Here is a 281,501-nt window from a genome sequence, read left to right as displayed (position 1 = left end):
ACTATTTAGTATATTAGGCGCTTAATCTATATTTATACAACGTCGAAGAGGAGAGGAGACAAATGTGAGAGAGAGAGAAAAGGAACGAGATGCGAGGCAGAACGAAAAATAGGTGCGCGTCAAGCGTACACACGCGAGCAGAGTGCGAGTGAGTGTGAGAGGAATGAAGAACAAGCGGAGATGGTTTATAAATAAAACTAGTTTATACTTCTTAAAATATTTTTTCGATTAAACATAAATATAATGTTATATATTATAGCTACTGTCTAGACTTTTATTACACTACGCCATCTTCCGATTTTCGAAGCTCACACGAGAGAGAGAGTGAAATTTTTTTTTTTTAAAGTCGAGGCAAATTTCTTTTTATCCGATGTTTGAACTTCGAATGAGAAATTACGTTAAATAATTAAAAATGTTGTTGCTGATGAATTTCTGGTTTGCCATGTGAAACTGTTGAATAGGTCATGTTTATTGATTTTACAAAACATCCGAACAAATGGAAAAAAAGGAATGAAAAGCATGAAAAAAAATCAGCCCCGCGTTTGTTACTTTCAAACCTCTGGTTTCAAAAATATTCGTTTTTTTAAATTAAATTTAAGCGCGTTCGCGCTAATAATTTTATTATTTTGTTTATAATATTGAAAATCATATAGTTCTTTATAATTATTGTTTTTCAAACGCAACGTCATTGATAACTTATTAATACAACAAGGTTAATCCTTCATTAGTTCATTTCTGAATACCAATGGTTTAAGTTACCTGATGTATGAAAAAAAAAAAAAAAAAAAAAAAAATACAACAAAAAAACAAAAACAAAAAAAACAATACAGTGACGAGATTTTCTTTAATTTATCGCTGAGATAGAAGAAAAGCGATGATCGATTAACTGTTGCTTTACCAATGAGAAGGACTGAGTCTGTGTCTTATTTAACGTTGGATACGAGACCAACTGCGGTACCTTGCCAAGGTAAATGTCAGACGTATGAAAGTAAATAAAAAAATAAAATAATAATAAAAAAAAAAAAAACTTAAAATCACTGAGTGCCTACAATCGGTGATTGTAGTAAACTAGTCAGTTAAGAAGAAATTTCATTGAAAAAAGACATCGAATACAATAAAAATGAAAGTTCTATGGTAGGATGAAAAAAAAAAAATAATGAGGCTGTCTAGTCTTAAAGTTAGAAGCCTTGGCGACGTTGCTGCTCCTGTCTGTAATGGTAAGCGCTCGATATCAAGTCGTTATTTAATTCAACGCTGTGCGAAATCGTGAGGCATAGAATTCGATGTTGATCTAGAGAATTAAACATTAAAAGAAAAAATAGATAGTTAAGAAAGTAATGAAAAGCGTCTCGATACGTCGACGCGAAACTAGAGAAAATAATTTTTAGGATTTAAGTATTACGTATACACTATAATAGGCATACGCAACAGCGAGCGATTTAGAAAATATTAATAGTTATAAATTAATATTTCCTACATCAACTATTATTAGCAATTAAATAATAATTATTACTTTTATGACAATTTTTATCATTTAATCATATATTACAGTTATTCTTACGTTTACGATTTTATTATGATCGACTATTTTATTTTTATTGTATCATTACTATTGACTAATGGTAAAACTACTCCTGTACTTAATTGTAATAAATAAGACGACGACGAAGCGAAAAACTCGCTGCTAGGCGTCTTTCTTAGATATCCTATAATCAATTAGGAAAAAATAGTTATAATATAAATATATATATTATTCATATATATATATATTGCCTGTTATATATATATATACAATACTATGTTCACCGATATGCAGCAAAGCATTAGATTTTAAAGATGGAGAAAATATCAAATACATATTGTCTCTGAGAGAAAAAGGATATTATTATTTGCCCATTCGATCGCACCCACGCATCATTTTTTTCCCCCCCTCAACGCGTGTACAGTAAAGTCGCGAAAAATAATAGTCTAACATTAAAAATAGCAACAAGGAAAAAGTCGAGCGATGCAACAACGATGCGGAACGACAAAAAGATTACCGCCAATCTAAGTGAGACGGTAGCGCTGAAACGCTTCTTCGACTTATTTGGGCCTCTTACCTATAAATATAAACGCTTCATGCGCTGAGAGAGAGCAGCTATACTTTGTATATAAATTTGTATTTCCGTCCGTGTGGTGATCTCCCGCGCGCATATGTGGTGCACCATCTCCCTTCCTCAAAGAGGGACAGCATCTTTTTTTTTTTTGGCTGCCGTACGATTGTAATTGCTGCCCTTCCGTTTGCAGTATGTCATACACGGCTCGTTAAAAATTGGGAGGATGAGCCCTGCCCCGCGATCGCTCGATCGGCTGCGTGCACACCGAGTATTTTTAACCGTCTTGACAAACAATATTCATGTGGTTACCGATTGTTGTTCTTTTTTTCATTCATTAAACGGAGAACGAAGAACTTGAAAAATTGCTGTGGGTAGAAGGATGAACATTTTTTATCCAAATTAACAAATAAAGTTTTAATAAGAGCTTGGAATTTTTTTGATACAGTTGTACACTTTGCAACTACACTTTGCTTGGACGAAAATTAATGGCCCTGTGATTCAACAACTTAACAACATCAATTTTTTAAACGACAACGCTGGGTTTAAAAAGCTACATACATACCTTGTGAAACTCTTGTTCGATAACGACCCTAAAAATTATACTTTTAAGGCAAAAAAAAAAAAAAAAAAAAAAAAAAAAAAATGGAAAAACGTGATGAAATTTCGGAAGTTGTATTAGTTACCGATTCCACGTAAGTACGTTTGATGATAAATATTTTTTGGTTCCAGTGAACCGCGTATGACTAAAAAAGTATCGATCGGTAAAAATCGACCGATCAATAACACTCATGACCTGGCCGTTGGTTGATAAACACCGACAGCAGGTGGTGCTCTCTGAAACAGTCAATAGAGCAGACGTAAGGGAAAGTGTGTCCGAAGACGCCTTTATCGGGACCGCGTGTGGGTGGTAGAGAGGAAAGCTCAGATTCACACGCACACACACATCAATGTATGGCTTAATTTTAATTTTACTAATTAGTCCCAAAAATGACGGAGCCAATCAGTGACCTTTGGACACTTTAGCCACACTCCCCCCGCTCTACGGTCGATCGCCTGGGCTGATGGGTTCGTTATACCCGGTGAGATACTGAAGTGCCAGGTGATGGTCAGAAAGTCCTCTGAGATCCTGGAGAGACCTATCCTCGAGGTGTTCCTGTCCTCAGATAGCCCCTGGAACAAACGGTCTCATGGCTTGAGCTTTTCCTCGAAAACGCCCCGAGGATGGTGTCCAGATTCTTGAACGTAAGCTAATATCGCGATGATCAAGTTCGGGCTACCCTAACTACTTGCAGAAAGACGTAAAGATTTTTACTGGTATAGTAGATTTGGCGGGCGTCGCAAGCTCTCCGAGCTCGATTTTTGACTAGAATCCCCTGGGGTACATGACATCCGTCATACCCTCAAAATTTATTTTAAGTTGGCAGCATCCAACAGTGGTTGTCTGCTCTCGGCTGCGCCTACTCCTTTTGATATCCAGTTGTAGTCCTCGGGAGATGCTTCTAAAAAGCGGTGGCTGAAGCACCCATTAATATTGCGATAATTATCATACCATACTGTTATATGCATGGTACAATCGTTATTACGAGTACTGCTCTTTCTACCGTCATCGTAATATGTTGTCATCACCACAAGCTTGAGATGCCCACCTGCGTGAGATTCGAGATCCGTATCGATCTTTTACGGTTCGGACAGGTGAAAATAAGCAGGAAAGAGACGAGCTCTCGCGGCCGCGGTAACACGGAGCACAAAATCCGCACTATGGAACCGTTTAATCGGATGAAAGTGGTTTCGTATGGCGGATTGTGGTCTAACGATACATTGTGCAGCAAGTTGATTGTAACGGCTCGGACCACCCATCGAAGCGCTCGGTTTTTTCTTTGTCAATTATCGTACAAACTATACCTAAAATGAGTCTCGAAACAAAAGTTCAAGACAACGAGTTTCTCGTCCGATCGACGAGATGGAAGCACCGGATATTCACGCAAGGATAACGAGAACGTGATGGTAACTCTTGAAAAAACCCAAGATCCAGAACTCGTCGTTTATTACACGTGTGGTACTTCAGATCGTTACAGTATACAAGTACAACTTAATTACCTAACACAATGTAGATGCTCGTCTAAGATATACGTGAACGAGATTAACGCGATGAAGTAAAAATCAGTGAAGCTCTGTGGCAACGCTCATCTTATCGGGTACTTCCTTATCACAGGATCGTACACATGTGTATATTATCTAAAAGATATACTTGTGCGTTTATATACATATTAAACGACTCAAGGTCACAACCGCTTTTAAAGCCGCGTCAGACGTGTCCAGCTGATTCGTAAAATTATCCGGCTAATCTTTCCTAATAAAAAGCTTCGAGCCACCGAGTGACGGAGCACACATTGCATGTAGAAGCGGAGGTGACGACTGACGACGGGCTGCATTTTATACGCTGGCTCGTGCACAAAAACGACCGACCGTCCGGCTGGTCGCGTGCCACTACATAAACGTACTTACCTGATCAACCGTCTCTCCAGTCCTTAAATTTAAGGTGCAATTCATCGTGGATATACTTTACATCCGTATATTCCGTTTTTTCTCCAAGAAAGTGCCGCGTCCTTCCGTCACACGACGACTAAGCGAAGACAAATAGAGGTGATTAGTGTGCTTACTGCCTTCCTGAATGAACTATTGTAAAACTTTTTTTTTTTTTTTCATCACGACTTGAAGTGAGTGCAATATCTTTGCTTGTACTTATTCTTTTTTTTTTTTTTTTTTTTTCAAAGGCAGAGTGAATCAGGATAAAGTGGTGTTGTTCAGTCATTTTTCATTAGTGCAGTGACATTATTTTGTTCGTCAAGCTGTACCGCTTTTCTTACATCTTCAGCCAAAGTTTCTTACCTCTCGTTTTTAACTCTAATTTAGTGCCATACTTTGTCCTGCGCCAGTTTGCGCTTCCCACAGAGTTTACGTGAAAATTTATTTTTACTGCTTTCGAATTAATGGCTGGCCCAATGACATCATATGTTTCATTAACAAAAAAAAAAAAAAAAAATTAATAATACAAAAGCTACTAATTATCAGCAACCTACGTATCACTGGTATTTTTTCTTGGGTAAATAATATATTAAAATTTTTTTAGGTGGATTCCACGGTTTGTCCTCGTGTGTAATTTTTTCAAAAGGCCTGTGTGACATTTAAAAATGGACGCGGATTTGTAAAATATCAAGGAAGAGATTATCAGAAGAAGCATTAAGTTTCCATTAAGTCAGTTATTATTTCGAATGAATTAAAAATTTTTATCCACTCACTTCCACGTAGGAATGTTCATTTCGTGGATTCCGCAGGGACCATTACACGTAGGCTCTGTCAATGGGATATTATTTGTTCGGTTACGAAAAAATTTTTAATTAATAAAGTGGATTTTTAGTAAGTCGTAGAGTAAACTCAAGAGCTAATGAACGGAAGTAAAATTGATTTTACGAGGCATACAATTGGTTTTTCAAGAGTATCATAAATCGGTGTAAAAACGGTCCAACTTTGGTACTAATATTACAATAACAGTGATACTAATAGAACCATTAAAAGATGAAGGAAAACACGAAATGCGGATTTTGGTGCTTTTACCCAAAGTGGCTGCAAAATTGGGCCACTTCGCGGACCTTCATCGCGGTTTATGGTCTTCTCGGCACTGTGCAGTCGATGTCCTTTATTTACATCGTCGTGAGCTTAACGACCCTAGAAAAGAGATTCAAAATTCCCAGTCGGACAACAGGTAAGCGAACTTTTTTCAGCGTTTGGATCATTAACAAATTTGGTGGCTTATCTTATCTAAAAACATTAATTCTTTTTTTTTTAATCTATCTATGAAAAAAAAAAAATAAAAAATTGAGGCCCCAAGCCATGCACGTATGCACGCCTAGTTGTATAAAAATGAGAATTTTCTGTTCTTTGTAATGTATGTTGGTACAACAGAATGAGCATCATAGTTTTATTAAGTAATCTAATTCTGTAATACGAAAGTACCTTTTCTTTCATCTGCAACTTCTATCAAATATTATTATTCGAAAAACCAAAGATCATGGCATTGCTGAAAAACCAAGGGACGATTCGAGGAAAATGTTTTGTTAGATAGTTAAACGCACAGTTCTATTCCCCAGGTATAATCATGTCAGGCAACGAAATATCCCAGATCCTATCGGTCCTGCTGATTTACTACGGTAACGCCGGCCACCGGCCACGATGGTTGGCCGTGGGGGTGTTCTGCAGTGCTCTGTCCTGCCTCGTCCTCGCCCTGCCACACTTCATCTACGGCCCGGGTCAGGATGCCCTGGCCCTGACCCGCGAGTACCTGAACGCGTCGCTGGTCTCCCACCCGGGCAAGACTACCGATTTGCCGGTCTGCTCGAGGGCCAGCCAACCCGAGGCCTGCGACGAGGAGAGTCTCACCGACACGAGCATCGTGCCCCGACTACTGGTCTTCTTCTCCCAGTTCATCCTGGGCATCGGGACGACCTTGTACTATGGCCTCGGGCAGACCTACATGGACGACAACACCAAGAAGAAGAACGTGCCCATGCTCCTGGGTACGGCACTTTGATGTTCAATTCACTTGGAATGCTACTGTGCTATCTTTGCACGTGTAGACAAAGTCATTGTTTGGAGTTAGTGGTAAACTAACTATCAGAGCTCTAATCATTTTACCTATTGATAAGGCAATCGTTATCTCCTGTCGATGAAAAAATGTGGAGTAAAGTTAATTAAATGACGCTATTGATTTTATGGAAAAACGAGAAGATACACGGGGGAAAAAACATGAACAATTTATCATTGCAAAATTACGATTTTTCTATAGGCTTCACATTAGCATTGCGAATGGTTGGACCAACTCTTGGCTATGTCCTGAGCTACCTGTGCTTAAATTTGTACATCGACCCAACCCTGCACCCCATAATCGACCAAAAGGACCCGAGATGGCTCGGCGCCTGGTGGCTCGGTTGGATCATTCTCGGCCCTGCAATGTTTATATTTTCGGGGCTGCTTGCCATGTTTCCTCGAGAACTCGACAAATCAAAAAGGCCCACCATCATCAAGGAAGAAGAGGAAGCTCTGAATGTATGAGTTAAAAACAATATGTTTCCAACATGATTGCACGAAATGGATGTTGATAAACATAAAAAAAAAAGAAAAAAGAAAAAAACCAAATGATATAAATTACTTTGTGCAGGAAAGTAAAGTCCCTTTGAGGATCGAGGCAAGTAAAAACGAATGCAATGGGACTACAAATTTGGTGGAAAAGCCCACCTTGAGAGAATTCCCAAAGGCGGTCAAGCGAATAATGACAAATAAAATTTTCCTGTGCACTTTATTTAGTGGATTATTTTACGTTTTGAGCGCTTCTCCGTACATAAGTTTCTTCGCCAAGTACCTGGAGGTGCAGTTCCAAACTACTCCAGGTGGAGGTACCATATTTGTCGGTAAGTAAAAAAAAATGAACATTACATGATTTTTGTTGTTTGAAAATGTTTAATTGATCTTACAAAGAATTGTTGTCGTCTCTTTGTCACTTTACATTCGTTGGATATGATCACTTGGTTCGTGTATAGTGCGGGTCAGTTCAAAAATTCCATTGGGTCTTACACTATAAAACGATACAAACTAAAAATGAAAGAGGAGAAGCGCTTTAAAATTCGGGAGCGTGGGTGTATGACGTCACCAGGGTTATAAACACTACTTTATAATGTCACCCAAAATTTTTAATCAGTAGTATCTTCCTCAAGTTTTGTTCACGTGTAAAAAGAAAAAAATACGTATTTCAAAAAATTGGCATAAGTACGGGGGTTGTAAAAACCACGCACAGATGGTACACAGAAAAAAAATCATTAAAAATCGAAAAAAATTGAAAATAAGCATTACCGCATTTGATTTTTATTCATCGTATTTTAACTGTCTCTATTATTGTTATTATCATTGTTATAATAATCATCGGTTGATTTATTTAATTGTTTCCTGATTAATACTTTTATACAATCAAAAAATCATTATTGCTTCGCACCAGGTCCACTGACTCTTTTGGGGATGGTACTCGGCTACATGGTCTCTGGCGTGTTAATAGGCAAATTCAAACCATCCCCCAAGTATCTACTGTATTGGAACGTCTTTGTGGGAGTTGTCTATCTTCTCGGTCAGATTTCATTCATGTTTCTCGGTTGTAGTGGCAGCATCGAAGGCGTCGACATGGCCACCATGAAGTGAGTCTCGTGAGTTTGCTCATTCAAAATCGAATAAAAAAAAATATTAAACAGCGAGTAACGCGAGGTAAAACAAAATTTCCATGATCCTCGTGACGCAGAATGAACCTGACGTCACCGTGCAACGCAGCCTGCAGCTGCGAGACGGTCAAGTACGCGCCTGTCTGTCACCAGCCCACAAAGACCACCTTTTTCTCGGCCTGCCACGCCGGCTGCCGCACGATCGTGAACGACACCACGTTCGCCGATTGCGGCTGCGTGTCTGGTCTCCAGGATGTCCTTGGAACCCCTCGGAGCCTCAATCATGTAGTCACCTTGGGTCCTTGCGAGCACGACTGTTTCAATTCCTACCTACTGTTTGCCGTCATTGCAATGATCACTGACACTCTTAGCTGTTCGGGGACCATTGTTTCCGTGCTTTTGAGCTTCAGGTGCGTCGAGACGAGGGACAAGAGTCTCGCTCAGGGAATGACTTTGATGATGCTGTCGCTGTTCGGTTTGATTCCTGGGCCCATCATCTTTGGTGCCATCATGGACTCGACGTGCCTCATTTGGGACATGTCCTGCGGGAGAAACGGCAACTGTTGGTTCTACCACACGGATAACTTCAAATACTACGTCAATGTCGTCTCCGCCGGTTAGTGAGCACGCATTTTTTTTCCTTCATAAGCAATTTGGTTTAAGACCGTACATTAATAATAATAAGAAAAAATAAATGATTCCTTATTTTCTTCCAGGTTTCTGTATCGTTGCATTGATGTTTGACGTAACAGTGTGCCATCTCGTTAAGGACATTGACTTTTACGGGGAGGAAGACGAGAAAAAAAAGACACCCGCTCTCAAGGGCAGCCAGTTGAAACTGCCCAATGAAGAGGACATCGTCAGGCCGTAACAGTCGTCGATACAACGACTGCGTGCTTATGTGTGACTTTTATTTGAATCCTTTGATTTTCATTCCTTTTTTTGTACGCGCACGACATGACTTGTAAATATTACCTTAATTCATTTTTTCATTGATCGTCAGTGGTTTATGTAAGAGATTTTATTTAGCTTTTTTTTATATGAAACAACGTACGTGTAGTCATAGCATGACTGGAATCCATAAATATATAAATCAATAATGGTATAATACCGCTGGATATCATAAAAACTGTATAATCAAAAGACTTCAAGCATTAATAATTAGCCCTGAAGACAACAGAATTAAAGGAATTTACCTCATGAAATCTTCTCATATCAATTATAATATGTAGATATTACGCCTGACCTCAATAGTAATATTACCAAATAAATTTACGAATATTTCCAAACATCTTCAAAATGATTTCTTAAGTTGATTCTGGTACGTCATTCACGGTATAACGTCAAAGTGTGTCCAAGTACAAGTTTACACCAAACAAGGAACATCAGCTTCTTCCTCAAGTGGCTCATTACGACAAGAGTTGTGATATTAATGTTGAAATTGTTAGCCCACGTAATGTTACCTTCTTAACTTTTTTTTTTTTTTTTTTTTTTATATATAATAAAACAATGAAAAGAACCCCAACATCACACAATTTTTCGTCGAAAAAACCCTATTTTTACAACTTTGAAATATTGTCCCATGAGGTTGCAATAACGTCGTATAAACTTAGTAAGAATGTTCAAAATGTCCACTGATACTTCTAACTGAAAATCCCTTCAAGACATAGTTTAACATTAACGCGATCTAATATTCTTGTCCATTTCAATATTACTCGAATGAATAAAATGAAAATTTACCACTGCCGGAAATGATGATAAATCATCCCAACCTCTTACTTAAGGTGGTGCCATCCTGATAGATAATACCATCTATGTTGACTATCGATTGCAAACAAATTCATATAAAAGTAGCGTAGAAATGATTTTCAGTTAGTAAGATCAGCGGAAATTTTCAACGTTTTTTGTGTCCTCTTAGGGACCGCACACAGTAATTTTCTCACGATGAGTACGGATGCCATACGACTTTTGCGATAGCAGTGTTAGCCCAGCTAATTCGTGCGATTATCCGTCTCTGTCTCTTAATCAAAGTGTTAGGGAGCGGGGGTCAGGACAGCAGCGGTGGTAATAATATATATACCTACGTGTACTTACGCACGCTCGGGCTGCATCAGCCGATGGCTCGAGTTCAAACGAGATACTTAGTCCAGTTTCGATCGTCCGGCGAGTCGCGGTGAATCGCGCGGCGCGATAGTAACGGACTGTGCATGGGCTTCGTTGTTTCTGTGACCCTCTCGTTTGCCCGTCTAACAGTTGATTGGTACATTGCCCTTCCTTTTCTCTATCAGGAACACTTGGAATCCTACCACCACGTAAGGACGAAAGGAAACGGCTACTGTCCTTGACCATTGTGCCATTATTTTCAACCATCGGGTATACGTATATACAGTGAGTTCAATGTCATTGCTTCATCTCGGAAAATAATTAATAACAGAGCATCGCCCTTAAGGTTAAATTATGCTCATTAAATTAGTGATGTTTTATTGCTTTATTGATTGATCATTAAATCTATATAAATGTAATGGTATAAAATATTGCTCGGGGAGGGTGAGTTTTATCAATTCATACGACTCAGAAGTGCGAGTCCGATTAACGACTGTAGCAATCGATCAAGCGCCACCGGCTTATCGTACCGGCTGGCCATGAAGTTTTTTAAATTTATTTATAAATGCTATCAAATAGGTTTTTCTTTTTTTTACGTAAAGACTTAAGAATGTTCTGATACCGCAATCATATGCCTCATACATATAAATGAAAAAACGTGGATTATCCCAATCAATACATTAAAATCTTTTAGTAATCTTCTAAAATACATTTGGATAAACAGTCGATTGTTTTACAATTAAAATTCTTTACCCTTGGCGAAGCTCGTATTTAAAACGTGTCTATTAGCTTCGATGCGGTTAATGTGACTTTTTTGTTAAACTCATTAGACACTCGAATTTACGAAAAATCTCGCGTATCGGCGAAACTTTTCTTAATGTTTCTCATAATGTTGAACAAAATTTAACCTTTTATTGAAACAATCAATCAATCATTACAAAAGGAGATAACAGAAAGTTAATGCATTAATCCCTACGTCCGTTGACAAGTGGAAATTATAACCGATTCTTGAGTGTATTATACAATAACAGCAAAGATAAAAAATTAATCCAAGACACTCAACATCGAGCCTAGCGCGCATTTTAATGAATAATTAATGTATGCACACCAAAGCGGCGCTGCGCGGCAGCGTAATAAGTAGGTACGCAAGGCGAAACGCATCGTATGACGCGTCAGCACGTGCATTTGAAAGAGATGTGTCTTGTACCACGTATAATTATTTTTTACATCGTGCGTAATACAGTGTACGTATTGTCACGTTCGGGGCGGTGTGCTGACGTAAAAAGAAACGTGCCATTTTTTTGTTTTGGGCTGAAAATCAGTACTTATCGAATGATTCTGGTTGTACATTTTGGAAGAGAGACAAATTTAGACTAACGGTATAAAAAATGTACCAGAAAAACTATTTGAACGAACAGTGGATTTTGCTGTAAGTAATTTTGTGACGCGGTGCACTTGATATATTTTGAGGGCAGGAAGTGTCTTGACAATGCAGTCAGAAGGGAACACACGTACATGCTTCATTTGAGATCGGAAGGAGACTGATCTGTGAAGAGAGATCGGCAAATCACTTGATTGAGTTTGTTGATGAAAAAATCTTGAGTAGGTACTACCTACACAATTTTTGTTGTTGTTGTTTCGGATGAGATGTCCATTTGAATTTGGATCTGGTTAGCTCAATTGTTTCAATTGACCGACTAACAAGGTAATCACTCGTGCCGTATACTCCGAGCCACAAATCTTGATAAAACTTTTGGCGATTGCCTTATTTTTTCCTTCAACAACCGTGTGCGTCATTCTTTTTTTACACAGTCAAGACTTGTTTCAACATTTTGCTTCTTGAATGATTGCATGACCGATATTTAAGAGTAATAGATCAAACTTTAACTATGGCTTGGCTTAAACCGGATTTTTCTTAATAAAGACAAAAAAATTGTATTGTGCCCTAAAAAAGTGTGATACGTGGCACGTGTTTTTTCACTTATTATTTAAAAATAATATCATTCTTATAACTTTTCTGTTAACAAAGATTAATTTTGTATATTTTTATATAAACACATATGACATACATGATTTCCTTCAAGTCAAAAACATAATTGAAAATAACAATTAATCAGGTATATCAATAACACAGACAGTAAATAGTCAATTATTTTCTATCACTTATTATTCTAATAAAAAAGGGGTACAGGCAGGCTTGTTTGTATGGTGTTTATTCATCAATAACTTACATTGAAACATCGACTACCATAGTTAGGTTGATAGAATATGGGACTCTTAATTTTCTACACAAATCGGTTCGAGACTCGCAGGGGCTCTAAAGTTATGACCTGCGTTAAAACTTACCTATGCCTATTAAAATGACTAACAAAATCAAATAAATTTCTTTGCGAGAGTTTTATTCCGTACATCGAATTTTTTTTCTCAATAAATAGTTATGAATTGACTTGCATACCCATCATCAAAAGAATGATTTTTGAAAATAATTTCGTTATTTGTTTACAATTTTTCATTTATGTTACAATAGCTCAACAAATTTGCACCAGTAACATCGTGCAATGGAACGTAAGGTGATTCGTCGTTTTAACAAGTAGCGCATTAAAGCTCACATGATAAAACAAAACTCCTAATCAATAAGTACCCAAGTGCATCGCAAACGCCCACGTTAGAGTATAATGTTGCGCACCACTGCTAAGCACACGTGCGCCGCGGATAGACCTATTTCATGTCCGCAGCTTCTGTTTATAATTTACATAAGTAATTATAAATTTAATCGTTGACTCTGTCGAGTTACTTTGTCTTGATGTATCGCTCGCGATTATACATAACGTGTTTCGTGCGCGTATGTTGTTTGCACGAGAAACCGGAAATTGTTGAGTATATTTAATAATTTAAAAAAAAACTCCTTCATCTTCGTAATTGTTGCGTACTAATTGTAGCCGAAGTAAAAATCGATAAAAATTATCAGCATAATGATGGTATCGCTGAATGCGCTGCTTCACCATCGCGGAGGATTAGTGTACGTATTTTGTTTATCACCGCGAAAGATAATTCAACTGTCACCTTCTCATTTCACCCGAGTACACTTGTGGAAGGTTCTTAATATAACTCATGATAGGGAATATTGTGCTGTTCAACGGCTAGTATATATGATACGTAAACCACATAATTTTACCTGTGAAAAATAGACATTGTACCTTTAAGTGTGGATTCGTATTGAAATAACATATAGGAATAATTAACAGGGCTAAAAGATGAAGGAAAATACGAAATGCGGATTTTGGTGCTTTTACCCAAAGTGGCTGCAAAATTGGGCCACTTCGCGGACCTTCATCGCGGTTTATGGTCTCCTCGGCACTGTGCAGTCGATGGCCTTTATTTACATCGTCGTGAGCTTAACGACCCTAGAAAAGAGATTCAAAATTCCCAGTCGGACAACAGGTAAGCCTTTTTATTGACATAATTTTATGCATTTTCAAGCGCGTTATTAGATTGAAAAAAAAAAAAAAAAAAAAAAAAAATTTAAGAAACTGTGTTGTACTCATATAGCGTGGATACAATGAATGAAAGAAAAAAAAAACTTTTGTAATCGTCAAACATAGTGTACCTACGGTAGTAAAAGTGAATGGTGTGTATGTCATAACTTATTTTAGTGTCGGTGTGCTCGCAAAGCCACAGTTAACTGGGTAAGTGGTCGGACGTAATTGAAGAAGAGTGAAAAATCTGTCGTGTCCATATAGTTTGTGAACTAGGTATGGATGTAAATTATTTCAGAGTGCTTTATCGTATTGCTAGAAAAGGGACGTGCGTCGCGCAGCGGCAATTTTATTATATCATACATCGCTGCTTGAAAGACATGTGTATTTCAGTAGTGATTTTTTTATGATACATAGCGGTGCGTATAAAGTCTAATGGAACTTGATATACAGCTACTGGTGTGGTCGTGATAGTGTAGTAGTATTTATTTATTTATTTTTTTTCCCCTTTCATCGAGTGACCTTCAGCTATCGACTTACTCTGACCACTAACTAATTCATAATTGTACAAATAATGGTTCTTATTAGATTTTTACTGATAACCAAACGCTAATCATTGAGACACTTTGCGATTATCAAAAGTTTTTTAAATATATCTAGGACTGATTCCAAAAGTAATCGTTAATTCCTGACAATTTCCAGATGACTTTACATTTTGTACAATTGTTTGTTTGTTTCAAAAAGTTTTAAATCTTAATATCATTAATATATTTTAAAGAAACAAACAAATTGTATTCTTTGAAATCATGGTTTTTAGAAAAAAAAAAAAAATAGTAAGTATAGTAAGAATATTGTCTTCTAAGAACGAGTTTAAGAATTTTCTATGTATTTTTAACATTGTTACGTAATCGACGGAATAATGGACGCTATAAATGTTTTCCAGGTATAATATTGTCAGGCAACGAAATCTCCCAGATCCTATCGGTCCTGCTGATCTACTACGGCGGCGCCGGCCACAGACCGCGTTGGATAGCCGTGGGGGTGTTCTGCAGTGCCCTGTCCTGCCTCGTCCTCGCCCTGCCGCACTTCATCTACGGCCCGGGTCAGGATGCCCTGGCCCTGACCCGCGAGTACCTGAACGCATCGCTGGTCTCCCACCCGGGCAAGACTACCGATTTGCCGGTCTGCTCGAGGGCCAGCCAACCCGAGGCCTGCGACGAGGAGAGTCTCACCGACACGAGCATCGTGCCCCGACTTCTGGTCTTCTTCTCCCAGTTCATCCTGGGCATCGGGACGACCTTGTACTATGGCCTCGGGCAGACCTACATGGACGACAACACCAAGAAGAAGAACGTGCCCATGCTTTTAGGTTTTTTTTCCATTATTGTTGTTATTATCGTCGAATGATAGGTTCCCATACCGACTCGTTTACGCATCGAAAAGTTGCTTTTTAAAAACCACCCAATTTGTTAATTTTGCCGGTCACGGTAGAACCAAGCGAAAATTGAAAGGCACTACCGATCGCAAAGAAGGGGAACAAAGGAAATCGCTCGTGTACAGATAGAAAAAAACCGCAAGCACTTGAGAGATCGGGATTGCGCGTCTATTAAACCTTTACGGAGCATTGAGAAATTTCCTTATCAGCTCAGCGGAACGAGCAAACAACAATGGCTTCACAACTGCGTCGCCGAAGATAATCACCGACGTTGCGTACAGTACAACCTATCGGCAACTTTATCGGGAGAGTAAGAAAAATATTCTGCCAACAAAGCACCCGATCGACGATGGTTTTTCAGGTTTCACGTTTGCCCTGCGGACGGTGGGACCGGCACTCGGGTTCGTTTTGAGCTACCTGTGCTTAAATTTGTACATCGACCCAACCCTGCACCCCATAATCGACCAAAAGGACCCAAGATGGCTCGGCGCCTGGTGGCTCGGTTGGATCATTCTCGGGCTCACAATGTCGGTCTTTTCGGCGCTGCTTGCCATGTTTCCCCGAGAACTCGAGAGGTCGAAAAGATCCGCCAACAGCAAGGAAGAAAAGGAGGCTCTGAGCGTAAGCCAAGAGACATTGGAAGCCGATTTTTATGAAAAATGATGATATTGACGGTGTGTGTCTTGCTGCGTAGGAATGCGAGGTGCCCCTGAAGTTCGAGTCAAACAAGGCAACACCGGCAGAGCCGATGGAAAAGCCCACCTTGAGAGAATTTCCGAAAACGGTCAAGCGAATAATCACGAATAAAATATTGTTCTGCAACATATTCAGCGGAGTGTTTTACGTTTTGAGCGCCGCCCCGTTCATGAGTTTCCTCGCCAAGTACCTGGAGGTGCAGTTCCAAACCTCTCCGGGTGGAGGCAGCTTACTAGTTGGTAATGTCACACCTTTGACTGCGATCACCAAAGGTTAAAAGTATCTCGGGTAACAGTAGTAAATTATACATTCGTTTCAGGCCCGCTCACTCTTATGGGGATGGTACTCGGGTTCATAATCTCTGGAGTGGTTATAGGCAGGTTCAAGCCATCACCGAGGCCTCTGCTCTTTTGGAACGTCCTCGTGGGCCTTGGCTACTTCGTCACGCAGATCTCGTTCATGCTTCTTGGCTGTGAAAATAGCATCCAGGGCGTCGACATGGACACCATGAAGTGAGTCTCGTGAGTCTCACATTTACGTACACGTAATGATCATTGTGCAATTTGTGCGGAAAAAGGCCATAGTCGTTGTTGTACACGCCGAGAGAGAGAAATGCAAAAAAACTCCTTCTTTTATCGATCAACGTAGAGCAATTATATTCTTATTCGTCCCTCCCGGCGTGTCCAGCGTTCGTGATGTTTAAAAAATCGGTTAAATTTGATTTCCCCGATCGCAGAGTGAACCTGACGTCACCGTGCAACGCAGCCTGCAGCTGCGAGACGGTCAAGTACGCGCCTGTCTGTCACCAGCCCACAAAGACCACCTTTTTCTCGGCCTGCCACGCCGGCTGCCGCACGATCGTGAACGACACCACGTTCGCCGATTGCGGCTGCGTGTCCGATCTGACCTCCGTCTTCCGGGACCAGAGCCTCCAGGGTGCTTCGTTGCTACTGTACCGGGATGGCCTTGGGGCAGTCCAGAGCCTCGACCACGTTGTCACAGCTGGTCCCTGCAACCACAACTGCCTCATGCCTCACGTGCTGTTTGCCATTATCTCCACGGTCATCAACATACTCGGCTGTTCGGGGAAGATCGGCAACGTGCTCGTGAATTACCGATGCGTCGAGACGAGGGACAAGAGCCTGGCCCAGGGAATCGGTCTGATGGTCATTTCGCTGTTTGGGCTGATCCCGGGTCCCATTCTTTTTGGCGCCATCATTGACTCGACGTGCCTCATTTGGGACATGTCTTGCAAGAAAAATGGCAATTGTTGGTTCTACCACACGAGCGACTTTCGTTACTACGTCAATCTCACCTCTGCCTGTTGGTGTTTTTTTTTTCTTCTTCTTTTCTCTTCCTCGCTCTGCTTGTCAATATTGAAACGTGAAAATTGTTCGTCCTCCCCGTACTGTTGCAGGTCTGTGCATAATCGGGGTGATGTTCGACGCGACGGTGTGCTACCTCTCGAAGGACCTCGATCTCTACGGATACAAGGAGGAAGCCGAGGGTAGGCGCACGCCTGCGCTCAAGGGTAGTCAGCTGAAACTGCCCGACGAAAAGGACATCGTCAGGCTCAAACAGTCGTCGACGTAGCAACTTCGTGCCGATGAACTATTTTTTTTTTCTTCCTTCTCCCATTTGAAAACTGTATGTTTTCAAGGACGTTGATTCTTTTTTTTTATACCTATATACATCCGTATAAAGACCGATTGTAAATACTACCGTATTTTAAGGAATTGTAATTTTTATCTTTTACAATAATACACGACATCCACGAGTTTGTTGATTTCATATTACATGCCGAGAGTCTTTTCCTTTTTTTTTTTAATTTCAAGCGTAAGTACCTGTTTTTGACTTTGAAAATTATAAAAATGTTTTCCAAAATCCTACGATCTCACCATCAATATTTAGCGTGACGTCAAAAGTACAATTGTACCAAAATGCTTGCAAGCTCAAAACGCAGTGCTCGAGAAGCTCGCAACGACGGGTGTATAGGAAAAGCGACGAATCTACGGTCGAGTCTAATCGTCGTAAACTCACTCGTCCGGCCTTGATTCTACTATACACATGCGCGCACAGAGCACAGCTGAATAGTGCCCGCAGACCGAGAGAGAGAGTAATTTAGATCGTGGCCGGGTTACCATCAGCCGCGAGTCGCGAAGTTGTACGAGTGTAAGGCCTTAGCTTCGCTCGACCGATGCCTTCTTCAGATTTTTTTTTTTTTTTTTTTTATCTAACCGAATTTTCGGTTCAACGATGCTTACCTGGAACCTTGAGCTATTTTCACAGAGACAACGATAAGATTCAAGTTATTGATCAAAATCATTATTGTACACAATGGATAATCATTTGTATTCTTCATCGACTTTGGCTTTTTAAATTTTTCCGTTTTGCAGAGGTAATCTTTACCACGAATTGATCCCTAGAATCTGAATACGCATCTCTAAAGGTAATAGTGCACTTGAATTGCATAACTTGTGTAGCTTTGTCGGGACGAAAACTAATTTTTTTTATCAGGTTAAACAGTACAACAAGAGCGCAAAGTCAGCAAGTACACAAATCGTATGTTGCCGAGGACGGTGCGTAGAGATTTTTATTTGCCCCACTCGAGAGGCCGTTGACTCGATTGTGCTGAAATATCAAATTGCCTGGCGTAGAATCTAAATTTAGGTCGGGTCCTACGACTCCGCGCGACTAAAATAGTATATATTGAAAAAAAAAAAAAAAAAAAAAAAAAAGGAAGAAGTAAGTTGTCTACAATATAATATTGATTTTTCCTATGGTCAACGTTCGATCGAGTGACCGATAAAGACGTGATTGCTGTTCAATTAAATTTATCACCCACGCGATCGATTTGTCGGGGTGATAGATAAATAAATAAACAGTGTTCGGTGGAAAAACGCAATTTTTCAGTCTCACGCAACATTCCAAGACAATCGGAGTTTTTCTCTGATATGTCCCTTATCGGGTGCGATTTCTCTCTTTATCGCTCTCGTCAACGCGTTGACACATATTATCAGACGTTGACGTCCTGCGCTCGTTCTCAATCCAACGGCTCTCGCAGACCATGCAACTTCTGTTTATGGAATCCATTGTCGATGCGTACAACTCATGTCTTGTTTGTGACATTGAGGATGTTTGAACAAACAGATACGCCATCTCCGATCGTTGTTCCGATGAGGAAAACCCAAGTACAAGTACCTGCTGGTACTACTACGTATTAGTCTCCGGAACGACCATACTTTTTTCATTTTAAAGGTATCATGAATGGGACTTTTTTCTCTGTTTATCACGTGAGATTTTCCCATTAGAAGGGCAGAAGGGTAGCCAGCCATCCGAGTAACGACAAGTACACAAGAAGCGGTGAGGTACGTACGGAGAGTATACACGTACGCGTAGTGTACAGTCCAAGTCTCGCCGTCAAACGAACGAAATTCCGGCAATTAGCAATTAGCTAACGGCTCCGTTACCGGTCGACCGCCCATTAAGTTTGCCGTTCACGGCGCTATAATTGCCCGAAATGTGCTTGGATATCGAAATTTCGGAGAAAGGGGGGGGGGGGGGGGTATCGATGTTCCGCGCTGCTTACATTTGCATTTTCTCTCATCTTTTCACGATTGTCGTGATCACCATTGGGGGGAAAATCAAATTGTACCCAGGCGTATTTTAACACCAACAGGTCAACGATCAATAAAATGATAGAATTAAACAAAACTCGTGCCCGGGGATGTTGAAAGTGCCGTTGGTCTAACCGATCGTATAGTCGCGTGTATATGTACTTACGCATCACCAGCGGTGCACCTTCATTGTCGAATATGGGTGCACGCACGCGCTCGTGCCCGTGTATTTAAGGCTCGCTTGGGTTATGGGTCGTAATAGGCTCACAATGGGTGTATACACGCGCTCGGCAAGTGCGTAGGTGGGCAGCCGAGAAAGACTCGGAAGATAGCCTTAGGAGAGCGCCGAGTCGTCGGCTTCGCGCAAAATACGCCTCGAATGCCTATATTACGTGTGTACGCGCGAGCCAACCGATCCATATCTGTTTTGTCCATCCACGCAACTCTGTAGTCTTCTTATCGAGTCGACATCGTTCAGCCAATATTGGCTTATCGATCGTCCGATCGGCGTGGAACTTTTCGTCCACTTAGTTTTTTTTTGCTTTTTTTTTCTGCCCACTTGATGTTGTACTCGTTTGAAAAACACACTTCTACAAAAATAATTACCACTGTTTGCTCGAGTGTAATGTACTTTATCATCGGGACTGATGGAAAATAAATGCACGGGTACGATGTATTCCGTACCGCATGATGTTTCCCTCAACTATACCGTACTTGTTGTCTACGCGTTTGGTAGGACTTTCTCGAAGAAGCCTATAAGTGTAGGTATGACTAAATGAGCGTATCGGCCTGAAAAACGATTAAGTGCATATAAGGAGGTTCCTTACAATTTTTTCAGAAAGAAAAACCTTATTCAAACGTACTGTAATTGTGGTCTTTGGTGGCCCAATGTGTCCGTGTATAAGAGGGTACCCGATGAAGTTTTTAGATTCACTCGTTTAAGGGTATCATTTCAATTATGATGGAATTGGATGGCTCAAGGTCTAGATAAATTTTATTTGAAAAAAAAAAAAAAAAAAAAAAAAAAATGATTAATTTACTTTTGTTTTTAGACTCCGATTTTCTTATCAATTTCCATTACATCGCAAAAAAACTTAATTTCTTAATACTAGGTAGTTTGATATGTAACTTGGGGAAATTATAAAAAACCAAAGCAGCGTTCAAGATAACAATCAGGAGTGACATAAAAATTTGCAGTACAGCCAAGTTATATCGTTTTCAAGATATGGTAATCAATGTTTAAACGTTTAATTAGTATATTTTATATCTACAATATAAAGATCGGACGAAAAATTGTTTAACTAATGTGGTTTTAATGCTTCATTGTTCGAATTCTTTTACTGATTTGTGACTCTTTATTGTTTCTGTATAAAAAAAGTTACGTGATCAATCAAGAATGATAATACTTGAAAATGAATATTATCTTTTGGTACGAAAAAATTGAGAACTCATCCGAGGTCGTAGAGCTTAATATTTGTGCGTACAAATAAATAGAAATCGGCCTATCGGGGATTTAAAACATTGTTCTCAGGAGGATAAAAAATGCATAAGTAAAGTATTCCACATATGTACAATGACATGTATATGTATATGTACATTTAATGTTAACACCGATGAATTTCCACGACCGATCGACTATAATCTGATCGGGTAAAAGGAAGAGGGGCAGGCTTTCCACGATCGTCTTCCACTAGCTTCGCCTATGAGCTCCGGTAGAGCGTCTTATCAGCGGTAGCGCGGTAACGGCACGGTAGCATAGCGTCTAGTGCATACGTCACGGCTCTTTGCAGCCCATCCACGACGAGAAAATCGAGCTGGTCTCATACCTAATAGTCGAAAAACGCATCGCGGCCTGGGCACGTCGTCGCGTGGCTCGGTGTTACTCCCTGCACTATTTTTTGTTTTCCCTACCGAGCTCATCTCTGCGGGTTTTCGTTGCGATCGCGGTAGTGATGGGAATACTCTAGTGTCAATAGGGTATTGTAGTTTTTTTTTTTTTTTTTTTTTTTTTTAATACCATATAGCTCTTGGGAGACGTAGTTGGGTTTGATCGCTGATGCAGATACTCGGGACGTCGACGGACGTTGAGGTGTGTGACTTGGAATTGGTTTTCAAGGCCGAATTGCTCCTACCGCGCGATAGTTTGATTGCCGATTTTTGGACTCGAGTGACCATGGTGTCGAGTGGTTCCAATCATCAACGTCAAGATGATTGTTATTTATTTATTTTTTTTTTAAATTTTTAACGAGCTCGTTTGACTATATCATCGGACCAATGATTTTCGAAATTGTCACCACAAGCAAATTTAATGCTCGTGCTCGCTTGGTGATATTAATAATTTTGCTCCCCCAATATTGGGGTTTTACGCACTTTAGAGTTTAACGAATCAAAAAACTATATCAATCTAGTTGACAAAGAACGGAACGGCGGAAGTAACATAAACGCTGCAAATGACAGAATAATGACTGCTACAGCACTTTTGAATAGATCTAGTCGGACGCGCACGACCATTCCGTAACTAATACCCGCGGTATTTTAATTTTGTTATTTTTTCGTTTCTTTTGTTTTGAACTGCACATTTTGAAGCTTTTGGCACATATTTTGTTCAAATAACTCAGTTGTCATTTTAAAAATTCACTCTCAAAGGCAGTGAGCATCCGACCACTTGGAAGGGAGGAAAAAAAAAATTTCCGAAAAATTTGTCTCTCGCGAGCTTACCATCTTTGAGAGAAAATACCCCTCAAAAAGTCGAGAGAAAGGACAGACGTGTTGCACTTTTTCAGCTGAACCATTAGCCCGCCCATGCGTCTGTTACCATCTTCGGAAATCCAAAGTCTCCTGATAGCCGTAAGTTCGCGCCCTCCAGACTCCATCACGATGAGAACAACGAGCGCACGCGAAGCGCCAGCCCTCGAAATCTGACGACAGGTTGATTTCCCTTTGTTTTATCGCGAGCGGCGAACAACAACTCGACGATTATTGTGCCGGATACAAGAAAAGGAAGAAAAGATAATACATACATATAGCGATTAAAGGTAAAATCACGTAAAAGGGAGCACATCAGGGGAAAATAGTAATAGTATAGTCAAGGGCATATACGAGAATAGTCCTTCGATCCATATGTGGGGCACGTGTAGCGGTAGAACGATATCGCGAGGCCCAAAGATCGGACCATCATTGTAGCAGTGACAGGATGAACAGCGTGAGCAGAGAAAACAACGGCCAGCGCAACGGGCCGGAGAGCAAGAAGCTGCTCGACGCGACCCCGCTGACGCCACCCTCGAGCCCGACAACGCCCCAGTTTCGCGATCTCGACGAGATATTCCGTCAATTGCCCATTACCGAGGACACGTCGTGCGGCATATGGTGCCTGCGGGGCCCGTGTTTGCAAAAATTCGCCAATAAGAAGGCCTACGTTTTCCTATACGGCGTCCTCGGCTGCATCTTCTCCGCGTCCTACGCGTACTTCAACGGCACCATCACCACCATCGAGAAGAGGTTCAAGATACCCTCCAAGACGACGGGTAGGGCTTTCGCTAATCTATTGTTTTCATTGTCATTTTTTTTTTTTTTTTTTTTTTTTTTTTTTTTTTAATCTTCGAGTGTTGCGTGTTACTGATCGGCAGGAATCATCACCGTGGGAAATGACATATCGCAGCTGCTCGTTTCGGTGGTGCTGTCTTACTACGCGGGCAAAGGCCACAGGCCCAGATGGATCGCCGTTGGGATTTACACGGTAATGATGCTACATATTGTGATGATTACGAGTCTCGATTAAATGCATGAATTGTACATATGTCTACGTGTGGAAAGTTAAAACTGTCTTTTAATTGCCATGTATATGTACCAAGGCTGGTAATCAAAGAAGCCACGGATCATCAGTTTATCAGATGCGATGTTGGATTTTTTTATTAATTTTTTTTATTTACTCGTACGGTCGTACGGTGCACGGTGTGGAATCATTGAAATATAGATCACGTTTACCCAACTATCGGTCTCAGGCTACTTTATCAAGCTGAAAATTCCGCTTCATCAAAATAAGAATTGGTTCACAATTTGTATGGGCACGGAATTTGATTTCGTCGCGATAAGTACTAATGTTTCACTTTGATTGAGTACGATTGAGTGTTTCGACGGTGATTTTCGATGGTCTTACTTGTACGATATTTGGTAGCCATGAGTACATTTATAATTATATTCAAATGACGTAGGTGTGCTTTTACGGTGGTTAGTCCTATGCATACGCGCGTAGTAGAATATCGAAAATTGCACTCGTTGTACGTGGTATATTAACATGAGTTATTAATTTAGAAATTTACTTATCGTGTCCTCTAATCGGTGCAGAATTTTTAAGCATTTGAAAGTACATGTCGTTAACGGTAGTATTGCATTACACAATCAAAATTGATTTGAACAAATACGATGATGTGGAATGCAACGGTTTCATGTGTTTATATTTTTTTGTACGTCATTGCATAAGCTTATAAAGCCTTCCGACTTAGTTTTCGTGCTTACGATGATAAGATTGAAAGATCAAGATAGTAACCCAGTAGTCACTGGATCACTAAAAGTCCGTCTCTCTACCATCCGGCCTATAAATGTACGAACGTGATTTGAGATGTAATCTAATACTTAAAAACAAATCATGTTTCGAAAAGTATATATCTATATACCTGTTGGTCTTGGAACTCTTTTGATCAATTATCTCCACCTCGTAATGATGAATCAAAAAATCTCATTTGCCCAATATTAGTAGCTTGTATGTCATGCTTTTTCCATGCATACCAAAAAATCAATTAAACCATGACTTTTGAAAATTAATTACTTAATATTAAAAAAACTTGGCATGTTAGCGTGGTAGAAAAAAAAAATTATTATCTCGGCACTTTCGTGCACCGGTATGCAAATCAAATCAGGGATCTAATACACGACTTACACGTACATACACACACGTGTATTAAAATCGCGAAGAGGCTTCGTTGATGGCTATATACGTGTACCACATTGCGTGTATTCGCGTACGCGTTTGTGACGTAGCAAAGTACAACGGCATGAAGAGACGTGCGTTATCTTCTAGCGTCTGTTAACAGGGTTCTACGAGAGAGAGAGAGATCCTCGCGAGTGATTGCGCACAATTTTCGGATGATTTATGACATTAGACGATGCACACATATACGTGTTGTTCGCGTTTTCTCGCTCATCTCCGTGTCACGATCTCTGAAAATTGTTCGATAAGCTTGCAAATGAATGGCCATAAAGTTATTTATCATCAAAATGGCACCAACGATTACACGTAAAGGCATATGGTTGAAAAAATGCATGTCAAAAAATGAAACTCAAAGAGACGCGTGTGATGCAATGCCGCAGGTCGTGCTGTTCTGCTGCTTGACAATGTTGCCCCACTTCCTGTACGGTCCCGGCGAGGACGCTCTGCTCCTGACGAAAGAGTACGGCCCGTCGCTCGAGCTCGGGGCGACCAACGCGACGAGCTTCACCCCGGAAAAGCAGCGCAAGTTCCTCTGCAAGAACCGCACGAGCGCCTCCCACTGCATCGAAGCCGATGGCAACTTTGCCCCCCAAGTGCTCCTCTTCGTAGCCCAGCTCGTCTCGGGGATCGGGGGCTCGCTCTACTACACCCTCGGCGTATCCTACATGGACGACAACATCCAAAAATCCAAAACTCCGGCCCTCATCAGCTTCTCGTACTTCCTGAGGATGCTGGGCCCGGCCCTGGGCTACGGGCTCGCCTCCTTCGCCCTCAAGTTCTACATCAGTCCGACTCTCACCCCCACAATCACCATGCACGACCCAAGGTACGTCCAACAACCACTCTTGGCCCACGATAACCCCCTCCTACGTTAAATTTAATTTCGTTTCTCCAACATTGCCAGGTGGCTGGGGGCTTGGTGGCTCGGCTGGATCATCCTGGCCATCCTGCTGTTTGTGTTTGCCAGCGTCGTGGCGTTATTCCCGAAAACGCTGCCCCGTGCAGCCGCGCGTAAAGTCCTCGCCCAGGAGCGCAACAAATCAGCGAGTAATTTAAAAGCCGCGGCCAACCAGCAGGAACAAGAACTGCCGGCCTCGGTGGGCGACATGCTGAGGACGTTCAAGCGTCTGCTGACCAACACGACCCTCATGTGCAACAACCTCGCGGCGGTGTTCTACCTGATGGGGTACATGCCCTACTGGATCTTCATGCCCAAGTACATCGAGACCCAGTACAAGCAGTCGGCGTCTGTGTCGTCGCTCATCACCGGCACCGTGGGCCTCGTGTTCAGCGCGTTTGGTATCCTCCTGTCGGGCCTCGTCATCTCCAAGTACAAGCCCAAGGCGCGCTACCTCGCCGCCTGGAACGTCATGGTCGGGGCCATATCCGTCCTGGGCATGATATCGTACGCGTTTCTCAGCTGCCCGGCCAACGACAAGCAGATCGCCGTGGCCGAGGACGGCTCCCTCGAGACCCTGCTCCCCTGCAACCAGCACTGCCACTGCGACTACGTCACCTACAACCCCGTCTGCTCGGAGCTCGGCCGGACTTTTATATCCGCCTGCCACGCTGGCTGCACGACCATCAAGGTTTGGCTTTTCTCTTCATTCAACCGTGTGCCGATATTTTTTGCAATGTTGTTGCTTTTTTTTTTTTTTTTTTTTTCCAAGGTGGACGAGGCGACTAGCAAGATTTACTCGGAGTGCAGCTGCATCAAGCCGAGTTTGGCGCTAAACGGGACGAGTAGCGGGGATTTTTGGAGTCCGCGGGACTTTGGGACCGCGGTGCCCGGAGCTTGCCCGATCGACTGCGTGGACAAGTTTTATATATTTTTGGCGGTCGTTTGCGTGCTGAAGTTCGTCGGCGCGACCGGCAGGGCTTCGAACTTCTTGGTGTCGGTCAGGTGCGTCGACGAGAAGGACAAGACGGTGGCCATGGGCTTCGGCCTGACCATCATGAGTCTCTTTGCCTTCATACCGTCGCCCATTCTCTTTGGCTACATTCTAGGTTTGTCGCGTCTTTTCGTAACTCCCACAATGTTGCGAGGTTTAATAAATACGCCCACGTTTCGTTTGACAGATAAGACGTGCCTCGTGTGGGGAAAGACGTGCTCGGGCACGGGAAACTGTTGGCTGTACAACGGCGAGACTCTCAGGTACCTCCTGAACTTCACCGCTGCCTGTAAGCTACACGTCTTTTATTTGCCGTTTTATTTTGGCTGAAATTTTTATTAAGTAATCATCTTTGATTTCTTTCCGACCGTTTAGCTTTCGTTACCGTGGGCACGGTATTCGATGTCGGCGTCTGGTATTACGTTAAGGATGTCAAAATTTTCGACGAGGAGGTCGAGCTGGAGAACATAGCCGAAGAGCCCGGTGATTTGTAAAAAAAACAACAAAACAAAAAAATTGTTGGAAATAATGCCAGGATATTCGTCAAAATGTCGACAATGCGTTACATACCATAAATATATATGTTATTGAAAATAAGCAGGAATGATTGCGAAGTGCGTGTGTTGAAAGGTGTACATGAAACGGACGTGTGGACGGTTAATGTAAGGTTACTCTTTAAATTTTATATTGTTATTCTCCATCAAATGTTTGAAAATCATCGTTATTTTAGAAAATTGATCGTTGTACCTACAACGTAGACTGTTTTTATATATATGTAATATGAATAATACCTACATGTACCTATCTATATAATATAATAAACAAAAAAAATGTCCAGAGCCGGTTGTATGTGCAAATGTTCAGCAATAAATGATTCGAATACTCGAATGATCGTGGATTGTTTATTTGAATACAATATAAATATAAAAAACGCATCATGTGTATATACCTGGCGACTGATCTGAGAGAACTGTACGACATGAATAACTTGTCAAATACAGGGCAATAATGGGCTAGATTATCTTTGTATAAAAGTACAAAAAGCCTTGGACGCTCGATGAAAATCTTTGACACCCTCACAAATTCGTGCACAGAGGGCTACCCTTATTCTTTGGTGGCTCAGAGTCCGAAGTTTTCGAGCTCAAACTCCCCCTGGAGTCTGACGCGTCGTCGTGCAGCCTCAACCTATCCCGTAAATCCTGCAAACTTCCAAAACCAGAAGAAGACGCTTGATCCCGCGAAGGCGAAGAGTACTCCACGGGTTGCATCAGCTTCCTTAGCCGAAAATTTCGGTTCTCCTCCATCTCCTCGTAGTAGCTCGTCATCGGAGATCGGTAAGCAAAACGATTTTCATCCAACAGCTCGCCACTGGGAGTCCCGTCCAAATGTTGCGTCGCGACCATCACCATTGGCGACCGAAGCGATCCCTTTGTAGAGTCCTCGACCTTTGGTTCGTAAGAATTGACGAGTGGAATACCTATCTCGTTGAAGTCGCCTTTCGACACAGGTCGCTCCCCCTGGGAGCCGCTGGTCCCAGTTTGCGGACTGTTGTGCTTCGAGGACCTGGCTAGTCTTGGGTCGCCGTAGTTTTCTGGATTCGGGAAGCGCCTCTCACCCGTCGGCTGGATTCTCTGCGGAGGCCTGCTCAGCTCGTCCAGGCTCGAGGTCGGCAACGGCTTTTCGGACTCGCTCCCGCCATCCGAATCCAGCCCTAGAGGTCTGTACGAGACTTTCGATCGCTTGCTCCGACCGTCGTCTGAACTATCCTCGTCGGTGCTGGGCTCCTCCGCTTCCCCCTTGGACTGCTGTCCGTACTCTGGTCTTCCCGAGGACTTCCCTTCGTCGCTCACACTCGCGACTGGACCGTTAGCCTTGCCCAAGGGGTTTTCCACCGCGATTTCCGGATCCAACGAGCCAACTTCGGGACCTATCAACAAAAAATGCTTCGATGAACAAAAATGGCCACTTGATTACTTGTTAGGCGAGCAGTTTTACAAAAGCACCTGCTTCTTCCTGATCGTCTCTTGGTGTTCCTTCCCAAGGCGATGGGTCATGGGTCTGGAGCAATGGCTCGACCTGGGCTCTCGCCACATTGACCATCTCCGTCTGCTCGGGTTGTCCCTCCTCCTCGATGGGATCGTAAATCTCGAGATCCTTGCTGAACAGCCAGGTGGCCACTTTGAGCAGAGCCCCAAGGAAAATCAGTCCGGCCGTCAAGAAGCACAGGTAACTGGCCAAGCTCGGCCGGTGGAGGTGGCAAACGCTCAATCCCCAGTGCCAGCAGGTGGATTCCACGAGTTTGTCGTACCCGATCTTCCCCGGCACGTAGGCGAGGAGGCCCAAGATAGTCAGCCCGTAGCCGATCGCCAGCGCTTTGTCCTGGACGTTGACGCTTCGCAGGACCACTAGCAGATCCCCGACCACCGTCGAAGCTACCGCGGCGTACACCAGCATCGTCATTATCTGGAGCCCACGTTGAGTTGGAGGACCATTACTATACCCTCGACACGTACAGATATCGTAAAAGTATACTCACCTCGTGTATCAGCCAGCCCGCTTGACAACTGTCCGAGTCGCACGGCCCATCTCTAGCGTCGCCCTTTTCAACTCCGATGCAGGAACAGTTGTAGTATACTTGAGTGCCGTATTGGTTATCCACGGACGTGCAGCCAGCGTGGCAGGGGCTGTAGAACGTCCACTCGCCTCTGCTGTCGCACACGGGACGAAAGTCCGCGTCTCGCGTACACTGGCAGTCCTTGTTGCAATACTCCCTCGGAGAGACCCTGAAAAGTGACAATAATCCATCATGAGTACGCGCAATACTACGGAGCCACGGGAGACTCACGATCCTCTGTTGGGAAAGCCCCGGATGCGCGCTTTTTCGCAGTCGTTGAAGGCGAGGCCGAGCACGACGAGAGCCGACAAAAGCAGCACTGCCAGGCTGTAAATCACCAAGGTCCTTGCCCCTGGCTTGGCGCGTCCGATCAATAAACCAGCCACGACAATCGCCAGTCCAATCAACAGTGGCCTCGTCGTTGCTGAACAATCAGAAAAAATAGAAAAATGATCAACTCATCTGAATGGCCTTTCCAAGTTCAAGGAAATAAATCTTACTAGCGATCAGCCGCGAGAGCAGAGGATCCCCGAAGCCCAGGAGTCGGCCGGTGGGCCGTGGCGCGAGGAACCTCGACTCGAGCAGGACGTTCTCGTTGGCGGAGAAGTTGACCAGCGCCGTCAGAACAAAGACAGCGGCCAGGACGTTGCACACGAGGATCTTGTTGGTCACGAGTCTCGCCAGGGAGGGTACGAAGGCCGTACTGCCGACCTTTATCGACGCCAACCTGCGCGAGTTCCTCAACGTACCGGATTCGTGGAGTATCGTGGCTGCCGCCTGCTCCACCATCTAAACGAGTGCCCAATTGGGGTATTATCGAATGGTTAGTGTATACACGCGTATAAGTGTACGGCACACATGGCAAACCTCGGATGGCAGTTTTCTCGGAAAAATGGCCATTAGGACGCCGGGGATGGCCAGTAGGACGGCGAAGATCGGCCAGCCGAGCCACCACGCGCCAAACTGATCCCGATACGATTTCACGGAACTGAGATCGTCGGCGTCTATTCTGAGGATCGGAAGCGACTGATGTGTTATTTTGCACTTTGGTATCTGGAGAATAGGCGATAAAATAGGTACCGTTGCAACGACCAGCCGAGCAGGTAGCCCAGGGCGTTGCCCAGCACCTTCGCGGCTATCGCAACGCCCAAATAAGCCGAGACGTGCACTTTCTTCGTGTTGTCGTCGAGGTAGGAGAGCCCGAGGGCGCAGTAGGCAACGTGGGCCATTCCCGAGACAACCTGCATAACGATGACCAGGAAGAGGGTCGAGTAGCGCGGCACGTCCTCCTTGTTGATCGCTCTTAGAGGCAGCATGGGCGAACACAGCTCGGGACTGTCTTCTGTTGGGGGCAAAAAATGGCTACACTCGTGACATTTTTACTCTTTTTGTTTTCGTGACTGTAAAAGATGAAGTACCCGCGTATATGGAAGCGTGAGTCATATCGTCGGTGTCTACAAGTCGTTCATCCCAGCGAGATATGCGAGGGATCACGCAGCCCAAGAGTCCGGCGCACTGCAGGAGCGTCAGCCCACCGAGCCAGGCGGCGCGGTGAATCCGGTCTCCCCAGTACGCGACCGCCAACCCGATCAAAACAGGCGTGACATCCGACACGTACAACACCCATCCTAAAATGTGTTTCAATTGCTTTATGTATATGGAGATTCGGTGGTGGGGGGGGGGGTGTGCGGTGTACCCATGACGTGGGGATCGATTTGGAACCTCCGGGAGATGGTGGCGCTGGCGACGTAAAAGTAAGCCTGGATGGCAGCCTGGAGGAATCCGATGCTGCACAATAGGGCGAGGAGTACCCGGCGCGTCGCGAACTTGGCCAGTCCTTGGAGCCGGTACTGCGCGCAGCCGCAATCTATCGATTCCATCGTCAGGGAGTTGGCCGGCCCGGCCAGTCCAATGCCCTCCTCCTCTGTGCGCGCTGTCTCATTTGCAGGACTCTGCGACATTACCTCTTATACTGCCACAGGCTGCAAAATGGGAACAAAATACATCGATTACTGGACTGCTGTTTTTCGGTACTTTACGCAATCAACCATGTCAGTGAAACCTTATCCGTTGCAAATGTATCAATGAGGATGATCGTGAGCAAAGAAGCAAGGGATATTGCGTCATTGGGCTTTTACTGCATCTTATTTAATATTGAGTCCATACGCACGGTGTGATAATTGGCGATGGAGTCCCACGATGGATGACTCAGTTAGTCAAGATTGATTGCAGGTGATGAGTAACACCGATTGTTTTATAATGTAGGTATAGGTACAAAACGTCATATATCCAGCCAAAAAGTTGTCATTTGTCATACCACTACCACGCCCGGAATAAGGATTTCAAATCGAGGTGCAATAACAATATGTACCTCAATAGTTTCACTAGCGGCCGAATAACTGATCGATATGTCGAGTATGAGGCGTGTACACTTGTTATCACGGCGCACCCGTCGACTTCGGTCTCGAACTCTATCTCAGTGTATCGGAATTAACGCTTTACCCGATGGATAAATAAACATGTACGTGTTTGTTTCAGCGCAATGTCAACTAATTTTTTTATTTCAATTTTCGTTAAAAACGCACGGTATTTACTCTTTCGAAAAACTTGTGTGTTTTCGATTTCGAAAAAAAAAAAAAAAAACAAAAAAAAAAAATGTTTGTTTACTTTAACTATACACTCGATCCCACAAATGTATACTATTTGGGTCAACTGGTTAAACAACAGTAACCATCGTAATAATAAAAATAAAATCATGTGTTTATTTTTCTTTAGTGCTTACCTCAATGAAAATGCAACAAACAGCAGTTGCGAATCGGTTTAGTCAATCAAAACACTTTTCCGGAGATTTTTCGTACGATCGGCAGAAAAATGTTCAAAAAAGAGCTTCATGTCACCGGGGTAATGCGAGAATCAACGACGCGCACTCACTGCCGTGGTAAGAGAAAGAGAAAAAAATTCGACGTAGAATACAATACCTGGAGAGACACTTGCCAACGCGAGGCTAAGCTGACACATTCTGCCGCCACTGTGTTATCTGTCGCGGGTTTAGATAAGCGATGCCTATCTCTTTCGAGCGATAAGTGGGATGAGCCATTTCGGTGTTTGTGTATTTCTTTTTTGTACGTACAATATATGGTATGTATATGTATACACGAATGTGGGTTTCTCGAATACGTGGATGAAAAAGCCGTGAGCGTGCGTGACGCGCTTAAATGTAAGAGTAATTTAGGTATACAATTTGGTGTACAATCACCTGTGGTATAGGATACAGGTATAGATACGGGCGCTCGCGAGAAGGCCAAAGTGACTACTCGCGCGATGGTACACGGTTGTGACTGTTACACCCGTACATAGTATAACATAGGTGTATTTTCCGATAATAGGGCCGGTTGACTCAGCCTGTACTTGTACACGATATGTGTATACTTTTTACTACGCGGTTGTGTTGTAACTAGTCGCACGCTGAACATGGCCGGCAGGATCTTGGCCTTACACTGTAATATTCACCTGTCGAAGGATTAAAAGAACAATAATAATGATAGTCCAGCACGTGACATTGCATAATATGACGTATTTTGCGCTCGAATCAGTGTTTTTTTTTTCTACAAGGTACAGGTGTAACTGTTGCATAGGAGAGTGCTTTGCGTTCGGGACTAACAGAAAAAGTAGGCCAACACCACAAGTACAAAGCGGATAATTTTTACGTTAACACGTTAAGTATATATGTGTATTAAAAAAAAAAGAATATTTTTAGCTTCAAATCTTTTTTTTTTCTACTTGTAACATCGTGATGCCCGTTGAAATGATTTTTTTTTCTCTACAGATAACATGGCATCAGTAGTGCCATTTTTCAGAAATTTAGCCGCACGTTGTTGTTTAAGAAGTATTTACAACATTTAAGCTTATTTTGCAATTAGATTAATGCACGTGGTATTTACTCAATAAACAAACACATTTATAAATTAAAATCTTTATATATGTTTCATCAATAATGTACCTTTCCTTCGTACACCACATTAAAAAAATAAAATTTTATACGTTTTACCCTATCGATATCCTCTTTCGTTTTCCATTATCTGTCCAAAAATCCACGTATATGCGGAGAAATAGCTTCCTCACGAGTAGTTGTACCTCGTGAAAAGCGGAAAAACGCTTTCTCTCCGGTCACGGGTTAGCTCTCTATCTCCTTTTGCTTCGCAAAGGAGCCTCGGGGGCGAGGGCCAAAGAGTTCACCTTAAGCACACTTAAGTCAGGGGGTGGGGGGCTCGTAAGAAAATGACGGATGCCAATTAGCATATGAAAAGCCCCGTTCGGCCGTTCTCGCCCGGGGTCAGCTGCTTCTCTCTTTCCCTCCTCTTGGCAGGGCGATCACGTTTTTGAATATTAAGGGCGGGATTACGCCGAGGGCTTAACGCGCGAAATTTAGTCCCTCCTTCTTCTTCTTCTCCCGTGTACCTCGGCGAGCGACTAACACCGCTTGGGAGGGAAAAAAATCGCCACCAACTCCCCCCAACTCGTTTTCCTTCGCTCACCGGCTTCTTCGTTTTTCCGTACGTATACCCCGATGTTCCCTGCAGTCCTCTCTCTCTCTCTCGGGGTGCAAAGCTCTTTCTCATCGAGTCTTTGCGCGGCGCTAGATTAATCTGAATAATATTCAAGCCCCCCCCCACCTGCCTGGGGGTACACTCGGGCCATTTTTTGTTGTTAAGGCAGGTGTCCGATGCGAATAAACCACCCTGACGAATGATTTTGCTTTTTCACGAACATTTCCCATCGATCCGAGTAAGGAGGCTTTCACTCCGATATTTTTTTTTTTTTTTCTTATTTGCCCACGTTTTTGAGGATGGACAAAAAAGGCAGAGCCATGTGTGGTCAAGAAAATTCGACGCACCCGTTGAAACTGTTGCTCAAGTAACGAGAAAACACCACGAATGGCCGGAAAAGCCCTTCAATCAGCTTAAAACGCCCAAAGGCCGCAGCAGTGGTGGAGGTAATAAAATTACTATTTCGCACAAAATGGGGGGGTAGGGTGTAATGTGATGAAAGCCAGCGTCGAAAGGAGAAAAGCTCTGTTTTTATCTCGATAATTAAAGTCGGGCCTTTTGGAAGGTGTGCGTGCACTGGTGAAACGAAGCTTTTTATTCGCTGACGGAGCCAACCGGAGGAGGAGAGAAAAGCCCAAGACCCAAGTCAACGGCAGCGGTGGCATGTTGACGATACAAATATTTAGAGGGCTCGCGTTGCCCGGCACATATATGTATACATGTAGCGGTCAGCACCCGATGTTATTAGTAAATTAACCGACATCAAAGAAAACGCGGACTCGGGTCACTTACTCCGGTTAATGGAAAGGCCTCTACAGCTGTGACGTATACGCGTGCACGCGCTTCCTCTTGCGCCCTCTTCCTCGCTTTCTCCGACAAATTTGTACGTCGAATGGACCGCACTGGCGAGGATGGGTTGAGAAACTTGATTCACGTTAAAATCGCTGGGATGGACGGCAAGTAAAGTGACGAGCAGATGAGTATTTTTTTTTTTTTTTCCTCTTGACAACGAGATGGCTGTTTTTTTTTAACGTGATTTAACAGCGATTGATAATAAAAAAAAAAGACAGCTAGGCTGAAATATTTTCCTCGGGAGAAAAAGAAGAAAAACAGTTCTAAAGTTAGAAAAAACTCGCGGTGCACAAATGTATACGCGTATACTCTCTCGGCTCGGGCTTTTAATTGTAAAATACTGTGATCCGATGGGCGTCGGGGAAGTCTTATGGAAGAACTTGGTGTAATCCTGGTGTAAGAGCCCGACGTGTGCGAAAGAAAAAGAAAATAAGAAGGGGGTACATACAACTCGTTGGCATCACGTGCTACGCGTATATATACCCGGTGTACGGAAAAAAAAAAAAAAAAAAAAAAAAAAAAAAAAAAAAAGAAAGGTCCTTCGTCCTTGGAGATTAATCGATGCAAAAAGTTGGTGAAGAAAGGGAAGAGGGGCAAAAATCGGCCTCCCCGAAAATCTTAGCGAGGGGGATTACAACTGGAGTTCAAGTCCCGCGAAGGGGCTGCCCTATATATATCTCTCGGCCTCTCTCGTTCCTGCACGCGACCCCGTAACGCTTAATTTTTCCCTCGATTTTTTAATCTCCCGGTAAATATCGTCCCAGGACGGCTCTCCCCCGATCCATTTTCTCTCCTCATCCCCTGTTAATACACACACACACACACACACACACACACACACCTACAGCATCTTTTTTCCTCTCTGCTTCTTACCGCCGAGCAGCCACTTGGTCCGGAAAGTCCGGGACGAACAAACCATCAAAGGAGAACCCATTTAAAAACCTCATCAATGCCTAAGCCCCCGTGCCCCAGACCCGTAAGAACTAATCCCTCCTATTTTAACGCGCGCGGGGGTAGGGGCGCTGCTCCTGTCGGGCCTCCGAGGAATCGGTGCTCCACCTACCCACGCTTTTAAGAGTAAGACTCTCCAACGTCCTCCTCTCGTTGTCTTTGCCAAAGGAGCGCCTTTGTTGGCGGATACCCGGAGGTTTTATTATTTCGACGACCAGGTCCATGTGACGCTTCTTCCCTATCGTGGTGAGGAAAAATTGCGGAAAATTGTGCGAACGACCTTTTCTCGCGAACCACGCCCACCTTTTGACTCATTTTACGTTTCTTTTTTCTTTCCCTTGTTGGAGCTTTTAGGATTTTTCTTTCTTTCGAAGCACCACCAGTGAGCCTGAAAAAGAAAAAAAACTATTGTTAAAGTGCACCAGAAAAAAAATTACTAGATTTTTTTTTTTTTTTACGCTGTAACCGTGTATTAAAAACAAAAAGCCACGTACACGTTGCCGTTATTCGTGAATTAAACCGATAACTAAAAAATCCATCCAATAATTGAATTACTCTTCTCGCCGGAAGCCCTTCCATATCCATTGATGCTACAGTGTAATTAAAAAAAAGAATGTAATAAAATGAAAAAAAAAAAAAAAAAAAGCTAGCGTATCGTGCAGTGGGGAAAAATCAAATTTGAAGTTCAATCGAGCAAAAACACGATTAATCAAAGCTCGAGCGAGCAGTTGCAAAAAGGGATCGAAAAGCATCTCATCCCCTTCACCCTCTCCGGGGTGTAGGTGTATTTGGTCCACGCACGTCGCTCGGCTGCAAAAACGAAAAAAAAAACCCAACCGAAATATAGAGCGGGGGATAAGTGGAGGGGCAAAAAGCGCAGCTTTTCGAGTACACGCGGAGGGTAGGAGCATCCCGGCGATTTAATCTCCAAGCGTCGCGTGTGCCCGAACGTCAGGCAGGGGTATATAGGGGAACAAAACTGAAGGGTGTTTGACCACCCGGCCGCGAATCTCGAGTGTTGGGCTAACATTCATAATGAAATTAATCTGCAGGGGGGGCGCTCGTGGATAGCTGTGGTTACCTACTGCACCTCGATTTCAATGATTTGTTTGCACACGTGGGGTTTTCGACGAAAACAGCGTCCATGGTATAATATGTGGATGCGCAGTTTGCGCGATCAACGACAAGTGTCTACAGTCAAAGTCGAGCAGAGGCCAATTTGAATGGGTCTCAGGATCGGAAAGGAGAAGGAAAAATCCTAACGAGTCGAAAGCTCCTCCCTTCGTCCTTTGAGAGTCGCATATTTTTTTCCCTCCCCCAACGCACCTCTCTCGCGAGAGTTTTAAAAATCAACAAAGCTCCGGTGGTGGTAGCGCCAGTCAAAGTGTATCGCTCGAGCGTCAGATCAAACGGCGCTGTCGATAATTGGTTGAAGCGATCCTCTCGTTTGAGGATTACGCGCCTTCTTTCTCGAGCGACGAGCGCAAATAGAGGAGAAAAAAAAAGCGGCCTCTCCTGGTGCTTATGTTGTCTTACACTCGCGGGTTCCTTTGCTCTCTCTCTCTCTCTCTCTCTTTGCCTCTTGGTCTGCTTATTTTTGCGCCGAGGAAAAAAAGGCGGCGTTTGAATTTCCCGGAGCAAAGGTAAAGAGACGCCGGGAAGGAAAAAAAAAGAGAGAGCTTGCGGCGGGAGGGTTGGGGAGAGCTTTCTCTGTCGCGACGTTTTTAATTTTGTCCAATTCGAGGGAAACAAAAATAATAACAACAACAAAAGAAGAAGAAGAAGAAGAAGAATGTACGGGTGTATCGGGAAGAAATCGTTGGAAAAGCCCCCGCCGGAGAGCGGTGAGTATATTTCGAGGGCGGTCTTCCGCGCTAATTCAAATGAAATCTCCGTCTCGGTGTGATCCCTCGTTTCGCGCGGGAAAACTCGACTCGAGGAGAAAAAGAGACCGTACAAGGGAGTTGCAGCACCACCGACCGGAAGAAAGGGGTTAGCCTCTAATTGTTTTGTTAAATGACGCGCGAGTAAGAATCCCCGGCCACTCTCGACATCGCTCTCGTCCGTCTTAATTCTTAGCTCTCTCTCTCTCTAAGACTCTCTCTTAATTTCTTATTTCTCCTGGCCTCAATCCTCCCCCTCCCCCCACCACGCGGTGCCAAGCAGCCAGCGCAATTTATACTCGTCTTTATGTATTCCTCTGGCCGGTATGTATAAGGTGCCGCCTCGAGGTAACAGCAGAGATTGGAAAAAGGGAGAGAGAGAAAACGGTGAATACCGGGCTTAGGCCAGACAATGCTTCGCTTTTGAGAAGATACGTACAGCTACTGGCTTCGAGGACCTCTCTCTCTCTCTCTTTCGCGTTGGATATTTTAATTCTTTAAACGCGGCCCTTTCTTCCCTACGTGTACCATCCCTCCTCATTCGTTTTCAAACTTAAATTTTTTACTTCAATCGCGATTGTTTTTTTTTTTTTTTTTTTTTTTTTTTTTTTTTTTTCCACCATAATCATCACGTGATTTTGTGCCTCGAGTGCGTTGAGCAACGCGATATGGATGTTAAGACGCGTAGCCTAGTTTCGCGAGGTCCTGGACGCGCAACTATCGGGAAAGTGTCGAAAAGTCGGTATGGTCCGGATAATATACCCACACGTAGCGAGAGTAAATAAGAGTTTCCTCGACCAGCACTGCTACATATACCAAAGTACGCGCATCTCTCGAAACCAAAAGGGTCCGATCGATGGCCAATCGATCCTTACTTTCCGACTTAGGTCCCGCAACTTGTACATATACAGCCCCAGTTCCCGCGTCTAAAATCGGATTGGCCGCAGCATCGCTAAAGGCAACAAACTTACTTACGCGACCGCACCGGTACTGGTCGACCGTCTTCTCTCCCCCATCCCTTTTCTTGCTAATTGGCATAGGTATTATAACAGGATCTCCAGCATCGGCCCGATCGCCGTCGTGGAAATTAAACCGGTAATGGCCACTCGTAGGGCCGACGCGGAAAAGCGCGATCGCATGTATATACCGGCGTGTCCGACTAAGTGCTCCCGAGTCAACGTTTCGTCAGCCACGAGATGGACAAGGCCTAGGGGGGGGGGGGAGGATCGATGCAAAAGCAAAGAGGGACCGATGAAACTCCTCTCGCGAAATTGACTCGTAATTGGCCGGGGATGTACACCAGTTTCGCACAGGAGCTTCTTCTTCTACTACGCTCGCTCGGGGTGTAGGTATATAAAGACACTCCGTGCCCCCCACCCCCCGGGTCTGGGTAAATATTGGCCGCTTATATCGATCCTCGTGCCGAGAGAAGGAGGTGATTCAATCACTCATCCATCGCTTGGGAAATACGGTGTATGTATGGTGGGCGAGGAGGGGCCCCGATGCTGTTGAAATTTAATTGTCCTTTTTGAAACTTTGGTGTTTATAGAGCCGCGCGTCCGCGGGTGTATATATACACATACGAGCGGACGCGGATCAGCAAGAGAAGTTGCGAGCCGATGCACACTGGCTCTCAAAAGTTCCGCAGCGTATGTACAGGCCGGTGTATGTACTGTCGGGGGGGTGGAGGGGAAAAAAGGTGGGTACGCGAGAGCGCGTGGAAGCGAGTTTTAATATAAATACGGAGAGGCAGTGTGGGAGGGGGGGGTATATCGGCGACGAGAAACGAAGAGAGGAGGGAGGACGGAAAGAGAAGCTGGGCTGCCATCGATGATGCTCCGCTTTATACAGTAGGGAGTACAGCTGCTAAATGGAAGTCAAGCAAGGGTTAACTCAATAGGGGCCTTAAGTGAATTACTTATCGCGCGGGGGCTATACGTGTATACTATATATAGTGTATACCTTATGTACGTACGGTGTACCTTATATATATACAGCAGAGGCCGAAAAGGGACCCCTCGAGTACGCCTATGCTCGCCCTTGGAGGCTCTTTACAGTTTGCTACACATACACTCTCTGCTGTCGTCCTCTACTCCGTTGCGGATATTATAGGGTGTATTGTTTCATTTCGTGTAGAAACTACAGTGAATTCTTTTTTGTTTTATTTTTTTATAGCACAATACTTGGAGTTCACACGCTTGTTGGCCAGTCGATTGATTTTTTACGCGTTTAAGTGGAATCCCTGGTGGTATACGCCCTCCAGCAAAACGAGCAAACGAACGCGAGGAGATACAAAGTTTCAGGGGGGGGCAATATTACCCTCCCGGTATGACGGCAAAAATGTTCGCCGCTATGCGCATTACGGCAACCAACGCGGTGCCCAAGAAAATTTAGTTATCCGCAGACGCCGCCAAGCACAGCGGAGAGTATATGGGCACAACAAAAGCTCTCGTCTCGTTTTCCGATGCTCTCGTCGGTACATCGCACACGCAGCCCTGCTAAAGATGATATTACAGATCGAACGAGTGCTCGCTACTACCCCCCCCCACAATACACTGAAACTCTCCAGACTCACGTATAAGTGTATTTTATACACGTACGCACCTGTGCACGATCGACTCTGTAAGCGTATATATACACCCCCTCGTCTTTGTGCCGTCTCGTGCTTTCTGGCCCCTGGTCCTCCCTCTCTTCCGAGCAGCAACTTCGTTATACGAGCGTCGCCGGCTTAATTGCAGCTGGCAATCGCGGCTCTCTCCGCTCAATTACGCGTCAATTAGCGAGCTGCGCGCTTCGGGAGAAAAAGCTCTCACTACCCCCCCCCCCCCCCCGACACTGGAAAAAGTTTGCAATGGACTCCTCTCTTTTTTTTCTTTTTTCTTTGTTTCCGTTTGACGATTTTTCTTCCTAGGATACATAGGTATATACATAATATATAGGTATATACAGTGGTTTTTAGGGGGGTGCAAGTGTTTTGCCGTTAAATAAACATTTACCTTGTGATGAATCGTACGACGGAGCTTGCCGTCGCAGATGGTAGCGAGGACGTTAGTTTGAAGAAAAAAAAAAAAAAAAAATCAAGCTGTAGAAACCCCCTTTTGCAAAGTTTGGGGTATTACCTGATGCACAAGAGGCGCGCCCGAAAAGATCACCGCGAGGTAGCTCATTAACAGAGCGGAGGTGCGCGCGCGACATCGATTCACCTCCGAAACTTCCACATAGGACTCGGGATTCAGCTCCTCCGCATGTATATTATACGTGCACGTAGGGCTCGCTGTGTATACGAAGAAGAGGCGACCGTGTACCGTACATAGGTATAAGGAGGACGGTGGATGCGTTGTACATCACCCCGGAAAACTTGCGGCGTAGATAACCTACTTGAGGAGTTAGCCCGCGTACATGCAAATTCGTGAATTATTATGCCCAGGGCTCCTCCCCGGCTGCAACGCATTATGCTCGCGAAGCGGGACTTTTAGTAAAACTCGGGGTGTGTAATGCATTCTCTATACGACTCTCGAAAGCCATCCTTTACCTACTCGTGCCGGTGCCCGTATTTTTTCTTTTTTCTTCAGCTCGTCTCCTCGACAATTACGTATACGATAAAGACCGAGTCTTTGAGTCATACTTAACATGTATTCGCGTCCGGGAGGAATCCCGTACCGATAATCGGGACGTGTATCGGGGAATCCTTTGAATTTCCGCGTGTCCTTCCGTCACAGTCTGCAAAGTTGGCATGTATGGGCACACGTGAAAACGCGCCCGCGACTTAACGAACGGGGAGTTCCGATAAGCCCTCCATCGCTTTGAAAAGGAGACGAGAGTAGTTACACGCAGGGGCACGGGGAGAATTCAAAATTTGGATTATGGGGAGGGGGTGGGCGTCCCCTTTTCCACGTACGACTCGCGTTTTCGCTAATATCCCGCTCGAGACGCGTCTCTATCTATTTCTCCGTGCGCGTACGACCGAGGGGCATATGGAAACGCGGGGAGGGAGATGGACGCGGCGATATACGATATTAATACGCCAGGGGTTTCCGCGCGCTCGGGCGCCCAGATAGACGACATCAAGCTGCTTAGAAAAGCGATTGAAGCTGCTCGACTCGGCGGGGCTCAGCCGAACCGATGCGTCTTTTTGCGCGGGCGTGTATACCGAATGATGCGACATTATATGCGACTCGATTTTCATATACGGTTGGCTCTGCGAACGACTTTATTGCCGATTGCGACCTCTCACTGGTCCTTTGCCGCTGTTTTACGCGTCTTTCAGCTCTTGTTGGTAAAAAAAACTTTGGCGGGAATCCGATTAGCTCGACGAGGGTAGATACCCCTATATATTTACATGTAAGCTCGTGCAAATCTATACGACGAGTCCATTTGTTTTTAAAAAACTTTTTATTTCACGAGACACGTGTGTCAAAGGCCTCGCGAGTGAGCGCCTTATAAACACAGTTGTCGGGGATTACGTGAAATAAACTCAGCTCTGTAGCCCCGATACGTACCGTAGGGGGACACGTCCTATCTACCTTACATCACGTACTGGTTTCGAGACCCATGTACAAAGGAATTCGTATGCGTTGCAAGTATTTTGAGGAAAGCTCGTGGGCAAGCTTACGATTTTCCAGGCTGGAAACCCGCTGATTTCGTGCCGCGGTCGCGATACACCGGGAACTACCGTACTTGGGTGCACATTGTGAGTGTACTTGCAAAGCTCTTGTTTTGGGTAATTTCGAAGAGCAACGGTTACGTGGAGATGATGAGGTTTATTTCTTTGAGCTTTTTTTTGGCTAGATTTGTCCGACATGGATACACAATCAAACAGGTACTTATACGTAAGAGTTAATCAATAAATAGAAAAAAGAAAAAATTCCATCCACAAAGTGAGGGATATTACACATCGAACAAAAACAGTCGCTCGAGTATACACACCTCGAATCTTGTAGCCCGAGATTCGACGACTGTGTACAACATGATATGTATGTACCATAAGAGAAAGCGAGCGCAGTGCTTTTATGTCCATGATACTGCGGAGTCGAGGATCTATAAGGACGAGGAGGAGGAGGAAGATACAAGTGCTGGGTCTCTGCTGCAGTAGTGGGTACCTATGTATACACATGTACGGGGGCCTGCACCCTCGTAAACCTGAATTTATTAACACTTGGGCACGGGGAGAGATTCGCCGAATGGTTTTCAATTTGTACCTTAACGCCCTTCGTTCGCGCATACGTGCACACCGCAAACACACACACACACACACACACGACTACTCGGTTTGGTTCCGTGGCCTCGGAACGAGGGTGGGCGCACCCGAGGGGGTGGGTCTTGAGTACCGCCAGAGAGAAAGAGAGCCTATAAACGATCGGAGGGTAAGGGGTTCATCGCGCAAAACGAGAGAGATGTCGGGCTATTGTGCACGTGTACTTATGCCAACGGGGGATAATAAGCGAGCGAGCGAAGGTGTATATATTTATATACTTACGCGCTGCTGGGGCGTCTTGGGGGGTAGGTATACATTACGATGCCGATTCTTATTTTAATGCCTCGGAATCGCGGATGCTTTTTCCCTTCCATTGTAGATACGACGGGTATTGGGTACGAGTGCGCGAGGCTCTCTGGATTTTTCTTTCGCTCCTCGTACTTTGCGTGCTCGTTACCCGAGTGTGTATTGTACACCAGTCGAGGTATAGATAGCGCTTGTGTATAAATCAATTTTGGCCTTGAATTTAAAATGTTAACGTTATCCATGGATTATTTGTACTTTTCTCGTTAAACAACGTCAACTTGAAATATTACTGCCCCACACACAAGCAGGTGCTGCTGACATCCAAGCTCCCGAGGATGTTGGGTTGCATTATGTAAGGGAGCGCATACGTATGCATCTGTCAACCGATTTTCGAATTGTCGAAAAAATTGGGGCAAAATTACGTAGTAATTGTAGGAATGATGAAGAAGATGGTCTTAACCAAATATCAAAGAATCGATAATTTAGAAGAAGAAAGTAGTCTCAAATTTTTTTTTCTTCAGCGAGTGTAAAGCGTGTTTTAGGAAATCCTGTTGGAATTTAACGTCGAATGAAAAAATCTTTGAATTTAAATTTAACTGATAATACATACTGTATGGAATGAAATACACAAACGTATTTCAAGTTAGCAGGAGCTGGTTAAATCCAATTGTTTATCAAAAATTTATCAATATTGCAACATATCGATGTAGAGAAAGTTGGATATACGGTTAAGTTGTCCTGTTTTTCAAAAGTCGCATTTTGAAGCTGTGCTATACTCTAATGGTCGTACAAAGACGTTCGTCTTGTTGATCGTAATTTCAACCCGCAAAGCTCCTTCGCGAGAGTGGCTTTTCTTATTTTCCATTTAAAAATTCCATTTCAGTCGTAAAGAGCAAGATGCATGTAAGTATCCGAGTAAAAAAAAAAAAAAAAAAAAAAAAAGAAGCAGGGATGGAGAAATAGATTCACGAGAGTGCAGAAGAAGGCTTACAAGCTACCTATACCCAGCATTGCACAGCTTTAAGGTTTTTTTATGGTGGTCGTACATGGATGTACATATAGATATATATATATATATTCCTGCAAAATGTAGGTATGTATATACAAGGGGTTTGCACCACTGCATCGACTCCTGCTCCTCCCATCTGATCCTGACTCCGTAGACACCTCACGTGCAGGTAGTGGGGCATCGTTTTCCCGAGATTTTCCCGAAAGCCCCGAGCCAGCCCAAAGCTTTCTCCTCTCGATCCATCTCCACGGGCACGAAGGCGTTCCCCGCAAGCTCCGCCTCGCGCAAGCTCCCCGGGCCGAACCTTTTCCTCCCTTCCTCTCTCGCTCACCAACCACGCCCCTCCCTCCCTCCCACCGTTTCTTTGGTGCTCTCCTCTCGCAGGGGATGAGGGATACAGTTATCTGACGGGAAAGCTCCCTCCGAGGAGGGCACTCCTCTCTTCCTTGCCCTCTAAAGCCGAGTTTGCAGCGTCTGGGTTGCGGTACCTTCCATCCCTTCCCCTCTCCAACCTCCATCGGATGCAATCGCGAGTGTATGTAGCTCCGTTGGAATCGACCAGCCGCTTTTTTCCCGCTCCCCGGGGACTCTCGTGCATTTACATGGATTTTATTTATAGGAAAGTGTCGCGTCTGTTTTATTTCCCTCGCTCCTCCAAGCTCGAAATCGCGATGGTCGGAATACGTATATACATACATTTGTATGCATATATATATAACGAGCGCGGATCCTCACCCGAGCTTTTTCCTCCTCCTCCTCCTCCTCCTCCTCCTATTTATTCCATCGGCTTCTCCGTCTCGCTGGTGCATCTCGACCGTGTAATATACCGGAGGTTGTGTATCGCGCCTAGCGAAAAGCTTTCTTTCACGCCCCGATGGAAATGCGATCTCCGCGGGTGTACCACCATTTTTTCTCCTCCGCGTGTCGAATTTCAATGAGATTCCGCGCGCACCAACTTTTCTTTTCCATAAAAGCTCTTTGTAAGAGCTCCCCGTGTGCGGGAGGCAATGTATTCTCGTGGAAAAGAGAAACGTAGTTTTTAATTAAATCATATCTTTATTGTTGGTAAACAAAGCAGATATATACTTTTTCCAGATAAAAAGAGTTGCACTAATCACTAGTGATGATTACGGCTAATCGAAAAGTACGAGATACCAAAAAAAAAAAAACAGACAACAGCAGATAGCCTCTTTCTCGTTTCCACGGATTAGATAAGATAGACAGGAAGCACCCCGGGAAACGGAAAGATACATCGTACGAAACGGAAACTCTTGGTCTCTACCAGCGCACCAATAACCGTATGTATATAATCAGCCAAAATGTCATGTCAACGTCCAGCATGCGCTCCGAAGGACCATCCCTTTTTGAAGGATAGAGGGAAAAAAAAAAGGCAAACCCACAATCGACCCAATACCCTCTCCCCGAAGCCAGACCTCCCTCTCTTATACCGTACACTTAATCTGCCCTCCACCGATCCTCCGGCAGCGGCAGCTTCTTATCTCTCGGAGGGAGGAAGGTCGGGTGCATGCGCGCACAGCCCCGACCGGGCGGAGGACAACATCTCCTCTCCGGACCAATCCACTGCTCGGGCGAACCTCGAGACCTCGTCCCCGTGGCCGGCCACCGACACAACTCGCCCCGGAACGGGGGATGACGACCAGGTGGGGGTGCCTCCACCGCCTAAGGAACGCATATATATATATACATATCCCTCTCCCTCTGCCCGTGCATGTATACATGTGCGCGTGGGGGGAGGATTGCGCGCGCGCGTATCACGGGGAGGGAGCAAAAGTGCCGCCGCTCCGGAGCGTGGATGTGTACACGTACGTTTCCGCGCACGTATACGAGCGTATAGGGTCTATAAGCCGCGCTCCCGGTCAGTCGCGGCTCGAGCGCCGCACGGTGCGAACGTTGGGCACGCGAGAGCTCTCGATCTCGGCGAACGCGCCGGGTTTTACGCTAATATCAATGGGGTGTTCGCGTGCACGAGTCTTTTGACCAAGTTGCTCAATGACACTGGATGGGTAATGTAAGACTGTGAACCGCGGTGGTGATGTTATTCGGGGGGAAACAATGAGGGGGAAGCTGGAAATTTCGGTCCAATCACGTTTGACAATCATGTCGGGGGTAATCCCTTGTCTGAGATCCACAAGTGACGTGTTTACGTGATGTACGCGGATGTAACGCTCGACGAGCGAGTTTCCGATGCGTGTGCGCGGGTGATAAGGGGCAGAACTGAAGTTTGACGGTAAAATTACCAAGTCGAGGTGATTGGGTTTTTTTTTTTTTTTTCTTGATCGTCAAATACTTTTCATCCACGGTCGTGTGATGAATTTTTCGTACAAAGATTGTTTGGTGCTGTGTCATTTGATCACCAGTGCGACTGGAAACCGAGTAGTTGAAAATCTTAAAAAAGTGTCCGAGGTACGTTTGCCAGTACTTGTCACGTTTGACCATCGATCCCAATAAGGAAAATCCAAAGTGTAGTCATTGCGCGCAGATGCGAGACAATAATATATAATATAATCAAGTGTAGAAAATAAAAATCTCAAAACGAGCATGTAAAGTATGAAAAGCTGCGACTTACGGTGCTTCCGTGTGCTTTTAACGGTGATACAAAAAATAGGAAGAAAGTGACGAGATAACACCTTTTTTTTCCGATCGTCGTGTCGTCTACCTCATTTGGGTGCAGACTGTTTGGTGCCCTCTTTGCAATGCAATGACGAGGATCATGATGATGATGGTGCTACCGTTCGCGGCGACAAAAAGGATGAGCCACCAATTGCCTCCGAGCAGTAATTTTTCGATGCCGCGCCGGGGCGGGCTTTCATAATAGAGCCGGGGTCCAGCGTTTACCCGTATACGGTGTACCAGAGCTAAAAATAAAGGAAGGAGCCAAAAAAGGTGCATCAAGGAGGAGGAGGAGGAGTCGAGAAGCCGGTGCGGATGGAGGTAGCAGGAGTGGACCGGCAGCAGCTTCCGTAATAGCAAGCGGACACCGCGAGGAGGAGAAGGGGGAGCAGAAAAAGGAGAGCAGCAAAGGGGGGAGACAGGAGAGTTTCGGGCCGAGGACTCCTGGCGGAGTGAGGTGATGGATTTTCAGAGCGCGATGGAGACTTTTGCCGAAGCCTGGGTGGCTGCCACGGGTGGCAACGCCAAGAACGATCAGGTTCAGGTAAATCGAGTAGACTGTGTGTTGCACCCCTCGAGTGCTTTTTTACATGCACATACGTACATATATACATAGTATATAATATAACAAGCGAGTGGTGGTGCACGATTTTGCATCGCAAAAGGGTGACCTCGGATTTCAAGGACGTCGCGATTCTCCCTTTTTTTTCATTTTTATTCCTCGGCTAGCGATTGAGATTTCGGCCGCGGTTGGGGGGTCTTTTTTCCATCCGTTTCCACAAAGACGTATAGGGTGACGACGAGTTGACCGGTAAAGTCACGCATAATCGGGTTCCCCTCTCCACGCGCCGGATCTAATTACCGTCACGGGCTCTTATAAACGATTACCCCCGATCGACCTGTTGGGCGATGGGCCGATTTCGGTAGCACATCTTTTTATGACCTACTCGATCTAGCGACCTTGCTTCAACGTGTTAATCGCAAAGTATCGCTTTTTCGAAACGACAAAGTCAAGTGAATAAACAAAGTGCGATACGGTAAAGGAAACAAATAATGTCTCGTTACGGCACAATTTGAGATTTCGCGGAGATCCATATGTGCAGATTAATGAGCATAATCAGATTATCTCGGTTCGAGGAGCACTATCGGAGCCACGTCGATGTAATTATCATATGTTGCACGTTGCGTTACATCGTAGAAACTCAAACAATAACGAGCTTTCCAATTAAAAGGCGTGGATGATTGAAATTTGCGTTACACTAAAGGCGAATATGCTTTGCTGCAGTGTTGATTACAATTTTTAATTTTAATTCAAAGTATTTAGATCACGTTGAGCTCAAATTATAAAAAAAAAATAACAACACTTTATTCACTAATAATTGCAAGATGTTTGGCTACGATAATCCATGTACGTACCAATAAGCGATAGGGACACTGGCGTCGATAAAAATTCAAACACAAAGATGTTCTCGTTGAAAATTCATAGCTCCAAAATGGACCAATTAAAAAACAATAACAAAGTAGCCCACAGCTATGCATTCCTCCGTGTATCCAGATCCCCGACAAAATAGAAAGGGAGGGGGTAAAAGGACTCGCACGACAGCCAAAGAGGAGAGAGATCCAAATTACATATCCTCCGAGCGATGATCCGTCCCGTGCATCCCTTAAATGCTAATGGAGCCAAAGTGGGCAAGGGAAAGAGAGACGGGGGACTGGCTGCACTTGAAATTTCGCGACTCTCGTATCCCCCCCCCCTCGCTCTCGCCTTCAATGTGTGACGTACGAACAGTACATATACAGCATAATATATACCCATGGGTTGCAATGGACACGCGAGAGACGAGCTACCGGGTATTACGTGTGGGTATATCGGGGGCCGACGAGGATATGATTATTCGAGGGGTTCGCCCGAGGCATCGGTATAGCCACCGACAACCCCTTTCGTCCATTACACAGCCAATTGGCCACCCCCCGCGCTCTCTCCCTTTTTCCTTCTGTATTTATCTCTTATTTCGCACTTGTGGGTATATATACCTATACGCGTGTATGCGCATAAACTTTATTAAATGCCCGGTTTTCTGATTCGACGTTTTTTCAACCCTGTCGTCCGTAAGTAGTTTAACACATGAATCTTCTTTTCCTGTGTTTTTCCTCTCGTCAATACACAAATCGTTGGTAAGGTTGTTATCAAAACTGCAACTTTTCGAAACTGCGAAAAATCGTCGCGATCGAATAGTAAGAGAAAGGCCTTTGTTGTCCATAGCAAGTAATCGTTACCAAGAAAAAAAAAAAAAAAAAGGAAAAGACATCACTGGAAAATAGGTACAAGGGTATAAATAATGCGCAAGTAAAGGCGAAAAATCAGTCGGTCGTTTAGCAACTCAAAACGCAGCTCATCCGCATCGTGTCACCGCATCGGCATACATATACATATACCGATCGTGACTACAGCGGTCGTATAGCAAAAGAGAATGAGGGGCAAAAAAGATGCGCTCGAGTGACATAAAAAACGCAGTAGTGGTTGCATTAAAAGGCGGGCATTCATACGTAGTCTATACATGCGCCGCGCGTCACAGTACAGGCACCGATATACACATTTACGCGGAAAGGGAGTAGTCAAGCGAGGCCCATACGGTATATATGGGCACCTGTACCCACACATGGGGGACTACGTTACACACATACACCCACTCGAAGATGTATATCATATGGAGAGAGAACGCAACGGACGTGCGAATGATAGAGGCGGAGGATAATCCTCGGTAAAACCACGCGGGGCTGTATATATGGCGTGGAGCCTCTACACTGCAGCTATACCTACACAACACACGCACGAAAGCACTGTGCACGCAATGTAGGAGGGAGAGGGAGGGTCACGGGCACTGACCACGGTACGGATGTGCCCCTGCCCTCTTCCTGCGTGGCTCATCCGCAACCACATATACCAATAACAGCACCGTAGCTATGTGCAATGTATCGTCGATGGTCAACTTCCCATTGGCTTCGAGGACAACCGATCGCTCGGTGATCGCTAACGAGTTTCAAGAGACACGAGCGCGTGAACCGTGTTTCGTTACGGTTGGCAAATCTTAATCTCATCCAGTAACTTTTAGACTCCCGAGTTGGGAGCAAAGGGATCATTTGGAAATAAGGAAATCGGCAGCGCAAACAATACCATGTACGACAAAAGTATAACCACCCTCCGAGGAGAGACGAAAATAAGGGCATCGGGTGTAGAAAAGGGCCTCCGCGCCAACTCACGTGCGTGCAAAGTAATCCGTTAAGCCAGTTATACATACCTGTATACCGGATCTGGAGAGCGCACGAGGCCTACCCTCGTGTCACGCACGCGAAAACCCACCCTCTATGGTCTGCAGCCGATCCATTTGCCTCTCCGATGTATTTGACGGAGAACGAGGAGACAGAGTGGATATATGGGTGTCGAAACGGTCGGGTTTTCCCCAGAGAGACATCAAAGCTACCACAAAATGTTGGGCAGCCACGATGTACGGTGTATTGTAACAAACGCGGTATGCACATATAAGTACTCCGCTCGCCTTATCAGCTGCTTTATTTTTCGTTCAAATTTTTCTCTCTTGTGCAATACACCCACGCGTAAATCTATTGTTCCCTCGCGTGTGTGTATATGTGAGCTACTACTGTTGATGCATGTGTGTACGTACAGCCCTGCTGGTGCAACAGAGAGCGACATGTTTGCCGAGAGCCGCGAAGGGATTAGTATACATTCGTACGTATGGTCGCGCTGACGAAACTCCTGCACGGAAACACACTTCCGTTTGTTTTTTTTTTTTTTTTCGTTTACGCGTGTACATTGTATACACATGTAATTATGCGATCACGCGTATTCGTTCGAACTCTTTTTTCTTTATTTCCCGAAGATGCTGCCGTCATAAATCTTCGATATACCGTGGGATATCAGTGGCTGTACGCGGATCGGTGATAATGCCGAACGTGATATTTTGTGGTTGTACACACGTAAGTATACTTTGAGCAAACGGATTTTTTTTTTTCTCGCTTCGAGGAAGTTTTTGATTGTTCAGCGCGGGGTCTACGAACTCTCGGCGAGTAATGACAATAATCCGCGAGAAAACAAAAAAAAATTACTTTTTGTTTTTTTTTTCCTCAACGACTGAAACGGAGCCTCAACCCGATAAGTATTAAAATATGTCGCGTGATTGGAAATGCACACGAGGCTCTTGCATTCATCATCCCCAGGGTAATTGTGCACCAAAAATTTCTCTCCTCTCCCGATCCCGGGAACCGAAAAATCCTCGCGTTCCCCCGTACATACACGTTTATTTCCCTCAACTTTGTCTGAAAAAGTGGACCGCATTGTCCGTGTAACTGCCCGAACGGGACATCACGAAGATTTTCAAAGGAGCGAAAACACGCTCAGTGTGCAGCTCGTACGAGACGCACGCGGGACCGGATTAATCGTCGTTGGGTCCCTGCCCTCAGCTCCCGATTATTTCGCAAATTGCCGGTTAAGGTCCGCTCCTGGCTATTACGGCTCTGCGGAAAAGAACGCGGCTCTCCTTTTTTTTTTTTTTTTCTTTCGCGAAGAAACTGCACCGATAATTACACTCGACGAGCTTACTTGCCACCTTCTCTCTCCTTCGTGTACGCATATACCGGGAGGGGCGCAAAAAAAAAAAGGGGAAGAGAGAGAGAAGCGGAGCTTATTCAATAAATTCAAAGAAACACGCAACCTTTTGACGAAAAATCTCGGTGCGCGTAACGGGGCTCGCGTTGTCCCTCGAAAACGCCGGTGCTCGCACGCGAAGCGACACTGCACGCATATATGCACCCGTGCGATTATAATAATTGACCGGAAATCGGCGGCCGGAGCGATCGATTTGCAAAAAAAAAAAAAAAAAAAGAGAGAGCTGTCGGATCGTGGAAAAGTCCGCGAGTCACATGTGTGTGTGTGTGGGGAGGAGAGCGCGGGACACGCTCCTGTAGCGCGTTACCGGGAAACCACGGGGCTCCGGAATTACACTGGCGCACACCACTTTGCGCGGGTGGATCCTCTTCGCGGCACTACCCAGTTAATACCCGTGCACGTCTACGGAAAGGGGGAGGTCACGCTTTTTGAGCGCTAGCTCGTCATGCCCCTCGCCCCCTTGTACGCGTGTACCTGCTGATGATCGGACGTTAGCTGCTGAATGATTGTAATCCCCGCGGTCGGACCCCGATACGACGAATCGAATGACATTGCGCGTGAGCATCGGACAACCGTGGCGGAGGAGGTGGGTTCGCCGCTGCTTTTCCCTCTTCCGGTATATATATACATGCACTTATACGTATATGTGGGCCCTACCTTTTTTTTCTGCTGTTGTTTCCCATACGCACGTGTTTCTTTCTTCGTCCCCCTGCTCATCTGGACTTCCTCTCGCGCTTGGCATTTTTGCACGCTCTCTCTTACTCTCTCGTGTGTGTGTGTCTAGGTTTATACGCGAGGACGTCGAACTTGGACGAATGTTGATTTCCTTTCTTTTTTTCCAACCAATGGTGGGCTCGAGGTTTTTTTTCCCTAGTTTGTTGTTCCATGGGTTCTCGGGGTTTCGTGGGAGTAGGCAAATGCTTCTTCCTTCGATCGATCGCTAAAGCGCTGGAAAAAGGAGGGTTATTTTGAAACCAATGATTTGTGATTGCTGAAAAATCAAAAGCAAATCTGACGATTTCATCGAGCATCGGGTTTTTTTTTTGATTTAGCAACAGTGACAGTCACTCAGAAAAAAAAAAGATAAACTCACGTTAACGTATACGATGTGGGTACTAGTGGTATCTAAAGCGAGAGATAAGCAGGGACTTGATTTTGTCAACGCAATCGTTGATCCCCGGATTATCTCCATCAGCAATGTTATCGAGGATTATCGTATAGATTTTGACGCCACGGAGTTTTTTTTTTTTTTTTTCCTACGTCGTTCGGTATACAATCTATTATCGTACACACAAAATAAGCCATGTCGTTTTTTAATCAATTTGATACGAGATGGCTCGAATCGTCCGAATGAAGCAAAATTGACGGGACAACATTAATATGGTAGACATACCGGGAGCGGCGCAATAATTGCAGATTAAGAATTAATAAAACAACAGCTACACCATACGACGATCAATGTACATATTTATATACATAGTACAGATGAAGAATACGTATGTGTATCGCATACAGTCGTGTTTAAATGTGTCCTAAATCTATAATCGACGAAGCTAATAGCTGTCGCGATTGATTCACGCACACGCACACTCACACGGATAGCCTTGCCATGCGTGTGTACAGGATTCAATTGCCGAATATGAGGAGAGTGACGTCTTTTCGGGCGACTGTATTAATGGCACATATATATACGTGTACGTGGAGGACGCGCGCTAGTCGTTAAGAGGATTGTGTTTGTAGCACAACCATGTTATATGCCCATATGTATATATGGCGTGTATTAGATCATTTGTCCGAATCAATCGGGGCCCATGATTGGCTGGGTCAGAATACAATTGCAGCCAAGAAGCTGCATGGCTTTGTCGCGCGTATACGTATTTCGAGTCCTACGTATCGCGTTTGATCGAAAAAAAATGGCCGTCAAGGAGTGACGTTTTCATTGCGAACTCGATCTGATCGAAAATAATTACATTTACCTTTGCACTTTGAGAAGAAGAAAAAGAAAAAATAGTTGCAAGAGCAAAGACAAAAGTATAAAATAGCAAAACGAGGCGTTGAGCCGCGCGAGTGTACATATATATTCCCCCCCCCTCCTTAGTCGACCCGAGTACTTTATGCTCGCTCTCTCATCGGTTCGCTACTACTGATGCTGTTCTGAATGTATATAGGTAACAGGACGCACGCCAAGGGGAGGATATCACTCGGGGCGGATAAACAGCTAACCCCATCCACCTGTTGCCCCAACCCCTCCGCGCTTCCCTCCTCTTTTTGCCTCTTCTCATTCCTCCATACCCTCGCTCGTTTATCTTTTCTCTCTCTCTCTCTTTGTTGCTTCCTCTTCATCTCCAACGAGAGAGAGGGAGCTCCCTTTTCCCATCAACTCTCTCTCTCTCTTTGCTTCTCCTTTTGCGTCAGGGTCCATCAGTGTGCGTATACGGGTAGTCGGCGTCCCTGTCGATCCCTTCGGCAATATAATTTCGGCTCGGCTCACCTCTCGCTTCTCCATACGGAGGATGTACACTATGGATGATACTTATCGAGGCAGATTAACAGCTCTAGTAAATATGCATTCATCCTCCGCTACACCGAATGTGCTGTACGAGCGTGCCATGGTTGTTTTGTATATACCGATAAAGTATATTATTTGAAGGAAAAAAAAGAAAGGAGGATCAACACAGGGTCTGGGAGTTTCATCTCTACTTTTATGGGTCCTCTGCTGCACGAGTGTGTCGGAGAACTTGACTCATGTGCAAGACGAGTTTCAACTTTTTTTCGAGAGAGAGATTCGACGCTATCGGCATTGATTGCTCGAAAAAAATCGGGTGATTGGACCTGTCACTCGCGCGTTCAATGAAAATCCGTCGAAAACGCCGATATACCGTTTCTTTCTTCTCCCTCCACTTATATATTTATATGTATATATATACACTTTGCAAATCGAAATTCATCGTCTTTCGGCTCTCCACCTCTTCCATTTGCTGTTCCTGCACTTCTCGGGCACGCACTTGTGGCGCTTGCGGGCAAAACGGGCCAAAAGGCTGAATCCCTCGTTTCTTTGCTCCTCGTACGCGCATATGTATATATATACGTATACGGCAGCGGTCCGACCAGTGTTTTTTGCCCACACATACCATGCGCGCGTAAGAGGCTTGAAGGAGGCATGCGGGAAAAAGAGAGAGAGAGAAGAGCAGCTCCCGAAACAGTAGCCGCACAGCCCGGCGGGGACGTGCACTCCTGCCACTGTTGAAAGAGAGATGAAAAAAAAAAAAAAAGTTGGGGCAGCTACCGCCTCCTTGCCACCATATATTATACCCACGGAATTGCAGTCTTCTCCCCCCCCCACCCACCCTTTTTTTCCATCTCCTCCTTCTCTCCCTTTTCAATCGAGTCCAGCTCCTCGGACCGCATCGTCCTTCCCTCTCCTCCTTGATCTTATTTTGCTTTTTTTCTTCCTCTTCCCTCTTGCGTTTTGGTCATGCAAGCTACGCCCGGCTACTCGGACGCTACTTTAGCTAATCCAAAGGAATTTTACGGCCTCGTTCAAAATACTCCTTGTTTTTTTTTTTTTTTTTTTTTTCACCTCCTCCGGACCAAATGCTGCGTGGTTTAATTTTGGCCCCAATCTAATTTGCTCCCATACTCCAAACTGGGGCATTACCATTTATATTGTTTATTTTTTGGACCACATAATTATTTAAGAAGAAGAAAAAAGAGTAGCCAAGGGGTCCAAAAAAACGAAAATAGCTGTGTGTACCTTCACTCGCGTATACACACGGATTATCTCGCATATCGGCCGCGAAGGAAAATCGTACGCGCGATCGGTTGACCCCAGTTGACACTCGACGCTGGCTCGGCTTACAGCTTAGCCGTCGTTGTCGAGGAACAAGACGAGAGAGCTTGTACTGTATATTAAGCACGCGAATCGCGGGTATCGTCACGCGCGCTCAGATTTCATTGGCAGATGACGCTTGGATCATCCGCCCTTAATTCCCCCCGTTCTCCTTCTTCTCGTGTCCTCATCTTTCTCTTTGATTATAAATCGTCGACAGCTGGATTATTCTTTTTTTCGTCTTGATCGTTTGATAATTTTTTTTTTTTTTCTTTCCATCGCCTCGGCAGATCGCGTTTCGAGCCCGCCTTTTATCGCAGCTACGCGCCAGCTCGTTTTAATTGCGACACGACTACTCGAGGTGTACACCCACGCGTGCATTGGTCGCTCCAATTTTTAATTTGCATTTCTTTTTTCTTTTTTTTTTCTTACACACGACAAGTTGGTAATAAGCAGTTCCTACGATTCGACCACGGATTCTGTGGCAAAGTATATATATTACATCGTTATGGATCGAGATGGCCATCGACTCTTCTACGGGGCGCCTTTGACCCGGGCCATATCGTTGACAATGCATGCGTACTTTGAAAATAGAGTTAAAAGTCATCCTACTGTTTCCGTATCATCTCCCAAACGGGGCACAATAACACGTGTCAGGGGTGGGGATAGAAAAAAAGCCCAACTTTTGGTTGAACGATTAAATAACGAGCAGATGCGGTGTTGATCGCAATAATCTCGCGCGTAAAAGGCCCTCGGCGTCTACCGAGAGAAAAGAGAGGGAGATGGCAATCGTGAGATCATCGCGCGATCAACGCTCGCACACGTACGCGCGTCCACTCTTGAGGCTACATACTGCCGATCGACTATATTATTGTTGTTACGATGACTTGTCGCGGGCAGCCAACCGTAGCCGAATAACGTTCGATTGATCCAGCCTCGCGCGCACCTCGTCATTAAACTTCTCCCCTCGGTTTCAACGTCAAGGGTATACGTACATATATTATATCATGCGCGTCTCCAGAGCCGGTTATTCATCGAGGAAGAAGCGCTGCTTGCTGCGGTAATCTGATTTTAAGCTGCGCGTATATGTATATAGGTAATTTACTTTATACCTAATACGTGATGTTGTATCGCACGTGTGCACATACGCAGCTGTGGGGCATATCTAATCTCAATGGAGTCGGGGATTGATAAATATATACCTGTACGCGTAGTCTCGAGATCGAGTGGGTTAATCGCTGAAAATATACTCATGGTACCTTTCGAATTCTTCTTGTCGAATTGTAGTTTCTTTTTTTTCTCCACAAAGTGATAGATTACGGCCTTTGGTCAAAGTATATGTACTGTATGGCTGTTGCTATACATTAACCAGTGGTAAAAACAATGTATACAATTATGAAAATAACTTTATGCAACGCTTGAAAAGATTGACAAGTGAAAATTGATGATCGTTTCAGAGTCAAGCCCTGGCTCTGACGCACAAGGCATCGCCACCGTCGCGCCCAAGCAGCGTACCATCGCTGCCGCGCAGCCCGGCGCCCTCCTCCCAGGCCCAAGCGCCCCAGCAGCGCTCCGAGTCCCGGAACTCGACGACCACGCACCGGCAGCGCTCCTCGCCGGCCCCAGCGGCCACCCCGGCCCACCAATCCCAGACGCAACAGCAGACACAGCCACCACCACCGGCACCACCGCCACTGCAGACACAGGCCGTAACCGCCCCGGCTACGACCGTCAACCCCCAGCCCTTTGCCGCCCACAACCAGCAATCGCAGGCGCAGCACCTCAAGCAGGAACTCGCTGCCAGTCCCAGGCAGGAGGGCTTCGACCTCAGCAAAACGGCACCCGGACCCGGTAAGTCATATACCCGTTTAATCCAAAGTTTACCGCCCCTCCCGTATGGGAAACACTTTCCCTACACAGCCGAGAAAAATGATTCGAGCCTTTTATATAAGGCTTGATCCGAAGCGCAAACGAATTTAATCACCTTCCGGGCCATTACTACGTCGGGATACGGTTTTCATGTATCTGTACGTCCCGTGTGCTCACCGGAGCATGATCAAATTGCTTTACGAGAGGGGGTCACCGGCCTTTTTTTTTTTTTGTTCGGGGAAAGAAAAATGTTTACGCGCACACGTTTGAGCTATCGCACATTATATGTGTGCGCGTGCAACGTTTTACACTCATCCTATTATACTCGAGGATCGACTATCGCGTTGAGTGTGTTTAATAACTGCTGTTGGATGAGTCGATGGCTTCGATTTGGAGGATATTACGTGCCGAGGAGGCCGAGCTTTTCGTCTCCGTAGCTTAGACTCGAGCAAGGGTGATTGGGTCATTGTGACACAACCTTATGGTAACAATGTACTTGGAAGAAAAAAGTCTGTTTGATGCGTGATCGAATGGTGAGCTGGAAAAAATGGAGGGCCTCGCGTAAATCCATATAGGCACCCGGTCTTTTATATTCGCGTTTTCCGATCGGCTGGAAAAGAAAAAAAAAAAAAAAAAAGAGAAAAGTTCGGAAAAGAGGGAGGGAGAAAAGCTTAATCCACGGGCTAAAGGTATCAGCGGATTACGGCATTTACGGCTTAAAATCGCGCCCAAAGAGGAGGCTAATTATTGCCGGCGAGCGAGCCCGGCTTATATACGTGCCCGTAGACGATGATCCATCCGCGTGTGTTTTTGCATCAATTAGTCGACTTAGCCGCGCGGCCCTTACCTACACCCCATCGCTAATGACGCGCACGGCTCCTTTTCATCGCTCGACGCGACGCGTAATTTTTGCAAAATCCAAATTTTTACGAAAAAAAAAAAAATAGGTTTGCGCTCCGGCTGTTTGATTCGATGTAAAAATTGAAACATCACATTGTACCTACACGTACATTTCTCTCTTCGCCGCTCGTGCGTACTCGTAATCCGATCCGTTAAGCCGCGACTCCCCTTCGCCCCGTACGTCTTTCGTAATTTTTATCCGACGCGTCCATATACATACGTGAATATTAATGCGCGCTCTCTCTCTCTCCATTTGTGAAATCCAATATCGCGCGTTCGACTCCCCGCACTAAAAGTCGGTGCTCTAATTAAAAGCAGAAAAACCATATTGCCACCGTCCCCCCATGCACTTTGAAAAACAAATAAGATGAAAAAAAAGCACTGTTTACCCGGGTGACTTCAAATGGACGGATTAAACACACCCTCTGCATGTGTGTATAGTGAAAAAAAAAAAAAACGGGCCTTCCAAAGGACCAGGGGATAAACATCTGGCGTCAAAGGAATCAGTTCGCCTTACCCACGTATACATACGATAGGGTACAATATATATATATATAGTATGGGTACAGCCAAGGTGTTGCCGCTCGTCTTCCTGTATGTATTGCTCCTCATCGCCCGATTAGCCGATTAACGCCGGCTTATACGCCTCACTGTGTATACCCATACACGCACCATGGTACGCCGTACCCAGGATTTACCTACATCCTGGCGTCTCGTACACCGACACACCTCACAGGTATACCTTACACGTACGAGGGGATGAGCTCCCCCCCCCTTATACCCTTGCAAGCGTGTTAGAAACGCGCATGGCGGTGTACACACGTAAGGAGGTCGAGGACACAAAGGTGAGCTACTTGTACTCGTACACACGGGGCCGGTCGTGTATATATATATATACGGACGACGAGGAGGAGTCACCTCCTCGACATGGACGTGATTAAATTGATACTCCAGGGGAAACCAAGGGATCAGGAGATATATACATCGTTGATTGTTGCCGAGAGATCGGGGGAGGAGCTTAGCGTTGATTTTTTTTTTTTTTTTTTTTCGTCATCTCGAAGGATAGATAATAAGGTTATCAATAAGCAATACTCTGGGGGGGGGGGGTATGATAACCCTTCGTTATTTCGGCTACGGGAGATGTGTATCCTCTGAAAATTCTCTGGTATACACCTCCCCCCAGGGGAGCTCCTTCGCGGACTAAGCTATTCGATCCCAACTTTGAAAGTTGCCCGAGTCAATAAGCTACACCTATACGCGTGACACGTTTACACACCAAAGTGTGCCTCGAGGAAGCCCGTTTCTCGGCGCGTGTAAGGGTTCACATTTATATATGTATTTTGGTAACAAACAAAGAGCTGGTGAGCCGGGGAGGTGGCGAGAGAGAGGTGGGTCTGGGCAAAGGAAGGAGAGAGAGCAGATATTGTGACCCTCACTAGGTAATCCGGATTAGTGCCTCAGGATCGGGGAGAACACGTACGCCTTTGCTATATACTATATATGCTATAGCTGTTGTGCCGAGATGCTGCCACGGAGTTAGCTGTACACTAGTACGTACATTTATCATGCGCACGTATACCTACTTCGTGGGCTTTACCTGGCAGGGATCCGTTGGGATATGTATACATTCTGGTTTGGAATAATTCGGGTGGCGCACGAAAGATTTCGTCGGGGGATAATCGGAACTACCGTAGAGCGCAGGTGATGATACGTGCGAACGCCAAGGGTTGCTTACGGAGTCGACGGAGTTTGAAAAAAGGGGACGGAGAAAACGGATATTCGTTTTTTCATTGGCATTGGTGTTTATGTGCTTATACATGGGTGCGCGAATGGCCCCGAACCGCCCCTTGCAGATTCGTTTTTTTTAGCCCCGTGGTGGCTGTTTGGTTTAAAAAATCTTGAGCGAAATTCACTGGAGGTCCATGACACGTGCATTGTTTGACAAGTTCATGTTTTCATGCTCAAACACGGGCAAACGTGCCATTTTTGCCTTAAAATGTCCAAAAGGGCAGTGGTGTAGCGGGCATGAACAGCAAAAGTTCTTTTACACCGGGGCATCTATGCTTACCCCTGGAGGGAACAAAAATTCAAGCATCAGGGACAGAACGAGTGAAACGTCAAACCGATGGAAAAGTACGGCGAGCAGAGCATATATATACGTGCACACAGAGCGCACCCATCCGGCTAAAAGGGTACGCGAAAAGAGGGAGGGAGGGATTAAAACGAGAGAAACGGAAAATCAGAGCGCGCGGCGAAAGAGTGCAGGATTAACCAAACGGGGCGCGTTGGATTGGGACGTCGGCGGATTTCCGGCTCCTCTCCCTGTACACGCGACGCACCCTGCCCACGCGTATGTGCACGCATACAGCCACGCACGCGTTATACGTACGAAATCCGCGAGCCCGGCCAATAATCCCTATCCCCACTCACCCCCAGTGGCACTAATCCTTTACGTCCCACACACGCGCGCGCTCAAACGGACGTACCTAGTGTCGGGGTCAGTGCGGGCGAAACACGCGTATCTTGAACAAACAGCGCAAAGCGAAGTATATAGGTAGGTATGGGTACCACTGCCGGGATAAAAGCCAGTTTAGGCGCTCGCACGATTCCGATCTTGTGCCCTATAATGCCCCGTGTGTGCGCACCACTACCTCGTACGTGCATGCACACGGATATACGTAACGAGAGAAAGAGAGCGGGAGCGGCCGCGAGTTTATGGTGTCGGCCACTAAAGGATTTGGCTATACTCGCCACCCCCTCGCCCGAAGATAATCCCACCCATACGAGTATCCTGCTGAGCCTGCGGAGACCGAGCGAGGATAATCCCCGAGCTTTTACCGGCTCCCCGTGTCCATGTGTGTGTGTGGGGGTGGGAAGGGGGTGCACTTGTCTCCCTCCGTGTATACCACCCTCGTCGCCCCGTGCCACCACCCACATACACTCGTGGGTGTATACAAAGAGAGCCATGCCCGATATATACATATATAAATTCATCGGTATCTCCTAGGCTTTGTAGTGGCCGGGGCTGCAGGGTCGGAGTCAGAGCTGCTGCATATGGGTACGTGTGTGCGCTGTGGGCATAGCCAGGATGGGGAGGGGGTCAAGGGAGAAATGGATGGTGAAGGAGGAGAAACATACAGGGTTTAGGGGCTAAGCGGCTCATCCCTCGGTGGAGCTCCACATCCCCGGGGCTGCTGCTGCCGTGTTACTCTGGATTTGCAGCGACGAATGCCGTGTGTGTTGTATCGCGTGACGAGAGAGGACGACCGGTTGTTGCTGGACGAGCTCCCTTCTCCACTTTGACAGTGTACTTTTTTTTGTTTTGGCCGTTTTTTCTCGATTTTGGTTGATTTTTCTTTTCAATCGATTGCCCTAAAAGTGGTACTTTAATTTTCCAAAAAGCCTCCACTACATGGAGCTTGAATCGAGCTCGAAGCTCTGGGACTCTGGAGCTTGCAACGAAATCTCGCTCGTGGACTTTTGTTCGAAACAACTGCCTTGTTGCATCCAAATATATGTGTGCTTTGAACACGTATACTCATTCGTTTCAACAACGACAATATCGGTTTGGATTTTAAATAGTGGACAAAGAGCTTTTAAACATCAGGTGACATGCCAAAGGCACAGGTTGACAGTCGTCGATATACCAGAGTGAACGTACGACATTGTAGGTCCACGCGTGGGTTGTAAAACTAGAGCGAGCAATAGAGCACGAAACTAGAACATGGCATGGCTATACGTGTACAGTATATTATGATGGGAGGAATGTCGGCAGCCGAAATATTGAGGCGTCTCGGAAGTTTCGCGTAGCAGGACGGCAGCCCGAGCGGGAGGTGGCACGTGCGCATCCACATCTACTCTTTACATATTCTCTGCGCGGCGCGTCAATTAATAGACACATGCGCGAGCACACATGGTTCAAATAGCTACTGGTGATAAACATTTCCAATCTACCTTTTGTTCGAGGAGAGTCGCGCGGTATGTTTGAAGCTATCTCTAGTCAACGTCCATCTAAAGTTTGTCGTTACAAAACATTTTTCTTCATCATCATTACGATGGACGGTTTTAAATGGCAATATACTCGGGGATGTAAAAATGACTAAACTCGTAATAATTTCAGTTAGGTGCATCCAAAGGGATCTTTGTATTTCTATATGATTCCCAACGCGGATGGCTCCACAAACTAAACAGAGCAGCTCACACAAGTCCAAGGACACCCTACGTATATAGATAGACCATTCCAACGCAACGCCTGTTATTCATTACCAGCAGGGCGTTATATCCACTTGGGATTTCCGTCACGGATTTCGCGGAGACGTGCGTGGGATAAGGAGCGGACTTGGCGATCCGGCGCGTAGACATGGCAAGAGTGCTCGCAAGCTCGGAGCTTGCGCTCTCTCCCCTTCAACAGCCGAGTCTGTACATTACACTCGTATCCATACAGGCCTGCTCCTTGAGGACATTCGAGAGCCAGAGCTTGCCACGAGAGCCGTGTCTCTCTGCTGAAGCTTTTCTTTATATATGTGTATGGGTGTGTGTGTGTGTCAAAGGAGCTTTGGCGCGTCGTCGGCGTCCTTGGCACCTCGTTCTGAAATCCTGATGATCAAGGGTCAACGGATTCCCTTTTTTTTGCCTTTCAGCATTTTCACGTCTTTGATACTACTCCTGGGGGTTGTAGGTAGAGCTTTCGGGTATCGTGGAGGATTCACCTGATCGGCCTTTTATATTATATCCATATAAGCGTTCACTTTGTGTAAAATGAAAGGTAATAATCAATCAACTTTTTTTTTTTTACTGTCATCCACCCTGTTTAAATGCGTTGTCTTTAAAGTCGCTCGATTAAACGTGCAAGCTCATCATTCCTACGTACAACTTTACTGAAAGATTTTTTTTTTTTTTTTTTTTTTTTTAATTTCCAGTTACAACCGACAAAAATCCGTAAACTCATAATTTGCAAAAGTTCGTATAATAAGCACTAAAATCCTGCAAAGCTCTCGTGTAGGGAACAATGGCCATGCACTACACGCCGCAACTGTACACAGGGGTGGGGGGTACAGAGATACGTGCGTATTTCATCAGCAGCCGAGTACGTGAGTCATGTAGCCTAAAAGCAAGCGATGAGTCAACAAATTCAGCAACTTCTCTGTCCTACGATCCTTATCCTTTCCTAAACCGATCATCCACTTCTTCGCCCAGCATCCGCACATCCTCTCTTGGTCAAACAGCACTGCACTCTGGTACACTTGTATTATACCAACCAAATCTTTAACGCCTACTTTGAGCCATCAGATGTGCATTAGCCGAATACGGGTGTATACATAGATGTATACGAAAGCGGCTTTCCAAGCCAATATGTTGGGTAATTTGTAGGCCTACTCGACGTCCCCACTACCAGGAGACCAGATGTCGGAGGAGCGGTTAACTCTCCCGCTCTACTAGGGAGAAACGACTGCCGAAAAATCCTATTCTATACTTACGCCTTGTGTGTAGAGTTTTCTTTTTTTTTTTTTTTTTTTTTTTTTTTTTTTTTTTCTTGCAATGGTATTTTTCCAACCCAAAAAAGTTGTTTCCAACAATACCGTTTGGATTTTCTGGTGTGCCAGAGTACAGTAGTCTAAAATCCAACAATAATAATTCATTTCTTCGACTAAAATATTAACACAATCTTCTTTTTTTTATTTTCGTAAACCGTCTTTGCAATTGTTCGCACAACAAATAATGCAAATAATTGAAATAACAAGAGTCAACAAATTCTAAACCTCATTTTATCGATTGATATTTTTTATATCTTGTATTGAAGTGAAAAGAAGGAATTTTTTTAATTAGAAAAAAAAAACTTAATTTTTTATCAAAAATCGATGAAACATCATCATAAAAAAACAAAAAATAGCGCCTGTTCCGAAACACGTTCTTCCCAAAAATCGTACTAATCATGCATCAAGAAAAACAGCTTCACCGCAATTCATCCAAATTCTTAATCACTCTTCCTTTGCGTTAACGCAAACACATATATATGTATATCCTCCTCGGAAGATCTCCAGCCCCCGGCGGCGAAATATGCAAATCAGCCTCTTTGTTCGATACCTGCCGGCTTATTTTTGCCTCCCGGCGAGCAGGAGACCCGCGTAGGTCTCCCAAACTCCCGAGCAAAAGTGTAGAACCGTATACGTACACGCATAATGTACACGCGCACCTCGTACATACATATATACACGTGGGTATAAGAATAGGCGTATATGGCACATGAGCGCGCGGACCCTCGGGATATGCCCCGTGACCCGAATAAGGGCTTTAGTAGGACCCCTGCGACCAGGAAACCATCGACCGTCCGATCCTGTCCCGCTCGTCGCATCCTTCGTCCTGTCTGCTCCTGATCCTCACGCACGTATCCCGCCGCGACCTTCGGCGCACTGTAACTCCTGATGCTTATGCCGTGGCGAGCGCGTGCGTGGGCGCTCCTCCCGAGTCCTGTGGGACGGACGTGCGTGCCACGGGCGTCCTGATATGCTATCCTGCTAGTTGTTTACGCACGACTCTTTCGAAAAAAATGCCTACGGGACGGAAGAGTGGGTAGATCCGGGAACAAAAGGATGAGAGGCTCGGGGGTGCGAGTCCCGAAGGAACGAGGTGTATAGGGAAACGGGACAGGAGAGGCCGTCGTGGTATTTTTCTTCTTTATCGATATCAGTTTTTTTTGGTCCAACTGGTTGATTTAGAAATCGAGACTTAATTTTAATGCTTACAATTAAAAGTTTCTTCCAAGCGTCAAATGATTAACTTCGCAGCGTATAATTAGTCCTTTGAGCTTTTTTTATTTTTCTTGCGGGTTGCGGTTCAAGTGATGAATTAAGTTTTCATGACAATGGCTGGTTTTTAGCATATTTTATTATTCCCAACGTGCTTTTCTGTGTAATCATTATATTTCTTGAAAACAAATCTTGTCGCGAACGGTTGATATAAACATTATTTAAACAATCAGAAAACATTTTTCAACTCCAACCGGTATATTTGTATCACGATATAGTGTACCTGATGACAAGCCTATATGTATTACGAGCCCAAAGGAATGATAAGATCAGTTAGACGGATTTAGTCAGATTTGTTAGGGTTTTCTGTACCAGGACAACAGGACGCGACCCGTTTTCGTACACCTCTCGGCACTTATCCCGCAGGATTGGCTTCGTGTAGAGCTGTATACGTATACGAGAAAGAAAAAAAACTTTTGTCTAGACATTTTAAGGAATTGTAATTAAAGACGCACTGATTGTTTTCCACTTATAAATGTAATTATTGCTCAATTTGTCCGCTTGGCTCAGCTGTATTTTTTGTTGTTAAAGTAATTTTACACTTGGGTACTATACAAAATTGAAGATACTTTTAAAAGTGATTAAATAGATGAAAAAACGTAGGCAGTTTACAAAAATAGTAACAGTTATTTCTTTTTTATTCACCCGTACAACATTGACGCAGACTGTAGGTATACACTAATCAATTTTTACCGCTTGGCCAAATTATTTTACTTCATTGCATCAACCAATAATAGAGTAACTGCAACTATTTTTATCACCTTAATTGTTAATAACTAATGGACCCATTTATCCGTTTGTAATGCGGTTAAGGTGTTTCGAAAAAAGATTTCGTATCATGATTCGATATCGGGTCTACTCCTCGAATAAAAAAATATTGTACCATCCCTCAAATTTACCAACAACCAATCGTTAACTAGATCCTTAATTATTAGAAAAAAAAGTTTGCTAAACAATAATGAAAACAATCACCGATAATAACATCATCTCCTTGTCACAACTTCAACTTTCCGCTCGATCCTCCAAGCCACAATGTATACACATGCGTGCGTACGAAAATTCTCACCCCCATGAGATACAGGACTTAGGGCGCGTCATCCCTCCCCCATGTGTAACCCATGGCGGTCCACACATACCCGTGAACCACCCACGCGACCATGAAACTCCTCCATCCGGTAACTGTTCGCCTGGTAAAAAAAGGTGCGTATTCCCTTCCGAATCGTCACGTGGATAAATCTCGGTCACTCGAGGAATCCTCCTCCGGTACGCTTGAGCCCCTACCGAAAAGTCGTGCTTCCTTTTCCCGTGTACCTCCGATATACGTGCACCCACAAAACCATAAATGCCAAAGACGGCGTGCGATGCTCTTGCAGTGTCTAGCCATATTTGGTTAAGGCTGCCGCGTGACCTCGCCGTCCCAGGGGAACAGGACCAAAGCGGAAGGAAGGAGCGCACACGCACGCACACACACAAACGCGTGGCTCTTATAGGGAAGTCACGGGGATGGATATATACAGGGGGAGCAACGGAGGGTATTGACTCGCTTATACGAGCCAGGGGGAATATGGGGGGCTGCGCGGTTGACAGGTGCTGATGGCCGATACGATAGTGCTCTCTTTCTCTCTGTTGGATGTAGCTCTGCATTTGGGCTCTTACTTTGCGAAGGGAGAATTTTTTTTTTTTTCGTCACAGCCGAGTTTTTTCAATAATGGCCCCTTTTGTGTTTGTTTTCCTTTCGGGGGTACGCGATGGCCATCGAAGAGAGGTGTTTACGCGGGCATTAGGGAAACATGGAAAAACAGGAATTTTTCGGATACCGGATGCAATTTTTTTTTTTTTTTTTTTTTTTCCTACACTGCACACCCATACGACAGGATAATGGGGTTTTAACTGGATTTTTTTTTATCTTTACGGTATGACTTTTTAATTATTCGTATGACTCCGTAATACCGTACTATCGAGCAGCTCTACTGATTTGAAACTACCATGAGATGGTGATGACGAAAAAAAAAAAAAAAAAAAAAAAAATCGATCGGGACAAAAGAAAATTTTCAATTATCCATTGATCCTGCATTGTAAGGACTTTACAACGTCAAGTTCGCGAGTCCACGGCAAAGCGGTCGCGTAATGTATATACGTAAGTGTAACGATCGAGAAACTATCGGAAAGCGTTCATTTGCACGGGGCCATTGATCAAAGAAATGAAATTCTAATAGATACAAGTTCGTGTGTATATAAAGCCGGGAGCAGAGTGCTCCTGTTACCTGGATCCCGTGCGCTTAGATTTGGCACATGGCAAATTAGGATGCGCGGGGGCTCCGGTGGCCGCGTCGCTTCTAGCGTCGGTCTGAGCTCCTGGTCGGCGAGCCCCCCAAAATACTGCCGAAATTTCAGGATCGAGGTCATCGCTCTTCCGCGCCCACCTCTCCGGCAAAAATTTCGCCCGCCCGATGTGCCACTCTCTCCCCCCCTTCCATCGCTCCAACCTCCTCTCGCGCGCTCAGATGTACAACGTATATACGTACAGCCGCGCTCAACAGGTTCCGAAAATGGATTTAGAGGTGCGTAGCGTGCCGTACCCACTCTCGTCTTTTTGCCGAAATCCTCGATCCCTCCCACCCACCCTATATCTTTTGGATTATTCCCACTACCACCTCTCTCTCTCTCCCACGACTACGTTTTCGCGAGTGGCTTACTCGTATAGCTGTATACCACCGCCAACGCCGTCGTCGTCGTTTATTTCGCTCGTCGACTCATGCTCTCCTGTTGCGTCAAGGATCCAACTATCCTTAAAGAGGTGAGAACGCCGAGCACTGATCCTTCCGACGCTCCACCTCTTATCGGCTAATCCTGGGTACCTATATACCGTATACACGTACAGGAATTTGGTTGGATGCCTGCAGTGCTCTTTTCTTTGGTCAATCGTGGCAATGGATACTTTCTTGGATTCCTTTCTACATTTGTTGTTTCAATAAACAATTAAATAAACAAATAAAACAAAACCAAGTAAACAACAGTTATTGGCGCCCATAGGCCATACGGGTATACTCCGTATGGATCGCCTTTGGGTGTATACACGTATATATACATATGATAATCGCCAAAAGTGAAAGGCGATGAAGGTGATGGAAGGTGGAGCGGGGAAAAAGGAGAAGGAGAGGTACCGGGAGATCACAGATTAATCCTAATTCCCCGAGTCCATTTTATCTCTCTGCTGGGCAATTAAGCGCCCGTGCCGTGTGTACAAGGCACGCACTTAATAATATATCGGATGAAGGTATTTGCGTTACGTATACATGCGTGTGAGTGCGCGTGTGTAGGCCGATTTATACACCGCACAATGGTGTATGAAAATATGCGATGAGCCGCGAGAGAGAAAAATCCGACTGGAGATAACTTGGAAGGGGGAGAAGAAGAAAACCGGGGATTCCCACAATGGAGACGGTCTGAATATCAGCTCGGCGACTCTTTGACAACCGGCCCTGTATACACTTATAATTGTACATCAAGCAAGGGTGCCTACATTTTTGCCTACTAACATGGAGAAGTACCACACGAGTGGTCAAGCCGCGTGTCTCGATCGAAACTATATAATTATCCTCGTGCTGATAAAAATCGAATTATTTCGAGTAAATTGTGCCCCAGACTGACTCAAAAGTATCGTTTAGTTGTTTATTTTCGGCCGTCGTCACTTTAGCGATCACTTGAAATTCACCGGCCAATTAATTTGGAACACGTACCTTACGCGACGAGTAAACCATTGATCAACCATTTTCAACCATTTCACGAGTGGTTTTTTTTTTTAAACATTAGAAATCCAAATTGCTCGGCGATACCTGATGTACAAACAAATTGGCCGGCATTGCCATAAAGTTTTCAAGAGCCATTGGTATCCTCCGTGTGTCGGAAAAAGCGGTGGACGAGTGTTGCGCAAGCAGGCGACAAATAAATAGAAGGTAGGATTAAAGCTCAAAAGGGTTGGCGAAGAAGGAAGGGGGGAGGGAATAGCCCCTAAAAATTATTGGAGGACAAAATAAAGGAAAGAGAGCGAGAGAGTTATGGGAGGGAAGGAGGGGGGGACTTATCCTTTGATCCGGGATTTATTTAACTATGTCCCGGCGAGCGGCTTATCCCGAGGGAGGCTTTCGGTGGCCCCGACAAGCCCCCCCGAGGCTCGGCCAGAAGAGACAGAGGAGTATTGATTTTTAGCTCGAGGATTAGAGCACATGCAATACCTGTGTGCGTGCGTGTCACTTACGCACGCACATGCGAACTTTCTTCTTTTGTACGGTAGGTATTACCATTGACTTGGGGGGGTGCGTGTATACATATATACGCGCGTAATGGGCAAGGAGGCTAATCTAAGCCCCCAATGCCATTAACGTTTGATGCATGGATTTAGAAATTTGATGGTACACAGAATAGGTACCTACACTGGACCCGTTAACGAGTAAAAATGCAACTCATGTGCTCTAGAAAGTTCGTTACTCATACCGAGAGATGCGTATTTAATGTCACGAGTTCAATGCGCATACATACGAGTAAGCGATTGATTTTTAATCAACGAGTTTAATTTAAATCCAAGCCAACTGCGCACCCAATCAATTGACTCGAGCGTTACTGTTGCATTAAAGTGTAAGTTACAACACCATACGTGTATACACAATATTGTATACGTATGCACGTACAGAGAGCGTACAATAGCGAGTCTTAGTTCAAAGAGCAACGTACGAACGTGGACGGGGGAGGGGGAGATCATGCACAATCGGCACGGCGCGTCAGAATCCGAACAATAGTAATAATGCGCGCCCTGGGGGTTGATAAAAACCCTATGCGCGCGCGATCGTCGCGGTTATAAATAGAAAAGAGGAGGAGGAGGGAAGGTGGCTTTGAAAACGGATGACGCTTATCTTCGCGGGTCACCGATCGCTCGGCTTAATCTCCTCTTCTTTCGAATTCAATGCGCAGCGAGTGCTCTGCAAGGAGACTTTTTTTTTTCTTTCCCTTTTCATCGGTGTTTGCTATAATTTTCTCTCTTCTGTATCCTTTTTTTCTCTCTCGCTCTCTTTAACTGCAAAGTGGGTGTTGTTTTAACATGGATTTGTTATTGTGCCAATAATTGAATTCCGATACTATGTAAAAAAAACGGAGTCGATCACCTAAAACTTTTATATGTAGCTATATGCAGTCAAGAACAATGGAGAGAACTGGTGAGATCGCCAAAACTGGAGAAAGAGAAGAAAAATTGGTCAGGTATCGATTGGGCGGCCTTTGGACAAATACATACACATCCGCGTGCTGGACGTAATCCAACAGCCGCCCCTTAATCTCCTGACTAATTTCCCCCTTCCTCCTGCCCTGCCTCGCGCCCGCATTAGCCCCCCTCGTATATGTTAATGCTCGCACATACGTACGTACACTCTGTTGCTTAAAAGTCCCGACTAATCTGACTGTTGTTTGTTTGTTTGTTTGTTTGTTTTTTTCATCATTTTTCGTCGTTTGCTAATCCCCTTGGCCAGCAAACCTCCGATCTCGTTACCCGATTGTGTGCAATACACGTTTTAAGCTCTCTTTGAAAACTTTGGGAAAACTCTGTTCGTAATTCCTTCGAAAATGGCAACTCTGGGTATATAACCGTGTCCGAAAAACCCCGACATCTGCCTCAAAAACGTCACTGCGGTGGGAAGAAGAAGAAAAAAAAAAATGGATCACGCGAAGCTGGCCATCATTTTGATTTCCGTGCGAGGTGCTAGTGCAGCGCGTGCTGTCAAAAATCGCATTCGAAGCCCGGGGATTAGCTCGCGGAGCTCGGCTTTTCACGTATAACGCACGCACGAATCCTTGATTATTGTTGCATGTATATATATATATATATATATATATATATATATATATACCGCCACGTCCACGTGAGCGCGAGATACAGCGGTGTAAATCGTATTAGGGATTATTGTGCGATCAAAAATATATATACATCTCCCCTACCCCCCTGCCCTCGCTGCCCCGTAGAGGATAATCCCCGGAGGTGCTGTCCGGGGCATTAACTCCCGGCTGTAATGTCCGACCGAATACGTGTGTGCGTGGGATTTACGGAGGGAGAGAAAGCACTCGCGCTCTCTTTTCGGACCGTGGGCTTGGAAATCCCTCCCTCCCCCCCATCAACCCCCCGACGGAGCTCTTAATGCGCGCGCGTATAAATAAATTTCGGCGCGTGCACGCGTGCGTGGGTATACTACGCTGATAACGCGACAGAGGTTTTATACACATGATCTTAAATCTCGAGGATTCCCTTTAACGATCGCCTCGCGGTCAAACTCTCCTTACTTCACTTGGTATTTTCCTCGTCCCAAGTGCGAGCTCGTCTCCAAAAGTGGGTTAATCCGCTTCGGATGAGTTATTTGTGATTCCTGGCTGGCTCGTTTGCCCGGCCCGTCGAGGATGACACGCGGAGTTTTGTGTATGTCAACGCGCGAGTGTAGGGGAGAGGGTGGCCCAATGGTGCCAGGACGAAGCGGTCACAACAGGGGTGGTGGATGATAAATTATTGAAATTATTTGAAAATGGTGTTATTACGTCGACGCATCGGCCGAATTTTAATGCGCGCCCTTTTTTTTTTCACGTTTTCGAGCGCTCCTCGGATTTAACGCTGATCCGGTGAATTATTCGTCGGCCGTCATACATTTTCGGGGTGGAATCGCGCGTTTGCTCTCTCGCGCCAACTTTTCGATAATCAATGCGGATATAGGTACGTATATAATCACGTATACCGTTTGAACATTACAATTTTTGTTTTCTCTTCTTTTTCAAGGATTTAGTATTAATTTTTTGTTTGGTGCTTCCTTCGTACTGCCTTTGACTTTTCAATTGTTACATTTCAAAGTCACAGTGTATAGATCCGCGTCTCGAATCTCTCTTCGTCTCTACTCCATCAAAGTAAATTAAAATACGAATAAGTATGGTAAAGTAAGCCGGGCTCGTTTGAATGAGAAAAAGAACTTAAAGTCAAAAGTCCTTGTCCCGAGGGGAGGAGGGGGGTATAGGTATTATTAATCGACGCCGCTCGTCAAGGCTTGTAAGTAGCCTGCCCCCAAAAGCGGAGAGCTTTTTCTTCAGCGCGTAACTCCGCTATTGTACTTCGGGCGGGCACCTCGCAACGCGCGTGGCCTAATACTCTTGAACAAAAATCATCCGAACGGGGCGTCGGGTGGCCCCGTATTACTCAAAGAAACGGAAGTTGGCCGATCTCTCCTCGTGTATTTTTAATAGGATCAGTTAAACGATCCTCAAGAGGATCGGCCAACTTTTCGCGGCGCCCTCTCCTCTTGCATTGTCTTGACGGGAACAATGACAACCGGTATAGGGGCGAGTACAGCGAGCTGATAATCGTTTTACGCGGACTTTGCGCTATTGTGGAATTTTCGCTTTCTTTGGCGCAGAGAACGAAGGACACGGTCGAGCGCGTAAACGTATGGGCTCGCTTTACATTTTTATTATTACCCGTACAATAAAAAACAACACACGAATATAAGATTTTCGTTTCATTTTTAATCATATTAATAACCCTTGGGCGCTTTTGCCTTTGATTGGGCCCCTGCAACATATCGGGAGTCAAACCGATCTGTGCAAGCCTTACAGGCGCTTTTACCAATCGAACCACGTCGGCTGACTGCCCATTCGTATAAAAAAACGCGTAGTGTACGGAAAAGCCCTCGATAGGTGCAAAGAGTCGGCACTGGTGTGAAAATTAATCGCACGTTCAAGCAACCGAGAGGAGGTCAGCTCTCTAAAACGGCCAGCGGGGCGTATTGGGAGCACATACACAATGATATGTCTGCCCTCTCTTTGGCCTCGGCAAGGGCGAGCACGCGATTACCACACATGTGTGCAAGAGCAAATCACCGACAAACACGTGTACATGCAAAGTAAGCCATTATATAGGTACACACGTGATGCGTGTATAGGTGCAGTGACAGCTGCTTTGCTCGGCGAAGGTGTCGCCCCGTTACGCGAACTAGATCTCTCTCGTACGCTCTTGCTCGAAGGAGAAAAAACAACAAGAAAGAAAGGGGGCGAAGAGAAGAAAAAAAAAAAAAAAAAAAAAATGATGTATAAGCAAAACACACTCGGGTGAATACATAATGTGTAATCCTCGGGGGTATGCGCCAGCAGCTATACCTATACGAGCAGTACAGGTCGGCTGGACGTCTTAAGGCTAATCTTGTTAGACGCAGAACAGCAGTATGTACAGTAGCTCCGTTATAGGCGAGCCTGACCCTTGGAAGAATATAGCCGATAGCGAGCGCGGATGCATACCTACGTCTAATCCCTTAACTCGCGCGCGCGCGGGCCGAGTTTTGCATAATAAAGAAATCGGATTTCGCTCGCGCGACTCCCCCTCCCCATTTTATTACGGATAGTTTGGCCAACTCCTGTGCGAACGGTTTTGGAAAACTAGGCGATAAATGACTATGTGGTATGGCAATTTTTTTTTTTTTTTTCGTTGGGTCGGAAAATTCAGAGCAACTTGAATCGGAAAACAAAACAGCAGTCAATGGCACTATAGCACCGTGGGGCTATATTTAACCAAAGAGATACAGCCGAGTCATCGCCGATGAGGGGGAGTCTTATCTTCTCCCCGTGGAGTAGGAGGCGCGCAGCCAGACGCTCTGCAGCCTAATATATACACTCGTCTCTCCGAGTACAGGGTAGATGTGCATGTATATACCTATACCACAGAGAGAGAGAGAGAGAGAGAGAAGCAGCTGTCACGAGGTGCTGTTTTAATGTCTTTTCCTCCAAGTTCGAGGCGATGCTCCGGACGCGGAGGCAGAAACAACGTCGCCGATGTATAGGGGGATAGTGTTATATCTGGAGAGTTCTCGAGTACGGGAATCATCGATCGTACATTGGCGATGGGGGAGGCGCGGAAGGGGAGATGAGCAGTTCATTGATTAGCACCGATATTATTTATGCCGCGTCGAATTGATTTTTCCACTTTGATGCTTCCACTTTACATTACTGCTATATTTTATATGTACACACGCGTTTCGAGTGACTCGCGAACGCTGAAAATTGTTATTTTGCGCGTAAGCGAATATATACTCGGGATTAAATTAATATTACGGATCAAAAAAATTAGCAACTCGAATTGTCTGTTGTTGCTGGTGGACGTACACTTTGCGCAAATGGTGAATTTCCGGTACGAGCACGGATTAACAATTATTTATGAATTTATCCCCTGTAATGACTCGACGTTTCGCAACGGACGCGAATCACTCGACTCGAATTTTCATCCCCTACTTTCGTACCGATCGCGTTTATTACAATGACATTCGACGGCTCGCGTACGTACCCGTAAATAGATTAGCTCGAGAGATTTTCGATGCATCGGCGAAAAGCCCCCTTTAAATTACCAAACGCAAATAATAAAATAATATTTTCAAAAATGACACAAGAGAGGCCAACCCCGTACGTATAGGTGCTGACGGAGGCGGAAAATGCGCAAAGGTGACCTCTTGGATTCCATACGTACATAATTCCCATCGACGTAAGACGGGGCTACCGACAATCGGACGCGGGGAGGGGCGAGCCGGTCGCGAGACTGTAAAATTCAGTCCTTCCTACAGAGTGCTACCCACTTTCAGGGCAAAGGAGGGGGTGGGGGGACGAGTAAGTGGTGGTTTCGGTTAGGAAGGAAGGGCAGCCCCGATGCGATTTCACGCTGGATTTGCCTAAGACCCCCGCTAAGGAGGTGCTTCCTTCGCCCCAAGGTCCGTCCGTTGTGGGCCACCGCGCTTATTCCCACCCTCCCGCCGCCACGGTCGTCTTACTTCGTAGCTGACTCGAGATTACTCTCGGTACACCCCAACCCCCCCGGGTAGCCCCGAGACGTTGCAAAATGGAAGAATGATTGCTACTCCGGCGCCGGATGGATGGACGGACGCCGCGTCCTATCTCTCCTCCTCTGGAGTTTCCAAATTTTCAAGCTCGACGTGCCCGAAAGTTCGCGGGTTATTAATTCACTGCGAAAATTTTGCTCGCCCCATTATCGCGTCGTGTCGGGTGGCTCCTTCGTGTACAATCGAAAGGGAAGGACGATCAACAATCCGAGGGATGTCACGGTCGTGGTGTACATACATTTCAAGGGAGAGCCGGGAAAAAGGACGTTGTGACGCGCACGTGTATATGTACATGAGCGGCTAAGCCAGAGACGCGGGGGCTGAGCGTCTCGGAGATAAACGAAAGCTATACGAGAGTATGGATATGACGTGGTAATCCCGTGAGGGTGGGGTGTATACACACACACACTCGCGGCCTCTGCGGGGCTAAGCCGCAAAGGTTTGCATATACACAGGCCCCTTCTCGTATACTCAAGGCCTGGGTGTAATCCAAGCTCTCGGGAGATGCGGAGCTGGGCTGAGAGCCCACGGAGAGGGTCATCTCGCGAATTTCGCGTGCGTTGTTCGGGCGATCGCTGATACGGTTTTTCCTCGTACCGCTCCCTCGGGACGGGGGATTTCTGACCGCGGTCGCTCGTACACTACTCGTTTGCAAGCTCGCGTTATTGTCCCATCTATAATGCATAGTATACGTACATTCGTCGACGTCCCCAGTTTTACTTGTACATAGTCGATGATTCGATAGTTAAAGGCTGCATTATCGTACAATATGATGAATCATTAATAATCATTTCCACGAAGCGTACACATTATAAACCGTATCGATGTACATGAGCACACCATGGGCGTGTAAAGGAGTTTGCGCTAACAATAACTCGTTACCGAAAATCCCAAATTAAGCTCCTTAGCCGAGAAATTTACAGGAGCGAGTTGCGCACCTCCGCGTGGGAGGTACCTTTCCTTGCTCGCGGGGGGAGGGGGTGCAGTTTGCCCAAGTAATTTTAATCTTGGCAAGAGAGACGTGACGCCTCTTAGCGACGATGCATGTCGGAGGCAACTCAACTTCACGCATCGGAAGAACGCGAGCACATTCGCGCGTCTTTTACGGCTAGTTGTACGTATACGTATACACCATCCCTTATTCTTCTCTTCTCCTCCTCCCTCCGCTCCTGTGCTCCCTTAAGCGTCTTATAATTGCGGGGACCAAGTTTTAACCCTTGCCTTCGGTTTCGACGCGAAGACGCCCGTGTTAACGGAGCTTATACCGCTCGCGACTGCGAGAAAATGACGAGACAAAGTTACGTCTGAGGCGTGGGGGGGAGCGCGGCGCGCGAAGCTTTTCGCCCGGGTCGTTTGTACTTGCTCGAGCGAGTCTCGTGTGCTCCCTCGTGTAAGCTGCTTCCTGGGGGGGGGAGGGTCCCCGAAAATCCGCGAGTGACTTTTTTCGCGTGGGATTTTGATTGGATGCGCGTAGGTGCGCACTTGCTCCGAGAATCGCTGAGTTTGATGAGACGCGCGTTTCGGGGAAATCGAGTCTTTGGAACTTGTTACGCGACTTACTCGGGGGCGGTGAATTGGCAATTATCGCTCTCTAATGGCTCAACTTGCGCTTTGTGGTGAAATTATTAGCCATCACGTACCTCACCAGCGAGGAGGAGAACTTTCATGCTCGACTCGTCTTTCCTTATTGATAAGACGAAACGACGGTAACTATGTACGACTTGTTCTTCGCACTCTCCGGTTGATTACCGTTTCATCGAGAAAAAACCAAGAGCTCCGGATGATTGATGGATGTCCACACCCCACGAGCTTTCGCACAATGAAAAAAAAAAAAAAAAAAAAAAAAAAAAGATACAGAGAAAGTTGCATACTGTAAATGTAAAACGCAAGTAAAGCTACATCACATCCACTGCGGCAGCTAACACACACGCAGAGGAGGGGGAGGAGGAGGAGGATTTGGAAGGTTTCGTCGCGTGGCCGGTGATCTCGTAAGCTCCCGAAGGTTATCTCATTACGTCTTATCTGAAGCTTCCGCGCTGCGCCATACACATTCCACCCCCTTCGCCTTAGAATCGCCGCAATGAGCCACTCGCTTGTAAATACCTACATACGACTCTGGCCTGCATCTACATACCGGCCATCCAGCCTCGAGCTTAAATCACACGCGAACTCGCCTGCACGGCTCTCGGGCCACACGCGAGGATCTCGTTTGCTTGCTTGCACTTATTCACGCACGCGGTAACACAACGTGTACGTGTGTGTACGTACACGCATCCGCGCAAAGTCCTATTGCCTCTGTCCATCCGTGTACGTCTTGGCTTATTCAGCTCTTTGTGGTCGGCGAAAGGGGATGATTCGATTAAGCGAGAGGAAAACGAGGGCCGCTCTATCGGCGATACACCACGTGGGATGCCATCTCTCGCCCCGGTACTAATGAGCGCCGAGGGGGAAGGTGGGGCACGTACCAACTGAAATTAATAAAGAAAGTTGAAAAAGATGGGGGTGCAGGGGGCGGGCCGGGGGAAATAGAAGACGAACGAGATACGAAAGGAGAGATAAAAATGGAGCTTCGAAAAGAGTTTCGCGGCGCTCATCCGCTCTGCCCCCCCCCCCCCTACCATTCGTTACTCGTTATCGTCGCGTCTCCGACATCCGCCGGATCAGCAGCCTCTCTCTGATACCGCGACGCACGCCTACGCGCCTTTTGTTCGGAGTTTAATTTCTGCGCCCCACGCGTGTGTGTATACTTACTCGGTGATGGTTTGTATTTGTTGCGCCACTGTTTTTTAACAATGCAAGTGTGTGTGTGTGTGTATGTAGCGGATAACGAAACGCGAAACGGCTTCGAGAAACGCGATTAGATTCCAAAAGACTGGCTCGAGTCTTTAGATTACGAGGGGCTAAGGCGCGCAACATGTACATGTGTATACATATATAGGTGCACAAAGACGAAGACGAAGACGAGGAGAGGAAACCTTAGGAGCCTCAATCCCTCGCCTACATTTCTCGTCCTTCTCTGCTCGTACACGTTGTCTCTCTTTCTCTCTTGGCAAACATACACAAGACTTGATAACTCGTGCGTGAACTTAGTCGTTGTAGCGCGACCCTCGGGATCACTGGAACGTGTACTCGTTACGGGTAAACGCGCCACTTTTGCATCCCGAACTGGGTTAAATGGATTCGACGAATGACCCAGGGAGTTTGATCTCTCGCTCTTCCGAGGCTTTTTCGCTCGTTGTTTCCCAACTGGGTGAATTTCCGTTTTACTCTTCTCCCCCATGTGCGAGTGGAAATTCGAGGTGTGTACATGTAATACCATCCCAGAGACGTAATGTACGACAATAAATAACAGCGCGGCAGAGGGAAAACGCCGGGATGGCTAATCAGACGAGAGGCAATCCAAATCAAACCCCGGCGAGTCAATCGCACATCCGCGAGAGCGAGAAAAAGGAAATAAGAGTAGACGCGGGGAGCAAAGTCGCCGCGAGGAGCTTATCTCTCTGTGTGAAACGGGGCAGTATATAGCACGACCGCGTCGATTGTGTATACCTTGCAGCGGTTGGCTGGTGAGGCTTCCGTCGCTCCTCGGCCAGAGGCGGCAGAGCGAACAGATAGCGACAAGCCCGAGATAGCTCTTTTCCTCTCGCCTCCCGTGATTTTCGTTTCGCGCGCATTAACCGTATATAACTATACGGTGCCGTTTATACGTATATATACGCGCCCGCCAGAAATGAGAAATGTCTTTCTCCGTCCGCGAGATTAGGGCGCTTCCTCCGCCGGGGACACTCTACTTTTCTCCTTGCCGAAGAAAAAGGGGGGTAAGAAAAACGATGATCGAAGTACTTCACCCTTCAACCCTGTGCTTTTCCGACTCTCTTAACAAAGTTGGCCCGGAAGGAGGGAAGGAGCTTATATATAAATATATACCATTGTGCCCCGCTCGACAACCTCTCACTTTTTCGATAATGAAGCCAGGCTGCCCTCCTGTTCGTCTACCTTCTCCCTCTCTCGGATCTAACCAGCTGTACAGGGCTTGTTTTTTTTTTTTTAAGCTTAAAAATTCCTCGTTTGGATGATATTCGTTAACTTTGTACTCCCTACGAATGATCGAAAGCCAGCCGCAAGCGTCTTACGCCCCCCTAGTTTCCCATTAAAATCTACCTGGGTGGATCACTTGCCCCCTCGAAACTCGGGCCAGCGCGTCTCCATTGACAGCTAATAACCAGCCGGAGAGTATTAGGCGCCTTCCCTCGGCGACCGAGACCAAGTATGCAGAAGAGTATATACGTATATAGCTCGACTTGCCCGTACATGTACGTGTATATATATATAAGTATACCTACTGACCGGTAAGGTGTTAAGTCCAGTCCAAGACGAGGGAGAGGAGGGGTCAAGCGGGCACGGCGAGGGCCAACAAAGGATTTAGTTGTGGCTCCGCGTTATTAGGTATTAATGCCTAAACTTCCGTCTAATACGAGCGAGCCTGGACCATCAGCGGCTAGTGTAATCCCAGAGACGTACATAGTTTTCATTAGAGGCCGATCTCTCCGCGGGCGTCTTTGTCCCGGCTTTGCCTCTGTCTCTGTATATGTACGTGCTGTTACTGCCTCTTCTTCTACTACCACTATTATTAGTATAATATGTGTATATATAGGTATACGTACGGTCAGCGGATGGTTTTGAGAGTCCGAGCCGAGCTTTTGCACCCCCTCCCTTGGTCCGGCCCGGCCAATTTAATCGCTGGACCTTGCCCCGTCCGCTCATATTTAGAGCTTCCTCTCTCTCTCTGTCTGTGCTTTTATCAATAATGTCGTTGCGCGCCCCAATACCCATCGGATTAAATTGGCCCACGTATTTTCCAATGGATCGGTGTTTCCTTACCTATCGGTTAAACGTTGTTTTTTTTGTCGTATCGTTTGCTGCTCCATTGACTCCAAATTCCCATATCGTAGAACTCCTCGTCCGAATTCGCAAGCGCATGGTAAACCTCTGTACCCGCGTTAAATCACACGACGGGGTTTTTCCCAAGACCAAAAAGGCGTATAGGCAACTGCGACTCGAGCGGTTGAGTCTGAATGTAGGCGTAGGTGCACGAGAATATCCGCGAGTGGGAAGATTCTATACTTTTTGAGATTCGGAGAACGACCTTTGACGTGTATACGATGAGTGCCTATACACGCGCGTATCGGATACATACCTACACACCTATTCGATTGTACGTATACGTGCACGGCAGGGTTTACCTTAATACCTATATATATATAACGTTGCCTCCCGCGTCTCCCTACAACCTCGCCCCTGACGTGATCGCGATGACGTTACGTACTTGTGCACGTATACATGTACTCATTCCGGCCTTCTCCAGCGTACAGTTTCGGCAGCTGATGTGTGGGAGAAGGATTGGGGGTGGAGGATAAGAGGAGTTTGGGCCCGGGATTACAGAGTGGCACGGTATACGGCCGAGGAGGAGCACAGAGAAGACTTAAGTCAGGGTTAAACGAGGATCGTCGCCATTGTGTCGCGAAAACGCCGAGGACCTATTGTCTCGCGGGGATAGACGAGTGGATCTGCATACGCTTAGCGCCCGGTGGTAGGAGGGAGGGGGGGGTGGTATACCTCGCTCCCTGTACATTCGAGAGCGCCCTTTTCTTTCTCTCATCCTCCCGAGGCTCCGTACGCGCGTGCACATCTCCTCTCTCATCCGCATTATGAGTTTCCGACGAGTTAGCGCGCGGATCTCAATCGGAGAGTGTTTTAGGATCCCTCGGGGGGGCACAAGGGACTAAGCGTCGTAGTAATGCTCCTTGTGGCTCGAAAGAGTTGATCTCTGTCTCACGTGGGTCCACCCAGCGACACGAATATCATCGCTTTTCGACGTATAATCACCAAAAAATATACACCGGGATTATCGTGTTTGGTCTTGCAGGTAAGAGTCTTCCGGTCCACTGCGTGGTCGAGGCCATCCACGGTATGGTCGAGGCGCGGCCGAGCGGCGGACGAGACAACTGGCGACGGCCCCTCGTCGAAATGGACACGTACGTCTTCATACCGGCCAACATGCCCTTTCAGGTGAATCTTTCAAAAAAAGAATACTTATATATTATCTCTCAAGTAGTATATATTTACTAAAACGGTGAATATCGTAACGTTGCAGGATCTGGTGGGCGAGGCACTGATGCGCCTGAGCTACTCGAACGAGCTGATCCTGAGCGCGCGGGGCAGCATCGTCATAAGGAACTGGAAACCGCTGCCCACGGACAAGGTGGCGGAAGGCCCTTTGCTCACGGTGGGCGACATTTTGGCGGAGCTGATCAACCTGGCGACCCTCAAGATACAGGTGTACAGATCGAGGCCACCGCCGCCCACGCCTGCCTCCGAGGTCAGGGACAAGCTGCTGAGGCTACTGTTGCTGCGCAGCCACGCCGTTCTCGTGGCTGCCGGCTGTCCACTCGACGAGGTATATATACATGCACCCCCCCTTTCTACTATTTTTTTTTATTTTTATTTTACTCGGTACCGGTGTGGAAAAGATAGTCGAGGTCAAGTGACGGGAACGAGGCAGGGGAGGAGTAAGCAAAAAGCTCAGGGGGGGGGGGCAGAGCGAGCTTTTACGGGAGGAGAGGACGACCGCTTGAAAATGTATAAAATGTAAATCCAGCCGTAGAGTGTGTTTGTCGTTGGTGCCTAATCTCATTAAGAAGTCCTCCGCTCCCATCCTTGCTCTGCTTGGCTCTCTTCCGCGTGTCTGACGGTGCGCCTTTCTTTTCCGGAGCTACGCACGGCGACTGCTGTGCCTAATCTTTGCCGGAAACGGAAACTCGGGCTCGTTCGCGGCTTCCTGATCCCCACCCCCTACCTCCAAGATGTACACTCTCGCTTTTGAATAAATACCTCGGTCTCGCGTGTATACTTTGTTGGGGAGTAATATTTCGGCCTATACAGAAGTATAAGCCTCTCCGCTAACGTGTGTCTTTTCTTTTTTTTTGCCAAGCAAAGTAGATCTTGGGTGCCGTGTGTGTTGGGGTTGTCAGGGTTGGTAATTAACAATAGAGCAGTAACGTTAGCACTTGAAAATTTTGGTTTCAAGTGCAAGAGAGATCAGTTTTGTGGAAACGATGCTACGCTGTACGTTTGTAAATATTGATATTGAAATCGAGAGATGTGGTTGGCTTTTTTTTTTCTTTTTTAATCGTTTACAAAACGCACGGGTGTACGAATCTTTTTCGGGGATTAGAGCGCGTGGAGTCGTAAAAAAATAAATCTTGACGCTCGCTTCTTGTGAAACTCTCGCGAGATAAGACGTTCGTATCCATCGGGTGGTGATTAAGTTTATACGAGTGGTGTATAAGTAACCACCCGCACGCCTCTAAATTACCAAAAGCTTCTCGATGCGTCCAAAGTAACCCGCGTATATATCATACTTTTTTCAAATAAAAATAAAGAGCAACAATACCTCGACTTTCTTCGAAACGCGAATCGAGAGAGACGCTTTTTTCTCTCTCTCTCTCTCTCGTCTTATTTACAAAGCCAGGCTAATTTACGGAAAAACCTGTGATCCGTTTTCAAATAAGCCTCTTATCAGACCCACACATCAGCAGAAATCACGAAAGACTTTGGCGCACACGCGCTCGCACGTATACGAGCAGTACACGCCCGCCGCGTTGAATCACATGATGCCAGTGATGCCCCGCGACGTACAGAGAGTCCCTCGGCTTCGCTGAACCTTAGAATCTTAAGAGCCCAAGAAAGAGAGAGAGAGAGAGAGAAAGCAGATGTAGAGCCAAGAAGGCGAACGAAACGTCTACACGTATCTATCCATCCATTGGGGGTAAAGGGGTGGAGGGCTGATGCGGTTGGAGAGAGAGAAGGCATCAGCGACGTGCATCAGCAGGAAGATCTCGTAGCCGAGTAGCACGTGATAGGATTACCCTTTACTCAACCGAATTCGCAGCCTTCATCAAAAGCTCCCCCCTCCCCCTCCCCCGACACACACCCTCACCCTTCGACGACGGCGACGCGGTATCGGCTGAAGTAAGGGGCTGGCTCCTACCCCCCTGCGAGCATTATCTAAGTGCACTACGCTCTCTCTCTCTCTCTCTTTGAAGATCTGCCGGTGTGTGTGTGTGTGTCGAAGTTTCATGCCTGCCCTGTTGGTCTATGATTACCAATTTTGCCCAAAACCTTTGGCTCCTACCCTTCTCTTTCTCGAATAGAGGCACTTTCGCATCTTACACTGCGTAGACTCTGCGGACTCGAGAACAGAGCAACCCCCACCCCCCTCGTATACCTCTTGGTTGGATCTTAAGTGGCCGCTAACATGGCGAGCGCGCCTCTATTTCGCTTAAGTTTATATATACGTGTACACGGATGCCGCGGCCCATGCATATGTAGATTCGAAAGAGGATGAGGTGCTTCTTGCCCGCTCCGAGCGTGTTTGCGACGAAACGAGGTGTTTGATCTAGAAGATTTACAACGACGGGTTATGATCGCGCAACGACTTCTCCGATTTAGAGTCTCGACCTTTTCGCGAAACTGAAAAAAGAAAAAAAAAAAAAAGGAAAAAAAAGGAAAAAAAAAAAACAGAATAAGCGGTCGGTGATTTTCCTACTTGGCTTCAAATCCGAGCAAAAGTTGCAACTCGCGCGAGCGAAAAAAGGAAAAAAAAATGAGAGCACACGCGCACATGTACGCACCGGTACGGACGATTGATTTACTGTAATAACACGCGAATCAGAGTAGGCGCACCCGTAAATCAGGCTCAATTAGCGCGCTCTCGCCGAGCAGATAAGCCGTCCCGATTGTACTGTCTTGCTCAACCGCAAAGCTCCACGCGCGCGCGCCTATCGCATTGTATTTCGGTGTATATTGTTTGCCAAATGATTTGTCGAGCATCGCGTCACGGGACCTCACGACGACCGAGTGATTAACAGGAGGAGGAGAGGCTCGTAAAAGACTCGCGCTACCGGCACGGGATTACCTCGTTAAACGCAGTCGCGACGTTTTTGCGCGCATCGCGCTTATTATCTCTTCCCCCCCTCGTCGCTCGTGTTTGTTCTTGTAAATCAGCGGCCGATAAGGTTTACCTACCTTTTTCTTCCCCCGCGAGCGAAACTTTTCCGTGATCCCGCCGTCCTTCTTTTTTTTTTTTTTTTCTTTGCGACTCGACGCATCCACGCATGTTACAGGCACCTCGTTCTTCTCCTCCGAGATCGAAATTACACGCATGGATAAAAAGGCCGCGACTATTTCGTTGGGATCTAGTTTTGGTCCCCCCTCAACCATTCGGATGAAAAGTAAATGCATGATTGGCTGTTTTTCCTTCCAGTCGACCCTGTCGTCGCTGTGCCGGGGCGGTAACGATCTTTCCGAGGAGACGCATCGTAACTTTGAGGTGTGGCTCCAGCAGCAGCACCTCGGCCTCGGGCTGAACCCCCTGCTACAGCCAAGCCCGAATCACCACCTGCACCACCGTGGCAGCCAGTCGCCCCAACCGTCGGAGGTCACCCCGGGCCCTGGAAGCGTCGTACCCCCGAGCCTCGGCCACCACCACCCCCACCACCCCCATCACCCCCATCATCATCAACAGCAGCAGCAGCATCAACCGCAACAGTTGCAGCAGGTGAACACCGGGGTAGTGGCAGGTGGGGCGCACCAGCAGCATCCCGCTGGTCTGTTGGCGTTTTCTCACAAGTCGCGCATGCGCACCTCCTTCGATCCGGAGCTCGAGCTGCCGCGACTTCAACGCTGGTTCGGCGAGAACCAGCACCCCACCCGCCAACAGATCCAGCACTACGTGGCCGAGCTGAACGCCCTCGAGTCCCGCCGCGACCGCAAGCCCCTACACGTGAACAACGTCGTCTACTGGTTCAAGAACGCGAGGGCTGCCCAGAAGAGGGCCGAGAACCGGGGGCTCAACGGCTACAGTCCGCCCGGCCTCAGCCCCAGGAACGCGAGCAACGTCAGCGAGGAGTGCACCGACGAGGAAGAGGATCCCAAACACCACGTGAGCCTTTTTTTCTCTTCAACCCTCCTTTGCTGTGTTGGAGATCTCTAATTGTCAATTCTACCTCTCCCCCCTCCCCCAATGGTATCGTCGCAAAGTCGGCGTCCCCGTCGCCTCTACCACCGGCCAGTCCATCGGAAGGTCCGCTGTCCTTGACGACGCGCCCGGAGGACCAGCAGCAGCAGCAGCAGCAGAGCCAAGTGCCCTCGTCGACGTCGTTGTCGGTGAAGCAGGAGGATATGTCGAGGGCCACGTCGTCGGGGTCCGAGGACGACGAGGCCAGTCCGACTGGGCCCATACCGAGTTTCTCCCTCGTGCCCAGTCCGATGTTCAGCCACAGCGTCATGTACATGTCGCACTACCTGTCGCCCCGCGGGCCAGCCGGCTGTCCCACCAGCCTACTCGACGAGAGGCGGAAGAGGAACCGGACCTTCATCGACCCCGTCACCGAGGTGCCGAGGCTCGAGTCGTGGTTCACCCACAACACCCACCCCAGTCACGCGGTGAGCTTTTTTTTTTTCTCCTTTTTTGCCACCTGCGCTCCCAATACTATATCGATGCTTGGTTGTTGTTGGTTCACAGCTTATTCTCAAGTACACGGAGGAGCTCAACCGGATGGCCTACCGGCAAAAGTTTCCACGCCTCGAGCCCAAGAACGTGCAGTTTTGGTTCAAAAATCGCCGGGCCAAGTGCAAGCGCCTCAAAATGGCGCTATTCGACGGGGAGCTGCCCAAGCCCCATCCTTACCACGCCGAATAGACGACACATACCCTCACACACACGATCGCGCACTCTCGGGTCAATAAACGATTATACACGTAAATAAATAAATGAATAAATAATTAGTCAAAGGGCTTGGAGCGGCGCAGCGTCCGATCGATTGGTCGTTGCGTTTTTTTTTTTTTTCTCTCGATCGATGGTCGGAGGGGCCGTCACATAGGAAGATGATGAATACTCAACTGCATACACACACACACACGCATGGACACGTACACTCAGTGGAACTCTGATCTGTTCCGGACCCTATTTCAGAACTATGGCGTAAAGTACTGTTCAATAATAGGGTCCGGGACAGAACAAAGTTCCACCGAGAACACACAATCCTCGTCGCTGTAATTACACGATTCGTTATGTACGAGTAAAATGTAATAATTGTCACAATATGAATGTAAATAACAATATACATATGCATATATACATAAATAATACGCCTACATACATAAACATTACTATTATTATTATTATTATTATTATTATTATTATTATTATTATTGATATCATTAATTATATTATAAGCGATAGTTATTAATTATTATAATGATGATGATCTCGAATAAAGTGTAAACCGTGCTTACTTCGTTCACTCGATTGTCTCTTTTTTATTTCGCACAACCTCCATCTATACGATGTATCGCATGGCATATCCAACCGATCCCCCTATCGATACGCCCGTCATCCTCTCCAAAGCGGTAGAGTGTACGCTACAGCATCCCCATTCACGAGGAGCAGTCAAGAAGTTGGCGGCCACGGTGTACGGGAATCTCCTTGAAAAATAAGCCTCGCAATTCAGTGTGTGCTATATTGTGTATATTCGTAGCGCGCACCGGAGATAACGTCAGCCCCCAGACAACGTATATATATATACACACGCAATGTATACATATGCACACGCGCTACCGTACAGTTTAGAACACTAACGGCAATCTTGACTCGGGCAGATAAGACTAGACGTAGCCCCACACGCGCGTGTATACATAATATGGGCATCTGCGACACAACAGACGAAGCTAGAAAATAGCTGTCAGCGTTTCAACCCTAACTCGACAACGGCCGATCTATTCTTGCACGCGCTGGCTATCAAAAGCCCGATGATGTGTATGGGCATATACAATCTGACATCTCCCTTTTCGCGAGTGTGTGTCACTAGAGCCGGAATTTCGTTTCATCAATATATATATATACCATTGTTTGGCGCGTCTTTTGTTTCAACGTGGCAATACGCATAAACGACGCGACAAATATTTCCCGGGTAAAAATAAAAACGAATGTTAATACAGCGGTTGACTGAGAAGAAGATTAGCGGGTAGGGGGATAATAGAGCGTACATAATAACGATCGCGTTCGAGATAAATAAAAACACATATATATCGCGTGTACGTACCGGGAGGTTGTTTATATGTATATGAGTACACGGGGATATATGCGCAAGGGAGGGATTTCCAATTTGGTGCAAAGACGAAAAAGCGATGAGAGCAAGAAGAAGGGTAAGAGAGGACCATATACCGCTGTTGGGCTGGATTTAACGAGGATAGGCGGATTTGTCCAATTAAAACGTCTTACAAGGATCGGCAAAACATCCTGCCTTTCTCCGGCTCTCCGACTTTGCTCCAACTTTGCCTCGACTCCGAATACCGGCTCGGTCCCTCCTTATCCCTCCGCTCGGCGACTTCATACCTCGTGTACAAACAGACACACAATACACCTGCTCTGGGAGCTGATGCTTTTCACCCTCTCTGGTCCTCGTCATTGTTGTCGGTGGGGTAAGCGCCTATTCCCCGCGAAAGGATATGTATACACGATTTTGGCTCTCGACGCGCTGCTGCGAGAGGAGCACTTGAGCTACTAAAAACTTGGTGGATGATGAAGTTGAATTTAAACAAAAATCACCTTAAACGATGGCTCATCCCTTCCAACGCTATTGCGACCGCCTCGAGGTTCCGGGACGCTGCTCTCGTCGGATAAGAAAATTGCCGCGTGTCGGTGCCGAGTGACAGGAGCTCGCAAAAAACAGCCCGAGAGAGATTTTTTTATGCGAGAAAGGTAAGTAGAAAGAATCAAGGGGAAAAGCTCAAAAGTCAGCAAAGAGAACACCAGAGGGGGGGGGATGATCCCTCTATCCGATCTTCATTTGTCAAACGACATCGGCTTAATTTAATCGGGCCGCGCAAACTCGCTCAACTCCCAAGGAGGAAGCAGGGCACGGAAGGAGCTGTGCAAGAAGTGCGGGGCCCTCTCCGGGGTGAGCCGGTGATTTATGCTGAAAGAAACGCGTGGGTACGTGTATAAATATACTCCGGGTCGCGATGTCCTTGTATCGTTGCAACCGTTGGAAATGGAGCGAAGCTAAAACTCAACGTGACAAATAAGTATAAACCCGCGCTGGAACTTCCAACGGACTTTTTACCCCATGGGTCTCTCGTATGGCAAAGCGCGTCAGTTTGAGCACAAAAGCCATCGCGGACGAGTTTATCGTACGTTATACATTGTAGATTTAGCGACGAAAACTCGACTACTCTTGTGTGTGTGTATTGCGTCCAGCCGTGCCGAAGCGGAAGCCAAGAGATGAAATGGAGGAGGGACAGAGCGGGAGTCATTGTGCGGAGCTTCGGTATTCATGGAACGTTCTTATCTGTGCCTATCCGGAGACCTGTCAGCAAAGTTCCTGAATAACGGCCTCGACTCTGCCGTACAACGCTAGAATATTGTACCCACCTCCTCCCACCCACCCCCACCCCTTTCCTTATTACCACGTATCATTTTTGAAGAGAAAGAGGGAGAGATTCCTCCTTTTTCCCACGCATAATTTGAGGCAATTTACATGCCTTTCGGGGAAAATAGATAAATCTCTCTTTCTCTGCTTTATCGCCGGCGTTTCGTCTTTGGGCGACAAAGTGCGCTTTCGTCGAACCGCGCGATAATAATGATTTGAATTGATTTTTAAATGAAAAAAGACTACCTATACATTTCATTGTACTTTGTTTTACATGAAAGAGTTGGTAATGCTCCCAATATCTTTGTATCGGACAACCGCTCATTCTCCGAGTATTCGCGCTTGAAAGCCAACCGCCGGATGTTTGCTCATCTCTGGTGACCTTTCATTCCATCGGATCCGTACACCCACGGCGAGACTCGGCGTTTGATATCTACTTATGCGCGTTGTATGTATGCTCAAAGAGTACCTCGGCGGACGAATCCGATGGAAGGCGTGTTTTATGCACCACCGGGAAAGCTGTAAATCATAAATCAACGATGGCACGATTAATTTTTTCTCAACACATACAACTCAATTACGCGTCGGTGTCTTTTTTCCAAGTTGAGCCAGAATGACGACAGGGCGAATATTGCACGGGCATCCGGTATAAAAGAAACGGAGCCGAGAATTTCCCGGTGGCGCTTCTTAAGTGACTCCCACCCGAAGCCGAGTAAATGTACTTTTTAGAGCTCAACCACGATGTATATACATACAGAGCAACGGAGTAGGCAAGGATAAGGAGGGTGGGGTGGGGGTGGTAGCGTGTCTCCCAAAGAATCACAAAGCGCCACTGACTAGAGGAGAGTTCGAGGGCCTCGCAAATTAGCAGTGGGATTGGCCGCTTAATCGGCGCCGGGACGCCGAGAAAGAAAGTATAAGCTGGCCAAAGAGCGGCTGCAGTAGGGCGGGAGGGGGCCACGGGGGCAAGGAAAGATAAAGCAGTACGGCGGAGGGGAGGGAGGAAGATCTGGTGGTAAGAAGATAGCTACGGTGGAGAAATAAAAAAATCTTTGTCGGGGACTCTACTTTTTTCATTGGATCCACCAGTAGGTTGGTAAATTTTGCCGAAACAACAAATTCGGGATCAACGAGATTGTGGGCAACTCCTGGGCACGGACGCCTCACTCCTTGTTCTTCCCTAATCCCACTCTCCGAGCTATGAAAGCCCGTCACGCTCTGTCCAAGCGGCATATCAGCTCTACCGTCGTGGAAACGAGGGGAGCAACAGCGTCTCCTTCTCCCCCTCTTTTTTTTTATGGGAGGGTGCCACCGGCGCGATTGAAAGTAATGAGACATAGCGACGGATTTTCCGCAAAGTCGCTCCTCATCCGCGCTCTCGGGAGATCCGGTTCTATACGTACCCCATTTAGGATTTTCTCCCCCACTCGTGCCGAACTTGTTTTCGTTGCACCCATTTTCCTTCTTTTTCCTCTCCTTCATTGTACTGTTCAAAAACTCCGTGGGCGAAAACTCATCGTCTAAATGAACCGTCCCGTCTGACCAAACTCGATTTTTTCTACTTGCCTTTGCACTTTGCCAATAAGACACGAAATAATAGGCACGTGCACGAGCCTCGAGCGTCCATTAGGGCAGCATAATCCACTCGTAATGACGGATCTGCGGGAGGAAAAGCCAAACGAAAAGGAGCACGTATACATATAATCCAGCGCGTAAATCACGGGACGATTAAACGGTCAAGCGCCGCACGCGCGCGCACTTCTGAACTTCTGACGCGCGAGATTTCGCGAAAAATTCCGTAATGTAATAGCCCAGAGGAGATCGCCTTAATTGATCTACAGCCGAATATTAGAGGGGGGGGAGGAGCTCTTACGCGCGGCCGGTCACTTTCGAGGTAAGATGTATCGCCCGAGTGGCCCGTGGTAAGCGCTCTCGTGCGGCCACTTGTTCTCCTTTGCTCGTACCTTGCGCCCAAGAGCTGGAAAAAAGACGACGGGGCCAAAGGGAGGGAGGACCGTAAATAAAAGAAATCCTTGTAATGGCTTTCGCCGAGTGGAAGCTCGAGGTATCATCTCCCCCTCTCTCGCGTCTCTTCTATACTACGTGTAACTGTAAGGTACACTCGCGCGTGTATACATAGGTATGTATATATATGTGCCCGTAGAAACTCGCATTATAGTCTTCCCGACGTAGTTAATTCCTTAACCCTTGTATAGACTCGTTGGAAATTTAGGGAGCCTTCACCCCACGCCGCCGTGCACCCTTTTCTTTTTCCCCCTCGCTCTCTTTCTTACTTCGACGAGTCCACCCTTCATATTTTTCGGGGAAAAATACTTTTGGACGAAATTCCACTTGATCCCTCTTTGCTCGTACACTCAACGGTATCCAACTTTGGTGTGCCCTTGGTTCACTGTAGAGCGTTAAAGTTTTTCCCTGTTCGATTGATACATCGTTTTTTATCTGAAAGTGCCGTGGATGCACCCAAGAAATCATCAGAAAGAAGAAAACATCAAGGGACGGAGATGCCTCACTCTGGCCCGGTCGAGCTTCGTAAGCGACAACGTCTTAGCACTTACGACGTAGGCAAGTTCTTGCGGTGGGGCATGCACGAGCAGGTGCTCGCGGGATCCCGGGAGCATCTTAGATGGGCCCCGAGCGACAACGACGACCGAGCGATACATAATTTATGTAGCCTGGGAGCTTAGTCGGCCCAAGATTGCCCCCGCTCGGAGTCTCTTTATGTCCCTTCCTCCGATCCCCTTAATACGGTCGATCATTAACCGAACGGGGGAAGAAATCGAGGTCCGCCTCTCCACCCTCGCTGCACAAGACTCGATTGAAGCCGTCGAGGGACGCTGCGTGCACAACAAAAATTTTAAAAATTTCAGAGCTCACAATCATCGTTCGATCTCGAGATCCTCTCAGTTTCCTCGAGTATACACACGTGCAAGGACCAAGTACAAAGCCTACAGGTATACACACTTACGGACCGAACCGTCGTCTGGCCGGCTCGCGATAAAGCAGCAGCGGCACGGAGTGCTAAATACTTACATAAATCTGTATTGCCCCGTGTACGCTGCCAGTTTATTCCCCCTACCCCACCGTCGCAGCTTAAGTTGCAGCCGTTAGACGGTCGTTACACTTGTGCGTCCTTCAATATACTTGGGTTGCGAGCTTTGTCGTCCCCCGAAACGATCATCTCGCGTAGCGTCGTGTGTGCAAAAACTCGTTAGTTTTTTTCTTTTTTCGTGCGACATCTTACATCGGAAAAGGAAAAGAAAACCCCCGGCAAATACATCATAGGGACACACTCTAGAGCGAGACTCTTAAAAAAGAGCCAAACCGCCGTGTGTATAACGTATATAGGTGGGCGCAATAAGTTATTTGCGCAGGAGGGAAGAGGAAAGAGCGGCTCGTAAATAAGGCCAACGCGCCTTATTGAAATCCATCCCTGGCATTTATACCCCACTCCTTCCCCGTCTATATACAAAAGGGTTGCGGGTCCTGTTCTTTTCTCTCCGCGGCGAGAGATAGCGAGTGCCAATTCTCCGAGCACAGTCGCGAGTATATATACTGTATGCACAGCGCCGGGGCAATAAATCTACCGGGTATATCTGAGCTCATGAATGTTATTAAGATACAAGCCGTGCCCCCGACCGCCTCAGCTGGCGTGCGGGTCTACACAGCCGCGAGAGAGAGAGCTGGGGAGGGGGGATGAAGAAAAAAGTCGATCCTCACCGAGTCAGAGTTATCACCGAGGGAAATCCGTGGTTGAGAGGCTCGAGAGTGAAAATCAGTAGAAAACCCCGGGTTTGGTCAGACGTGAGTTTTCACTCGGGAGGGGGAAAAAAAAGCGCTGGGTGTTTTATATATTTTGAAAAATAAACACAAGAGCGAGATCGCAGTCCAACGGGGTGGGCGGTAAGCCTTCGCCGTGGCGGGGCAGAGCCAACGGGGCTTAAAAACTCGGAGGCCGGTATCAAAACAAACACCCGGCGCGAGGAGAAAAAGAGAAAGAGAGTGCCGAATTAGCTCCTCCGCCCCGCGGGGAGGTAAGACGCGCCCGAGACGAGAGAGCCGGGAATTTTATGAAGAAATACCACCTCCGGGTAATCCTGCCATAGATCACTGCAACGCCCGCTGCACCCCCACCCCCTTTTCATTCGATTTCACGCCATGGAAACTTCCCTCCTCGCGCGTCTTAATGCCAGTGGACTTAAGTCATACTTAACCCGCGTCTCTGTGCACTTATATACAGGTGTACGTATGTATATGTATGCAAAATGTGTACGCAGCTTTGCAGCGTCGAGGGCAAATTGTGAAAAAACGGGGTCGTTTGGACAGCGTCGGCAATGAGCAGGGGGTGATAAACATTTTTCGTTCCATAAATACCTACACGTAATGCGCGGGACAATGCGAAGCTTGACCTCCCCCGGACAATTTGATCAAAGTCCCCGCAGGCCGCGGTTTATTAAAGGGGTATGGATGAAAAGCCCAAAGGGTCTTATCCCCCCTTCCTCTCAATCGAGAGAGTTTCTCTCTTTTGCTCGCGAAGCCCCACTCGTGTACACAAGCTGGCGGTTCTCCCTTTCGCGTTTCGTGCGTGTATTTCAATATTTACGGCTCCCTTAGCTGTGATACGCGCACGTGTGTGTCTACGATTTGTCGTACGTATGTTCTGGAACGTGTACGACTTACCACCCAAAACCCCGAAGCGTCATACGGGAGGTACAGAGAGAAAGGCACCTAATACGTCGGACATTGGGATGACGTACAACCACCCTCCGTACCGTGTGTGTATGTATATGGGAGTACCGAGGACTTTGTTGTATTTTTCTCGCGTACACCGAGTAAGTATTTTTTGAGGGGAGTAAGCCACGCAAAACGATTCCACCCCGAGATCCCGTGGTCTCCCCCGTTTAAAACGTTTGCTCCCGAGGATCGCGGGATTATGGCTAAACGGCTGCACTTGTGCGACGAACACGTTTCCATATATGACCATAAAGTACGTTCATCAGACGTTCCATTGGCAAAAGGTATATAGTTCGTCCTTTCGGTGAGAGTAGCGAAATAAGAGAGTCCCGTGTAACGAAATCAACCCTCCAGCAGGGGGATGTCGTACCCTTTCTTCGCGCTCGCCAATTAGTTGATTAGAGCGGAGTATTATAGAGAGAGTGAAATGGACCGGCCGAGCATATATATATACACTAGAGGAAGACATCAAAGTCCGCGTCGGCGTCTCGGGACTGTCTCTCCCCCCAAAGCGCGTACGCCGGCATTATGACTCCCGGGAGCTCTCTCTCTCTCTGCGACGCGCCCACCCCATAGATTACTACGGCCAATTAATACATCACGCGTGATTTGTCCTCGTCGTCTTCGAAAGCCCGTGTTTGCTCTGCAAGGGTCCTCCGCGCCGGTCGACTCGTATATAATAGTAAGCAAACAGATCTGGCTTTGCTCTCTCTCTCGATCCTCCATCGCATCGATCCCGAGCCAACAAGCCCCGATTCGTCGATACGAGAGAAAAGAGAGCGCCGTGTGGACGCAATGGTTAAAGGAGACCTCGGAAAGGAAGAAAGGTGATCGCTCGGCAAGAGAGCATCGCTATCTCGACAGAGCCTGCACGCACCTTCGAGACTCCCGTACAGTGTTACGTACATGTATACACACGGGGGAGCCCGAGTCTTCTTTGAGGAAGATAGCGATGCCATGCGTATACGTATACGCGTCTATTGTATGTACATACTCGTGGGCGCTTCTGTATGTGAGTAAAAGACCTTTGGAAAGCCCGAAGGGTGGTTTATGTATTACGGGTAAGATATCCGATGATTTAGCTGCCGCTCCTCGAAGGGAAGGGCGCGCCTTATCGCGCGGCCTCCGCGTAACCGCGGCCCCCGTGTAATCTTTTATTAATTCAGCGACTTACGAAATTTATCGTGGCTTTTGTTTACCGCTTCCACGTACATGTACATCGTACAACCGCACGCGAGCACTTGAATCTCGGTGGAAAACGACTGGCCCCACCCCCCTCCTCCGTTGTTCTTTTTCCTCCTCAGTACGGTGCATATACTCTCGCCAGAGAGAGAGAGAGAAAAGACGCTTATCGTGCCGAGATAACGAGTGGGCGAGCTTCTGCTTTCTTTTAGCCGCGCATCGTGATACTCCCGGCAAATAAAGGGGGATGTTTTTATATTATTGCATGCAAGTGCCTCACGAGTGGGGCGTAGGTGTGAGGGGTAAATTGTCCCCCTCCTCGGAGCCGCACTTCATTTCGTCACAAATCACGGGGAACGCGCGAATGCCTTATCACCGCGAGCTAAGGAACGGATCGGCGCGAAAGTCGGAAGAAGAAGGAGGTAAGAAGCGAGAGAGCACCGAGGAAGGAAGGAAGAGGGGAGGGAGGGCGCTATATTATTAGAGTCCCTTAAGTCTAAGAGCCTTAAATCTGCGATAAGTTATGGGCGGGCCGGCGCTTTCCTTCCTTCCTTCATCTCTTCGGGGGCAGCAAAGTACGTATACCTATACGCCCCCCCCCCCGTTTCCCTATAATATCTTAGTCTCCGCGAGAGAGCAGGCGGCCCTTCTATCTCTCGCATACATTATATTAGGTTGTGTAACGTCTCCTTCGTCGCTCGGGTAATTGAAAATAACTGCCACCCCCTCCCCCCGTCCCTGTGCTTCTTACCGAATATCCTCTCGCGGCGACGACGCTTAACCATGACGAACTGCGAGGAGGATCATCTTGCCCGACCTCGGGATTTTTATTCATTCGCGCAGACCCGGAAGGTTATTGTTTTAAAAAGTGACGCATGTATACTTCTTTTTCTCCTCCACCGCACGCGAATTTATGCTCCAATTTCCCCCGGCTACGATAAATTTTCATACTTTGTTCGAGTATTACATATGCGAAGAAAAAAAGTACACGCACTGCAGAGCTGATGATCCTCAGTAGTGGCCTGCATCTAATTAAGCCAAGAGATACGAAAGTTACCCCTCGAGCGTGTGTACGTAGGTACATATATATACACGAGACTCGCGGAGAATTTTCGCGAGGCTAAGTACCCAAACTAGTATGTACCACGCGCGCGTCTCTCCATGTCCCTGAGACGCAAGCCGATCAACCGAGGCTTGAGCCGCGCGCGCGACGCTTCTTTTTTTTTTTTACTTTGTTAAGTAGCATCAGCTCCCTCTCTCTCCCTCTCTGCTCTGCTCGACTTATTTTCAATCCCGCGTAAACAAAAAAAAAAAAACTCAAACTTGACGGTACACGTCTCCGCGAACCGGGTCAACGGTGTGTACCTTCCGTTGTACCGGCGAAACGGGCCGGCTTACGAGTTGACGTTAAAGTTACACCCGGGTTTGGCGACAAAAAAAAAAAAAAAGAAAAAAAGAAAAAAAGAAAAGCGTGTATGCACAGGAGAGATTACGCGTGTAAACTCGGCCCGTCGGGCAAGCAATAGGGAAAAAGGCGCTCGGGAAAAGTACTTTATCGAGGGTAAGAGGGGACTGTGTACTGTTGCAAGGCGCCCCGAGATAGCGCCGTGAAATATGTTCATCCGCGGGGCCGCGCTGCCTAGTTCGCTGCCAGCGGTGCAGGCGCGCAACACACACACTTGTACCCATACGCTCGACGGAAAAGTGCCATTTTATTGCCTCGTTGTCGATCGGACGACTCGGCCCTTGGATGAATCGCGATCTGTCCGTGTATGTACGGCTTGCTAAGCTACTTAGCGACACCGAGCACTGCATGAATCAAATCCCGTAGTTCTGCGTTCACGGGCACTCCGGATAGTGGTGCCGATCCCAAAATCACCCTATACCTCACCCATCGAGATCTCGGGGCAATTCGGCAGAAATTCAACACCATTGATGACGAGGGAGATGCTTACATACACCTACCCGTACAGACGGAAAGCATAAGTCTCGTAGTATAGGTACACCGATGGAGCTCTGATTAGCACACGACGCGCTGGATGGAAATCTCCTCGGAAGATGATTAAGTATACGTGCACTACACAGGAGGTGAGTAAATAGTATACCCCATATGTATATACACCCTGTACAGTCAGTCGATGGTAGGGTGGCGACTCTCAGTTGGAAGGGGGTGGGTGGCTTTATCGATGCACGCGACAGATGCGCCTCTCCCCAAGTCCTTCTGTTTTCTTAGCCGCACTTTGCGTGCGTTCGTTTTGTTCGGCGGATTAGCTGGGGGTGATTTTTAATCTCCTCGGATGATCCGCGAGAGTATGGGCGCCCTGCATGCGCTACTTGGTTGTATATACGCTGTGGTGGGACGTATAAAAGCTGATTATATTCGTGATTGGATGAGCCGCGCGGAGATGTTGGCACCGCATCAGGATGTGAAATGTCCTGATGAGAAATTTTCTTCCGAGGGGCTTTGGATCATCGAGGGTTTTAATGCGAACGTGAGTCTCGTGGTTCCTGATCTCGTTGGAATAAGGGGCACCGAGTCGTTTACGAACTGATCAGTTTCGATGTTAACGATTCATCCACGCGAACGGAAGTAAAATATACCTACTTGAACGAGAATTTTGTCGGTGTCGTTAAACACTCGTTTTTTGCGCTGAAATAGCAATTGTCACTTCCATAATGGTGAGTACTTACACTTAATTGTTTTATTATTACGGTGACGATGTTTGTTTTGACTAATGGGAGAAAATCTTTCTAGGATTTATACTTTAGTGAAAGTTGAGTACATAAAAGAACGTCCTACTAATGACAAGATTTTAATTAGCTGGCACGGATAATCACGTACTTAGAGCAAAAGGACTATCAGTACTATGGTTTTCCAAACGTACATTTCGTATAGTAAAAACACTTTGAGTCATCATTATTGGAAAATTAATGTGTACTTAGTTTAGTGAATAACATTTTCTATTTAAATATAATTTTACGAGTACTTTTGATTTATCGATCGACACCCTTTTATAAACCAACACTCGACGAGAGGAAATTATTTTTATCAACGTACACTTGTGATTAGAAAATCGTCCATTAAAAGCGATGGTCTATGCATACGGAGCGTAAACGTAAACAGAGTGCCAAAAACCACCCCTAAAAGAGATCTTATCCCCGCAGGTGTTCAGTTCAGTCTACCTTGGATTCATGGTATACATCACCTCTCGTTGTCTCGAACCCTAGTATCATAAGCCTTCGTTTCAGCGCGGCTCCTCATCCCCCTCCACGTATACCTACGCTTGTATATCTCCCTTCATTCGAGTGGAGCGCACGACAAAATTGACAAAAGCAAAGAGAAAGAGAGAGAGAGAGAACAAAAAAGAGCTCAGCCTCGGATACGTATAATACGCGCATTCGTATATAAAACAAGTCCCCGGCGCGGGCGCAGAATCCTTTTCCACCGCGTATAATACGCGACGATGCGCCACCCCAAGTAGTAGTACATATAATACATTTGATACATGTACGTATCAACGGAAGCAGGGGAGGAAAGTAAGTAGCGCCGGCGTGTTTTCGTTTGTCGGATTTGATTTGGGTAACGGAGCACGTGTATCCGTGGCAATTACTCACTCGCCGTTCAAAAGCTGATTCCACGACACGGTGGGTAGACGGGGTTTTTTTTTTTTTCCACTAGGAAGCAGCGTGGAGATAAAGCGAGATTTTCAGGGCTCCTGGGCCAATAATGTCGCCCTATTATAATGCGGGTCACCTTTCGAACGCGTGTATTGTATAAACATACAGGTGGGGGGGGGCTCTGTTTGGATTTATAAGGGCGCGTTGATGTTGCGTTAACGCCACGTCAAATTTACAAAACAAATAAAATTGTGCACTATTGAAGTATATACGTATATGCTTGGTAAATGCGTACGACAGTTTTTTTTTTTTTTTTTCTTAACGCAACCCCCGCTCCGGAGGTCCAGAAGCCACCAGTACAGCTGAAAGGGGGAGAGAGGGATGAGGAGCGAAGACGATAGCGGCGTCGTCGAACTGATCAATACTTGAAACAGCGCCGGGAGAGAGGTGTGTGTATACGCGCGTCGCTATTTCCGGCCTCCCTGCAGCCCCCCTCTCCGGCGCTCGTAACCGGAAATGAAGGCGTTAAAAATATACTCCCGCCAGCCATCCACCACTCCCACCTCGTTCGAGTGTATACCTTCGCTGGTGAGGAGAATGTACGCGTCTCTACGTCGAGATAGCCGAGGGGGAGGCTGCACGCGAAAGCTGCTCGATCGACTTTTAATTATAGCCCACCGTGGAGCGGGGGCGCCCCATACCCCTTAAAGATGATCGGATGGCTTTTCCCTCGCTCGATATATATATGTATATAATTGTTGTTGTTATTTTTTATTGAAAATTATTCTCTTGGTGATGTTATGCGTGTTAAAAAGGTACAGGCAAGAAGAGAGCCGAGGTAGGCGTGACCCGCGGGTCGGGGTGTATATAGTCCAGTAGAGCTCGGATTTGCGAAATCGCGCGCAGCTCGACAAAGGGGTTGGCTGTCGGGAGGGGGGTGTGGGGCGATCAACAGGTATATATATATACATATGCGTAGTGTGGCGCTCAGCGCAGCCCCCACCAGGCAGGGATAAGCCGCGGGGCTAAGCCGAGCATATCACACCCCCGGAGGGTGTGACCCGCGGCTGGATTGGCCCAAACCGGACGTGTGAGCTACACTTCTCGTGTATATAGGTACTGACTCTCCGATGTGCGCGGTGCTTCCGTCTACACACTACATTTCTTTGACAATCGATTTTTTTTTTTTTTTTTTTCATATGGGCTCCGAGCAAGTAAACAACCAGAGTTTTATGTTTTCAATCGATACACGTCTCACCGTCGATCTTTGAGTTGGTGGCCGGGCTGAGCTGTCCGTAAAGCCTTGACGGTTGGCTCCTTAAAACAGAGAAAAGAGACGTTGTTGTCTCGTTTGGCTTAACTTTGCCGTAAGCTATACAACGATGCTCGCGAGAGCGCACTGCAGGGACAGTAGCAGCTCAAGTGGCGAGGAGGAGAAGGAGGGGGACGATGACGGAGGAAAGAGTAGAGTGGAGGTCGCATTACCGACTAGTGGTTGCGGTAGTCGCGGAGGAAGACGCGGAAAAATATCCACGCGGGTCAGCCAAAGAGGGGCTTAGGTATGGGCTCGGAAGACGGCGATGTCCACTCTTTGGTAATATCGGCTTTGGGATGCTCGAGGTATTAATCTAATGTCCTGCCTTTTCCGCTGGGATGGCCCTTTAAATGTTTTTTTTTTTTTCGTTCCATCGACCACATCCTTCGGCTTTCGCGCAAAAAAGAATCGTATATTTGCAGAGTTAGGGCTTCCTTTCTTTCTCGATTTCTCCTTGTGATGCATAAGTTACGAAGTATACATTGTGCCTTTTTTCTTAAAATGGATGGAATTTAATAGTGGTTTTTCCATCAACTCCAGGTATACCTGGGGTGAATCGCAAAATTTCAAATTAACAATTCTGTAAGCGTGTATTTCGTCATAAAATAAAAAATATATCTGTACACACAATATCTTGGATGGCCTTGTGAAAACACAATTTTTCGTTTTCTTATTATGTTTGTCGTTTAATGCAGGCCCCAATTGACGATAGAGCACTCTCGATAGCTTAAAAATGATGAAAAATATCGATGGTACGAGCGTAAAAATCGGATGAGCGCGATCGAGACAAGCAAGGGAGACACTGACAAACAGATGAGTCGCCTCACCTTTGAAATTATCTGTCTGATATACCTACAGACATAAGTAATTGATCGGTGTGAGTAAGAGCGCCCCTCCCTTGCGCTCTCTTTCTCCAGCGCCACGCATAATACGCCTCGGTGACTTATCTCGGATACCTGCCCGAGTTAACGTAGAATCAGAGTTCCCGCACACCAGTCATCGCGCTATCACCGTGAAAGCCGCTCCTCTCCTTGTTTACCGTCAGGTGCGTCGCGCGTACTGTGCGTCAAGTGCCTTGATTTTTGCCTCCGATCGTGTTCTCGTGAGGCCTTGATAATGCCCACGGGGCTCGCGAGTGCGCCCAAAGGCGATACCGATTTTTCTCTACAGTGGTAAAAAAAAACGAAAAAAAATGGGCTCCGGTCGTTATTACCCAGTGCTTGCCGTCCTCTGGCTTACCTTCCACGGGAGCACCGAACTGGCTATTCTCATCTGTCCCGAGGGATGTCGGTGCGACTACGCTGTCAACGTGCCACGAGTTAACTGCTCCTATGCAGGGCTCAAAACCCTTCCCAGTACTATCGACAACCTCGTGAGTATACTAAAGTGTATAATTGTCTTCCTCAATTTAGAACCTCAAGTGCGTGTGTGCACTTATCGCCCGTGTCGGTAAACTTTTTTTTTTCTTTCTTCGAGCTCGTAGAGATAAAAAGATACAGTATCGGAATGTTGAGGCAACAATTGTACTTTTGTACAAATAAAGCTTCCATGATTTGAGTTTTCTCATTTTCATTGATCCCGTATACATGTCCGAGGGACAAACATTTAACCAGCATAATAATAATAACGATTGCGTCACAGGTGGAGCATCTAGATCTGTCCAACAACCAGTTGACGGGTCTGCCAGCAGTCATCAACCGGTTGACGAAGCTCCAGCGCCTTAGCCTGGCGCGCAACCGATTCACGTCCCTGCCCGTGAACCTGCGGGGCCTCGTCAACCTGCGCGAACTCGATCTCAGCGGTAACGAGATCGGTAGCACCGACGACCTCATCGGCCTGGAAGATCTCGCGAGCCTCGAGACGCTCCACCTCAGCGGCAACCCCCTGGACAAGCTCGATGGCTTGACGAACCCGAGCTTGCGGTCCCTAAAGGCTACTTTGTGCGGTAATTATCGACACTCGATTTCTCCGGTGATTTTGAAATAATGAAGTATATCATCTACGTTTGCGCAGATATCACAAAACTGGGGGACACGTCTCTTGAGGGCCTGCCTGAGCTCGTTCGGTTGAATTTGATGGGTAACCCGCTGAGGGACATAGCCAAGCCGTCCTCGGCGAAACTCCAAGCGCTGGACCTTTCGAGGTGTCACCTGAATGTTTTACCAGAGGATGCGTTCGTGGGATTGCCGGAGCTCCTAGAACTGCGATTGTCCGACAACCCATCGCTGGTATACTGCACCAGGTACATTTACTCCCACCAAACGAACAATCGGTGTTAAAACACCCGAATAAGACCACCACACCCCCGGTACGGGCAGTGAAGTAGAAATTAAAGTTAAAATAATTACAGGTCCAAGTGCCTGCGTCACGAGAAGCTTAAGAAGCTCGATGTCTCTCGGTGCAACCTGGACAGACCTGGGCTCCAACGCTTGCCGTCCCTAACGCACGCCAAGCTGTCCGGCAACTCGATCAGCATGCTGCCCGACCGTGTGTTCTCGAACCGCAAGCTCACTCACCTGTTCCTCGACAGCAACCGGCTCGAGTACCTCAACAAGAGCGTGCTCGTCAATCTCCCGGCCCTGGAGGTCCTCGATCTGTCGGCCTCTGGTCTGAAACACGTGCCCACGGGCGCGTTCGTCAAAAACCCGAGGCTGCAGTTTCTGAACTTGTCCGGCAACTGGCTCACCGATTTTCCAAAGCTAGGGGCATCGATCGCGCGCCTGGACCTGTCGGACAATTCGATCGGCAAAATGGATAACGACAGTTTGGAGGGCATGCCGCGTCTGAGACGATTGGACCTGAGCGCCAACAACCTCGAGAGGATGCCCCAAAATTTGGTCTCCGACAGCCTGATGGACTGGGGCCTCGGGGAAAACCGCATCCGGACGCTCGACAATGTTTCGTTCACCGGCCTTCCGAATCTGGAAAGGTTGGACCTGTCTTGTGAGTGTTTTTTTTGTTTTTCCAATGGTTGATGGGCTTACGCGATTGGACGAGTGTCTTTTTCAACAATAGTGAATACTCCGAATGGAGCGCTAATTATAATTTTATTAATTTGCAACGTGGTATAAAAATGGCACCAATTTAACACCGAGTGCCATTAGTCATAATTCGATGACTAACAACATAGGTCATTATTTGAATACGATGTAGAGCGATAACATAGGTGATGGGAAATTTATTTAGAAATTTGGACCTTTCCCAAGTTACGCATTCATAAAAACAACTAGTGAGAAAAAACTTTCTTTTCCTTTGTTTACTAGTGGAGTGATTTCCACTAATTCGAAATGACTTTAGACATTCAGAAAATTTGGGCATTATCTTTGAACACTAATTAAATAGAAAAATAAAATCGCAAAGTTCAAAGGCACAATTAAGTGTACATACTTGAACACGTAAATTTCATTAAAAATATTTGTATGAATCGTCACAGCGAACCTGTTGGTCCAAGGCTTACACCCAGGACTGTTCTACAAGAACGCGCTTCTGAAAAAGCTGCACTTGCACGGCAATCCTTGGTCGTGCGACTGCCAGGAGCTACGCCCTTTGCACCATTTCCTCACAGTTCTCGGTTGCAACGAGGAGCCGCTCGTTTGCGCCAGTCCGAGCCAAGTCAGCGGCTACTCCTGGGAACGCGCCTGCGAGAACGCGTGGACGAACAAGCCCGGCATCACGGCTCAGAGCAAACAAACGTTCAAACTCTTCCTCCTGGGCCTGCTGGTAATCATCGTGTGCTTCGGAACAGTCGTGTCGATAAGACACAGGATCAAAACGAAACGGCAGACCAGAGACCACTTGAGGCGGATCCACGTGGCCGAAGCCAGGGAGAGGTTGAGATTCTTGCAGAGAAGGTAACACTCCACACGTGCTTTTGTAGAAAAACATTTGTACAACGAGGGATGGCTCTGTTGAAGGAACCAGCGGCTGGACGAGGAGCTCCAAGGCTCGACGTCGGAGCCGCGAATCCACCCCCTAGAGGTGCTCGGACCGCCGAGCTACGAGGAGGCCGTGACCATGACGCGGCTCGCGCGCTCCCTCGATGCCCTCGACTCGGTCTCCGAAAATCGGCAAATTGCCGGCTCGTCCGAGAGCTTGCGCGCCAACAAGAAACGTCGGCCCCGACGAACCGCTCGTCGGACTCGCTCGCAGAGCGACGGGAACCTGGCCAGGGAAATGCGGCGCAAGGAGCGCCTGCGTCGGGCGCTGGAGGCCAAGGATGGCACTCGCGTCGAAGGCAGGCCCGGACCGAGACCCCTGACTCCCGCAGCAGCGAGGCGGAGGTCGAGGAGGCTGTCGGTGATACACAATTGCAGTCCTACGGATGACGAGGACTCGGATGTTACGGAGAACTCGGGGGGTAAGAAGAAAAGCGGCAAATGCCCTGCATCGGTCAGAAACTCCAATAGGGAGCTCGGGAGGGATGGGTACGACGGCGATGGCACGGATGCCGAAAGCTGAGGTTGTGTGTATCGATAATTGCGCGACCAAAAGTGCGATGAAATACTGTTTCGTGTAAATATTGTACCCCTACTTGGGTGTAACTGAAATTTTATATTATTATTTTATATGAACAATTTTAGTGCCATAAGTACTGTATAAGCTCATTGTACGGTTCAAAGACAACTTGGGTGAAAAAAGTGAGAATAAAAAAAAATGTATGAATGTTATAGTCGTAATTAAACAAATTACGAGAAACTCTGTCAAGTGTATAAATAATTGTGAGAATGTTGGGTATAAGTACGATAGTTGCGATGAACAATTCTATTGTGTAAATTTAATTGCGTCGATTTAAAATAAACTCATTACCAATTTATAATAACGATTCGTTTTGATTTATTTGATAAAACTCTTATTGATAAAATTCATACGGTTATAAAAATGAACGTGTTTCCAGACTATGCGCAACAAAACAATAAAACCTTTGCTTACTCTTGTCGATGATTTTTGTTGATGGATAGATGTAGTACACAAAGAGTGAAAAGATATTTTTAATCTCCTTCGACATTCGACGTTCACAGCTGCACAATTTTTTATTTGAATACAAAAAAATTTCCTTGGTCATGTCGCAGCGGTTACAACACACTTGACGGCAACCATACATTTTTAAACAAACAGATTCATTTGTACCTCGCGTAAATATACATTTTGGTTTGACTTGCAACATGAGGTACGCGTAATCCACCTTATCCGCTGTAGACATGCCAAACTGATAAGATCAACCAACTTGAAATAGGTTGAAATGGGATGATAACACATGTACTTGTTTGCTCCACCAAGCGCTGTAGTAATTTTTAAATGATTTGATTATGAATATTACTTGGTGAAACAAAAAAATTGTTCGTATGAATATACAAAATATACTAACGCATATCGGTGTTTGCATGTAAATATCAATACGTCTTTTATTGTAGATGATTAAAAAATTAACATAAAAATATATCGTATCTACATAAATGGAGGAACTATCGATTCGCACTGTAAACAGACATAGTACGTGATTTTCGACAGTTTCGTTAAATTATATGTAACTCTCGGGCACCTAAATTATTATTATCATACATATAGGAAGTTTGATACCTTATTAAGCTGGATATCTAGAAAAATTACATAAAATTGCTTTTTCCACAATGATCTAAACAAAGCATGATTTTTATTACTAATAGTTTATTTTGAGCTTATTTGTTGCATTTGAAGGAAAACTTTTTCATTAAAAGTATGTGTTTGATGTGTACATGGTAATGCGTATTTGCTCAGACTGTACACTTTTTAATAATAATCACAGGATAAAAATTTTCCTACAATAATGGAATGAACGTTTTTACACTGTTTTCATTCAAATGTAACTTGATTCTATAAAATTACTGTAATATAACATTTTAATGCATATATATATATATATTTATGATATAAAACGTAGGTGTACACATGTCTTGTACAAATAAACAATTATATTATACTTAAAAAAATAATCTTACAACAACGAAAATGCGAGAATCGCTAGAAATAAATAAATAAATTTATTCATATGATACACTCGCATTTATATTAAAATTCATGATCAATCGACACATCCATCCTCAAATATTTCGCTTAGGATATCAAATATCGATTTTCTAGTAAAAATTGTTACCGAGTACAAGTAGTTTATTCTCGTCCGTTGATCAGAATGTAATTTCATGTATCACTTTGTCTCTCATCATTGGTTTGTTACAAGTATCGTACAAGAAGTGACTAGCGTCCGCTCATCTTTGATGATACAATGTCGTTCGTGTTCGGAATTCTTTTTTGTTTTTTCCTACAGCTTAGGCACACGTTGCACTTTGCATGATTTACACTTTGATCGTGAATTAAGGCAGTCAAATCACAGCTTCTATGGGATTAAATAAATATTATCATTTCTTTTTTCTTTCTTTTTTTTTTCTTCAACGGAAAAACAAATTAGTGCGTGCAGCACCAAGAAATCAAAAGCAAAGCATCCACCAGATTTCGTAGTAAAATTTGACCATTTCCGCGATAAGCATGCGGTCTCATGAATTCTTCACTTTCTTTTTCTTGGATGCGTATAACGAGCAATGAAATAGTAACAGGAAAAACATCACCACGATTGATTTGTTCATTGAAAATTTTCGGTAATTGGATTATTCACCGATAGTGGCAAGATTATCACCCACGGCAACAATTACGCATGTCCTGAAAATCGTAGTAAAGTAATTCCGAGGATTTAACATGAGCAAACGAGTTGTCTAATTGCTGAACAATAATTTCCATCTTCAACTGCGTATAGGCACGTAAATGTAATTGTATCTGCCCATCGAGGGATTTTAGCTTAATTACACATGCAATTGATTGTAAATAATGATATATTATGTCCGATGATGTTTCGTATTATTCGCCAAAGCTGTACCTAAACTAGTCAGCTGGAATGAACATAAAAACATCCCGTCATTCGTTGGGATGAAAAAAAAAAAAAAAAAAAAAAATCCAGTGCCTCGCCCACTTCACGGCGTTTTGACTAGGTTTTCACCATCGTTCAACCGCGTTATCAATATCGGTGTCTTCGCCACACTGTCCGGATTGTCTTGCATCGTGATCTTTACCCTCTGAGCTCCAGGACTCAGCGGTGGCTTGTCCTCGTAGCTGTCCAAATCATCCTGGGAGCCATTGTGGAGGCACGGACTATCCGGACCGTCTATGTCCTCCATCGGAGGATTCAGACCATTGAGGGGTGCCTCGATCCCCTGGTGGTACGACTTTCTCGGCGGTTTCACCGGATCGTTTATGTCGGGGGCATATCCGTTGGACCGACTCGTGCCATTTGCGCCATTTGCCGGTGTAATGTCGTAGCTCGTCTGATTGTCCTTGGGCTCCTCCGGTGGGGCGGAACTGTTCATCAGTGGCACGTTCTCCAAAATCACGCCGTTTGACGCCTGTATTTTTGACTGCGCCACGTTCTGATCCAACAGGGTCTTTTTCATGTCCTTCAGCTCTTTTCCACGTTCCACGTCCCGGCGTTTATGTTTCCTTCGACAAAAATCACCCTTGTAGGCGGCCGTCGCTATTAAACCCAGGAGAATTATCAACAGAGCGGACAACACCAAGTACGAGCCCATTCCGTGCTTCCATTCTTTGGAGTCCAGTTCCACGTCGACATTACTATCGTTGGCTCCCATATCGTTGTTCGCGTCGCCCTCGTAAGCTGAGTACACCTTCTTCGGCAAAGCTTCGTCTTGCAGCAAGACTTTCGGTGACACGGTCGGCTCCTGGGCGGGTCTGTCCGATTCGGTAGAAGTAATGTGAAACACCTTGATGAACTGCTCCTCCTTCAAATCGTCTTCCGCGCTTTTGGTGGTTGACGGAGGGGTGGACGCGTCATTGGTACCAAAGAGATTGATACTGCTGATGACACCCCACCAACTCAAGCTCTCGGTCGTTGACGTGCTCGTAGTTGGTGCACTCGATGAGCTCACCTTGTCTGACTCCTCCTCTCCCGACGCCTCGTGGGTTTGATTGAAGTCGATGTGTTCGGGTATGTTGGGTGCAATCATCCCCGAATCCATGAACCCAGAACCGTCGTCTTCGGCATCTCCGGAACCCTCGTCGGACGCGATGAGGTTTATCTTCTCCAATTCCGTGGAAGACGCCAAGATATCCGACGCTTCCGTGGCGGAAGACTCGACGGGAGCTTCGTCTCTCTCGGTCTCTTTGGATTCCTCTGGATCAGCCAGTTCCGTTCTTCCTTCCGGAGCCTCCGTGGCTTTTGGCTCCTCCAGCTCTACCGCGGCTGTTACCAAAGGTTTTTCCGTCGTCAGTGGCGGATCTTTCGGCACATCTGCTTTTTCCGACGTGGCGCTTTCAGATGTCGTCGAAACGGCAACAGGCGAAGCATCCTCCACAACTTCAGCCGCGGGAGTCGTTGCAGATGGGGGCAAAGAAGGTTCTTCCGTAGACCTCGAAGGCTGAGTTGTCTCCACCACCACGGTCACCCTTTCGGTCTCGTTTTCGGGGGGTTGCTCGCCTCCTTTTTTGTCATCATTACTGGCGGGCTCTCCCGTTTCGTTGAGCGCCTCGTCTTCGCCTCCTTTCGCGTCGCTAGCCGCTTCAGTCTCAGCCGGCTGGTCTCCCTGCATCTCCCGATCTTGCCCCTCGAAGGCACAAGTGGTGGTGGAATTGGGTTTCAGGATGGAGGTGTCCCTCGCGGAAATCGGCTCGGCGCACAGGGTCTTCTTCGATATCCTCACTCCTCTCGCGAGAAGGACGTCGCGGAGTTTCATGCTGGCGCAGTCGCAGTTCACGGGGTTGCTGGACAGGTCCAGAAACCTCAGTTTCTTCAAACTCGTGAGTGCGACCGGGAGCTGGGTGACGTTATTGTCGTCGAGTTTCAAGCTATGGAGCTGCTTTAGCCCGTCGAGGGCACCGGGTTCCAAGTACTTGATGCGATTCTCGGCGAGATTCAACGTTTGCAAGGAGCCGAGCTTGGCGAAGGTCCCGCTGGTGATGTTTTCCACTTTGCCCCCGGATAGATCCAGGTGTCGAAGGTTCGTCAGGTTGCGAAAATTGTCGGGCGCCAGGACTTTCAGGGACGTCGGGGCGCGGAGGTCGTGCAGCTGGTGCGTGTCGATGGAGCGCGTGTCCTCGAGCTCGTGGCATTGCGCGGACGTTAGGTGTCTCAGAGTGCAAAGAGCACTGGCTGGGTCCACGAGGGCCAGGCAGGATAGTACCAATAGGCAGGTGACCTTGCACGGCTTCATTTTGAATCTGAAGATTCTGAAAGTGGAAAATGAGTGCGCGTTAGGGGTTTGTGCAACATTTTTGCCAGTAGTTTGATTTGTTTGCGAAATAATATAAATTTTAGTTGCGTTTGTATTATTGCGAGTGTCAAGTAAAGTCAAACTGAATCATTTCTATGTTTGCATCTCTCACGGTTTCGGCTTACTCCCAAACGGCACATCCTCGTTAGCTCTCGTCCCTGTTGCTTTAATTTAATTTTGTCGTTCGGTAAATCGTCATCCCCTTACGTACACGTGTTTCGCGAAAAAGCGCCGATAGCTCGGGTATCCACCGACTCGCCGAGATAAAACTCGGTGCGATGCGAAAAAGCCACGAGTCACCTAATACTACCACCACCGTGTAAACACTCATCGAATAATACGTAATTCATTTTTTCCGTCGGTCGCGCGACTCTCCAACGTCAGTCGTGAGAAAAAAAAAAAAAAAATTCCTCGCAACACAGAAAAAGTCTCCAATGCCAAATAACACATGCGCGTATCACGGTCGATACAACCGGAGGTTAATGCCATGTGCCCGTACACGCGAACGCATACACACATATATATATAATTTTATGTATCAAACGCTCGCGAATCATCTTCCATTTCGTCACACGCCCGGTTTGCCAAGCGGAACGTTATACCATAATACTGCACATCAATGTTACCCAACAAGTCGACTCGATGCCGTACATATACCTATACACAACACGTATACATACCCATCGCGATAATTACGCGCAGCGTTAGCGTTAATTGCGGACTACTGCTGCTGCTACTTGTACGTCTGTTTGCTGAATATATATGAATATAATATGTATCCTAGTATCGCGCCCGGGTTATTGCGGGCCGCTGTACGTGCAATTACGACAATGCCCCTCGTGTCATTTCTGCGCTTCTTTCTCTTTAACGGCCCCACGAGTGTACGTATATGGGGGGTTTCACGCTCGCCGAGGCGAGACATAAACTACGGATAGTGCACAATATAATATAAACGCAACGCGTATATATATAAGCACCTAAGTAGGTATTACGGCTTTCTCTCTATAAGGCCAGCGTTTTTCCTCGAATCTGTTTGAATCGAAAGTAAGTGATGACTCGTATCTCGTTATAAACGCGCGCGCACACGTGGGAGAGGGAGATAATCGTTTTGGACGATTACAATGGCAGAGGTCGCGTATAAGTAAATACCCGAGTGCGTGGAGGTGGCTGTTTGCCGATCGACAGGCAAAAAATCTAGCACCCATCGATAATCAGGAATTGAAAAGAACTATTGTATGGGTGATCGATCAAAAGGATAAAATTAAACTGTGCGGTGCGCAAAAGTTGGGTGTAGTACAAAAAATAGTGCAAGCTACGATATGTACCTTTTGTTCGACAATTAGTTTCCAAAGATCATCTCGTTGAGGCCTTCATTTTCGCAAAACCACGAATCACAGGAGCGGAAACAACACCCACGTTGACGTACTAAACGACGGTGAGCGCGATCGAGTGCCACGGGACAAAACGATAAACTCGGTGTATGTAAGGCACGGCGTGTGTGTGCAATGAGCCGCGCGCCGTTATGACGTATATCATACGTATACGTGGCCGCGATAAGCGCGATTTCACTCGTCCGCACCTCCAAGCTAGATATGTATCTCTTTGACGATACGAGCGCGAAAGTGTACGAGTATATAATATTAAGTATGTGGATGGCCGGCGCCGCTGCTTCCACGTGAGAGCCGATCGCATCCGAAGCGACACTGGGGCTCTCGCGCCTCATCGCCAAGGAAGAGAATGGGAGGAGGAACGCGATGCAAGGGAGTGGGAGACGTGGAAATAGAAATATAATGTACGTGGTGGTGTTATAACGAAGGGGAGAGAGTGAGAGACGGACAAGTCAATGAGAGGAGTACAAGTGTGGGGATTTGTCAAACGCCAGCAGTGGATGTTATCGTTCTTTTGGAAAATAGGTTCGGCGCTATTCGTTGAGGGGGTGTCGAAGATCGTTGAATGCGCTTGTCTTCCGAGCGAACTCCTTTATCGGGTAACTTTCAATGTCTCACTCGGAGCACGTTGAAAAATCGGTTAGCATCGCGATCGATCGGTATCTCTTTATTGAGAGCTGATTGATTGGAAAATGTTAAACGACATTCATTGACGTTTTTTTTTTTTAAAGGAAACGAGAGCAATTTGGTGTTAACGGTGAAATATGAAAAGTTGTTGGAATCAAGTTTATTTTACACGCGCGTAATTCAAAGTAGTCACGGCCAAGTTTCGGCAAACTGTTTTCGTGCATTTACGTGAATGGTGACAAAAAATGTTAATATTGTCTCGGAACTACTCTTACGTGGGTATGGATAGACATGAATGAAAAAAAAAAAAAAGAAAAAACTGTATGGAGAGGAAGAAATAATGGGCTTCCGAGTGACGTATGATTGATCGAACGATTGCGTCAGTGGACTCGAATGATTACCATAGCTCAAAATGTACCTTGTATAGGACAAGATCCATGTGGTCGGAGGAGGAACGGAGTGGCGTGAAGAAACATCATCCCGAAATTTAACTGGGACTCCCAGCGGAAACGAGTTTCGACGAAATAGCACCAGCACTCTTTTTTCTTTTTCTTTTCTTTTATTTTTATTTTATTTTTTTTTTTTTTGTCACGCATCTCTTGCAAGTCCAACCAACCGCGTCAACATGGACGTCGTCGTCATCAGCCGTGCGCTCGCGACCTTTATTTTGCGTGCCACGACACACTCCATCCGAGATTTTTGAATTTCAAACGAGGAAAAATGCAAACCCGCCGACTTGTTGTTCTTTCACGGAGGAGCAGGTTATTAATTTAGGCGATTCTTTCTCTATCGCTATTTTTCTTTTTTTCGATGCTTCGCGTCGGAGGCACGTGTCAGCCAAGATAATTATTTTATTTTTTTTAGAAATAAGTGCAAACTCACGCGTGTATGTTGGCCCATTTCAAAGTATTACTTAACAATTTTATTTATGACAAGTAGTAGTTATTTTGTTCCCATACTGTATAGCTTTTTCAAGTGAAATCTGGTGCAAAAGTAAAGCACTCGCAAGTGTTACACGTAAAGAGCCGACAAAGGTACCTCACGCGAGCCCAAAAAAAAGTGACGTGGAGTATATAGTAGATATATACCTGTTGGTAAATCAAACAAATTTTCGACGCTTCCCAGTAGGCACATAAAAACCTCGCGTAATGTACCTTCCAAGATATTCGAGTAGGCATCCACGGCGTGCATTGCAAATAATTAAAGACGACGAGAGAGAGAGAAATCGGTAGGTGTATAACCGCGTTGTACTCACATGTTGTTTTACTCTCAGACTGTGGCCTCAGCAGCGATCCGCTCCTCGTACCATCTGCAACACATCAAGAAGCATTTTACGTTAATTCGGTGTTTACGAGGCCTCCATCGCGTAGCCCGACCCATTTCTCGAGAATATATCGGTATCAAAGGTCACACCCGCACGCTACCGATCAAACGATTCCTATGCGCTATTCAATAAAAAACCAACACCATGACGTTGGAGGGATTTTGCACCGCGCGGAACTTCAAAGGGGCCCAAATATGCGCTATCTATCAGCTCGGAAGTACATTTTTGAGAAAAGAGCGCACACTGCGCGTATAGAAGGACCGCGATGAACAACAGGAATGCTAACGAGCCGGTAGCTCGATTCCCTTTATCTCTCGCGCGGACTCCGTTTAAGGTTTCCGCCGATCCGAGGCATCGAGGGAGCGACGATCGCGAGAACATTGCCCAGGGAAATACCACCGAGTATAGTTTCCCGCGACCAAAAGCCAAAGTACCCGATCTCCGGGAGTCTACAAGTAACGTCTGACGCTAATCCGCGGAGTTTTTACAACCCGAGGCTCACGGCGACCCTGGGCTCGCGAAAAAACGCGGTAACAATCGCGGTACGTGTGGAAAAAAAAGGCACGCAGAGAGAGCGTGCAATTATTTATCGATGTGCGGCAAGTGACGTTGGCTCTTTTGCAAAAGAGACCTTTACATCGGGGACGGCCTCCGTAGATTTTCTCTCCTCGCGCGTATATCCCTGAATTTTCCACTTTGCACCGAGTATAAGTACGTGCACGTCGCTCTCACGGTTTCGAGAGCCTCAACGAAGCGAGTTTCGCTCCGCGGGCGGCGTTATTAGTACAGAAGAGCGCGACACGGGCCATCGATTTTGCAAACGCACGCACCCGCGCGAGGCTCATTAGCGGCACAGCCGGGCTTCGCGATGCCACCTACGATGATTTTCCCGGATTGCCTTTTTTTTTCCCCCCTCGTCACAAAGGCGTACGTTGGAAATAATTTGTTTTCGCGTCGGGTGACGCATCATCGAAAAATTATACACCACACGCAAAAGTTCAACAATGACGTCTGTCCGCACCTCTTATTTTATTACATCACACGATGCATGATGCACTTGGAGAAAAAAAAAAAGTCCATCCGTGTACTGTTGCAACGTAAATTTTCACGTGACACCAAACGATTAATGGACAAGGCCTCCCGCGTGGAGAGCACCGCTGGAACAAATAGAATCCTCGTGCGTAGCGTAACCCTCCCCTCGCCTATTTGCAAATCATCGCGAATAACGCAAGCCATCATCGACAACATTCCCATTCAAACGTTGCGATCGCAACCTGAATACAGAGCACCTAAAACCACCTATCCGAGCGAAAAAACAAACGACAACACAACCGCGGCTGGGTCGTATAAAAGTATTATAATGTGTATGAATGAAAGCCAGGAAGGTATCCGTCAAACGAAAGGCAGAGGGAAGGCAGTTTTGGAAAAAAACGTCTGGTACTGATAGGGGGATCGGTGGGTATTTTGTATGTCCGCGACGGCCTCGTGGTCCAGTTCGCCGACGCCACGTGGGAGTTCCGGTCGCGCGAGCGAGACATGGGCGTAGCCGGGTACAGATAAGCCGTACGCAGGTGTGGGCAAACGTTTTCGTGTTCTCCGACGACGGTGCATGGGAGGAGAAATTTTCGTGTCTCGGATCGACAATCCGCTTGTCAAACGAACTTTCGGGATCGGTATGGTAAAAATGACGATCTACGTCCGTGTCTGCGCGTCATCCTTGGGACGGGTTTGTCGTATTTACCTGCAATACTACCCGTGTCGAGCAAATCGCACGCAAAACAACGTAAACGATCCTGTATATGCAGTGGAAAAATTTTCATAGCAAATTACACTTGTAAACTACTTACGAGCTCGATCTTTTTTTTTTTTTTTTTTTTTTTTTTCTTTTTTCAAAAGGTAATGTACGTAAATGTAGGTTTATCTCGCACCAACACGCGTACGAGTACACTGAACGTAAAATTTTCGCAACCACCTTCTGGTCTCGAGAGCTAGTATACGCATACATGTATACCCGTGTATATACACTTTCTCTAGCGATCACTTTTCATGCACGTTTTATGCGCCCATACATGCATAAAAATGTAAGCCGCGCGCGAGAAATGAATGATGAGCACGACGAAAGTTGCCTCGCCTCGGAAGTTGGTGCGTATACACACGGGCGCAAATAAATAAATCGGATGTGTATACGCAATGGGTAAATACACGCGCATTCTCACGCTTTGAAAACCTTAGAGGTAATGGACGATTTATCCTTCCCGTCGCTAATAACGTCTAAAAGCGTAAATCATAAATCGGCCGATCTTCTTTGAGCTCCCGGGCTTTTGATCGATCGTACACGTTACCTGCCTAAATATACAGGTTTATCGGTATACCACATATAATCATGACCTCGATCAAAGTTCAATAAACATCAGCAACGAAAGGGAGCAGAGGCCGGAAGGGATCGATCCGCCGAAAAACCACGATCGAAGCCTCGTTCCCCCCCATTTTTTTTTCTCTTTCATCCTAGCGGTGTACATGGTCGGTTTCACTTCTCGCCACCGCTCGAAAAATACGCGCGTCGGGCGTATGGAAAAAAAAAAAAAAAAAAAAAAAACGACACACGAGCACAATAAAAAGCCAAGGGCGGGCGGGAGGGAGTTTTTTACGGGCGTGCCTTACGGTACTCCAGCTCCGCGCCGAAATTGGGAAAGGAGGGACTTGGGGAGAGGGAGCCGGTCGGAATATAATTGCGCGGACTAATTGGCGCACGCGCGAGAAGCGTTGTTTTTCTCCGCGATGCCGCCATGGATATTGAAATTCGGGCCCGCGTGTGTACATAAGTACATCGCTTCCTCGAACTTTCAGCTTTTTTATTCTCCGATCGGTAGAAAGGCGGCCCGGACAAGTGCACCTGGGTTATACATACGCATGGAGTAGAGGAGGGGACACACCGCAGGTATGCGCCGTAACGAGAAAATTAAACGCAAGCAAATTTATAATTCGAGAGCGCTTAATCTCTTGTACTTATATATATGTATATAAACACACATGTATATGTGTATGCTCAATGCTGTTGTATACGGTATAGGCCCATACTTGCAAGGGAAAAACGGAATCAAAAGTCAAGGATATTATCCGCTTTCTCTTTCTCCCCTTCGCGACTATCGCGCGTCCGCGTGATTAACGGCTCTTACCCCCCTCCTACCTACCTACATCTTCTTCCTTCCCCACCCCATTTTTTTCTTCGTCATTTCAATTCACGGAGCTCTTCCTTTCCTTCGTAGGTATATTTATGTGCCTATCTGTTATATTTTTCGTGCAAGATTAATCAGAGTTGCTTTCAAAAGGCGTGAGCATTACCGATCGATTAGACATTACCTCTAAACTTGGGCCATGAATCGCTACAATCTCCATTATCTATTAAAAATTACATTCAACGAAAGAGGGGCAAGGGCGAGGGGCTTGGGGGAAAAAGTGTCGAGGATTCCATTTATTCGATGATTAATGTATATATACCTCCGAGAAGCGATGTGCAGCTAGCTATTCACACTTGGGAAATTAGATGTTATCCGATGCCTCGTTATATCCTCGCTTGTATATACTCAAGGTAGGCACGAATGTATACACGTATTAAACGATAGAAGCACGCATTATCGTGTATACATAGGTGACGTTCATTTGGCTGCCTGTGTATAAGTACGAGAGAACGGTGATTTATTTTTCGGAAAGATCGGTAATTTGATGATTATATACTTCACGAGGCAACCAAATCAAATTTAACCAACGAATTTAAAAAGTGTCACGTTACGCGTCTACAGGGATTATACATATAAAATAAAACATTTTACATGTACCTGAAAGCTGTTGCTAACTACGTTTCTAATTTATGCCGAAAACTAATTCAAGTTTGGCCGTCCGTCACGCGTATAACAGCTACAGGTGATTGTTTTTAATTTCACAGCACATCAGGTGTGTACATAATGGTTGACACCAAAACCAACAGACCCCCTCGTCGATTTCGACATTTACGACGTGGCCCACCAACCAATCAACGCGCGCAGGTAATGAATTGTCGCGTAGCATGAAAAAAAGTATCACCAAAAGCCAGCGTAAATAGGTGTACAAATAGACGCAAGTGACGAAACCTCCAGCAGCGCAGCTTCACGAATCGGCTTTCCTCTCTCTCCGAGAGGCCAAGGCCCCAAGCGTGTATATATACCTCCTATCGGCTTACCCACGCCTTCCGTGCCGATAACTATTTCCATAAAACGCGTGCACGTGAATCGAATTGTCTGACTCAGCGGTACAGAATCACTTACAACTTTCTTGGGGACGATTTTTCCGTACCTCTATCCGTCAACGCTATACTATTACTCGTCAGCGATAGCTACACGTTTTCGGTACTAAGTACATTCTCTTTTTTCTCCGATTGGGTTCGAGCTAATCTCAGTGGCCGGTCGATCGTACGAGATCGGTCCACGGAATTTTTCCACCTGACTCTCGCGACGGTGCCGTGTACCTAACACATTACCAAGAAGAGCTTTCGACTCCTTGCAACACACTCGGTCTCGATTGCACTCCCGTTAAGCTCATTTACGCGTAAAGTTATTTTACGCTTGAAAAAAAAAAAACAATGATAAATAAATAAATAAATAAATAAATCATCGATCCGCGTATAAGGAGCATTTTTTCTGTGGTGCAATTCACACTGCATGTACGGGACAGCGAGTCGAGCAATAGATCCGTTCGTGACGCGACGTCAGCAGAGCGCAGGTCCTTAAAAGGGATAAACCAGAGAGTGTATATATAAAGCCTGCCGATCTCTCTCAGCTTCCCGTTACGCGATCGACAACACTTCCTGATTTGCACGTCAGTCTTGTGTACACACGGTAACGGAGAAGCTAGCAACAGCAGGATCCCGATCCGTGTGTACACCATATGGGTGGGGACTGAGTAGACAGAGTCGTCGGGCATTATTCGATCGGTAAGATAACGATTCGCTCGGCCAAACACTCGCAGGTGCACCCAGCAACTGCTCTCGAGAGGTAAGAAGATGAGTATATCGAAACTTGCGAGGCGTAGCGCGTGAATTCTCACCCATGGAGTTGTATGTATACCTGATGGTACAACGTCACAGTATGCGAATACCCGATTGACTTGCCCATATGATGCGTGTATACACTTGCCGGTCTCGAGTGTCGCGGTCGATCGTCAGGTTTCAGCAAAGAGTGGAGTCGTTGGTGCCTAAGTATTACCGATGTTACGTTGCTGCTTGTCTTTTATCTTTCGTGGGCGAGCATGCCAGCATGTATGTATACCGATTTCTCGACGGGAACTACCACTGCACGCATCGACTAGTAAGCGCGTACCATGCAAGTTGACGTTTTAATTGGATACAGATGAGAATCGGTGTCTTCCTAGAGAATCCTTTTATTTTTTTTTGCCAAGGTCGAGCGATCTCTAAAAAATCTCTCTTTCAAAGGCAACGCGGTTCAAGGCTCCGATGGCACGCAAAAAACTTCAATAGCGAAACGAAACTAATGTTTGCAAAAAAAAAAAGTCAAAGAAAAAAGAAAAAAAGAGGAAGAAAAAGAGTTATGTAAAGAGCCGAGTAAGCGAGTGACACTGAAGGAATATTCACGTCCTGTGCGCGACATGACACGCTGGATGTATATTAAAACCCGATCGTTTCTCGAAACTCAAACTCACGTGATTTCTATTACGAGACGTTGTTGACCGCTTGACAAATCGATTAAAAAGTTGTTTTAATCCGCGTACAACTTCATAAATCAATCGTTCGAGGAAGTAGAGAAGAGGATCGAGTTTCGCTTATTTCCATTTCACTGGATGATCCCGGGACCATCGACCACTGCACTATATACGCATACGCGTACATGAAATCACCCAACACTGCACACCGAAGTGATTGAAAGTCGAAAATTTTACAGATCGATCGACGAGCCATCCGTGCAGTAAACACACCAACACTTGAATTTGTATATCTTCATCAGAGTAAACAAGTCCGACTTGCAGTGCCAACAAAAAAGTCTCCCGAGTATATTAATAGCGCCGATTAGCCTTTTTTCTCCCTTTTTTTCCTTTTTGTTCCGGCGAAGATAAATTACGTGCAATTAAACATAAAAGCAGCCGTGCCAGCCGCATCTCTCTCCGGTAATTTTTGCCCGACAATTACCAAACGCACGCACGCACGTGCGAGTGTTACGTGTATGCAAACCAATCGGAGTGAGGTGATGTTTGGCGAAAAAAAAGGAGGACAGAGATAAAAGTTTTTTTTTTTTTTTCATCAGCATCGCGTCGTGGCAGCAAAATTACTGTACACCTACTATTTTCGTATTGGGGAAAACATCAGCACGCGTGCGATAAATCGACGAGTCGTACTGTAATGCAATGTAAGTTGCGAAACCCTCGGAGCGATTGGATACATGTATATAATATATTACGCGTACAACGTATACATGAGGACGACGTCTTGCGTTATATGTGCTGCAGATGGTGTAATTATATATGTGTAGAAGCCGGTCCAGAGTCACGGGAATTGATTTTCCGCTCTTTCTCTCACTTCTTCTACCGTTGCTTTGTAAAATGTTGACACTCGTGGTTGCACCGATAGCTGTTGTTGTTGTTGTTGTTGTTGTGTATTAATAAATTTCAGGATAAGACGTTCCGGACTAATTGAATAATAATCAACCGATCCATCACGAAACGTAAATTACGATTTGCGCTCGAGATGCAAATAACAAGGTTCTCGATTTTTATTTATTTTTTTTTTTTTTACTTTAATTAAACGTTAATTTTGCACGCCACGAAGAAATGATAAATAAAAATTACATCTTTTTTTTTTTTCTTTCGGGTACGTGTTGAATCGTCGTTTTTCTTCGGTATACGCCCAAGACTCGATTGGCGTTTACTGATGCTTATTATCTTTCGTTATCTGGCAAGTATAATTTTATACGTTACACCTGATGCGCAAACAGTGCAGGTACAAGTTAAAAATAAGCTTGTCGTGACGCAGAAAAAAAAGTGCTGGGGGGGGGGGGGGAAACAAGAAGGACGCCTCGTAATCACAAACATGAGAAATTATACATCTTTCAGTTTTGACGCTAATGAGCGAATCAAGTCAGTCACCATGTGGCTCTTTGATCGTCAAACAGAGCCAAACACCGGAAACGTCATTCAGTTTCACGATTGTCCGCTTCGGGGCAACGTTTGACAAAATTCAACCTCACAATTAATACACCATCAAAAAATATGCACATACAAATGATTCATACCGACCAATCCAATAAATTAACAACCACAGCTCCAGTAACAATTACGCACGCCTCGCACGATTCAATAACCAGTTGACGGCGGGCAAAATGATGTACCTACCTGCCTATATTTTTCACGGGGGTATACAAATCGAGCTTCGGGCACTTAAACACAGTCGTCAATAATAATAATAATAATAATAATAGCTAGTGGAAGCAATAAAATCGTGTCATCGCGTGAAAATCGTCAGTACAGAGAGAGAGAGCGAGGAAACCTGTTGGCGCGTCAAACGTAAATGATAAAGTGTACCATACGCGTTATAAAAATGATATCCATAGCCAGGTCTCTGCGCGCTTAAGCTATTCCACTTTCGAGCGGACGTCACGTCGCACTGTATATTCTATGTACTTTGTACGCCACATATACCGATCCCCGAGCGCCGATTGTCATCGCCAGCCGAATTATAAATCGGTAGGCACGTGAGCTCGCGCCCGGCTTTTCGGTGTACATGTACCTTGAAAAAAGTGAATCATCGACCGGAAGGTACCACCCCGCGTGAATTACTAATTTTATTCATTAACTTTGTGGGGCTCGAAATCGGGTGACGCTTGAATTTTTCAACGATACTGCGCGGGTCGTTGTGACGTTGCTCGATGCGGTGTCAAATGTGCATGTTCCGTTCTTTCGAAAATCAAGCGATCGGTCGTTGTTTCAAGGAGCTGTTTTTTGTCCCAACGTGTCATAAAAAGTAATATGCGTACATATGCCTCGGGAAACCTGATAGACAACTTGAAAAATCAGAGGCGAGGCTTGTTTATTAAAAATGTAAGGACAAAAAGTAAATTTTATATTTACTCGCGTCTCACAGTCCCGGGGAGGATTGAGAAAAACCTACGCTCGCTCGTTTTCATTAGAATTATGGCGTACTTCTGCGTATCAGGTATCTCGGACGATTACGTTTGGTCGGTAAATTGGTTTTTTTTTTTTTTTTTTTTTTTTCTACCTCCGACAATTACGCTTTTCGTAATGTTTCGTGCCGCGTGATTGATGTGCTCGTTGGGTGCCTTTTCGTCGTGTGTCCGGCGTGATTTTGCATGCCTAATGAGTCCTCCGCGGGACAAAGTAATACTAGAATCCGACTGGCCTTAGACTAATAACTCAAGACTTGGTGTCAACGTCGAGGTGATTCATGAAATTGTGTTGCGAAATTTCGTTTTACCTTCGTTGCGAAAGCTGTTACATGAGAATACGACTGTCGAGCTTATTTTATATCGTTATTAGAGAGTACCTGCACGGCGACTGTTGATGAACCTTTTTTTGCCTTGGATCGGAGACTAAAGAGCAATAAACATCGCGCTCTCGACTAATGCAAAAACATTATTTTACATCGAACGATTACTTATAATGAGCAACTTTTTTTTTTTTTTTTTTTTTTACCTCTTACGAAGCATCTGAAAGTCGCAAAGAATATAGAAACCTTTCAGTTTATAATTACATCCTTGACGCTAATGAGACCAAATCAACATGGACGTTGAAAATATTATATTTAATACATGAACGAAAATGTAAGAAAATAACAATAGATCGAGGTTTTGTCGATCAAAATACACGATAAAAAATTAATTTTAGCTTTTGCGTACCTTTACTTTCGAGTCATCAATATTGAAACTCTTGAAAACAAGTAAAGTAAAGTAAAAACAATTTTATTTACAAAGTCACTTTGGACATAGCATTCTTGGAACTCATCCCGGAAGTCGCGACTGCGTTTTGTTTATCCAAATTATAATTGTACCCCATACGATCCGAAAATAGTCGTGAAACAACAAAAGCATCTCGAGTATTTTCTCAACAAGCCCCTAAAGTAAAACAAAAATCAATAACCTCTATTTTCCAAGCTAACGTATCGCTTGCCTACAATAACACTGTTAATAATCGTACCAGAGATAAAAATCTGTAATGTATGGGTATCTGAAAAATTTGATGATCTACAACTGCAATCAAGAAGGGGGAAAAAAGTGTGTTTAAAAAAAAAAGCTCGGCCTTTACCGAGAGACGTCCGGCCGATTTCAATGTCGATCTACGTGGTAAACACAACAGACCGATATGGACTGCAGTAAAACTCGATGACACGAATAGAAGTAATGGATCGAAAGAAAAAAAGAGCGAGCGCACAAAGTGTATGGTATAGAAGAGCCCCAAGACGAGACAAAACGATGCGCGCGTATACGGCGATAAGGTCATAGGGCATCTCCCGCTGGCTGATGCTTGTCCGGCTGGTGCTCGCCAGTGCAGATTATCAAGTGAAACTGTTTCCAAACCAATAGATTGACCGTGACAGCAAGGGTCATAATTTACAAAATATCCCAAGTTACAATCCGCAAAAACATGAAGACATTACGCTACCGAATAATTAATCAGGTCAAGTACTTCGAGCCGAGTAATTATCAGCCACGCCGATCTCGATCTCCGAAAGAAATCTCGTAAGGCACGCTGGTTCTTAACAAACGTCGGGGACGCCATCGAGCAATGGCTCGGATAGCCCCGAGCGACCGAACCGATTTATTCGACGTATGATAAAAAAAAGGGCGCTCCCTACGAATATGGTGTTCAAACGCGTCGGTGGCCTTCCCATGATGAGGATGAAAAATAAATCGAGCCCCGGTAAAAGGGATTAAGCGCATCGGTTCTCGCTGCGCCTTTGTAATTTCACAAACGCATAAATTACGCTCGCCGCGCCGATAAAATACTCCATTTAACTGCCCCGTAAAACTGAATGATTCCCGAGCCACCGACGAACAACAATTAAAACCCGGATGGAGTGAAATTTCGGTCCCCTCCCCGAAACGAATCGATGAAACCCGCCAACTTCGATGAGTCTAACGATCGATGGACAAAAACGAGGAGGAAAAAAAAGGTGGGTCCACTCTCGATCTTATCGTTAACGAGGCAAAAAGGAATCTGGCTGCCGGCGACAAGTGACAGCTCAAGGCTGCAGAAGTGCGTGCAGGAGAGCCGCGTACTTGTACCGATGTTTTCGGCGAACGCGCGTGCGCGCGGTTTTCCTCGCGACTTCGTCGGAATCAATCAGCCGGCCGTGGATCGGCAACCGATTACCTTCACGAAAATTGAACCCCCCGAAAGGGAGTCATTATACCGCGCGGTGTGGGTATTTTGAATAAATGACGACTCGCTTCGATATTATTGAAATAGCTTTTGTTTTTGATACCAAAGTTGTTTGTTATCATGAGTCGCGTAGGAAACGACAGCTTTGTTGGGACAAATATTTTTCAAGTTCAGCTCGGTTATCTTAAATCATACCATATGATGAGCAACTTATGCGCATGAAACAATTTTTTTTTTTTCCGATTTACGCGCAGTACTTATCCCCAATTCGCTTATTACGTAATCGAGTCACCCAACTATTTACGACAATGTAAGTACTTATCAAACAAGTGAGACAATTTTTTTTTTTTTTTTTTTTTTTTTTTACTTTCGAAGAAAAGAAATATCGTTAACGAAACTCGATCGCTAAACAATCGGCTCGTGCAGGCAATCGCAGAAGCCGTAAATCGCAAGTGCTCGCATTTGTTTGCTCGACACTGTCATTCGCGCTCTTCTTCGCCGGACAGCTCATCGACATTTTTTTTTCTTTGCTTTTTTTTATCGCTTTCGAAAGGAGAACACAAATAACAATAAAACTGCGTTGTAGGTACAAACCACGAAAGATAACAGAGTGAGAGTTTGCAGATGGCGACTGACGATTACAATTTTTTACGTGCGCAAACGAGAACTTACTTGGAAGTAGGTGAGACAACAAAAAATCAACGAAGACGTTTTCATTAGCTGACACTGTCCGTTTTGATCAAAAACCACCCCAATAACCGATGAATTCCAATAAGATTATAGTTACACATTACACTTACTCTTGAGCTCAAATTGTATACACACACGCGGTGTTTTATTAATTCCACCGGCAATCCAATGAATTCACGCTCCAAGTCCAACGGAGGGACATCGCACGCTCGCGCGGCTTATCTAATCGCTCGCGCCTCCAGATTGGAGATCTCCGGCTCGCATCAGCTCGCTCGATGTTCCCCCCACGGAATAGACACATAAACGTCTTGGGCTTATCCAAAGTGCCCGTGTAGCCGTGCCGGTATATTTAATAAAAGCCGAGTTTCTTCTTCTCTCTTTTCGCACCCCGTGAAGCTCGGAGTGGGCGTGTATGTGAGCAGAGGAGACGCACCCGCGCCCCCATTGATCGTGTTAAGAGCATAGGGGTAATCGGTTGGGAGGCAGAGATAACGACTGTTGGCCGACGAAGACCACAGGAGCGATCCTTGAATGTCTTGGTTTGTTTTTCCTTTGGGCTATTGTCTCTCGTAGCGCGTAAACCTTACGAACGAGCGTCGAGTGAACTGTTTTATGGCAACGGATCCACCAAGTAGAGAGAAAAAAAGAATTTCGGAGCTTTTTTTCTCGATCCAAGAGCTTTTGCCGCTCACCGAACGAGTTTGATACTCCCTCGAGTGTTTCCGCGTTGCGAAATAGGGAGGGAGCGCGAACGAGTTTATTTACTTATCTCTGCACTCGGCTCATCTTTGCAGATGGCTCGCTTGGCTTGCAACTGAATTTTTCGTATCGAGGAGGTTATTTAATAAAAAAAAAAAAATTAAGTGTGGGGTACGATAGGTCGGACTTGGTTACTTTACTTTTAATCGTTTACGACATTGGGTCACGAGCTTCTTACTTGTGACTGCTTTTTCGAGCACAGAGTTGCCTCATTTTCACGATTTCCATACGAGCTTGTTTGGTTTTTATTTTATCAAACACTTGTTCAAACATCACCCGAGTTTGCCTTGATTGTACACGTAAGCCACGTACGTGTGATTTCGTAAAAATAGAGCGGCCAGTTTGGTAAAAGAAAACTTTACTTGCACAGTTGTTTTGATACGTGGTATTTGAAAAACCTACATAATATACTTACTTGGCGGGTGTTTTCTCGTGTACCTGCCATACAGTGACGATGTAATAGGTGTAATGCTCTCCCCGTGACAATATTTACTGCTCGAAGCGACAAGCAATCAGTAAATGTCAATCGAAAGAATAACACGCGGAACTTCCTTGACGAGATGTTTTTTCTTTTCTTTTTTCTTTTTTTCTCTCGAAAAGCACCGGCAGATATCGGGATGTAAGTATGTACAGCGCGTGCGAGAAACAACTTGCGAGAGTTGCAAAAACTGCGAGATCAGCCAGTAGACGAAAAAAAAGTTACCAGCACCGCGTGGACTTTTTTTTCCACGAGTACGCAAATTCATGAAACAGCAGCCGATAGATAAAACTCGCCAGACTAACTATATATATATATATATATATATATATATATATATATACACATGCAATCGAAGATTGAATGACAAGTGTGTTGTTTTATCGCTACTCAAGTGTTGTCGAAGACCACTACACGCGCCAGCTGTACTCGGGTTAATGTGTACGTATGTTTTACGTCGAGTGTATTTAAGTAGCCGTTGCCGCGAGCGTTTGTAACGTAATGCGTGTAATATCGCGGTGTACCCACGTCGCCAACTACCTAATTTTGTCGTGTTATTTATGCATAATTTCCAATAACTGTATCGCGCCTCAGGTGGACAAATTACCTCCAGTCGACGCGATAATTAATGGGAATTATTTATCGCGCGAGGAAACATTTTTTTTTTTCTTTCTTTCATGCAACGGAAGTAGGTTCTCGCTGTAAACTTACTCGTGAATATCATGCAGGGGATAGAGAGCTGTTGGTTATGGTGATGGATGTTGATTTATCGCGTTAGATTAACTTATTTCGTCTCGATTAATTTTTACACGTGTGCTTCGTGTTTGTGGACTTTTTTTTCCAGCTGGTTAGCAACGCAAGCAAATCGTTTCTAGTGTTACGAATCAATTTGCCGATTTTTTTCTGTCGCTGATACAACACGTGCCTATAATTTAAATGCAAAACGCGCGATATTGTTTGAAGAGTGGAGGTGCAACTTTGCAAACAAACAAATTGGACGTGGATGGAAAGGCGTGGAAAAAAAATGGCAAACGCCGAAAAAATTATATCCATACGCGCTACTACCAACTTAATCCAACTAGTTAATGGAACACTGTATCCTGGCCTAATCCCATCAAAGTCCGCTATTCGCTGGCAAAGGCCACCTTCAAGGTCGCAGGATTCAATTTCACATATTATGAGACATCGCGAGATCCAAAGCGGCTTTTTACCGTCGACATAATGGACATTGTTGCACTCGGCTCTCTTGGGCTGCCCACTTTTCCGATTACGCGCTTTACGTAATAGACGCGCCGGGAGGCGGTCGAGGAGAGAGAAGGACTTCGCGCGGAATTCCCCGCGGACTTTTGGAAATCGCGGCGGCGGGATGACCTGGTTTCGCACCGCGTATCAAGCTCTTTACGGGGGACCGGTGTAATTTCGCGTGACTCGCTTGGGAGGGGAAAAAAAAAAAAATTTTTTTTCCCTTCTCGAAAACCTTTCCCTGTAATCTGAGCTTCTCCCACTACGCGCCGATGCGAGTTGGCAGCGCTCACGCACGAAGAATTGTTTTTTATTTGTGTTTTTGCGTTGATTCCAGGGGAAAGATAAGATTTCAGCGAAATGGAATCGCGTGCGCCTTTGGAAAGCACTTTGGTTTTTTTTCTTTCTTCTTTTATTATATGTCCCGATAACTCAATTGAGCAGGTTTTAATCACATTTTAACGCCCTTCCCAGAAATCCCGCATAATTAGGTGTATAAGGATCTTGCGATCTATTTTAATTCGTCTTATCTCTTATTTTCTTTTTATAGCCTCCGCCGTTAACTAGCGATGAATCGGTTGATGTCTTGTTTTTGCCTTTTTCTTTTCCAACCTTCGAATGAAAAATACTTTTTACTTTCAGGATCTTTTTTTTTTTCCTCGTTTCCTTCACATCGCGTGGCTTTTCCTGCTGCCCGTGAAATGAAACGAGCCTAAAGTTGCGCTAAAAATCGTTTGTGTACAAACGATTAACAAAACCTTGGGAGTGTAATTTTATATACGAATAACTTGTTTTACACGTTACTCCGAGGTGCAACAGACGCGTTGAAGATTATATTACTCGCGTTTTGTGGTTTTGAGTGCGATTCCGTTTAAGGGATACGTGGATGAGTGCAGCTGTTCAACTGTTAAACAAATCGTTACAAGTACTTCGGGTGTACAATATTATTTATTGTTGAATGAAATATTGTTTAGTTGAAGTTGAAAAAAAGATGATTTATTGTAAGGCTGTCGATTAGGTATCTCGGAAGAAATGAACAAACCTCAATGGAAACAACGTGGAGAAACCGATCCAGTAGAACATTATATAGATTAGTATTGGAAAAGTAAAAAAAAAAAAAAAAAAAAAAAATCATACGCGTACAATTAAGTTTCCGTGTAACGAGAATGTTTTTTCTTCCATCGATACTCTATACTTTTACCGCACAATGCCGTCGACTCTCAGCAAAAGTACACCTATGAAGCTGGAGTAGCGCGTTGCCCGCGAAGGATACGATAAATTTAAATTAAAAAGAAATTGAAAAACACTCAAAAACGTGTTCCCGACGCGGCAGGCACTGCGGCTTATCTTAGCTGCAGCTGCTCGCTTGCGTATCTTTCATTTCAGCACGGAACACCGCAAAGTATGTAGAGAAAGAAAAAAAAAAAAAGAAAAAAATGTTACACGCTCTGGGCCTTTATCGACCAGACAATCGCGTGGCCGGAGCTTAAATGAAAACGCGCTTCATTCACACACATAATGTTATCCAAAGCGAAACTCGACGAGAAGGAAATGAAGAGAGTGGACGGGGATGAGCAAAAAAAAGGAGAAAACGAGAGCAGTCGCGCGAAAAAGGCGAGAAAAGCTACGAGACGATCCTTACGCTACCGTGGAATCGAAGTGCTGATGGTTTCACGTTGCAAAATTTACGTATACGTACGCGTATACCTCAGGGGAGTGCTTATCAAGGGGAGATAACAAACTCGAGGAGGGACCGAAAAGTCGCAGGAACGCCCGAAATTCCGGCGCAGTTGAGCGATATGAAATTCTTTCCTTTTTTTTTTTTTTTTTTTTTTTTAAAGGAAAAAAAAAAAAAACTGAAATACACCAGTTTTAGATTATAAAAACCATGGAATGGAAAAGCATTACCTACGCTCGTGAAGAGTAAGCTGGTGTTCCTCCCTCCCCCCCTTCCATCTAAACGAGGACCGGTGGGATGAGTACACGTATTTTTCAGCTTAGCGAGCTACGATCTTTTTCTCACGGGGATGCGAGCGCATGGGATCATCGTAATTTTATTCAAGGTGTACTTAACGTGATTTCACAGGGATAAATCAAGCTCTCGCGCGTTAATCGGATGACGAAAGGCGCGTTCGGTTCATTTAACGACGATAAGCCACCGACACCTTGGGGCAAAAAAAATCGTTATCTCGAATTCGTCGGAAAGAAAGCGGTGCCTCGGACATGTCATTACTGCTACACCGTTTTTAGATAAAGCGCATTCTCAATATGCAAACGATCGCTCGAACTCGTGCCCATACTGTTGTCATCGTGGTAAATAACCCGGAGATACATGTATACACTAATTTTATTACGATCAAGCGCCAGGAGCGTTTCCAAACCGTTGGAAATCAATATTATTTGGGGAGATAACGCTTGATTTCTCTTACCCGTGAGGCTCCGACACACCCGAGTAGAGCGGGTATTATAGCCCGTGAAAAAACTCGAGAGAAAGAGATCCAAAGTGCGTATATATACATGGTACAATGCTCGTTTTACGCTCCGGTGGACGAAAGAAACAATGAGGCCGGATAAGCCAGCCCCGAAAAATGGCAGTGCGTACACTCGAAAAACCGCTACGTTCGTAGAGCGATACCGCAGAACCGCGTCCGCGATGTGTACGTATACTCTCGCGTATCGGAAGTAAAAGGAACACTGATCGACGACGATTGAAAAAGCATCGGTCACCGCAGCCCCGCACAATGGAGGAGGTGATAGCAGTACAGGTAGCCGGGGAGCCCCAACTTGTCACTCCACGCGGTTATTATGTGTATACCTGTATACGTTTCGATTAGGATGGGTGGGAAGTGAGAGAGAGATTGGCTCGACTGTATCCGCGAGAGCCGCTGATTTATTCCGAGTCGCGTGTCGCGAGAAACTTGCTTGCGGCGTGCCTTTTTTTCTATACCTATACCTACGTATACGTTCGCGTCTATACCGCAGACAAATTTCTTCTCGGGTTTTTTCTTTTTTTTTTTTTCCCTCTCGACACCACCGTCGCTCTCTGCTGCAGCTGGTGCTATACAGAAGCCGACACTGGGCCCGTTATTTACGATTTTGATTGTATTTTATTGGTTTATTGTGCGGGATTTACGCAGCTGAAAGTGCACGCACTCGGACGACCAGGAAAATATCAAAATTACAACTCTCTGCGTTTCATCGCCGCGTTAAATGAGATTTCTTATTGTTATTATCGTCGTCGTCGTGATTATTATTCGGTTCTTTTTTTCTTTTTTTTTTTTTTTTTTTTTCGTACGTAAATAAGTTGTTTATTCGCGCGATAGCGGAGAAAAAAGGGGACCGAGTGGTACATACCTTTCGGTGTATACTTAAACTCGAGATATAAACCAGAGTGGATTCCCCAAGATTGTATAGGTACAACGCGCGGATGGCTTCTTTAGTTGGGTAATTACGATATCGCCTCTTGTGTTTATTTCATTGCGAGCCCGTGTACATCCTTACGTTGTTTTACTCTTTCGAGAGTATCCGTGTTGATTATTGACGCTCTGGCGAAATGTAATTTCCAACTGTAAATTGAGCAAACAGGAGCACATTTATGGAAATTTCTTTTTTTTTTTTCCTTGTTTTGAACACGGTTGGATTTTAGGGTCGAATATTTGGACTGTACCGAACCACCCTCTGGATCAAGCTGGATCTCTTGGCCTCCAGTGCGCGTATTTCTATATTATTTTTTTCGGGCGCAGCTTCAAATGAAAATCTGTATCATCGTGGGTACGTATGTGTGGTCCAAAAATTTCTTGATTGATCGAAACGTGCTGCGTCGAGACGTTCATTAACTCGTCGCGCTTAATAAAATGAAATCAGAGGACATCGCTTGCTTGATATGAATATTCCTTCTTTTTTTTTTTCATTCCTTTTTTGGCATATTAAAAAAAAACACTGGCATTTTTTTTCTATTATCTCTGAATCATTATCCGTACAGTAAAAAAAAAAGTTTGAAGATATCTTAAAGTGGAGAGGAGAAAAAATTTTTTTTATCAGTTTTACGTGTGCGTAGCGTAGAATTCATTTAAAATAAGCGCAAAATAAATAAAGTTTCCAAGGCCACACCGTTTTGCATCGACGGTACCTTCTTAATTATATCCATTTGCACGGAATAAAGTTTTTGTAAAGCATCGACAAACAAAAGGTACAGAATTTCGTAGAGAATGGGAAGAATGTGTTTAAGCAAAGAAAACCAATTTTGTCATTTTTTTTCGTCAAATTTTCTGTCTCCTGATAACAGATACGAAAATTGTGATAATGTAGTAAAAAGTTTGTGATTCGTATGAGCACATGGTTCGTAATAACAAATCTCAACCTCAGTCATTACACCCGGTTCATCGGCAACGTAGAGGCAGAAATTCCGCACATTTTTCATAATGTCCATTATCATCGCCAGCAACACAGAGAAAAAAAAAGATATCCCACGAACAATAAATGCCCCTCCTGGAGCACACCAGAACGACGAAACAGCAGAAGAAAAAGTAGCCACACGCACAAGCAGCGAGACAAGTCCTTTCACTCTCTCCGCGGCTCGCGAGAGCGCAAATCTGACATAATCGCGAAACTCATTTGCTCTCGCACACATTGTACGTTACAACACATGGACCGACAACTGTAATCGCCAATGTACGACGCGCAGCGTGTGTATTGCACCCCAAACTGCGAATTTTTACGAGCGAGCATCTAGTAAGAGAAAAAAAAAGTCAACCGATCATTCGAAGTAACTACGTCGCGCGCACAAGTACAAAAGCGACAGCTCGCGATACACACTTTTTGCAGTAGTAGAAATATAAAAAGGAGCCTCGCTTACCTCCGGACAGACGAGTCGTTTCGAGCGAGCTATGTATGTTTTTTTTTTTTTTTTCAATCCAAAGCCCCCCTGCTGTGGCTCCTTCTCGAGTGACAGCCGGTCAACCGATCACCGATCAAGCTATATACTCGACGCAGCACTGGTCAGTACATTCCCCCCGGCACGTATCCTCTGGATCCTCCTGCCAAGCGCCCCAACCCCCGTGCGTACGACACTGGCCAACCCCCTCTTTCAAGAAGGAAAAGCTCGCAGTGTCAAACGGGTGAGAGGACTTTTTTTTCCTTCTTCTGTAACTTTGATTTCACCAGAAACCGGTAAACAAAAGAGCAAACGGTACTTTTTGAAAATACCGATACTACTAAAAAGTAAGTCAAGGGGTATAGGGGTCCGACCGTCGGGTGCTGCGTATCACGCACTCGCGCGTTAATCTGTCGCGGGCTGAAGTCGAGTTAGGACTGTGGCAGGCGAGTCCCGAAGCCGGCCGACGTCTCTCCTCCTCCTCTGGCGTCTCTGCCCCTCTTTCCTCGTCGACACGTGAGTGCTCCTCGCCGCTGGTGTGTCTCTCTATGGCGCGAGCTCCCGTCGTCTTCGCGCTGTACTCGCGTCCCTGTATGTCTGTCCGACTGTCTGCCGTTTCTGTCTGTCCCCACCACCCCGCAGCTCGTCGGGGGAAAAAAAAAGATCGGCGCTGGAGTAGGTATCGCGTGGGGCTCGATCGCCCGTGCAGAGGTGCGCGAACGCCCGAGAGAGAGGTTGGCTACCGCGCTTATGGCTGACTTGGAGGACGCTGAGCTTGCAAGCTCCGAGCTTTCGGTGGGACTAACTCGAGAAAATCGGTTGTGATTGCACTTATCTTCTTTTTTTCTTTAATAGGACTCCAACGTGACAAAGCGTGCAGAGATACAAAGGACTTTGACAATCGCAATTGTTTTTTTGTCTCGAGCACACCACCACGAGTCGGACAATAGAATTTCCATTGAATTTTTTGCATCCTCGGTCAACTGAATCCGAGCTGTAGAGCTCCAGCGAACGTTACGCTGCCGATTTTTTGTTATACACAATTACAGACAAGTGTATATATATATATAGCTGCAATAATTATTCATTGTCATTGTCGAGTGAAAGAGAAAAAACAAAAACATCTCATTTATAACGGGCTTACAGATTTCTCAACCGATTCACCGGGAAACAAGACGTTGGATTCAATAGTGGCGGAAAATTGTATTACAGGGCCATTATATTATTCAGATGAAGCAATCGATAGCACCGAGTCAAATTTCAACCGGCACTATTTTCCCATTCCCAGTGAACAAATCATTTGCTCTCAGTAAAAAAAAGCGCAACAATTAGCCGCATTCAACTCTCCCGAGCACTTGGACAATGTTTCAAGTCGACGTTATCGTGAGATAAATTCTACAAATACCGCGTACATTCTCGGCCTGTCTCGATCCAATTTTAATTGAATTATATAACTCGTATCTCGATTAACGAAATCTTATCGGCCGGTGGCATCTCAGCAAAACCACGAATGAATTCAACTTGCGTGTATATCTATACACCTCGTCGATGATTCTCCTGGAGCCGCGAAACCGTAAAATCGAGCCATCATCGTTCAATTTTACTCGTGTCAAGCCGTAGTTCGAAGAGCAAGAAAAAGAAATCGGCAATTGCTCACACACGTCGCGAGTAAACACATGGAAGAACGTATTAACGAACATAAGCAAGCCTATTGGGTAGGAGGAGGAGGAGTGGCGGAGAAGTCCTTTGAAAAGAGCCGGAGATTGCAGTAATCCGAGTCGACCTTGCCGGGCCCAATCGTCATTGTGGAAGCTGCTGCATCGGCTGCGACGATTCCCCATCGAGAGGAGAACAATTATGCATCGGCGGCGCGTGAGGCGCAAACTCGGCGCGTCGATTAAACACGATTGGGCGTCGTCCGAGCGCTTATCTCTCTCTCCCTCTCTCTGTCGGTCAAGGCTTTCGTTTTTTTCGCGCTCTTATACGTGCGTGGAAGAAGAAGGTCGACCGGCCGAATGTGTGGAAGCGGTTCGGAGATCGTCTGCCGGTCATCTTCGTTTTGAGGAATGGATATGATACATACATGTATTTTTTCAAGCAAAAGAACCGCCCTATCTGGCTGGGTTGTATTCAAATGAAAGATAACAATTGGGACTCGTTGAGCATCTGACGAATCGATGCTGTATAGGACAAACGCAATCACATTGATTGCCCATCGAGAAAATCCGATCAGTTTTCTATGGACCAAAGGAAAAGGCCGATCTCGTTGATCGATTTATCCCATGGTAATAACGTCCATGTATATAATAATTATCTAAACAGCGTACACATCATCATCGAACGAAAGAGAGAAAGAGACAGCGCATTTGCTCGTAGTGGTGCAGCTATTACGTATAAATATTGTATATATTATGGTGTATACGCAGAGACTATTAACGAGTATGGATTTAAAGGGGTAATTGATCGCGATAGACTTTGTGCACTTTGTACCACACGGATAGGTATGCCAGCACACAATATCACGAAAGCACGAAAAAGAAAGGGGGGAAAAAAAAAATTCTCTTATCGGATGAAAAATGATGAATGCGTTTGTCTCGTATACACACCTGGCCCCACCTGTAAATGTTATACACACCGTACGGATACCGATCTGCGCGGCGGCGAAAAAATTCCAGCTCACGTGTGTCGCAACGCTTGCAACTTTTTTTTAGATATATGTATAAAGACACCATTAGCTAATTGAAACGGAAAGTAAAGAACCCTGTTATGTCATTTCTTTACCTATCGGCGCATACCCCCGATACATTTACGCAAAAAGCATTATTGCTCCGTGAAATTGTTATCGATATCGTGCCGTGACTTTCTGGGTCTGTGGAGCAGAGCATCCGCTACGAGCGTCTCATTAGATACGAGTGTGTGTGTGTGTATATATATATATATGTACACGAGTAAGCTCCACCAGGGTGGGCGGAGGGAGCTGAAAGGGGATACCCAGAAAAAGACGCTGGAAGAGCTGCTAACTCAAAGTATTGATGATAAAAGAGGCTCGTTCTCCTCCTTCTCTGATTGATCGAAATTGGCGAAACAGAGAAACGTGGGCTGAGAGTGGAAACTCTGGATGGACATACCAAACCCGAGCCGATCGGAGCCCTGTAGGATATAGTACATATATTCCATGCATAGCTCGCCATCTTCATCAGAAGAAGAAGAAGGACTCTTTTGCACTTTGATGTGAAAATGGCTTAATTCATACGGGGGGAAAGGGGTCATTTGTTTATTCGTGTCAATGTAGCATCGATTGGCTGATCTATACGCACCAATAGATCCATCAGTGGCTTAACTCTTGGGATATTTTTACCAAACGATTAGCCTTCTGAGCTAGTTTAATCCCTCTCATAGCCGTCGATTGAAAAGGAGAAGAAACAAAAAAACAACCACAATTGTTTTTCTTCCCACGTTTATATTGATACGGTGTTCTATTTAGAGCTCGCGTGTGCTCGTTGGCCTGGTGAACTTAAAATCTGCATACGAGACAAATTATATATGTGGCGGTGCATGGGAGAGTGTGTCTTTGTGTCAGTTACGTATAGTGGGTACATATAGCCAATGTCAAATGGCGGAGGCGACGAAAAAAGGATTGCGCAATCGATCGGTTGAATTTCATGATTTGCATGTACGGACGGTTGAGTGCAATTTCGTACAAGTGGTTGCGGGATGGACGGGCGTTGGTGACAGCGCGTGGGCGCACACATGAAATACACCCCAAATAGGTGTCATTGAAAATTTGAACAATTTACTTTAATATTTACAATACTATTGTCCATTTGCATCGAGGGGGAAAAAAATAGTGTGCCTTTTTTCAAACAAAACTAATGGTAACATTTTTTTTTTTTTTTCTTCAAACAATCAAGTAAATATACATATAAAGATACAATAGCAACAACGTGTGGCTGAAAATATCGGCGACCTTGGCCATACATCAAAGATTCAATTAAATTCCATCGATGTTCCATTAGGATGAGTAACTCTCATCGGTATAGTACGACGGTACGTCTCGTTCACAGCCCAAAATCAGCTATCCCTGCAAACAATGTAGATTTGTGTTTCCTACGTGTGACATGTGCACTTCTGTATGTCTCTACCTCCTTCTGTTGATCTGATTTTTCGTTTGTCCAATAAACATACATATCGTATCTTAATTCCGTGAGAAATCCATGGATATACATCACCCCAATGAATCGGTTACCCCTAAATCGAATAAAAAAATATTCGAAAACCCCTCGTTTAATCAAACGATATTTGAAAGCTGCGCAGATTTGCCTGTACGATTCTCCAACCACTGCAGCGAGCCAGCGAGACGCGAGAGCTGACCCTTGCAAACGAGACCCTGCGTCTAAATTGGCTCCTCTGTTTCTCCTCGCCGCTCTATCATCATGCGATCGAAAAACGAGATGGGTCACCTGCAGCACTTTGCCATTGACACCCGTGATTTGCGAGGGATGAGGTTGTAAGTATATCCGAACCGGTCTTTACGACGATTCATCCAATCTCATCGAAAAAACGCATGTATTCAAGTTCGACGTTCGTAACGTCATCCATAAGTACCAGCCATCCTCGATGATGTCGAGTACGACTGACCTATTTTCTTTCATACTCCTACGCAAATGTACCTATAAGCTCGGCGAGTTTCGCCCGCAGCCAACACCAAACAATGACCACACTCGCACATCTAGGACGAATCGTATGTGCAGCCCGCGATTGGCATTGACGGCACAGTTGTAATAAGTACTCAAAGCTGACGGGCTTTTAGGTCTCGGCACTAGGTCGTGCAGGTCGAAGGAGCAAAAAAATGTCACACGCCAGCTCACTCGTATCGGTAGACGTGGTAACGAAGAAAGCCGATCGATCACACACGAGGAGGAAAAGAATCGCGACGACAGATCGCCAGAGAGAGAGAGAGAGAGAGAAAAAAAAAGGGAGGTACGTATATAAAGTCGTTAACGGTACCAATTAACGAATATCGCCTATTAAAGGATTTTTCAAGTCTAGGTCGTCCTCGTCATCCGGCTACACAGCCATCCGTTAAAAAAGAAACGCGTAAGTACTCACTCGAGGCCTTTCTCTCCGCACCGTATACCTATTATCGCTCTCGTCATTCAAAAAGAAAAATGTATCAGCCGAGCCCATCGACATGATAAATATATGTGCGCATGACCGAGAAGTCTATCCGCGATTGATACAAGTATATATGTACCTACTATACAAAGGGAGACCGACGGAGAAAAGTGGATCGTCATCTCAAACAGCTCCGCACCATCCATCATCGAGTCGGTGCATACGATTGACAACATTCACGTGACGCGCGAAAATTCTCGCACTTGTATAGGTACACGTATATATTATGTTACGTAACACTTGTACCGCTGCACATACCGCGAGAGCCATAGAGCGGTTTTCGCCCCGACGACGCAAATTTGCGGATGTGGGCAATTGGCGGTATAGGTACCTTACACTCGACCAAGCTCCTGCTGTGCCATATGTATATACGTGGGTACTGCAAGCTGGCACCTCCAGCTCCGACACGTGCAGAACTACACTGCAGTGGCACTATACGGGCAATCGGCCACTTAACGAGCGCGCCTCGGGTCCAACGGTGCCAGCACTTATACGAGCTGCGGGCAAGTATATAGTTATATATACACCCTGGATGTAATGCGATGCAGAATGCATCTCTGCCTATACACGTGTATACACGTGTACGGTGTTCAACGTGAAGGAGGCTCGAGCGAGCTTGTATTGAGATGACCTTGCAAAGGCGAATCCCTAGGTCAGTGCTGATGGTTACATATATTTAACTCTGCCGGCGACTGCTGTACGTGGGTTTTTATTGTCTCCGGAACTCGGCCGACCGAAGCGGGAAATTATAAGTGGGGTGATTGTGTCCGAAATTCATTGATTTCGGGGTGTGTGTATGGTGATCCTTGAACAGGACAGATTTTGGATCAATTTGGGACACGTATAGTGTGTTTTAATTTCACTTTGCAAGCTCCCCCAAAATAAGTAGGGGGCAAGTGTAGTTTCAACACATATAAAAGAAGTTGATCAATTGATTTATTCATTTGTCGATCGTTATCATAAATCGGTTGAAAAGACCTACTGGCGTCATGCTCAATCACGTTATCGTACATGGACATTTATTTATGCATCATCACCTGAACTTATTTTATCGGCCGACTGTTTTTAATAATCAAAATCAATCAAAAACGACACTTTCAACCATCAGAGGTAATACACATATAGACGTGCTGTGGTTGAAAGACACGAAGAAGCTTGCAAGCTCCCTATCTTTCTCCGTTCATCTCGGCTCCTCGGGATTGCAAAATTGTACTTTGAAGCTATACACGCGCACCACCGGGCATGCAAAATCATCGACAGGAGGAGGAGGAGGAGGAGAATCACGTGCCGAGCATATCTTAATATCGGAATGAGATATATGTTGCAATGGAATGAACGGGGAGAAAAGGGAGGAGGGAACGTGTCAACAAAGAGCGGAAATCCATCGTATCTAGCTGTATAGTACACTTTGGCACAAGGCGCCCTCGGTATCATGTATATATAAGTATATACCTTGTAGTGTTGCTGCTGATACTACTTACTTACCTATACTGTATGCGATGTCTTGGCGGCGAACAAAGGAAGTCACCGTCGATGCACAAATCGCATACAATAATACAAGTTTACTGCATCGGACGCGCCACGTATACGGTGTACTTATACGCATATGGGCGTCATCACACCGTGCCATTGTCCGAAGAAGCTCGCATGCCTACGTGTGTATACTATATTGGTATGTGCCCACTAAACCTAATATGAGGTGTACACTTACCTGATTTACACAACAATGGACAAATAGCTAATGGTGTAAAGTACGAGTAGGTATTTTTGTGTACACGCAGGCTGTGAGACTCTAAAAAAATGAGCTTTATTATTCCCACGTATGTATGTATGTACAGCTTTTTTATTTTTTTTTTTTTTTTTCAACTATGCAATATTTTTTTTTTTTTTTCACTTCGAAGGAGCCACGTGCGAGCTTTTGACGGCTGTAAAGGTAATACTTGTAGTTTATGAGCATGGACAATCCATACAGCTGAAACGTTGAATGATCAGCTGACAAGCTCACACAGAGAGAGAAAGGGGCCCCACGACAATGCACGTTTTCCCGTGAACGTTCGTGTGTAGGTAAGATACATTATTTGAACGCGGCGTATTTTATGACCGAGGCAACCATTCCAGGGTGAGCCCATGGTCAACCAGACTTTTTAATTTCCTCCATTCACGGTACACGTTAGTGCTAATTCGTGCTAATTTATTTTAATTAAAAGGCTCAGCGCTTTGCTTGCCGATGCCCAAGATAATTTACAATTAGACGACGCCCAATGAACAATACTCCAATGGGCAACTGTGCAAACCACCCAAGACGACGCACCATTGCCATACGGGTGTATGTTATCTCGATGCAAGTATAAAGCTTTTGCAAGCTCGCCTAGCATATATACACGAGTCATGGTTCAGCCAACAGACATTGAGATCTGCATATTATAGTGTCGTACATTTGGTACAACAATGAGGTAAAAGGCAAATATTGGGGGGGAGGAGTAGGTACCATATAGATATACGTATGGGAATTTCGTGACTCTTGCGCCAAGTATTCCCCGTATAAGAAAAGCAATCATCGTCACCACGTGGAGGCTAATCGAGAAGGAAAGCGAAGCCACGTGGGTGGTTAAGCTAGTATGGGTTATCGCTCGTGCACGAGGATTTCCATGCGAGTTTGCATAGTAAGTATAGCCCCACGTTTTTCTGGCCACGGTGAATTATTTGACAACATCGGCGTCAAGCTGCCCTATCGACTTTAAAAATAAGCCCGCCAGTGTACCTCCCGTGGATGTATAGTGTGCCCTTCGCGGGTGGACAAAAAAAAAAACGTGACCTGCCTTCCACTCTCTCTTCCTCTTGTGCTTTCGTGACGCCTATTTCGAGGCGTTTATAGGTACATGGGATGGTGAGGGATAAACTTTTACTCGCCTGGTCTTTTTACGTGGGTGCAAGATGTGTGTGACTTTTAAGTGTTGAGGCACTTAAAATGACTGGAGCTTCCGTGCCCAAGTGTAGAGATTAAAAAGAGAATAAAGTTGGGGATTCGGATGTAGATGTGTTACCTATAGTCATGGGCAGGTTGCGTCATGTAAAAACGCAATACTATGTCATAGGATCGGTAATTTCTCGTTCAAAGTATAAAAAGTGACTTTTTTTTACGTATGCATTAAACGTGAAGTATTATATTCTGGTTATCCGACACTCACCGTGTTGCAAAACAATACATAGTTAATTTAATGTTTCCTGGTATAATTTTTTCTAAATAATAATTATTGTATTACGTTGGATTTATTTTAAAAAAAATGTTTTTTATTTCTTATTAAGAGGCTGCTTCTTAACGTGTATACATGGTAGCAATCGATCGTAGGCAAAGTAATTTGACAGCTAATGAACGTGAAATTGGAATATCTTTTTCTTTCTTTCCGACTGGTAAAAGCTTTTGTTCCTGTGCCTTCATTAGATACTGCGATGTCATTTATCGATACAATAATAAATTTTCATGAACATTTTATCGAAGATAAAAAAAAAAAAAAAATCGTCAGTCACCGGACAATGCACTCGGTCATTACAAGAAAATAATGTAAACTATACCGAGCAACTAAACGTGTATTGAATATTTTTTGGTGCTACCTCGTTTGTAGGAGGAAGGACAGGCTATCGTTAATCCAGCCGTAAACAATAACGCACCGTCTGTTGGTTAAAAATAACGCGTACTCTGTGTAGTACACTATTTCGGTGCTTGGAAAAAAAAAAAAAACCACTCGCACGCTATAAGCAAGAAAAGGCTGATCGTATCTGACACGTTGTCGGTATTTTAAAAAACTCAGCTACAAGCGCCGTTGCGCAAGCTGTGAACCATACGAAGTAACATACAGGCATATCGTGATTTGTATTATTGACGATTAAAAATCAAAAATAAAAAATATTTTGCGCTGTGAGATGTGTTCACATCCGCTACAATCGCAAAACTCATATTTTGCCAGTCGCGCGGATTTTCGATATTGGCGTATCAGTTTTACAGCCACATCGGGTGATCGCGCTCTTTGAAAACCACGCGTTTGCATTGGTCGATTTAAACCTTCCCATGTACGAGTGATACGTTGCTTGGATCAACTCGACTATCGAAGCCACACTTTTTTAAAAATATTTTTTCGCAAAAATCAATAATTACAACACTACAGATAAAACAAATTTTCTGATCAATTACAACTCGCGCGCTTCTCGTGGCTCATCGAAATAATTCGTATAATCGAGACAGTAATGTTAACGCGACTGAAAAAAAAGACCCATGATCCAAGAATGCCGCAATCAACGAGGCCGTTTCCATTTCCAGCTGGACAGGACGGCGTTATCCAATCCGACAAATCGGCAATTCCAACTGCCCCATCCATCACTCGGTCGGTGCAAAGGTACACTCGAGCGCGCGAGGGACGGAGGTTCGTTAACTCTTTGAGAGCGGCCCGTCCGTCTCTCTCGCCTCCCTCGACTTTTTAGCGCAAAGTACCGAGGCGCCCATTGACGGAAAATTGCCAGCCGGACAATGTCATTGTCATACAGCACTACTTAAGTACATCCATACATTACGTGTTCTCGTCCGGGAAGTGTACGCGCGTATGGGCAAAACGAGAAACACCGCGCCGTATGTACCTGCACTGCCGTATATATAATCGTCGAAATCGAGCCAAAGCGACGCTACGGTATAAATATATGCATGAGGACACTTTTGAGTTTAAGCGAATGACGGACGACGGACCCGATTTCGCGCTTATCCGATGTACGCAAATTCGTAAAAGACTCGCCCGTAAATTGCGTTTTATGGTAATGATTATGAGTATGTGTGCGCGCGTGCGGTAAATATTTGCCGATAATTGATCGCTGCAGAGAAAAAAAAAAAACAGAATAAAAGCCAATGTGGTGATGTATAACTATAAAGGAGAAGGGAGTTGGTTTGTCTATCTAATCTCACTTCAAAAGGCACTCGGCTACGAGAGAGAGAGAGAGAGGGAGGGGCCATTGAACCGGCTAGTTTTATTTAATTACATCAGCTGATTGCGCGTCACGTTGTTTAGTGCTTTGAAGAAAAGTAACAATAGCCCCCCCTTGGCTCGGCTCGCACGCACCGCCCAAGTATCGCACTGTGTCGCATTACGTGTCGTTCTTCACGGAACTGATCGTTAAAGATTATTGGAATGGATGCTTGACCTCAGGCTCGTTAACGATGAAAGTACATTACTAATTTTACTTCGCCAGAGTGGAGTTAGGATCAACGCTATTTTCTTCTCGTTCGCCGAATTTTCACGCAAACTGTATAACCATGGACAATAACTTTTGTACTTGGCACCAAAAAAACGACGGTTTTTTTTTTTTTTAATCAAGTAATGAAACTACTGAGATGATGTTCTTTTTTTCATGTAACGACGAGCATTACTGCACCGCGTGAAAAATGCGAATGGATGAAAATCACCAACAATGGAGATGCAGATGAAGAAAAATCGCACGCTCCTACGTAAGGTGTATGACCTACTTGACTGGGAGAAGGAGAGAAAAAAGGATTCCAATGATTCACCAGCCATGGCTTTCCCAACTGCACACACGTGTATATATATATACATGTATAAGAGATAACCGAACGAGCATCGTCAGATCGAAAACACGAATCCACAGCACCGCGCAAAAAAATAAAGATACGGTGTGGGCCGTTCGCGGACTCGTAATGTGCCTTTCGGTTTTTAATGACAGACACACATACAAACTGACAGCGCGAATGCAGTTGTACACGTATTATTGCCTGTTCCGCGAAAGGAGAGGCATAATACTCGCGAATCAAAAGGCAAATGAGCAGGCCTTTTTAATGAAGGCTAAATCCGGTCGATAGTTGCTCGCACACGCGCGCATCGTCATGTCAGTCACGGATGCGTCGTACATGGGCTGCTGCTTATGGGTATACCGAAGAGAAACAAAAAAAAAAAAAAAAAAAACAATTTAACTTTAGGAGGTTTTCGCAACGCGATCATTTGTTGTAAATTGCCCGCTTACCTGCACTCGGGGAGTAAGTTTATTTTACCATTTACCGAAATATCCCACATTTTAAATGAACATTAGCCACGTTGTTTCTTTTTTTCTTTTCTTTTTTTTTTATCGAATGTAAAATAAAAAGTGTACAGTATTACGCTCGTCACCCTCGCAAGTATCGCATGCAGATAATGTTCAATAGCTGCATGTCCTGCATCGGTGATCAAAGATCTAAAGAGGCGAAACAATGAAAATCATACATTTTTATAACGCCTACGTAGAAAATACTTTGGCAATCGTATTGTACACGCACGAGGGGTCGTCCACAAGCGTAATTGGCCACATTTCCAGCTGCAGGGAGCATGAAAAGGTACAAATTATGTTTATACCCACAAGTTTATTTGATACATTTACGTATTTTTCCCGCTTGGCTTTTACTTCTTCCTCGAGACCTGTACCGATAAGTCTTGCACGCGGGCCGGAAAAATATACGGATATTTATTCCTTCGACCACTACCTCTTTTTCCTCCTTCTCGTATCATTCGTGTAACTCTCCTTTATAGATTTTTCGCTGTATATATGAAAGGCCACCGAACATAGAAGCGATACCTATATATGCACTGTAGACTGAGACGCAACAGCGAGCTGCAGTCGTCCCCTCCCATCCGGTGTACAAAAGAGACATCGAGCGCCGATTTACATATGTGACGTCTATAAAGGCTCGTACGTAGTACCTACGCGTTGTACCTATACGCTCCTCGAGGAGCAAACTTCCGGACTGGCACGATGATGATTAGTATAAGCATCACGAAAATTGATGGTTCCTTTTTTTTTTATTCGAAAGAGCTGCCAGTCACTTTGTGTATACTAACGTACCTTTGATCGAAAAAAAATCGGATCGGTCACGCGGTTCGCCCCCGATTGACCAACGCGACCCTTGGCTGGCTGCAGCGCGAGCGCTTGGACATTTTATAGAGCTTGGAAGTAATATCGATGCAAAATCAGATCGACCTGCCTTGGCTTTTTCTTTTGAGGAAAAAAAAATTTTAAAAAAAGAGCAAAGCCAATCTAAAGCGTAAGATATGTTCTAGCGCCGACTTGATTTATGCTCATCAACATCCGACGGTGCAAAGAGTACCGTTTAAACGTATATAATATATCCTCGGATGGAAGCACCGTTCGGCGTATGAAAAAAAGGGACGCTCACGCACACCAGACAACCAAACGTGCGATGAATTATTTCGAGACTCGGAGGCTTCTTTCATCCCTGGGCTCGGCGCGACTTGGAGGAAAATAAAATGGGGGAAATGCCATAGAAACCACGTTCACACACGTGAGGTACAATAAACTCTCTTTTAGGCAAGGTAAGAAGGAAATTAGTTACCCGAGAAAACCCTGTCTAAGTACACTAAATTGTATTTTTATACTTTATCCAACTCGGGACACCTGACAGCAACATCATGAGCCGATCCAAATGGTATACCGAACATCAGTATGTATACCTGCGTTGAAAATTTTTGTCAACATCCGAGTATTGGTAAAATGAGGAACGTTACCATAGAATTGTATAAATTTCGTGCCTATACACAATAATTATTGGACATATTAAGTTTTACTTGTGTATTTTTATACTTGTGCATTAAATAAGAATAATAATTAATATTATGCACCACCACCACCAGAGCATAAACACAAAGCAGGAGTCATAATACACATGGTGAATAATTATGGTTTTTTGCTGTACACCCTTGTGCATTTATAACCGAGGAAAAATCTGAGCTTGCGTATACATGTATACACATTTATATGTACGTTCAAGCTGGGAAAGACGGTCCTACCTATATAGAAAGCGAGAAATACCGGCTCCAAGGCGGAACCACCTATACCTGTGCCTATATGTATACTCGCAATCCTCGCCTTTTTTTTGCTCCATCCTAGACGAGGTGAGGTATCTTTTACAGACGCGCACGAGCGGACGTCGACGATGGCAAAAAAGGAGCTGCATTCGTAATCGGGCATTTTCACCGCCTCTGCCTGGACGAGAAAATTGAAAACGATGATAGTGTATTTTATATACGCGGCGGGAACCACTGCTGCTGCTCTAATTTACAAATGGATGAACAAAGTCCATTGGGAACTACTTTTTTTCATGTCTGTGTGTTTTTCTTTCGTTCTTCAATGCTCCGAATCACTTTTTTTTTTTTTTGTTTTTTTTTCTTGTTTGATTTCTTTATCTTTACGTTTATGGTGAATTTCTTTCGGTGTACAACTGCTATCGTGTAACGGTAGTGACAGGCGTTGGTTGAATAAACGTTTTCCACCTGTAACACACTTTTTAAACGTTTTATCAACGCTTTGGGTAATTTAAAAAGTACTGGAGTTTCACAATACAGTACAACACTAATATGACGAAAGAATAGACCAGAGAGGATCAACAGAACGCGTCGCATGCTTGTGCTTGATAAATAGTACTGATACAACTTCTTTTGAAGAATAATTACACTTACGAGGTAGAAAATCCGTACTAACAATCGGCGTTGGAATAACGTTTTACGTGTGCCAACAAAAAGACACCAGACGTTGCGGTTACATTCTAAGTTTGACAAACGACGGCGCATGAAAACAATTCACATCTCTTTTTATCCATCCATCTAATGGACTTTCATTTTTTATTACCTCTCAAATTACCATTTCGTTTTTGCAAAAAAAAACATTTTTTTTCCATCCAAGACAACTTGTAATTATATACATGTACGCTCTAGCGGAGATCTTTTTTCCTTTCCGCAATTTATGCACACAGAGAGCTCTCGTGGTGATATCCTCTAGTATACAGGTAACATATACACCAAAATCGCCGTCGTGTGTGCACCTCGTCTTCTGCCAATTCGTTCTTTACTTACGTCTTTTTTTCTTGAGTCAATTTCATAGCCACGACTTTTTTTGCCTCTAATCCATACAACGCACCCGAGAATCCTCGCACGGAATTTTTTGCCTCTACAACGCGTTCACATTTTTTTTGCCACCCACCTAAAGTATCTATGCTCCATCCTATACTAGCGTATGAATGTCCACACATGTTTTTCGATAACCGGCTGTGCGCGTACGAGTATTGGTTTCGCGGGTGCAGATGTGCTCGACGGCGCGGCGTCTTTATCGCCCGGATTGATAACACCTTGTTGTTTTTCGAGCCGAGAGAGCAGGTATACGGAGGAATGGCCTCGTTGATATTTTTCATTGGGCAGTGACGATTTTTCGGATGCTGATTGTTTCATTTGATTGACGTGTGAGGCGATGTATGTAAATTATGTATTGTTGCGTGATGAATACTGCCAAGGATGAAAAAGTAGAGTTATTTTTTCAATTTTCATTCGAGAAACTCAAAGGTAAATTGTTGATCAAAGTATATACTTAGACTATAGGGAAGGAAGAAATTTCAATTTTCATGTTTTTCGTTGTTTATCAGGTCACAGTGAATATTTAAATTGTGTGAGACTAATGAATATTATCCAACTCCAATATCATCATTGACATAATCTAGGCATTATAAAAATGATAAGACGAGTAAGTCTTGCATCATTCCGAGTGAAGTTACTTTCTCGTACAAAAAGATAACATATCAATTTTTTTCTTTTTCTGACTCTGTATGATTTTACGATAAATAGTTATTAAATTTTACGTGAACGTACACATTATTTGAAAATTAATTGATTTGCTATTTATTTTTACAATCGTCACTTAAAAACAAAAGTGTGATCGAATACAGTATACTTAGTTATTAAAAAAGTGTAAGCCATCAAAGAAAGCTGCTTAAATTTTTTTTTTTTTTTTTTTCATTGCAATTAAAAATTTATAAAATTAAAATTTTTTGTAAGGTAATTTTTTACTGTAGCTTCAAATTAATTTTTAAGTTATATAAGTTGCCAAAGAGCATAAGAAAATTGTTAAAGATCGATGTCAGAAGTTGTAGAGAACTTACTTACCATGTACTGATAGATCCAATACCAGATGATGCTAAGAGTACTGTATAAGGTATCTTCACTGACAACAGCTAGTTATTAATTGCATGTATCAACTGTTAAAACACTAGGAATTATTGTTATTTAACTTTTTACAATTTTTGTTTGATAAATGTGTATCGTGCCTCAAGCTTACGAGTGATTGATGAAGTGGTTTACACTTATTAAGAAAAATTTTGCGAGTAACAAATATTCATATTTTACCATTGATTTATTTATTTATCTTATCCACGATAACAAAAAAAAAAGCATTTTTAATACATATTGCAAAATTACTTGATACAACGTTTGGATATTGTAAAAATACTCGAGCCCAAAATATGGACAATCGTTTGAAAAGAGCTCAATTAATTGTGTTACTGCATCAAGAATCAAAATTCAAAATCACATAATCAATCATCCAATTGTTGTTATCTCCTTGCATCGTGCAAATTAATCACGTACGATTAATAATTTATAGTCCTCAGACTTGCAAGTCTAATCATTATTCAATTTACGTTGCACCGCATCTTGTCGCATCGAACTTTCGAGTGCTGAGAGAAAAAAAAAAAAGTTGCGATAAATTAGTAAAAACGCCGTCGAGGTCAAATAGAATTATTTACGTAAGAAAAAACCCACGACAAACTCACAGAGTCTCCTTACATAATTAAACGCACAGCGTACACCTTGCACATATGAAACAAGTGGTCGAGCGTTTATAATGCTGCACGACAGAAAATTCACGCGACATTTGAACGGAGCAATTAACAGTTTTCCACGACGAATTATCGCAAGGTTGATCACTCTTTAATAATAAATAGAAAGCAGTTTACCAACAAAGAAAAAAAATTCATAGCGATAAGTGGTCTTCCTGGAAATTATTGCACCACCTACTCCATCACCGCGTATAGATACGTGAATAATCTACTCGAGGTAAATGGTATAAAACAACCCGACGATCTCGATCGAGGCGGCCGATTCCTCCCACCTCCCTTCGCGAGTTGTGTACGTGTATAAAACGCCCATACACACGCACGAATCCAACGTTTGATATATCCAGTGGTGGTATATATATAATGTATGAATGCCCGTTCGGACCCCGCGGGGTAGAATCACCCCACTCCTTGTAGGCCCCCGATCGAGCGGCTCTCGCGTCGCGCGCGTGTGTGCGTACAGTACACGATGTAGGTAGGTAACAACGCGCGCTCCGAAATCCACGGCAGTAAGCTCTGCTCTCGTAAGACACGCGCACGAGCGCGTTACCGTTTCTCCAAGTTTTGCGCACAATTGTTTTGTGTATCCGGTTTTTTTTTTTTTTTTTTTTTTTTTTCAATCAACCCCATCGCGCGTGTGTACCTGCTCGCAGTGTTGAAAAAAAAGAGGCATTGCGTTGACACAAATATTACAAGTATACACGCGCAGTTGGAGGAAAAGGAGCTGCTCAGAGAGAGAGAGAGAGGCAGGAATCGGCGCCGCAGGAGCGAGAGATCGGGGAATCGAGGCGCGCCTCCTTTCAGGTGAGTCTCTCTTTCTCTTTCTCCCTTGAGGCGGGCTAGCCAACAAAGAGAGCGGAGCCAGCCGACTCTCGCTTGCGTGTGAGTTTGAGCCGAGTGTAGTCCTTCAACCTACATACGCGTTGTACGCGCGAGGAGGTATATATTAATTATGATAAATCGCGTGTGTATATACACATGTGCGCCCAAGTGTGGGATCGGCGTACTTACCGATGTCGACGCTGGTGCGGCCGTGGCGTTGAAGTTTCGATTAGCCGAGAATTTTTGAGGAGCCACGGGCACGTCGGTGTGCGCCTATACAGTCGCTTTTTTCCTGCTCGAGCTATCAGATTTTATCTTATCAGTACATTGTATGCGAGTTTGTGTGTTGAGCTCCACGGCGCGGGTACATGGGTGTGCGTGATCGTTTGCCAACTTTATCTATCGCTCCGCTGCGGCATAAATTCTCGCGTCGGAGATCTTTTTCATATTTATTTTACGTGACGAGATTATTTGCTCGGCGCGACGCGGTATCATAGATACCGTATATACCACGACTCGTTTGTGCGCAAAAGGTAGCAAAAGCCCGTTGTGCAAAGAATGTGGATATGCGTGAGCGTATAGGTATATAGGTGATGTAGGTACCGATTTTTCGTATCAAGAGATTAAAGTGATCGTGAATTGTTGGCGTAAGGATCGTTTGGAACAAACATCTATGCGTTTTTTATAAGCGGATTAAACATGAAATCGGTATGAACTTTTGTAAAAATCGGCATTGTGTAACAATGAAAAAAAAAAAAAAAATTAATATATCACGAGAAAACTATAGCTAAAGCAAAGCTGTCTACTCAGCTGTCGAAGGCACGTCTGGAATTTACCAGAAGTAGGATCGGTATCAAAAACGCAGACACGATATATTTTTATTCTGCTTGCGTTTGTGGGATTCGATAAAAGCTTGGTCATCACTTTTTCTAGAGCCCAGTGAACTTTTTTTTCTTCCTCAACCGATCTTTCAACGTAAAACATTCCTGAAAACTGCAATCCTTGAGCAAAATAATACGAAAAAGGAAAGAAAAATGACTGCCTCGCGAAAAAAAAAAAAAAAAAAAAAAAAGCATCGAGGACGACGATCGGAGGTGCGCGTCAATGTTTACCCAGATCGAGGCTCCTATGTAAATCAAAGAGCTTTTTTTTCCTCACTTATGGCAGAGGGAGGAGGAAGTTTACGGGGGTCCCAGATAGATAAGGCAAATTAAGGCTGAGCCGACGCGCTTCTTCGCTTAACAGCGCATTACATTGCACGCGCTATAAGAGTATGCACGGAAACCAGGAGAGAGAGAGAGAGAGAGCATGACTGTAAATATTTAAGTGGAGTAATCACCCTCCGCGCGATCATGCATTTATGCATGTATGTACCTCGAGGAGGAGGAGGTACCCTCTCGCACATACAAGCACACCTGGGCACGGCCCGGCTTATCGTTGTAAAGAGGTCCCGCGGACCGTTAATCGGCTACAGCACCGTATACACAGCAAGACGAAATATGGCTACCGATCTTCACCTCCTCTCTTTCACTCGATTTCTTGCTTGTATATATATATATATATTTACTATTACCTTCTCAGAATCCGAGTGTACATCCAAGTCGATCCCAGCCGGACGATGTTACGTGTATATTATATATACACACTGCGCGCTGTGTGCTCCGTTATATTGCATATATATATATAGGAATATAAGATGCCCCCTCGACATGTGGCACGTATCTGTATGAATGTGTTTCTTGTGTTCCTCTCCCACCCCCTGTATATACATACATGCTCCGGAAAGACGAGAAAGAGATACGAGATTCAATGTATCGTGAATTTATTATATGCGGGCAGCTCCTCGGGGCGCGATTGTTTCCTGCATTTTTGGCGATAATAAAAGCCCCTGCGTGCCCTGCACTTCTCCTTCTCCTTCTTTCGCATCATCCTGGTTTTATTTTTCTTTGTTCGGTGTATGGAAACGTTGTTGCACGAATCGCACAAGTCGGTTTACTCGTTTGTTCATGACGTGGCTGGCAATAAGCTTTTTATTGTATGAAAAAAAAAAAAAAAAAACTTGCACACGTTAGTCAAAACACCTCCGGACAGGAGCATTTTTTCCTGTACTATATATTCAAATGAAGCACGTGTGCAATCGGGATTATAAAAAAAAAAAAAAATACAACATAATCAGTAATGTTGTGGAGCTTGGGTGATAAGTTTCCTTGTTAATTTATCTCACGGCGCCCAAGGTAAGTACTCATAGCGACGCAAAAAACGAAATCTTGAATGGCGCAGCTATATTTAGAGACGCGTTTGAAAATTCAAAAAAAAAAAAAAAACACGACTTCTCGAAGAGAGCACGGCATTGCTGTAAGTATACACACAGCTGTTGTTACAAAAAGCGACAGTAGCAGCGGTAGGTGGTGTACTTATTATCCAAATATATATACTCATACGTACTACGAGAGAGAAAAATACAAAAAGCAACGACTCATTCTTATATTTCTTCCTCGGCTCGTATACTACTAACGTATCGAGACTCACGCGCGCGCATTATAATGGCCTGCGGGTTTGCTCGCGAGACGTTCCGGACCTGAGGTATACAACGCGCTGTCGTCCCTGTATGTGATGTATGTATACGGCCACATTGAATCCAAACCGTGTATATATACGTACGAAATTGGGAACGGGGACGCGAGGCGAAAGCGCCGGAGGAAACTTTCTTTCTCTCCTTCGTTTTTTCCTCGATCCTCCTCCTCCTCCTCCTCTTGAATCTCAACTGTTACTGTGCTTGTATATCGTACGAGCTCGTGTGTGGGTGCAGTAAGTATGCATCGGACGCGTCCATTGGGGCATTACCTGCGGATGAGAGACAGTGAGAAAGGTTGCTCTTGTGGGTAATTTATGATTGTGCTCCCTCTCTCTCTCCCCTTCGTACATGTACTTGGGCTTATTATTATTATTACTGCTGATTTTCATTTGATAGGTTTCACGTATACCCTTTTTCTTCTGACGTTACGGGATTGTTTTGGAAGCCACGGTTGTTGTCTTTTCATTTTTTTTCCCATTATAATAGCCTTTTCAGGGTGTGGAATTTTTTTTCCATGCTGTAGACTCCATTAAAAAGTTGGGATTGAGGGTGATTAATCATCACGAGACTTGAATTAATGATGCATCTTGACGGTCATTTAAAAAAAAAACAAACGTCATCGTTATCACGTTCGCGTAAAAACTCGTGTCAACGGGGAGCGAAACTTTCTTATGTTTAATCAGTATAAGCATTACGTTATTTAAAACTATTATTGTATCTATTGTATCTATTGCTTAAATACCGATCATTAGTAATCATAAATACCTATTATTATCGTCTAAGTAATGTTATCAATGTTTGACCGGTTTCTTGACAATTTCGTTGTTTGATAATTACAAAAATTTCGATTCGGATAAGATAACATTCTCAACTAAACATTCAAAAAAAGCTTACTAGTGAGACTCGATATATTATGCTGGGATTAGAGATTATGGCTGATTTTTAAGCTTGAGTTTACCTAAATAATTATTTTTAAAAATCAACCAAATGAGAACAAATTCGATCCTTGTAACTTATACTCACCTACGTGGGAAAGCTCTCTTTTTTACATTGTTGATCTTCAATTAGCCTCTGGTGGAGTAAAGTATAGTCAGAAATAAACTATTTTTTCAAACATTCGAAATATTTATATCTGAAAATCCATGACAAGTTCAAAACGAGAATAAATATTAAATATTTACACGGTATCACTTGAAAGTGGTATTTTCCGATCTACCCATTATTGTTTGACGTAATTCACTTTCCGAGCTGTCAGAAAGAGACCTCTGTGTCATTGTTTCTGCACAACCGCAGTCCAAACAGTAGAGGAAAAAAGTCCTCATTGAAAAATGTGTTTCACAAAACAATTTTTTTAAGCCTTGAAATAGCCGATCTCGTCGAGATGTACAAGCACGCGATACTCCTTGGGTCCTCTCGACCCAGCACCGAAAAAATGCCCGATAACGGCCGAGACAGTAATTTAAGCCCATAAAAATAAATCAAGAGGCCCCCAGTGAGAAAGAAAGAGAAGCCAAACGAAGGGGAACGCGGAATAACGGTTGTCCCTCCGCACCCAGCAAAAGATTGAGAAAAAAAAAAAAGACTGTACGACACGTTCGTGCGGATTCGAGGAGAGTGTATACTCACCGAGCTTTTACATAAATTACAAGCGGACCTTTACAAAAGTAAAGCGCTAGAGACGACAGTCGTTTGGCCGATGGCTTTGAAGGCACCGCGAAACACTAATGTATGCCCGTCGCTAAAACTATTACGAACCTCCATCGTGACAAACCCATACACACACAACAACAAAAAAGAAGAAGACTCCAACCTCGCGATGTCTCTAATGACGATTAAATTGTCACCCAATACAAATGCACCGGTAGATCTTCAAGGTCCCTCGAGGTCTGTTGTATATACACATACAACGTATAGCAGCTGTGTACCAATAAAGAGACGCTCCGTTGGAGTTAATAGACTTACATACCTCTCCAGTCTTTATCCTTTTCTTTTCACTTGAAACAACCACTTTTTTGTGGATGTCCACTCCTCACGTTTAACCATGGGACAATATTCTTTTTTTTTTTTTTTTTTTTTTTTAATAAAGACGACCAGCGCTAACGCACCGTAAGTACCTGCGGGATGAGGCAAAGCGATCTCAGCTCGAGCGCATGAAATTTTCATACTTACTCACCGCGCACTCCGTATACACGCATATATAGACGTGCGATGCACGCGAGCAAAGAGAGTGACGCCCTTTGAAGCTGCTGGTACACGTATATATACAAGCCCGTCCTTTGGCGCGTCGTCTCCGCGATAACGCCGCCACCGAGTGTGTTTACGCGGAGAGTTGCTTTCTTTTTTTTAAGTAAGTAGCTTTCCAACGAGCTGAGAAATTTTTGTTTGTCTCCCCTGCCGTTCCTCTTTAGCGTGTCTCAGCTGTGCAATGTACATTTTTTCAGCAAAAAGGAGACGCTCCCCCGTGCACACGCTCTGAGTGACTCGAAAAGACGCGAGATCTCAAAAGAGGATCACGAGTTCATTTTAATTCAACGTCTCCTTTTTCTGCCCTGTAGCCTCGCTACTGATTCGTGTGTGGTTTTTACAATCACCATTAGGCGAACCAAAAACTCTCCAAGCGTATATTATACTCTACAATCCCAGTGAATGAATTATTGCGCGCAGATGAGACAGAGGACACGCGAATTAATTGTGTACCCGTGCGTTTTGGTAAGAGGTGCGCTTCGATCGATTTCAATCGTCTATCGATAAGAACTTTCGCAATAACAACGCGTTCACTATGTGTGTGTGTGTGTGTACCTTCGAGCGAGTCCCAGTCCGTCTTATCTTATCGTCCGATAACAACAACAACAACAACCAAACCTGTGTGTATATTTTGTGCGTCACGCTCTTATCTCCTTTTTCTTTAACGTAAAATATTTTATACGACACGAATTAATGGATCAATGATTTCGGTCATCTCTAATTAAACACAAGTTGAAAAAAAACTAAATAAATTGTATTGTCTAAATATACAGTAAAAAAAAGGCTCTCGAAATGGCAAAAATCGCGTTTAATCGCAAAAATCTTTACAGTCGCTCCACTCGTGTATAGGTTATACGTGCTCTAGCCGAGAAATTTTCCGCTCTCGGTCTCCAACTTCCTAGCGATGATAAACTCGCTTTGCGCTGCTCATGTGCGTTTTAACGACACTCGAAATGCGAACGAGCCAAGAAAATATAGGCTTTTCAAGGTGCGTGCATGTGACGCTTGGGCTGCACCACTGCATGGTAGGTACATATGTGTACGGCAGCAGGTGAGACAGCGCATTATTATGTATAGTAGGCATCGGGCGTGGAGCAACAGCAGCTCGAGCAAACACATAAATATTAATGACGAGAGAGCCACGCACACGCGCGGATGTGTCTCTCAAATGCTCGATGCACAGCGGCGACGAGATCGGGAATCTCGGATGGAGGCTTTTCGATATGCTCTCGCCTGTCTGTATATATACATACATATAGGGTTGATGGAAAACGGATGCCGATTCTTTCTTTTCCCTTTTTCGAATCGATTCTCGCGTGCAGTCGGGCCGCGGAAAATCTTCGATCGAGCACTCGTTTCTTCCAACTGTATGGCCTTCGTCGAGGTTCGTACACCAATGTGCCACGTATATACATGCAATGCTGCATCCGATATCAATTTGCGTCCAGTCCAGTGGCGATATATACCGCGGAACTCCTGTACACTTGCTTGCTTGAAAATCGATATCTCGAAACTGACAGAAAATACTTGAGGTCGCAGTTTACGTGTATATGAGGCTTGCGTAAGCCAAACGAGACATTATTGAAGCTTTTATACTTTGCGATCGGTCTTTGTTATTTTACCGATCTCTTGTAGGTACCTACATCGGTAAAACAGAAGTTTGGTATTTTTCGATCCCATTGACTGGCACAAATATTATATTTTTCGAGCCATAGATAGCCGTATATTTGTATAGATACGAGGCACGTCTACATATCTACTTGAGAATTCAAATTTGAGTGGCCTACTTTGGCGGATAATCAAATCTAGCCATCGCGGATGTTCTGTCGGGGCCTTTGTGTGTGTGTACGGTTGAGCTCGAAATATCGATCTTTCAGCGCTGATGGAGTATTTTGGTTTCCTGATTATCATTTCTCGTGCTCGGAGGCTTCATATAGACAGGTACATCATTTTTTTCGGGTGACGTTAACGATTCCACCCGCCTGACTCACTTCGTCATACCACGCGCATTGTTTTCCAACCGATCGACTTGTTTACCTCGAGCTCAACGAGAAAAAAAAAAAAAAAAAACTAAAAAAGGGTGCTACGATTATCATGAATTTTGACATCTCATTCAAGTTTATGAATGTACTCTATATACGCAGTATCATAAGTTATGGCGAGTAAAAATTTTTTCTTCAAAGCGTGCATCATTTTACGTATACGTGAAATAAAGTACAAAAGATCGATCTCACCTGCAAACCAAAAAAAAAAAAAAAAAAAAATAAGAGGGAGCCCGAATCCCAAATCCTCATAAATAATACGAACAAAGGAGGGGCTGCTCCCCCGAAAGAAACACCACCGATCTCGCTCACCGGAGAATATACTTACTCGCGTTCTCGCGAGGCTTCGACAAATTGTAGATTATTCGAGTGCCTCGATAAGGCAACTCTCGGGGATTCTCTTACCCTACCCCCCGCGTGAATAATATCCCACGCGCGAGCGCAAATGCAATTCGAAATCTCGCGGCGTGTAATGCCTACTCGCTGTGGTATGAATAAATGTGCAGTTTACGCGTGTACTGCAGGGAGGGGGGCTTAGCCCCAAGCGCGTCTACCTGTGTATATATACATATACACTCGAGAGATAGAAAGTCGAGATGCACGCTCTACCGTGTACACTGTACATAGCGTACACGTGCACACACGTACATGAAAGCGTGCAATGGCTCATCGTGAAAAATCAAGGGCCCCGTCGGATACTCCTCCTCCACCTCCTTCGTTATATTCCGTTCTGTTCGCGAACAATGCAACTCGTGTAAGTACCTGGATCCCCACACCACCTCCGACCCCCTTGGGTCCGGCTCGAATATGGATAATCCATGAAATGCTGAACAACAACGGCAAATACACTTTTCGGGGGCTTTTTGTCCGTAACAACTCGCGGTTTCCATTATCCGTACAGCCGTGCGACACTCGTATCCTGGATGATAATGCGCGACACGGACACACACATATATACGTGCATGCTTGCCTGTGGAGTTTTGTTGTATACCTACGACTATTGTAGGCCAACGGGAGTATAGAATAAACAGAGTTGTACAGACGTATACGGCATCTTAATTCCATTGCTCGATGAACCATCACCGAGAAACAAACGAAACAGCCATCAGGATAATCCCGGCATTACCCAACGCGGCCAGTAAATCTTGGCCATTTATATACGTTAACGCTTTTAATGGGTGTGCCATTACGGTGTATAGGCAAGAGGAAACGCGTCCGTATCGATCCTAAAGTCGCAGACCGCGCGTCGGGCCCCTCGAAAGGCAATTCGTTGCCATAATAATCCCATCCGGCGAGACGGAAGCTCTTGTTGTGTCTCTCTTTGCCCGTTGTGCCGATCTTTCCGTGGAAAATGGCACCGGCAGCTGTGCTCCCCGGCGAGGCAGAGCGCGGGTGGCCCCTGGCGTCTCTATCTTCGCGGAAAAGTGCGGTGTGAAATGATGATTCGGGACCCAAGGCTGGAATAATAGAGAACATTCTGCGAGTCAGGGTCCCTCTCTCTCTCTTTTCACGCCTGCTCTTCTGGTTATACACGGTGTTGACCTTTCTTTAAAAAAAAAAAAACAACACACGAGACGAGCCAGGGATGGTGGAAAAACATTTGAAAAGCCCGGATCCCGCCTAGTATGTATAGTAAACAGTACCACCTGTACGCACAAATTACACCACATGGTTCGGCTCTACAGTGAGAAATACCTAAAAACCTTTCCTCTCCTCGTGAGTCTGGAATAACCGATGGAAATCTCGTGCCCCGCATACAGTCACCACTGGAATTTCAGAGCGTCACCGATGACCAAAGAGGGGGAGGAAGAAAAAAAATGTTACAGCGCGCAGCAAAAAGACAGAGAAATAAGACAGAGGGAGGGGGGACGCGCAAAAAGGGGCACCATGGCGTTTGACTCCAGTTGTGACAAGGCTGGTAATTTACAAGGGAGGGACGTCCCGAGGAGAAAAATCGGCGCGCTTCTCCTCGCGCGTGTATGTACACGTACACACGCAGTCATCTCGTACAACCCCGTAGCTCGAGCGGGCCGGCTTCAAAAGGGACACGGGACAGCCCTTTGCAAACCGCAGCCGAGCGAAACTAGCCAAACCCACGAACGCGGTGTATTATGTATGGACCGCCCGTTGCTCTTGGAGCGCCCGTGGCGCGCGTCCTCCCTGTATACCCTCGGTCACCTCTTTGAGGGTCTTCCGGTCGCACTTGCGTCGTACGCAACTTTTCGGCCGCCTGCAAGTATTCACAACTATTTTATACCTCGTTAACGAACCAATAACCCCATACGGACACCATAACTGTGTCCGCGTGGATTTCACTGCTCCTCGGGAATGGCTCGCGCGTGGACGAGAATCCCGAGAGCTTTCCCCGCTTGCGCTCTTTCACCGGTAAAAAACACAACACGAACCGGGGAGCAAAGAAGAAAAAAGTCTGCCAGTATACAAGTATACGGGGGAAACTCTCGTGCGCTCGTCCTTTTTTTTTGCGCCACACGCGAATATCGTCCCCTTCATCCCTTATACGTGTATGTACATATACTTGTACTCCATACCGTGGAGAGAGAGAGAACTTCCTCTCCTGCAGGCCAAGGGGAACTATAGGTTCAACCTAAGCGCGCGGACCCTTTGGCCGGTGCACATATAATATATATACACGAGGTACAAGTGCGGCGCAAGAAGATACATTTTTTCCTCCCCACTCGTCCCGAGAGCTATATATAGGCTCGCTCGGTCTTCGATGTCGGCACCTACATCGTTGTTTTTTTTTTCTACTTGATACACCCTCCCCTTTTCTTTTCCTTCCTTCAAGCGTTCGGTGGCCTCTTGCGATCCGAAGGTGTACTTGGAGCTTTACTGTGGGGTAAGGGGTTCGTTGCACGTAGGTTGTACAGATTTTCGCCAGAGATTGCGGGAAATCAAGGCATCCTTTCGCTGGACTCCAATTGCAACTCGTAGTATGGACGTCACGAGGAATGCCACATCGAAGATTAAAATAAAAAAATTAATAATAGCACTCACGATGCAACCCTGCACAAGGTATCTCTAGGCGTTCTCAGGCTGTGATGGATGGGTGTACCGTAGAAAGGAAAAAAAAAGCAATAAACCCGGGAGTAGCTGTCACCGAGGAAATTTGTCGCACACCCCATTACCACGTCATCCTTGGGTTTCTTCCCCGATACGAGAAGGAGCCACGCGCAGACTCGGATTTCCATACGTCCGGGGCAGCTTTTAAACGACAGGGCTATATAACCCACTCTGAGTGGAAGATGTGGTGTCACAAAAAAGGCTGCAGCATAGGGAAGGACAGGGGGCCAAGTGTATACAGGCAATGCACTTGAAGAGTCAAAGTATCTCTCTATTTCTCTTCCCTATGCATATTATCCTTGAAAGAACGAACGGAGCGAGGTGTGTGTGTGTGTATACCATCGGGTGTACGGCAACACGCTCTCGCTGCGTGACGAATGCCGAGGCCATCCGGATTTTTCTCGCAGGGGCGCGCGAGAGTTTTACGAGTTGGGAGGCAATGAAAGAAAAGCGAGGAGGAAAACGAGAATGAAGAAAAAACAACAACGAAGGGAATCTCATGCTATTGAGTCACAGCATGCGGGCTTATACCTACGTGAAGTTTTTTTTTTTTTTTTTTTTTTTCGGAATTTCGCGTGGATTTTTCTTCTTGGCTGTCCAGTGCTCTGTTGGGCCAACAGGTTACCAGATCCGGTGTTTATTGTCCAGAAACTCCGCCGGTGGTTCTCTTGTGCTTTCAAGGTGCTTTTGCTCGCATGTATATACATTTGCTCCCTTTTCTCCTCCCCCCCCCCCTTTGTCATTGTTGTTGTTGCTGTTTTGACAGTGCCGTTCTTCGGAAATCCTGACTGATTGATCTTATCTCGCTTTTTCTTTGGTCCAAGATGGTCGGACCCTGTCTTCCCGATGCCAGATAAAAACACCGTTCGTTGCACCTCTTAAATCTCCTGTACGAGAGTCAATCGTCAGCCGAAAAATATTTTAAATGCCCCCCTTCCACCCATACTTGCACCGATAAAACACGCGCACGGACGAGCTGTTCCCTTTTTTTTCCTGGAAAGTCAAAATATCCCAATGTCCTGATTTCGCTCGAGATTGTACTAATACACCCCCAAACACCGTATATTCGCATTAGATGTACGTACTTAATACAAAAAGAAACAAACAACAGCCTAATAACATCACTAGGTATATTATATGGCGCAGTACTCGCCTGTACATAATACATTAGAGTAAAGCACTACACGCGTAGTCGGGGGGTATAACAGATTACGAGAGAGCCACGTCAGAGCGATGAGCAACATTATACGGCCGCGAAGAGAAAAAAAAAAAAAAAAACAGGATCGGAGCGTTCATTTTACAAGCACTGCATATACACACAACGTCGAGCTAATTGATCAATTAAACCGGGAGATGAAAAAATAGCTCATCGGAGGCGATACGCAGGCCACCTTGCGTCGTGATACGTACGTATATATTATATTAGATATATGTACATGCAGCATCATTACCATCGTTCGTTGGCACTTGCGTCGTTTTTATGTACCTACATGTATACGTACATTAGCCATAAAACTCGGGAGATCTATTGCGTTGATGAAAAATTCCGCTAGTAATTTTCCGTACTCTTTCAACCCCTCACGTGTCAGTCGTCCGTACATTATGCGCATACGCGTTTGCTTGGCTTTTACTTGTATCTCCTCTTGTATATACAATATATAATATGATGGTACATCATTTTGTTTCCACAAGGAGGTGTCGCATTATTACAAGACGGCAGCACATCACACTCGTGCTGTATTACTCCACCATATGTATATACAAGTCATTTTTTTTCTCCTTAATTCTTCTCTCGTGGGGTGTGTACCTCTAGCACGCAACAACCGGACCCTCCTTTGTCATCCGCGCTCCCGACACGGAAACCATATGTTACCTCTTTACGTCCATATCCTTCGGGGCACTCTTTCTCGAACGCAAAGTTCAATTCAGAACAATGGAAACACAATAGTATATAATATATACGTGTGGCTCCCGAGATGTGGTAAAAGAGCGTTTAGTTGAACGCAAATCAACGAGTGTTTCTGTGTTACTATGTATAGTATATACGTATACTCGCGAGGAGCCATTACCTCGTTATAACTTCCGGGGCATTGTGCCGCGAGCGAGAAATAAATATGGAGCTCCATTTAGTTATTCCGGAAACCCAATCCGGTCACAGTTCAACAAGAGCGAATATCAGTCGTTGCATGAACACCCTCTCTCATGTTATATGTGTTGTATACTTATGTTAGAATTTATATATTGTTAATATTTGTAAATGTATGTATTATTTTTTTCATTGCCATTGCCTTGGCATTAATAAATTGTTTTCATCATCATCTCTTTTGTAAAAACGCACGTTCGTACTATACACGTTGTTCTTCCACACATGGTGCGTAAAAATCCCCTTTCCTCTCTTGATTGCTCATTTCCTATATATTATGTCGTGTGTTACAAGCACAGGTGCATAGGCCCAATTGTAATAAGGAGGAAAAAGAGAACCAAGTCTCGCGCGTCTGCCAAATGAGTTTCTACTTCGACCTGTCGCTTCGCCTGCATCCGCAGCAAACACGGTAGGAAGAGGGAAAAAAAAAAAAAAAGCTAGGCGGAGAAAAAAATACCCTACCCTTGGAGCGAGCCAATGTGTATACTTATATACGCATAGGTATACGGCATCGGTTTATAACGAGTCGGGATAACCGTTCATTAATATACTGCTTCTCTGCTTCTCGGGTCTTTTCTCGCGTAAGTACGGGCACACGAAGAGGAAGCACTCGAGGAGAAAAGCCGCTTCCAAGGGATAAAAAGAAGTATAGGTGCACTAGTATAATATGTATACCCACACACGTGAGGAGGAAAAACGAGGCGACATCCGATATTATCGCTCGCGGCGCGAAATCGATTTTCAATATGACTTATTACCCGCGACAGTATGGGCAGCGCGGCGCATCGGTGAATGACAAAAAAAAAACAAAAACCATATACCTATACGGAGGGTGTATGTATATGTATTATAATAAAAGGCACACAATATTGCCCGCGTGGGTATATATACACGTACACGTGTATAGGTATATACATGGAGAACGACTCGTTTTACCGTGTTGCACTTTTCTCTCTCCTCCTTCCCGCGATCGTCTATCGGGTTTCATTCAGCCGCGCCACCGACGACGACGGCTACTCCTGCCCCGCTATATATGCTGCACACACACACACGGCTTTTATCTCCCTTATTTCTCTCTCGTATACACACCCCGTTTCCGATCATCGTTTGCTCCTATACTGCTTTACGTATGGGCGACAGCAACGAGGAGAATCGGAGAGAGAGCTGTGCCATATGGCGCGCCCGAACGGCAACACCAGTCAAGAGAGATGACGGGAGTAAGTAGGCGGTAGCTACGAGAACTTATACTTGCGCAGGTACAATATATTATGTTCCGTGGAGGGGGTGCTAAAGTTTCCACAATTACGATGAGAAATGGTAATGATCGATACACGCGTGTACAGGATCGGTTAGTGGGTGTCGTGGAAGCAAAACCGATTGCCGATATGTATGTTTTCAATACCCGTGACCGTTGAACACGGGAAATTATTGCTCGTGGGATTGGTATTTTATCTCAATAGCCGTGAGGATATTTTTTCGGGACTCGCGAGGTAGCGCCGAGAAATTTGTGTCAAGTATATTGGCTCGCGATCCCTCAGCCTGTGAAGCAACGCACTCGGTCGATCGAATTTCGAGAGACGGTACAAGTATCTCCTCGTTTTCTTTGGTAATGTTTGCTCGAAACTTTGCTTCGAGAGGCAAACAAATATACTTGCGCATGAAAAAAATCCACGCGTTGCTAATTAAATTACGTTATTGTAGCTGTAAGTATAGGTACTCTTCAAATACACCCACGTTGTATCTTAATATCTCCAATACTTACGGTTGCAATGAACCCCGGACTGAAAAATCCCTTCGTTTGACCGATAATGCATCACCGAGACAGTATACGATTGATAAATGAGAAAAAGAAAAAAAGAGAAAAAAAGGCATCGAGTTCTCGAGTCCCCTAAAATTAACCTCCTTGGGATTAATATAGCTTGGGTACACGTAAACGTAATTGATGGAGAGCAACCAGAAACCTATTTTTTTTTTTTTTCCTAATCCCACCTCTTCCTCCGTCTGGCACGTATGTTTTAAAGAAATCTGTAACAAACGGCGGGGGGAAAGAAAAAAAAAAAGTAAGAATAAAAATACCACCGACACTCCTATTCTCGCACGCATACATTTATACAGAGGCAAATGAACCAAAAGTCTCGCGTGCACAGTGTAACCATAATAAGCAAGTGTAGACGTTTACTTCTGTAGAGTATATAGGTATACCTATACTTATACATAACGTTATATACATATACAGTATACATTAGGAAGAAAGAAAAAAAAAGTCTAAACGCGACTAATCGTGTGTTATACATGTATACGTATGCTGGGAGAGCAGTTTTTAGCCAGCGTCATGGTTCCTTTTTACTCTCTCTGGCTCATATAGGTATACGTCACATTCTCCGTTCTCCCGCATCCCCCAAACTTCCCCCGGTTTTCGGGGAACAACTGGAGAGAGAGAGAGAGAGGGAATGCGGTGTACAGTGTATACATATACAATGAAAACGAGTCTCTCCAGCATCCACGAGACGGGAGTGGAATTCTATTCTCGTACCGGGTGATGTGTGCTCCCTTTTGAAACCCCCACACGTGTGTATTTTTCGGGCCCTTCTCGGGAGGAAAGGGAAGGGGGGTGATTGTTCGATAAATAGGTTCCTTTGGGATACTCGGGCGCGGGCTCCGCCACCGGATTCCCCGATTTGGCTCGAAAAATATTTATCAGGAGCTTTTTCGGCATCGATTGTCGCTACCTACTATTATACACGCGGAATGTACATCATACGCTCCTCATTTTTTCTCTGCATCGCGAGGACGTTTTTTTTTCCCTCTTCTTCCTCCAAATTTCGAGTGGCAGAAAAAAAACATACCCAACGGACGGAGGAGCTCCCGTCGATTAACGATTTCGAGGAAGCAGATGTATATATACATATCTGCGACGAGGGGGGCCTGGATTGATTTGTTTGCCTCGGCGATCCGCTAATGGTTGTTCATTCGGGTATAATATTAGTAAGATGTCCACTAAGCGAAGTGGCCGGTCGAAAAGTATACACAAACCGATAATTGTCAAGGAAGTCACCGACAAACCCGTACGTACGCGTCTATGGGCCCACGGGCGTGTTTTTCAATTTTAAGCTCTTCCTACCACATGTACCATATATAATACCGAAAGGCAATAAATTGTCTTGGGATCGTCGCGTGTGTCGTCAGCAATTGGCGGCTGAAAAACATTTTTGCCCAAAACAAGCGCGCGTTCTTTCTCGTCTCTGATTCATCAAAAACTTCGGAGAGAATCTGCGTTTGATACGACTAATCGAAGTCACGGAAAATTTCACACGGCCGATCGGTGGAGGGATCCATAATCGCACCATCGCTCCTCGAGAGCCGCCCCAAGGCCAACGCGCGTACATATACATCGCGGACAGATTAAAACGCGGCCCGCGCGTTGATTGCGAAAAAGATACGACGTATTTTTCGCGAGGCGGTTGCAGTAACATACGCGAATTCACATGCACGAGAGGCAAAACCTGTCTGATGTGTGTACGTGGGGGCCTCGGCGTAACACTAACTCCGAGAACACCTTGATCCCCGAGAGCTCAGAGGGTCGAGGAGTAAAATTTATGTAGCGCGTAAACCGGAGCCCGTTGTGGGGAAAGCTGATGCAAGCACCTTACCCAAGTGCAGAGGTACTTTCTTTCCTTCGCACTTATTCGCTTTGCCGGCCCAATCGACGCTGATGATGATATTAATAATAATAATAATAATAATAAGAATTTATTAGGTCAGGTGGTATAACCACGTACGACCGCGAAAAATCAATACAAAGTAAGTTACAATATAATGGAAGAAATGCAAAAAGAAAATTGCAGTGTGACAAATTAATTTTATAAATTCATAAATAAAAATATAAATGCAAGTACAACTAATGTAGAAAAATAAAAAGCATCAAGTAACAATAATTAAGCAAACTTAATGATGATATCGCTGTCGATTGAAAAGAATTCGTCGATCGAATCAAATCACTTGAGCTCGTTTACTTGGAAAATGCCAAGCAAATATAGCTGCAATGACTGTTATTACTGTACACATGCGTAATCACTCGGCTATTTGTGGGCGGTGACAAGCCGTATATATACATATAGGTACAAGTATAATCATGATATTTTTATCATAGTTCGTGTGGATAAAGAAAAAAAAAAAAAAAAAAAAAATAGTGATAAACACCCCCGCGTTTATTTATGTTATACCGCTTAAGAAGAGCCAATAAGTTTGCTCGTGGAAATTTCACTCTTATGTAGCGAAAGCGCAGCAACAGCAGTAAGTCAGAATTACGAAAATCTGTGCAGTACGTAAGCCTCGCACGAGCATATAATATGTACAAGCACATAGATTATCGTTGTATATACGAGCCGAGCAGAGAAGCGCGCATTCCGTCCTTTCCCTCTCTTTCTCTCTTCGTCTGTCTGTACCAACACCCGTATAATACATTCGTGCACATACCGATTGGCGAACCGGTCGCGCCCATCTATACATTTGCGTATGCCAATGACACCATGAGCTTTGTGAGCAGGTTCGTATGTATATAGGCAATGTGAGTATCACGGAGGACGGAGAAGGGCAGGAAATGTGCGATAAACTCGGACGTAGAGAGGAAATAAGGGAGGAGATTGTGCAATGCGAAGGAGCAAAGAACTTACGTGTATGTATACATTGTTTGCCGTCGATCCGAACGAGAGGATATGAGGGGTACAACCTGCTGGTGATGAGAGTTTAGGGCTCTCGTTATTAAACAGAAATCAGAGCTTTACTTTGGATTGATGATGATACATCCAGGCACGCCGTTCATTCCCTCGAATGGAAACATTTTTTAAAGAAACCCCATTTATACGAGAAGCGCGCTATTTCAAATTGTGTTCTTTATTTCACTGTTTTTACTTGACCATTATTGCTTCGGTTTCTTGCACACCTGCTTTATTTCACTCTGAAAAAGTCAATCGCCGCGTCATTCCGTCCAGAGACGTGAGTATTCCTATTTTATATCATATGTATAAAAAATACAATTCACCTGCAGATAGAGCATGACGCAAGCATTTGTTGGAGTAAAAAAAATTCATCCAGAAAACGCCTCGTTCCATTAGAGCGTTATAGTAGTTGGGAAACACTCGAAGCTTCGACATTACCGGGTACTGAATAGTAATCGTCGAAACGAGCGTCACCGGTTGCTCGGAAACTGAACAAAAAAAACAAAACAAAACAAAAAAAAGTGCGCGCATTACGTAAATTAGAAATACATAAGAGCCACGACGGACCGATGATATCGCTCGCGGACAAGTATTTCGAATAAATAATGAAAACACGCGCGAGTCCTTTGTCGACATTGAATAAAAGAGACATGGAGCATCACGTACACACACGAACACTCGATGAGAGTAACAAAAAAAAAAAAAAAGTCTAACGGTGGCTTATCTTTTGTTTGTTTCAGGTGAGTCCTCTGCTGTCCCTTGGTAATCATCGCTACGCCTATTTCGGTACAGGTAACGCACAAATCAAATTTCACGCCGACACCTTTATACATTTATTTCAATTGTTCTCCGATTCGTTGGAAGAGCTTTAAAAAAATTCAAAGCGCGAGGAGGCACTAGTCTTCCTTTTTCGATACTCTCAGCCGAGAACGATGACTGTGGGAGAGACGAGGGGCGCAGGGAACCTTAAACTTAAAAACGAAAGGAAAAAAAATGACCCGCTCACCACGAGTCCTCTCGCACGAGCGCGAACAACCTCGATCGAATTTCGTCTCCTCGTAAAGGGCGAGAGTAAAAAAAAAAAAAAAGAAAAAAAAAAAATAACAGCAGAGAGAGGGAGGGCGATCGCGTCGTGTTCTGTCGTGCTTTGAGTTGACTTTTTTTTCGTTTCATTTGTTTACTGGTGTACCAAAAAGTAATTCTCCGTGCGATTTTACCTGAAACTATTTACGACAAGTTATTTTTGAAATTAAACAACCAAAATATATTTACGAACAAAAATAACAATATTAACAAGTTCAGTCGCGCGAAACGAGCATGTATTAAGCACTTAGCAAATGAATAAGAGAGCAAAGTCGTCATCAGCTGTACTCTCGCAAAAAGTCACATTTATAGCGTTTCACGCCGACCTCGGCACATAGGTACGTGCACGCGTGGAACACAATATTGTCGTTGTTGTAAGGATGTCAAGCACCGTCGTTGGCTCGACACGGTCGATGACTCGCGTATGCCTTGGCGATTATACTTACTGTATACGTATACACAGGCAACGAAACAAAAGAACAAAATACCTATAAAACGTATGCGTGCTACGACCTCGTGATGTTTTTTTTTTTTTTTTCCTCGCTTCCGCGACCGATGACGCTGTCGGACGCTATTTTTACAAATTGGCAGAGAGCAAAAATTGGTACGTATACTTGGTACAACGACGGAGGAGCAGTCGTTGTTGTTTTCGCCATTTAATTATTTACCTACATCATTTCCGCGTGAATCGTCGCTGATCCACAACGCGACCGCAATGGAGGAAAAAAGAAGAGAAAACAAGCGCGCAAAAACGAGATTAGCAAGTCGCGTCGGTCTAGGTATAACAGGACGATGACGCGCGTACACTCTCGGATAAGCATTTGGAACGTGGTGAGTCGAATACTTACCCATTTCCCAGAACGAAAAGCGCGAAATATGCCTCGCGAACAATTTTCCCATTGTGTGTAGGTACAACGTGTACCAGAAAACTCATCGGGACGGATGTGCGCCTCTATACGTTGCCCACATATTATATACTAATCCTTTACAGTGAGGACACGCGTGCATCGATCACACTTTTTTTTCTTTTTTTTTTTTTCCACGGCACGATTGTTCATCCCGATTTATTTGAAACGATGCGCTGCACGTATACCACGTATAGGTAATGACGAAACGATTTTCTCTCTCGTGACATATTGTCTCCTGCGATTTATACGTTTTGTATTGGCCGACCTTCGGTACAACCGCGCCGATGCAAAGTATACGCATCATCGTGTCCCAAGCATCTCGGCGTGGATTTTTCGATTTCGAATAAATTACGCGCCTCGACCTACTTGGTGGGACGCGCAGCTACAGATATATAGGTATACATATATATATAATATATACACGGAGGAGAAGGAGGTGGAGTTTTCATTAGCGAATCAAGTCGACCACGTGATTAATGGCAACTCGCGCGATTCGGTAATTATATATATACGTACGCGGTTGCGAATACAATGGAGTTATGCGGTATATGTATGCATTACGAGTTGTTAACAAACAAACGTAGCTCGCGATTAAAAATTCGCAACTCGGGTACATTACCGGCAGCAATGCGCTTTTACAACACCTGCGCGCGTGCCACTGTTATTTGTTCCTCATTTTTATTTTTCTCCCTCCTTGTGTAATCGATTGTCGTTTTTTTCCCTTTTTTTATTCGTCACCCATCGTTTGTTACGCTAATTGAATCGTCCGCGTGTGTAAGATCATTCCCTTGATTTATATTAATAGCCATTCGCATGTACATTACGAGAGAAGACGACCGCCGATCTTATAACGTACATAAAATCGCTTTATTAGTTTGTTACCAGCACGTATACGTATACGCGCTCATCACGATCGGCATACATAATGTGTCATTGTACAATGTATGATTGAACGGCGTCACTGCACCGCGTCACGCGCTCACAAACACGTGCATATATAGGTATATTATGTGTACGCGTGATCTTTCGTCGTACGATCCATCTCTGCCGAATCTAATTATAGCTCAGGTGAGCGAGGCGCGACGATGCACAATGACCTACTCTGGTCAACTCATTTAGCAAAAGAAAAAAAAAAAAAAGAAAAATTGCGTTAATACTTGCGATTGCGCCATTCGCTCGTAAATCTATCCATTTGTTGAAAAATGTTTATCCGAAGGGAAAGAAAAGAAATAAGTATTTCGATACGAACCGCGATGAGTATACATGAAACAAAGGAATCCCTCGGCGATTGGCACACCTGCACCTGTTGCATCGAAAGTCATCGCCAATACCTATATATACTGTATGGCTTCCATCGGCCCACGCGTTCCCAGACCACCTACGAATTAATTTCCGTTTCTCTACGTGCACATACCACCGCCCGCGAATCGTACAAAACATTTGAGAGGCTCTACAGCAGGAAAGGCACCTCCGTACATGTAAAAAGCTTCTGTGCGAGAGAAAACAAACATCTCCCCGCGATAAGAGCCCGCGAGTGATAAAAGCGCGAAGTTGACTGGGTGTGTCCCAAGAAGGAAGGGGGAAAAAAAGCCGTAAAGATCTTTGCAACCACTGCAGCGCGCTTGAAGAAAAAAAAAAAAAAAAAGAAAATAAAAAGAAAAAAAGAAAACAAACCCGCGCATGGAAACTCAGCCGCAGGCCGTGGGTGCAAATATGCAGCGCAAACAGCACACACCCGATAGCGCGAGCGTCGAGTTTCACACCCGGCAGGCCGCGGGCGCGTCTAAACGCCCCGATAAGCCGGCGATCGGCACCGATGCGTTTCAGTTTTTCCTCTTTGCGCCGCGATGATAGCGTTTGACAACCACGCGTTACCCCGTGATGATAATTACACGGCGAGCGCGTCACTGCAGACCGGCACAAAAGCCCGGAGGTACATGAGAACTCATCTCGAGGGCAGATAGCATCGGCGCAGTTTGGATGGCTCTATTACGCGCATCGCCTACGAAATATATACTCGCGCTGAAAGCAAGAGATGTACCTTCCGTTAAAATTTATATACACCTCACGCGTACGATAAACTTGTATACGTGTGTTATTAAATGTGTACTCTGTGCGCGATCGGAATACGATGATACCGCGAGCCCGAAGCTGAGAGCTAATAAATTCCAGAGAGAAAAGGGCTGCGCGTTTATGCACCATCGCAAATAAAAAGTGGAGACCCACTAGTTAGATTGTATAAACGAGGGATAATGGTGAGGGGTTGAAAGAAAGTTTGGCCCTTTTCTATCGATTGCTCTCGCTGTAGCTCGTCGATCATTGAAATGCCAAGCGGTGCGGATGCCCTTGATGTTCGGGCGATGACGCGCAACAAAAGTAGTTTTATTTTTTCTTCTACGCATGCGAGCAAGTATCAAAAAAAAAAAGTTGCCGCCTCTCAAAGACTACGTATACAGATGAGGTGCGTGAATTCGATTTTTATTTCATCGCGTGTACGTTAATACATTCGTTGGAACTGAAAGGTGTATACGTAAGTGACCTAGTAGGTACACATAGAGAAGACACAAAAATTAAGAGGCAGAAAGGAAAAATGTGTAAAGTTGCGGTATATTTGAGTTGACACTCCTGCAGTTGTGGTGCACGCGGAGGGGCAGGTATATACAGCCCACGCGTAAATAAACTCGTGACTTTCGCGCGACGCGCCAAGAGACAGAGATGCAGAAGAAGGGAAAGGAGAGAGAGAGAGAGACACTAACACCCCGCGTAGGATCGTTAATTGCATTTGCACCGCGGCGCTATGCGCGTAAGTACGCGACTACCACTACACGTGTGGGTATGTAACTATACATATAGATACGTTGTCAGCCAGGTATGGTTATGTAAGCGTAAAACTCGTCGGCGACGTCGCTGAAATTGCTTGTATTATGCAGAAGAAGGGAGACACCGGCGGATGAGACGCTGGAGTACACGCGGCCTCGTAGCTTCGCGCAAAAAAAAATTTCCTCGGTGAAAATTACTCGAGATCTTTTTTTTTAAGCCACGCTCGAGAGGGGAAAGTTTTGTGTACAGGCAAAAGTTTGCTCGGCTCTCGAGGCAGCAGCTGCTTGAGGGTTTTTTTTTTTTTTTTTTTCGGATGAAACACAGACAATTTGAGTTTTTCCTCCATCAAATTTATTCACCGCGATCGCGTGAACATTATAGTAGAATCCGTATTGAAATGTCTCCAAAAAACAAGTTTTTTTTTGTTTACTCATTTACTTGTCACGCGATTTCATTTTTGACGACGACGAGCACGAAACAGCTCGCCTTATTCCCCCCCACAGCCATTACCGATCTCTATAAAAGAGGTATCTAGGTCGTATTGTTGTACCGTGTACGGACAAAAGCTCCCTTCGAACAATCAAACACGCCTCTCTCGAAGCAGCGTTCGTTGGTATCGCCGGGAAAAATCAAGATTCAGTCATCCTCGGAGGGAAAAGTGAAAATTCACGGCCGGTACCGCCTCCCGACGCCCTAATCCCAAAGAAGAAAATGAAAGGGAAAAGCCACGCCGACGCGAGATCGAAGAGCCGCAGCCAGCGGCCGCTCGAATCGGTAACGATTCTCCTCGCAGGGACGTGTACAATGATAATGATGATGATGATGATGATACTCGGGGCCACTTATCCGATTGCCCCCGGAGATACGGAATCTGCTTTCCCATCGTCGTCCTCCTGGTCCGGTGCGTCGGGATCGTTCGATCGATACGGGAGATCGGCAAGCGCCGAAAAACGAGATCTTCGAGGAACGAGTATATCCATACGCACCCTCACGCTTCGGTAGGCATTCTTCCCGTCGTCTCACGAGTGTCTTGTCTCTTTTGCCTTTGGTACACGCTTGTTTCGCCACAGTTTAGTCGAAAACTCATGCTCAACTCGGCGTGGAATATCCTGATCCATCACATGCCCACGATGACGGACGGTTTAGTTTTCTCTTCGGGTGTAACATGGTGGTTGGTGCCGTACTACTGGCATTGGAGTTGGAGAAAAAATTCTTCTGTCATGAATGTATAGGTAAATCCAAACACTATATTCAAAACTCGGTTACTTGGGATTGATACGAAAAAGCTGCGAATGAAAAAAAAGGACTTTCTGATTTCAATAAAGGGGACATTTAACCGATATTAGCTGGCTGACGAGGTGAGGATCGTGAATAATTTTTCGCACACTTCGAGCGCATCGTAAAATTATCTGCATAACATCATCGAAAAGTCGTTTGCACCAGAAGCGTAATATCATGCAAGGCCGAGCTAACTAACTGCCCGAGTCGCGCGTGTACAAAACTCTTTGGCAGCAAAGACGACGAAGAAAAGGAATGAGAGTATAGTATCCCGAGCCGATACGTATAGGTATATGGGGCCCACCACAGCCCAGGGACCCTATCGAGCATCATCAAAGATTTAGCGTGCCAGGGGCCTTTGGTATATATACACAGGCACTTGCACACGCTCACACTCCACGGCTTAGTCATCACCAGGGACATCAGGTAACATATGTGTGGGCATACATAACACGTGTGTGTGTAGGCATATATGCACAGCTCTCAAAAAATGGGATTGGAAGGTTCAGGACCACCTGCTTAGCGGGGTCTCTCTTCTTCCTCCTCTCGAAAGCAAGCCCGTCGAGGAGCTGCCTGCCTGCGGAGGAGAGCGAGCACGATTCAGGTAACTTTACCTGGCATGGCCGATCCACCGATGCTCCGTCGGACGTTGGCGAAGAAGAATAGAATAAGAAGAAGAAAAATAAGAAGAGGAAGAGGAGAGCGAGTTTAACGCGCAGGCGCGGCTCGGAACAAAGAAAAGGGCTTCTGCCTCCTCCTCGTCTCCTTCTTCTCCTCTATGCTCTGCTCACTCGTCCGAGTAGGCACGAGATCCAGCTGGTCCACTTCTCTCTTTCGATCTCTGCTCTCTTGTTTCTCCTCCTCCTCCTCAGTTCGAGGCTATTGTCTCTCTTTCCTCGCTCTCTCGATGATTTTCCATTGCATTTATCTTTGATACGCATAATCCTGCACTTACGCCCCATCCACCTCCTCCTGATTCTTCACTTTTCCACCGAAGCTCCCCTCTATATAAAGCATCGGCATCGGCAAATCGTCCAAAGATACACATCTCTCGAGAAGCCTCCCCTTGTCTGTGCCTCTTGTTTTTTCATCAACGCGTTCCTCCTTTTGCTCTGATTTTTCCTTCCCTCCCCCACCCCATCCCCCTATGTAATCTACATCGCTGTAGCCCTCGATGCGATTAAGTACTGCGTTTTTCTCTCGCTCCCCCCTTTTTTTCTCTTTTACGAAACAAGTACGTTTTTTACCGGCCATCTCGAGCAGTGCATGTTCGTACCCTTGTTCCACATTTTATTGGCTCCCTCGACCTCCTATTGTACACGTTATATATATATATTTGTTCGCTCCCTCTCGGAGCGTTCTTTGTTGAGATGAGTTCTCTAGTATCTCGGGTTATTTTTTCGATCGTTTGTAACTATCATATCTTTATCTGTTCCTCCTCCTCGTAAACCTGCAATAGAGCCAACCCCTCTTTGGCAGCTTTGAAACAATTACAAGGTTCATAGCGCATTTTAATTCGAGGGTAAGTCCCGTCTTTTTTACCCTCTCTCGTTTCTCCTCGAATACGTAAAAGACGCGCGTTGCTCTCTCTACAATCCGTGGGTTTGGTGTGCACCCGTTAACGTGAGAACCGAGCACTCTCGTGTCCCGCCCTTCCCTCGTGGTCGATATTACGTGCTGGGCCACCGAAATCCTGGAAGGTATATCTACATACGCACAAATGAGCCGTGGGGCTGTTTTCGAAGACCATGGGCCCCGGGGCAGCGAGGCTCTCCAAAATAACGCCTCCGGCCACTTACACGCCACACGTATTACACATACAGGCCCGCACCCATACGTGTTACACGAGATCGCCTTCATCCCGTGTACGTGTGCTCCTTTCTTCCTTCGATTTTTTTTTTTTTTTCCTTTTCTTCTCTCTTCTCTTCATTGCTCCTCGTCCGCGCGTTTATACACGTATATACCTGGTCCGATTGTTCGTTTCTTTCCTCTGCAGCTTATGCCTTCGTATACTTACCAGCCATTTGAGGTAACCATACATGCACTACTGCTACTATACTCGTCCTCGCTCGCGTGCGTCCGGTCCCAGTCGCGCGATGAATGGCATAAATAATCATTACGGGGATCATGATAATTATCGTCCATGCCACGGCTACGGTGCGGGATACACCCTAGTTTTGCTGTTTTATTGGGTACATTAAGTATCTCTCGCTCACCTTTTCTTCTTTCTTTTCTCCGTAAACTGTAGGACCCGAAGTTTCAAAGTTTTTTCGGGGCGAAGGGAGTACGCTTAAAAAATAAAAATAAAAAATAAAACGTGGCCGGAGCGTCTCAGCGTTTACGCCGCCTCTCCGTTGTTCCTTCGATTTCTCTCGTCTCCGGCAAAAGAAACAAACGAGCCAAAAGCTCCCGCCGCGCGCCCATTAAAACTCGGCGTAATTGATTCGAGCGCGTATGACTGTACGAAGATGGATTTCGCGAGTCGAGTTAAATGCGGTACCATCGATTCACCTACACAGTAGTTTTTCTGTGAAGGAAAAAAAAAAAAAAAAAAAAAAAAAGTAACAATAGCCGAGTGGATGCGTCGAGTTTACGGATCCGAAAATTTCTCAAAGCTCATCATCCGCGTAACAACGCAGCCACTGCGCGCACAATCCCCCTCTTTCTGTTCGTCTCAAACGAGGTCCTCCTTCTCTTTCCTTCGATGACACCGGCGTCTTATTTCCCTTCGTTTACTTTTCCATCCCGGCCATAATCCCGCGTGGACCCATGGAAAATCCGAAAATCGGCCGCCTCCCGCTGCTGCATCCCAGCCCGTCCTTCGGAAGATTATCCTTGCCGTTCCCCCTACCCCCGTACTCCCCGATTTTCCACGTGCGCACACAAACCCAAGCTTCTTTCGAGCACCACACGGACCATACACTGCTAATGGGACCAAACGGCCAAGAACGGGGGAGGAATGCGTCGTGAGATTTTTCCCGAGCTTTTGTGTATAGGTACATACATGCATACACGTATAGACATAATAACATCGAAGGTTACTTTTGGAGATCGGCTGTTTGTAAATAAAAGAGGGAGAAATAGAGGCACGAGTTTGCGCTCCACTCGGGACTTGACGTATATCCATCCGGCTGATGTGTCTCTGTTGTATGCGTATATATACATTGTACACCCGATGAGTGCAAGAGAGGTGCTAATTCTCGAATCGAGTGCGCGTACACGAATGAGAAGGCAAATAAGTATATATAATGTGTATAGGTGGGATGGAAACTTGCGCAGCTGTGACGATACAATAACGCGAGGAGAGAAAACAGCTGTTGCTTATAAGCTCGCAAAGTGGACGCAATAATGCGATTGTTAACGTGTGCAGCGACGATCTGGTGGAAATTAGTCTTTGGGGCTGACCTGTAGGGATCGATGGATCCAATTATCTTACATGGATATTGCCGATCGCTGCGTTTAGCCGATTCGAGGCGATTTTTCCTTCGAACACGACGCAATACAGGAATATTTGTACCAAAGTTTTTCGAACGAACGACGTACTTTTTCAATCAAACACGCGCAAGTGGAACTCTTTTTCTATAGTAAATACAAGAGACACAAAGGCGCGTGCTATATTCCCGATTATTTTCATACATGCGCGTTACACCCGGATAATTGATCGCGAACGAGTACAATAAATGGTGAGTCACTCCACGCATATATATACATATATGTACACCTATACATGCCAGATGTATACACGGAGTAAGTAATTTTTCGATGACTCAGCCCACATATATGACGATAGCAATTCCATACGTTTACGCGTGAATTAAACATTATAGAATGTAGCTCGTCGAAGCGCGTGTGTTCGACGCAACACTCGCGTAATACCGATTTCCGAGTACAAAATACATACCCACAAAGATTTTATCATTGTGCCCAGCCTGCAGTAAATTACAGTCCTAGGTATAATATATGTATATACACTGTATATGAATCGAAGCGAAGGGAGCACGCGCCCTCTCGCCGAAAGCACACACGTATACCGTGGCCTTTCGTCCGATGCAGACGTGATCAAAGGGATAAAGGCAAATCAAAAACAAAAAGCCGGGAGGGGGGTGATACTCGTGGCGACGCGATCGTAAAGCCATGAGAAAAAAGTCAGGTACTGTTGCACGCGTGTATGTATTATATTGTAAAACTCGATGGCGCACTACAGGGGTAAGGAACGAGGTCGTGTGCGATGCCGGATAGACAATAACACCGGCTTTACGTGGTACGTGTATCCGCTCCGAGAGTTTCCAAGTTTTGCGGCTGGTGATGCGCTTGCAGGGGGAGGAGAGGACAAAAGAAGGAGCCCCACACACTTGCACGAGCTTTAATGGCCGTTCGGCGAAACTTACTCTCCGATATAAATATGTGGGTAAGTGCTGGAGATGGGTACAATAATGGCTAGTTCCCTGATGGTTTATTTGTTTGGCGTATATGTATGACAGGTACTGCCGATCTCCGATCGTTAAACAAATCCTTTGTGCACAAGCTCGATGCTTGCAATACTTTAATGCTTTCTCGTGTCAAAGAAAACTTGATAATTTACCGACATTGTGCAACAACAAAATCTACACGTACTTTGGTAGACAAAAAAAGGAAAAATCGGTAAGCGAGTAAATGACTCGTACGAACGTTGTACCGTGCCGATTTTGGACTCTCCTTGATACTATACACATAAACGGTATTTACGAAAAATCCCTCACCCACGCGGTCGTACTTAATCGGCACCCACCGTGAGTGCATAAATAATCGCTATCCTTATTTGTACCCATCAGCATGGACATGTACACTTTGAAAGGGGGCCAACTTTTTCGAAAAAACGAACGGCAAACACAAAAAAATAAAAAATTGAGAGTATAGCTGCTCGGGGAAAGAGACCGGTAGTGCCTGCAGTCGCGATGTGGTAAGCTTGCGTATACGTGAGATGAAAAAAGTAGAGGGAAAAAAAAAGATCTCGCATCGCGTCGTCGTGCGAGGGAGCACACACAAGGCGCTCATTGTCGAGAGCCAACGCGTATATTATACATGTACGATGCAGCACGTGAAATGAAGGCTCGGGAGAGAGAGAGAGAGAAAGCTGGATAACTGAATTTTTCGGTACGAGTCAAAGCGAAATTTATTACTTACGCCGCTCTGCGGAGCCGTGGCAGTTTATATATATATACGTACTTGCTTGCAAGTACAGCTGGAAGGCACTGCTTTGAACTTGAGTCGCGCGCTTGTATACGTGCACGTATAGGTACGTGCATTTCCGGGAGGTCGACGAACTTTCGTGAACTTAATCGCGTTATCGTCGTGCGTACAACGTTCGTATCGTACGAAAGCGAAAGTGGGCGCCGGTGGCGTTACCTTTTTCCATTTTTCATTTTTTTTTTTTTTTTTTTCTAGTTTGTCGCGATACTCGGTGCGAGGGGAAAGGAAAATTGAGCTTTGCCGGGAGAAGGAGAGCTTTGAGTGCAGCTTTTCAACCCGCAGCAGAGCCGTTTCGAATTCACAACGTCAAACGAGAGAGACAGGCGTATATCGTGTTTTGACGATTGAATCGGAATAGAGTACATGAGGAGCTCGAGTTTCGTTTCCGTAGCCCTTGCATGTGAAACACACGAAAAGTAAAATATAGTACATTAACAATGGGGTGCGAGCAAAGACTCGTGAGTCAGTGTATGCGTGTACTACGTGTCGGGCAGGATAATAATTTATTTAAGTACCGCAGACCACTCTCGGAGTCATTAAAAATAACAAGTGTACCCCGCGCGGGGGGTCATCCTCGAAAGAGCATTTGTCAAAACGGCACGAAGCTCTCGCCTGTGCGCGCGTTGGAAGGAGGTAAAACAAGTACAAAGAGAGGAGTATAATATATTTTTTTTTCCTTTACGAGCGTCACCAGTACATATACACGGGAACAATGCAGCCAAAAACACAAAGAAGCTGACTGTGACTCTTTACGTATGCGCATGCCGAGAGAGAGAGAGGAGCCGAGTCATTTGCGCGTCCGATAAGAGTCTGCGCCGCAACTTCTGATGCTGATAACAAGTGGGGCATGATAAATATGTAATACCTTTTTTGTATACCTGTATACGGTTACTTGCCTCGGAAAATAGATTCTCATTTATTGCACGTACCGCGGGAGAATTTCGTCTCAAAGGGGCGCCGGCGAATAAAGTATCGATGCGAGCGGTTCTTCGGGTAATCGAATCGTATATCGTGCGCGCGTGCGGCCGAAGGGGATATATATATATACGAAGCGGGACCGTTAGGTGCACCTCTGCGTATATACTCGTTGCGCGGAATGTTGTGTAATAAGTGTACAATATGTACGTGACTTTATTTTTTTCTTTTTTCCCCTTCTTTTCGAGTTAAATGAGGCGTCCATTAGCGGTGCATCGAGTGGTGATACTTGCTATACTTTCAAAGTCAACCGATGTTAAAATAACGCAGCTGTTGAGTTATTTTCGGTATATACGTATATTATTTTTACTCATATCGGTACTTGTACACAATAATAGTGTGTTCTCAAAGACGTGTGTTTACGCGTTGATCGTTAATCACGTGATAATCATCGTGCCCCGGGCAATCCATTAAATACCCGTGTGTTATCTCTCCTCGTGCAGATAAGCGCGATACAATTCGAATTAGGGAAGTGTTGATCATTGCTTATCTGCAATAGGTATGTGGGTGAGTGCCGATGAACAAAAATCATTGTCTGTATGTAAATACCCAAGTGAATTTTGTAATCGGGTCGTTGGTTTGTGTGTGCCCCCAACGCCCCTCCTTTTTCCAAACTATCGGAGTTAGCCGGTGTCTACTGGACGAAAATTACCGACAAAATGACATTTTGATGATCCCTTCGCGAATCGCATCGAATTTCCGATGGTAAGTATATTCCCCCTCGTTGACGAAAAATAAAAAACGAAACTGCCCCACCCTCTGCCTATCGTTATCGCTAAACAATAACGATCATTACCGGTCACTTGTACGAGTATCATGTTTTCCTGAGCGTACAATTCTATTCGATACCTTATTCCATTTCGCAGCATCGCAAAATAGGTATAGTATCGCAGAAATGCACTTTCAAATCCCGCCTGGGCGCGCATCCTTTAAAACTCTCGGAGAATCTTGAGATCCCCTTTTTTTGAGCCCACACGAACCCACGCTTCGCGGGTTTGGGAGACGAGAGGAGAGGATCCCGGCGTGCGTTTCCCTGCAGCACCTCCGCCTCTTTCTTTCCTTTTCCTTTTTTCTTCGGTCAGATTGTGTCCCCCGCTCTGTCTCTCGGAGCGGCAGCCGAAAGTCACGCGCTCGTTGCAGCTCCGCGCAGTCATGCGGAGGGTATCCATTAGCGCCCGATGCCAGCGCGCCACGACCCCGGCACGACAGTCTTCGGCTTCTGCAGCGCCAGTCTCGCACCGGCCTCTCGACGGTCCGGAGTTCACTGCTGTCGGTGGTGGGCGCCGGAAGCATCCGTGTCGTGCACCAACCATACAGGCGTACTGTAATATAATATAAGGACGTCAGCGCGTTTTGGGCTCCGTTTTATACAATAGCTTCTGGCCAAGAGGTACATACATTGGAAACATACAATTTTCATTTTTTAGTCAATGATTCTGATGATTGCGTAGTGGGTGGTGGTTGTTGTTTCGTACGATGTGCCGTGTGTGCGATGGATACCTGCTTTTGGAGTCGATCAGTGTACAGAACGAGGGATCCATCGACGTAAATATAATGTGCGAATCTGTATCTAGTGTATTCTTGTGCCCCGATGCCGTTGTATTGGCCAAGTTTCACCCAAACCATGAGAGATCGGTAGTTTCCTAATTGTGAATAATTTTCTCGTGCAACAAGTGGACCGTTGGTGGAAGAGAGAGCTTCAGTCGGGCTTTACCTAAAAAAGAAAAACAATAGTTAAGCATTACGATAAACATTAATGCGTTGGTTAGTCATCACACAAACCGTATTGCCGATACGCTCGAATCGTTGTAGTGCTTGAAAAATTGACATAAGTATCTTAAAACGACTATTATGCCATTTAGAATTGAATTTCCCCAAATAGTAACTTGCGATAACTATATCGGCCTAGCCTACGGACATTTTGGCCTACTAAAAACACAATCCTAAGCTAGTGGCTCCACGTATGTATACCGATTTCGTAAAACTTCACCAATAAGAAGATAAATCCAATAGAGCCGGCAACCGCTGAACAGAAAAGAAAAATTTAATTTCAACTTGGTATCAATTATCCGCTAAGTTTCCAGAAAAGAAAAAAAGAAACTTTGGGTGTAGCTTCCACGGAGAGAAATCGGTATTGCGCGAAATCTCGCGAAACTCTGAGTGGGGTGGTGGGGAGGGAAACAAAGCAACATTCGCCTAGCGTGTCATTATCGTCGTCGTGTAGTCCCTTCCTTCTAGTTCACAACTATAATATCAAGCACCTACAGATAGAGAGAGAGAGATAAGGAGGGGTCGCTTAGTCGCTTACCGGTGCTCGGCTCGACTCGCCTGTATACATAATTATGCACAAAACAAGCCGAGAAACCGAACAATCGGACGTGTATGGGTATATACACAGCCAACTATAGCAACTGTATAACCGGTCGCTCGAAAAATCGGCAAGCCTCGCAAACGTCACGGTATACATTACATATATATGGGTACACAGGTATATAATACAAGATAGGTGGGTGGGTAAGTAAGTATACCCACACTCGGCCATAAAGCACCAGACGGACAGACAGAGCCAGGTCAGACGGATCAGCTCGCGCTCGCAATTTCCCCACTTAATGGTCCGACTCGCGTATGTGTATGTATAAAAAAACTACCACACGCTCACCACTGGGATGATTTACTCCCACGTAGATTATCTCTCTCTCTCTCTCTTGCTCCTCTGCGCGGTGTGTATGTGTGTATATCATACGCGCCGTATATTACCGAGGACAGCAGCGGAAAAAAAAAATCGGCAAAGAGAAAACGCTGTGCGTCCTAAGAGTATTATACGTATACGCGTATAGGTATACGTGTAGGGTACGTATATTATAAGAGCCGGAACGAGAGCCGTGTGGAGATCGGCCGAGAGGCTGCGCGGATGAGAGGAGGTGATATGAAGAAGAGAAGGGAAAGATAGACATACGCAGGTGTGCATGTGTTTGGGTATATACTTACAACGTATACACACGCGAAGCACGTATAACGGACGTCGTGTATGTACATACAAATTTTTTTTTTGTTGTTTTTTTTTGTTTTTTTCATGCAAGCGCTGTTTTATAAGTATACCTACCTGTGGGATGCTTACGCCGGCGTCGTTCTTCTTCCTCCTCCTCCTTTCTCCGCGCTTGTCAGCGATAAAGGCACTCGTTGTGCTCCTTCTGTAATCTCTCGAGCCTCAAGACTCGACACATATGAGTAGGTGCAGCCTATATACTCTTGCGCAGTGCTTCCACATAGTCGTTACCGTTGCGAGCTTTTGTGCTCTAAGTAGGTACGGACCGATCGGCCGCGAGCAAATCGCGAGTATAACTCCAGAGCTGATCGCATTGTATACATGCGCATACCCATGCACACGTTCGTTACACTCATCGTACACACACATCGTATGTAATCTGCACGTAGCCAACTACTTCCGCTGATAACTGTAGAGTAGGTTTTCCTCCCCACCGCGACCCCCTTTTGTTCGATCATGGCTCATTTTAATCTGATCCCCGTATTTTCGCGACAGAAAAATCTGCGCCTCCCTGTGTGCCATTTGTTGCGAAATTACGATCGACAGATGGTGCCTCAAAATTGATTATTCGTACAGGGAAGCTTTCATTAAAGCTCCGTGATTGATGAGAAAAAAAAAAAAAAAAAAAAAAAAAAAAAAACTCATAGAGCACCGATTTCCGATCTCAATGTACGTAGAGAATGTGGTTCGTCGATTATTCGCGCGAGACTTTTTCTAGCAACTCAGTCCTAATCAAAAGGTCGCGCGTAAACTCTGTACCTGTAATCAGAGAAGCAATTAGCCGTTGGGCGTGTATAGTACGACCACCTGACGCTGTAGTAATATACAAGAAGCAATAAGGGGACGGCATCGAAAAATGAAAAAACGCACGTACCGAAAGAATAAGAAAACCGACCCTTTTCTCTTTCGGCCGCAACCGCGTGCACCGCAGACACATCCAACACACAATGGCCATTTAATTAATCTCATTATAACATACAATGCCTCGAGTCCGTCTGTCTGCCTTTCCAAACAACCGCACGCACGCACACATCACCTTAGCAGTGAGGGTACACTTCCTGTGTCTCCATGTATTCTCTTTTGTACATATACTTTTATTGTCTTGGGCATCAAAGAGGAACTTACATCCCATGCACTCGTCGAGAAGGAAAGCGATCGGAGACGGGCGCTCCGACGAATCTCCTGTTTCGACGACAACGCGACATCCGATCGGCCGATCGAAGCGAATACTAATGCCTCCGGGGGCGCCACTACCTCCCTTTCCCCGAAAGTCACTCTACAACTGTCTCCCTCCGTATCGTCGAGTCCATGGGAATGCGTACGTGCGCTTCCTGCCGATCGTCGCTTTTGGTGCTTCTCGTGTTTTCGGAGGGGGAAGCTATCGGTTGACTTTCGTACGTGGTTTTGATGCAAACCCCCCCCCCCTATCTGTTCTCTAGGCGCTCTTTATTAGCTCGTTTGGGGATATTTGATCGATCGTCGACGCTTTGATTGATCGGCAAGTTTTTACACGAGCCCTTCGCTTCCCCCCCTTGCCATCGGTTATGAAAGTGCGAAGACGCGTCTACAATCATTAACGGTGTCCTAATCGATCGGGCCTTTGGCATGAAAGGGGTATAGGACAAGTCAGGTGAATATTTTTTGGGGGTCAACAACAGGACTCTGAAAATCGCGAGATCGCTCGATCAGATCAGATAACACCTTCCTCAACTTGGGACGAGCCGTAGAAATAAATCACACTTTTTGCGAGTGCCTTTGGTATACATGTGCCAGACAGGCAAGAAAAATCATCGGCAACGAAACATCATTTGTATCTTTCGATTAATCAATTCTATAACGAGTTTACAATTAAATTAAGTCCGCGAGGATAATCCAGTGCTCAGACGTGAAATTTTGATCGGTTGCAGAAAAGGCCCGCCAAGATGAAGGGACGGGCAGCCCTGCTGCTGGTCCTCCTGGCACTGGTGGCTGTGCCCCCGTCGTCCGCGACGCCCGCGGCAACGGCGTCGACGCCCGGGCCACCGACGAGACGCGCGTCCACCTCACCGGCAACCAAGAAAATAATCATAAGCACCAGCACCGAGCCCGTCTACTCGACCAAGGCTCTCACCGGCAGCACCGACTCCGAGATCGCCAAGATTCTCAGCGTTGATCCCAAGGAGGTTCTCGTCGAGAACAAACGCTCCGAGGCCGAGGATGACAACACCGAGCAGGCTAGTATCCCTTTTTTTCCATTATTATTATTATTGTAAATCGCGTTTCGAAGAACAATAAGTAAAAGCTCGCATGTTGAGAGTGCGTTGGGCGAGAAAAACACGAGGTGAGGTCGAGAGGCAAGTGAAACACATAATAAAATTATTCCCATCGGCCATCAGCAGATGCAGGAGGAGATGGCCAAGGTGATAAAGGCTCAGGCGAAGAAGGGTACGAAGCCGGTGCCGATCCGTCTGCCCCTGGGGAAGTCGAGCGCCACAGCCGCGAGCCACGGGGCGCCCGACAGCCAAGCGATGAAGGCCCTGCTGGAGGCCGAGGGTATTCCGTACAACAACGACGAGATAGACGGCGAGGATGAGGACGACGACGAGGACGAATACGATGACGACGACGAGGACGAGGACGACGACGAGGATGACGACGGTGGCATCGCCGACGACGAGGAGGAAGTCATGTCCGGCTGCCCGGACTACTGTCGTTGCGACGAGGAGTTTGCCGCCCCCACGAGCGCCAGGTATCGCGTGTAAAAAATATGTAATCACGCGTAATATTGAAAATAAACTAACAAATTTGTGCGATTGGTTGGTCACAGGTGCACGAAGCTGCAGGATGACCAGGACTTTAGCTCGGGCATCATCCACCTGAAGATCGAGAGCGCGGGTGACATTCGTCTGGGGCCCCTTGCTCTGCGCAAGTTGGGACTGAAGCAGCTCAAGTCGATCAGTATCGTTGACACGAGGATCCTCGAGCTCGACAGGACGGCGTTTGACGGTCTGCGTGAACTCGACGTTGTCAATCTCACCCACAACGGGCTCACTTACGTCCACCCGGACACCTTCCAGAACAACTCGAAACTCACCCAGCTGACTATCGCCGACAACCCGCTCAAGGTCATGTCCAGCAGGAGAAGCAGCAACGATTACCTCTTGAATGCCCCGAGCGTCACCGACTTGGGTAATCATCTCACGCGTCTGTTATTTTTGCTTTTAATCCGATGATGATCAAGTACCGCGCGTGATGGACAATTTTTATATACATTAAACTGCAGTGTGATGACGATGAATTTCCAAAGAAGGACACTTAATTTACTGCTCGGGAGATAAGGGGTGCAGTTACAATGTGTTGTTTAAATGCAGTAGAGATACATTACGATAGCGTCGAAAAAATATAATTCGAGCTTATCTGTTGATTAGTCACTGGCGTAGATACGCATTTTTTTCAAAATCATGTCTGTAACGTAAATCAAATACCAATACAGTCAAAAGGAAAATAAATCAAATTTTTTTTTTTTTCTTTAGACTTTTCGAGCAACCACGTGAATCGCCTGCCAAGGCGCGCTTTCGCTAAAATGCCGAACCTTGCCTACATCAGTCTGAGAAACAATAATCTGAACAACATCGAAAGGGATCTGTTTGGGCCCCTGGACTCGCTCGTCGAGTTGGACCTGTCCCACAACAACCTGGCCGATTTGCCTACCGACGTGTTCAAGGGCAAGAACCTGCAGATCCTCAAGATTTCTGGCAACAGCCTGACCTCCCTCAGCGTCATCAGGTAAGTCTGCGTTAAAAACTCGATGAAGCTCAGATCAAATGGATGTTCAACTAAGAAATTCAAACAAACTCGAAAGATCGTCGAAACTCGTGACGTTGGACGTCTCGATGAACCGGCTGAAGGTGATCACCAAGGACGACCTCAACGGCGTGCCCTACCTCGAGCAGCTCTTCCTGAGCGCCAACAACCTGAGGAAGATCCACCCGCACGCCTTCTCGCACCTCGACCAGCTCATTCACCTCGACTTGAGCGACAACAGCCTCGTCAACCTGAGCGACCACCACTTCCGAGCCAACTCGCGGCTCCAAGTCCTCATGCTCAGCAATAACGCTGACTTGGAAACCCTACCAGTCTTCCGCACCAATGCCCAAGAGTTTGAGAGATTCAGGTACGCTTTGATGCTTATTTGCATTAAAAAATTACGAAAGAAAGAAAACACAATCACATGCCAATGTCCATTGTAGCATCTACCGGTTCGAGTGCGAGAACTGCGGCCTGACCTTCATCGAGTCAGGCACCTTCGACGCGATGCCAGCGATGACCCGGCTAAACCTCGGCCACAACAACCTCACGGAACTGCCGAGGGATCTGTTGCGGCCAATGTCAGCCCTTCGCGAACTCGACCTGTCAAGGAATCGGCTGGAAGAGCTGGACGTCGACGCGTTCAAGGGCGCCAACTCCCTCGCCGAGCTCAGCCTCGGCATGAACTCGTTCGTCTCCGGACTGAAGCTCGCGACTTTCCTCAAGACGCCCAACCTCCTCAGGCTGGACCTCAGCTCGTGCGGCATGCAGCGCGTCTGGAACGACGTCAAGGCCTCGCCGGAACCCCGCTCGGAGCTCAAGCTGGAGGACCTAAGGTAGGACGAGAAAAAAACACGGTCTCCCCTTCATTTCACACGAGTAATTTTGATAAACCAACCACAGATTCCTCTCGCTGAACAAGAACAACTTGCGCCGCGTGACCCTCGGCGAGATAAGCGCCATGCCCAACCTGTCGGGGCTGGACTTGTTTGGCAATCCCCTGCAATGCGACGAGGAGCTCAGCCAGGTCATGCAGAGGCTGAACGAGAGCAACGTCACGCCCATAGAGGCGGCCCGCGCCATGGGCAGCATGAAGCACGACTTTGACTACGACGGGTACAGCGGGGCCCGGCGCTCCGAGCCCGTGCAGCAATGGTCCGACCTTGCCAACTGCGACGCGTGGATCGGCGGCCCACCGCCCAGGCCTGTGCCGAGAAAGTCGCCGAAACCAACCCAGGCGTCCGGCATCGACGCCGGGGAGTCCATCTTCGACGAGCCTGGCCCCTTCATCAAGTTTGATCTCACCGACGACGCCGACAACAATAAGGCAAGGCCAAACAATAATTACATAAGTATACATACATACATCAATACATGATGCTTACCGTGGGTCGTTTGGCGTTTCAGTTGGACTTTGGCCCGATGAGCAAGGGTAGCCACAACAGCAAACACAGCGACGACAAGATCGAGTTCGCGTGGAACTCCGAGGACCAGGAGTACGAGGAGCTAGCGGGTGCAGCGGGCGTGCGTTACCGGGAGTGGTACACCGACGCCCTGTGGCCAGCGGTGACCGTCATCCTGATAACCCTGGCGGTGCTGCTCCTGGCCGCCCATCTGGCCGTTTGTCTGGCTAAGCGTCGCGGCAGTGGTCCAGTCATCCGTACCCCGATGATCCTCAGACCGAACCTCGTCGTCGACAGCAAGAACTGCGGCCTCGTCTACAAGCCCCTGCAGGAGGAGATCGCCACCCCGCACATGCCCAAACGGGGCAGCTTCTACTCGAGCAGCACCTTCCACTACGATAAGATCGTGCCCGAGAGCGTCTAATTCAAAGAAAAAACTAATCATTTTCTTTTTTTTTTCTCCCCCTTCCCATTACGTATACATTATAATATGCCCACTGCTATCGTCCATGCGGTGTGGTGTGAGATCCATATTGGGTGACGAACAAATTATGTGCTTTTCTTTTTTTTTTTTTTTTTTTTTTACCATGATAACGGTGACTATTTTGTTGACAATTATCGTAGAAAATCGAATAGTTTGGCTCTATTAGAAATTTGTCGTTGTGCATATCCAAAAGTGAAGTCGTTTTTTTTTTAAATCCGTTGTTCTTTTGAGCTTAAAATTGAGTGGTTTTTAAATAATTCGTAAGAAGGGCGTGCGAAGCACATGTTATATGGAGGACAAAAAATGTACATAAGTTATTGATTTCGAGAGTGAGCTGGTGCCACGTTAATTAGGTATACGCAAAAAGTACTTTTTTGGAAGCTGAAAAGTTGCGAGATGTTTGAGGAGCATTTTTTTTTTTCATACACAAGAGATTGAAAACAACGAGTTGTCGATCATCTGCGTAACTTGCTTTACAAATATACTTGGAAAAAAAAAAAAAAAAAACAATTTTGAAAATGATTACTCGTGCAATCAATATTTGTAATCTTAAAAGAAGAAGAAGTAGACATTCCATAAAGGTAAATTAAAAGTATACGAGCAAAGGAATGTATCATCTCAGTGATGGACTTACGGAAAATGTTTATTACAGTCGTCGATGTGATGATGATAATGACGCAAGCTAATCGTTATAGATCACTCGATAACTCGCTGATGATAAGCCGGCATGTTGTTTGTAATTCTTAACTGCTTTTTAAACGAAAAATATTTTTACTTTACACGTATAAGCAATGTAGTATTGTATAAGGGAACAACTTGTTAATTTGCTATTTTTTGCGAGCGTAAAAAATGGAACAATCAGTGCGTACAATAACAATTTTCCGTAGGATAAATTATATTGTTAATGCCAACAACTGCGTGGATTCCATTTTAAAAAATTTCATTTTTCATACAAAAATATATATTTATAAAGTAAAAAAGAAAAAAAAAATTAAACAAGTTTTTAACATTTTTACATATTGTGTTATAAAATCCTGTCTTTCACTTGTCCATTTGTCGACAGAGGACAAGACAAAGGAATAAACATTTAAAGAACGAATCAAATGTATCGCTTTATACGCCGATATCGCCATGTTGCAGAATACCTTAATATTTTTAGTTAACTTAACACGTACTATCATTTAAGAAAATCATAGACTATGATAATTTTTTTTTTCTTCAAGTACTTGTATATTAATTATTGTGAAAATATAGTCTTGGGCGGGATGAAATCGAATTTTTGGATGAAATAGTTTCAGTAAATTTTTTTTTTACAGAACCCGAGTTCTCTTGATTATTTTAAACTTAAAGGACAAAAAATGAAACGATAAGCAGCTACTTTACACATAGCATTGATATATGCATAAGCTATTGTATGAGTGGTAAAAGCGTTTGCACAAAAAAAAAAAAAAAAAAAAAAAAAAACAATTATACGGGCGTTTGAATAACGCTTCCCGCTGTAAATAATATTCTTATAATGTTTTAATAAAATTTAAATTAAAAAAAAACCATACGAATATTTTTTTTTCTACCTCTGCCACTTAATCATCACGCTATCCCTTTTGTTTTGTTTATTTACTTTACAAAGAGCTGTCAAACGTGCGTACTATATTTTTGGCCAAACAATGTCAAACTCTAAATTCTAGTTCAATTTTCACAAATTGGGAAAAAAAAATTTATTTTTTTCATTCATTCACAAGTATGGTAACCGTAGGAATCAATGGTTTTGGCCGGATAGGAAGGACTTGTTTAAAAATTTGCTTGGAAAAGAACATTGAGGTTAACAACAATTGAAAATGTCTTTAAATTTCACCTATACGACTCTAGTTGCGGTGATTGATCTCCAATTCAGGTGAAACACATCAATGACCCCTTCATCCAGACGGATTACATGATCTACCTTTTCAAGTACGACTCGACACACGGGGTGAACAAGCTGCCTATTCGTTGCGAGGACAACTCGATAGTCATTAATGGTACCGATTGCTTGAAATGAAAAAAATAATAAAATCAAAGTGATAATTTTCAATGCCATCACCAACGAGCTAGACAAGGGAACCATCACAACGTCGTGCGAGAAGGACCCGGCCAAAATAAAGTGGGAGGACGCCGGCGTGAGATTCGTGATCGAGGCGACCGGGATTTTCAAGGAACTCGAGAAAGCCCAGGCAAGCCCAAAATCAAAATACTATATGTTCTCGATAAAGTACGAGTGCACTAAGTATCGCGGATCGATCTTGCAGATGCATCGAAAGGCCGGGGCCGAGTTTGTGGTCATCACCGCTCCATCGAACGACGTGCCGACCTTCATCTACGGTGTGAACCATCACAAGTACGATCGTCACCGACACGGCCATTGCATATCCGCCTCCTCGGACACGGCAAACTGCGCGGCTCCGCTGGTCGCAGTGATGCACCAGAACTTTGGCGTCGAGGAGGCCATGATCACGGCCATCCACGCCGTCACGGCTGACCAGAGGATCGTCGATGGGCCGACCGTCAAGGTGCATAGACAATAATGAAACCTCAACTCGTGAAAATGCACGAAAATACTCATCACTTTTCCCAATCATCAAAGCTGTGGAGATCCGGAAGGAGTGCGTTGCAGAACATCATTCCCTCTCCCACGGGCACTGCCAAGTGCATCGGCAAAGTCATTCCTGAGCTCAAGAATAAGGTCCAGGCGATCTCCTTTCGCGTTCCCGTCGCCAACGTCTCGGTCTGCGATATCACCTTCAGGTTTCTGTACAATACCGATTCTTCATTATTTAACGAATAGCGCACCGCGACAAGCACTTCGTTTCAATTATATATATACCTTAACTTGATCGGTTCCGCGTGAAAACTGGTGGACGTATTGTTAAATACGTGATACGATATAACACGCGGTGTTGATGTCCGTTGGTTTTTTATACGTACGTATAGGTACAAAAAAAAAAAAAAAAAAAAAAAACGTATTCTCAATGATTTGTTAAGGGTGACTCAGCCGACGACGTACGAGCAGGTGAAGCGAGTGATGCGCACAGCGGCCACCGGGGAGCTCAAGGGCGTCCTTAATTATACGGAAGACGACTGTGTCTCGACCGATTTCAATTGCACGCCCTACTCGTGCACTTTTGATGCGAAAGCTGCGATTCCGCTCACCAGTACTTTCGTCAAAGTTGTCGCCTGGTAATTATATTTTTGACGCCCAATCGCATATGCTGATCTCGGTTCATTGTGATACCAAGTGTCCTTGTACAATCTGACGAAATAGTTCAGCAAAGATGCAGATTTTTCTGATTCAAATACATTCAAGGGTACATTCCAACATGTCAGTAAAATGTGTCAGGATGACAGATACTGGAAGTACTTTTTTATCACTTAAAATGAAGTATCAAGTGTCTATGATGACCCAAAGTCATTCAAAGCTCCAGACAGTATTTAGATGACTTTTGCGTTTAAAAACTAAGACTCATCTTCAAATGTAACGAGTTTTAAGTTCTTGATGTTTGTCAATGATTTATCGATTTTGACTAAAGATCCTGAAATCGTTTTTTTTTTAAATTGGACTTAATTACTCACTATCAAGTCCTGATAAGTTATGTTTTTAGCCCTTTGGGTAAAATTGTATTGGTCATACACAAAAGTGTACTTACATAACGTGTTCGCAGGTACGATAACGAGTACGGCTATGCTAATCGAGTCATTGATCTTATCTTGCACATGAGTAGCGTTGATTCTGGAAGCGTTTATTCGTACAAAGAAATTGACGAGCTGATAAAGGAAGAATCGCTTTGAAGAAAGGTATACATCTGTTGGGAGAAATTTCATAAAATGTTATCAAATATAAAATCTTAACTTTTTTGTTAACTAGTGATGAAAGTTATTACTTTAATATTTTAAGTCTGAATAGGGTTATGTTTCTGTCAGTAACTGTTTGACGTTCGAATAATTAAGATAAGAGCTTACATCATTGAAACACTTGGGTATGTACTTACGAGAAAATCATAAATTACCGCCTCCTCGGCCACCACGGCGATTGCTGAAGACAAGGATGAAGCAAGCCGCATGAATTGCGCGCGCAATCTGCTCCCCGCCGCGTTTATATCGGCGCCTTTTGCCCTTCAAATGACACTGTTTCTGTGGTGAGCGTAGCGAGCGGTTCTATCATTCCTGTGTCTCTCGTAAGTACCACCTAATTAATAATTTACCATTTTATAATACTTAATTCTCCCAGCAATCGCGCGTTTCCTTCATCAGCAGCAATCAATCCATCAACGTGCGTGTGTGTACGTGTGACAAATAGTGCGCGAAATGCCCAAAAAATCGGAAATGTTGTAACACGAGGCTGCAACTTTCGATCGTTCGATGCAATAGTGCCGGCGTTTCCTCCATCTCGTCGCCTCGGATTCCGTTTTGCAACAACGACTTGTTTCGTCCTCGCCATTCGTTTAGAGTATAGGTACCTACATACAATTGCAAAATTGTCAAGTGTCGCGTTTATCACATTTTATACTTGGTGAATCAATCGAATATGCAAAGAAGGATCCTTCCATCGTATTTTTCCGACACGGCTACTAGAACTCGAGCTTTGATAGCGCATGAGCAGTCCCTGCATACGACGAGCAAAAATAGATTTTTCCTTTTGTTTTTTTGAAGAGCCTAATGAGCTTTTAATTCACCTTAAGTACAAAAAATCGGCTCCCATCTTGGTTCGACTAGGTCAGCATCGCGAAAAAGGGCCATACCAACAGTGAGAAGTTAATTCAAACTATAGCAAAGAATTCCAGGGCCACGACCTGACCGTGACGAGGTCGTGTCTCTCCTCGACACAAGGCAGGCCAAAAAAGTACAAAAAAAGAACTGTACTAATCTGCCAACGCCTCAATAATAGAACATTGTCCTCGAATTGAAACTGGGCGGAGGTGCGGTGAAGTGGGAGTTCTATAAGTACATCCTACTCCATAATGAAAATCGTGTTATCTTAATGGAGAAAATCTCGTGACGTTCTTCATCAGCTTGCATCGTTGTAGCTTTGTCTTATATCTATATACTTACTATGAGCTGACGTGGTATGACGTAACAGCATCAGCTATATTACACTATTTATATACAAATTAAACCAAAAGAGAAAAAGATCCCCGTTCATTCCGGTTGCAGGTGCATCAGCTGCTGGATACACGCGTTTATTGCAACTCTATAAGAGTAGATGCTACCATTTGCTTACTAATTATTCCTTCTCACACATAGATATGCTGGGCAGGTTTTTTTCTATTTGTGATACATATTTTGCTCGATTGTAGACTTTATTAATTTTATCATGACTCCAAAAATGACTGGGGTGTCGAAATGACAACGATCGATCCATCATTTCCATCTAAGCACGTGGAAAATGGCCGTGAGGGTAATGATTTTCATTGCTGTGCGGTAACACTCTGACATACACATGTAGCCCAGCATACAACGTTTTCTTTTGATGTTTTGATGGTGACTCTTCGTGTTGCTCTAATGGAATGCGAACTTGATTTTTTTAACGAGGTCGTCAGGTGTGTTCTGCTTAAAAGCTTCTTGGCTTGAGATACTGAACTGTAAAACTTTTAACTAATGCTTCAAGTTGTTTTTGTGTACGAACTATTTTTGGCGATCGTTTGAAATAATTTCTATTCATTAAAAGTTTTCTTAAAGTTAGTCTCTGATAAATCACTTCTAATTGTTGTAAATTCGAATCTCAACAATGATAAATGTTTCAGATATTACATCATACATTTTTAATATTAAAAATTGGGAAAGAAAAAGCATACCCTACCACTAGAACTCTCAAGAACTATATAGTAAAAAAAATTATGAATGTATAGTGCTTGGCAAAGGCTCTCCAATCCACAAGATTATCGACCGCGCTTTTCCGAGTCCTCGCGCTTCGTGTGTCAAGGGTATGAGCTTTTACCATCGTTGGTAACCTTGAACGACCTCTACATTAGCTCGAGCCTTAAACGGCGACCCACAGGAATTATTACTCTTCAGCTTATTTTTATTCTGACACCTCTTTCAAAATCAATATCAAACAAAAGTAGTTGGCAAATCGGACTAACAATAAACAATTTTTCAAACGTTTCTCTACCTTGTCCTCTTTTACGCAAAGTCATTCCGATTATCATTGGAAAATGCAGAAACCTGGTCAGACATGTAATTTAACTATTTAACTGTACGGATTAATCACTCCATGGTTTTCTTTCGATGGAAAAAAAAAAAATTCATGCCATCATTAATAAGATAATGAGCCCGAAACTCAGTCTTAAAATTGGTTGCTGCTAAAATATTATGTATAAAAAAAGATTCGGATGTAACGTTTAAATTTTTCGTTTTCCATCTCTTTTTGATGCATAAATATTACTCATCAGAATCTAACCAATGATGTTACAGGAATAACAAACAAGCAACATGAGCAAAATCGGAATCAACGGTTTCGGACGTATTGGTCGTCTGGTGCTGAGGGCCTCCATTGAACGTGGAGCACAGGTATGCATCAGTTATTGTTATTAACTATATACTCTTTAAAAAAAAAAAAAAAAAAAAAAATACACTTAAACCCAATCGCGCTAATACTTAATTTTTCTAACTTTCATCCCTCATAAAAGTTTCCAATATCAAGCGCGCGACATTAATTTTTGTCTTATACGTGTTTCAGGTCGTCGCTGTAAATGACCCGTTCATTGGTCTGGACTACATGGTCTACATGTTCAAATTTGACTCAACCCATGGCAAGTTCAAGGGTGATGTCAAGGCCGAGAATGGCTTCCTAGTCGTCAATGGCGCTAAAATCACTGTCTTCAGTGAGCGCGACCCCAAGGCTATCAAGTGGGCCGAAGCTGGTGCGGAATACGTCGTTGAATCTACTGGTGTTTTCACCACCATTGACAAAGCGTCCGTAAGTTCACTTCCAGTTACATAGCTAGCTTTCAGTTTAAAAAATGAATAGATTGATTTAATGAAATTACCGCTCTTTTTCTAGGCTCATTTGGAAGGTGGAGCCAAGAAGGTCATCATCTCTGCTCCATCAGCCGATGCTCCCATGTACGTCGTTGGCGTCAACCTTGACACGTATGACAAGAGCCACAAAGTCGTGTCTAACGCTTCCTGCACAACCAACTGCCTCGCGCCCCTTGCCAAGGTCATCCACGACAACTTCGAGATTGTTGAAGGTTTGATGACTACCGTTCACGCTACCACCGCTACCCAGAAAACAGTCGACGGACCATCTGGCAAAGTTCGTACAACTTTTGTTTTTGTATGAAAAACGTTTGATCAGGTGAATTAACTAAATCTGAATTTGTTCCAACAGCTGTGGCGTGATGGTCGTGGTGCCGCCCAAAACATTATTCCGGCAGCCACTGGTGCTGCCAAAGCTGTTGGCAAAGTCATTCCTGCCCTGAACGGCAAACTTACTGGTATGGCATTCCGTGTACCAGTCGCTAACGTTTCAGTCGTCGATCTGACAGTCCGTCTCGGCAAACCCGCGACCTATGACCAAATCAAAGAGAAGGTCAAGGCTGCTGCTGCCCCAGGTGGATCCCTGGAAGGCATCCTTGGCTACACAGATGAAGAGGTCGTTTCATCTGACTTCATTGGAGACAATCGCTCGAGCATCTTTGACGCCAAGGCCGGTATCTCACTGAACGACAATTTCGTTAAGCTTATCACGTGGTACGACAACGAGTTTGGTTACTCGTCTCGTGTTATCGACCTCATCAAGTTCATGCAGTCCAAGGATTAAGTGCAGCTGTTATAGATCTTGAGGAGGGTGTGGTAAGTTGCTGACATTTGTTGCTTTTTAAGCTTGGTTTTCTGATAGCGTGTCTTATTTTATTTTAGTTATTCAGTTTGTTGAATAACTAATGTCAAAAGCACGCCAGACTAACTTGATGAGATAATTAGCCCAGATCAGCAATTTTTAGTTTATCTGGGTCAGTCACTTACCTACATTAATATTTTACTATTGCTTACTAAGAATTTTTACAATTTTAAGTCCTAAATAACAAATACGTTTTTCTCTGCACAGGTGAGTTCTCGAACGAGGATTGAAAGGAAGAGACTTGGTAGTAATTGTAATAATTATATCACTTAAAGCTCTTTCCCATACATCCATGAAGATATCGTCAGCCGTTTATCACCAAACGGGTCATGCAGCATATATTCGTTTGAGATTCAAAAAAAAAAAAAAAAGCAAATAAAAAAAGAAATTCTATTTCAAAACATATTTTAAAAGTATGTTCAAAGTAGCCGTGTTTCAGCGTTGTCGAATTACGGAAATGAGAATGAGACATGCTCATCCTTAAATAGAGGCAGGCTCTCTAGAATGCTCATTAAACTCACTATGTTTGACTTTTACTGCTCACGCTTCTTTTTGAGAATCCTCAATTCCGTTTCGACATAATCAGTAAAAAAAAGCATATGTATCAATATGATGGATCGTTCAGTTTCGGCTGTTCTTATTAATCAAATCAATGTTGGAACAATTAAATAATTATGTAATTTGGATTAATGACCTCTTGTGGTAATTTATTGATTCAATACTGTTCGCCACCAAATTGACTTTTGTTTACAAAAATACATTCATTTTTCAGAACTTCAATAAACGTTGTTATCACAATCTAGTGGTTTATATTTTTTACTGCATATGATATTAAATTAAAAAGCTGTAAAGGAATGGTTTAGAGTATTAAAAAACGAATTTTTTTTCTTCGATTTTTAATGGGCATCAACTTTATGTACACTGTATTTATACAAAAAGGCGACTTGTTTTCATAGACAGTGAGAGATAACGTTCAAGTACTAAAACGATTTTAACAGATCAATTTATATTAAAATATCGCGTCATATTATGAAGTATGGCACAGAAACTTTCATTTGTATTTAAAACGCACATAATTGTAATGTTTATTTTAGCAACGCTCCTGATTCGTTTTCTTTATCAATTAACGATTCAATATCAGTACAGCCTGCCGTCAAGGCAATTGCAAATACATTAATTTCTCATTGTACGACTCGTCGCCTTTATTTTTATATTCCTCTTTTCCTTGATTTTCGCTGGTGATACAACTGACGTCTACGTCGACAAGTCGAAACCACCTTTATTTACAATAGCTAAAAAAGTCAAAAATAAAAAACTCAACGTGTTTTACACATTTAATTCCTGATGCATATTCATATACCTACCTCGTATTTTTCAATCAAGTTCAACTTTAAACTTTGCTCACATGTCACTTAAAATTTTATTACAAAGCATACTTGTTATGAAAATATTTTTATTTGAATCTACTATTTTTGTTGATTCAACCATGAGAGATCCTTTCCGACTTCACAAAGTAAATCTCCTACAACAGTGGTTTGAAAACTCTGACTCAACAAGTTATATGTACTTTTTAAACCTTTTCTGTGATATGCGCATCTGTGCAACCTCATCAATGATAAACTTCGCTGTTATAATACCCTCAATGTTATTTTTGTTTTTCTCCAATTATCAACTATCATAAACATTAAATATAAACGTGAAAGTGTCGATGGCCCACAAGTAGGGAGATTACGATATCTTTTTTTTCAATCTTTTTCTTTTTGTTGAGATATATTAAGATGTTAACGAGCATATAAATATTTTACAAGGACGACTAGTACCCGACCTTTGTTTTATTAATGATCGGAAATAGTATTTAATACGAAACTGCTGTAATCGTAACTTAACTGAAGATTATTAAGTCAAAAAAGATCGCGAGAAATTTAACGTTGTTAATTATCAAGGGAGATCATTGTGTCAGCAGAAGTATTACGAAATGCAATAAAATTGAAGAATCTTGGATATTTTCAACGCAAGTCGTTTTATTTTAAATACAAAGTTACCATTAAAATTGAATAAAAAAGTGCACTGGTATTAGGAAAATACGTGTAGACACGCCCATATTTAATTAAACTAATTCTAGCATCATAATGTTGATCGTAAATTTGGGTAAAAAATCAATGAGTATCTAATTTATTATGAGAGACCATTACATAAATATTTAGTTAAGATTAAATTAGTAATTTTAAGGAATATAATACCTAAAGCTCTCCAATTTTAACGTTCGTTCTTGTACATTAATGAGCATACTATCGCTGTCTGCTGACGGAATGATTCCCCATTCAATACTTGATTAAATATGATTTTAAAGCAAAATCAAATCCGTTACAACGAAATAAAGAAGTTGTTGCGTCTGTTTAAAAACTCTTTAATAAAAAATTAAAGATTTAAGAAAAAAAAAAAAAAAAACTTGATTAATGGTAAAAGAACATATAATTGGCAGAATAATATAGTTATTTGACGTAAAAATTAGATAAACTTTTCAACTTACAGAGTCGGTTTCTCAATCTTAACGCGCGCGTTTTTGATATTTAATCGACAAGACACGACAGTGAATGGGATCATGTCAAGAGTAAAAGTTTTGCCCTGAGATTTATCCTCTCTTGCAACGCGCCCGCAAGCTCGCGCGTCAGCTCTTCACACACCTGTCGCAGTTCCGCATTTTTTTCACGCAGCTCCTGAAGTGTCAAAGCCTTGATGTTCCCGTCCGTTTCGTCTTTCGCTGATTCATCCTGACTTTCTTTTTCTGAAACACCAAGAAATTGACTTTGTTTCGAGTTTTCAAATTTTTCGATTGATCGCGATGAAAAATCGACACTTTAGGAACGCACAGGCATCTTTTTCGCTTTCCACTGGCTAAGTTTAAAGTAATGGTTACTCGCCTACTTCCCCTTAAACTATTCTTTACTTACTTAGACTCGGTTTTTTATAAATATGGAATGCACCACAAACACCAGTGAACTGTTGCGTGGGAGGAACATTGTTTTCTACAGTCTGATTCTCTCCGTCTCTTGACGCGAATTGCGAGAAATCCGCGACAAAGCCTTGCTCGTCGCTGTTTAATCTCGATCCTTCACCTTCGCTCTTCTGGCCCACTAATTTTCTCGTTTTGGTCGACGTCGTCTGCAAGTAGGTTGGTTCGGATTTTCGATGTATTTGATCGAAGTTTTTAGGTTTCAGATAGGAAAAAAAAAAAAAAAAAAAAAAATCAAGTAATGAATCGTTAATCGTCTTTTTTTATTTGTGAATATTGAAATGATAAAAAAAAAGACGAGCAGAAATTGAAGGGAGGAAGAAAGAATGTGTTAAATGAATACGCAATGAAACTTACGATTCCTGGTGAGACTCTTGGAGGTACGGTAGGCGGGGCTCCTAGAAAATTTTGGCCATTTTTTCCTATCATTCGAAATACACATGATTTAAACGCAAAATAACAACATAGAGTGCACCAAAACCTTTAAGAAAGGAGGAAATCTCTATTGTATCAGAAATTTATTACGCAAAAATCAAAGTTTTAAAAGACAAGTTTTACAAGATGCTAAATAATAAATTTCTGATGACCCTGAAAGAAAGAAAGCACCATGAAAACAACATGTGTCCAATAAAAGATGAAAAAACTTATTTTTAGCAGAAACGAAAGAAAAACATTGTTTCAAACATTTTAATATGAACGAGCCTATTTAAAAAAGAAGCCTGCACGTGAAGGTTAAAAAAAAAACAAAAGCAAAAAACTCAACAACAGAAAAGACCACAACTCGTTGGACAAACACTCAGAAAAAAACACAAAGAGCGAATAAAATGATGAAAAAAAAAAAAAATAGCCATGACCAACCTAGTTTGTTTAAATCGAGACTAGAGCTCCTTGTGTGGGTCCGGTAAGGTCTGGGTGGAGGTGGCGGGGGTGGCTCTTTCTTGGGTGCAGCTATCACAGTCTCCTCAGGCAGTGGCAGCACCGGCTTCTTGGCAAGTGGCCTCTGGACCCCAAGGCCAGCCGCGAGGGAGAGCTCATCGTCCCCCAAAGCCAGGATAGAGCTAACACCGTTGTTACCGTTGGCGTTCGAGGCAAGGATCGCTGCCTCGGGCGTAAGCCGTAGCGGCACTGGGTGTAGGATCTTCGGGTCGCGCTCGACCGCCGATTTCTGGAAGTCAAAGTTGCAGGGCTTGGGACCCGGACTCGTGATCGAACTGCCGTTGTTGCTGTTGTTGTTCGTGTGCCCACTCGTGCCAGTCGGCGAGTCCACGAACTTTGTCCACTCCTTGCTCTTGTCCTTGCTCGCGTTGGTAGCGCTCGAACTGGTAGCCGCGGCGGCAGCTTGAGCGGCTCTGGTGGCGGGACTAGTTGTGCGGGGCGCGGGTACGGGCAGCGCAACGGGGGGTGGAGGCGGCTGCTGGGGTGGTTGGGACGGTGGCTGCACGAGCATGGACAAGGATGGTGGTAGCACGTCAGGTAGGGGCACCTGGTTCCGTCGCAGCACGGCCAGGTGCATCGCTACGTAAAACTCGTGCAGGCTCAGAGCACTGTCGCGCGTCACGTCCGCCAACTGCCAGATACGGCGCAGCTCTTCAACGGGCAGCCGTGACTTTTCGAAAAATCTACGAGCAACGGAACCAGACACCAGACCGTCCGGATTGGCTTGTAACGTAGCAAACTGGGCTGCATAGTACTCCCGCTGTTCGTCGTTTATCGTCCACACCTGCTCGTCTCGATAGCTCTCGCAATCTTCGCCCTCGCCTTAAATAGGATTAAAAATGTTGAAAGTACTCCAAGTCGATTTTCACTATTACAACAAATTTACATGAAGCCTGGATTATTCAATAATTTAATAATATAAACTGAGCAAAAAACGTGTCATCAAAGAATTTACTCCCGGTCTTTAAGAATCACGTATGAAAATTTTCTTTGTCTAATTGTATTACCTCTATGAGCCATGTTGGACACATACTGATAAGTAGGTGACTTGATTGGCATTTCATTCAATGTATTTTTTTGATGAAATATCTTATCACCATTTAAATGATATTATCACAGATAAGATATCTCCTCATGCCATTAAAAAATTTGTATTTGAAACATTTTTTTAACCGATTGCATTTCCTTGAATTTTTTTAAACTGTTAGAATGTGTTACTTTGAGAAGGGCAAACATTTTTATGAATGATGTAAACAAAAACAATGTACCATCATCACTGCTGTGACGCTCCGAACTTTCCTCTTCGGTACCAAGCAACTGCCTTTGCTCCTCAGAAACCAGGAGACTCTGCCAACCTCCGGAAATTGAGTCGAGATTCGCTTCAACTCCGAGTGGACCTTCATTTCTCTCTTGAGTTACGCTATTTGTTGGAGTAGGAGAATCTGTACTGCCACCTTCGGTCTCCCGTGGGGATTCTACCTCACTTTCACTTTCAGTTGTACTTTCAGGCATGTGGCCACTTAATCTAATTTTCGAACTTTTCTTGGGAAAATGCCTTTTGCTGTCCAGTTCTTCTTCACCCGTTGATGAAGACCATGTGAATTTAGGCAATGTCAGTTCATCTAAAGATGCTGTGATAAGATCTGTATGAATTTCAAGGCCTACTTGATGGGCTGCCACTAATTTTAGAGCTGCATAAAACTGTTTTCTGTTGAAAGTGTTACTTTTAGCCGGATCACAGATGTCTAAGATCTGAAAATGGTTTTTTGTTCTGTTTTTCTATTTTCAGTAATACTTTCAAATAATTCAAATGTAGTCAGTAATTAAGTTATCATAACACATGCTGTGTAAAATAATTCAAACAATCAATTCAATAAAAACCATGATAGCAAGTACATGAACAGCTGATAAAACCATACTCAAATTAAACGTAATAACAAAATTGTAAGTACTGTGCCCATATGGGAAAGATGGCTGTACTGTGTGGTGAAAACAATATTTAAGGGTACATAATACAGGTGGTAAGAAAAAGCAAACGTTGCTTCACATTCTATATGTATCTAACCTATGATGTGTCAAATGTGATCTATAAAAATGTAACTTGAAATTTAGTTACATCTAAATCTAGTTTACCCACTGAAATACGTAAAAAAATTTAAGATATAAGCATAAAATAAGATTAGCTGATGTATGCAGCAGCAATGTTATTACCACAAGTGTAGTTTTAATAATCAATGAAATAATGGTCAGATCACATCAAAACAATACCAAATGATATAGTTGCAAATCAGTTTGCGAAAATAAATAAAGTATTCATTCATTCATTCGAGTTCTTCCATTAAAAAGGACTTGAAATCTCAATGAAAATAGCAGACTAAAACAAAATCAAAAAAAGAAAGGTAGGTTTTGGTAGGAGAAATAACAAGAAAACAAAATGCAAAGCTGAACAAGCAAGCTTACCACGAGCGTAACGTGACTGGGCAGGTTAGCGGATCTGAGTAGCTGTCCAACCTTGGAAGCGGGCACGAAGTCGGTATCGGCGTTCTCGCAACAATAGATGAGAACGTCCCCGTAGTACCTGTGCTCTGTGTCCGTCAACTGGAGGCTGGACATAGGCAGCGACTCCCAGTCCATTACTCACGCGCGTTGACTCCGTTGTAAGTACCGTACGTTTGCAGAAGCTGCGCTTTCTTCGCAAGGGAGCTGCTTATCCCGCAAATAACAACCACAAATTCACTGATAATCAATCTACCTCGACCTACTGCCATATACAATATTTCGCTATTGATAAATCTTCTACTCTTATTATTATCTCTTCATGTGTTTATAAAATTCGAACGATGCAAAATTAATGCAGAGTTAGGAAAATGTCACTGACTTATTCCGTCAAATGTGTGTAATTTATTTATGAAGACGTAAATCAAGTGCGAACCGCCATCCGGATCATCCGGAGCGCCATGTTAAATTGCACACGCGCACATTATCACGGGACTACGGGAGTCTCGTGACGAAACGCACACGCACGGCGGCTCTTTTTTTTTTTTTTTTTTTTTTTTTTTTATAGAACTGTCATCAGTACCTTCATGTGAGTAGATTCATATAAAAATTAATTTACTTTACGTTATCGTAATATTATACCTATACATTTATTGCACAACGTTTGACAGGTGTACATATATAGGATTGGCGTCTCACATCTCTCGCGCTACTCGCCAGGTGGCCAAGCCCCTAATAGTTAACTCCCGTCAAGCGGCGAAATTCCCGCACGATTACTATATAAACGCGATCAAGTCAATGTTAGCTCACTCCTCTCTGGTGTCTAAGGCAAGGAACACGTCATCAGCCTGTTAGATGGCTGCCTACAGATCTTAGCTGTTTTAGGATTAAGTACATATCTTCATAATTGTCAAACACTATGAGGTCTCCTATTCTTCTCTTCGCACTTCGCAGTCACCATTCCGATAACTCGATCACAGAAGTCATTCATGTGCCTTGATGTTTTAGCCACGATAATTCTGACTAGTTGCAGCATATAAGAATTTATAGAGCCTTTGTTGCAGCATTTGACACTGATCTGGTGGAACCACGTTCCTCACGTACGGTCCGTTCTTAGGGTCCTATAGTGGATAAAAAATTGGAAGCGTGCCACAGTGTAGATAGAGGACTCTGTTCCACTTATCTCGGGCGTTGCGAATATTTCCGGGTTATCGTGGTAGAGGAAATAATAACTCTCATGGTTGCTGATAGTGTTACGCCAACGGCTGTGTAACTATGGAGCTACTGAATTTTCATTCAGTCTCTTGGTCAGGAGGATTAATACATTACTAATGGCCTCATCCCCTGGGTCGTACCCTGAAACTGCTCATTCCACTCGTCTGTGAGACCAGATCCATCTTGAATAGATGGCCAGAGCTGCATCAATCATAGTTTGCAAAGTTCCTCTGTTAGGTCTCCTTTTGTTTATATTCATTCCTGCCCACCTTATTGCTGTTTTGACTCCCGTATTTATCAGCAACTGCTCTGTAGCATAACTAAGTAGGATTGTCAGGTAACCACTAGCAATTGCGTTAATGTTTAGATCCACTGGCTCATCTCCCTCTAACTCTTCGTATAGAGCTGTGGTGGCAATGACTCCAATCATTGCATGAATTTCCACTGTCTCTGCATCTACCGTAAAGCAATTGATAGTGCCCTTCTCCTGAAGTCTATAACCTAATCTAACAGATATAGGGTGTATTCCGCAAATGCTGCCAGCAGTTAAGTTACGTAGGTCGTGGTAACGCCGCATGGTCGGGCGGCGCTAGCGTCAACTTGTACTAACTGTCGGTGGGTTCCGCATGTCAACAAACTCCGAAATATCAGATGGCATAGGAGTGAAAACAGTAAAAAATATCGAAGTTTGTTGACATGCGGAACCCACCGACAGTTAGTACAGGTTGACGCTAGCGCCGCCCGACCATGCGGCGTTACCACGACCTACGTAACTTAACTGCTGGCAGCATTTGCGGAGTACACCCATAGTTTTCTTCTCATGATTCCCTATTTCCGTATTTCGAACGACGGACCTGTTGGCACTGTGGTAAAAGAGGTGTGGGCTCAGATCGACTCGATCGCGCTTATATTATAGTAATCGTGCGGGAATCTCGCCGCTTGACGGAAGTTAACTATTAGGGGCTTGGCTACCTGGCGAGTAGAGCCTGAAGCGCGAGAGATGTGAGACGCCACAAAGGTACTTAGATTTTGAGTGCGATCAAGCTACGTCTCGTCGACAGTTTCCGCTGGATTCCGCTCTAAGATTACTTTTGCAAATTTGTACTAGATTTGCACAGTGAAAAGTGCAGGATGCAGGATACTTATTCATAATTCAGTATGTATACATATATAGACTGAGAGCGTGTGAGCTGAGGTCCAAAGGTGGTCGAAAATTTAAACCAGCCGCCATTTCACTCCTATCCTCCCATGCACCCGACATTGCGGAGTTTGTTGTCATGCCATTGGCATGGGAGCTGTTCACATAGACATTTTTTGCTTAATTCAATGTGAACGTTCATATTGAAAAGGGGGTTCCACTGTTCCGCTAAACTCAAATTGAGTGAACAGACTGAGCAGACCTATACTGTGTTCTCTGGGGCCGTACCATATAACTATTTTTCTGTACATCGGCTTATGTTATAACATAGGCCCGCGAAGCTAAAAAAAGTTATATGGTACGGCTCCTGTCAGTCATCATAGTTGCGACCATTAGGCTTTGTTGCCTGATGGAAAAAGAGGTATAGGTCTGTTCAGTCTGTTCACTCAATTTGAGTTTAGCGGAACAGTGGAACCCCCTTTTCAATATGAACGTTCCATGCGGCGTTACCACGACCTACGAAACTTAACTGCTGGCAGCATTTGCGGAATACAGCCTCTGATTTTATCATTCTGGTAAAGAGAGCACGGTGTAAGATATACGTGAAGTTATGTGTAGTTATTACATGTAATCACTTCTAAGTAGTACCATATGGTCGATTTTATTAAACCATATAAGTAGAATATCTATACTTTTGAAGGTCGATTTTCAGGTGAAAGATAAATTGTATACTTGTCGCAAATAGCACAGGCCACGTTAACTTTTTATTTTATATTTCTAAGATTAGTTGCGGCTGGTCTATTTTTCAACCCTTACCGCGGGCAGCCGTGGGTTGCCTATAGGGTCACCGGATATTTCGGCTTCCAAACAAACCTATACCTACATATAATAGATTATAAATTATGACAGAGGGTTGAGGGTTGAGAGCGTTGATTGAGATTCAGCATTTTCTAGCGGTATTCAATTTGGAATTTTCTATTGCAAGCATGCAAGCTCATCGGTGGGTCCCATGCAAGCGACCAATATTGGTCCAATTGCTCTTATCTGCCAAAGTCTGTAGAGTCTACCAATCAAAATTCTCCGCTACGGTGACAAACTTGTCCAAAATATCTCTCTCCAATGGAGAGTCTCCGTCAGTTTTATTGTCCTGAGTGTTACTGTGTTAGAGAGAGTGGCAACACGGCGGCAGCAGCGCCAGCAGCGGTGAGGGTGAGGCACCTGAGCGGTATACCTACCTAGAGCGGTAACGAGTACCAGAGCTGGTGCAGAACAGAGCCTTGCAGAGCTGGTGCACATAGTCGCAGAGATTGGCATGTGAGTGTGCACTGTGTTGTGTATCAGCATCCAGGGATCCCAGATTCCAGGTCCAGGCCACTAACAGTCTTGTAGCCTTGAACGGGATTAGTACTCATACAAATCGTCCTCCTCCAAGGAAGAAATTTTTTGTTCAAGAAAGGTCACTCGTCGGTACCCCGAAGATTTCTTTGAACGCTCGGTAACAACGACGGCGACGACGACTACCTAGTTACCTACAGTACCTACTACGGTGCACACGAGTGCGTGCGCATTTTTAACACGCGGCGTTCTCTCTCGAGGGGAATCCAAGACTCTGTCTTCGCGGATGTGGTACGGCATCGTTGGTTTTCCAGGTTAAGTTTTCCTGTCGCTCGCGCGCGCCCACGACGATGATCCGCAGCTTCAAGGACGTCGTTCGTGGTTAACTATTACTTTATAGTTGCATCTACGTTTATCGACGAGTACTGAGATATCCATTACGGTCTGCGTCGTCGCCTTTTTTATTTTTTTCTTCCCGTGTCGACGTAGCTTCGAGAGAAGCCGGTGTTTCTGTTTCACTTTCCTCCGGGGGTGAGCCCTTTGTTACCGTAGCATTCGCTGGGATATTCTCATCAAGTATTATTTACGAGTTCTGTAGGAACATAGTTTTACAAATTCTCGTTATTGTTCTCCATCTACACGGGCAGAGGCTTTTGCTCAAATAGAGGATATGACCGGCTCCCCAAGAAGACGAGGTGGAGGAGGTTGGCCCTGAGATTCATTTATCAACGTTGCTCTCTTCGAAAGAGGAATATTCCGGTGAGTTTTTTTTTTCTCGTTGTGCAAGCGCCAAAGCTTTTTTTCTTCTAGCTTTAGATAGCGTGTGTGTAGTATGTGTACGTATACGTAGGTGGCTACTGGGATCGTTTGTAAATATTTAGACAGACAAATGTTAGATGTACTTAGTTTAAAGTTTTCGGATATTGTACCTGTGCAGTTATTTACATTTCATTGATATAACTTATAGTTTTGCCGTGGCTTATTTTGATTTTATTAGAATCACAAGTAGTCTTGCACTCTATTCAAATTAAGTAGTATTGTAGAACTTACGTGTATTTAAAGCTTGTGCATCGTATTGCAGGCAAGTCTCGTCTGTGACTTTACCAAATAACTACGAAAATGGAACAGAATGATGGTGATTATCAACAAGTTATTGAGGTAAATAATACGACACAAGCAGACAACGGGCTTTATTCTGAGCACCTAGTACACGAAGTAGTCATACAAAATGCTAACAATCAAGGCTCCACTGAAAACTGTGAAATGTCTGACATTGAAATCATGTTGCCAAGCAATTACATACAGGATCAGGGCAGTAATAATGTGCTGTGTACTGCGGATTTGATCGATGGTGATAAGCATATTGAAAATGTAATCACGCATCAAGAGGTTATTAATGATCAGGATATTTCACAGGCTATTAGTGTTGAAGAAACATTTAGTAGCTGTAGTCAAAATTTGCAAGAGGTTTTTATTTGTTTTATTTTTCATTTTTGTTTCAATTGGTTAAACCTACATCTGATTTGTTTGAATTTTTTTTTCTGAACTGAATAACTAATTTATTTATTTATTATTTTTTTTTTTTTCCATGTTTTAGCAAAAGTTGGGTGAATTTTTAATACAAAATCAGACAACTTATCCTCAAGATAGTTTTGATGTAGACACTTCTAATTTCGAGACAAATCTTGGTTGTAATGGTAATGGCTTTCACTTTACTTTCCCTTTATGATGAAACCTTATATTGGTTTTTCTAACATTATGCATCCTATTTTTGTAGATGATCAACCAGTCAACGACAATACATTAAGCAACAGTAAAAGTGCGGTAAACATTTTGAGTGGTACTAAAGACCAAAGTGATCTACGATCTGAAAAAATCATTGCGTGTGAAGCACAAACAGCAACTGCAACTTCCACTAACCAAATGGAAAGTGGTAAGATTGTTAAAATGAGCATTTCAAATGTGAATGAACAGACTAGTGTAGTGGCAAGTGATACTGTGAAAGAAACCCTAGAAAAGCCTAATAACCACGTGGCAAAAGAAACAGATAAGTGTGTAGATTCTAATAATGTAAGTGTTGAATCTAAAATTGTTCATTCATCACCAACGAGTCAGTCGTCTAAAAACGTTAATTGCTCAGAGAAAGTTAAGAAAGCTGAAGAAGTATTGCTTGATAATTCAAACGTTTTACAATCAGATGACGTGGCTGTGCTGGCTGAATTTAGCACAATGAATTATGACCTACAGGAGGAAGAAAAACCGGCAAAAGCTGTTACCAAGACTAGTGAGCAAATAATTGAAAACCCAAACGAAATGATGACTGAGAATTTAAAAGATAAAAACGTAACGGAAGAAAAAAGTGTAAAGGTGTTGACAGAAAACTCTGAATCTAAAGAACAGTCAAAATCACAGGTCAAAAGTAATGACGTGTCAATGTACGAAGATGACCAACTTGATTTGCATTTGTCCGCTGATCAGTCTGTAGAAAGTCACCGAAACACCAAGGTTCTCCAGGATATTTTCGATGACTGGCAAGATGAGAACGGTGACGAGGAATCGGCTGTCCAATCCTCATCTGCTCCACAACCCAAAGATCCACAAGACTCAGTCGAAATGGAACTGCAGAACTTGTTGAATGAAGAGGTGCAGCAGGATGCTGCTCCTGGTTCCAACACAACTGAAGATTTACTCGGCAGTTTGGAGAACCCCAAAAGCAGTGAGCATAGAGCAGAAAGTTCACCTGTAAAATCGAAAATTGTCGTGGTGGAAAAATTGCCTAGCACGTCTCCTGTCAAGTCTCTTAAATCGCCCTTGGTCACAAACTCACCCAAAAGTACGTATTTTTTTGTCTTACTAAATTTTTTGATGCAATGTTAACTCACTACAATGATTCATGATTCCAGATATTGGACAATCACCAAAGAATGTCAGCTCAAATCAATCAGAACCAAAGAAGTTCCAGTCACCCAGACCAGGTGTTAAGGTTCCAGGTTCTCACCTGACCAGTCAAATCGCAACAACTGCCGAGGTAAACGAGGTCTTGAAGGAGCGACTAAAGGAAAAACAAAAAGATTTGCAGAATCCAAAAACCGCTGACATTGTTTTCGTGAAAAAAATGTCGCAAAGACTCTCCAGTCAGCTCTCAGCAGCGATTGTCAGTAGTGCCAGTACTCCTATTCCTTCACAGCCACAAAAAGAAAATAGTGACAGCGAAAAGGCTCAGTCTTCAGTAGTTGAGCTGCCATCGGCGTCAGTCGAGCCAAACAAGTCAACGACCGATAACGAGCTGTTGGCCATTCTTGAAGGAGACGTTGATCCTGACTGGTCCAATCTGAAACCCCACGGAGTATTGGAGGAGAATAACAAATTTAGCGAGTCTCATAGTTCCAGCGAAGGGAAATCTGGTAAGCTAATTATTGATATAACTTCTTCCTTATCTCCAAAAGCAAAAAAAAGTAAGACAAGTAAATAAATTTTGATTAAAATTGTTCTAGGATCAAAACTGGATCCAGCAACGGAAAGGGAATTGGCATTAAAACAACTTCTTGAATTACCAACTGCTTCGTCAAAGAAGAAGCAGATCAGGAAGTCTGTGAAATCTAGCAAAGATGGTGCAAAAGACGAAGATGAAGTGATTCACATACCTTCCGAAGATGATTCACCTCGGCAGGAAAGTAAGACACCTAAGCAGCAAAAAGAAAATATTCACAACACGCGGAGTAGCGATTCTATGGAATTGGGCATCGAAGAATCAAGATCAGGCAGGAAACGTAAACTCACAGAAAAAGCTCGGGAACATGAGCTTAGCGTAAAGCGGCAAAAGGTAATTAGACATTTTATTCTTACGGCAAACATGCGTATATTTAAAGTATTCTTTACATAATTACATTAGAGTTTGATTTCTTCATTTTCATCAGTTACCTCATAGTGGTTTATTGTTTTGTATGCATCATTACAATTTTATTTATACTTTGTTTTTTTATGTGTTTTCATCTTCAATGTTAATTTTGTGTACAGAATAGGGGTTCTTTCTTACATTTTACACAGGTTATCAAGAGCAAAGTTACACCAGATGTCAAAAAGACTTCAGAAACCGCCGATGTTGACGAAGAAAAATCCGAGACAAGTAGTTTACAAGTCAAAGTTGAAACCCAAAAACCAACTGAAGAATCAAGCCCTGCTGTTACACCCAAGTCTGATTCCAAACAGAAGAAAGTAGACGTGAAGCAATCACCTTTGGCAGCAAAGACACCAACTAATATCAAAGACAAAGAGACTCCTCCAAAGCGCTCTTCAGTCGGAGTGTCGAAAAAAGATACACCAATAGTCAAACGCAAGCTCACTGTGAAGAATATACTCAAACCAAAAAAGACAGCTACAAAGACTAAATCGTCATCACCGTCGGCGACGTCGGGGAGTAAAGTTACGACAGAAAAGTCGGCCAACACAAATACTACTCCCAAGGAAAAGAAGAAAACTGTTAGCGAAATCGATAGGTTGTTGCAAGATGAGGGCGTCGTCAACATGCTATACGATGCTGAACAACCAGACTCGCGCAAGAGGCTGGTACCGATAACCAAATCCCAAAAGAAAGTCATGGATGTAGAAAAAGCCGAGAGGGAGCTCAAGTTCCGTGCCAAATTAGTTAAGAACGCCGTACTTAGGTTGAGAAACTCGGGGGCTCCAACTTCTAAAGTTTCCCCAAGATCTAGGAGGACTGTCGCTGCAGCTGCTGCCCTAGCACACGTCGAGCAGACATCTGCTCAGCAACTCGATAAAAAATCGACAGATTCCAGCAAGGCGTCCGATCAACTGGATTTTATCCTACCCGCGAAAATACGCAACGCAGCCGACGCTTCGCGCATCATTCGTAGACATTCCTCGAGTTCTTTCTCGAGTACTTCGGCAAGTCCGCGAGTCAGCATTGATCAGCCACCAGAATCGCTCAACCTTGAAGAGCTTGAGGCCACCATAAAGAGAAAAAGAAAAATGTCACACGACTCGACCGACAAGGCAGACGTGAAAAAGAACAAGAAAAAGTCCATATCAAAGTCGGAAACGGAATCGAAGGAAAGTGATAAATCTTCGGTCAAAAAGGAGCCAGTTAAGAAAGGGACAAAGTCAAATGCCTCAACTCCACCGTCAGTTAAGGTAGCTAATAAAAACAAAAAAGTACCAAAGGGCAAGTCATTGGTAGAGTCGTCACCAGCTGACACAAAATTACCATCAAAAGGTGAGGAGGAGTTGTCGGCTTGTCTGGCTGAAGCTGCGACAGCGCTCTCGTCTAGCAGCAACGCGACGCGATTGTCGGGTGCATCGGCGAATAAGAAAAAAGGAAGTACAAATGCTACAAAGTCACTCGATGATGAAAAAGTAGTGGGCACTAAAAATGCATTTAGCAATAAAGAAATTAGCGTTAGGTACCATGGACACCTCGTACAGCTGATACTGACACCGTCGATGCCGGCATCTGGAATACGGAATGCTCTCACGATCGCGGTAAATACATCTTGCACCTTATACACAAATATAATGTTTTTGTAACACGCATTGACAATTAATATTACAGGCTATGCGCGAGTTTTGCGATGCTTTGACAATTTTAAGGAAAGACGACGTATGTCGCGTGGTTCTGTTCACATCGACGGGAACAAGCTTTTGTGAAGGTCTGGAACTTTCATCGCTTCTACGAGAAAATGTAGAAGAGCGGAAAAGTCGTGCCAAAGAAATGGCCGTGGCCCTGAAGTAAGTTACCACTTGTTATTTGTATTTAAATATTTAAAACAAAAAACAGTTAAATAATGTATTTCTTTTCATTATCACTTTCAGAGAATTTCTAAGATGTTTGGCCTCCTTCAATAAACCCATAGTAGCAGGAGTACAAGGAGCAGCAATTGGTTTGGGAGTAACAATGCTACCGCTATTTGATCTCGTAATAGCTAGCGACAAAGCTACATTTAGCACACCTTATGGCAAGCTTGGACAAATTGCCGAAGGAACTGCCATTTTAGCTTTATCCCGTAGTCTTGGAACTTCAGTAGTAAGTGTATAACATACCTATAACTGTTTTGAAAGAGCTATCAATTTTTCATGTCTCATTCATCTGTGGTTATCTTTTTTCAGACTAACGAGCTGCTATTGGGTGGGAGAGTTTTAACAGCTAGTGAAGCTTTAAGGGCGGGACTTGTCACCAGAGTCTTGTGGCCTGACAGATTTCAAGGAGAACTGTTGCCCTCCTTAAAAACCATGAGTGAACAGTCTGCGAGGGTAAATATTTGAATAGTTTTTAAACACCACAAAACATTTTATGAAACATTCGTCATGTCAATTTTTCATTACAGTCCATGGAAGCAACAAAAGCGATGCTTCGTCGGAGCCTTCGAGAAAGTCTTGATCCATACTTGGAGTCTGAAAGCTACCTACTTGTTCAACACTGGATTTCATCAGAATGTCAAGGAGCTATGAAAGCCTTTATTGAAGAAAAGGGTCAGTGAACGCGACATGGTGATGAAACAAAGTAAACAATAATTTAGGGATAAAAGAAAGTTTGTTTCCCTAATGTAAAGAAAACGTCAAATTCTTTGTCACTTTTGGATGTAGTGATGTACAGATTAATTAAAAATTCGATGATAGTAACTGTAGGTTCAATGGCATGCGCATGCTATTAAGTATAATAATCGCGTCGTAATAATTAAGATTAAAAATAATTGTTCTTCATTTCTTCAGTGAATTTTACATTTTTGTTCAACCTTGATTTTGCTTATTATTAAATGTCCTTAGTATATTATTTGATCAATTCATAGATTTTTGTTTTTGTAAAATAATTGCAAACTTCTGCTTTAAATGGTCTAGCATACAAGGTGTTTATACGTACGTGTGAATGATGAAAAAAAAAGTATATCAATATGCAATTATATTTGTACTGTAGACTTGGGCTTTTTGATAGAAACCCTCGTAACTCTTGAAGTATAGTTGAAATAAATGTGAAGCTTACGATTGCGATGGATGGAAATGGTCGATTTATTTTACATATTTACGAGTGACAAAATAACTATTAAAGTATTTTAATAACATACCTGTAAGTTTAGATGTAATGACACATTATAATCTAAGCATTTTGTCGAAAACTTTACAAAAAAATTATTAGATTTAAGTAATGTCCAAAACCTTGACAAACTTGTTCTTGTTACTACTGCACTCGTATAACACTGAGAACATTTTGTTTCAAAATGAAAAAAAGTTTTTTTTTTTTATTTACATGTGATTTAATATAATTATTAAAGTATAATTTTGAGAACCGCGTTCAACGTTCAGAATATAGTGAATCTGTCATACAGTTAATTATGTATTAAAATTGTGTAAAATTATATTTTTTATACACTGTTAATTAATATACTTGCCATTTTTAAATTTTGTAAAAGCTCCAGGTGTAATTTGATGTTTATTATAAATTTTGGATAAGTAGCAATTCAACAACAGAATGAAGAAATATTGAGTTAAAACGATTTTTTTTTATTTGTCGCAATGTGAAGAAAAAAAAAAATCTTTTTCGATTTGATGAAAAATACTCGTCAAAATATGCACAATTAGTTTCATTGCTCAATTCGGTCGTTTTCAGAGTTCAAAAATCATTTTCTTTACTCAAATGAGACACTCGTTGACATTAAAATTAAAAAACGAAGAAAAAAGATCCCCCTTCAAAGCCGACCAATTGAATCGACATTTTCATATCTTTTTTTAGTCTACTTACCTATTCATAATGTAAATACTGAATAAAGATTTTACCCAATAAAAAGACAAACTCTCAAGTCAATAACTTTCTGAAAGCTCCTATACCGGACGAAAAACAAAAAACAAAGTTAGCGCCTCCAAACGAATCAAAACCCACAAGGTGATGAAAAATTTTCCAAACCCGCACCACACGCTCGCGGACACGATAGAAAAAAAAACAAAAAACAAAAATCCCTCTCTTCTACCCATCCCTGGCACCGTTTCTATTTTTCGATCGCGGAAAAGTCCGCAAGCTCGCCCACACACGTGGCTCTTCCGTCCACATACACCGTTTCCCTCCCTATATATCTTTCTATCCCCGATGATGAACTCGCTTCTGGTGACTATGGCATACTCTCGCGACGGCCGCGGCCACAGATAGAGAGCGACGTCAGTCTTTGCGGAGCGCTCGGCTCGTCAAAAGCACCACAAGGCCGGACGTACGCATTAACTTGTAGCATACAGGGGGGACACGGGGGCGCGCCGTCAAGGACCTCCGTTGTCTCCGCCGCGATAAGATGTTTTTCGCGCACTTAGACCGGCAACGCTAATTTTCCCCCGAGCTTGCGAGAGAGCTTTTTTGTTCTCGGTGCTGTGTACAACGAGAGGCCATACTCGGCGCGCACTTTTATGCGCTTTTTTTAAATTCGAGGTACACCGAGAAGAAGAGACGGTTGTCTCTCAAGGAAGCCGATTTTGTAAGCCATCATATATACCAACACTTACCGATACTTATCTCCTCTTGTCTCTCTTTGTGCTTCCGTGCTGCAGTGCGCGCGTGCAGGCTGCTGTTCTCTCGTTTTGTCGCGTGCAATTCAATGGTCGCCAAAGTGCCGGTGGATTTTAATCGATGTAGCATAAACTCCCGCCTCGCGTTACGTTTTACCCGCTCTCTCTCTCCTACCGATCTTTTTGAGTTTTTAGCGATTTCGGTTAGTCGATAATGCATATAGAAATACATAAGCGTGTCTCGAGGGAGAAGTTGAATACTCGACGGCCCTGTAGCGCGGCTGACGAAAATAAGCTGTAAACGTGACGCTTCGTCGGATTAGTCGATTCTCAACTCTATGCTTGACGATTATTTTTAGCGCGTGTGCTTTTTTCTTTTTCTTCTACGTCTTCTTTTCCCTTCGTGCAGTCAAAAGGACAAAAGCCATATGCGCTCTCCGACGCGAGTGCGGGTTTTCTTAATTCACTTGGCGAGCTAATTGTTACCGATTTCGATTTTTCGATCGATCGGCGTGATCGGTGATTCATTCGCGTGTCCGTGACAATCACTTTGCCGACAACGCAAGCACATTCGAGACACTGCAGAGTTGGCTTTTCCGCATGTACAGCACAGTCGAATTTCTCCCTGTACGGAAGGCGCGTACTTTCCCATCGATGAGAAAATTCGTACTCGCGGAGGAAGAATGAAGGCGCATCACAGCCGGCCGAGGACGACGACCATAGCCTGGGATCGTTTACCGGCGATGGCGCGTGAGTATATAACACTATTGCATACGTATAAAGTTACCCGCACAATAGGGAAGGGGAAAAACTCGCGGATGGAGCGGTAATAAAAAAAAAATTGGCTTTCGCGACACGAGAGCCATTGTTACACGTACAAAGTTTTGCGTAAGCCTCTTTTATTACAGGTAATCATGCACGGGTTGTACTGTTCCGTGGCACCCGCGTCACCCCGACTTTCCCGCTTTTGTTCACTCGACCCGGCGGTGACTATCTTCTGATGGGCGCGTGAAAGCGATTGATTGACGGCTCGCGTTGATTTTTCGAGCTATTTCCCCACCTCCCCAAAACTAAAATCTCCGGGAATAAAGTGTGTACACCTAAAATTAAATAGCGCGCGTTGAGTGTATACGTGCGTGGGTGACAAGGCCTCTTGCGTACGGGGCGCTATAAATCCGTCGGAGCTTCGTCTTAGCGGATCGACGCTCGAGTTTTAAATAAAAATACACCACAATTACTTCTCAATCACTGTCGAGAACTAACACATATACGCACGTTTCCTACATTAATCACCTTGAATTGTAGTGTACATCGGCGTCGCTGCAACGAATGATTTACGCTACTCTTCTTGCGTCCGGAAGATTATTTATCAGGGACCAAATCTCGAGCGCCCGATGAATCACCCATCCACGGTGCAAGGACTGAAATTTGAACGAAAAACAGTAACGCGTCTGCGTTTTGTCATCATTAAAAATAGAGAAAAATGATAATAATAAAGTCAGCGTTTCAGACATCGCAAAGTAAATAAGAAGAAGGAAAACGTTTTGTCTCTCTGTCTCTCGTCGAGTGTCAAACAAAGGCGCGCGAAAACGCCCCTTCGTTCAAACATACTTTTCCCCCTTCCCCCCATCTCTTCTCTCGGTAAACGATGACCTTCGGTCTCCCCTCCCTTGGCCCTCTTTTATTTCTCAACTGACAATCCTTCCCCGCGAAGAACAGTAGTCGGAGAGACGAGGACCGTCGCGAAATCTTGCGAATACATGTGTTGGCGTCGCTGAAGGGGAGGAGGCGAGCCGAGGCAGTGGCTGGCAGGGTCAAGCTCCGAAATAAAACGCAATGCACGCGGACGCTAAACAAAACCATTATTTTGACGCCCCCGAACTCTCCGTATATTATATACATACGCTGCGTTGTTCAGCGCCAATAAATTGCCACGTCTCCCTTCGCATGTTTTTTTTTTTTGGGGGGGGAGGGTGATGTAGGTACATTTTATTAGGCACCAGGAGGAGGGGCGATTAATCGCGAACGGATGTACAATGCCAAAAGAAATGTATGTACATCGGATTCCGGTGTTTTTCTCGAAAAATCAATTACGGCTCTCTCGGTGAGTCAAATCATTCGTTTTTCTGCAACGTTGCCGACAATTCTACCAACTTGGCTTATTTTGATCGTCGCTGAAAAATGTTACACATTGTCTCACGAGGCAAAAAGATAGATTAATGTACATGTGAATCACAGTGATGATGTTTAAACTTGCGTAACTAGACGATGTTACGTTACTCTCCTGCGTATATAATTATGTTGGTTGCGCGTGGATGGCCCTACGCATGAACCACATAACATATACGTAACGTTGCTCCGTTATTAAAATTGTATATACTTGTAGACTTTGTAATTGTTCGCATTTTTTGTTCACAAGTTGTAAAATTACAATCCTCGCGACGTGCCGTTAGCTGTTATATATTGGCCGTTTCCTCTTTGCCTCGTCCCAGCGAGCTGTACGAGAACATTAAAGTATATGTAATGATAAGACCGTCCTCTGCAGTGCACGCAAATTTACATTAGCTTATGAAAAAAAAGGTGTTTTTGTCTTCTCTGTAGTCACGATCAGCCTCTTGCACATCGCATTGCGAGGATTATTTGTTAATGACACACGCAGTTATTGACATAAAATACTATAAATAGGTACGCGTGTGCATGGTACACGCAAATGGTGTTTGGTACACGGAGGTGATCGGTTGAGTGTGAAAGTGCAAGAGAAAGGAAACGCAGTGACACGACCGAAATTTCATGACCACGCGGTGAAGAGGATAACATAAGACGCGTATGCATGTATATATAAATAGACAAAAACCCTTGTGCGCTTTGGAGAAAAGAAAAAGAGCAAAGATAGGGTTGGCGAAAAACGCGACGCGAAGTGAGGGTTTGGCGCCAAGGTGGGAGGGACGATGTGAAAAATAAAATTAACAAAAAAATAAAGCTTGTGCGTGTGTTGAGTCGTGGTGTGTCTTTCTCAATTGAGAGGCGATCTTTTTTTTTTTCTTTCATTCCCCTAGGACGATCAACCAAGCATCTATTCGTTGCCTCTGTGAGTGAAAAAAAAAAAAAAAGAAAAGTTGGAGCTAACCGAACAAGCGACGACTCTGCTTCGGCGAAGCCTCCTTTATTAACTCGGACAGCTGGAGCGATTGATCGACGACGAGGAGCCTCTCGTGCGTGAGGTCACTGCTGGAAAATTTACCGATTCATTGAAAAAAAAGAAAAAAAAGGCCAAGAATCGTACGTGCACGCGCGCAAACTGAAATAACCACTAGACGATTCCGTCGTCTTTGAAAAATGTCAATGGAATCTTTTCTTTTTTTCTTTGCCAACACCTATTGGAGAAAGAAAAAAAGACACACACACACAAGTTTGCGCAGCAGTTGATAAGCAGCTCGTGAAAAAGAGGCCCGCTGGCGCCCGAGGGGGATAAATTTCTTCTTGGCCCCGCGAAACCAAAAGCGAATCGCGAAGGGCACGCGCTCACGTTTGCCTGCGTGTGTGTGTGAGTCATTTTTGAGCGGAGAGAAAACGAGGACGACTGAACGACTCCCTGATGTAGTGCGATGGTGTTTGCGCACATACGCCGAGAGTCAGGCTGCCGCGAGGCTTTTCTTTTTTATTTTCGTCCTGTATATATACACATGGGATACATGTACGTGTACACGCCAGAATTGATGCTGGTATGAGCTAAAATCCATGTCTTTTGTATAATATATACATATTAGTTGTATTAGATGTATTATGTTAATTGGTGTGAATTGCGCGGATCACCCCTATGAGTATAGTATATACCGGACGAAACGCAAGTATTTTCATACGTACAAAAAAAATTCACTGTCACCTTGAGAGACATTGTTACCTACGATATTCTTTTTTTTTCTTTTTTTTTCACATTCCATGGCAGGTTCGTTTTTTTTCGACTCGAAGCGCGTTATTGGCGTTCCGTATCTGGCGAAATCGAGAGTTCGTTACTCCTTGCGGTTAATCGGTTTTATTGATCGAGCGCTCGGGTTCCGTCGTGGCACAATTTGTTGTTTCCTTTGTTAACAGCCGTACGGTCGCTCTTTTTTTTTTTTCATTTTTTTTTTGCTCTCTCGCTTGGCGGTCTTTTAAACGACTCTGATTAGGTACGTATCTTCTGTCATAGCCAAGTGCATTAGCGAGACTAATTTCAATAGGACATGACGAAATGGTTGAATATCCTTTTATGCAGAGAAACAAAAATCCACCCCCTTGTGAACTATTATTTATTATTCACGGGTTCAGTCTTTGAACAATTTATCATTAACGACAACTAGGGCTACCTTATACATATGCTTATATGAAAAAGATCACCCTCTGCCTCTCCCCCTGCGCGGCTACTGTTATACACGTACATATAGTAAAGAATGACGCTTACCAATTGAGAGTTGGAGATAGTAGAGTATAGGTATACAAAAAAAGGAGTGCCTGATGACAAATGTGTTTCCAATATTAACCAAATCGGTATAGTTGAATATCGGTGCAAGTATATAATTATAATTACAGACGTCATTGGTCGTATCAGTCACGCCGGTCTCGAACAACAAAACGCGCAGTTTTAAAAATAAACTGCGACAATGCGTCTTCGGTCCGATCGAACTGTTCTCTAAAACGTAAGTTTTCCTCCCCGATCGATGAGTACAAATATACACAAGTACCATGATAAAACGCAAGTCCAGCTCATACACACATATAAGTGACAGTAGGGGGTAATTGGATTATTTATTCTAAAGGCAGCCCAAAGGGGAGGGAGCAAAGCCCAACCGATCGCTCATGGAACTCTTTGGCCATCATCGGATGCTATTATCTCCGTCACCCTGTAGTCCATTATACTGTCCTCATGTACACTGTTTTTTTCAACAGTACGTGTTATCTAAAACACTGAATTCCTACGTGTTTCAAACGTATACCAGTGTACGAATATATTATGGCGCGGATATCGATTTTTCGCTCATTTCATTTAAATATCATCCATTGATGTAATACTCCATACACCAGGTCGGCCCCTTTCAATTTTCCTCGAATATTTTATGAAAAATACGTTAAACTATTACTTTTTCGGTGAAAAAAAAAAACAAAAAAAAAAAAGAAACTATAAAAAATCCATTGCTATAACGCCCCAGTGAGCCGAGCGTAGGTGTACACACGTATACAGTCGTGCTTATTTCGCTTTACACATGGATCTACCCGGTTCTCGGTGGTATGGCTGGTACACTGGTAGTAGCGAGCAAACGTGCTTGTGTGTGTCTCGTACACTGGTAGGTATATATATATATTTCCGGGTCTGTGGCCGCGTGCATGCGCGCCGAAGACGTGGTGGCATCCATCTTGGAGCAGCTGTATGTCTGTTACATTCTCTCCTCTTTAACGTCCCAAGTTGGCTCCGTGTCATAAGGTAGTAGTGATCGGAACGGTCTCGGCAATGGGTGCACTTCCCCGTAGCTGCGGGACTCCCATCGGTCGGGTGGTGCAGGCCTGCAACGACATTCAGTCATTATCGCCAGCCGTCCTCGACCTCAGACTTGCACATCACATGCAACCTTAGCCTGCATATCACCAGTGCCTCCGTAGTAGGTACTTACTTACGCTCGTTTCGCGTAATCGCACACCATCGCGGGTGTATTCGTTTACACGCGCGCGTTTTTTTTTTTTTTTTTTTTCACTCCGAAACTCGCGGGGGACAACCGTGTCACTTGGGTGTGTGTGTGTGTGTGCGTGCGTATTTATATTTGCGCAATACTCGAGTGTAAATATATAATATGACAATGCCCCGCCGTGTCCTTTATTGCTGCTCGTGCGGCAGGTAAGCTCATTGTTTTTTTTTTTTTATAATTTATATTCATGTAGGTACGTACGTACATGAGCGTTAAATACACTGGATGGAAAAAAAAAGGAAGTTGAAGGCCGCAGCCTTCGCTAGACGAGTTTCCGCGTTTTTTTTTTTTTTCATTCCTCCACTTATAATACTTATACTTATATACTCATTCTGAGAGTTACGCGAGTGTGCGATGCATTGTTTACGTCGTATATAGTATTCGCTCGGGTTGGAGGGGAGCCGCGACGGTTAGCTCCGAAAATCTTGTTTCGGAGCGGTGGCACCGAACTTTTTTTTTTTTTCTTTTACCCCCCTGATTTACCAAAAAGGGCTGCAGTGCGTTCTTACGATGCTTGTACCTTCGGACGTCATAGTGGCGCACTTAACTTTGACGTTTTATTAAAAGTAACAATATATAGCTTAACGCGATCAATGACAATATATTATACACGGATGGCACGATATCTCGAGGTATAAAACACGTGTGCACGCAATATTACATTATATATGTACTGTACTTGGGTGGTAGCGCAAGCTCATCAGTGATATTGCATACACGTATATATATATTATTCGATTCCGGAGCACGTATGAAAAAAAGGTGTCCAGTACAAAAATAACAAGTGATGATGCACGCTTGTACGATCTTGTGCTCTACTTGCGTATTTTTTTTTTTTTTTTTGTCTCTTTACGCGTCCCGTATTGCGCGACTTTGCATTGCATATGTGTACCGGATGGGGAGAAAAATATATAGCACATCTATACGCGTTTGATCCAGATCAGCGTGCACGGGTTATTGAGTGTATTTTATATCGGTATATATATGTGTGTATGGATACACATTATACGTGCGATCTCCGGAGCAAATATTATAGGTACGTTCGATACTCGTCTCGTATCGTATAATCTATATGTATAGGTACTCCTTTCCTCCCATGTGCAGTTACACGTCACGTTTTCAATCAATCGATGATTAGTATAGCCGCTCTAGCTGTAATTAAAAAAAAAAAAAAAAAAAAAAAAAAATCAAGTCGCCGTACTAGATCGTAGAGTATATATCGTCGTAAAGCGTTTGAGAAGTAGTGGAGGCGCGACGTATTTTCACAGTACATAGGTGTGTATACATACATGTTTAACGAATAGGTATGTATAGACTAACCGATCGTTATAATGATTGTAGAGGAGCACGAGAGACAGAGAAAGAGAATGAGATACTAGTGTGTATACATATGTAACGTGACCGGCCGCGGAATAAAGGTGATATTTTTCACCCTTATACATATGTCATTATAATCATATTTTCACAGCATATACATATATATTTAAGTATAATGTCGATGTTGCAGCTTTCGTGTTTTGTCGATCGCTCGTGACAACAACCACAATCGTACATATTTATATACTAGAATATATTTGTCCATTGATTGAAGAAAGCTCCATTGAAAGCTCCACCTTGCTATGTGCTATGTATAAATACGTGCGCGATTTGGTCTTTTTTTTTTTTTCCTTTTTTCTACTGCTCCTGTGTAATATGACATTTTTTTTTTTTTTACTTTGAGAGTAAACCATACGTACGTGTGTAAATCGAAATCGAGCTACCTTTAAAAAGAGTGGTAATAAAAGAAGCCAAGCTATACGTGACATATTCTTCGGGTCGTTGTTGTCGTATACGTTTGCGTGTATACCGTAGCATAGCTATACGTGTAACGGATCAAGGCGAACTTCGGTTCTCTGATTTCAAGCTCACGCGAGAGTAGGCTATAAAAAAAAAAAAAAAAAAAAAAACAAACAGGGGAGACTCGTTTCAAAGTACATGTACGTGTGTGTATTGAACGAGGCGAGCGATCGATAAACTTGAGGTATTGAAATGGAAATCGGTTTCGGACTACTTGTACAAACGGTTGTCGGGAGCGCATGGGCGATGGTTTATTGTTCCAGAGATCGGTAACTATTCGGGGGTACATCAGGTAAACGACAAAGAAAAGAAGACAACGCTCCTACGTACCGATTTTTCCGCTCGTCGTCGCTCTTGGAATGGAAAAAAAAACAAAAAATCAACGCAACCGCGTTTTTAACTTACACGCACCGAGAAAATTTCATCAGGGAACGACTCGCGATTTAATTGCAACCGGTTCACCCACTCTCGCGAATTTAACCAACATATATTCACACACGATCTCTCTCCCTCCCCCGGCGCTTTTTACAATTTTATTAAAGATATACAGCGACACCTCGCCCGCTGCAAATGATACGAGCACATGTATACATATATACCTACTTTCACTCTTTTGTAGCTAAACGTGCAAGGTGTTAAGAGCGCGTATACGTTACGTGAGCGTAGGTCCTACTTATCCTCGTGGCGCCAAGTGCGAGTTACACTGCCGATTTCGCGCGCCCGGCGAAAGCCGTACAATCGACTCGCGGCTATCGAGACGCGCGACACAAGGCCATTTATACATGTGTAGGTATATACACACACACAGACAGAGGAAGAGAGATGAAACCCGAGAATTCAAGAGTCATGTACCTATATGTACATTGTATCCGAAGCGATGTAATAGCGCACGTTGAAACGAGTAGATATGATGTAAAGAAGCCAAGGAAGGGGTGTGGGTGTACTTAATACCACAGGCTCGATGTCACCCCGATTCTGATATTTTCGTACTTGAACTTATTTTTCCTTCAAAATCTCCCGTGTCATGGTACTTCATCCAACAACGTGAGGGTGGGTCGTTGTAGAGACGTATGAAAAATCTCACAGCCACTCATGCGTAAATGACGTATCGTAAATCGTTACAGATGTTGGGCGCATTAGTGGTTGCCTGCTGAAAACCGGAGGGCCGGCTCGCTCGGATGGACAAGTGGAGGAGCAGTAACGGGAGGGGCTCGGGCAACAAGCCGTCCGATCCCACCCGCGCGGGGGACACTCTCCTACCCCCGACTCGCCGAGCATTGGCAACGTGTACCGGCCCATCGCCTGCCCCGCTGGACAAGCGAAGGCACAAAAAGTGGTCCTTCGATGGTATACTGCGGCGATTCGCCTCGTACCTCGACGCCCAATCTTCCTCCTCGACCTCGTCCCTAGAGGACCCGACCAACAGGCCCAGGAGACAACCAAAAGGTCAGAACGGGTCGGAATCTTTATAACGATGACACGCACACGCGTCGCGCTCTTCTCCGGATTGATTTATATATACACACCGGTGGGCTATTTCCGTGCCCCTCTGGCTCCTCTATTATTCGGAGATCGCGGATTCTCCATAAATCCAGACGCAAACGATCCCCCCCTCAACCCATACATGCACGCGTGTGTACATATTCTAATAATACCCCACGACGACGCACGTGTACGTGTCTCCCTAAAGTTACGCGCGGTACTTGTAACGGATGTTGTGCTCCATCGCAGGCAAATCGGCCAAGGGAAATCGGCGGACGGCTGCCGGTTATGCAGGCCGAGTTAACGACAACGGCATCGATTGCACTCCGGCGTGCGTCTGCGGTCGAGCGGAGGATCTGGTTAACGCCAACGCCGTGCCATTGACGATGACGTCGGCGACGAGCCATCACCAGCACCTGGACGTGGTCAGACAGCATCACTCGCGGAGTTGCAGCGACGGCTCGTTGGAGGGCGCGAGGAGTAGGCAGCCGAGGAGGGCCGGTAACGTCAAGGCCAGGGCCGAGGCGAAGCGCGACCGGCTCCGCGTGATCGGCACCGGCAGCAGCAGCACCGAGGGCTTGAGCAGCAACGAGGAGTCGTACGGTATCCATCAGCAACAGAGGTTGAGTAGGAACGGCGGGTGGAACGGCGAACCGGTGAACGGGAAGAGAAGGTCCAGGGCCTCGAGGACCGAGAGGTACCTCAAGCGCATCTGCAACGGGACCAACGCGGCCAATGGCACCGGGAACAAGCTCGAGGTGGTCGGCGCGAGGAGCACCGAGTTCCAGCCGATCGAGCGAGCCCCTCGCACCGGGAACCCCAAGGACTACCTCAGGGGTGAGCCTGTGCTTCTTTATTCTTTTCTTCCTTTATTGATAAAAACGCGTCATTTCTTCGGCGTACGTGTTTTTTGAGAGCTACACTGACAAAATGGAAACATATAGGTATTTGTCACCGCAAGAAAAGTCAGCGTGTTGATGTTTGACCTTTGGAAAACACGTGTCCTTGAAAAGTATATAGGTGCAGGCACAAACGGATCGGATCACAGTTACGCGGCCGTGGGGCATAACGTGGCCAACCATATTTTGTATGTGCCCGCGGCGGTGCGACATAAATCGTATATACCTAGTACTTGTAGGTCATCGTGACTCTATTTTCGAGTTGCGTGTACGAGACACGCCTCGTTATCTTTTGACTTTTTAAAGGTGAGCAGTATACGTAAAACTGACCAATGGGGACGAAATTTCACTTTTCGCCACGTATAACGTAGCGGTACTTACATATATGTGTATCATTCACTTCGAGAGGGTATCTATTCGAGCTTATTGACACTCGAGACAGTTTGCTCTGTTTCGTCGAACAAGCGTTTTACCGTCCGACTTTGCGTTGCGGGTGTATGCTTGAGTGGCAAATACATACATAGTAATATATAAATCCAAGAAAAAATGTACAGTGTCTTTGCGACGTGTTTGTTAAATGTCCAGTTAAATTAATTATCCATCATTTGGAAAAGGCATACACGCGAACGGCAACGACAACAACAACAGGGAGGTGATGAACGAAAACTACTGTTACGCGCGTGCGTCCGACATCGGCGTGAATCCTCTAGTCCAGCAGACCCTGCAGTACTTTTCCGAGTTCGACCGCCACATGGAGGCCCAGCAGAGGACCTACCCTGGTCCCCGAAACCACTGCGCTTACCAGGAGCGTCGCAATCACACGAGGCCCCAAGCCGTGGGTATTGGAGATCGCGCGACAGTGCACGCGGGAGTGCAAACTGACGTGCCCCAAGTGCCGCCGAAGCCACCCTCGAGGGACCACAGGTCCAAGATCTTCGAGAAGCCTGAGTCGATAGACAGGTACATCAAGTGCCACCAGCGGGTGTTGGGGACCGCGCCCAAGGACTACGATCGGTGCAGCCCGAGGCCGGTGGCCCAGAGCCCCAACTCGGAAGTTAGGACCATCATCGAGAGTAGCCACTCGCCCAGGGATACCCTTCGGGAATCGAGCATCGGAGTGAGTGACGGCTCGAGATCGGTATGGTGTTTTGTTTGACGAAGGGTTGAACTTTTTTTTTCCTTGTCACAGAGCGCGAGTCGGGATTGCCCAGGCGAGGAGGGGAGAAACGATGGCGAGAGCAGTTATTACGAGCCGGAGAAGCAGCGCAGCCCGAAGAACCTCGAGGAGGCCCTGAACGAGCTCGAGGCGATTTACAACAGCTTGCAGCTCGGGGACGAGGAGCTGCTCGAGCGCGCGGAGAAACGGAGCATGGAGGAGTTCCACTACCGGGGCATCACGGCTGCCAGTCCCGAAGATCTCGCGCGGGACTTGGCCTCGAGGCGTCGGACCTGGGCAGAATCGGTCATGGTAAGTTTCCTTCTTTTTTTTTTCCATTATTTAGCCACAAAGCGCTGTGGTTGCGTACGAATATTGCTTTTAAAGTGCAAGTACGTAGCAATTACAAGCTATATTAAATTGGTAACGAGTGTATTATCAGTGCACAAATTGAAACAAGGTGTCGATATCGATGATGTAAGTTATGGGGAAAGTGCTTATTCATGAATGTCCATAAACTACAGCGATAATTATGATGATACGTTGCTTTCGAAAATCACTGATCACCTTGTCGTTACACACCAATGACAATGCCATTAGACACTTATGCATGTATAAATACGTATATGTGCGCGGGACAATAACGATCCAAGACAAACTTTTGCTCGCGAATAAACAAGGTACCATTCGTTTTTAATGAAATGGAAAACAAAAAAACTGATTCCATTGTCCGTTCGGATATTTAATTGTAATATTAATCATCAGAGGTGATTAAAAAGTTCTACATACGCGATAGAGATTAGGATAATAGGATCCGAAGCCCATAACCATAATAATCGCGAGTGAGTCACTGTGGCTCTATACAATCTAGACCGTAGGGAGGGATCGTTATGAAAAGCACACCATTAGCGGTGGAGAACTTTTGTCAAAGGATAAAACGTAAAATTGTTTTTTTGCGACCAGGGCGAGCCGGACCGATTGAAGGACGACATGGCCTACAGGAGGATGCACCCGAAGGAGCGACCCTCGTCCGTGGACGGCCAATCGTCCCTGTCGAGCATCAGTTACCTAATGACGTCGCCAATACCCTCCCACCGGGACGAATACTACCCGATCGATCCTGCCAGGAGACCCCCCAACCGCAGAAAGGAGCCGGACGTCACCCTCGACGACGTGGTCTTTCGCAGCATGCAATACGCCAACAGCACCCTCAAGGTATCTTTTTCCCTTCTCTCCTCTCTCTGAAATCCGACATTCATACCTAAAAAACGAACGCCCATGTGGTCAGGTCGCCGAACCGCAGCCGCCGTTCGGCATACCCCTGGGCCCGATAACGACTGCCGCCGAGTCCGATTACCTGCACACGAAGCCGTCTTCACCGCGCTCCCGCTCCCCGTACGTACCAAGCTGCGAGCCTGACCTCGTCACCGACGACCTCGCCTTCCGCAGCCTCCGCAAGGACGCCCTGCAATCGTCGCAACAGCCCAGCCGCCAGTCCAGCCCGTCCCTCGGCTTCCCCCCGAGTCCGCCCTCCTGGCAGCCCAAGCGCACCACCAGGTCGCTCTCGGCCAACATCTACGGCATCATCAACCCACCCGGCGAGCCCAGGCGAACCAGCGATCCCGAGCTCCTGCCCACCGCTGCCAACCCTTGGCGACGTCGGGATGGTACAAACGAGCCAACGGACGACCACGCGACCAGGAGAACTACCAACAATCCCAACCAAGAGCCACATCGCGGCAAGGACGATTCTTCGGAGGTCAGCGCCAAGTCGTACGACGAGTCCTCGGACGAGAGGATCCAGCCACAGAGCTCGCTCCGCCCACTCCCCGCCGACCCGTGAGTTGTTCTGGTTACCGTGCATTGTGATTATTATTATCTTGTCTTTTTCAATGATCCGCAGGGTGTACAAGGTGGGGAGCGATCGAGGCAGTAGCTACCTCTCGTCGAGCTGCAGCTCCCTGCCGGGGACGAGCCACAACGAGCTGGCCCAGCCCGTCACCGAGCAAGGAATGTCCGTGTACGAGAAACTCTGCCAGGACCTCGAGAACCTCGTCCAGCTGACCAAGGGCATCGACGGGGAGTCCACGACCGCGGACGAGCAGGGCGACAAGGTGGCTGGGAGCGGTTGTCCCGAGGAAGGGGCCACTCCGAACAAGTCCGAGGAGCTGATCGGAGATGGGGTTGAGGGGGAAACAAAGGGCAGCAGCAGCGTTGGCGAGTCGGGGAAAGTCGTCGAGAGCGAGATCGCGGCTCTGCTGGAGGTTTTGAAGGGGGTGGCGGGTGACGGTGACAGTTCCTGTTCGAGGAGGCGAGATGACGTGGCCAAGGACGAGCTTGAGGTGGCGAACAAAGGGACGGAGGACAACACTCGGTTTTTGGCGAGCATCGAGCCGACGGCTGGAACGCTGGAACGGAGACGGACCAGCTTGAACGAGGGCGCCGGTGGTAGTGGGGTCGTTTGTAGTAGCCACCAGCAACGCCATCGGCATCATTGGGAAGGTGAGATCAGGTCATCATCCGCTTGCGAGCGCAACAGCGCCGTTAGTATGGTGTGCAATAACGCCTCGCGCGACATGTATAGACTACTAACCGCCAAGTACATGTGTTACATTACTAATCACGTAACGGCCCAGTTTTGCCTGCTGCTTGTCTTCCTCCTCGTGCTGCTCTTAGCGATCGTCACTGTGCCATAGTCCGAGCCTTTTTTTTCCTCCTTTCTCTCTATATCTTCTCTCTCTACGCCCTAATCTCTCATGCATAAAATAACATGTATACGTTTCGGGGGGGACAATTTAACAACAAATGCTATTTGTGTGTGTGCGTGTGTGCGCGTGTGTGTGTACATTTGCGCGGTGCATATTAATACAATGTATACTAATCAACAAACGGAACGAAGCGCTGTAGAGGGCCGACGAGCACCGCATATTTTTAATCAAAAAGCCTGTTCATGTATCATACAAATGCTATTGCATTATTTTATCTACGTATGAGAAGCACATCATTATTATTACTATTATTATGATATAATATATGTATAGCTGTTAACTAAAAGACATCTCGTCGATAGGGATCATGTTGATTACTTAATTATTATTATTATTATTATTATTATTGCTGTTATATTGTTACTAATTGTTTATCAATCATCGTGCTTTTTTGTTTTGTTGATTTTATGACTATTATACATTTTACTTTGATGGCCCGAAAATGGATTATGAAGCTATATTATACAGTACGCTCAAGAGTCATTTACATTTTACATTTTTACGAGATGAGATATATTTTTGTACGTATTTTGTTTTCTTACGTCACTTGTATCTTATGTTTATATAGATCTGTTGGTTTGTTTTTTTACTTCACGTAATGGTGGCTAATACATACAATATAATAACTGATGTGGTAACGTTCATAAATTTTTTTTCAACGGATACAATTGTTTAGAATAGTAGACATACGTTGTGGTGGTTGAAATTTCTTAGAGTCTGCTCAATGCGATAGTTATTTTTATATAATTTACCTTCAAAACTTTACAGGAAAAAAATTATTAAAGTTTACTAGATGACAGTCAATAATTTTTCTCAGAGACAAGCTTCATCCGAAGGTGCGATATTTAATTAATATCATGGTGCAGATGAAAATCTCAATAATACAAGCGTTTCCCGATCATTTGTACAATGAAATCTCACTCTCGAATCACACATGTTTCTTAATTCGAGCTTTTTTCTTTTCCATACTCTCCCCAAGAAGAGGGTAAATTCATCGAAATGTTTATGTTATAACTCCAACTAACAAAAATATACTTCATTAGCTCGTATTTCCATTCATCATAATATCATTATTTTTCATAGCGTTTCGACACTTGGTCCAATTCAGTTTTATATCGGTCAAAGATTAATTGGCCTCTCGGATGTTTCGTACTCGAGTGTACACCGAACCATCATTTCTATTGTCACTCATAATTCGCTGATGCATCTGTTTCACCACACCATCGATATTTTTTGTTCGCCTTATGTTTTCATCATAGTCACGTCATCTTGAAAAAAAAAAAAAAAAAAAAAAAATCAAACACAAAATATCATTGTCTGTATGCAAGAAAACTTTTTACAGTTGAGGAGATTTCCGCAGATGACTGCAAAGCGGATCAGAGTGGAGGAGCAAGGACCCACGCTGTGGACTGGAATTAACAATAAAGTTGATCATTTTTTTTATTTATACACATTATTAAGAATTAAATTGTTGGTAAACATTTTTCGCCTTTAAATATTTATAAATAAATAAATGGACAAAAAAATTACAAACAACTTCACTCAAGTAAGGCGGTATCGCTTCCTCCATCGTTCGTTCAATATAAACATCGAAAAACATTTCATTGGTAAATTGCCAGTCTGTTTTTCGGCATATTAAGACGACAAAAACGCCCACACGTTCGGCTGCGTTGGGACAAAGATCGTCGTTATCAGAGCACTTGACACACCTATGTGTACACATATATATTGCGGTAAGTCGTTATTCAAGCTCTAGTGCTCTGTTCATTCGCTTATGAAGCACTGAAACACTCGATGTTTTTTGTACAGCTCCTTTTGTAATACTTGGTCTGGTATACATTATCTTTGTTAATGGCTGAGAGTTACTATAGTACCTGGTATTTGATACCGATTTTTTCAAAAGTGTCGTGGCTGGTTGTACGAACAGTTTTTGGGTCTTTTCAACTATCGTTTTCGTTTGTGGAATTTTCTACCAGTCAGTGATTAAGTGAGAGACTTTGTACATGTGAAATAAAATTAACATACTGTTGTTTGCGTCAGTACGGTTTCGTCCATCGTTTTTTCTTTTTAGTGCGCAACTGGGCCAAGAACCTCAAAGACAAATGTCGAACTTCGCGTTTGCATGCAATTACTCTTCCGATAGATTAGAAACTTGTATCCGTAAATTGTGAATTTGACACCAATACGGAGTATAATGTTTCTGTAAGGTATCACGAGACACATCTCACCAATTGGGGATTCAACGTAGCAGAACGTACATACATCATTTGCCATTTCACGGAATGTCATGCGGTACTTTTTACAATGGTGGGAGAATGGCACTGGTACTATAGTTAAAAAAAATCACTCGTATCTTCAAAACCTGTACATGCACTTGAAAGACTCGTACTTACAGCGCCTTGTAGAACGTAGATTCCTATTTCCGTTATTTCAATCGAATATCGATTTAAAGCAATGTACGTGGTTCCTCAGTTAACGGTGGACTAAACTCTGGTTAATTTACAAACAATCCGAAATTTGTTGGAGATCTCGTTAACTTTTAATTGGACATCAGTTCTTAATTGTGCTGTATGAACGAAGTGTGTTATATTCATCGTTTGTGGAAAACCACAAAAAATCTGGGTAACCCGATAACTCAATTTTCGAGTTTCTTTTGATTGTTTTCGGTTGTACTCTTACACTCTACGTATACATACATCGCATATAGAGCAATGGCTCCGAGGGTTTTAATCATTACTTTTAGCTGTGAATAACTACATGCATTCCTAATAAAACGAATAAATGCAACTCGCTTACGCACGTCTACATACACTTAACAAAAAAAAGTGTCTTAATGGCTTTACTTACGCATCAAGTAAAACTAATTAATTTTAAAGAATTACGAAAAAAAAAAGAAAAAAGTACATCTGTAGTCAAGTTATAAATACGTGAACATGATATTTCAACTGCACATGTTGGGAATTTAACTTATCGAAACATGTTTTAGACACTATCGGCTGCAATTTATTAGACTGTAGCGAATTTACGTAGAATATAATACACGTAGGTTGACGATGAATGAAAATTTGTGAACGATACCGCAGTAAAATACAAAAAAGTAAAGGCTAGTGCATAATCCATTCGACAGCGCGGGCTTTTAGTGCAGGTGGAGACAGCCAATCCCGATTTTTGAGTACTAATGTCGTTATAGGTGCGGGAGCAACTCCTTTATGACCGAGAAGCATTCCGAACGAGTGTGTTGTTGTAAAAGATACATATTTACCTACGTGCACGCACCATGCACCGATGTCCAACTCTTTTTTAACCGTATACGTTATTATTGATTTAGTATCTTTTTTTTTTTTTTTGTTTTTTTTTTTTGTTTTTTTTCTCAGAAATATACACGTATATATTTTTTGTAAAACGGAATGGTTTTTCTTCAAAGTGAACTGTTATGACGAAATGGAAAAAAAAAGAAAAAAAAGAAACAAAGAACCAATTACTTGTTATTCTTTTAATAAAGTTTATTGATCAGTACAATGAAAACAAACTCGTGTGTGTAATGTTTTTCCTTTCACATGTAATCCAATAATACTCCGTTTTTTTTTTTTCAATTGCAGTGCAGGCTGTTACCTTATTAATACTTTTTATTAAACGCAACCTTTTATTTTCTTGGTTTGGTAAAGCAAATTTTTTTTTCCTATACTTTTTGACGCTATACCTGTGGAATTTTTTCGAGTGCACTCGTTTGCCATACCGATCTTTGCTGGCTGCTTTTTTATTTGTCCCTTTGTCAATTTTTTTTTTTTTTTTTGTAACACCTATGTTTATTGGAATTGAAATTTTCAAGTATAAAACAACCACTGAAATAATAACACAAATACCTACTACTGTTTACCTCGCAAATGGCGTTTGGCAACCCAGTGCTTTTAGAATTACGAGCCTTTAAGTAAGTATAATTTAATGATTTCTCAATAACACTTGTACTATTTATTTTATTTCATTTTTTTTTTCAATGTTTGGCAAATCTTTTGATTGTAAAATAACGGAAAGAAAAAAAAATTACTCAATATTAACTGCATGGTGATGAGATTACGCTAAATTTTAAAAAAATAATACCTAAATTCAAATTTATTCGTTAGAAAAAGTTTTAAAAATACATGTATGTTTGTGTTGCGCACAGGTATGAACAAATGCAATCACAAGTACCACAGCATGCCGGCAAAGACCTCGTCACTACTTCCATTCCGGCTTTACGGCTCGAAACGAAAGTCCAATAACCGAAAATCGCTGTGCACCGTCTCATAAATTTTTCAAAACACTTGATGATCTCGAGCTTCTTTTTTCAAAGTAACAAGCGTTGTTATACTTGAAAAAGAAAGTTATAGAAAATTGTACGGTTTTTAGCCTTGTAAATCATTCTTTTTTTTTTTTTTTTTTTTTCAACACACAAATATAAGTAAAGTATCGATAAGTAATTGTTAATTAATTTTACAAATTGTTGTTGGTATAAGCGAAATGTTGACCATCGATTAAGGAAAAGGAGGGGAAAAAAAAAATAATAACGCACATGAAAATCAGATTGTGTTTCTTTTATTTATATTTCCACCACACCCACCATTTCAAAATTTTTTTTTTTTTTTTAATCCACAAGTATTTTGGAACATTACCCGGAACAAGCCATTCTTTGGAAAAATATTTGACACCATGAAAATATGACGATTCAACGAATTTTTTAGAACAGCAAACTCTATAATATATATCAAAGCTTCGCTGAATCTCTTATCTTTTTTTTTCTTTTTTTTTTTTTAATATATCTCTTTTTCATTATTGAAACTCGAATAAATTATCTCTTTTTTATTTCCTCCATCAAGATCGGCGCAGTTTTATGCTCACCATCATTCCTAAAATAATTATTATTAAAATACTGCGGACAGTGCAGTTTTTGTAGATCGACTCTTGTTTGTATGTTTATGCAATAAGTCTTAAAAATAATTTTTGCATACGTTTGTGATGATAAAGGTAACCTTCAATTGAATTGATACAGGAATGACGTTATGACTACCAACGTACCAACTCGCCCAATTAATCTTATGTCTTACGTCTTAATTAACTCTATCATATATCTTTACAATAATTTATATCTTACACTTCTACGAATACAATAATGAAACTTTGGATACCTTAAGTATATTTAATACTTGGGGCGTAAAAATTACTTTATACTGGATGATTAAAATATCAATTATGCACTACAGTACATAAAATGTAATTAAAGAAACGTACTAAAGTTCAAATAAAAGTTAAACCACACAAACAAAACGATATTATTGTGCAATCAAATAGATATACTAATTTTTGGAATACGGTATACTGTTGGATATACTTCTAAGTTACACGGTCTACTTGTTTGCAATGTTGTTCTGTAAGGTGAAGGTGTAATTATTATTGTTTTTGGCACTCGCAACCTCAAAGATCGCAGACGTTATTGGTATCGCATACTTAAACAAACGAACGATGGATCCGTTAATGAAAGAACTTTGCTAGAGCGGCAGAATGAAACATTCAAGTCTTTGAAAACTTGAGCTTAAGAGATAGTGAAGAATAATTTTTTTTTTTTTTTTTTTTTTTCTCAAATAAGTCAGTTTTTATGTACAATGATATACAACAGGTATTGATGAATTACTCAATCATGAAAACAAGAAAATTCCCATTTACTTTAAATGCCACTCCATATTATTAGTTAACCTTCGTATCAAACTATGTGAAAATAATTTCGTGGTTCGACTTGATTCAAATTACTTTGTTATAATAATAATAATGAAGAAAAAAACAATGTTATACGTCAAGAGAACAGTTTCATATTGAAAACATAGAAAAAGTTACAGTTGTCATCCATATTCAGAATATAGAGCTATATATATATATATATATATTATTAGATTTTGTCGAGAAAAATATGTTTGCTTTTGTTTTCATCGATTATACAGCATGTAATTATTATCACGCGCCAAAGCCACATCATCACATGACTGTCCCGACTCGCACGGCATATTTAATGCAACTACAAATAATGTTTATGTATACGCGTATACCTTTTCACTCCCATAAGTGGAATGTACATATTTTTAATTGCGCCTCTTTTTAGAAAGAGACAATCACAAAGTTATAAAAAAAAAAAAAAAATACAGGCCCGCGTCAGCTTATGAAAAATATCACCGGCCTCGTATTGTTCGAAATTCAAGAATATAACTGTGCGACACATTGCGAAAATCAAAAATCATCATCTCTGCAGCTTGTATTTCAGGAAAAAAAAATAATAATAATAAACTTTGAGAGTACCTCTTTCCGAAGCGGGTCATCCTCACCTTGTCCCACCCCCGATTTTTCTCTCCACCAAGCCCTCGTAAAAGTACCCACGTGTGTATATAATATAATAGTAACCGGCGTACAAGTACCGTATCGAAAATCCAGGACCAGCCCGTCATCATTGCTTTTCGTTAGGTTGATCAAACAGCCCGGAAAAATAAGACACTCGCCCTCTCCTTTCCCCGTAAAAACCTTCACATTAGAGGACACCTTGTAATCAACGCAGGTAATAATTATTGTTATCACGACCCGTCGCTTATCGCACGCCAATATTTGTAATACGTATAGTGTTGGAGACGAAAGTGAGGAATCGAAAGAATTGGGATGTACAGATGGGGAGGGAATTCACTTGCTCGATGAGCTCGATATGGAGGCGCCGAGGCTTGGCGTTGGGCTGCTACTGCACGACCGGCTGAGCATCCGGTGCTGGGGCTCGGCGCTCAAAAAATTACCCGAACCTGCCGATCCCGAGCTCTCGATTGGCGGGGCCGAGCTGATCTCCGGCCCGGCCGGGCTCGGGCAACGCCGCTGACTGCAGTTTGACACGCTAGAGCGCGCCAGCGTCTGCAAGGGGATGCGATAGATCCGCATCGGCCGCGCCGCCTCACCTGTTTACCGAACCATTTTTCATACTTACTATACTCCAACTATTTTTATTTTTTTTAATTTTTTTTATAAATAGGTACATACCTTGCGAGGTGGTCTGCGACGAGGGTGGACTGTGGCTCCTGTCGTCTTTGTCGAGTTTAAGGGCAAAGAACTCGGGGGCCGTCGAGGCGAAGAATATGTCGTGCTTGGACGAGATGAGCTTGACGTTGGGCATGACGATCGTGTGGACGAGGTTGCCGTTTATGATGAGCCGTATTTCCATCGTGTCCGACGTGAAGGCGATCACGTAGGGGAAGGCGCAAGCCACGGCTACCGGCACCGAGTTCCAGTTGAAGTCGAACTCCGTGGGCGCCGCGCAATCGTCCGACAACTTTTGAAAGTGGCAGGTGTCTGGGGCAAAGTAGAGCGGTTACATTATCCACCAGTGGACGATTAATATATATCACGTGGCTCGGGATGACGGTGGGGGGGGGGCGGGGTGGACTTACTGTTGTAGCAGAGCAGGAGTTCGGGCTCCTCGTCCTCGCAGAGGTCGAGCGCGGCGACCAGGTGGGGCTTGACGCTGGCCTCGAGGTGCCGGAGACTACGGCTCGAGCCGTCCGGGTAGATGAGCTCGTAGTGGTGCCTCAGACCGCAGCAGACCGTCCACTCGCGTCCCGGTGTCGAGCTGGCAACATTTACGGACTGGACGATTAAAAGTGTTCATCTCGATGGATGCACTTTTTGGCAACAAAATCGAGCCGAAAAATATATATTTATCCCCGGCACGTACAATGTATCCTCTGTTATCCTTGACTCGGAGACGTTGACGAAATTGTTGATTTTTATTTTAATTTGATTTTTTATCATTTTGATTGTTGTGTAAACGCAAAGCTTTTCATGTAAATGCTATATCCATCCCTATACCATATATTTGTATTGTTCGCGAACAACAGATTTATTAGCTCTTAGCCGTAGAACGTCGCGTGGATCGCTAAAATATGTGTAAGCGTACGTACACGCGGGAAAAAAAAAAAAAAATTTATATACTTACAGCGAGCTCTCGATGATCGTCATGATGGACGGCTGCTCGCTGGCCCAGAGCTCGTGCTTGAGGGGCATGAAGCCGTCTACGGTGTCGGTGTCCGCGTGCACGCACCACTGCGTGTACGCGGCGCTGTGCTTCCACTGCATCACCGTCAATCTCCTGCCTACGGCCACGCACTGCAACAATTTTTCAAGAGCTCAACCTTTTGTTGATTTGAAATTTGATTTGATCTCTGTGTCGTGGTATAATTTCGTGCACATGGAGAGACACGTAATACCGCGTTCATCATTATACTCGTCCCGTGGCAGCGTTAATCTCGAGCGGATTATACAGCCCGTGCCCATAAATTGCCCAAAATCGCGAGAGAGAGAGATACCCATCAGATGACCTATACTGACGAACCTGCGAGAATTGTGTTTCTCCGGTTTTGGCGTGCGGCTGTTATAGTTAAATCCGCAGAGAAAAAAAAAAACGGAAAAAAGAAAAAAAGGCAAAAAAGGAGTTACCATCCTTAGGTGCGAGCCACCGGGTCTCGTGAGGCAGTAGAGGTGGCAGCCCTTGGTGCGCTCGAGCCTGCGCTGCTTCGTCTGTGCTCGCGTCCTCACGCTCGGCCTGCGCGTCCTCGCAGAGTCGGGCGGTGACTCGTCCTCCTCGTCCTCCTCATCCTCCTCCTGCCCCTCTGAATTACCAATCACCGAGGACGTGCTGTTATTGTTATTGTTGTTGTTGTTGTTGTTGTGGTTGTTGTGGTTGTTGTGGTTGTTGATGGTGGTGGCAGCGTCGGCCTCGAGTTCGCTCAACCGGAACACGTGGACGTTGCAGTCCTTGCCCTTGTCGCCCGCCCGAAAGAGCAGGATCCCGTGTTGCTCGACCACGTTCAGCTGCTTTATTTGCACGCTCTTGTCGAAGAGCAGCCGGTGCGTCATGCTATCTGCTTGGGAGGGTGAGCGCGCTAAAGTTGACTACTTTTTTCCCCTTTTTTTTTCTTTTTTTCTTTTTTTTTTGGATTTTACCTTCGACGAGGTAGGTGCCGTTCTCGCTGGCCAGTACGAGCCGCCCGTCCGACCATATGTCGCCGCAGACGACTTCGTAGGGGAAATCCGGGTAGATGCACGTCGGCTCCCAAGGTCTCGGCTTCAGGGGACCAACGGTAGCCAACGATGTCGGTGCCAAGCCGTGCACTATGGCCTCGAGCTTCAGGGCTTGGCCCACCCGCACCATCTCCACGGCACGCGTCTCCTCGCGCCTACGCCCCGGTGTCTCCACCACGTCCGACAAAGCCCGCCGATTCAGCATGCTCTGGTTTTATTCGTTACGTATGTAATTATTAGTATTATTTTTTTTTTTTTTTACTTTGCCATATACGGGATCAAGGGGTCAATTTGCTCGTTTTACCCCGAGATTGAAGCGCACATCCAACACAATACCGCGCAATCGACATGCACGGGCTTATTGCTGTACAAATGACGATTCTAATCTAATGACGCGATCGACTAATCGAGTTCATTGTTTACTTCTCGTTCGTCGATCCGTATCGACTCATCCGAATGACATTTTCATTTGCAGTCGCGCACACGCGTACTATTTGTGCGGGGTGAAATAAATGAATCGCGGGCGTATGAATTATTGTCGAGCATAAAACGCGACTTGTAAAACAGGAGTAAAAAAAGAATACGATTCGGTTTTGCACGCGTGGGTGGTAGGGGGAGAAAAAAAAGAGCGAAATGGGATCCAGCGTGGGTTTGGCTGTGGAATTTGAAATGTAAATTAATACACGTGACCTGGAACGGCGGCCCGCGGAAAGTTTTTCGGGACAAATTCGATCATGGAAATGCGAGGTGCAACCGAAGGGCCGTAGGGGGGTGGAAAAACAAAATTATGTCCATCAAGCGCGCCGATGTGACGGAGGAAAAAAAGAAAAAAAATCCATTCCTTCTTCCGAAGTTGGGGTACTCCCTCCCCGCCTCGACAAGAAAATTAACGGGAAAAGAGGGTAACTCACGTTGCTCTTGCCGTCTTGCGTGTGCTCCTGGTACATGTCCCTGAGGAGCGTGTCTAGCGTGCGCTCGCGTTTCCTCGAGAAGGTGGGCGTGTCGAAGGTCGCCTTCTCGCCGTTAATGAGCTTGACGAGGAGAAATTCCCGGAAGTTGTTCGCGTCCTCGAACAGGGGTGGACATGGCAGGCTCGGGCCGAACAGGGGCACGTTCTCGTCGCAGTAGATGGCGATCCGCCAGCCCGTGGTCTCCTCGTCCAGGCTCTCGCTTGTCACCACGGCGAACACGTCTGCAAGTTTTCGCTATTATTATATTTCACTCCGTTGGATCTTTTTCCTTCCTCCGGCCATGTCTGACGCTGCCGATCCGAGGGTGTTACAGTCAAGCGTTTACTGTAGCTGAAATTCCTATTTCTCATCAAATGCGTTATAGTTATGGTATTTATTCGACGACTGACCCAAGGAGGCTGTAGAGAGCACCACATTTTACACGCTTGCGTTACGCGTGAGAATCCGTGACAGCCAAGTTTTTTTACTCTGCAGCCTTTTTACCGTTTATTCCGTTTTTTCCCGTTCAAAAGTGCCTTGGTGCACCACTTGGACTAAGTTGGTCTTCCAATAATTGTCAACGCAACCGCGATGTATTTTATAAACTACAGAAATTTCGACTACACGCTCCAAACGTTTTCGTTTAGATTCGAGGATGTAATATACTGCCACGACAACAATAAGAAAGATAAGGCTGCCCGTACGTGGATACTTTATATTCCTCTTTGTTACGTCGAAAAAAAATTAATATCCGACGAGGATTACCGAGTGAAAGTACAAAAGGAGAGAAATTTTTTTTATTTTTTGAGATACCGAAGAAACGTTTGATTTAACGATTGAATTTTATGTTGTTCGAGCTTTGCCATCCGGAATAACGTGCGACGCACGAGAAGCCGCGTCAAATTCAATGAGATCCTCTCATTGCAGAGGCCACGCAGTGACCAGCGATGACGTCAACTCATTGACATACAACTCATGGGTATCATGGCCAAGAAGCACGCCTGTGCACAATATGTATGTACGCAGAGCAGAATATACTTCATATATATGTGTGTGGGGGCATTATCGGCACTTACGCGTGAATTGGCTTTTGATGCAGTTGGGATTGAAGGTGTCGAGTAGGCTCGCATCGTCGGTGTAAATGATGTTGACTATGTCGTTGCCGATGTGACGCTTGCGCTCGAGCTGCTGGGGATTGTCCTTCGAGTGGGGCAACAGTGTCGACACGTGGTACATCACCTCGTGGCCCGCGTACACCGTGTATACGCTCTCCTTGCCGGTCATGTCACCTGCGACATTTTTATCATTTCGCGTTGTTTTTTTTTTCGATGGATTTATACCGCTCGTTCTTTTTTGATTTGAAATGCATCACAAACGTTATTCAAAATTATTCTACCGGATTGACGGGTGCCCTAATCTCCATTTGCTCCAACCTTTACGCATATTTCACTTTACTGTACGTTAACATCCAAATGTAACCATCGTAAATCTATTAAAATAAAAAAAAATAAATAAAAAATAGAAAACACGTATTTCACCAGTCTCGCCGTATGGCCAATTTGTATTTTTATTCCAGTTATTTCGTACCTTGAATCGCTTGAGAGTATTTTAAAAAGTACGTTTTAATTACTTGAATTCGTGCAGCTAAAACAAATAACGTGATCCTACGCGGAGGGACAGATGGTCAGCTCGTTATTGTTCGACGAAGGCTACGATAGCTGTACGGTATTACTATTATAATGTTTATCCTGCTATCTTTCAAATAATGCCAACAAAAAAAGGTTGGAAAAGGCAATCGACGAAAGTATAACGTAGGGAAAAAATTGTTTGGAATTTCGATCGCTCACCTTTCACGTCGAGTCCACCTCGAAACTTGTCCCAGCCTCGCAGTCGAATTTTTTGGCCCAGCACCTCGAGGAACTTGTCGAACCCCAGACTACCGGTTTCTGCGTTTTATGGTTTCAATCATGTATAATTTCAATTAAAAAAAAAAAAAAAAACGAATCAAAAACGAGTCTTTTTTTCAAAAGGATTTCAAAGATAAATAATAAAAAAAGAATAAGACAAAATATTAACCATTGGACAGCATCTCGTCGTCGGACATTTGGCCCTCTTTCGCGTAGATGACCCCGAACTTAAAGTTCACCGAGCCCTCTTGCTCCTCCAAAAGTAACAGGTCCTGAAAGCACACACAAATCGCGAATGTCGAAAGATTTGTCCAATACGCCAAAGTCAGCATCACCACCCACCTTTTGAATTTCGGGGGACGTGACCTCTCTGGGGCCCTTTTCGAGTTTCTCGATGCCAAAGTAGTTGCTGAAAGAAATCGAAAGCTATATGATCCATCTATCAAAGCCCCCCCCCCAATATGAGACTCCCCGAACGAGAAAAAAATATTTACCTGAGGATCTGCCTGACGGTCATCGACCTGTTGGACGAGTACGGCAGGGATATCTTCTGGGCGCCCTGTCAACGGAGACCCGCGCGTTACTGTTTGTCCCAAACAAAAAAGGAAAAAAAGAAGCTCACCGTGCGCCGCCAGAGTATCACTCGGTAGTGAGGGACGCACTGATCGCCACCCTCGCTTATCACCACCGAGAGGAACAGAGGGTTGCGCTCCTGATCCGAGGCCACGTAGTTCTGGTGCACTGGTCCGAGCGAGCCACGTGTAAAAGAAAAAACCGAGTAGTCGGGTAGCCCAAATGAATCGGGAAACAGGTTACTCTCTCCACGGTGATGGATCGCAGGATAGGATAGGTAAATCGAATGTGTTGAACGCGTGTAAATGGCAATCAACGGAACAAACGAACCGAGAGAGTACACGATAACGTGCCTTCCGTATACATACGTGGTGTATACACACACGTACACGTGTAGCGCCGGTCGAGCAGTAATTATTATTAACGCTCGGCCTCTGCGCCCCGTTTTTATGGCTCGGCCGTTACTCGACTCGCGCTTCAATATCAGCCATCTCTCCCTGTCCGTGCAACATATACGTACAGCAAAATGTACAAAAAGGGCCGAGCTCCCGTTTGAACCCCGCGATTACGTGTATATACATACGTGGAGCAAAGGAAGAGAAGTGGGGGCGGGGGGGGGGTATTTTTCGAAAAGGGTGCACAGAGAGTGTCCTCGATCGGAAATATGTATGAGGCTGAAAGCAAGCAGAGGTAGGTATGCGGAGAAAAAAGGGAGACATTGGAGACGTAAACGGGGGTGAAATACTCACGTTTGCCGAGGAAATACTTGAAGTACCAGCGCGTTTGGTATTCGGGATTCTCCAGTACCGGGGTGCTCGGTGACCCGAACATCTGCGCACACGCGGTTACCATGTCATTATACACATACATAATATATATATATATACACCATACAAGACGAAGGACTCTGGATCTCGTGCGTCGGGGGATGGAAAAAAGGGTGGGGGGGGAGCGCGTGTGGTATTTTTCCTGGTGGGCGCGGATTCATTGCCGGCGTGTTTCCTCGGGCGTACGGGGGGAGAGAGAACCCGTGCAGGCCACTCGGGTTTTCACGCTCGGCTGGATCACGTGCTCGGCCGTTTTATTGTCCCGGCGACGCTTTCTCGCAAATTATACGAGTATAGGTACGTGTCGCAGTTCCCGAGTGCAGCTCGGCCGGGGCTGACTTTTTTTTCTTTTCTTTACGGCTTCGATTTGCCGGGGCATTGGTGGACGTTTCAGGAGGAAAACGGATTCCGAGTATCGGTCGAGAAAAAAAAAAAAAAAAAAAAACCAGGTCGAATCGGAGCGAAAAACGTAAGAAAATATAGACTCGAGGAGGGCAAGGCTTCGAGGCTCGTTCTTATTATGTTTGATATGAAAAAAAAGAGTTTTCAAGCTCCATACGCGGTGTTCCCTCCTTGCTTTTTATATGGAGTTGGCTGTGCAGTGCGTGGGCCGACGGCTGCCAGAGATTACCAAGAAAATCCGGCTTACGCCCCCGCGCGTTGCCCTGCACCTGCATTGGTATTATGATGTACTTGGTCGTGGCAGCGACACGGAGAGAAAATAAAAACTCGGTCCGAGAGTTGTTTTTTTTTTTTTGAAGAAAAAAAAAATAGAGGTCCCACGGCTTATTCGTATACGCGAAAGAAAAGAAAAGGAAATGTTGAATAGAACGCGTAATCCGCTATTCCTTTCCACAATATGGAATGTACCATATATTATATACTCCAGGGTATGCCAAACCGAAATTGCTCACCTCCGTATATGTGGTACATGGGTGCGCGCACACGTATAGTTATAGTAGCTATTGACGCATACTGACCTCCTCCTTTTCGCCGGGCGAGTCGCCGTTCTCGACCCGGAAGCGCCGGCCGTCCATGCCATCCTGCTCGACTTGTGGTAGCTGCGAACATAATCGACGCCCCTTTAGCTATATATATATAACCACAAGTTGGTATACCTAAGCGTACAAAAGACGCTTTACCACCCGTACCGTTGGAGTATTCGGTCACCACTTTTTTCGGACTCTTTGTGCTAATATACGTTAATATCTATAGGATAATGGAGCATTTGGGAACGTTATTTACTCGTGTCCAAAGTCTTGTGTAAAAAAACATTTATTTTTTTTATTCTTATGATCACGGAGCATATCGTCCTTTTCGCGATATACAACGATTTAAAGTATTCGATTATCATGAATATCCAACTTAGAGGATAGCCATTTGTAAAATAAATGTCCATATAAGCGTGTGGCGAAGCATTGTACGGCTGGAAATAAATAATACAACCAGGTGATACTTTTTGAAAGAGGGGGAAAAAAAACAAAAAAAAAAAACAAAAAAAGAGACCACGTTCTTCAAGAAACAAGATGACAACGCACGACGTGACTTACCATTTCGACGCTGCCGTAGCATCTTCGTGACAGGACGCCTCGTCGCGAGACCGTGTCCGTCGAAGATCTGCAAAATAAAGCAAAAAAAAAAATCTCTCTCTCTCTCTCTTTCTTCCACATGTCCAACTGCTGTGATGCAAGCAATGAAATAATCAATCGCAAGATTCTCAGAGCCAAGGTTCCGATTCAAGGGATACACAAGTGACTTTTGTCACTCGTTCACACGAATAAAGCTAACGAAGCTGCCGTTGTACGACCGTCGAATCCTTATATGCATGAGGCTGGCTGTATAAGTAAGGGCTGTATATACGTGTACATCAGCGGATAATACCAGACACTGCGTCCTTTGGACGGGTTTAATTGAAAGAAAAAGGGTAGGCAGGGGGATACACGTGTATGCAGATCCGTGTGGATATACATATATACGTGGGTACTTTGGGGGGAAAAGAGGCTCTCTTCTCGCGAGTACTTTAGCTGCCGGTCTCTCAAGAATGTTCTACTTTCGGGAAAGGACCTCGACTTTGACACACACACACACACACACACCTACAGGGTATAATATTATATACCCACGTAGATAAATATAAATATGTGTGTGTTCACGAGGATCCATGTAACTCAATAATGCAACTCACGTATATATGTGTATCGTGTTGGGTGCTGTCGATACACAGACGAGATTTTGACGCGCAGTAAGCGTGTCCTTCGTGATTTTCCGATCGACTGGCCGCGTTACGTACTTGTTTATATTACACGCAAGGGGTGCAAGCGCGGAATGTTTGTCCCGTTGTCTCGTGTGCTTTGCGTATATACGTAGGTACTTATACAGGGCTTCACTGCTCGCTCCTTTATACTGCAATCGGACGCGCGTTGGCGTCGCTTGTTTGTGTTCGTCGATACACTGTACTCGTTGCCATTTGCACCAGTTACCACACACGTTGTACATCTACCTATATGTGTGTGTTACACCGATGATTGATGGTGAAAATGTAATTTTCGCGCGGTAGGCCATCACGGGGTATGTCGATACTGCAATTGATTGTCACAACTTGATGCAACGAGGATACCCGTGGTGCACCGAGAAAAAAAGAAAAAAAAAGTAATGTGCGTATACTGTACGTTTAATTTCCTCGAGATGCTTTTTTCCAGAGCGAGCTCACGAGAACAAGCAGCCAAAAGGCCTCGCGGAGGGAGCTTGCAAGCTCTACCAGCTCTCTTTGACCCTTTGATCGAAAACAGGCAGGGTTCGTCATGCAAGCCTTTTTGCCCCTGCATTTCTTATTATTTTTCAATGGCGGGATTAAAAGAGGACCAAGCCTTTGTACCCTTCGCCTCGTACCTGGAATATACACAATACACGCGCACGGGGCAATAAGGGCGGCGGGGAACATTAATTACGGGCGTGCTTGGGGGCTTCGTGGGTGTGTACAGTTGCGAGTTTCTCGGTAAGATTACCAAGTTCGAGTTTCAATGATGCCACCTACGCGCCGGGGCTTCCGATACACCAGCATGGTAGTGGTGCACTTGACGCGCGCTCCTACCCGTGGATTAATTAACTTTGCCCGTGGCACTCGTTTTTTTTTTTTTTTTTTTTTTTCCTCTCCACCCAATCGAGCGCTTTGCCCGTAAAAAAATTACTCCCGCCCCCTTTGTGCATTGTAATGGCTATCGTAAACAGAAGCCACTTTCCATGTGTAGGTGTATATAATTTATCGTTCCGCTATTCTTTTGTGGCACTTTTGCGCCACTGCTTGAAATGCAAATATATGTATACGAGCGATCAACGCTTTTATTCCCCGTTTACAGACGCCCCGCGGGGCCGTTTTTCCCTTTTTTCTGCCTTGGCGTTCTTTTTCTTTGCTCCTGTCTCGCGTAAATCACAACTGTAACAGGCGCAAAGACCACGGCAGTTCATGGAGCACTTGTCGCGACTCTCTCTCTTCGCGGAACCACCCCTACTTTGTTAGTTCCTGCGCTTTGACCTCTATAATGCACAGCATAATTGTTTTCCGCAAAAAGGGGCAACGCGTGCCCTCCTGAAATTAAAAGTGCAAGCGCCAACATAGTCTCGTGTATACATCAATTTGAACGTTCAAAATTACCTGTTCAATTACTCGCTCGTAGGGGGACGTTATCGCAGGCTGCCCGTGAAAGCTCGTGCGCAGTTGCGTTGAACAAATTTCCGCGCTCGCTATCGCTTTCTGGTTGTAGTGGAAAGGGGCGAGGGAGGGAAGCAATTTCCACGTCGTACTTATCAGCCGGTGCCTATATGAAATTTCAAGTGCGCCCCCTCCCCTCCCTGGTTATGTATATGTATCGTGCGTACACCGCCCGCGCGTGTGAATTTGCGCCTCGGCTTATAATCGACCGGGCGTCCCTCCTCCTCCTCCTCCTCCTCCCATTCACGCTAATTTCGATTATGTATTAGGTGGTGTGCGTATACCGTGTGCGCGCATCAGAGGTGTATACGGGTGAGCGAGCATTAATTATTCAGAGCGGCGTTGTTCGCGCACGCACGCACGCGTGCACGCACGATGACATGTATGCGTGCTGTTTTGTTGTATCTCGGTCAAGTCCTCGCTACACGGGTCAACGTGTTTTACACAAGATAGAGGCCTAATCTTCGTTCCACGTTGGTTGGCCTCTTTTGAATTGCTGTTTTTTTTTTTTTTTTTTTTTTTTGTTGTTATTTTTTTTTGTACAAATGTTGGTCTTGCGTGTGGAAGAGTGTGATGCTTTTTCTCGAAATCTGTTGTTTTACTTGTGTGATTTTTCATTAAAACTTGCGCCGAACGAACGTGACGGCCTCTAATGCCTTCATTTCGAGAAGCGGGGCAATAACTGAGGGGGTCATACTTAATTGCTGCAAGTGAAGGTAATTGCTTTTCTTTTTCATTCTTCCGTGTACAATTGTAACAACAACGACGCCCTGCTCCCGTGCCAAATGACGCCAAGGCGCACCCATTTTTAACGAAAGTTTAATCTTTCATCTTTCCTTGTGATATTGACCCACTAAAAAAAAGGGGCAACGCTGGCACTGAGCTTTTCGAATGTTTGGCCATTTTTTCGGTATTTCACGAGTGAAGTGTTACAAAATAATATCTATGGGTTTTTCCACAGTTTTTACCCTACACTCTTTTTTTTTTACCCAAAAGCAAAAGTTGAAAACCAGAGGATAAGCTGTTTCGTACTGCCTATAGCTCGTGCAATAGTCCCCTGCAATTAAACACAGATGAATGTTTACGCTACTTTGTTTTTTCAATGAAAAAAAAGCCATACTTGAAATTGAAAACCGAGATATTGATGTTTTTTTAAAAACTCCAAACCTTTTGTTTTCCGTACAATGTATGAACTATATCTGCAAAACCGAGTTCTCGATGCATTTGCTTCCAATCGCCCATCCGGTCGATCGAAAACAAAATTCGCAAAGTCCATCCGCAGCAGAGTCTTTTGCGACACGCATCGAGAGAGACAGAGTCGTCGGAGCTTTCGACCCTGTTTCGAAATTGGAACGACGCGACGCCGGGCGACTTTCGTCGCGTGTATAGGTATACACGTGTGGGTGCCGCAGCTGGGAGAGGTCACCGGAGGGAAGACGAGCGGAAGCAGGAGGATGGACGAGGTAATATTTCACTCCCGAATCGAGGAGCCTTTTTTTATCCTTACTCGGATCGTTTTGGCGTATTGGCGTCCGCGTACCTTATATTTTGATACATCCATGCATGGTCACGCGATCGAGGTGTGTTTGGTGATCCTTTGATTGTCGTACGTGTCTATACGTATAGACAAAGAAGACTACTTGCTTCCAAGTCAAACGGCAAGTGCCAGCTACGTGAATTTGAAAACCAGCCAAGTCCTACTTTCCTTTTTTTTTCTCTTTTGTTTTTGCTACTCTCTTAGGTCATGGTACACATTGTACGCAAACTGAGACAATGAGGGGACCTTTACATTTTATACTCATGGCGGTGGTAGAGTCCTGAAAGTTGATTTGGAACGAGAGTAAAAAGCTCTTGCGATTAGATGGACGCGCGAAGCTTGATCCGTTTTGATGCGAAAGAAAGGTGTCTGGTCTCGTGGCTACGGATGCCGCGAACAACGTTTCATCCCAGATTTTTTCGTAAACAGGTAACTTATCATGTTTCAAGTGCTCCAGAGGGCGATGCGTTATTTACCGCGGCACCGCGGCGCCCGCAAACTTTCGAGAGCCTCCAAAGTTAAACTTCCAAGAAGAAGTCCCGGATATTACTTTCCCTCCGCCCGACTCTTTACTCGCTGGACTATGAATTTTACGCAATACTTACGCATGTGCTTCTAATTCTTTCTCAAATAGTGTGCCTTTCATACAGTTTTACGTATCTACAGACTTGGACGCAATTCTTTTTTTAAACATTTTGGGAAAAAATTTTGTTTTACTCTGCATAAGAGTACTCACTTGGCTGAAACCTCTGTCACCTTCATCGTGGCTCGTGGATGGTTCAAAAATTATGAGAAAAAAAAAAAGTCCCCATGGTTGTGTAAGTTTTTTTTACAGCCACTCTGACGAACTGTGGGTTATATATGTATATGGCATAACGACGGCATTGATCTGTGTGTTTTTCTGCATGTACATGCTATTCGTTATTGGCATGTCAAAAGTGCCACCTCAGATTTATTGTGAATCAATCATTTACACATCAATAAAAACATCTTCTTTTGCATTGTTTTTTTTTTTTTTTACGTGTATATAACAATAGCATATAATATACATGCAGTATAAAACAGCAAAGCAGAGCTCGTTATACGCACAGTTCGTCAGAATGGCTGTGAAATAAAATAATAATAATAATAAAATAAAAACATTGAAAATTGAAAAAATATCAGTACCCAAGTCTAAGCGTCGGGATGAATCATCTCTCGGAAGCTTTAATATTTTAATGACACACAGAAAGGAACTGAGTGTTTTTTTTTATTTACCGTTATTATTATCTCCGCAGTGAATTGTAATTAAAAATTTCAACTTGACGACCCAAATCTCGAAAACTCATTATAAAAGTAAAACCAAGTTAAGTGTATTTATTAGAGTCTTATTCTCCCTCTATACCCGTTTACCCGAAACGTTAATATTTAAGGTCCAAAGTTTGATAAAGATAAACACCGTAGCAGAGTAGCGGTACGATCGTCATCCCAGCAGCGTGAAATTCAACTTTTACCCTACAAATTTATATTACCCGCAGAACTGAAAGTCGTGGCGGAGATCATTCGCCTTGGGGGACGCGGTTGGCACGAAAACACGTTAAAACATTTTTTTCTTCAATATTACGTCCAATCTTAGTTACCATCGCGGGTTATCTCTTCAGAGGATCAGCGTCGTCGTCGAGCAATCGTGTGGTGGTATACATTTTCGAGAAATTGCCAAGTTTTCTTTTAATACATCAACACGTAAGTAAGTACACGTCTTTTCAAATAAGCATTTTTGTAAAATTTTGTATGATTAAAAAAGTTCAAGTAGTAACACTCGAGTTTCGTCAGACGTAAAAATCGTTTTGGCGTTATTTCGCTTTAAAGTCGCCTCAATGCGATTTCTCGCGTGTGTACATGTACACTCTAGACAAAAATGGCTCGATTCAATTCAAGTAGGCGTGTGTACACACACACACACGTATAAATAAACTCAAAGAACGAGAGACCGGAAAGTTTATGGAGCGCAATGAATAGCACCTCTTATTCTTCTTCCACTACTACTTTTTTTCATCTCTTCACGAAAATACCCTCGTTTCTCAGTGCCAAGTGCGCTCACGCCCTCAAACTTGGGCTATGCAAAAACCCACGATGACCCAGTGTTCTCTCTCTCTCTCTCTCTCTCGATACTATTACCCCGCCACCCCCGAATCATAAGCAATTTCAGCGTAAAAAGTAAAAAAAAAAAAAAAAGAAGTCACGAACCAGCCCTTTATTTTTTAACCTTAACTTTGACGGCTGGCCCCCTACCTCGTTCCCTTCTAACGCTATCACGGCCAGCGTGTAAATATCTGGGTTAATGAGAAACGCGCGATAGTTCGCCTCAGTACCCTCTTACTTCAACACACACGCGCATGCATACACATGCACACGTCGTTTGCGGTAGGTGGGCTTTTAAAGACTCTCCGGTATAGCTGATGTTCGCGCGCACGTAACACCTGTGAGGCGCACGCACGTATACACACTCGCCCGCTCCCGTGGTCTTTTCGGGCTGCTGATGATGCTTCGCGTAACAAATAAGCGGGTAACCTCGATCGAAGAGAATTTTATGATCACTGCGTCACACACGAACCCTCGATTCTTCACCCCGTGCACGGCATTATTTGCCAGCCAAATCTTTGTTCCCGAATCGAGCGAGTTTTCAAAGGGTTTTCGAGCTTCTTTTTTTTCTCTCCGAGTTTTGCAAGCAGACACATTAGGGACTGTAGTGGATATCGCTTTCATTCAATTTTTTGCGAATATACGCAATGTATTTTTCATTATAAACAAATATTGTTCAATCACTACTTATAACACAGTGCTCATCAAAATTTTGTCCAGCAAAAACTTTAAACCATACAATTGGAAAAATAATTTATTTATATGCACAAAAAAATAAAAGTATTTGATATTTGATTTAAAATGCTTTACAAGTTAATACGTCTTATTTGTCAAAGAAAAAATTTTTTTTTCTCATTATTTTTGTATAATTCAGCTCATGTTTGGCTCTGACGCATAATAATAAATACACAGTCGTATCTTTGGATGCGTCACCGGGAAACGAGAGCAATACATTTTTTTTTCTTTGTCTTGTTTTTTTTGTTGTTGTCCGCGCATCGGAAGGGACCTATAAAACTATAATTTATTCAGCGCAGGGTAGAAACGAGTCGTCACAGGCACGATTGTATATACTTACGCGTTGTAATGCACGGGCGCGTCCCCCCCAGACGTGTGTAATGTATACAACACCACCCCGAGATTTACGAACTCCATAAAAAAGACCGAGTGTGTATACCTATTCCTCCCGACGCCTTTCAGATTTCTGCGCATCAAAAATCGGTGGAGTGTATAGGTGTGGGGGCGAGGCCGGGAGGGGATCAAAAGCCCACGCGCCCTTTGTTATCACCGCCGTCACGTCCAACGAATCAGCCAGCCAGACGTTTTTTACAAGGAAAGTCGTTCGTGGCGGATTGTTCTCCTCCGCTGCAGCGCTTGAGCTTTTCACGGCTTCTTTCCACAGCTGCCGCTTTGGTGACACAGACCAGAGGGTGGCTTCAATGCGATTTCGGATTTTTTCAGGAGAAACTCGCCTTGTTCCTCCCAAAGGCTCTCGGAGGTACTTTACACACGTGTGTGCGTACATTCATGTGAATGTTCTCGGGACGCATCGACTTGGAAAACCATCGAGATTTTCTCCCAGCTCCCGAGCTTTCGAAGTACTGCCTTTATACGTTACGTTCCGAGTCGAAGGTCCTTTTGTTCGCACGACAACCGAATTCTCTTTGAGCAGGTGTACAAAGAAATATTTCTAACGTTACGCGCCATTCCTTTCTGGCAAACAAACAAACAACCAAACAAAAAAAAAACAAAAAATCGACGGCTACAAGTAGGTGCAGTGTATGGAGTATAAATGAGCAACGAGTGACGTCATCAGCTAATGACAGAACGACGAGCACCAGCATCGGGTGGTTAATTAAAAACTCGGCTGGCTTTTTTCGACTTTGTACCCATGGGTACCTGTACTGTGTGTTAAAAGAAAAGGTCACGTATCGGCGAGCACAGTTGTGCCGTTCCACTTTGACTCTCCACGGGCGTGCAGAGAGTCATCGCACGATTGCCGCGGTATTAGCCTATTATATAACGAGGCTGTGGGAGAACCGGAGAGTATATATACGAGTAAAACGTTGTACGGTTGCTGCATTTGACGAAAAAAAAAAAATATGTATGATTTGGCACACACAAAGTTTCTGGTATCGAGCGGCTCTGCTGTTTGTGTGCGGCGGGAGGGCGTACTCGGGTCGTTGAAATTAATGGTCCTTAGAACTAATGATGGCCATATTAGCTGCTCGTGCGTGCGTGTACTTACGTATTTACGAGAAATTTTGAGAGGGTACGTTTTCACTCGATACACTTAAGGTATAGGCGAGAAACAGAAGCGGGGCTCTACGTGTACTCGCCGTTTGGTACAAATCGCTCGATTTAAAAAAGGGGGCCAAACTGTAGTTGCATGTACACATATACATGATCAGATTTGAAGGCTTTGTAACATGTTTTCACTTGGCTTGTACACATATCGATTAGAATTTGATTTTGTTTTCGCCCCGCGGGAAGATACTTTCTCTCATTGATGATCGTATACAGTGTTACCGATTATCAAATAGAAGAAGTTCATCGATTTTACGTTTCAAGTGTTTTTTATGTGCTCAATCAATTTGATAACAACATTATAGCTGATTATTTCTTGATGATTTTTTACTTCATACTCGCTTGATAATTTTTTAATATGAGATAACGCACCCTTTGAATGCGATTCATGAAAAAAAAAAAAAAAAAACCAACGTACACGTGGTGGCTGGCTCGGCGATTGAGGTGCCTCAGTTGGGACGAGGTGAGCACGGGCATGTAAACGGATCTCGAGCGATCCCTCACGACATTGATGGTAGGTATGCCCTCGTCGTCGCTGCAGTCGCGCTCGTAGCTCCCGGGATTGGCCGTCCCGACGCTGCCCCGTCTCACGCCGCGCCTCTTCTCGGCGTACAACTGCTGAACACCGGCGGGGGGTGACAGACAGCCTGGAGACGTGGCGCCGCTGCTCCCGTTGCTATTGTTCGCCGAGGAGCTGCTCGAGAGGCCCCTGAGCCGCGAGACCAACTTCATGTCCAGGCACAGCATGGCTGGGCGAACTTTACGTGCCGGACCAAGCACCGCCGCCCCGCTGCTTATTCCTCCTTTGCTGGCTGTCGAGTATAGAGCTTTTTTTGTTACCCACAGGCCCAAGGGGCGCTTTTGCGCGTTCGACGGATGCAGGGGGGCTTTCTCGGTTCGGAAAGCAGGTGGTCGGTGGGGCTCCTTTTTTTTTTCTCTCCTCTAACCTTTTCTGATACACTTTGCGATTGTTTTTCTCGTGGTACACATTACGGTAATGGAATATACTCCCTACCGTGGTACACAGCCTCTGGGCGCTATTATAACCTTACGGGCAAGTATAAAGATCTCCTCCCATCGGAAAACCGCAAGTAAAAAAGGGGCGAGGGGGGGAAGGAGAAATGAACTTATTGCACGGCTTAAACCTGATTATAACGAGTAATCGCAAGAAAGGAGCGCAAAAAGAGCAGTAGTATACCTTTGGACGGCCATATAATCTAATGAAAACGCTTCTCTCTCTCTTTTTTTTTCTTTTTTTTTTTTTTTTTTTTTTTCGGTTAACGAAGAAACTTTTTACTCGACCCATATTTTGCAAAGTCTGCACCCTCCCAACAACTTATTTCTCCTCGGCCTCGTGGCTTATGGTGTAGTTCTCTCGTTCCACCTATCACTTTCTCGTGACCTCCGTTTTGGTAACGCTACAGGTGCTCAACTGATACCGCACCATCATGAGCAGAGAAAAAAAATATATATATATATATATTTGTGTTTACATTCACCGATACGGAATACGCGTGCTCACGCAGGTAATTGAGAAATAATGTGTATACTCTCGAGCGAATGTATAGGGGGTATATAATATATAAGTACCTGTACAACCACACAATGAACCGGCGCTCTTTTACTCACCGTTTCTTTTTACTTTTCACGCGAAGCGACCTCCAACCACTGTCCCTCTTTTCCGATCTTTTGAATTTTTTTTTTTTTTTCTTTGTCGATTACGTTTTTCTTTTGCATTTAAATTCAGCTTAAAGCTTATACAACGCAAGCACTGCCCCCCCCCCCCCACTGAGCGTCCGTCTGTCTGTCTGGCTCTTGAAAAAAATATTCAATTTCTCGGAAAATCGACCTTGCCCAAAACATTTTTTTTTTTCATACCTCATTTTTTCGGCGTTTATCTCATCTACCAGCTGACGCGCGAGGAGACGGCCCCAGATGCGAGTTTGGCTGTATATATATGTATGTCGTGTTTATATAAATATAAAACATGTACACCCAACTTTTACCGATATTCGCGTTTTGTACGTATTTTTCTCACGAATTTTGTTTTCTCAGCACCCCCAACCCTCCCCGGCCCCAATTGTATTTATGTGTACTCTCTGGAGTTTTCCTCATCTCCCTGCATGTGCGATGTCGAAGGTGACGTCTGAATATTTCAGTGCTCCGAGCAGGGAGTCTTCACCGGTGTCCCATTTGAATACACGTGCGGTAACTCGATTTTGCTCGTTTTTTTTTTTTTTTTTTTTTTTTTTTTTTTTTGACGCCTGCTCACGGCGTGATGTTTCCATCAACAATCTCTGTACGTGCGACGAGTGGCGCTTGGATTTTCTCGACCTCCTTGGGGATCTCGCCAAACTTGCGATTTCAAAGAAATTCCCGATAAGAAAAAGCACCCCTACTCCACCAACTGGTACTTGGTGGTAAAGCGCTTGGATTACTTGTAGCGTCCGATTTTCCCTTTCGCAAAAGCACCTTCCACCTTCCGAGAGAAAGAAAGAGAGAGAGAGGAAAAAAAAATCTTTTTGACATTGTACGCACGCCAATACAAAGATAGTTTTGCGCCGATTTTTTGCACGAAACACGAAAAAAAAAAAAAGAAGAAAGCAAAAAAATTGTTCTATAGCTTTTTACAGTCACATGTGATACCTGAATCGCGTCACATCATCGATGGAAAAACTTTTAGCGGCTGTATGATTGATTTCGCTTTGGCTCAAAGCTCATTTATCACGACACGGCTTTCAATGGGGTTTGAGCAAAAGATAACCATCAAGTACATTGGGTGCACCAGCTGCACCAGTTTCCATGTAAATACCGGCTTTTACGTATAATAATAATAATAATAATAATAATAATAATAATACGGGGAGCGAGCAAAATTCACTTTCGATAATGTAAATAACGCTGCACCGATAAATCACCGTAATTAATGAACGCAAACAGCGCGTGGTCTACTTTCAAGATGCGTGTATAGGTATAATACTTATTTACACACACGAGCAAAAGAGACAAATGGACACGTGCATGTATACACATGACGTAGGCGAGGCGCGAAAATTAATCTCCGGCGTAGTAGTAAGTATACAAGGTATATATATACACGGAGCAACGGGTGGCATTTGACCTCCTCGGCTGGCCCCGTGTACACGTATATATAAGTACTATTTTTTATCTATTGTTCAATCGCACTTGTCGAGAGGTGCATATCATTAACCGGTGGCCTTCGAGAAAAAGAAGCCTCCTTTGTTTTTTTCTTCTCTCCTCGATCCCAGCAATCAAGAAAAGAACAAAAGGTCGGCTGAAAGGCCGCTCGAATTAATTTTCACGCCAGTACGTCCCCCTCGAAAGAGACTCTTTCAAAGTTGCGCACCCATTGACGAGAACTCGCGGGCTTCCCTTTCGTTATATCTCCCTTTATTGCCGCGTGTACGTATAGGTACACACAACCTCGAGACTTGGTGTTCAGCAGCCACGGCGGTAACTCGTAAGCATTGGACTGATGATTAACACCTTTAGCTCTCGAGAGAGAGGGATTCCACGATGTACATATATATATATATACGAGTTGAGAGTGGCGTTTGAATGTTGGCGCAGCTCGGAGCGTAGCATCGATGAATTACTTAAGCGCGCTCTCCTTCGGTCTGTCATCGGCATGCTCCCGCGAGAGCTCCAACTCACACAGGGTGGACAATTCGAGAATGGAGAATAATGTCAATATATAGCTGTACTGTATTGTATTCCGCTTCTGTTCTTAGCCCCCGATAATCACCTCGTCTCTCTTGCCCTATACGATCTATCAGTGCGTCTTGCATTCACACGTTTGTACACCTCCTTTTTCTTGTTTTATCCCCTCCATCATCGGTTTTTCATTGATTCGTGATCCGTGGACCGTGTACTCGTTTGGTCGGTGAAATAATATACGATTGTACCCACATGGTGTACCGTAAATATACCATCCCTCCAGCCGCTGCGGCATGCAACGTAATTCCGAGAAGGTCCCTTTAATCCGTCGTGACGACTCGGGTCCCGAGATGCGCGTCACGAGCCATTAACCCGCGAGGCCATCGGACACGAGCTAAAACGACCACATGTATACATATTCCGTTAACCGCTGAGCTGCTAGCCAAGTCGGATGAAACTCGGTTTATTCAGCCCCGACGCATCTTAAGGGGGCTCCTCGACTCCGGCGTTCAACGAGGCGTGTGTAAGAGAAGACGCCGCTGGTAATGGCCAAAAAAGAGTCCCTCCTCACCCTCCGGGGAATCAGGGGCGTCGGCTGTTTGTATGATACTACGCGGTGTCAACGAGTTTGGATCCAAGCGATTCGTTATTTGTTTGTTTTCGCTTCACTGCCCGATCCATCCATACCCTCCCGAAGGGGTGCGATGATGGCGCTTTCGAGAAGCAATTATCGTCGGCCCGCTGTACACGGCAGGGTGTTCGGTGGAAGCGATTTTGTTGTCCCTCGGCTGGCGATAAACACGCAAAAGCAACCTCATGAAATAATGGCTCTCCCGAGAAACCGCGTTTCACTGTGCGTTTGCTCGCACGCGCTCTGTGTAGACGGGGGAAGAAAAAAATAAATAAATAAACGCCCCACGCGTGAATACACACACAAATGCCGGGCGAAGCGAGTTGGGCTCTGCTCGGAATAATTTATCGAAGTAACATGGGCACGCGCGTGTCTTGAGCCCATCAAGTGTAGTACACCTACGCGTGTTTATCAAGTGCAAACAGGTATGATGATGGAGCGCGGCGCGTATTACTCAAAGTTTGACTAGTACTTGCTTTTGGTGTTTGTGAGAGAGAGAGAGAGAGAGAGAGAGCGATGATTATGTAATGCAGCACGAGAACAAACAACAATAGTCGCAGGAATCGAGTTTTCATCGATTCGATTCGGATGGACGCACCTCAACAAAACGCATGACCCGCGTGACGGATTTTGTGATACAATCGGAAAGGGAGGGTATACAATTGTATGGCTGCGGGGGTGGGTAGAAAAAGAAAGAAATAAACCAGCAGCGAAAATTCGTACAATATGCGCGATCGAATCTAAATCAATCCGAGCACTTTGCGAACAGTTGGAGCAAAGGAGCCTCGCCCGCGTTCCATTTCCAGTAACAATCGATTGTGCACGAATACATGGCGAGGAGGGTTGGGGGAGGAGGAAAGAAAAAGAAAAATAAGGAGGCCGAATGGAGAGGATGAAAGGCATATAGGGTGTAGCGGCAGAAGAGGAAGTAAGGGGACTACTCTGTCAGAGTCGATTATTGGCCGACGTGAATAGGTGCACGGCGAGTCCCTTCCGCTCGAATCAACCGGGTTCGTCTTTGCGTCTGCACTCGGTTGGTACTCTTTTGTTGGCACCTACAAGCTAAGGTATTTTATTCGTGTGTCGGGGATAAGTCAATTTCAACTTTTTTTTTTTTTTTTTGCTGTTGACGCGTTGGGCTGAAAGACGAAAAAAAAAAAACTATAGACGTCTTTTTTTGATATTCGTAGGTATAGATGTATCAAATTGGATCACGGAATAAACGAGACTGACACGGGAACAGCATTTTTTCTTTTCTTTTTTTACTTTGTTGGAACCAGATGTTTACTTTGCTTTATTTTCCGACTGAGATTATCCCAATGGGTTCTCAGAAAATATCGATTGGTTAGCTTTTATCTATATCTCGTGCACAAGATACAGAGATACAGCACACAAGAGCTAAAACGCAAATGTACTGCTATGTTTCAATGAAAAAAAAAAAAAAAAAAAAAAAAAAAAAGTATTTTGTTATAACGTGTAACAATAAACAAGTTTGGACGTTTGTAAGATTACCTCCCTACAACATAAAAGAAACAGTAAATAAACTGCGTATTTCGAAAATTAGTTTCAAAACGGTAAAAACTTTTGTACAAACAGTAAAACAAACTTCCCTGCCTTGTCATATAAGACTCATTAGGTAGACGTTCCCGAAAGAGTACGAGTTTGTGTGCTTGTTCTTACTTGATGTTATCAAAGTTTTTTTTTTCGTAACCCCGCCCCTCCTCGAATCAAGTAAATTACTGATCAATAGTAACCTCCGGTTTTGTTTTGACGATCGAGGTAAATAATAAATTTTCCTGCTAAAAGCAACTCACTCGGTAAAAAAAAAATTGCACAGGAGGAGGCGAGAGTAAACCCGTTCCGGGGGAACTATCTATTTTTCGACTCGGTCTATTTCCGTCGCGCTGCTCTCGAGGGTTGTTAAAACAGTCCCGCGTAGGCGGGGGACGAGTCTTCTTCTCCTTGCCGAGTTCACCTGCCACATTTGCAAATACACACCAACAACGGGACGCGCTCGGGATATAAATGCACACGCGCGTTTTATTAACACCCCCCTATAGTTATCTCCTGAAAGTATTTTCGTTTTTTCCTTTCCTGTGTCGAGTGAAAGAGGTTCCGGTGGGTCTGACGCGAATCGACTGTTACTACTGCCACCGATTTCCTATAGATTTTGCCTTTTGTTGACTGCCCCCCTCCCCCTTTGGGAGGTGAGAAAGTTTTAACAAAGTATCCACGAAGTTCTTTCAGCGATCCGTAGGATTAGGGAGGGCACTGTCAGTGCCAGAGCGCGTAAACTTGCGTTACGAGTTTCTGATCCGCGCGCGTATCGTCGAGGGATGAGTAGGAAATTGAGAAATACATCTGAGACGAATCTCTCGGTGGATCTTTCGGATGAATAGCGTAGCTCGTACGTTGTCGCAATTAATTTTTTCCACCCCCCCCCCATCCTTGACATTTAATCATCTCGAATTTCGCGTCCGTCGTACGTATGAATATATTTTTCTCTTTATCGGTCGTCGAAAATCCAATATTTTCTTTTTGCGCGTACAGAACGTAGCAATCCAGCGAAATACATTATGTCCAATATCACCGGAATTCTGTCGTCTCTTACGAGGTTTCGGGCTTCGTATTTAATAAAATACTCAGACATTGATCTCCTTTCCTAATTTCGTTGGCTTCCACGTACATTGTACCACACCCATCCATCCGTCATTTTTTTTCCATTCCCTACTCACGATTTTCTTTGCCGATGTTACACCAACAACAGTTGTCAACAAATGTCGATTTTTCTATCCGAATGTCAAGGGTCTAATTTATATTAACACGTTATTTAAGTAAAATGTTCATGCGGTGTCCTATTTTCCAAAGCTGATGTTCATGCCCTTATATTAATGCAGGTTCATCACACCCATTCACGTCTGTCCTTGTTGACCGTCTGCAACTGTTTACGTTCAATGTTTTCGCAAACTAGCCCCTACTCCCCCGTCCCTGTTTCGAGGCCTTCCAACTTACACGATGCGTATAGATGATGGTAGCGCGAACAAACCTTTGCACCCGAAATTTTCTTGCTCCACTTAGCTGAAGCCCCGTGCAATTAAAAACTCGTGAAACTATACCAACGAGTTTTGTCACGCCGTTTACTGCAACTCTGTACATCGCCGTTGGATTTGCATATCGTTTGCACGCCAAACGCCCTCTGATTACCCATACACGCGCGATTTTTAGTCAAAACAAGTTTCATAAAAAATAAACGCTCCCTTGAGTATGGCTTTCTTGTTGCTCGTCGCGATTAAAATCCAGGGAACGAGAGGAAAAAACAAAATAAATAAAAAAATAAATAAAAAAAGACGGAAATAGCGTGCAAACACACCTGCGTTCGTTAGTTACCGATTCCATTATCGAGTCCCACGTACGAATCGCGTTATAGCACGAAAGGGCCACTATACGCGTCGAGTTATCTCTGGTGAGCCATCGACCTCTGTATTTGTACGAACACGCGATCGAGTAGGGCATAAACATTTATTCGCACCAAAAGAAGAAGAAAAAAAAAAAAAAAAAAAAAGGAAGTAAGGAAGGAGCTCGAATGAAGAATAAATGTACACCCCCGGACGCCGAGATTTTCTCGCACACGCGCCGACTTTTCGAGACTTTTCTCTCTTTTTTTCTTTTATATTCTCGAGCCGTGTGCTTTTGTCCGACACGTGTCTGCAGGTACATCGACCGGCCAAGGGTCTTTGTGTTGACAAGTAAACGAGCGCTCTCTCCCCCCATGTGTAGGTACAGCGACAACAACGGTGGGGGGGGGAGTCATTGTTGTAACTCTGCTTCGCCTCCTCGAGTATTATCATAGCAGCGAGTCTGAGGGTACGTAGCTGTATACTATCTCGGGAAAAAGGGTATGTACGCGTACACATGAGTGGCTGCTGCTTCAAGCTCCTCGTCGTTGTTGCCAACGAAAACAGAGACCCTCGGAGGGTCGAAGTAAGGTGCACAGGGCGAACGTGACGGGGAGCCCCGGAATATACACGAATTTCGTCAAACTCTCGCGAGTAGTCGGATTTTTTTATTTATTTTTTTCTTTTAATATGCATCGAGTAGGTGGGAAATTACAGTGTCATTCTACACAGGGATTTTAACGTTTCAATTTTTCATTAAACGGCGTGTAATAATCACACCCGTCTTTCAACGGAAAATGGCACGCGCACCTACGAAACAGCGAACTTCCGTTGCCTCTGCCTTTCGCTAAAGTTTGACAAGCTTTACACGCCGTGTATACACGCGTAAGCCATAAATCTCGATTGTGCAGTTACATGCAAAATCCTCGTGCGTATCTACGTCAGTCAATCCGAAGTGCGCCCGGCAAGGTTGTATACGCGAGAGCCCCCCCACACAAGTGTTGTACGTAAATCCTAGGATTCGCAAATAAAGCGTTGTCGCGTGCAGCTGCGCGACACCCCCTCCCCCGCCTTGTAGCCCTTTGAGCATCAATTCCTTGGAATCGCAGCTGTCCCTGTTTCGCGACTATGGTGCGATTAGTTGTTGTACACAACTCCCCCCTCCAAGTCATCCTTTAGCTCGTTAACCTTGTTTTTTTTTCTTTGCTATGGTCGGATGATGAGATTTAGAGCCGTGCCGGGGGGGATTTAATACCAGCCGGGAGACAAAGCGAAGCTCCTCGGAAGACGAATTGCCGCTCTAAGGCGCTGAGCTTTCGAACGAGAGCTTTTGCCGTCCTCTTTTTTTTCCGGGTTGGGGAGCTTTGCGTCCTCGTGCCTGTTTTGGGAATTGAATTTGATGGGGGTACGTTGGATGAATCCAAGTTGATTTTTTACCTGCGAAATGAGACCGGGAAATCGAAATGTGGAATTTAATGCACGTGTTACGCATGTGGGTATCGCGAGGGTGTATTTTTTTTTTTTTTTTTCTTGTGCCAACTTCCGGGCTGGACCGCAATGGTTTTGAAAAATAACATTGGGTCGGTGATCGCAGGAAGGGCAAATGAAAAGTATAGACAAAAAAATTGTCCTCTAGACTGAAAAAGGATAAAGCTTGACTTTCGGTGAAAGAAAAAAGGCGATGATAATAACGCGGATGAGTACGTTCTCGAGTGAGGGAAAAAAAAAAAACAAGGGCAAAATCCCGAAAGTAGAACTGGAGAGGAGCCGATTATCCCCACTCCGACATCATCACCACCAATGTACTGTTGTAACCGCAGCGATTACCCTCGAAACGTATAGGGGGTGCGATAAAAGGTGTCGGCTCTTGAAACTTCGTGCCCCGAAATTACAGAGTCAGAGGGAGAAGAAGAGCGCCTCTATTAGAGCAAAGTAGCGTGTCCGCGCCCCGGGGTTTTCGGTTGATTTTCAAGGACCATCACCAGCACCGGCATCCACAGATCGAGGGTAACCCAGTTCAAGCATCGTCTTCCGCGGGTCGCGGCCAATTTGCCTCCGCTTGTCTACCTACGGACGCCTACGTGTACGGCCGCTTGTGTATTTTCGTGGCGATTTATTTTTAGCTTTGAAAATCTGTAATCGTCTCTCTCTCTCTTTCAGGCGCTGAAATCGCTGTTGTTCGCTCTCAAGAGCTTGCAAGCTCGCCTCTATACGCACATATGCAACTTTTTCGTACAAAGTCACCGGCATTGTTGTCGTCACGGCATGTTAAAGAAAAAAACAACCCGTGCTCTTTTTTTTTTTTTTTTTTCGAGAGTAAAAAGTTGAGGGAGCGCTGCTCAGTTGTGTGTATAAAAGCAGCTTGGCTTCGCTTAATTGTTAAACTTTTCTCCGTGGGCGAGCGAAATAATAGAATTCCACGAGAGAGAGAGAGAGAAGGCACTTGTGTATTTTCTCTCTCGATATACACTATATACCCCGACTGCACGGGGCTCGAAAGTATAAAAGAAGGAAAAAAAAAAAAAAAAAGAAAAAGAAAAATTAGTCTCTCGCGTGTGCCCGCGAATTCAGGTCAAGTTTGAGATAGGCAGCTCTCGTGTCTTTGGCTTTCGCGGAAAAAGGGTCTCCACTGTTTCAGACGCGCGTAGGTATACATAATGGCCCATTGGTAATGTCGGGTGAATTCTCGATTGAATTATTTTTCCTCGAAGTAAGTCCACACATATATATGTACGCGCTCGTTAAAGTTAACGCTAATCGCTCAATTATCGCCGCCGTGGTATACATTGGCTCGTTACGTGCTTCGATAGTTTATTTTTATTTTTATTATTATTTTTTTAATAATAATAATTACCGCGTATTATATAATTAAGTATTGTTACTGGGAAGAAGGAGGGGAAGGGGAAGTAGACCAGCCGGTTTATTTAGAGCGCGATAAGCTTTTGACGAACGAATAATAAATAACTCGGCTATTTGCGGAACGACGATTAGATTATTCTTAGCCACGGGCTTGGGTGCACTTTTGTTTGCTCGCGAGAGAGACGCGATCGCGTAATCCATCTTATCGCCGTATTGGCTGTCGCATCGGGTTATCCAATGGTACCGCTCTTTTTGTCGTGTATACGTACTTTTTTTTCTTTCCTCTTTCGGTAAACGCGTTGATACTCGATACTTTTATTGCATTCGACATGACGACACGCAGAAGGAAAACATTTGTTCCGAAAACAAACGATCCATGCGCTTGGTGGCGAATTAAATTTTTACTCGCTCGCTTTTCTTGTTAAAATTAAATGGAAAATCTTACGTTTCCACGGCAAGTGCGAGGCAACGCGGGGCTTGGCAGTGTCACGTTTAAACCACGCCAGAGAGAAAAATACGAGAGTTGTCAACGCTCGCTAATGCAAACTCAAGAAAAAAAAAAAAAAACTCACAATCCGCAAGAAATTTTTCGAATAAAATTCAATCTACCTACTTTAGCATAATCTCGTAATGAATTTTTGCAGCAAAGTCGTGCCAGTTGAGCATAAATATAAATCCTAGACTTTGTTTTTACCCTGTACTTACAACTGATAAGTCCAAAAATTTATTTTTTTCCACACAAAGCCAAAACCATCGGCCGTGAGCTTGCAATTAAAAAACGTATTTCCCGTCCAAACTTCGATAACGTTAATATTGAGGGCCTCGAGAGGTTGTGTACCAAAAAACAAAAACCGCCACAATGGGAATCCCCCCTGCATCCTTGAAGCGCGAAAAATTGGTCATTTCCTAGGGCGCGTAAATTCAAACTACAAAAGAAGGAAAAAAAAAAAAAGAACACGTACCGATAAGCGGAGCTTTCCCTAGTAAACAGCCGGTCGATGGATTGAGGGACTCCAGACGTCAGCCCTCCATGTCATCCACTTCTCACTCAAAAAAAATAGCTCAAAAAACTAACGAAACTGTGAGAAACGAATCGTCCTATAGAGCCTCGCAATCTGTATGGCAGGGCGATAGAGAGAGGGTGCGACGCGCGCCGCTCGGGACTCCAGCCCCAACTGATAAGCGAGCAGCCCTGAGGGCGCAGACTAGCCGAAGCTTTCGAGCGCCGTGCCTCCCCTCCTGAAACTTGCACTCTCGCACATCACCAGCGGGGGAGCAACGCAACACCCTCGTGTTGGCCCACCGCGTTTCGCACAACATGTATACACATATACACAACCAGCAGTAAAAAGCGCTGCAGAGCGTGTGCGCTCGGCAGAGACGCGCGGCCCGGACTGGCGCCGCGTATCCCGATCTTCGCTCCTCTCCTGTACACGCTATATACGTATACTTGTTATATATGTGCTCGTTGCCTGCACTCATATATATACACGTGTAGCTCGCCATCAGGTATACATGTACACCAATATAAATATATACGTGTACAACGAACACGTGGCGACTCTTTGTTTACGCGTGTAGGTGTACTATTGCAATTTTACTTTGCGCTCTCTGACATGCCTGTATTGCCTATACTTGCCAAGTGCATCGACCAATCATCGACAACGCCTCGGTCTCCTCTACAGTACGATGATGATGATGCTGCTCTGTACGAAAGAGAGAGAGGGAGATTTTTTCGTGTCATTATCCCGCAAACACTCGATTGACAATGAGCTTTTTGCCTTTTACAGGTACAATTGCGCGATAGTCGCGTACGTACATCTTTATAATCCGGTAGTTCGATTCATCTAATGCATGTACTTATACATATCCGCAGGTACGCGAGTAGTTAAATAGCTGCCCCAGCTCAGAACGAGAAATATTTTTCCTGTGCAACGAGTCAATACGTATACACACGTATACATACTTGAGCAAATACAGTAACCTGTTTCACCTTGCTTCTTTTTTTTACCTTTCTCTTGCCTATACCGTTATTGCGGGAAGAAAGAAAAAAAACTTGGTTCGGGTTTTACCATAATCAAAAGCCACATGGTAACCGTTCCCGGGTTTCATGTATTCATACTCGTGCATTTTCATGAATATCATCCGGTGAAGATTGTGGGAAGGGGAGGGGGGAAGGAATTTTGCGACTGTACTTTTAAATAAATTTGAAAATGCAAATTGCCGTGAGCTCCTTCTGCTGAATACACCTGAATTAGGGACTATAAAATGCCAGCCGCCGTTTGGTTATATACGCTATACGTTATAGGACAGAATAGGAGCCGATTTGCATAAAAGTATACACGTATGTACTGGCAAACGGTGCAATTTTTTGATCGCATCAACTGTGAGCACACTTGTTTTTTCTTTCTTCTTTTTTTATAAACACACTATACAGATATAAAGAAGCTGACGGTGAGCGAAGATGGCAATAGTGATTTCTAATAGACTTGGAGCGGTGATGTGTATTATTGATCTGTCAATGTCATCTGTTCGTAATGAACGAGCTTGGACGATCGTCGCAGCGAAGCTTTGAGCCTTGACGGTTACGACACAAGTTTTTTTTTTTTTTTTTTTTATTGACAACAAGGCTTGGGTTACAATGTTTCATTCATCTCATATTTTAACTCTCTTTTATTCTGATGTATTAGATATTTAGTATAATAAACGGAAAAAGGCAAAAGGGCTCTAAGTTAAAAATGCATTCAAGTAGAAAAGGTCGCGTTTTGGTAAGACGCACTGGGCGCCTAGTTAAAGATGCATTCAAGTAGAAAAGATCGGGTTTTGGTAAGACGCACTGGGCGCCTAGTTAAAGATGCGTTCAAGTAGAAAAGAGAGCGTTTTGGTAAGACGCACTGGGCGCCTGATTAAAGAGGCGTTCAAGTAGAAAAAGTCATATTTTGGTAAGACGCACAAAAATTGTGCAGTATACACATAAGCGAACACAACGGAGAAAGAGTATAAAGATGTATGAATAAACATTTAGTGTAAAGATAACACCTGGATTTTGCAACACAATTTAAATAAAAGTAAAGGCGCCACGCTACGTTAGCACCGATGAATTATTCATCGACTCTTGCTCTCGTTTCCTTTACTTTTTTTGCAAAAGCAATAAATTCCCATTGGTTGATGAATTATTTTGTTTTTTTTTGTTTCCTTTTTCTACAACTCTGAAAGCCAACCACCACGTAATAGAATATATACTTTGAGCGTTTTGACAGTCCAACACAAAGAAATGGTTGGGAGGAGATGTTCGAGCGAAAACAACAACGATACCTATTATCACGCGTCCCTCTTACTTCGCAATGGAATGGAATATATATGTACGCATATCATACGCGATGCGGGCATATCACGACGCGACGCACGTAAGCCCTCCTTTCCGCACTTACGTACGTGTGTGCACGTATATGCTGGTACCAGGGTGGCAGTGGGCGGGGGGTGTAAGTACATACATAGTCGACTAGTCTATTAACCTATTTACCCGGGTCGTCGCGGTGGTGTCCGAAACGCCAGCAGAAGCGAGTACAGCAGCAGTACAGCCGAGGAGGTCGGCGGGGTTGAGGAGCGGAGGAGCTTGATGGCTGTCGGCGAGGATTTTTTTAAAATTCAGATTCTGATTGATGGCACGCGGCACGGGGATTTCCGTGTTATGTAGCGTGTGCATATATACATAGTAAAATAGCGAGGGGCGAGGGGTTGTTGAAGTAGGTGTGCTTGATCTTTTTTTCGTTGCTCTTTTATGAGGGATGGCAATGGAAAGGTAAAGGACTTATTATTACCGAGTGGCCGAAAAGTTTCACTTGTGTTTGCGGCTGCGATGACATAACTGAGGAAATCCTGGGAGGGAAGGGGGTTTAACGATGTCTTTGCATACGCGAGTATTTGAGAGGGGGGACCGATTTCACGATTCTTCATACTTTCCTGATACGAGAACATAATTGGTTCCTTTGGAATGGAGACCCCGACAACAAGCTTATCGAGATGACGGTCCGATACGGATCGGATCAGAATTTACAGAAATCGGTGTGTTTTCGTACAAAAGTGTAGATCTAGGAAATAAGGTCTTCACTGCGCTGAACTTGTATATACACGCATGATTTATGAGGCCATTGTTGGACCTCGGGGAGCAAAGATTAATAGAAGTAACACACACATATAGACTTTTTTTTATTTTTCGTTGGAATTTATTCTGTACCAAGATACGGTTGTATGTCTATTGATATCAGCGAGATAAAAAAAAAGATCGTCTTGGATGTATTATTAAGGATAGTTTGTTACTTCGATCAATTCTCAATGTGTTTCAATTAATTTCCATTCATTTCATTTTCTATTCATTTATGTATTTAATTTTTTTTTTTTTTTTTTACAATTAATTATTGCAACAAAGTGTGTACGTAATGTGCTTGTGTAAAATAAGTTTTTCTTTTCCTAATTTTAATACTTTTTATAATTTTGCATCTAAAAAAAAGCTTGATTAAACATTTCTAGCGATTGCCCATCGATTCTACGTTTAAAAAGTGATTTCATTTCGATGTACCATAAATCCCGAAATTTAAAAAAAATTCAAAGTCCTATCTATTGTATAAAAATTGCATATTTACGTAATTTGCATGCAATGCATTCAATTTTCATGTAATAAATTAAAAAAAAAAAGCAATACAATCAAGTGTTAAACAACTTAATTACTTTAGAAGAGATCAAAGTAGCCATTGTATAAGAAAATTTATCTGAACAAAAACGTGCAGCAAAAAAGTTGCATCATTTGGCAACAATAATGGAAGAAAACCGTATCGTGGATAAAAAACAGCGGTAATAATAGTCCAAGTTGATATTACACGTATACTCTATCTAGCTGTGCAAAAATAGAATAATCTCTGCATTATTCTATTGTACTGGCAACGAACGAGAGAGAAGCACTATCGGGCAGAGTACCCAATGAAATCAGGGAAATTGATACCTATACTAGCCACATATGGCGCACAAGCAAATACAGTCGATCGCAGTCGAAAATTTCATTTTCTCGGTACCCCGGATTGCCTCCGTGACGAGAAATCGATGAAAATTAAATTTTCCAAAGTCACGCCAAGACAATAATGGTCTGGATATACGTACCCAAAGTTTCAGGACTGCATGTACAGGCGAAAGGAGACAATGGAACGTGTACTCGTGTAATATTCAAAGCAAGCGCGCTCCACACGTGTGTACTTACTTGTAAGTGCTGAAGTAAGTGTTTGTGGATTTTACAACTCACGAGCGAAAAACGAAATCAAAGTCTTGGCACTTGTAAAAAACTGTTTTTACGGAACACAGGGATACTTACTGTTGATTAGCAGATAACAGACGATTGTTTTTTTTTTAATTTTTGTTCCAAAGAATAACACCCATATTACCAGGGTACAAATGATACTGTATGTTGAAAAATGTGTAATAATTATATCATGGAAAAATTTGATGTCCAAACGATGGAGCGAGATTTTTAAAGCTCAATTTTTTAAAAAGAATAAGTCGTAAATTTGAATCTGCTGTATGCAAATAATTCCCGATAAGCCAGTACACGTATGTTCCAAAGAATTGAAATAAATATTTGTTTTATTGTTGTTATAAGAAATTAAATAAGAAGTTTAGAAATGTCGAAAAACAGAGTTTTATTTTATTCAAAATCTTCAAAGCGCTTTTCATCCGAGCATTGCGATCGCACTCTATCGGCGGTACCTACACACTGGGGGCAGAGCTTGCGAAAGCTCATCGGATATCCAGTGGCCGATAGGTAAGGTAATTCTCGTGCTAGTGGATGAGCGGATGAAACGGTAGGAAAACTTCTTACCGATTGGACACCCTCTATCTGCAATACATATATGTATATATATATATATGTATAGCAGAAACGGCAGCAAGGGATTTTTTTGCAAGCTTTCTTATATCTAACACTGATGGATAAGACATGATAAAAAAAATTTTTTTTTCTATAACTGATTTTCTTGGACACATTCAAATCAAATGTAGCAGCAAAGGTGTTGACTGATCTTTGAAAAGTAAGATGATCGTATTTATGCATCTCCTGATTCTCTTTTAATTCTTTGGTCTCCAGTTTTGCCAATATTTATTCAGTAACTTGGAAATTGTTTACTTTTATTTTTCATCCTATGGAAATTTTCACAAACGCTTAAAAAACACAAATTATTGTAGAAAAGTTATTTTATGACGCAATTTAGAAATGTCAAAAATTATTACCCAATCAAACAAATTTTCGAGATAAATTTCTTTTAAAATCCTACGTGAGGATAGTTATTGCACTTTATTGTTACATTTAAATGATTCTCGTAGAGATATTTATATACTTGATAATTTTAAGCCCAATTTTAAATTTTAAATGGGAAAACTAAAGTTCGAGGAAAACATATGTTCAACGAGCGTGACGTAGTAACCAAGATTAATAAGTCTTGTAGGGATTTATAGTAGTGTTTTGTAGGAACTTTGAGCATGAACTGAATGATAGTGAAATTTATAAATTTGAAAGTACTAATGTTACGTAGAAACGAAAATACCAAATCAACCAAAATGAAATTACGCAATTACCAGTAGTAAACCCCAATTTTGGTCAGACGCGCAAAAAACGTAATCCCAAAGTTATCCCTTGCGACAAACAGGTGTATCAAAAACATGTAAATTTGAGAATCGTGTCTCTAAAGAATTTCAGATAAAATTCATAGGTATCCATACATATGTATACAGCCTATAAATCGTCACAAGTGCTGCCAGTAACAACTTATACAGTCCTGATTGCAACTAAATCATCTTGCATTGAAAACTTAGAAAATCAGAACTTATCGGTCAGCACTTACCCGTATACAATTTGATCAACAGAAAAGTGCAAAACGCCCCGGTATACCTATATATGTATGTACACACTCGAATCCGAAGGTCAGTAATCGACATCACTTGTCCGACCGCAATTTCGCGTAATCGTCGTCGAACAGCCGTCCTGCACGGCTTCTGCCTTACCAAACGTGTGGGTGCAGGGACAAGTAAGACTTCTGGGACAAGATCCCGATTTGTCACCCAACAGCGTATGTATAGGTGTGCACGGAAGGATCGAGAGAAGGAGTCTCGATGATGCGATGCTCCTGCAGTGTGCAGGCCAGCGAAGTTTGTTACGATCATCACGCAAAGAGCAAAAAAGTACTGCGGAATAAAACTTTGCACGGAAGATTGATTGTTCTCGGAGAGCAGAGAGAGCTTTTACATGCGCGCGAGTTTTCGAGTGCAGTGAACAAGGATAGTTATATTATAACTATTGTCATTGACTATACGTACTTGGTACTCGAAAATTATACTTTATAAATTATATTTTTGCGCAACGAAGTAAAAAGTTTTTTTCTCTCGCTTAAAGCGAGCTCGCCTAATCCCGAAATTATTCTTCTAAGCCACGCGCACAGCCGGGGGGGGGGGAGGGTCAGAAGAATCGCTTAAAGCCGAGTTTGTATGCCAACTAAGCGCGCCGAGTTGCTGCGTCAGAGTATAATTTGGCTCGCAGAATATTTAGTCGACGGATTTCGCGTAAGCTCTTTTTGTTATAATTTTTTTTTTTTTTTTTTTTTCACTCCATAAAAGCGACAAAAATGTCATCACGGGCAGTAAAAGCTTTGACAGTAAGATAGGAGGAAGAAGGGCGGAAAAAAAACAGTCAAAGGTGACCAGACCCATGAATCAAGCTGTCAATGAATATTGCAAGTTTCTCCTACCCCCTGGAACTTGGAGTCTAATCGAGGCCTTCCCTCGATAAATCCCCAAAAGAGCAGAAAAACAGGGTCGCCGAAAGCTCTCGTTCGGCGTTTTATCCGCACAAAAGTGCCTCGACCGGTTCAAAGGAGAAAGCCCCTTCGGCCCATCAATCTAATCCTCCCCCCCGTGGGTCTACCACACCGAAACCACTCGATCTTTTTCGCGCGCTTTACCCCAAGACGCGAGAAAATCTCGAGCTTCCCTACTGGCTTTACAGGCGAAAACGTCGATCCACTTTGTCGGGTACGTAAAACGGCGGTAACAGCTAGACGAGGGTAACTGGGGGGGGGGGGGAGACAAAGATTTGCGAGCGAGTTTTAAAGGTATCTTGCTCTCACCTTCCCACCGGTCTGTTTTATACATGAGCGATTCCACAAAAAATCACATAATATTTCCAATAGGGTTGGTTACAAAGATGCGACAAAAACAGATATGCATAATGTCTTTTTTTTCATCACTAAAAAAGTTGAAGGGGAACCGAATGATCCGTATACTTTTTTATGCCACTGTTTCCACGGAAATAACATAATATGTCCTTCAATTGTAAGCATAGAAAATTCTATCGAAAACAAGTGACCTTTCCACGTCAAAGGGGATAACTTGTCGCGATTAAAAAAAAAAAAAACCAGATTGTACTCCAGCCGTGGAAGTTGTGACAGGCGAATTTCCGTGAAATTTTAATATCGGTTTAACGTCACGAGCGTAAAAGCTCGTGATGCTTCAAAAAGAATTCTTAATTAACTCCATCCAGCGCACATATACACGTAGTGGCACTACCAACGATAAACTTGTTTTTATTTACAAAACGAGGGAGAGAGACTCATCAGAATGAGTTGCGCATGTACGAATAGAACTTTGTTAAAATGGCATTATAAACTTTTGGAGGATAAAAAGTATGGTTTTGCATCAACGCTTGGACGAAATGCACCCGAATGCGAAGGGGAAAAATCGAGGCGCAGGTTTCCATTATCAACAAGTAGTCGAGACCTAGATACGAAGATCCGAAGGGGGGGGGTGAGAACAACGACTCTCAGTCGGCAATCTCTCTTCGATATGGCACACGTGCGACTTACACACGCCAACCGGAGATCTCGCGAAAAATCATCCTCGACGGAGATATACGAAAAAAACGGGGCGAGGGGGGGTAGATACAAGCCGCGCACATATTCATCCACAAAATGCACTGCGTATATCCCACATCGTTACTCTCTCGGCCTACTTTCGTCTTCTCCTTTGGTGGGTAGTTTTCGGAATTTTTCCCGCTTGTCAGCATATACGAATACCCCGAGGTAGGCCTCCACCATCACTGTATATGACCCAACAACAGCAGCTGCTCCATCCTTACGTATATGAATGAATATATATCCGTAAACGTAGAGTAGAGAAAAGTACGGCGATGATCTATCGTTCGTTCTCTTTTTATTCCTAGATATTGAACAAAAAAGAATATTCAACTCAATTAATCGCCACCCCTACATTTGCTCATGCATCATATAATTATACGATTGAGCATGTTGATGAGAAAAACTTTGACCCCCTCTGCTCCCTTAGCGTGTCGTCTTACACTATTTCGTGACGTACGAGCTGTCAGCTATTTTAACGATGTCACATATAAATCATAATCATACCGCTGCGTGCATGCGTTTATCACTTTCTAAATTAGCCGTAAGGGCGCTTGATGTTGTCTTTTTCATCCGCGATGGCTTTGACCATGAAAATCCTCTTTAAAGTAAGCAGCACCAGCTCGTGCTTTGAAAAAACAATTTTCCTCGGAGAAAAAACAATACTCTCTCGTTTCGACCGTAAAAATTTCAATGCGCGTCCTTCCACGCCCCATTGACTCCTCCCCGCGGTAACAATAATTTTCGATTTCACCCCTCCCCAACGTATACTACCAGCTTTGCACGCGTAATATGACCCGTTGACCCAAAACGTCGATCTCCTCTCCCTAGCTCCAGCCGGAACGATCCCGGGGATGAGTCTTTGCCGTTCTCTTCTTCCCCCTTGCGAGCATAGTAACACACGAACGGAGAGGTCGGGAGAAAAAGTCATTATCTTCGAGCGGTCCTCCTTCGAGGAGAAAATTTGTGGAATCCTCGTTGGCCATCTCGTGCACGTGCGTGTGAGCGAGGATCAGTCTCTTATTTGTCCTTGGGCTGAATTCTAAGTCTTTGCTGCGCGCGTGTGTCCACAGAGGTGAGCGTACGACAAGTCGGGAGCTCATCTTGATATGTTTGGCGAAAGCAAGAACAGCGACTGTACGGACTACATGTGTATATTATATACCTTTCGTTTAGGGGAAAAATGCTTCGTGCGTTTTAAAGGACGATTTGCGGTGTCGCGAAGAATCATCTTTTAGTAACTGGTGCTAATTGATCGAAGGGGGTGGAAATAATAGGAGAAGGCAAAGTTTTATCTATTGATCGTGTTTTTTCTTATTACTTAATTGTAAAACATCCTTTTTTTTGCAATTTGATTCATTTTTTTTTTTATACAAAATTGACGGTGTTGCTTGTATTGCGGCGTCTCCAACTATCGGCGAAAAATGTTGTGTTTCTGTAAACTCGGCAGCTGAGGTAATAAAGTTAAAAGTTACGTTAGTATCCAAAAAAACGTTTTCGATGTACACAAATATTTAAAAAAAGGCTTGTGCAGTATGGTAATTATTTTTCATACGATCCAAAAAACAGCTTTTCATCCCCTACGATTCCCGAAACATCGCCAGCCATTGAAACATACTTCACTCGAGTGTCGTATGATCGCCTCATCAGCTCGTTTCCAGAGTAGCTCAATACTCTCTTTTGCGCTAAAATCCCTACAGGATGAAAAAAAAAAAAAAAAAAAAAAAAAAAAGAGAGAAGGTAAACGTTCCGCCTATCAACCAGTCAGTCAGCCGGACGGTTGGAATAAAAAAAAAGCCTCTCTCTCTCGTCGGGCTTCTCATTGTTCCTGAAGTCGAAGAGGAAAAAACAGCAGCACATAAAAAGCGTGGGATGGATCCAGCACAGCTCGGCTGTATTCACAGGAGGATTCGCACAGTTGGGCGAGGAAGAGGAGGAAAAAAAGATGTTGTCGTGCGTATAACCCGTACAATACACAAAAACCCACATTGGCAGTGTCAGCGTATACATATAATAGCCATACGGTATAAAGTGGGGATGTACAGGTGATATTGAGCGTAAACATTTTTTTTCCGATGACCGGTAATTTTACGAAACACACGCATTGCAAATAAATTAGTTCGGTGGGCTAAGCGAAAAACCAATCAAACTACTAAGATTCAATATGCAGGGATGGATTGGAAGTTAAAACCAGATGAATTCTCGTCACCTTTCCGCACCGGTTCGACGAAGCTCGTTGATAAAGTTCGACTACAAACGGATTTGATTGTTACTGCGAGATTCATTGATATTGTTACGGTGTAGTTTGTAAACTTATGGTGTAGCTCTCAATATATTATACAGAGGGTACGTGCAATTTGGTGGGTTAATTGCTGAACGGCAACTTTGCCCATGAGAAGGGTCCACCGGAGAGTTCCTAAGAGCTACTTCTAAACTCTCCTCCATAGTTTGCCCCTTTGACTTAACAAGGCGAAACGCCGAGGACCCAAATTCCAGCGAAACATCGTGAAATCAATTCTCAAAATTCGCGAATAATATGTATAAGAGCATTGTTAAGCAAAGAGACCAACAAACAAAAAAAAAAAGGTATTCTTCGTCAAACGCTGCCTGAGTGAGGGAAGTTGCATAAAAATTAGTTTCCCGCAGCAGCTCAGCGATTATCTCGAATACATCGGGCTAACGTGGCGCGTTATTGTGGCAAAGCGCGCACTACAAGCGCAAGAGAGAGAGGAGGCGCACTCGGCAGGGCTTGTTTTCCAACCTACACTTTCAAAGAAAAAGAGAGAGAGAGAGAGGAACAAAGGACAAATTTCCCCCTTTCGTTTCGCGCAGGAGTGGTGAATGGAGGCTGCGGGGGTTGCAAACGAGTGATAAAGGAGAAAAGCTCGACCACGGAAACTAATAAGCCCGAGCGGAGGGGAGCCCATTCTGCGTATAATAGACTCCTCGCGTGCGTTTACCACTTTTTTTTTTTTTTTTTCGACTCGTCCGCGCGTACAGAGGCAGGACTTTCCTCGGCCAGATCTACCGCCACTTTTGACCTAAGCGTTAATTCCGCTTTCTGATTCCTCGTGCTCGTGCGGTGGAGTTTTAAAGCGGTTTACCTGATAAGCCTTTCAAATCCTAATTGATTCTCGGCAATTTTTTCGAAAACATACTCTACCTGAAATATCCATCCTTCCCAAGTACGATCAACCCTTCCCCTATTCTCCTACAAATGAAAAAACAAAAAAAAACAAACAAACAAACAAACAACAGACTGGTACCTTGGTGTGTTTTGTTCGCGCGCACCATAAATTTCGGCTGGAAGTAAACTACTCGAAACGCAGCGAAGGCAGGCAAAAAAGAAATCTGCGAGACGAAGATGTATGCTATCGCGAATACACTGGGGGCTCGGTGTGTTGCTGTTCGCTGCGAAGTGCGGAGGAACACATGGGTTTTCGTCCATTCGTACAACACACATCACTTGACTCGTACGCGTTACACCTCAGGTGAGTAAAATCGATGCGCACCTTCGCTGTGTACTGCCTGTGTGATGTGCGCGCGTATATATGCAAGGCCCCTGTGCTCGAGCCGAGGGGAGTCCTTGAACTCCCCCCCCCGCAAAGCTCTCTCAGGTTGTTACCGCTGAAGGACTACTGTCATCCAACCGAGTTCTTACATTGCGTTGCGATGTTTGGACTTTTTTTTTTTTTTTTTTTTTTTTTTTTTTTTTTTTTCTTGGCGTTACATCTAATGTTACATCAATGTACAGGAGAGCTCGTAAAGGGCGTGGAATGGAAAAACAGTTCATCACGTGAGTAAACGACTCTTTCATCGGATAAACCCCTTGTCGCACCTAAACGGTGTGTATCTCCCTCGCAAGCTCCGTTGGCTGCTGTGCAACAACACGAGTGTATAGGTATCTAAGAACGCCATTTACCACATCAGTCGCGTATGGATGCTGCCTGCATTTGTGTCGAGTTTCATGATGCCTTTCGAGCGCGATTTTTTCGCTCCCATTGTTTTGCCGCTCCGACAAGAGACGAAGGTGCGCGACACACCTTGCACGTCCAGATGGAGAATTATCGGAAATACTCGTCGTCTCTCTCTCTTTTTCGTCCACTCCAACGCCCATTAGTTATTTTTCTTCTTTGTCGATGCTCTCTGTTTTATTTACATGTAAAAAGCTCGGGATAAAAGTGAAAGGTTTGGCTTGCATCGTTTCGTAGATTTAATTTGACAGGTCGCTCGGATCATGAAAAGTGAACAGCAACAATTTGCCGATGTGAGTTACGAGAGAGAACGGCTATACTGAGCGTTGCGAGGGAGACCTATTAAATTTAATTGGAGGATCGGTAATTAATTATACATTTCCCCCCCGTAAAACAGCTGTAGTCGCTCTGTGCTTATATTCCAATTTGTTATTGATTTGCTGCGTAATACTCCTTTTTTTTTTTTTCATTGGAGAATAATCACAGCACTCCGTGTTGCACAACTAGATAAGCGCGGCGCGTTGGAAACGTAATGCTATTCGCGCACTTTATCGAAATTTCGTGCGACGCACGTGTCAATAAAATCATTCTCACGACTATAAATCGACGGATACAAGCATTATTATTATTATTATTTTTTTTTTCGTACAACACGTGTTTCATTTATCTGGATTGCCCCGACGATAATACACATCCAGCATCGCTTTCCAATAAATCCAAACAGCATCCGGGAGAGGGAATGATAAAGTTGACGCGACGAAAAAGTCTCCCGTGTACACACGTTTGGCATTTATCGCTGAAAATTTCATTACATCCCCGGTTATCCCATGAGCCATTGCCATACCTATAAAGCAAAAAAAAAAAAAAAAAAAAAAAAAATAGAAAAAAAACGAGCTGCCTGTCGCAATTCCGTTTGATCGTATGAAAAGCGAGCACTTGAAAAAGCTGGGGATGAAACACGAGAGGGGTAGACACCGAGCTGTTGGGCGAACGCGTAAATTAAAAAAAAAAAAACAAAAAAGCTCCACGAAGAGCGAGAAAATGAGCTGCAGCTAAAGAGTTAATTGCAAGGGTTGGGGCTCGGACAGTGACAAAGCAGCTCTCACGCGCTCTGAGAAAGGTGCTCGCTTGTGTCGGTGGCTGTACTATGGGGGAGGCCGGTTCCACTCGATCGAGCATGATCGATCGGCGTGGCACAAAAGAGAGAACAGCCGACTATACTTCTGTCGCTGGTTCCACCGCAGCTACCACTATCCGGAGTATAGACTACGAGGGGTAATTATAGAGATGCCGACGGAGATGGAGCTTCGTGCAGAGGGGGGGGGAAGCTCCGCAAAACGTGGGATCCGGAGAACCGCTGATACGCTAACTACTCGTACTAATTCTACGGCCACTGCATGCAACCGCATGTATATATATGGTTTAACGAGCTTTATCGTTTGCGCGCGTGCGGGAGAGGCGCGGAGGGAGTAAGGGGGCTTATGTTGGCCGGTAGTTTGCTGATTAGCTTCCGAGCGTGAAATGTTGGACCAAGAGGATATACATTTTTGGAAAGTAAATGGACATTTTTTCTCAATTGTCATACGCATATATGTTTTATCGAATGATTGATTTTATGATGGGTCGAATACGCACAAAGTTACAAGTGATCCTGTTGAAAACAGCGAACATCAAAAAGGGTTTTTTCTTTCAACTCATCGTTAAGCTCCTAACGTAATTGGGGCATGCAAGCTACACACCTTGCGAAGATTCGGTAAAGCTGTTCTATACTAATGAGTTTGCCCAAACACACGTTTTTGTTATCATTCCGAAAGCTCAAACTTTTTTCAGTAATTACTGTTTGCATGAAGTCCAGGTACCAAAGTGCACAATATACAAACATGTAATATTGTTTGGATAAACCTGCTGATGAGTGCACAAGGCATGAAATGCATCGAATCTCAAAAAAACCCTCGTACAGAGCTTCGTAACACTCGATCAACCGTACAGCAGCGGAGAGCCCCACACACGGGGGGGTTAACGCTCGCTCCCCTTATCCATCCTCCCATGATATAATACAATGTACAACGCACCAGGGGGGATCACACAGGGAATCCGGGTATTAGTATCCCATCGGCTGGAAAAATTTCCACAGGCGCTAACATACCGGTAACATAGGAGTATTCATGCCGAGCATCGTGTCAGAGCTTGTAAACAACACCCGATCCACATCGGCACAAATATACAAGAAGCTCATTTACCTATTCACGAGCATAGAGAGCACGTGGTAGTTAATACGTGTACATTGACCACGAGGATCGCGCGTGAGCTTGCAGGTACACACGCCCAGGTAAATATTTCAAGCGTCACGCCGATAGATGATTACCCACGGATTGCGGTTTGCATATACGATTATACACCGTCACCATCATCGCTGGTGGTCGCGAAGCTTTTCGATATATCTTCCGTTGGAATTTCGATCGCATCGTGCGTTTAATCAATGAAATTGTTGGTATCGTGAACTACCGAGTGCATAACGGAGGTATAACAGTCAAATTTGTACATACCACCAGGATCGAGCTTGGGATATTCAGCAGATGTAAAAAGCTCGATTGTTTCACGCGGTTCTTGAAAGTCCCTCGCAACCCTGACCGCCCGTAAAAACAACCCCCTCCCTAGCCCCCATTTCCACCTATTCTTCCTAACGAAATTAACTTTTGTTATTTCGCAGGCACCTCCCGCTTACAACATACACTTACACGTCGAGGAAAACAAACAGCTATTGAACGTGTTGTGGCTCGCGGTGAAGAAAAAGAAAAAAGAGAAAAAGCACACACACTCCGTCCAATTTACTTTTCCCGCTCGAGAGCTTAAAAATGAAAAAAATAAAAAAATAAATAAAAAGCGAGTAGCCGGTTCTTGGCCGCGACCTTGGTCTTGATCGAGAGCGAGTATAGGCTCCGGAGATGGAATAATCCGAGGTGGCAATCCCGCCCCGTATCGAGGAGTCGAATCCAATCAATCGATCGCTCCTCTCTTCCCTGCAGGGCTGCCTCGAACGGAGCGGAGAGACGCAAGGCTGCATACGTATGACATGCATCGCACAATTCTGTCGGGCTGGCTGGTTTGTCTCGCTGTTGCGGCGGAAATTGTTGATTGGGTTATACGTGCACACGGACGAGGCTGGGTGGATACTTTGCAAATGATTTCTGACGCTGGAAAAACAACTTGCATCTGTTGGGTGTTTTTACCCGATGCTCTTTTTTTTTTTCTGTAAAAGATGCATCAGTTTCAACTCGAAAAAGTTTCGTTTGCAGGGGAGAGAAGTTAGTTTCAAAAGGGCACGGTGAACTGCTTTGAATCCCTCTCAGGATGATGAGTTTTCAAATTAAGCGCGACGGACGCATTTTTCTTGCTTACACGTATAGGTATACGTAGCTTTAGCTCTTTGAAAGCAAAGTAATCCAAACGAGTATCTGATGGACGTTACAAAACGCTCCGGATGATTTCAAAGCCGAGTGTGTCCAATTTTTAGTTGACCACCTTGTAACGCTTTAATTTCCATATCTCCTCGAGCAACACTTCATAATCTTTCATAACTTCGTTTAAAGCTAGAAATTCTACCAGCACTGAATGTCATGTACACCGGGGGTTGAGTACACCAGTTTCATACTTTCATCTCGATAAAAGACTGTAATCTCCTGTGTACCGGTTAGTTGCAGGGGATAAGGTAATAGTGATGCCGACCCACCTGTACGCTCGACCTACTCTGCCTTTTTTTTCACACTTATCATTAGCTGCTTACTCGTATAGAGTTTACATTGTACCAAGACAATCAAATTGACACCAACAAAAACATATTTTAAGATTAAATAGGGTCGAAGTAACAAAATATCGTCGACACCGTTTTCGCTGCAGCGTATCCTGCATCGGTGCGACGGGTTTCCAATTCACTGACTAACTTCGTTTTATATCGTTATCGGCGTCTCTCGTAGGGCACACGGCTAAAGGACTGTACCCAGACGCTGCTTGCGCTTTTATTTATACTTTCTCGTATATCTTACGCCCCCATACTCGGCTGTCGGCGCTGGGTGGGTACTTAATAAAATATACGCACGACAGCTTCTCCTCCCAAGTTTCTTCGCTTTTTCTTTCTCACCTCGCGTTGCCGTCGACGCGCCCTTTCACGGGTTTTACGTAATTACGCGCTCCTTTGTGCGCCCCCTTCTCTACTTCGATGTTGCACTGCATTATTTTGTGTTTTCATGTATAGTATGGATTTTTTTTTTTTACCTCCACATATTTTAATTTGTAATCACAAGTTGTGTTTGTTTTCTTATTTTTATCCGAAAGCTGTTGAATGAAAACAACACCATGGAATAAATTTAAATGCTTTAAAAACGACAACACAATTAATCATCAATTTTCCTGCTCGCTGCTGCCTCGAGTGGTGTCGAGGAGAGAGCACGAGTCCACAGTTAAATTATTAACGAGATGTATCTCCCGAGGCAGATCCCCCCCTCCAGACGAGACGAAAAGTGGCGATTGATCAAGTTTTCTTTTCTCGCCGGCTCGATCTTTGGAAACGTCTTGCGATTGATTATTCAAGAGAACTGTGCCCTTTTTCTTCTGGCTCATCGCGGGGCCAAGCTGCTCAATAATAAATGCGCCCACCTCTCTCTCGGGGAGGGTGAATTGAAAATTGGAACTCTTCAGCCACTGGGTTGCTTTTTCTTTTCCATATATGCCATTCTGCGACCGTTTCGAGATTTTCACCTCACGAGTATACAAACCAGTGGAGGGTCGTCTTTGACAATGTGCCCGGATGGTTTTGTAAGAAAAAAAAACAAAAAAAAAACAATTCGGACCTCTCAAAACGCAGGGGGAGAAAGAAAACAAATGTAACGCGTGGCGTTGTTATTTCTTCAACTATTAATAACCGTGCCGATAAATAATTTGAATCTCGATATTGAAAAAGTTCGGGTCCTCCCTCCATCGAGGTTGTCGAAGGACACTTTTTGCGTCGTCTGTGCGGGGAATGAAAAAAAAAAAAAAAAAAAAAAAAAAAAGGCACTAGACGTATACGAATGTCCCGGCGGTTAGTAGGGCTTGTGCCCACCTTACCCCGATGAACCGTCTCGGAGTACGAAAAATCACCCCCAAAAGGACGGGTGCAGTGCCTACCTGAGGGTCCAGGGGAGGACCTTGCTGCCCTCGAAGCTGATGCTCCTCAGCTCGTACTTGGACCTGGTCCTCAGTGGCGAGACAGGCGAGCCCGAGCTACTGCCGTGCATGAGGCTCCGCAGGCTCTTGGAGCTCTGGCCCCCGGGCATGGCGTAGCGTCGCGCCGCGGCTGGATTCGCGGCCGTCGGGATGCCCTCCTTGTGGCTCGTCCGCTTCATCGAGCTCATTTCCACTGCTGCAACTGTATGTATATATACAAAAACAGGTGATGCAAGGCCATGGCAGGTGAACTTTTTTCTTTTTTTTTTTTATCAAGTTTGATTTTTCGGCGCAAGTGGAATATTTATGACCGACTGTGCACGTACTGTTTTGAATATTCGGCATCGTCTCTTCGGCATTGTCTCTCGAGTCCAACGCTCGAGATTTCATTAAGATACGCTGTAAAGAACTTGCCGAAAGTTGTTTTGCAAGCAAACGCGCGTTACGAGCCGGTAAAGTTTTTTCAATGATCTCCAAGACAAAAACTAACAAATGCCAGCACTGTACAATACAAATTGACAGCAGTATGTGATTGAAAAATCGTCTACGTTGAAATCGCGCGTTTACTGTGAGTTGAAGGACAATAGAGCTTGTCTTGACGGACGGCAAAGAAGTGACGGGTAGCCTATACGCACCTCGGCCAGTAGATCAATCATCGGTATACTTATACCCACTGGTCATTTTACGCGACAATTAATTCCGCATAGTATAGTTGACACGTAGAAACTTTCTGCCAAGAAAAATGAGTTTAAAATCATCGGGGCTAATTGGTTTGAAATTATTTCCATATTCACGAGTTTCATTCGTTATTGTATTGACCACCCACGGACGTCACTCGGCACGAATAAACATCAATCCATCATACCGAAACCGTACGTTCACTCATGAATCGCGAAGCCTGTTAAGCATGTTCATATTATGTATACATTTATTAGGACTCGATACTCACCTCAAACTTTTTTTTTTTCAACGCCAAAGACGAATCATCTGCGGTGGCCTTCCGTTAGTATAGTCACTCGGTAAAAATAAAAACACACAGCCGTCTCCATTGTTCACAATTAGGTCTATTAAAAGCCACCGAATCACGTATCACGCACGAGCGAGCCGCACTATTCTCATACAGAATAAGTAAATGAGGTGTATTTATTGCTTTGTCAAACTATTGCACAAGTTGTTGTTGTTGTTTCCTTTCAGGTACTACGAGTAAAAATGCATTGTACTGTCCGGTTCGCCCAAAAGTCCACAATCCTTTGGTGTTGATTTCAAAACGCTTAGGTAGGAGTGGAAAAAAGAAAAAAAATAAGGAAAAAAAACACCAAACTCTTGTATCACCCGCTCATTAAACGCATATAGGCACTCGGTTGATTTCCCATCGCGTACGGTTATTGGGTGCACCTGCAGTCTCGCCTCCGTAGCCGCTGAAAACCCACTGCTCGGACGTGCGCGGCGGGCACGTGGCGGCGCTCCTTCGGCCGCGACCTTGACTCCGAATCCCGTGCTCCTCCTCCTCCGTCATTATCCCGCTCTTTTGCTCGTCTCTCTTCAACTTCAAGCTCAATGGAAATCCCACACCGTGTCTGCACACTCGTCAGCCGATCCGTTGTACCGATGACGACCAAACTCGCGAAATTAACGCGCCTCCTTATCGCGACACGAAAGCAGCAGCCCCGTAGTTTCTGGCGCCCAAAACTCGTTGGCTTTGCGCGGTATCTGCACTTTTGCGCGAATTGCCGAAGCGCCGGTTACGCTAAACCCAGGCCAAACATTTGCACAACAGCCAAAACTACAAACACGATATTCTCCTTGATGACTTTTTTTCCCTCCATCCGAGGATGGACCAGCCGGTCGCTGTACACTCGGTCACGAAAAAACTGGAAACAAAAACGAAAAAAATAGGTCCCGATGTTGAGACCGGGTGAGCGCCGCCGAGTAGCACCAGCGGTGGAGTGTGGTACAGTGGCGCGTCCACCGTCCGACCGGCTGCGCCTCGTGCTCGCACCAGAGCTCCACCGCGCACGCCCTCTCCCCCGGCAGCTACTTGTAACAACCACCCCCGCCCCGCACATGCGTTATACCTCTTTCGCACGTATACATATGTATAGAATGCCCCTTCCAATGCCTACAAAGAGTCTTTCTGCACTGATGTGCGGGGAGAAACTCTCTCCCTAGGGCTGCTTTCTGCGTGTTTCCATGTAGGCGTGCGGTTGGCCTTTACCTTACCGGCGCGCGCGCGGCACGCGGATTCCGGAAATACGAGAGAGAGGGAGGTTCGGTGTCAAGGATACGGAGCCGGAGGTTGCGCGTTGAGCGTGTGTGTACCTTGTCCCGGCGCGCGTTTTCGGGGGGCTGCAAGGATGAATGACGCGCGCGAGCTCCCGCGGTGGCACGCGCCCCTTTCGGGACAGGTGTGCCTTTTTTTTTGTTACTTCCTTGGCGCGGCATACATTGCTCGCCGATTCAACAATTTGGATCGCCCCGTTGAGTGACTCCGACAAAGACAGGCTGCGAGTGTATTACCTGTAGGTACGTGCAACACGTAACTCGTCACCATCGAATTATCGCACGGCCGATAAGCTGTGGCTATAATTACACTTGCTAAATACTTTGGATATGTTGGATCTGTTTAGCGTCCCGCGAGATGATCCACACTTCGATCGGTGAGGGCTCTCTGATCTTGTGGTCTGATTTACTGTGCGTATTTTCTATATAATATATATACCTCATTTCGGTGGCGTTGTACTTTTGCCGTAAATAAATATTTTTGCCATGGGAGTGATGCGACAAGGAACCAAATAAATGCTACGTTATACCTTTGACTGCGCGTACAGCCAAGACTGTGTATAAGTACACGGGTACAAGAATACACCACAGAGTAGAGATGAGACAGGTACGGGCGAGGCCTTTTGTTTCTTCCTTTTTTTTTTTTTTCGCTCGCGACCAAGCGGACTTGTTCGTTTGATGTCGGCCTTGCATCGATGACGTCGTGTATACATACGCGTACGGCGAATGGATGCGCTCGTCGGTGCTGTTTGCGGTGCGGCGAAGCGTGCATCCGTGAAATAAATTAAAAAAAAATAAAAAAAAATGAAAAAATATACGTACGTGGTCGTTGCTTCTGTACACCAGTGGCTTTTTCGGTGCATATTTTTTTGTTTTCGGCGAGTGAATCCTTACTTTGGCCTTTTTTTTTCTCTTTTTTTCATTATCCTTTTCGACGGAGGAGAGTCTTAGAGATGGACTTTGGTTCGCACGAGTGATTCGGAGGAAAATAATTTTCTCGAGCAAAGCTAGTATTAATATCGAGGAAAGGGGGGATCGAGAAAAGTACACGTTTCTCAGGAACGAGCACGCGTATTCGTGTATCCGAAGGTCGCGACAAAAAGTTGACTAATAGAGTGCTTATGCATAAATGCATGATGCGATGGGACACCCGGGCGCGGTACACGACTGTCTGGCCGTATTCGGCTGTTTCTACTGAATACGTTATTTGGCTCCCATTCTCATGAATTTCGACTCAACTTAAAAATCGTCTTTCTTCGGAAGTAATTGTTTCTTTTTTTTCCTCGCTTCTGAGTTGTTTTTGAAACGTCTACTGGTAAACACGATAAAAGTCAAGCTTTTTGCCCGTCGATCGAGATTTCACGAAAACTCGGCATTTCCATCGAGGGCAGCTCCAACTATACAGAAATGGGAGAAAAATGTAAATTTCGGAGTAGGTATACATGACATCACCGTGATAGCATTTCCGTACACTTTACTCTTTCCTCTAGCGCACAAAAGAGGGGGTGGAGGGGGGACAATACTCCAGCTTGCGCTCTCGAGTATTGATTAGAATATAAAAATGTATCGCCACCGTCGGCGGAACGACTGCGCTGCCTCGTGAAAAAAAAAAAAGGTGCAATAATACGGCATTTCGCTTTATCAAGCGATAAGTGTCCAAACAGTCGCCTGTACTTGTACACACTGAAAGCTAATTAATCGAGGTCTTAAAGGGAGTCGGTGTTCTAGCAGCTCTTTGGAGCGTAGAGAAGGAAAAATGAACGAGTCGAGGAAGAGAAAAAAAGAGTCTGCGAGAAGGATGAAGCAAAATTAATCAGAGCGCGGTTCTTACCGAGAGTCCCGCGTTGTCCCCACGGCTGATGAAGAAAGTAATTTCGGCCTTTGATGAGGAGATGAAGGGTATTTCTTTTCTCTTCTCTCGTTCGAGGATCAATTCGCGTTTCTTTTTTTTTTTTTTCGGGTTGAAAACATCGAAAGACAAACGAGCTGAAGCTGCGAGGCGACTCTTTTCTCTCCACGTTCGCTTGGGCTAACGATCTTGTGTACTCGCGGCAGCGGTTTCTCGGAGCTTATACCGTATTTTTCCCCCCACGTGGCGAGCAAACTTTGGAGTGTCTTGTTCGCGAGTATTCGATGCATAACTGCCCCCCTTTTTTTTTATTCGGTCGTGAAAAACAAACACAAGGTCTCGAGTCATTTTTTTAAAAAACAAACGAGGAAGGTACACGAGGACCAACTAACTATAACTGCAAGGAAAAGGGTTAGTTGGGTTGTTTGTTAGATTGCGCGTATGCCTCGATGAATAGGTTTACCGACTTTAGGGAAGATCGATTGGCACGACTACTATGCGCTTCCATTGCATCAGTTGTTATTGTACGTGCATCTGACGTTTATTTTTTTTTTTTTTCTAAGATCAAGCTAAAGTAGTACCGTCTGTTACGGAGTTGTACTCGACACTTTGACGTTGATTTCGTAAGTTATCGAGAGATGCGCGTGCCAATTTCACCAGCTGCGCTGTTCAAAGGTGGGATTATTTGAGAATCGTTTTGGAACTTATTCATCTTGCGATTTAGTATTACCTTTATATCACGTGCTCGCGTCAACTTTGAATTTTATTGCCTATAACCAAAGTTTGCTTAAAGTATACAATACAGGTACATCGTTGCGCAACACTTACGGAAGGTTTATCGAGGATAGG

General features: G+C 44.5%; 14 protein-coding genes across 37 annotated transcripts; 10 read left to right on the top strand and 4 right to left on the bottom strand.

The window, feature by feature from the left end:
* Positions 1-5,390: 5,390 nt before the first annotated feature.
* Positions 5,391-9,626, top strand: LOC106643740 (solute carrier organic anion transporter family member 74D). The gene is made up of 7 exons (XM_014358994.2): positions 5,391-5,859; positions 6,245-6,670; positions 6,940-7,199; positions 7,312-7,561; positions 8,143-8,335; positions 8,437-8,972; positions 9,073-9,626. The coding sequence occupies exons 1-7, from the start codon at positions 5,673-5,675 to the stop codon at positions 9,225-9,227; spliced, it is 2,007 nt and encodes a 668-aa protein (XP_014214480.2). The 5' UTR covers positions 5,391-5,672; the 3' UTR covers positions 9,228-9,626.
* Positions 9,627-13,548: 3,922 nt separating this feature from the next.
* Positions 13,549-17,844, top strand: Oatp33Ea (Organic anion transporting polypeptide 33Ea). Its single transcript, XM_014358992.2, has 7 exons — positions 13,549-13,900; positions 14,879-15,304; positions 15,732-15,991; positions 16,065-16,305; positions 16,386-16,578; positions 16,803-17,389; positions 17,484-17,844. Exons 1-7 carry the CDS (start codon positions 13,714-13,716, stop codon positions 17,657-17,659), a joined length of 2,070 nt encoding a protein of 689 aa, XP_014214478.2. The 5' UTR covers positions 13,549-13,713; the 3' UTR covers positions 17,660-17,844.
* Positions 17,845-21,832: 3,988 nt separating this feature from the next.
* Oatp58Dc (Organic anion transporting polypeptide 58Dc) lies at positions 21,833-27,442 on the top strand. The gene is made up of 8 exons (XM_014358985.2): positions 21,833-22,213; positions 22,467-23,207; positions 23,310-23,419; positions 25,051-25,496; positions 25,575-26,259; positions 26,341-26,677; positions 26,750-26,851; positions 26,938-27,442. Exons 2-8 carry the CDS (start codon positions 22,877-22,879, stop codon positions 27,054-27,056), a joined length of 2,130 nt encoding a protein of 709 aa, XP_014214471.2. The 5' UTR covers positions 21,833-22,213; positions 22,467-22,876; the 3' UTR covers positions 27,057-27,442.
* An 8-nt stretch (positions 27,443-27,450) lies between these two features.
* On the bottom strand, positions 27,451-31,154 carry LOC106643736 (solute carrier organic anion transporter family member 2A1). Its single transcript, XM_089594210.1, has 9 exons — positions 30,873-31,154; positions 30,595-30,804; positions 30,257-30,518; positions 30,044-30,185; positions 29,677-29,965; positions 29,408-29,600; positions 29,099-29,345; positions 28,566-29,025; positions 27,451-28,489 (listed from the first exon to the last, which is right to left on the bottom strand). Exons 1-9 carry the CDS (start codon positions 31,135-31,137, stop codon positions 27,639-27,641), a joined length of 2,919 nt encoding a protein of 972 aa, XP_089450336.1. The 5' UTR covers positions 31,138-31,154; the 3' UTR covers positions 27,451-27,638.
* Positions 31,155-46,823: 15,669 nt separating this feature from the next.
* Positions 46,824-85,505, top strand: dve (SATB1_N and homeodomain domain-containing protein dve). 5 transcript variants are annotated; one of them, XM_089590914.1, is made up of 9 exons: positions 46,824-47,093; positions 56,520-56,699; positions 56,805-56,913; positions 80,463-80,605; positions 80,691-80,993; positions 83,862-84,045; positions 84,172-84,539; positions 84,638-85,042; positions 85,122-85,505. In XM_089590914.1, the coding sequence occupies exons 1-9, from the start codon at positions 47,010-47,012 to the stop codon at positions 85,296-85,298; spliced, it is 1,953 nt and encodes a 650-aa protein (XP_089447040.1). In that variant the 5' UTR covers positions 46,824-47,009; the 3' UTR covers positions 85,299-85,505. The 5 variants fall into 5 exon arrangements, with proteins under 5 accessions (XP_089447040.1, XP_089447036.1, XP_089447027.1 ...); XM_089590910.1 differs by having other exon boundaries at positions 83,862-84,056; positions 84,156-84,539; XM_089590901.1 differs by having other exon boundaries at positions 56,520-56,913; positions 83,862-83,995; positions 84,089-84,539.
* Positions 85,506-99,906: 14,401 nt separating this feature from the next.
* LOC106644745 (uncharacterized) lies at positions 99,907-103,354 on the top strand. Its single transcript, XM_014360398.2, has 6 exons — positions 99,907-100,268; positions 100,538-100,841; positions 100,910-101,138; positions 101,247-101,839; positions 102,330-102,747; positions 102,811-103,354. Exons 1-6 carry the CDS (start codon positions 100,089-100,091, stop codon positions 103,352-103,354), a joined length of 2,268 nt encoding a protein of 755 aa, XP_014215884.2. The 5' UTR covers positions 99,907-100,088.
* A 2,510-nt stretch (positions 103,355-105,864) lies between these two features.
* On the bottom strand, positions 105,865-130,521 carry wdp (Leucine rich repeat protein windpipe). Of its 4 annotated transcripts, none has more exons than XM_014360422.2 (3): positions 129,945-130,521; positions 111,475-111,528; positions 105,865-108,160 (listed from the first exon to the last, which is right to left on the bottom strand). In XM_014360422.2, exon 3 carries the CDS (start codon positions 108,142-108,144, stop codon positions 105,895-105,897), a length of 2,250 nt encoding a protein of 749 aa, XP_014215908.2. In that variant the 5' UTR covers positions 108,145-108,160; positions 111,475-111,528; positions 129,945-130,521; the 3' UTR covers positions 105,865-105,894. The 4 variants fall into 4 exon arrangements, with proteins under 4 accessions (XP_014215908.2, XP_089445638.1, XP_014215913.2 ...); XM_089589512.1 differs by lacking the exon at positions 129,945-130,521 and adding an exon at positions 123,785-123,921; XM_014360427.2 differs by lacking the exons at positions 111,475-111,528; positions 129,945-130,521 and adding an exon at positions 110,638-110,732.
* Positions 130,522-146,492: 15,971 nt separating this feature from the next.
* On the top strand, positions 146,493-185,943 carry Gp150 (leucine-rich repeat domain-containing glycoprotein 150). Of its 3 annotated transcripts, none has more exons than XM_089589507.1 (9): positions 146,493-146,643; positions 180,711-181,016; positions 181,182-181,531; positions 181,610-181,971; positions 182,316-182,568; positions 182,645-182,956; positions 183,033-183,425; positions 183,493-183,916; positions 183,997-185,943. In XM_089589507.1, the coding sequence occupies exons 2-9, from the start codon at positions 180,726-180,728 to the stop codon at positions 184,414-184,416; spliced, it is 2,805 nt and encodes a 934-aa protein (XP_089445633.1). In that variant the 5' UTR covers positions 146,493-146,643; positions 180,711-180,725; the 3' UTR covers positions 184,417-185,943. The 3 variants fall into 3 exon arrangements, with proteins under 3 accessions (XP_089445633.1, XP_089445622.1, XP_023247801.2); XM_089589496.1 differs by having other exon boundaries at positions 181,179-181,531; XM_023392033.2 differs by lacking the exon at positions 146,493-146,643 and adding an exon at positions 176,981-177,147 and having other exon boundaries at positions 181,179-181,531.
* Positions 185,944-186,216: 273 nt separating this feature from the next.
* On the top strand, positions 186,217-188,299 carry LOC106644367 (glyceraldehyde-3-phosphate dehydrogenase-like). Its single transcript, XM_014359822.2, has 7 exons — positions 186,217-186,294; positions 186,368-186,491; positions 186,565-186,683; positions 186,759-187,019; positions 187,094-187,254; positions 187,492-187,686; positions 188,169-188,299. Exons 1-7 carry the CDS (start codon positions 186,217-186,219, stop codon positions 188,293-188,295), a joined length of 1,065 nt encoding a protein of 354 aa, XP_014215308.2. The 3' UTR covers positions 188,296-188,299.
* Positions 188,300-188,576: 277 nt separating this feature from the next.
* Positions 188,577-193,144, top strand: LOC106644391 (glyceraldehyde-3-phosphate dehydrogenase 1). Of its 2 annotated transcripts, none has more exons than XM_014359853.3 (6): positions 188,577-188,681; positions 190,918-191,013; positions 191,183-191,422; positions 191,507-191,761; positions 191,837-192,300; positions 192,554-193,144. In XM_014359853.3, exons 2-5 carry the CDS (start codon positions 190,936-190,938, stop codon positions 192,266-192,268), a joined length of 1,005 nt encoding a protein of 334 aa, XP_014215339.2. In that variant the 5' UTR covers positions 188,577-188,681; positions 190,918-190,935; the 3' UTR covers positions 192,269-192,300; positions 192,554-193,144. The 2 variants fall into 2 exon arrangements, with proteins under 2 accessions (XP_014215339.2, XP_089448227.1); XM_089592101.1 differs by lacking the exon at positions 188,577-188,681 and adding an exon at positions 188,900-188,959.
* Positions 193,145-193,161: 17 nt separating this feature from the next.
* On the bottom strand, positions 193,162-199,316 carry Reps (RALBP1 associated Eps domain containing). Of its 5 annotated transcripts, none has more exons than XM_089592090.1 (7): positions 198,756-199,316; positions 197,564-198,047; positions 196,769-197,117; positions 196,218-196,678; positions 195,717-195,781; positions 195,298-195,508; positions 193,162-195,131 (listed from the first exon to the last, which is right to left on the bottom strand). In XM_089592090.1, exons 1-7 carry the CDS (start codon positions 198,927-198,929, stop codon positions 194,947-194,949), a joined length of 1,929 nt encoding a protein of 642 aa, XP_089448216.1. In that variant the 5' UTR covers positions 198,930-199,316; the 3' UTR covers positions 193,162-194,946. The 5 variants fall into 5 exon arrangements, with proteins under 5 accessions (XP_089448216.1, XP_089448213.1, XP_014215336.2 ...); XM_089592087.1 differs by having other exon boundaries at positions 196,218-196,708; positions 196,790-197,117; XM_014359850.3 differs by having other exon boundaries at positions 196,218-197,117.
* A 3,028-nt stretch (positions 199,317-202,344) lies between these two features.
* LOC106644389 (HP1 and insulator partner protein 1) lies at positions 202,345-210,268 on the top strand. Of its 3 annotated transcripts, none has more exons than XM_089590082.1 (11): positions 202,345-203,238; positions 203,561-203,946; positions 204,077-204,176; positions 204,257-205,312; positions 205,383-205,883; positions 205,974-206,302; positions 206,497-207,978; positions 208,049-208,224; positions 208,309-208,519; positions 208,603-208,746; positions 208,821-210,268. In XM_089590082.1, the coding sequence occupies exons 2-11, from the start codon at positions 203,599-203,601 to the stop codon at positions 208,971-208,973; spliced, it is 4,500 nt and encodes a 1,499-aa protein (XP_089446208.1). In that variant the 5' UTR covers positions 202,345-203,238; positions 203,561-203,598; the 3' UTR covers positions 208,974-210,268. The 3 variants fall into 3 exon arrangements, with proteins under 3 accessions (XP_089446208.1, XP_089446299.1, XP_014215333.2); XM_089590173.1 differs by having other exon boundaries at positions 202,346-203,238; positions 203,561-203,637; XM_014359847.2 differs by having other exon boundaries at positions 202,346-203,238; positions 206,527-207,978.
* Positions 210,269-210,663: 395 nt separating this feature from the next.
* On the top strand, positions 210,664-229,391 carry LOC106644406 (uncharacterized). Of its 7 annotated transcripts, none has more exons than XM_014359889.2 (9): positions 210,664-210,947; positions 211,587-211,728; positions 219,656-219,977; positions 220,263-220,850; positions 221,527-222,029; positions 222,102-222,380; positions 223,032-223,283; positions 223,357-223,907; positions 223,972-224,852. In XM_014359889.2, the coding sequence occupies exons 3-9, from the start codon at positions 219,710-219,712 to the stop codon at positions 224,762-224,764; spliced, it is 3,234 nt and encodes a 1,077-aa protein (XP_014215375.2). In that variant the 5' UTR covers positions 210,664-210,947; positions 211,587-211,728; positions 219,656-219,709; the 3' UTR covers positions 224,765-224,852. The 7 variants fall into 7 exon arrangements, with proteins under 7 accessions (XP_014215375.2, XP_014215380.2, XP_014215381.2 ...); XM_014359894.2 differs by lacking the exons at positions 210,664-210,947; positions 211,587-211,728 and adding exons at positions 216,393-216,844; positions 228,999-229,391 and having other exon boundaries at positions 223,972-224,570; XM_014359895.2 differs by lacking the exons at positions 210,664-210,947; positions 211,587-211,728 and adding exons at positions 216,393-216,844; positions 228,027-228,182 and having other exon boundaries at positions 223,972-224,570.
* A 1,047-nt stretch (positions 229,392-230,438) lies between these two features.
* Positions 230,439-259,453, bottom strand: LOC106644366 (GTPase-activating Rap/Ran-GAP domain-like protein 3). Of its 2 annotated transcripts, none has more exons than XM_089594105.1 (18): positions 259,365-259,453; positions 248,258-248,651; positions 239,719-239,785; positions 239,149-239,256; positions 238,091-238,172; positions 237,391-237,509; positions 237,263-237,327; positions 237,111-237,177; positions 236,938-237,040; positions 236,709-236,807; positions 235,938-236,150; positions 234,823-235,103; positions 233,834-234,119; positions 233,327-233,751; positions 232,827-232,996; positions 232,282-232,460; positions 231,875-232,183; positions 230,439-231,792 (listed from the first exon to the last, which is right to left on the bottom strand). In XM_089594105.1, the coding sequence occupies exons 2-18, from the start codon at positions 248,584-248,586 to the stop codon at positions 231,530-231,532; spliced, it is 3,165 nt and encodes a 1,054-aa protein (XP_089450231.1). In that variant the 5' UTR covers positions 248,587-248,651; positions 259,365-259,453; the 3' UTR covers positions 230,439-231,529. The 2 variants fall into 2 exon arrangements, with proteins under 2 accessions (XP_089450231.1, XP_089450234.1); XM_089594108.1 differs by having other exon boundaries at positions 233,327-233,754; positions 239,149-239,229.
* Positions 259,454-281,501: the final 22,048 nt, after the last annotated feature.

Source organism: Copidosoma floridanum, unplaced genomic scaffold, assembly GCF_036245765.1.
Source record: "Copidosoma floridanum isolate Cflo_tuat_1 unplaced genomic scaffold, Cflo_Japanese_pri ptg000001l, whole genome shotgun sequence".
Classification (NCBI taxonomy): Eukaryota; Metazoa; Arthropoda; class Insecta; order Hymenoptera; family Encyrtidae; genus Copidosoma; species Copidosoma floridanum.
This window is presented reverse-complemented; position numbering and strand designations above follow the sequence as displayed.

What these genes read in the sequence shown, in the direction of transcription:
- Oatp58Dc (XM_014358985.2), top strand. Translation starts at nt 22,877, where the DNA reads ATGAACAGCGTGAGCAGAGAAAACAACGGCCAGCGCAACGGGCCGGAG. An exon ending in GATACCCTCCAAGACGACGG is followed by an intron (nt 23,208 to 23,309) that starts GTAGGGCTTTCG and finishes ACTGATCGGCAG; the next exon opens with GAATCATCACCGTGGGAAAT. An exon ending in TCTCTTTGGCTACATTCTAG is followed by an intron (nt 26,678 to 26,749) that starts GTTTGTCGCGTC and finishes TTCGTTTGACAG; the next exon opens with ATAAGACGTGCCTCGTGTGG.
- LOC106644367 (XM_014359822.2), top strand. Translation starts at nt 186,217, where the DNA reads ATGGTAACCGTAGGAATCAATGGTTTTGGCCGGATAGGAAGGACTTGT. An exon ending in TCGATGGGCCGACCGTCAAG is followed by an intron (nt 187,020 to 187,093) that starts GTGCATAGACAA and finishes CAATCATCAAAG; the next exon opens with CTGTGGAGATCCGGAAGGAG. An exon ending in GTCTGCGATATCACCTTCAG is followed by an intron (nt 187,255 to 187,491) that starts GTTTCTGTACAA and finishes TGATTTGTTAAG; the next exon opens with GGTGACTCAGCCGACGACGT.
- LOC106644406 (XM_014359889.2), top strand. Translation starts at nt 219,710, where the DNA reads ATGGACAAGTGGAGGAGCAGTAACGGGAGGGGCTCGGGCAACAAGCCG. An exon ending in CCTGGGCAGAATCGGTCATG is followed by an intron (nt 222,381 to 223,031) that starts GTAAGTTTCCTT and finishes TTTTGCGACCAG; the next exon opens with GGCGAGCCGGACCGATTGAA. An exon ending in ACGCCAACAGCACCCTCAAG is followed by an intron (nt 223,284 to 223,356) that starts GTATCTTTTTCC and finishes CCATGTGGTCAG; the next exon opens with GTCGCCGAACCGCAGCCGCC.
- LOC106643736 (XM_089594210.1), bottom strand. Translation starts at nt 31,137, where the DNA reads ATGTCGCAGAGTCCTGCAAATGAGACAGCGCGCACAGAGGAGGAGGGC. An exon ending in GCTCTCGCGGCTGATCGCTA is followed by an intron (nt 29,601 to 29,676) that starts GTAAGATTTATT and finishes CTGATTGTTCAG; the next exon opens with CAACGACGAGGCCACTGTTG. An exon ending in GGCTTTCCCAACAGAGGATC is followed by an intron (nt 29,346 to 29,407) that starts GTGAGTCTCCCG and finishes GTCACTTTTCAG; the next exon opens with GGTCTCTCCGAGGGAGTATT.
- LOC106644391 (XM_014359853.3), top strand. Translation starts at nt 190,936, where the DNA reads ATGAGCAAAATCGGAATCAACGGTTTCGGACGTATTGGTCGTCTGGTG. An exon ending in CCATTGAACGTGGAGCACAG is followed by an intron (nt 191,014 to 191,182) that starts GTATGCATCAGT and finishes TACGTGTTTCAG; the next exon opens with GTCGTCGCTGTAAATGACCC. An exon ending in TCGACGGACCATCTGGCAAA is followed by an intron (nt 191,762 to 191,836) that starts GTTCGTACAACT and finishes TTGTTCCAACAG; the next exon opens with CTGTGGCGTGATGGTCGTGG.
- LOC106644389 (XM_089590082.1), top strand. Translation starts at nt 203,599, where the DNA reads ATGGAACAGAATGATGGTGATTATCAACAAGTTATTGAGGTAAATAAT. An exon ending in GACAAATCTTGGTTGTAATG is followed by an intron (nt 204,177 to 204,256) that starts GTAATGGCTTTC and finishes CTATTTTTGTAG; the next exon opens with ATGATCAACCAGTCAACGAC. An exon ending in TTAGCGTAAAGCGGCAAAAG is followed by an intron (nt 206,303 to 206,496) that starts GTAATTAGACAT and finishes TTTTGTGTACAG; the next exon opens with AATAGGGGTTCTTTCTTACA.
- wdp (XM_014360422.2), bottom strand. Translation starts at nt 108,144, where the DNA reads ATGAAGCCGTGCAAGGTCACCTGCCTATTGGTACTATCCTGCCTGGCC.
- LOC106643740 (XM_014358994.2), top strand. Translation starts at nt 5,673, where the DNA reads ATGAAGGAAAACACGAAATGCGGATTTTGGTGCTTTTACCCAAAGTGG. An exon ending in TGGAGGTACCATATTTGTCG is followed by an intron (nt 7,562 to 8,142) that starts GTAAGTAAAAAA and finishes GCTTCGCACCAG; the next exon opens with GTCCACTGACTCTTTTGGGG. An exon ending in CGTCAATGTCGTCTCCGCCG is followed by an intron (nt 8,973 to 9,072) that starts GTTAGTGAGCAC and finishes ATTTTCTTCCAG; the next exon opens with GTTTCTGTATCGTTGCATTG.
- LOC106644366 (XM_089594105.1), bottom strand. Translation starts at nt 248,586, where the DNA reads ATGCTGTGCCTGGACATGAAGTTGGTCTCGCGGCTCAGGGGCCTCTCG. An exon ending in CGCAAGACGGCAAGAGCAAC is followed by an intron (nt 234,120 to 234,822) that starts GTGAGTTACCCT and finishes GAATAAAACCAG; the next exon opens with AGCATGCTGAATCGGCGGGC. An exon ending in ACTCCTGCTCTGCTACAACA is followed by an intron (nt 232,184 to 232,281) that starts GTAAGTCCACCC and finishes ACTTTGCCCCAG; the next exon opens with ACACCTGCCACTTTCAAAAG.
- LOC106644745 (XM_014360398.2), top strand. Translation starts at nt 100,089, where the DNA reads ATGGGCTCCGGTCGTTATTACCCAGTGCTTGCCGTCCTCTGGCTTACC. An exon ending in CCAGTACTATCGACAACCTC is followed by an intron (nt 100,269 to 100,537) that starts GTGAGTATACTA and finishes ATTGCGTCACAG; the next exon opens with GTGGAGCATCTAGATCTGTC. An exon ending in CCTAAAGGCTACTTTGTGCG is followed by an intron (nt 100,842 to 100,909) that starts GTAATTATCGAC and finishes ACGTTTGCGCAG; the next exon opens with ATATCACAAAACTGGGGGAC.
- Reps (XM_014359850.3), bottom strand. Translation starts at nt 198,929, where the DNA reads ATGGACTGGGAGTCGCTGCCTATGTCCAGCCTCCAGTTGACGGACACA. An exon ending in GCGTCACAGCAGTGATGATG is followed by an intron (nt 197,118 to 197,563) that starts GTACATTGTTTT and finishes ATCCTATTTAAG; the next exon opens with GCGAGGGCGAAGATTGCGAG. An exon ending in CAAGAGTCTCACCAGGAATC is followed by an intron (nt 195,509 to 195,716) that starts GTAAGTTTCATT and finishes ACCTACTTGCAG; the next exon opens with ACGACGTCGACCAAAACGAG.
- dve (XM_089590897.1), top strand. Translation starts at nt 47,010, where the DNA reads ATGGATTTTCAGAGCGCGATGGAGACTTTTGCCGAAGCCTGGGTGGCT. An exon ending in CCCCATCATCATCAACAGCA is followed by an intron (nt 84,125 to 84,199) that starts GCAGCAGCATCA and finishes CCAGCAGCATCC; the next exon opens with CGCTGGTCTGTTGGCGTTTT. An exon ending in AAGAGGATCCCAAACACCAC is followed by an intron (nt 84,540 to 84,637) that starts GTGAGCCTTTTT and finishes ATCGTCGCAAAG; the next exon opens with TCGGCGTCCCCGTCGCCTCT.
- Gp150 (XM_089589496.1), top strand. Translation starts at nt 180,726, where the DNA reads ATGAAGGGACGGGCAGCCCTGCTGCTGGTCCTCCTGGCACTGGTGGCT. An exon ending in CCCGAGCGTCACCGACTTGG is followed by an intron (nt 181,972 to 182,315) that starts GTAATCATCTCA and finishes TTTTTTCTTTAG; the next exon opens with ACTTTTCGAGCAACCACGTG. An exon ending in CAAGAGTTTGAGAGATTCAG is followed by an intron (nt 182,957 to 183,032) that starts GTACGCTTTGAT and finishes TGTCCATTGTAG; the next exon opens with CATCTACCGGTTCGAGTGCG.
- Oatp33Ea (XM_014358992.2), top strand. Translation starts at nt 13,714, where the DNA reads ATGAAGGAAAATACGAAATGCGGATTTTGGTGCTTTTACCCAAAGTGG. An exon ending in GTCGACATGGACACCATGAA is followed by an intron (nt 16,579 to 16,802) that starts GTGAGTCTCGTG and finishes CCCCGATCGCAG; the next exon opens with AGTGAACCTGACGTCACCGT. An exon ending in CGTCAATCTCACCTCTGCCT is followed by an intron (nt 17,390 to 17,483) that starts GTTGGTGTTTTT and finishes GTACTGTTGCAG; the next exon opens with GTCTGTGCATAATCGGGGTG.